This window comes from Rhinolophus ferrumequinum, chromosome 9 (genome assembly GCF_004115265.2).
Source record: "Rhinolophus ferrumequinum isolate MPI-CBG mRhiFer1 chromosome 9, mRhiFer1_v1.p, whole genome shotgun sequence".
NCBI lineage: Eukaryota > Metazoa > Chordata > Mammalia > Chiroptera > Rhinolophidae > Rhinolophus > Rhinolophus ferrumequinum.
Window position 1 is genome coordinate 45,618,879 of NC_046292.1, and position 241,455 is coordinate 45,860,333.

At 34.9% G+C, this 241,455-nt stretch overlaps 3 protein-coding genes and 1 pseudogene across 10 annotated transcripts; 3 read left to right on the forward strand and 1 right to left on the reverse strand.

Moving 5' to 3' along the window:
- Window positions 1-6,609: 6,609 nt before the first annotated feature.
- On the forward strand, window positions 6,610-19,298 carry USP1 (ubiquitin specific peptidase 1). 2 transcript variants are annotated; one of them, XM_033114644.1, is made up of 9 exons: window positions 6,610-7,352; window positions 9,658-9,899; window positions 11,634-11,754; window positions 12,337-12,441; window positions 13,040-13,200; window positions 14,300-14,988; window positions 15,699-15,869; window positions 16,503-16,704; window positions 17,765-19,298. In XM_033114644.1, the coding sequence occupies exons 2-9, from the start codon at window positions 9,730-9,732 to the stop codon at window positions 18,498-18,500; spliced, it is 2,355 nt and encodes a 784-aa protein (XP_032970535.1). In that variant the 5' UTR covers window positions 6,610-7,352; window positions 9,658-9,729; the 3' UTR covers window positions 18,501-19,298. The 2 variants fall into 2 exon arrangements, with proteins under 2 accessions (XP_032970535.1, XP_032970533.1); XM_033114642.1 differs by having other exon boundaries at window positions 9,661-9,899.
- Window positions 19,299-19,409: 111 nt separating this feature from the next.
- Window positions 19,410-210,269, reverse strand: DOCK7 (dedicator of cytokinesis 7). 7 transcript variants are annotated; one of them, XM_033114069.1, is made up of 51 exons: window positions 209,185-210,269; window positions 187,229-187,334; window positions 181,332-181,507; window positions 181,074-181,142; window positions 177,085-177,214; window positions 176,785-176,997; window positions 176,356-176,441; window positions 170,130-170,196; window positions 169,067-169,216; window positions 165,187-165,267; window positions 162,890-163,055; window positions 155,074-155,216; window positions 151,516-151,609; window positions 150,605-150,767; window positions 110,655-110,772; window positions 107,422-107,492; window positions 103,724-103,862; window positions 102,344-102,445; window positions 97,650-97,736; window positions 95,250-95,481; window positions 92,358-92,522; window positions 90,022-90,191; window positions 82,833-82,925; window positions 81,561-81,650; window positions 81,193-81,228; window positions 80,511-80,606; window positions 78,748-78,888; window positions 78,540-78,653; window positions 76,900-77,070; window positions 74,289-74,428; window positions 67,393-67,562; window positions 66,244-66,398; window positions 57,381-57,563; window positions 57,135-57,270; window positions 53,967-54,063; window positions 51,383-51,479; window positions 50,913-51,047; window positions 49,868-50,020; window positions 43,951-44,109; window positions 43,181-43,281; window positions 42,030-42,222; window positions 40,285-40,428; window positions 37,692-37,823; window positions 36,126-36,140; window positions 30,303-30,428; window positions 28,608-28,697; window positions 28,252-28,488; window positions 27,762-27,905; window positions 26,743-26,849; window positions 24,632-24,799; window positions 19,410-21,990 (listed from the first exon to the last, which is right to left on the reverse strand). In XM_033114069.1, the coding sequence occupies exons 1-51, from the start codon at window positions 209,220-209,222 to the stop codon at window positions 21,948-21,950; spliced, it is 6,432 nt and encodes a 2,143-aa protein (XP_032969960.1). In that variant the 5' UTR covers window positions 209,223-210,269; the 3' UTR covers window positions 19,410-21,947. The 7 variants fall into 7 exon arrangements, with proteins under 7 accessions (XP_032969960.1, XP_032969962.1, XP_032969964.1 ...); XM_033114071.1 differs by lacking the exon at window positions 81,193-81,228 and having other exon boundaries at window positions 209,185-209,308; XM_033114073.1 differs by lacking the exon at window positions 82,833-82,925 and having other exon boundaries at window positions 19,411-21,990; window positions 209,185-210,268.
- ANGPTL3 (angiopoietin like 3) lies at window positions 126,649-135,219 on the forward strand. Its single transcript, XM_033114076.1, is given in 9 exon segments — window positions 126,649-126,779; window positions 126,781-126,907; window positions 126,910-127,211; window positions 127,878-127,988; window positions 130,436-130,550; window positions 131,909-132,022; window positions 132,442-132,537; window positions 134,464-134,730; window positions 134,985-135,219. Coding segments are annotated over 9 exon segments (1,377 nt in total). The 5' UTR covers window positions 126,649-126,716; the 3' UTR covers window positions 135,167-135,219.
- A 17,119-nt stretch (window positions 210,270-227,388) lies between the features above and the next one.
- On the forward strand, window positions 227,389-229,708 carry LOC117027083 (60S ribosomal protein L36a-like; annotated as a pseudogene).
- The last annotated feature ends 11,747 nt before the right edge of the window (window positions 229,709-241,455 follow it).

A 241,455-nucleotide genomic window follows, 5' to 3' on the forward strand; every position in this document is an offset into this window, starting at 1 on the left:
GTACCAATTATTACCACATCATCTCCATGTGAGTGCCAAGCGTGTTCTTGTCTGATTGATAAATACCTGAGCTCTTTTCAAACCCCAAAATAAAATGGTAAAGTAATATAAATAGTATCTTGTGACTTAAATAAAATTTATTTTTTAATTAAGGCTTATAAACTTTTAATAATAGTGTGGTTTAAACATATAACATGGTAAAGAAAATATTATATGGTGTATTCAAGTTAGTAAGAAAACATTTTGAAAGATGGACCTGGAATGTGCTAGGAGGTAAGAATGCTTTCAAAATGTTAAGCGGACCTAGACGCCAACTACAAAGGAATCCCGGCAGGTTCAATTGTGACAGTGTTTGCTTCAAAAAGGAAGTAAAATTTAACTTCAAACAAGTTAAGAATGTAAAAAGCCGTGAGTCCATAATGATACTCAAAAGAATAGAAATTTATTTTCTATTCAAATACTTAGTACTTTATTAAAGTAAATTTTGTTCAGAGATGAAAAAAATATTGTTGTTGAAGTTTAATTGTAGATCTCTTTTCAGGACGGGTTAAACATACAAAGAATTAGAATCTTAATGGCATGTGAAAGACAAGATTTTCTTCCTGTGAAATATAAATAGTCTCTTGAGACTTCCTGCTACCCACTCAGAACCCACCCACTTACCGGACATTCATCTCCTAAACTGATACCAAACATTAAGGAAGCGGGCAAGGCATTCCTTTCACAGGCATGGGAGGTCCTCCCACCTGACCCTGAGGCTTGAGATTGTGCAATTTAAAATCCTGAAGCCAAGTGGATTTTACCTTTTAAACAGACTTTAATTTGTGGGAATAATCTTTTTATTTAAATTTAATTACTAGATAGTGGTTTTACCACATGGTTTAAGGTTGGTTGCCTTTGTAGTTACTAAAGATGCTAGATAAAGGCCAAGGGTTCACATACATAAAGGCCTGCCTTTAACTTGCACCCAGAAAGTGAGAATCAGAATTGTCATCCAATCCCCAATAATCCTACTCCTGTGGAACCTCTTTGCTCTGACATTTCCCAGGGGATGAAATCGGAAAACAATTCATTTACAGTGCTTTAAAAAAAATTTTTTTTTTTTGCTTTTTTCAAAGTGATACATGTACATGATTTAAAGAGTTAAATGGTTCCAACAAGACTTCCCATTCCCTCAAGCAACCATTTACAACTTTTAGCTGATTCTAAAAGTTATCTAAAGAACAACTTTTCTAAATAACATGTTCACATTTCTTCACATATCTAAATAACATGCTCATATTTCTACTTGATTTTTCACTGAGCTATTATATATTGACTTCCCAATAAAGAAGATAAGCTTTCTTGTGCACACTCCTCTGCACATTCACCTTGCATGTACACTGTTAGTTCTTTCATTCTCTTTATACAGTTATAATTTACTTATCCTGCTCAATCAGCTGGATGTCATTGACGTAATAGATTAACATGATGTTCTGCAGGATGTCCAGAAGGTCCAGATGTCTTCAAACTATTTTATGACAGAGGGCAGGAATGTTAACATCGCCCTGGGCCAAACTGTAAATGTGAACTTTTGTCTGTTTCATGGGAATGCCAACTGTTTCTGATCCTTTCTTAAAACTAGAACAGACAAGAATGCATTCGCTAAATTAACGATGTGTATCAAGTACCCGAAGCTGTATTAATCTGTTCTAGCAAATATACTGCATCTGGCACAACAGCTGCCATCAGGTCTACTAATTGGTAAGCTTGCCATAATCTACTGTCATCCTTCAGGGCCCATCTATGTTTTGCAGGGACACATGTGAGTTAAATGGAGATATGATGGGAATCAGCACTCTGTATCTTTTAAATGCATAAGAGTGGCACTAATTTCTGCCATCCTCTCCTGAGATACAATATCGTTTTGATTTCCTGTGCCATGTTTGCCTGGGGAGCGGAGGCAATTTCAGAGGCTTCCACTTGGCCTTCCCCACTATGATAGCTTCTACTCCACAGGCAAAGGTCCCAATGGGTTTCTACCAGTTGCCAAATAGATCAATCCCATTATATATTTGAGGACAGGGGAAATGACTGTTGGGTGGGCCACAGACCCACTCTGAGCATGACTTTGCCACGACCCCACTTAATAACTGGCCTCTCTCTGTCCCCACTCTAACAGAGGACCATGATGATATTTCTGATCTCTGGATACCAATGTCAATTTACCAATGTCTAAACAGTACTTTAAATGTCTGGATATCCCCATTTCCCCAAGGTACAATTACCCAAATAAATGGCCAAAGATACTTTGGGGATGGACTAGGGAAATAATTACCATTTATACTTGTTCAAGTATGTGGCAGGGTCCTTCCTTCTGGGGACCTCTACAATCAATGGGTTCCAGGTCTATACAATGGCTCAGGTGTGGAAACTGATTAAGGAATTGGGACTTTATGGGGTGACAGACCTTAGCCTCCTGGTCATCAGCTCTTGATTTTTTTTCTGCTGATACAAACTAATAAAACCTCTGTTGGCTGCCTATCTATATTTCCCCTAAGAACACCATTTTCTGTCAACCATTTCCGTAACTGTGTGTGTCAGGTCCCCTGTGTAACTGTGTATTACACAGTTATAACAATTGTAACCTGGCATCTGGTAGTACAGCACTGTCACCTGGTCTCTATTATTGTGGGGTCCTGTCATCCCCACCGTACTAGTGAGCCAAATTTTGGGAGGCCTCTGCTACATTCATCTGTGATTTGTGGAAAGCCACACATACTCCCCAAGTTCCTGGTGGTACACGCTGGTAGGTCCTGCATTTTCTTTGGGAGAATAGTCCTTTACCTCTATCAGGTACAGCACCTCCCAACTACATTATGCTATGACTTAACATTAATTATAGGCATAGTGACCAGAAGGTTATCCATTCATACTGCACATCGCATAACCTTAGAAGACATAGACATATCTCGTTGGCTGAGTGGAAGCATTTGGGCAGACTCAGATGTTGCAAGATGGAAAACTGGTGACACTTGTCCAATTGTAAGATATTTGTAGTATGAAAGGAAATAACTGGGAAACTTTATAAACTTGGTATTTACTGGCTTTTTCTTGCCACTTCCAGCAAAGTTCTATGGGAAATGAACTCAGGCCAGAATTGGCCCATCGGAAGGTAGAGATGGAAAGGAACAATTTTGCTAAGAGGGGAACTCTGTCTGTAATCTAAGTGGATTAAGAGTCCCATAATTTTGGGCTTTAAAAGACTGAAAAAAACCCCAAGTATTTCTATACCTCCAAATCAAAGCAAATAGAAACAGTGTCTGTGAACAAAAGCCTTGGAAGGAAATATGCCTGCCACTCAGCCATACTAAACTGACAAAGATGGGATTAAGAATGCTGCCCACCTATTAAATTCCAGTTTCAGATGCCCCCAAGTTAGCTGTCATTAAGGATGACGTAGCTGCTCAGCACAGAGAAGCCAGGAAATAAAAGATAGTCTTTGGGCTTATAAACTTTATCTAGGCAAGAACTGCTGCTGTAATTTCTCCCACATTGAACTGACTGAAAGCAAAACAACAGAAACCCTTTAAATTTTTGCATGAATTATATTGCCAGAGATACACCAAGCTTGATATATGCATCCCCAGGCTTCAGCTGTTGCTACTGATAAGCACAGTTGAGGAGGTGTTTGGTGTTTCTGAAGCAGCATTAGCAAAGTCTCAGTGTCCAGCCGCTAATTAGTTCTGTGGGCCTTGATGGGCAGGATTTAGAACATGTATTGTACTGGTATAGATCAAAGTGGGTACAGTGTGGTTCTGGAGTTGGCAACACAAGCGGCTTTGATTGTGGTGGTTTCCTAGGCAATTGCAGGAGAATGTAGTTCAGAAATCATCATTTCCTGATCATAGAAGAGTCACTGTTCCCTTGGTGGCCTGGTTCTGTAAAGACTTTGGGACTTGTTTCTGAAAAACTAATCTTAGAATCTATTTAATCTTGGTGATGGAAGGAGAACTGACTCCGGGTGGTGAACACACAATGGGATTTATAGATGATGTAATACAGAATTGTACACCTGAAATCTGTGTAATTCTACTAACAATTGTCACCCCAATAAATTAAAAAAAAGGACCATTATAAAAAAAATGAATCTATTTAATCAACACTCAATTTCTTATAAGTATGAAGGATGTACTTATACCACCAGGTGGAAGGGATTCTATTCTCTGCAAATGAACTTTGACTGGTTCTGTAAATTGTACAGGAAGAATAGTGGCTACAGACAATGGGCTCTCAACGGAGATATGAAAACTAGAATTAGGAAAATTAGAATAGGAAATTAGAATTGGTTATCTATCCTAGTAGAATTTGAATGTAGCGATGATTTTGCTAGTATGAGAGTGAGACACTGTCCAGTCCATGGCACAGAAAGGTAAACTAAGAGACTGATGTGTACTTGTATTTTCTAATTTTGTCCTTCTCTATCTTGAGCATCACCATTATGCTGGCCTCAAAATAAGTTTGGGTGCTTTTTCTGTGGCTCTCAAATAGGATTTATCAATCCTTTGAAAGCATGGTTAAAAAAACACTAGTTTTGAGCCTTACCAAGTGATAGTAGCATTAACTTCTCTATAGGCAGTTTAGAAATCACTGTGCATGTCACAGTATTCTTTTTATAAACTCAATGATTCCGAAATTCTAAGTGTCACTCTTAATATGGATTTTTGGGGGATAGCTACTGATTCTAAGGTGGGTAAATTAAGGGGCAGTTATCTTAATTCGGGATTCCTAGCTGGGCAAGGGAAGAGATCATCAATGCCCCGCAGATTTTTTAGAATGAATATTATCATTCTAGGTGATTTCTTCCAGTCTCATGGTTTAAAACACCATTTGGTGACTCCCAGATTTATATCCCCTGATCTAAATTTTCCACTAAGCTCCAAAATTGGTATCTGCTGGCTCAACAGGCATCTCAATCTTAACATCTAAGAACAATGGCTCCTCCCACGAAACCCACTAGACCCCATGTTCCCCATTTTAGCAAGAACCAACCATTATTCAGTTGCTTTGGTTTAAAAAAGAAAATCCTTGTCATTTTAGTCTCTTTTTTTCCTTATATGTCATCGGTAGATCCTGTTGGCTCTCCTTGAAAATATATTCTGAATTCTGCTAGTTCTTCCACTGCTACCACCTTATTCCAAGCCACCATACTTTATTCCCTGGGCTGCTGAAATAGCCTAGCGGACTTTCCTGCTTGCACTTTTGAAGGTCAACACTCTATCCATCCACAAGCAGCCACTTACACAAATCATTCCACTCTCCGGAGTAAAACCATCTAACGACTCCCACCTCCTTACCCTGCTTCATCAGTGCCCCGCAATGTCACTAATCTTATTTCCCACAATCGTCCTTCTCAGGTTCACTGGGCACTAAGCACCCTGGCCTCCTAGCTTCTTTCCCAAATGCCAACCGCCTTAAGCTTCAGGACTTTTCTAACTTGCTGTTTTCTCTGCCTGGATCACCCTTTGCTCAGATTCCTCCAAGGTTCCCTCCACTCTCATTCAGGTCTCTGCTCAAACATCAACTCAGAGGTCTTTCCAGTCTATCCTATCTAAAACTGCACCTTCTTATATCTGCTTTCTCTATCACTCATATTATTTCATGTCATTTTAGTTAATTTTTGTCCCTGTCTAGACTATACAGTTCCTTTAGAGAAGGGATTATATTTCACTCACGCCATATCCCTAGCACCTAGAAAAATGCCTGGCACCTAAAAATAAGGTTGATTAAATCAATTTCGCTTGACCTTATCCTGCTTAACTGCAGCACTTGCGTTGTGAAGTCACCTCACAAAGATAAGCATACAAACACAGAAAGGAAGCAAAACCCAGGTGAGGCCTGCCTCGCCGTTTTTTGAGCCTTTCCCTTGCAGCATCCCGAGCCAGCGCTGGGACTTAAAATGCTATTTCGTTTCCTTCTCCCGCCGGGAAGGGGAAGGGGTAAACTGGAGAAAAGGAGGCGTGTAAGCTGAGAAAAGGAGCCTCAGCTCTACAGTATTCCGCCGCGAATTTACGGTTATCCATGGCAGCGCTTATTTTCATTGGATTGCCTTGGGGCTGAGGCTGCGATTCCGGAGAGAAAAACCCTAGCGCCAACCCACGAGAAAACCGGTCAGCCATTTTCGAAACTAGTCTCCCTGGAAACTCCGCCGATTAGGTACGCAAGAACGTAGGCGGAGCTTATTGTGAGGGCCTCACTCCGGAAACCGCACCCTCGGTGGCATCCCACCGACGAGGATTCGCAAAACGCAGAGCGAGATTTAACAGTCGGCCGCGAAAGCGCGCACTCGAACGCCAATGGGAGCGGAAGGAAGGGAACAACTCCTGAGGAACATTTTGTATATCCAACAATGATTGGCTGGAGCCCCCCTCTCTTCTTCTTGGTATTGGCTGGAATTCATTTCCCCGCCCATTCAGTGGCTTTTGTCTATGTACTTCTGATTGGCTCCTTTGGGCTGGTCGGGGGAGCAAGGTCAGGAGGGAATTGTTCATCACGGATTGGTGGATTTGAGCACCCGGCGGCTCCTTCTCCAGGAAGGAGCCCGTCCCATCTTGTCTCTGTCCCGTCCCCCGACCCGTACGCTTTTCCTTCAACTCGCGCGCACGAATGGTTAAAAAAAAAAAAAAGAAAAGAAAAAAAAGGGGGGTGTGGGGGTGTGAGGTCCAGCCCGCCAGCCAGGCCTCTAGCACCTAGCGCGCGCCCTCAGGAAGGACCCGCGCGAGCTGCCCGTGACAGTGCCTGCGCTGTTTGAAGCTGCAGAACCCGTTAGGATCTTGGGAAAACTACCGTTCCAGCTGGTTCCGGAGTCCGTGCGTGCCAGGGGTGCGAGTGGCGGTCGCGAGGTGGCTCTTACCTTTCGCGTCTCTGCACCGTGGAGACTAGAACCGGCATCTTCGAAGGACGCCACCTCCAATCGCGGCGCTGGCGCGGGCGGAGGCTAAAACACGGGGGTCCTGAGACTGAGGAAAACGCGCCAAGTTCCCCTCGGTAGTGGAGTGGGAAAGACCCTAGCGGTTCAGGCGCTTCGGCAGTGGGACTACTTCTTGCGCTTCTCACCATCCCGGGGCAGGCGCGGGTGAGCGCCGCTCCGGGGATGTAGTTGGTGCCGGCGCACCGCAGGACCGAGCGGCGGCCCGGGTTCCCGCTTTTGAGAGCGAATGGTCACTCCCCCGCGGGGAGGGCGATCCGACCAGCTTTTCCACGGGTCGGGGACTCCGCGGGCTCGGGGCAAGATCTCATCTGTCGCACTTACTCTCATCCCTATTCGACTCACCGGCGTCACCGCCGCGGACCTCGCTTTGGGCCATGACCAGGTACGGAGGGCCCGGGGAGGAGGGGTCGGTGCCGGCCGCCGAGACAAGTTGGGCCGGCTCCCGAGTGGGGCTGCTCTGGGACACCGGCGTCGGCGCCTCGGGGAAGACCCCGGGGCTGGACCGGTGCTGCGTTCTTGCAGAGCTGCCGAGCCCTCCGGGCACCGGGCGGGGCTCCCTCTTTGCGGCGGCTGGGAGTCGAGGAGGCAGGTGCGGACTGGGCGTAAATAGGCCAACCCCACGGGTGTGGGGGCCCAGGAGCCGTAGTTCGGGCTAAGGACGCCACCGGCCAGCCTGCCGCTGTGCCCAGGGCAGCGTCTGACAGGCACCGACTTCAGCACCATCTAGTCAAATTTCACTTTCTTTTGCGTGCGTAGAGTGCTGCAGGGTAGGGAGAAGAAATGTTTTCACTCACGTTGTCCTGTGTAGGTAATTGCTGAATTTTACCGCACAGTTTAACTTTTAATTTTTCTGTATTTAGAACGAACGCCACGTGTCTTAAACGTTTGAAGAGGATGTTATCCTTAATTCTTTTGCCTTTTTCGTGAAAAATTGTAATTGAGTCGTGTCATTTTGTAAAGCACTTAAAACTAGTGGGACAGGATTCACGCCGTCATTTATTCACACTGTCATTTATTAATGTTCGATTCACTGTTTTTTGCGAAATTTGATTTAGACTGCAGAAGAAACATTTTTTATGTAACAACCCCCAGTTATAAGAAGCAAGACATAGTAATATAGCTTAATATACGGCACCTGGTAAAATGTTATATTCTCAGTTTAATCATTGCTTTGAGGGAGCCAGGAGGGTTGGTTATTGATTAGGATTGATGGAATCCGTTATTTTAGCTGCTTGGTAAGTTTTTCTTCTATTGACTTAAGTCCGGTTACTCTGTCTCTTAGATAATCCAGTTTCCATCATTTATTAGAATTGGCTCCCAAGAAAAACCGCTTACAAGAATCATTAATGCTTAGAGATGCCTTACAATTTAACGCAGGCTGGTTTATCATTCATGATAGCTTTTTATCAGTAGCATTTAAGTGGCCCGGAGAGTAAATTGAGTTGGAGAAGGAATGGGGAAATTGGTCAGCTTTCCAGTTATTCCTGAGTTGAGTATCAAAAATGTGGTTTCACTGCTGAGTTCAGTGCTGTGAATTCCCAGATTAGAGGCAGCCTAGTGAAATACTTAGGACAGAATTTGAGTGAATTTTGTTAGTTTATGGTATTACTCTGTATCTACATTTGAAAGTGATTGTTGAGCTTTTTGGGTTCTCATAATACTGCAGTCAGATAATTTTCCCCCAGATAGCCTAAAAAAAAAAAAAAATAGAACTGATGTATAAAATAACTACCATAAATACTATCATTTTTTTTTATCCAAAAGTTTTACTTTAAAATTGGGAAGAAGGGTTGCAAATGGTAAACCAAATCATCCTTTTTTCCTACACAAAACATTGTTTTAAGAAATCTAGTTTAAAAGATTTTTGGAAAATCAGTATATTGTGGTTTCTAGTGCATAAGAATTTTATATACACAAAGTGTAGCAATTTTTCTTATACAGAAGTGCATCACTCTCTCAACTTTCATTATTTTATTTTCACTCGTTTTGTTATACCACTACCAGATCTATGCCTTTTCTTGTATGCAAATTATACTTTAAAGAGCCTCTTTGAGACTATTTCATTTATTCATATAATTAGAAAAGGCCTTAGAAGGAAGACTCATTCATTTCCAGCATCCTTTGATTCCCATTCATCCTTCTGTTTCCCTTCTACTTTATAGAGATGGTAGTTGCTCAGTATTTTCTGAATGAATAAATTATAATAAAAATTAAGGTTTTACTCTTTAATACTTTAGAGTAGGTCTACTAAAATGGGGTATTTGGTGATGTAACCCTTAATCTAATAGGCTCAAGTTAGTTCAGTATCTTACTTTTTGTCGTGTAAGAAAGTTAAGGACAATGACAAACAATAAAACATTGACTGTTATTCCCAGGTATTAGGTTTTTGTTTTTTTTTAATTGGGGAATATTGGGAGAACAGTGTGTTTTTCCAAAATGTCAAGTCGTTTTTCAATCTAGTTGTGGAGGACACAGCTCATTGGCCCATGTGGGAATCGAACTGGCAATCTTGCTGTTAAGAGCTTGTGCTCTAACCAACTGAGCCATCCAGGCGCCCTAGGTTTTCAAATATTAAGTTCTAATTAGTATTATTCCTTGGTAAACTTATTTTCAAAATTGATTTTATTGTCTACAGCTGATAACAAAGGAAACCTCTGAAAACTAATGAAACCTTTTTTTGTGATTAGCAGATATGATTGGTGATTATATCGTCCCTCTATAAATTAATTCTTGTCAACTCTTTGGGATTTGAAGAGAAAATGCCTGGTGTCATACCTAGTGAAAGTAATGGGCTTTCGAAAGGTAGTCCATCGAAGAAAAACAGACTTTCCTTGAAGTTTTTTCAGAAAAAGGAAACTAAGAGAGCCTTGGATTTCACAGATTCTCAAGAAAATGAAGAAAAAGCTTCTGAATATAGAGGATCTGAAATGTATGTATCTTAAGTATATTTCTGTACTTTTAAAATTCCACATCAATGAAGAAGCAGTCAACTTGGTTTGATACTTCAAGACATTCTGACTTGATAGTCCACAGGGGCAAAAAAGCAAACCAAGAAAACACACATTTGTGTAACAAGTCTAGCAGTATATAGTAGAAACAGCAAAACTGGTGGTTCCTCTCAGGGATCATCACATCCATGTTAACTCATTCACATTGTATTCAGCCAATTAGACTAACTTGGAGAAATATTTATTGACTAAAATTGTTTATTAATTTAAACTTGATTGTAGTACAACACATTTTATGTAAGGGTGAAGAAATAGGTGTTTTTCTTTTTCTGTTTTTTCTTTTTTCTTTTTTTTTGGTTCAGAAGACTTGACAGTTACCTGAGATATTTAAACTTTGTAGACATATCTAGCGTATGAATTATCAAAGCTGTTGGGGCATACAGATTGTATTTCACATAAACTTAAAAATAAATGCTTTTGATGCAAATCCTTCAGTGAATGAAATCAGAACAAAACGTAGTACTTTATTCCACCAGTAGTTGGTCTAGTTGGAGTCTACGCTAGCTTCCTATTCAACAGATAGGTACTCTGCTCTATGACTAATGTGGATTTGGTTTCATGTGTAATTTCCTAATATTAACCAATAATCATTTTAGGAGATTGTGTGTGAACCTTTTCTTTACCAGCATTCATGCCTATACACACTTTGAGGTGCTATAGTAATAGCTAGCAGCTATAAAGTAAAGAATTCTTTGATGACCTACTGTTTGTTAAAGTCAGGTACCATGTTTCTAATTCTAGTACTGTGTTTCCCCAAAACTAAGACCTAGCTGGATAATCAGCTCTAATGTGTCTTAGAGCTGATTGTCTGGCTAGGTCTTTATTTTTGGGGAAACACAGTACTAGAATTAGAAACTTGGACAATTCCTTTTTAAGTGAGGGATAGCTATATAATTATGTTCATAGACTCTCTTTTCTCTTATTAATAGAATCTGACAGATAGTGCAGCTTTTCCTAAATATTGTCATAATCGGTTATTCCCAAATTTCTATTGTTAAACTACAGCTGACCCCTGAACAACAGGCTTTTATGTGCTGGTGTTTTTCAGTAAATACCATAAATGTATCTTCTCTTACGATTTTGGTATTTTCTTTCTCTGGGTTTACTGTAAGAATACAGTGTATAATGCATATAACGTTCAAAGTATTTGATAATCAACTGTTTTTGTTATTGGTAAGGCTTCTGGTCAACAGTAGGCTATGAGCAGTTAAGTTTTTGGGGAGTCAAAAGCTATACAGGGATTTTTCAACCATGCGTGGGGGGGCTGTCAGTACCTCAACCCTCCTTCTGCCCCCCGCATATTGTTCAAGGGTCAGCTATACTTGATTAAAGTATCATATTGGCTTAACAAATCACCATATCAGTTCCTCAATTTTCTGCTCTAAAATGGGGTTAATAGCATCTTGATGGAATTATTTTGAGACTTGTTGAATATAATAATGTTTTTAAAGTGCTTGTAAAATTTTTATTCTGGGCATACAGCAATTTTTGCACCTGTACAGATTTTTTCTCTTAAAATGTCATCTGAATAAAATCCATATACTTTTCAGATAATTCAACTTTTGGGAAAAGACTAAATCTAGGGAAGTAATATTTCAACTTTGTTTCTTTAAGATATTATACCATTATACCTTTTTCCTCCCCTTTATACTTAGTGATCAAGTTGTTCCTGCAGCACAGTCCTCGCCTATGAACTGTGAGAAGAGAGAAAACTTGTTACCATTTGTGGGACTGAACAATCTCGGCAATACTTGTTATCTTAATAGTATACTTCAGGTAAATTGACAATCTTGCTATATAATAAAATTTTAGTAGCAAGGAATGATAAAACATTTAACGTTTCTGAGAATTTCAGATTGGAGGATTTTAATTATACTATCTTTACCTTTGATTGTAAATAAATCAGAATGGGCTAAAATAGTAATAATGATTCTAAGTTATGTGTTACAAACTTCCTTTGGGGCAGGATAAAGTGATATATTAAATAAAATTGGGATAGCAAAATTGAGTTGACCTTGGTTAAATGGAAGATGCTGAACCTTTAGTTTTTCTGCCCAATTTCTGGTGCTATGGGGATAAGTATTTTAACCCTTAGAACTGTATCTGTTTTATGTTGTACCCTTATAAACACAAGTCTTAGCAATACCTGCTCAGGTTCAGTCCTTTGTTGCCAGTTAGGGAAGACAGTATGCTATGATGATGAAATAGAGAACAATTTTTGACACAAATATTAATCTCAGAAGTTTAAGTAATGCACATTTGAAAGTGCTCTGCAAAAAGCATGATAGTGTTTGAATGACCTTAGGTATATTATTGTTGTTTATTCAGTAAACACTTAGACATTCTCACTTTTTACAGGTATTGTATTTTTGTCCTGGTTTTAAATCGGGAGTGAAGCACTTATTTAATATTATTTCAAGGAAGAAAGAAGCTCTTAAAGATGAAGCCAATCAAAAAGATAAGGTACAAAATAAAAGAATAGAAAATAATATAAAAAGTAAATTTATGGAAATCCACTTGCTTAGAAATAAAAAAAGTAATAGATACACAGGATTTAGGTGGAGGATGACAAAGATTATTTCTCAGTTAACCCCAACTATAACTGAGAATTGAATTTCTCAGTATCTTACATTATCAGAAAGGTAATTATTTTTCATTCTTGCAAGGTAGCTAATTAGATTATCCCCTTTTACAGAGTGTTTTCTCCAGTTCTTTATTGTTTACCAGTAAATATTGTCATTTGTATATCACCATCACAATTTATCATACCCTTGTACCACCTGATAATTGATGTATTGTTTTCCATTTGACTCACTTTAAAAATTTAATATAAAGAAAACTTTAACTTATACATAATTAGAAAACCATTATCATTCATTTAATAGAAAGTAACCAAAAATACTCCTAAAATTTTTTTAAAGTTTATACTTCCATAAAATCAGTGCTACAGTGAAATTAAATTTAGAAAAGCTAGCTTTGTTTAGTGAGACAAAGACAAGGGGCAAGGTACTTAATTTGTTCATGAATAAAAATACTGATTTGTGTGTTTCTTTCTTGACAGGGAAATTGTAAAGAAGATTCTTTGGCAAGTTATGAACTAATATGCAGTTTACAATCCTTGATCATTTCAGTTGAACAGCTTCAGGCTAGTTTTCTCTTAAATCCAGAGAAATATACTGATGAACTGGCTACTCAGCCAAGGCGACTACTTAATACACTCAGGTATAGCCTATAATATAATTTTAGGATTCCAATTTCGTTCCTGATTGCTCTTTGGAGGAGAGTGATACATGAACAAATGGCAGTAGAGAGCAAGGAAAATAGAAACTGCAGATCTATAGTCTTTAATATCCCAGAGGCTGCAAAAACTAGAAATTTTTTCGTAAGGTACTAAATTCATTAAATCGAATTTATATGAGGTTATTTGTAGTCTTCATGTTTATCTGTAATGTGAATATTCATACATTTTTCTGTAGAAATAGTAATGTGTTTATTTAGGCAATGCTGCCCCCTATCAATTTTTCATATTAAAAAAGACAATATGGCAGTATGTGCCGTATTGTCTTTTTTAATATGAAAAATTCTGAATTCCCAAACACATTTGGTCCTAAGGATTTCAGATCATGAATTATAGGTCTGTACTCAAAATATATTATGCATTAGAACTATAAATTCCAAATACTCTGTTTTTGTTGTATGTGCTTAGAAGAGAACTGTTAACTGGATTAGATTACTCTGTAGTATTGTTTTTAAAAAATGAAACTTTATCCTATATATAAAATAGTCTTATCCAAAATGTTACAGGTTAAGTCTTTAAAAATTACCTAATCATTTGGTTAAGAATAAATCCAGGTGTAATACATTACAATACGTTTGTTAAGAGGCAGTGTAGCATGGTTGCCAAGAGTAGGTTTGAATCCTAGCTTTGTATCTTAGCTAGTTTTGTGACCTGGGGCAGGTTACCTTATCTGTAAATAGTGGTGAGAGTAGTACCTACTTCACAGGGTTACTGCGAGAATTGTTACAGATGTAATATAAAAAATACTTTGAATAAAACCTGGTACATGGTAAACACTATACATATTAGCTATTAACATATTTGAACAGTATCATAGTTTTTGTGATAATGAAAATGAGGTAAAATTGTTTTTACTTTTAATTACAAGTTTAGGTTAAGTTTCAAATTAGCTAAACGTTTTTAGAGTTTTAAAATAAAGATGATATTCCTATAAAAATGAATTCATTTCTACATAGAAAGGTTTTCTTTTTTGTATTACATCTTCAAAACTAGAATATATGAAATGGAAATTTATATTTATAGGGAACTCAACCCTATGTATGAAGGATATCTACAGCATGATGCACAGGAAGTATTACAGTGTATTTTGGGAAACATTCAAGAAACATGCCAACTCCTAAAAAAAGAAGAAGTAAAAAATGTGGCAGAATTATCTAACAAGGTAGAAGAAAAACCTCATCAGAAAGAGGAAATTAGTGGTATTAATAGCATGGAGATGGACAATATGAGGCATTCTGAAGACTATAAAGAAAAACTCCCAAAAGGAAACGGGAAAAGAAAAAGTGACACTGAATTTGGTAATATGAAGAAAAAAGTTAAGGTATCCAAGGAACACCAGTCATTTGAAGAGAACCAGAGACAAACCAGATCAAAAAGAAAAGCTACAGGTGACACATTAGAGATGCCTCCTAAAATAATCCCCAAGTACATTTCTGAAAACGAGAGTGCAAGACCCTCACTAAAGAAATCAAGAGTTAAAATAAATTGGTTCAAGTCTGCAACTAAGCAACCCGGCATTCTTTCTAAATTCTGTAGTTTGGGGAAAATAACAAACCAAGGACCCAAAGGACAATCTAAAGAAAATGAATATGATCTTGAAGAGGACTCCGGGAAGTGTGAAAATGATAGCACAACTAATGGTTGTGGACTTGAACCTCCAGGGGATAATGTTAAGCCCGTTAATGGTAATGAAGTTAAGCCCATAAACAAAGGTCAGTATAACTTATTCTTAGACATTGATAGGGAAGCGGATTAGCAGTTACAGAAGTGGAATTTTAGGTACATGTACAATATAAATCCGGCTCGTTTTGTTTAAATAGAAAGAAATACAACACTAACTGTGAACTGGTGTTTTAAGCACTGTGCCTAGGTATATTTGTATGTGTGTCTAAATCTAAGGTAATGTTAATTTATGGTTTATAAACTAGGGGAGTTCGATACATTTTAATGAAAAGAGAATATTATTTTACCCTTTTATATAAGCAGCATTTGATGTAAACTCATGAAAGGTATTGCATTTAGTGAAATGAAATTTTTAAGCAGAACTTAGTAGTTACACTACTTGTGCTGATGTCTATCTAGTTTCTTCCAGATCTACAAATCTCAAGCAAAATACGTAGTATTGATATATTTTTACCAAAAGTGTCATCCTTATTTTGGGGTTATTCTATAAGGGGGTATGTCTTTGGGAATGGAGTTATAAAGACAGTTGTGACTCCTCTTTTTTAGAGACAATAATTCATATTAAAAACTATCTTTACAGAGAATTTGTTTCATGTATAAGGCACCTCTGAATGCTCATAAGCAAGATACAATGAAAATCAGCCTTTTATTCATGATATGCTTTAAATGGAATGTGGTTATTTAGGCTATGCTGAAAAACTTATCTGTACAGACTTAAATTTTCCTGTTTTTGTTTTAGGCACAGAACAAATTGGTTTTGAGCTAGTAGAGAAATTATTTCAAGGTCAGCTGGTATTAAGGACTCGTTGCTTAGAATGTGAAAGTTTAACAGAAAGAAGAGAAGATTTTCAAGACATCAGTGTGCCAGTACAAGAAGATGAGCTTTCCAAAGTAGATGAGAGTTCTGAAAGTAAGCAAAATTGGAGTCTTGTAAGAACGATGGAATAGATTTCTTCAACAAACAATAATAGCTTGTATAATTATTGAGAAAAAGCTGGCTTTTAGTGTCTTTGGTACAATAAAATCTGTTTATATAGTTTCACTTGTTAATAGTTAGCATTTGGGAAATTGTGGTATCTATTTTTATGGGTAGAGTGTAATGAGAAAATGAAATGCTTTGATAACTTTGGAGTACCAGAATTTCTCAGAGCTAATGAGGATATTTTTTTAACACAATATTTGAGCCACTATTTTGTCTGGTATAAACCACAAAAAGTATGGAAATGTTATGGTAAGTAATCATGAGACTGGTTTACCTGTTCGGAATTGGAAAGTGGCTATTAAATAGAAACTAAAGTCTGTCTCAGAACAAGTCAGAGACTAGGTTTGTTTTTCCTGTCCCTATCACCTACTTTTTGGCTGACCAAATATAAATATTTGAAAACTATGTACACTGTTGAGGATGAACTTAGAGTTTCTGAAACAAAAAACTGTCTTTATTGGAAGTCAGTTGAAATTGCATGTTAATTTTGAACAAGGAACTTTGTGGAAATTAATATCTGAGACATTTTTCATTTGTGAGTGAAAGGATTCTCTTATATAGTTTCTCCAGAGCCAAAAACAGAAATGAAGACCCTGCGATGGGCAATTTCACAATTTGCTTCAGTGGAGAGAATTGTAGGAGAAGATAAATATTTCTGTGAAAATTGCCATCATTATACTGAAGCTGAACGAAGCCTTTTGTTTGACAAAATGCCTGAAGTTATAACCATTCATTTGAAGTGCTTTGCTGCTAGTGGCTTGGAGTGAGTATTATAAATAAATTCTATATGAAGAAAATGAGTAGCTATATAAGGGAAGTTGTGTTCAAAATAGTATATAAACTACTGAAATGAAGTAATTTATAAAGATTGCATTCGATTTATAAAGATTGCCTTGTTATTAAAAGTTCCCCTGTAAAAATACAAGTTTAAATTCTTTTGATATGAATACATATTCTGTGATTTTTTTCACACATCTCATTCCTTATTAGATACAGCTGAATTGATTAAAACAGGGAACAAATGTTGTACACATCAAGATTTTTTTTAAGGGGAGAAAAAGGCAAAATTATTTTTGTTTTAAGGTAAGCCAGGAAATCAAACTAATCTGAGTAATTTGAGAGATTCTTCTATAGTCGAAAAGTTAAATATCTAAAACCTATTAAAAGATAAGTGTAAAAATACCCGTTACATTTTGGATAGTCTTGACTTTTTCTTACACGTATATATGTCATTGTAATTTTAGTCCTTTCTATATTAATAAATTGTGTGAAATTACCATGAGGGCTTCTCAGTAGCTCTCCGCACACTTTATTGTGCCAGAAGAATGACATATAGTCCTTTCTTTCAGGGGACTTCTTGGTTACAATACTATTTTATTTATTTTTGTTCCTAAATCTTGGTAGAGATAGACTACACCTTAAAATGACTTATTAAAATGTAAAGGATTTTGGTTTGAAGTTCAGTGTTTTTTTAAATCCCGTTTATTTTCTTAACTGCACAAAATTAGGATAAAGAAAATGGGGGAGAGAATGCCATATAGCCTTCAAAAAACACTTGTATATTAGCACTTACTGCAGTACTTTTTCTTTGTGTAAACATAAGTATACAAAATATTGGTCTTGCTTTTATTTTGTGTTTATTCATATGAGCACTAAATATTAAAGATTCATTCAAACTTTTACTTGGTTTCACATTGGGTATAAAACTGAATATATTACACACACACACACACACATATATATGTGTATGTATATTCACACACACACATATATATATAAATAAAGTGGAATTGAAGAAAACCTTTTTTTTTTTCCTTCCAAAGGTTTGATTGTTATGGTGGTGGACTTTCCAAGATCAACACTCCTTTACTGACACCTCTTAAATTGTCACTAGAAGAATGGAGTACAAAGCCAACCAACGACAGCTATGGATTATTTGCAGTTGTGATGCATAGTGGCATTACAATTAGTAGTGGGCACTACACTGCCTCTGTTAAAGTCACCGACCTCAACAGTTTAGAACTAGATAAGGAAAATTTTGTGGTCGACCAAATGTGTGACATGGGTAAGCCAGAACCATTGAATGAGGAGGAAGCAAGGGGTGTGGTCGAAAATTATGATGATGAAGAAATGTCAATTAGAGTCAGTGGAAACACACAGCCAAGTAAAGTTTTGAACAAAAAAACTGTAGAAGCTATTGGACTTCTTGGAGGACAAAAGAGCAAAGCAGATTATGAGCTATACAACAAAGCGTCTAACCCTGATAAAGTTGCCAGTACAGCATTTGCTGAAAATAGAAATTCGGAGGCTAACAATACTAATGGGACCCATGAATTTGATAGAAACAAGGAATCCAGTGAGCAGACAGGCATTAACATTAGTGGATTTGAGAACAAAATTTCATATGTAGTGCAAAGCTTAAAGGAGTATGAGGGGAAGTGGTTGCTTTTTGATGATTCTGAAGTAAAAGTTACTGAAGAGAAAGACTTTTTGAATTCTCTTTCCCCGTCTACATCTCCTACATCTACTCCTTATTTGCTATTTTATAAGAAACTGTAAAGTGAGTGTATTTTCCTTGTGTATATAGTAAACAGACCCAGGCAAACATTGGTAAAGTTGATTACATCAGAGATTCTTTAGCTTAGCTTTTGAAGCTATTGGATATTATTGGTCTCTCTAGGTTTTTATATAGTGAAATTTGAATGATTGAAAACCATGTTAATTTTTAGAATTCATTTTCCTTAGTAGAGACTAGTTATGCATTAACTTCTGGAAACAAACTTGTATAGGTTCTTAATTGAATTATTCAAAATGGAAGCATTTAAACACTTTTGAATTTACACCTATCTTTTGTGTTTGCTTTTTAAAATAAAGTGATTGTATTTGTATCTCCATATTTTGGAGTAATTATCTACATGATGTTTATATATAGGTCCTGTGGTTTTTCAGCTAAGAAGCAGAATCTCATTTCAGTACATTTAATTTTATAAGTCATGACGCCAAATTTTTGATGGGCTGTATTAGAGGCACAAAGTCTGGACTTTGTATGTATTCACAGTGGTGTACATTTTGTGCCTTGAATCACTTTGAAAGTGTCTCAGAAAACATGGACAGTCCTTCACAACATTTTTGTATGTATTTATGAAGATGATTCTGTATTCTAGTAAATCTTTTTGGGCATGGACTAATTTGTATCTCTTCACAGTAATATTCTGCATGATCTGTATATAGTATATCAAAGTTAGAGGTGTGACCTTAAGTTTTACTTTTTTAAAAAACCAGAAGGTCAATAAAATTTAAATACTTAAAAACTATACAAATGCTCAATTTTTTTAAAACTTGCATATCTCTACCATAAATAAGCTGGGTTCTCTTAAAGAACAGAATGTGTGTGTGTATAATATATATATACACACACATATATATATATATACACACACACACACACCTTGTACACACATTCATAGAATAAACACATAATTACCTTTGATAATACTCAATACTTTCTCACAATTGGAGTAAAGAAATTTTCAAACAGGAGAGTTCAAATTGTGCTTTGTCCATCTAAGTTGTCATACTTAAAAGAAGTTTCCAGTAAGAACTGTTACATTCTAGTTGTTCTTTCAATTAGACATACAACCTTAATGGAATTCAGAACTGGAGAACTTAGGATGATGCTTTGGGAACACATAAAAACTTTGTTGAATTTTTACTTAAATATACTACATTAAATTGATAAATGATCAGTTACTTTATGACTGGCTAAAGGACATTCTTGGTACTAATACTAAAAAAACTAAAGAATATATAAATGTTACTGGAATAATAATGTTACACCCATTTCAACAAGAGTGCCTGTCAACTAATAAATTAGTTACATAGTTAAATAATGTCTTACATTCTTCCATAAGATGGTGTGATACAAAAAGTCACGGTTCTTACCTACATTCAGAATCACTAATGGAACTTTTAAAAAGAAACAGCCCTGAACATTACCCGTAAAATTCTGATGGGATAGTTCTAGGATAGAACCTGGGCCTCTAATACTCAAGGGACAATCAATCTAGTATAGATTCCTGATATGAGAAAGTTTAAAGAAAATTGGAGTACATGGGAAGTTAGCAAGTGTTCAGTACACCAATGTTTAGGAAGAAGCCTCTTCTGAGACAAGTCAGAAAATAATTAGTAAATACATGATAATTAAGTCATAATTATATCAATGTTTAAAGTCGATATTGTCACTGAGATTTGTGTGAAACAATTCAAACTTAACATAAATGTAACCTAATGAGAAATGATCTCAGGATTATTTAATATTCTCTCCCTTATGTCTACCCCCACCCCTACCCTAAAGAAGAGAGTATGTTACCTTTTGTTTTAATGAGTTTCCATTCTTAACTCCTCCTTTCCTTATTGTTCGTCTGGATCCTCTGTCCCCATATGTATTTTTGAGGTTATACTCCTGAGTTAACCCCTGTGGTCCAACATTATAGACACATTTGAAAAACCTTTTTGTGATTCAGTCTTTGAATTGATGTAGATAAGAGGAATTTGAGATGATATTGCCTGTTATAAAGGTTGGCCGGAGGGCGTAGATAACAGCCTGATATCACCTTTGCACTCAGGAGAATCAGATGTTTTTGAGATCTTGTTTTCAACATCAACTACAGAATGAAGGCACTGTTAAATTTGATCAGTTCTACATGATTCATGTAACTGATCAGTAAAAGGGACAGATGATAACTGGTGACTTTCTATAAGATACAATACCAAACAAAGAAAAAACATTGTTCAAAACAATCCAGAAATCATTAATGCACTTTCTTGGAAAAACTTGCCAAATAATTGTCAAAAATGTTTGCATTAGTTTCTTATAAAGTTATAATTTTAAATTCTTAATTTTAATTAAAACAGCTAATTTTACTTATTACATGTACTTTGTAAAATCTATACAAGTTTAAAAAATACAACTCATTCAACGGGTAGATTAAAATCAAAGAGCAGCTGTTAATGTTATTTTTCATGGTGATGTAAGATAGCTTTAAAGTAGATTTCTAGTAACAGTTTACAACACTAAAAGCATGACTGGCTTGTTTAATTTGAAATACAGGAATCATTCATTTTAGTTGCTAAGTCAGTAAGTTCTTACCAATATCATTAGAGTAATAAGGTTGAGAGTCAAAGATCAAGCTACTGTCACTGGTATTAGCTATCCCTGTATGTAATTTATAGACAAAAATTTTATTAGGTAAAGTTATTTTTGCAATTTAGCCTAAGTCCCTTTTGGGGGTCTAAATGGAAAATATTACGTTGGTGCAAAAGTAATTGTGGTTTAAAAGGTTAAATTGCAAAAACTGCAATTACTTTTGCACCTACTTAATAGCTTAGAAACCAGTTTAAAGGTTTCATGAACCAGCTATCAATATCTACACCCATTAATTTATTTGGTTATTTAATTTGAGACTTTGGAGTCATACAGTGACTGTCAATTTTTTTACTTCCCATTTTGCTAGTTTTGGAACTAGTTCTTGATCAGCTTTAACTTACTCTCTGCCTTTGTCAATAAAGAAATTTTTTTAAAGTCCCACTCAGTAAAATTTGTGTAAACGTTCACATATTTAATGGTACCTTTAAAATAAGCATTACTACATTTAAAATAGTTCCAAAATGAATCTATAAATGGTAATATAAATTAAAAAGTACAAACAAAGTAAATAAATTTAACATTAGCTATGGTATAAATAATGGTAAATGTATAGTGTACCTTTTGAGTCATTAAAATGTCTTCAAAAAAGATAACAGCATATTACTAGAACATTATTAGAAGCCATAGCCATGAGTCTCAAACCAAACAATCTACAGTTTTGGCCACTGCATTCTTCAATGAGTAAATTAATGCTATAATTTCCAGAATTAAGTCCCAAGTCATTTTTCAATAGATCTTAACTTTTCACACTCAATGTTGAATACATAGCTCTTTTCAAAAGAATAAAACAAGTATTTATGTTAGAGATCCATTTTGCGCAGGCTCATTCGACTGAAGGAATCTCTGGGAAGAAAAAGGATATAATTATAAGTAAACAATTTTTACAGAATTCCTTTAAAATATGTTTTACATTTTTTCTGCCAGAGTTATCTCAAAAGTTTGCTATCAAAAAATAACTTAAAAGCTTTTTGCCACCAGACTTATTAACTTTTAAGCTACTCTGCCTTGTATTTCTGGCTTCTCTATAGATTAAAAGTGTGTTACACTAACCACTTTGCCAAGTCCATTGATCATTTATTCATTGGTTTAATAGGTACATTAGATATTATAAAACAAGGAAAAAATTTTTTTGTGGTTATTACAATAAAAGGCAAAAGGTAGGTGTTTCTTTAAAATATTCTAAGTCTTAAATCAGTCGTTCTCAAACTTGGGTTTTAGGTCTTTTTTATACTTAAAAATTGAGGGCCCCAGGAAGCTTTAGTTTATGTGGGTTATATACTGATATTTACCATATTAAAAATTAAAACAAAATTTTAAATTATTTTACAAAATAACCCATTACATATTACTATAAATAGAATTTTTTTATTAAAAACTTGAAAGAAATTTTAGATGAGTGGCACTCTTACATATTTAATGTCTGGCTTAATAGAAGACCTAGATTCTCATATCTGCTTCTGCATTTAGTCTTAACAATATCACATTGCATGTAGTCTCTGGAAAACCATTGTACTCTTGTAAGAGAGTGACAGTGAAAAAGGCAAATAATATTTGGTATTAATATAAAATTAGCTTTGACTCAGGCACCCCTGAAGGTCTCAGGGACACCCCCACCCCATGGGTTCCAGATCACATTTTCAGAACCACTGTCTTAATACCTTATAAGCCTACTGCAAAATAATATTCCAGATTTTATAAATCAGCAAAATAAAAAATTCAAATTTTAAGGAATTTTTATTTTTCTAAGTTCAGAAGATGTTAAGAGTGAAGAGAATAATATTCTTTAATACCTCTTAATGTCTTTTCCTTTATCCTTAAGTTAATTTTTTTCACTTATCCTTCGTGCTATTAAGGTTAAATTCTGAGGTTTACAATCTCTAAGAAAGGAGAGGGCAGGTACAAAGAAGTCATGTTCAGCTTTGAATCTCAAAGTTTGTTTTTTTGGTTCCAGGGAAAGTAGCACTATTAAAAGCTAGACACTGTTAAGAGTTTTTCTAAATTCTGGAAAATGGCCTGCAAATATTAAGAACGTAAGCTTGGAGGACTGAACATAATCAGATCATAGAGGAAGGCAAAACTCAGGCTAATAGTGTAAGGGAAAGTTACCATCAAATAGGAAGAAGGCAGTCTTTCTACTGAAAGGAGTTGGAGAGATATGAAGGGAGTGAGACTGGCATAGGAAACTGCCTGATTACGTCAGGGACCCAGCACTCTCACTCCAGCACCTTTGACTGCAGAGAATAAGACTGGTGGAGGTGGGGTTCCAGGCAGCACGAAGGCAGAAATTCCAAAAAGATTGAAGGGGAAGCCAAAAGTGTTACTTCCATTGGGAATTTTAAGAGGAAACCATCTAGGGTGTCTCACATCAGTACAGGATGGAAGCAAAATATTTCGTCAGAGAAAGGATCAAAAACAGGCCCTCTGGTCTGTTTCTGTATATTGTGGAATAGATTCAGATAATCTACACGCTCCCTGTAGAGGACATGACACATAGCAGGCACTTAGTAGATATTTTTTAGATGAAAGTGTGGATCATTTTTTTCAGAGGTCGAAGTACAAAAATATTAGATCACTGAAGAACAAGGACTAATCCCCAGATAATCAAATACCAGTTTAAATTTCTTTTGTAGTATATTGTACCATGCCTCTACAGTGTTTTCATATAAGCAGCTTCAAAGGCCTTAAATATAAATCAGGTTAAGTACAATTAATGGCTTTACTGTTACTAATTCAATAGAAAAGGGTGGTAAAATATTGGTGCCACAATAATTCAATAGTTGTACATACATTTGGATTTCAAAACACAGAAAAAGCAGTTGACTTTTAGCGGTAATCATGCTCTGTCCAGAATTCAGGTACTAAAAAGTAAAATGTTCGGCACCATCCTTGAAATTTTACATGCTATTCAACTTTCACAACCTCTTCAAGGTAAGAAATTTTACCAAGGAAAAACCTGAAAATTAGATTAAATTACCTGCTCAAGTAGAACTAGGATCAGTTGTAGGAAATTCCAAGTTATTTCCATTTCTAATTTTATTTGTCACACTTAGAAAGTGGAGATGAATACTGAAGTTTTCTTTGTACTTAATGGAGTTACCTATTTTAGTACAAATCTAGAAGAATATACTATTCACTATCAAGGCTGAGGGAAATAAATGCCTGGCTCCTGATATATTCTAGTGCATTCTCCCACAAAAATACCAGAATCTGTGACAGGATTTTAAAAGGAATAGTTTTAGGAGGCCAGACTTATGTATCGTGTCCTGGTTCGTATGAATACTTAACACAACTTTATGATTCATGAATTATAGAAAGAACTGACTTTTATCTTGTAGGCTGATTTATGTATAGATGATAAAAGGCTTATACTGGTTGAACTTGTTAGGTTTCAGACAATATCTGAAACCATGTAATAAAAGTTACACTAATTCAAGCAGATTTCATTTTTCTGAAGATATCCAAAATAATAGAGAAATAAGCATACCTGTGGCAGGTGACAGGTAATACTGCCTTGTATAACTGAGGGATCTTTCTGTTTATCAGAGGCTGTAGGGCCTCTTTAAGGCGATGATAGTTTCTCTCCAGTTCCCTTTGATACTCTTTTTGATCTGGCCCAATTAAGCTCTTATTTTTTCTTAAGGCATCCTCACACCTAGAAGAAAACAGTGTGTTATCAAAAGATTTCTTCTGGAATAGTTTGAGGGCTTAGTGTGTGTGTGTGTGTGTGTGTGTGTGTGTGTGTGTGTGTGTGTGTGTGTGTGTGTGTGTGTGTGTGTGTGTGTGTGTGTGTATATACATATATATACATATGTATGTATATATATATATATACACATATATATATATATATATATATATATATACACACACATACCATGATGAAGCCATTCAGTTTCTCCGTTTGAATGTTAAATATCTTCTTTTGTATTAGGATTAGGGAAGAGAACAGATGATCAACTAAGTTCCTTTAAAATCTAACATTCACTTCCAGTTTTCACTTAATTGAAAATTATATATCTTTTAATGTTAAATCTTTAGCTATTTTTCCCAAATATCACCACTAAACTAAAATCACCGTAAAGATACAAGCATACTCATTTATGAGGCACTGATGGCAACTGGTACAGTGGTTTGCTTGTGTTCAAATAAATGTTTCTTAAATGAATAGATCTTGATAATCCTTTATCCAATTTATTCAGATATTTAAGAAAAAATATCTGGATTCTGATAAATAAAAGGATGTTAAAAAACAATGTACATATATCACTATTTGCAGAATGTAGCTCAAATGATGCTCAGAGGAGAATGTATATATAGCCTTAAATGCTTATGTTAGAAAAGAATGCTCAAACTGAAACGCTAAGCAACTTAAAAAGAACAGAATAAACTTGAAGTACTCATATGAAGGAGGGAAGAAATTTGAAAGAATGATAGCTCTGTATCAATAAATGAAAAAGCTTTTTTTTTTTTTTAAAAAACTGAAAAAATAGACTAAAGCGCTGGCAAGATTAAATGAGAGAAAACCAAATATCCCCCACTAGAAATTTAAAATGGGACCTAAAGTCAAATACAGCAGAAGTTTATAAAGGTACAGAGGATATTATGCACAATTCAATGCAAGTAAATCTGAAAGTATACTTTTCTGGATTAATATTATTTACCAAAACAGACTTAAGAAAAAACATGAATAATCCTAAAACCATTAAATACACAGAATTAGTGAAATCACAAATCTAGCCACCAAGAAAACACCAAAATGTAAATTCTACCAAACATTGTAAGGACTGATAATCCTAACATAACACAATTATTCCAAGGTATTAAAAAAAAATTATTCCAGAGTATAGGTGATAAAAACTATTGCTGAGAAGAGTTCCCAACTCTTTTTTTCAAGGTAGGGATACCAAAACCTAATGGGCCTATAGGAAAAAATTATAATTCAATCTCATCCATGAAAACAGTTGCAAAACCCCCCCAAAAATTTCCTGTATTTTTAACAGGGAACTATTTTTACCAAATATTATACATATACACACACCCCATTTGATACAATTTTAAAATTTATCTTGATGAAAAAACTCTTAGCATAACTACAAATAGGTAGAAACTTCTCTAACATAATTACAAATATCTACAAAAACCCTGAAGAAAACATTACACTCAATGGAGAAAACATTTCCTTTAGGATCAGGAACAAGAAGGTGATGCTTTTTATCACTATCCCCATTCAACACAGTACCAGGGGTCCTAAGCATCACTGTAAAAAAAGTTCTACATATTAATTATTAGAATTACAAAAGTGAGTTTGATAATATTGTTTTACAATATATAAAATTCAAGTGCATTTCTATACACCAGTAAACAAAATATAATTTTAAGATACCATTAACAAAAACAAAAATACAAGGGCTCTGAAGAAAATATTAAGAAAACATTTAAAAGATCTAAGTAAATGGAAATGGAAAAATACATGGACTGTTTTTCATTGTGAACCACTTTCCAATATTTTCTCCTTTCAATAGTCCCTTAAGACCCTTATACTATGATATTGGACATTCTCAATTTGAAGATCTTTATGTAGGAAGCCTTGAATACCTTTTAGTAAAATCTTTGAAGCAGAGTCGCAGTTTATTATGATGTCTGAAGAGTTTTGGGTCACTGGGTATTTCAGATAGGAAAACCTGGGCAACTTCCAAAGGCCCCTGGAAAATAAGAAAATAAGAGGTGTGTTTTGTCTTTGCTAAAATCAGAGAGGTAGAATTTACCCAAGTGATTTTTCTTAGCACTGAGATGGCTGTATTTAAGCTTAATGCATGTCTATGCCTATATAAAAACTCTTCAGAGAAGATTCTGGCAATATGTTTTTAGTTTTTCCTAATGTCAAATCTATATTCTTGCCTACTGCAATTAACTGTTCGTTCATTTTTCAAAAAAGAGTAGGAGCTCAAGGATTGATTACTGTATTCATGAATGCATTTTGCTTGTATTTTTTACATTCTTTAATTTACCCCAGATATAAAAGTTGTCAGGCTACAGGCAATCAATTGTCAATCCGCTGATTGTTAGACTTGATTTCCTGAAACATTTCCTCAGTATTCCAATGTATTCCTAACAATGTAAATTAAAGATGATGTCTTTTGAAAATTTATTCTTTGGAAGTAAGACCTCCAAGTCATGTATATTTTTAGGGGGTAAGGTCTTAAAGTGTTTACTTCAGTTTTGGTAGGGCATTTTTTTGGCTTTGTTCCTTTAACCTAAAAAATAGGATAAGACATTACATGAAATCTTACTTGAAGCCTATTTGGATTTTCCCTTACCTTGGAATATTCCCTAATCATCAGTAAGGAGATAATAGGGATGGCTTCTAATCTGCATGTGACAAATCAACAGTAATACCTTGTGTACATATATGAGGTGTGATCAAAAAATAAGATTATACTAAAAATTTTTTTCAGTTTACCTTCATTTATCCTTTCAGTGTCTTTTGCAACCAGTTCTAAGACATATCTTTTTCACTTGATTTAGCACTTACTTGTGATCTTTGTAAAATATAGTAAAAAAAAGCATTCCACATTCCATTTATACTACAAACAACACTAGCAAAAAGCACTAACCTGATTCACCGTTGTGCCTACAGATCCCTGGAGTACCATCTGAAGCATTTTGGGATCTGCGGGATCCTGATGTGTTGCAAATGCCAACTCCTGTGTCTTTTTCTGCATGTCTTCAATAGCAACCTCAATTGGGGTTAAGATGATCTGGGTGAAATAACATCTGTTATGTCAGTGTACAGATAAAAAACTATTTAATGAGCTTTATGTATAATCAGTTATGAAAACAGTGGACATCAATTGTAAACTGTTATCTAACAATAAAATCCCAAACTTTGGATGCCTAAATGAAAAATAAAAATCAACCTTTGAAACCAAAAGCTGAGCGTGAGCTAGCAACTTAGAAAATTAGTCTAAAGTTAATGACTCAAAATGGATGAAGTTCTAGTATATTACCATGTGAGGGATGGTACATAATGCTACACTCACACTATTCTCACACGGCTCCAATGTATTTGCTTCACTAAATCTGTTTCCCCATGTGTGAACTTACCTCCTCTTTGTGAGTGACATTGACCCTTGTCTTAATATAAGGAAAAGCATGAGAAGTAGTCAGAATGGTCTTCCGTTTGAATTGTTCATGAAGCTCTCCATGGGCACGCCCATCTAAAGTGAAGGGTGTACAGTACATGAAACGGCGAAGATTGTAATTTTTGTCAAAATATGTGATTCTGTCCTTCATCTCATATGTGTCAAAGTATGGCTCCACGTAGGTAATCTGAATATATGCCTGGGAAAGGAAAAAGTCCTTCATTTCCTCACTGTTAAATCATCATTCAGTCTTTCTCCAACAAAATTACAGAGCCTCAAAGATATGTCTATGTGTCATTACAGTCTAATCAACCATACCTTGTTAGGATCTAATTTACACTTGTCTACAGGATTAGAATCCTTGATTACTTCAACAACATCCTCTCCAAATCTTTCTCCATAAAATCCCTACAATAAAGAAAAATAAATCTTTTACATGAAGGTAACAGCATTAGAGAACAGAGAAGGCCCCTGAGGGAGACTCCTGAGCAAAATTAGGCCATTTAGTAAGTTCTTGTACAACCATGTTAATAATTACAAAGTAATAATCATTTAGGTTCACAAAAATTGTATTTAGCCTACAAATTGGCGTGGTTTCAGTCCATATTTATTTGATATTATCCCCATCTACTCACTTTAAATGACATAAAATAAAACTATTTTCTTCAATAAAAGTACAGGATTCCACAAGAGGTCCTCAAGAAAAACAAAAAGGGAATCAAAAGCAGAAACAAAATAAACTCAGGATGTTTGATGCATAGGATCTTTTACTGAGTTTGATGTGGCCTGATTTCTTGCAGACATGGGCCAATGGACAAGCGTTCATTTTTATGAATAATTGTAATGTTCCAGAATTTTCAAATAAAAGCATTGACCGGTTGAAGCATTGTACATGTTTAGATTTCGAAAAGGCAAGCCTGAGTCAAGAATGTAGTGAGTGTTTCATATGACGCTGAGTAGTAGCATGGGCAATGAATGGAGCTGTTTGAAAAGGAAAAATTAAATCTGAATCCTCAAAGAAGAAACCCTACTCTTCCCCCAAATATAATTTTTTAAATAAGTTTGGGAAATCCTGTCTCAATATTTTCCAAGACTTACCAAGCCTCTTGAAAAACAAAAAGTCACCGTTTAAGCCAATTTATGGAAGTTGAGCCCAAGAAAGTCACTAGTAAGAATATAACATCAGCTGAGAATTAAGAAAAAAAAAGCCTAGAGCAGTGCTTCTCAAACTCTTCTGTGAATACAAATCACCTGGGGATCTTGTTAAAATGCAGATTTTGATTCAGAAGTTCTAGGATAGGGCCTGAGATTCTGCCTTTAAAACAATCTCCCAGACAATGCCAATTTCTGGTCCCTGAACCACATTTTGAGTGACAAGAACAGAGAAAGGTTGAAAAGGATAACATTAGCAGGAAAGATTGGTTAGCCTCATAAATATGAAAATTAATCACTTATGGTGAAAATTAAGACTATCCAAAAGCACTAAAGCAAAAATTTAATCAGTATCCCTGTGTCAGTAAAAATATTTATATGTGGAAGAGTAACTAAAGGTTAAGGGATACTAAGAAGTGTTTTGAAGCTGTGATTTCAGGCTTTTAAATTCTAAAGATATCTCACTGGGACTCAATTAACCCAAAGAGATAAAGATCTGGGTCAGAAATTTTTTGGGTTCTAGTTCCATCATTAGTTGCTACTCAATTCGTTATGCCCTTTTCTACAAAATGTGGTAATACTATATATGTCTTCACAAATATGGAGTAATTCTGAAGGGTATAGTGGTTTCTAAAATATGTGTGAAAATAGAGCCTCAAAAAAAATAGTTAATATTATTAGACTGTTGCCATAAAAGATTTGAAAGAGTCGAACAAGTATTACTGTACTTATCAAAAATCCTTATACTCTAAATGAGTAGTTTATTTGGCAGGATCTGGCTTATTAAATGGTTAAACCTGGATTGAAAGTCTATTCATCATTACAAATTGAAGACATTTTATGAACCACCACAGCATTCACCTCCAATCTGTGCGATATCTCTGCAAGTTTGGTTATTGCAGGCTCCTTGTAAACAAATTCCTGTTCATCCAAATCTCCGAACTTGGTTCCATAAAAACCAACACGAAAATAGGTGCCAAACATCCGCTTACCATCCTAGGTTTAGGAAAGTAAAGAAACTTTAATACAAAGTCTTTTCGTTTTTCACATTATGTTTAGATGATTTTAGTATAACATTTCCAAAACACTGCAAAAAGTTTTAATTCAAAATTAAAATATTTCATTATTTCTCAAATGAAGGTAAAAACAAAGTAATAATCTTTCTTTTTTCATTATTTCTAACAAAATAACATTACGTAATTGGGCTTTTACCAAGTGACTAAATCACATGCGGTATATGTTTTTCAAGGTTTGTACCAAGTGATTACTTCACATTGGTCTATGTTTTAAGTCCAGGATATTTGTTTTCCTTTGAAATAAATTCACTCATTTTCCTTATTGCAAGAAAAGATGGTTGGTATAACATGAACTGTGCCTTAATTTTCCTGAAATTAGAGCATACTAAATAAAGTTAAATTTAAAAACAACATTAACATTTTTAGTTAGCATTAGGCTTTATATAATCTCTTTACATATATTAAATGAGATCATAAAAGTTAGGAAGCAAGTGTATATAGCACCTGGCATAGAGCAGACAATTAGTAAATGTCAAGACTATCCAGAAGCACTAAAGCAAAAATTTGCAATCAGTATCCCTGTGCCAATAAAAATATTTACATGTAGAAGAGTAACTAAAAATGGAATAGAAAGGGAAAAAATGTAAGAATGAAAGATTAAAAAAAAAAACCATTGAGACGAGTTGGTTTTCTAGTCCCCAAACCACCCACTGCATACACTAGCCACACATTCATTTCCAGTATGAAGTACACTAAGACACTCTTACACAGTACATGTGAAAACAAATTCCTTCAATAAGGATAAAATAGTTGAAAGCAATTCTTTCAATGCAATTCTTTCAATTTAGATATAAAGGTATTTCTTCTTAGTTTTGGGTTATTATTGAAAAGATTAAAGGGTATATAAAATAAGTCACAAATGTCACAGATAATTAAGCAAAATGGGAAACTCTGATCCTTAATTTAGCAATTTTATAATAATAATAAAAGAGTACAGTGACTAAAAATATCCCCACATTTTTTTCAGAAGTAAAGTTGTGTTGTTTTTCTTTAATGTCTTTGGAGTTAAATTTGAGGTCTCTAATTAAAAATTTTTTTCCACAAGCTATTTTATTTGAAAATTTAACAGATGTAAAAATTAAGTGATCACTATACCAAAGGAAATCTTTCAAGATAGATTAAATATATTCAACCAAAATTCTGATTAAAACCATCAATACGCAATGGAACAAGAGCAAATTTTGACATAATCAAGAAATGAAAACTGCATGGAAAATACAAGATATTTGAGAAAATTGACAATTTGTGATTATTATTTTTCAAAAATGTCATTCATGTACATATATGCATTCCTCTTTTTTTAACCCAGAAGTATTAAAATATTATTATTCTGGCTGTACTCCTCTCAGAGGTTTCCAAATTAAAACACTATTCCAAATCTTCAATATTGTAGACTTTTAAATATTTGAAGACAGCTATTCGGATCTGTTTCCTTTAGCTAAACTTTCCATTTCTCAGTCATCTTCATATGACAGTAATTAATACCCTGTTTGCATTTTTTTTAGTTTCTTAATGCCACTTTTAAAGTGTGGTATCTCAGAAATAGACATAATACTGCTGATATGATCTGATCAGTGAGGGGATCAGGGGGCTCACTGCCTTCCTAGATCTGGACTTGAATTTGATTAATGCAGATTAAAACTGAACTACTGAGCAGCCATTTAAAACTCTTTTACTTGCTTCCTCTAGTGAAAAAACTGAGTGGTTATAATGTTAGCCACTACTCATCAGGAAAATAGGATCTAGCTTCTTGAGAGTAAAAAATGTATTCAAATACAAAGGGTTAAGTGCTATAATTAAAAAGTGGTATCGAAAAATATTATTCCTGTTGGAGCCAGGTCACAAAAGAGGTGACACACAGACAGCGTTCTACAATTCAAAGAAGAATGAACAGTGGATGTGGAGGAAAGGAAAGAACATTGAAGCACAGAAAGATAAAGGGAAAAGAAAGGAAGAAAACAAAGTCATGAAACAGAATGTATGTAAGGGAAATTATATATTCATCCATTCACATATTTGAGTGCCTACTATGTGTCAGCAAACTGTTCTAGACATTTGTGATAAATCAGTGAACAAAAGAGATAGAGTGGTCAGGATAGGTCTTATCAAGCTGACATCTGAGCAAAGGTGGGGAAGGAGGTGTGAGAGTTATTCCTGTGGCTCTCTGGGGGAAGTGCATTCCAGACAGAGGAAAGAGCCAGTGCAAAGGTCTGAAGGCAGGAGCCTACCTAGTGTATTTGGAGAACAGGAAGGTGGCCAGTGTGGCGGCAGAAAGTAAGGGGGAAAATGGAGGCTATAAGATCAAAAAGGTAACTATGTGGAGTTACTGGAACTGAAAATGAATGTGTGTGTACTAAAGTTGGGGAGGGAGCAGCAGAGGAAGGAAAGTTAGGAGTCTAAGTAAATTTATTTTCAAACTTAGAATTCTCTAGTGTCAAACCACTGAGCCTATCAGGTTCATGAAAACATAATCACATAGCTTCATCTTCAGGAAAAACATTACTTGATCTTTATTTTCTCTTTAGAGTTTTGGACCACAGAATATATCAGTTTTTTCTTTGAATTTTTTTTTTTAATTTACTTCCTATAATCTAGCGTATGTTTTTCTAATATTGCCTTCCAATACTGTTATGGACTCTTTGAACTTCCCATCATTCCCACACTTCAACTTATTTTTCCTTAGCAGTTCTACTTATTGAGTCCACAATCTTATGGTGATGAAACTAAATCACAGACAAGGAAATCCACCTACTGATCTATTCATGTCTCTAATGATTGAAATCTCTTATGACAATATATTTTAAACCTGTTCTAGTTCTTTTTATCTTTATTTCATAAAAAAACATTCTGTTGGGCAAATTATATATTTCCAGAGTGACATCACTTCTATAACTTTTTTTATCCTCACCCAGCTGTCTTCCACTATGCGTCCTTCAAATTAACTGACTTCCATATGGGCATACCAGTATTTCACACAGTGGTAATTCCCTTCCCTTCTATTAGATCTATTCCTCTTGAAGAACACATACGCTTTTATCAGTTTGTTTAGTCATAGATCTCAATTTCGGAACATCACAGTTGTTAGATTTTATTAATCAAATTGTGTTAAGATTTCAAGTAATAGTAATGATGATAATAAATATAGTAACAATAAAAATAGTAATCTCCAATATTTTTTGAGTACTTAATATTGCTAGACAGTGGATATCCAGTTTACATGCATTATGACAATTCCTATCACAACTCTGAGCTAGGTACCATTAATTTCTCCCTTATTTTAGAGCTGAGGAAAAGTAGTTTGCCAAGGTCACATTGTGTTGACCTTACTGTGATAGTGTTGGGAATTAAACCCCAATGTATTTGACACCTTAGTCCAAGTTCTTAACGCACACTTTATTTCCTATTATTTAAAAATTGGACTTGGGAAAAGAGAAAACAAAGGTGAACACTAAATAGCCATTAAGGTACTGAAACTGGCACAGCAGATTAACAGCCACCATGATTCATGAAGGGTTCATGATTTGTTATTTTGCATGGTAAATACTTTACCAAATTGCTAAATATCGGGTTTTAGAGTTATCTTTTACATACACACACAAAGCCACACATACATCCCCCAAAAGTTTTGCCAACTCAAATAGTTTGTACCAAATCAAGGAGCATAATGAAAAATGAAACACATTGCTAATACATAAACCCAGAAGGCTTTTCCTATAAGTCAGAGAGTGAGTTATCAATTCAAAGACTCTTTCTATTAATGTATAAATTATGCTTACTGTGAGAGTTCTTTGAGAATACTAGGAAATTAGCTAGGAAACATAGTTTCTAGAAAAAATGAAATTACTGAAGTTTTCTGAGTCAAAAAGAAAAATATTCACAAGATAGGAACTTACCACAATAGACAATAGTAAAAGTAGGGAGTAGGGTCAGCAACCAGGGTCAAGAGAGAAGAGAAAACAGAAAGCATTTTAATTAGGGAAATTTCAAAACAAATAAGCAGCAAATGGTAGCAAACACATTTTAAAAAATGCAAGCATCCATTAAAGTTTTACAAGGAAAAAGCAAAAAACAAGCGTGCAACAATTTTAGAAGCTATACAGCTAAAGGTCCAGTGAAAGGTAGTGCCAAGAAAATAAACAAGAAAATAAAGCCTGTGCGACTTTTACCATGCAATAAACATGATGACAGAATGATATTAATGTCATAACCAGTGAAAATCATACCTTTCAGGGGTCGATTTAGCATCAAGCCACTAGTAATAAACTGCTCAGAGGTTTCAATGTTATCTTCTTTTATACCTACTTTTCATCTAATTCCATTTCATCTTAGGAAATCCATAAGGAACTTTAAACTCATAGATAACCACGGCAAGTCTCTTTATGTATGGCTTAACTGGGGTATTCTATATTATATATTAATAAGGTCATACACATTTAATCTGGAGAATTAAAGTACATGTAAAAGCACAAAAGCAAAAGGTGGAAACCAATTCAGAAATGGAAGAAAATGCAGTAGTAACATTTGTTTCTAAAGTTTTCTATTTGGGTCCCAAAATAAGGATTGCAATGCAAAACAAAACAAAGAAAGCCTAAGCTATTTAGTCAACATAAACTTGACTACCAAGTGAGAGGCAAAGCAGACAAACTTTACAAATACACCTAGCTTTAAATAAATCTGATTTATTAATACCTTGCTTTACCTCATCAAAATAAATTAAGGCACATTTTATAGAATTCTTCCCTTTATAGAAAAATTTGAAAACAATGGCAATCAATTTCTTCCTGGCATTTTTCAGGTAAGATTTTATTTATATGTAATTTTTACAAGTCTAACTAACTACTTACTACATAAAAGGAAGCACCCATAGTCTTCATTAAACACTAGTTATCAAACAGTCAGAATGAGGTCAAATTAAATTTCAAGTCCTCTCAATCTCTTTGTCCTTCCCCCCGCAAATTTAAATGACAGAAGTAAATTTAATTTCTCTCCTTAGTAGTGCTTATACTCTAGGTGAAGTGACTCAAGATCAAATCAACAGATTCTTTCATCAATTCTAAGATGCACATTTTTTTTGCCTACATTTTAATATCTCTGTAGTTGGCATTCATCTTTCAACTGATAGGCGGTTGTGGTTTAATACACAAGTTTCTTTTTTCTTTCTTAAAGGCATATAAAATAATGGGATGGCATCTTAGATCAGACAAAATATAGTATTTTCTATTTACACCTCTGAGCAATAACACATAAATCGACCTCTGTAAAATGAGGTGAAACAATATGGTTAAAAAAAGAAATCTTTGTGTAAATGTTGATGAAAGAAAATGCTTCAAAGGATAAAAACAAACTAAAGTGATGACAAAGTGGCTCATTTACCAAAGAATCTCATTAGTGGAACACGTGGATTTCCATGCACTGCCTACAACCTCTTAATAATAATTTTTGAAAAATAGCTTACAATAGTTTAACAAAATTTCTTTGGTTAATGAATTCAGTTGATAGCAGATAGCAACAGAATGCCCACAGCTAGCACATGTGGGCAAAGCATTGGCATAAGAAATCTGATCAAATCAATCTATTAGTGTCTTTAACTAACTAAAACATTACCTACCTCCCAGCCAGTACTCTGTATAATAAAAAGTGAAAAAGGGAAGTCATAAAAAAAACTGTTTAAAAAGAACAACAATAAAAAAAAAAAAACGCCAAAGGGAGTTCAGTAGTGTAAGGCACCGTATACCGTATACCATAAATTCTTCTCCATGAATAGAAGACACCAGGATATTTTTAAACACCATATTCTTTCACTTAAGACCTGTGATACTTTTATAAATTGCTTGTTCAAAACCTAGTAGCTATAATTTCACCTTTTAAAAATTTTGAAGTGAAAGTACAAATTTTTGGGGAAAGAGACCCAACTGCTTCCATTTGTGTGTCTTAATTAGATCCCTAAAGAAACTGAACTGTATGTACATCACTGAACTAACCAGGATAAATTGAAATAGAAATTGCAAATTTTGTTCAAATGCCTTTGATACAAATGGATGCAAGTTTCTTGGAATCCACTAATTCTAGATGTCCCAGACCTGACATGTATAATTTGCAATTTACAGTTCTAGAGGCTGGGATGAGATTCCTTTGACAGTATAACTGATTATTAGAAAGACCCACCTGTTATGATCACGAATCCAGTAAATCTTTTGCAACTTCAATATGTTAGTAGATAACAATAAAATTCTGGCTTAACAATATAGCAGCCCTATTTTAAGACTGTTAAAGTTTTTAGATTATATCAATTCATCTAGAACAGCTTAGTCCATGGCAAGAAAGAGGTCAAGCTGACAAGACAATAAAGTAGGGCTAGTACTGAATACAAAAGTGGATATTCAATACTCCACTTCTTTCTTAGATGATGGCAGTAGCAGATAATAGCATGGGCAGCACAGGAAAGGGAATAGAAAAGTGGAGAAGGAGGAGGCTCAACAGGATATTTCAGAGTATTTTAATAGAGCCAGGGATTTAGTTCCAGGGACATCAGTTGCTAGTAGTCTACTTCATTTTTAAACCAAGTGTATTTTGATTTTAATTTGGGTGATAATATGTGGTTTCCATGAACTATAAACAAGTATGAAAGTTACACTATTATAATTGAATAAACAGACAACCATTTTATACATTATTTTCATATTAGAAATATATCAAAGGGTGAGTGAATGGAAACATCTAGGAAAAACAGTTAAATCCAGTTGAAATCACGAAAAAATATTAGAGGTTTATAAAATTTTCATATCATTTAATAAAAAATTTAAATATGAAAACTTTTGGCAGCAAAGGATTAGAAATCCATTTAAAAATCAGATTCACAATTATAACACACTGTGTAACAGAAAGTAACTCACAATTTTAAAAAATTTGGTAACTAGTGATAATTCAAGTAAAAGTGGAAAAAAAAAGAAAAGCTATGTGGGAAGTTTATGGCAATCATAATCTCCTTTAGGTAAATTCATTTTTTGTTAATGAGTCTTGCTTTGGCCCTGAACCATCATTTTGACACTGTTCATTTGTAACCTGATTAAAATGGCCATTTCACGAGATGTAGTTTGACATCAGTACAAAGCAACACTAATGCTTTTAGGCAGTTTTCTCTGTTTATACTGAAGCTAGAAATTGCAATCATTACCTGGTGAACAATTTTGCTGAATGCTTCTTGAAGTTTACCATGAATCGTGGATAGTTTCTTTGCATCCCGATTAGCTTCATGAATAGGAATAAGGACTTTATAAACCTCATTAACTGCTTCATACATGCCAGCCTATAAGAATAATGATATGAGATGTTGTTTTCTTTTACATCAATAAGAAAGTAAATGTTTACAATTTATAAATTCACAGTGTTTCTGCTAAGACAACACCACAATACCACTGAAGCTTTTCAAGAGGACATAAAAACAAACAGTAATAATTTTTAATTTTACTAAAGTTTAATAAAAGAATTTTGCACAATGTATTATCTCCTCTAGATGGATGGATGGATATATATGTATGTATGCGTGTGTGCATTTAATATACATACACATATGCATATTTATATTTTGATAAAATTTGAATTGGATATTGTGCCTCTATCTACTCGGTAATTACATGACTAAGGTAAATGTGTGTACTTATATAATATGCATATAAACTTTTGCAGAAACTAATTCTGAGCAGAGGAATGAAAGAAATCCAATTACTACACTGGTTACAGATACACAGATATCAGATAACCTGTGGCCACCTAGGGAACTAAAATTATTTACTTTTCTGAAATATTAAATTGACACAGAAAATCTTATTGGAAATCTCCTGTGGAAAAATCACTGATTTTTACAAAACATGAAAGGGTTCTGAGCCACCAGATTTTATTCCATTAGCGGCTACTTGGCCAGTGGTGTTGGCCAAAGGTTGCTATGGTTATACTCAGAGTGAAAGACGAAATGTGTTTGTACTGCTATTCCATTCATTCTCTCGTCCTTATTAATCATGGATTGGTGGCTTTAGTGAGGGAAGAGAAAGATTTTTTTTCCCCCACAACTACTGAGTTCCCATTGCCTCAAAAATCAGCAAACATATTTTCCCAAGGAAATAAACACATGGTTCTTATATTTTCTAGTCAGTTCACAGGTGTATATGTAAGCAATCATGTAACTGTACTAGTGAAATATATTTAGTGTAACTAAAATGCCCCAATAATTATTTTAATTAAGATTAAATAAATTAATTGAAAAAGAATGAAATTCATAATTACATGCTATTGTAAAAGAAATTCTGTAATATAGGCCACAATCTAAACTGACTTACTGTGAATTATTAAAATTACACACACACACACACACACACACAGAGTGTATATTCATTAAAATATTCCATTAATAGAAAAAAAACTTTTCCTCCTGCTAATTCAGATCACATAAATTGAAATGCAAGGAGTAGAGACGTGGGGGAAGAAATCAAGACAATCAAGGTCTTCAAAGAGGAAATTTTAAAGTGGACCAACGCTTAATATCCTTGGAGTCTTAGAATCATTATATTTAAATGAGCTGGTTCTAAGTACCAATAATGATGAAGAAGATGACAATGCCAAACATACTAGTACGTAACGGGAGCCAGGCACTATGATAAGCACTTTACATATATTAACTCATTCAATCCTGATAACATTCCTATGAAGCAGGTACTATTATTAGATGCATTTAATGGATAAGAAAAGTGGGGCACTGATAGATTAATTGTGTCTGAAATGATTTGACTACTAAGGTAGCAGAGCCAGGATTTGAACTCTGGCTGTATGCCTTCTAAGTCTATGCTGTCAATCAATAGACTGCAGAGTAGGGTTAAGGCCAGGGGAAGACATAGCACCAATTCCCCATAGTTGTTCAGCGGGGAAGGAAGGCAGCATTGCATATTACCTCAAGCTTCCCTTTTATGTTAACATGAACCTCACCGTCTCCTAAACCTTGGTGCTGAGACACTACACACTCAGAAAAGTCACAGATAGTAAGGGACCCTATCACCATGGTTCAAGAAAGTAAGCAGGGGTTTGGCTAGCTATCTTTCCATTCTCCAATAAACACCTTATCTCAGATCCAAGTGACTGCTTCAATTCTTCCCATACAGATGGGGAGGGACAAGGATGGGGTTATAGCACAGCAGGGTAAGTCAGACAAGGGATCTAGGATGCAGTTCGTAAAGCTCCTCACAAATAAGCTCCTGGCCCCTTACACCTACTTAATAGGGCTCACTATGCAACCAATGGAATGAGTGGCTGTAACTTTCCTGAGCACCAGGGAAATGCCCAACACACTGAAAAGAAGATTCTCCCTTTCCCCCAATAGACAAGTTCTATATTTAGAGCCATGTCAGTCTACCCAAACAGGAACTTAAATCATCCAGAGGCTTTTTATTTTATTTCATTTTTTTAATAAAATTTTAAGGTTTTAGAAAATGTTTGGTGGTAAAAGTTGTGTAAACTAAAAAAAAAAAAATCCGTTGTAGATTAAATGCTGGTTAATAAACAAGCAAATGGAAAACGCTAGCAGAAGTGACAGATTATTAAGACAAAAAGAAGTAAACAATGATGAATGTAGAAAGAAAATTTGTTCCTAGATAGCTCTTAAGGTACTTAGAAAAAACTATCATGAAGAAAAAGCAGGACCTTAGGCTGAGAGAATAAATACACACGGCCCTAATAATTCAGAGGTATGTAGCTGAGGAGAAAGAACAAGAGTCATCTACCATAGAGAAAGAAGCAGCTGCTTGTTCCAGTAATCCCACAAGTCCTGACTCAGTAAAGTACTTTCCAGAGCAGATACCTTCTTCATCTGGAGATACCACGTCATCTGAGACTGCAGACTCTTCTAAAACATTAGATGAAATATTCTAGGGGGGAAAATTAAAAGGCTTGTAAAATGCAATTAATTTCTTAGCATGAAAGATATATGTGAAGAAGTATTTGAAGGTGAAATATAATTATCAGCTTAGGTTAAAAAAAGGGTAGTCAATACACAGAGAAAATACAAATCTCTAAAAACTTTTTGTATTTTCAAAATGACAATAAAATAGGGACGGCCGGATGGTTGAGTTGGTTAGAGGTTGAGCTCTGAACAACAGGGTTGCTGGTTCAATTCCCGCATGGGATGGTGGGCTGCGCCCCACGCAACTAAAGATTGAAAGCGGCGACTTGACTTGGAGCTGAGCTGCGCCATCCACAACTAGATTGAAGGACAACGACTTGGAGCTGATGGGCCCCGGAGAAACACATTGTTCCCCAATATTCCCCAATAAAATTAAAAAAAAAATTATAAAAAAAAGATGACAAAATAAAACACCATTGCTAGATAACTTTTCTATTAATAAAAAGTTGTGAGAAAAAAAAATTTTTAAATCACGGGCAATATGACATAGGACATCTAAGGAGACTTAAACAGTATTGAATTTAACTGATCTTGTCAAAACTCCCTATGAGGGAAATTAAGGTATAAAAATGGTCTCTTTGATTTGCTAATATACATTGAGTTGATGAAAAAACTCAGGTATAAAAAAGCCCTTTTACCCCATGACATTGGGATCAGCCACTATTTCTTAAAAAAGAAATGATATATACATACCTTAAATATTTTATTTTAACCGAAACATTTGCAGTAGTTATACACTGATTTGTCAACTTTTTGAAATAGTTCTAGGCCATTTCTTTATGTATGGTCTCCTGTCTGAATTCCATGTAATCTCTCTTCACTAAATATCCACAATGCAACTGTCATTTAACATTTCCAGTTTTGGTTTTTTAGAGTAGAGTAAAATTTGAATTCAAAAAGATGATCAAATTAGGCTACATTTCTAGGAGCTTTTCCCGCAATCTTTTGTATTTGGTCCAAAGTTAATGCAACAGAAATTGTTTTGGAGAGTCACTTTTATCAAGTCTTTGGCAAATCACTTGACTCAGTTTTCAGAGAAACAACAACTACTTTCTTTTTGTATTCAGATTTCATCAGAGGACATAATATTTAATTAAATTTTGAAAATTTTCAAACCTGACATTAACAGGCTTTGAGAAAAAGCAAAGCATGACTGACTCTTGGAAAGACAAGAATTCTGCGTCATGGTGTTAGCATATTTTATACAGCGACTGGAGAATGGTGGTTTATCTGGTGTATTAAGTAAAAGCTAATGAAGAGTTTCTACTGATTTCTGATTCTCAGTATTTTGTGTGCATTACATAGATGCTATAAAGTCCATAGCAGTAAAGAATAAATTTAGCACCAATAATTCAGAAATAAGAAAATGTGGAAAGAGAATTAACAAAAAGTAGTCCCTAAAAATGTATTAAGGACAGTGATAGTGAAATGTTAATTCATCTTATGAAGCACACCGTCAGTCTTTACGCTTTCCTTCCAAGATGAATGAATCTAAACACCAGTGAATAAAGTTAAAACCAAAAAAAGCACATACCTTAATTTAATGTAAACCTGGCAGATTCCTACCTGAAATGTTACACAGCCCACAGGAAGATACTTCCGGTCCTCCAGCATGCTCAAGTATTCAGCAACAAGTGCTGCTGAGTGGACCAGGCACTGTGCAGCTTCAGCATGATTGCTGCGTTCTGAGTGTTTGCCAGCCATGTTCTGCAACCAGGTCAGTCGCAGATCTGGAGAGGTCTGGTAGCCCTTGGCAATTCTAAGTGGAACAGAAATTCTTCTCAATTAGTATTTGCTTCCTAAGCTGAAAAGGAGTTTAGGTTGCTCGCTCAGTATTTACCTATAAAGGTTTCTATTATCTAACATAACCTATTAAGAGAAGTTTTTGAGTGATATGAAAATGTCTTTGAGTATGCTTAGAGAAATAGGAGGCCGTGGGCCCATAACGTGGGTAATACCAGTTTTGTTTTGTTTTTTTGGGGGGGATGGGGAACACAGTAATAAAAGACATGCCATATTAAAATCTGGCCATTAAGAAAATAATCGGTAAGGAAAAACTATGAGAATGTTTGTGTTCACCATGGGAACATAAAAGAGTTATGTATTCAAGGAAAAAGAGATTTATAAAAGTATTGCATCACCTTTATTTTAAAGAAAATATTTGTTTTATATGTGCCTTTAAAGAACTCCTAAACTGTGAAAAAAGAGGGTCATATGGCAAAGAAAAAGTCTCAAGTTTTCCTTACATGTTTCAATATACAATAGGAATTACAAAATTCTCAAAATGTGCCCCTAGAAATATTATTCTATAGGCATAACCATATTTCAAGTCATGAAAATTAATGTTACGGTAAAACAGTTCACTGTATTTTCTTCCTAAAGTACTAATTTTTACATTTAAAATATGGGTCTTGGGCGTTCCTAGGAAGTCTAGGGCCCAGGACACCAACGTGTTAAATGTGTTATGATTATTTTTTTAAATCTTCCTGTCTTTATAATCAATAAATATACTAAACAATTAATGCATAGTTCTTAAAAGAAGTGATACAGGGGATCTGAAAAAGCAGCCTGGAAAAAGTGCATTTTGACTTTTCAATCTACCATTAGAAAATGACTTAATATTTCTATGTTTATTTTTTCATCCAGTGTTTTCTGTGTGTGTTACTAACTTAAGCCCATTATACAAGGTATAAGTGAATCAAACAAATGCTACCTACCTGTACATCAGATCAATCAACATTTCAGGATCCTCCTGGTGTTCCTTCATTTTAACAGTATCAGAAAGGATCATATGGAGATTGAAAACCAAATCTTGGACCTGCAGCAAAGAATTATATGAAAAAATATTCTTCAATTGCCATTCATTCACAATTACTAAATTAGTTTGGAAAATATTTCAGATGAGCATCTGAAGATTTCAAAACAAATAATATGATATTGACACAGTTCTGAAGAGCACAGTTATGCTGGGGTATGGTGGATTAGGAATAGTAAACTTTATATAAATTCATCAGCAGACTTTTTTTTTTTCCAGTTCTCTCACCTGGAAACAAGTAGAACTATAAATAGAAATAAGATATAGGGACATAGTGGATACAAGAAAAGAACACAAAAGGACATGCTCTCCTATCTTTCTGATTTTTCCCAAAAGGTAATTTGTAGAAACTTTAGTTTTTAAGGCAAATTATTCTTTTAATAACAAGTGAAAATAATGTTTCATTGTAAAGGTTTTTGTTGTCTATACTGCCTAAGTTTACTGTTCTTTTTGTTACAAATTCATGGAATTAAACACTTTTTATTAAATATTCCAAGAAGGAAGGGTGACTTATTGAAACAAAAATGTCAGTCCTATCTATGGCATAGGATACATGGATTGCAAGAAAAATATAGATTTCTCCAATAAAAACCAAAGTTTCATTTAAGAATTGGAAAGTGCCTATTTATAATCCCTATTACAATTAACAATGGAGAAAGTAGCATTTCTGACCTGATCAGGAAAGGTTGTTTCCCTCAATTCCAGATCTTCTTCAGCATATGTTAATATAGTCTTTAAAGAGCGTCTTAAGAATTCTTCATTAAAATTCTGAGATGTGCCCACCAAGGAAGACAGTGACATGGTTACCTGCATTTTCACCCTGGCAAAGTTCTGTAACAGAGAATTGGTCAGGTCAGCATTTAATATAGGAAAGCTTAAAGGAAAAAAGTCTACACTTTTTTTTTTTAACTTCCTAAAAGGAAAAGGTTAGTTAATGAAAAAATACCACTCTAAGCAAAATATTTTTAAAAAAGTAATGAAACATGCATATTGAAATCTTAATTTCAAAAGGACATAAAACAGAATTTTGCTGTGAACAATATGCTGCAGAACAGGGTTAAAAAAAAAAAGCCATGTGTTAGAAGTGAATTAAATAGAAGTTGTGCCTAGGACTTTACTGACCTATTATGAGGTACATGTTATTAATAATAACATGAACATTTTTACATGTGAGGTAAAAAGCTTGACCAACGTCACAAAATTCTTAAGTGGTAGAAGTAGTCTTTAAATTCTAACCCATTTCATTAGGTCCATTACTATGATAAAAGTAATTTAACACACATCATGCATAAAGTAACTTAAAGGTAGAATCTTTGAAGTGATGCCTGTAAGAGTTTACATTCTTTTTTTAGTGTAAATTCATTTCTGTTCCACCATTCCCCACTACGAACCCACTCTTAAGGGGTTATCAGTAACAATGCAGTAATTGCCAAATTCAGGGTTTTTGGGGTCAGTATTCTACTTGACACCTCTGTATGTTTACATGTATTGATTACTGTTTCCCTGAACATTTCCTGCCTTATCTTCAGGGGTACCACTTTATCCTGATTTTCCTATTCTTTATCCACTCCTTTTCTGTCTCCTTTATTCCTCAGTTGCCCGTCTTAAATACTAGTGTTACCAAAAATTCTGTCAAGAAACCTTTTCACTTGTACTCTAAATAGCCTCATCCATTTCGTTGCCTTCGACTAGTGTAGACACATGTGTGTGTCTTCAGCTCATGTTTCTCTCTAGAGCTCCCAGGCTATTATATTTTACTAGATGGCTCTATCTGAATATCTCATGGGTATCTCAATTTTAATATTTCTTAATAAATAAATAGTGCTACTATTTTTATAGTCACTCAGGTCAAAAATCTAGGAGTCATTCTCCCCTCCCATTATTCATACCATAAATCCAATTCACACTATCTTCTAATCTGTTTCAGTCTGTTCTTTTCTCCATTCTCAATGCCATTGCTTTAGTTTACACCCTTACCATTTCTTCCTTGGATTACTGCAATAACTTCCTAACAGATCTTTCTGCCTTTTCTCTTATCCCTCAAGTCTATCTTCCACATAACATCAGGAAAATTTTTGTAAAATGCAAATCTAAACGCATCACTCCTCTTCTTAAAATACTCCAATGGCTGCCCATAGCTTTAAGGATAAAATTCAATTATCAACTCAATAATGTGTAAAACTATGTGGTGGGAACTAAGAGTACAAAACTAAACAAAACAATTATCTGCCCTATGATAGCTTAGTCCAGGCCTTTTTAATTACTTTATCTCTTACTACTCTCTCTTCCAGCCATAATCATCAAGAAGTGCTAAAAAAAGTATCTTTCTCTGTTTGCCTGTTTCATTCTCTCATCTCCATGCCTTTCTAATTATGCACAAAGCTCTATTCACCTACTTATCCGTCTGATTGGGCAATTAATTCTTCATCCTTAGTTCACGCATCTCCTCTTTCTGCAAATCCGTCCCTGAGTGCATAAGCTATTTTTCTCTGTGCTTAAACAGTTTCCTGTGCTAACCTCTCAGTATATTAACAACAGCAAATACTTATTCAGCATTTCCTCAGTGACATTTACTGTTACAAGTATTTTACTTAATATTAATTTATATAATCCTCACACAATCATCTGAAGTAGGTACTTATTACTATTATTAGATGAACATTACCTGTTCATCTCCGTCCCCACTGATGCTAAGCTACTTGAAAAAAGGACTGTCCTTTTATCTGTCTGCCCAGTGCCTACTATAGTACCTAATACACAGTTCTAATACCTATTACATAAACTATAGAAATGACTGCCAGTTTTAAATTACCTCTTCTTTTTTAGAGGTACCACCTGACACTAAGAGGATAAATTACCTGTTTTTATCCTGTTATATAAAGGTTTCCAAAAATAACAGAAAAATATATCAAGAAACTTCAAGTGTGGTCCAATTTTAGGAACCCGATTTTAAAACTAAACAAGATCAATAAAGTAACTGGATTCTTCTGTTCTGGATTAAGAAGTAAGATTTGGCTTCCAGTAAAAATAGAATAGTGTGAGAGTAATTTCTCACTTCTCCTGGATTTCATACAAGAAAAGATGAATAGGAAAAAATCCATAACTCTTTTCAGCAAAATGAAGAGACCAATATAATCCATATATTAGAAAAATGCGTAAGGATTGCCAAGACATGCTAAGATAGGAAGTTAATAGAAGGCAAAGAGGGGAAAGAAAATTGTGAGGAATCCTAGGGTAGAGATTTCAAAAATAATGGGAAAAAATACTTCTTTTAAATACAAGACTCACTTTGAAGTGATAAAACTATCTGTCTTGAAAAGAACATGAGCTAAAAATCCGGGAGGACTGAACAGAAATGGATTGACCAGAAACTTCAGGAAGTTAGGCAATATGTGTGTGCAATAGCAAAATTCCTTGAGAAACACATTCCTTAAGAAACTTCCTACAAATACGTGGGCCAAGATAATCCAGCTCATTCTGTGTTAAGATCAGTGAAACTCACCAGATAAAGAACACTTATAATAAAAATGCTGTCATGAAACATGAAAAAATGAAATGTTTTGCCTTGAATTATAAAAAATTTATGAAGCCATTAACTTTAAGAAGGAAAACAAAATAAGAATAAAGTAATTTAAAGAAAGATAACAAGAATAGAAAGTGATGAAATAGGAGCTTACATGTGAGCTGACATTACTTGAAAAAGAAATAGAAAAGAAAAAGATAAAAATGGTTAAAAAAAGATAGAGATGTGAAGAGCACATAGGAATATAGGGGAGAGAAATAAGAAAAGCAACAAAAATTAATGGAAATTTAAAAAGTATCAAAAAGGGAAAGAGAAAATGATAGGTAGAAAGTAAAGCAAAAAATAGATCCAACATATGTATAATTGGTACTCAGCTAAAACTCTTTAAACCCTGGAAAAAAATTTTATGTAATTGCATACTCAAAAATACTTTCTGAAATACATGAATTTAAAATAGACATCATGTGCCTGAGAAAATTAACAAAAATCAGTCCACATCATGACATATTTGAGAAAAGGTATTTCATTTTAAATATAAAGAAAAAAATCACTTGAGCAGCTGGTAGGGAAAAAGTATTTAAAATGAAAGAAAACATCAGGCTATCTTCAGATATCTCTACAATATTTAATGCCGGAAGGAAATAGTACTCATGTACCTTTTTTTTTTTTTAATTAAGTGTTCTTTATCTGGTAAGTTTTGCTGATCTTTTTCACCCTTTTTATTATTCAAAGTTTGAGGCAAAAATTTCATAACCATCTTTGCTATCTTAGAAGTACAGGCAACTTTAAGTAAGTAAGAACTTATAAAATATTATTCCCAAGAACTTTCTTGAGTAAACTACAGGATAATATTTAGCTGCTTGATATTCATTCAGATATTGTTGACAATTTTCTTTTCAGCACTTGACATAATTGATGATGGGCTGAATGACTTTTGTTGAATTAAATAATAAAGTTTTGTTTTTTTCATTTTCAAAGCCCAAGTCACACACAAAAGCACTGAGGATCAAACACAAACAACATCCACAAAAAAGCGAATGGAAACCAACAGGTACCTATAGACCACGTCTTGCCACATTGGGTTGAAGCAATTGATTGAAAGTCCCCCAAATCACAGCCATATATTTTCCATAGTTTTATAGCACCAATTTTGCATATATTTTGTTCTTTGTTTATCTTCCATGAACTTAATGTCAATGCTCCTCATGTAATACCTAACAAAACCCAATGAAATAAATATAGCTGACCCTTGAACAACATGGGTTTGAACTGCAAAGGTTCCCTTATACACAGATTGTTTTCAGTAAATATTGCAAATGTATTTTCTCTAATGATTTTCGAAATATCATTTTTTCTCCAGCTTATTTTATTGTAAGAATACAGTATATAATGCATATAATATACAAAATATGTGTTCACTATTTGTGTCATCGGTAAGGCTTTGGTTCAGTAGGCTATTAGTAGTTACGTTTTTGGGGACTCAAAAGTTATACATGGATTTTTGAATGCATGGGGATTGGTGCCTCTAACCCCCACGTTGTTCAAGGGTTAACTGTACTAAAGAATGATATGCTGATGGTAGTGCTGAACTTTGGAAGGCTACAAAACATTGTGATAGCTAAGATTTTTTTTCATCCCTTAAGAACCAATTTTCACTCACTTGGTGGCAATATTGCTTTCACTAAGAATGCAAGATCTAAAGAAATAGAGGACTGAAGATATTACTTAATTATAAAGGTAATCATTATAGCAATATAAACTTTCCTAAGTATCATAAAAACACTACACCCAAAATATAAGGTGAACTGGCCAGATGGTACAAGATGACAACAACCAATACAAATTTTTTAAAAAGGAGAGGGATGAGAGACATTAACAAAATAATACAACAGAACTCCAGAACATATCTGTTATAATAGCAAGTATGAAAAGATTTAATTCAACTTAGAGAATGTATTACGTAGCAAAACTCAACTTTATGTTGTATATGAGAGGCATACCTAAAATAAAGTGATTCAAAAAAGTAAAAATAAAAGGACAAAGGTAACTGAAGCAAGTTCAAATTAAAAAGAAAGCAGAGGTATCTTAATACCATACAAAATAGAATTTAGTACAAAAAAATAGAAGTTTTAAATGAAACCAATTGAGGCCCTTTTCAATTCTAAATGGAATAATAATTCATAAGAAGATGTAATAGTTATGAATATCAATATGCCAAATAAGAGCTAAAGGAGTAATAGACAATGTGTAGGATTTAAATCACCTCTGTCAGTCCTCCAAATAGATCAAAAATGAAAAAGGATATAGAAAAACAGAGTAATATAATTAATGAGATGTATTTGTTTGTTTAACTCAATACTCTAAAAATAAAGAATACCCCTTTTTTAAAAATGGTTATGTAACATTTATAAAAACATTGTATGTTTGGACACACAAAGGCATACATCCACAGTAAAAAAAAGAGACATACCGGTAGATTGTATGATCACACTGTAATAAAACTAAAAATTAACATCAAAACTTTAAAATAAAAAGAACTGTACACTCTTTGGGTTAAAAAGAAAATATAAACTGAAATGACAAAATAAGAATATTGAAAATACTACATATCAGAACCAATGAGATACCAAAAGCAGTGCTCAAAGGAAAATTCTAAAGTTTAATTCTAAATACTTGTATCAGTAAAAATATTAGGTAAACATTTGACTCAAAAAACTAAGAAAAACTAAGAAAAATACAACACGACTATAAAAACCTTAAATGAAAACATGGATTCTTCAAAGACTGGCATAAATCATAAAATATGAGGTCAAGATATTTAAAACTTACATATACTCACATTCAAAGTCTGTACTGCTATATATGTTATTTTTAGTACAGCAAGCAAAATTAGAGATTTGGATGTTTACCAGATATCCAAAGAATGAGAAATATCAAGACAGTCTAGGATTAGATTCAAAATATACAAAATAATTCCATGATTCCCAAAAACTCATTTAATAGATAGCTGCAGAAGTTATATTTCACTATGAATTCAGAGATAAAACCCAGAGACAAAATACTTACATTCCCAATTTCAAAGTTTTGTCTCATCAGGAGGTAAAGGGAGGCACTAGCATGTGACCGTATTGTACTGATGCTACTGCTACAGTGCCGGAGAAGCCTGAGGCACAAATCAGCACACTGCTCTGTCTCTTCTTCAAACAGGAGTTCAGGGAACTGGAAAAGACACCACCAACACTGAATTTATACACTGAAAGTTCCAGAGATATGTTAATAAAGCCGGAACTAGAGATTTGTTAGTATAGCCCAGGAATTAAAAGAATGGTTAAGCGACAATATTTGCCAATGGTCAATATTGTGGACCAGAGCCAGACAGAACTGGGTTTGAATACTGATTATGCTACTTACTAGATAGTAGTAGTATGACCTTGGACAAGTTTTCTCATCCATTAAATGAACCTAATAACATTATCTACATGGGATTGTATGATTATCTTAGGTTATATAATGTGCGTGAAATAGTATAGTAGCCAACATATAATAATTTTATGATGTGTCTTTATTATTACAAAATAGTATGTAAGTTATTTTCACTGGTTAAGTTTAATCAACACCTCTGTATTCCATCTTATCAGATGATTAAGATAAAATAGCTACATTCAAGATTTAAGAATATACATATTTGCGGGGGGACAAACATAGGAAATAAATATTTGAAGTAGTTGAACAAACAAATGTACCTTCTTTTCCATTCACCATAGAATAAGTTAATTTCAATGGACAACTATTTATACATTGAATTCTTGATAAATTAAATTTATAAGGAACAGACAGAACAAATGAAGAGAAAACCAGAAAAGCCCCAAATTTAAAATTAGCTACTAATTTCAGGCTCTTCTCCACATCAAAACTACTATTTTTTAAGACAGAAACTGGCTGAAAGTAATCAAAATAAGAATTCCAAAAGGCAAGCAGAAGAAAGGCAAAGAAGTGTCTTGGGTTATTATTAAAATTTTAACTATAAATACATTAACCAATGAATATGTCAAATGATCTTAGACAATGCTAATAAAGTCTGACAAGACTGCAGGTACAAAAATCGACCTACCTTTGAAACCAGAGCTCTCTGTGTAGCGAAACAGTGTTGTAGATAAACTGCACTTTGATTACAGGCCATGCTATGTAATAGCACTTTTAGCACCCCACCAAGGATGCTCTCTTTGGATTCTGTTACAGAAACTGTCTGCAATTTAAAGACAGATAAATAAAATGGAGATGTACCAGCAATTTGGCTAGAGAGACAGAATATGTAAAACAAATAAATATTTTTTAAACAGGAAAATGACAATATAAGATCTAGGAGGACTTCCAGGAAAAAAAGGTTACCAGGATTTGGATAAGAGAAGAAGAGGGGAAAAAAAGAATGGATAGGATTTAAATGAGAAAAAAAGAGGAGTTAGGATATAACTTTTAGGAACTACTGATATTTAAATTTAATTATATGGCTCAATAAATACTTTCGCCCCAACCCCAATTTACCAAATCTATACTTTAAATTCCTCTTCTTTGTATTCTTACCTGGACAACAATCTCTAATGTATCCAAAATGATTAGGTTTGCTTCAGTAGCCAGATTTCCGTCAATCAGTGCTTCGTGTTCAATCTCTGCTCTTGATCTAATACAAAACATTGTAAGAAATTATATTTATCTTAAAAAAAAATAGATCCATAATTCAGAAAAAACTTAAAGATACACAGAAATAAAAATCTTAGAACCATTTTTTAGTATTTGCCTGAATGAAAAATTACAAGAGAATAAGGGAAAAAATATTTTACATATTAAAAAATGTTTTGTTTTACCCTACATTTGCTTGACCATGCTGATACACATTTCTCACCCTATTACAGTACTACAATGCCACTGAAAGCAGAAATATTTAGCTTCCAGAGATACAGCAAACACAGGAAACACTGTTTGCTCTGAATGGCACGGACAGCAGGTGGTGCTTGTGTGTGGGCCTGCATTTAGGGCTTCAGGTACAGCAACATTCAAAACGCTCAAGGATTTTCAACATATCAAATTAGGATAAAAAGTACTTGGTTTTTTTTCCCCCTAAAGTTTCATATAAGTTCCCAAAATTTTGGAAAATATGTGGTGCAGAAAACAATTTAACTCTGGGTGGAATCATTCATTAGAAACAAAACAATTCGATGCCAATAAAGTGGTTTACTTGAATACCAAATATTTACAAAAATACTATTAATGACAATAAAAAATTATGGAAAACTAGATGATTTACGGATAAAGCTGACATTTGTTTTAGTAGCAATACATATACAGAAACTATATATTACATCTAAAAAGGCAAAACGATACATATACAAATCAAAGCAAAAGAACTAGGACATACTAAATGCTAACTTTCTGAAGTTCTTAGATATTCGAGTCTCTGAATCTTTATTACTACCACTAAAGCAAACAGTTCATGAAATTTACATTTTACAAATTAAATTTAAGGAGAAAATACGGCAAAGTTAGAATTCAACCGAAAAAGAAAATATACAATGCTGAAATATAAAATTCCAGTGAGATTTCTGTGAAGAAACATGACTATAACAACATGGCTTAAACAAAAAGAAATCAGGAAAACACCAAAAAAACAAACAAATAAAAAAACAACAAAAAAAGGCCTCCTTAGAACACAGCAAGATAAACAGAGTGAAGACATTATACAAATCCAGAAATGAAGCAATATACTCATCGTATACTATCTGGCTGCTATGTAATTTCCACAACACATGTGGAAAAATAATGAAAGAAATGGACAAAGAGAGAAAAGCAGATACTAAAAGCTTAAAAATTTTAATCTATTTATATATTATATTCAGTACTTGCTATGGTCTGAGTGTCCCCACTCCAAATCCTTACATTGAAACTCTAATGCCCAAGATAACAGTATTAGGAGGTAAGGCCTTTGGAAGGTGATTAGGTCATGAGGACAGAGTCCTTGTGAATGAGATTAGTGCCTTTATAACAGAGGCCCCAGGAAGTTTGCTTGCCCTTCTACCAGAAGTCTGTAACCTGGAAGAGGGCCTTCACCAGATACCAAAACGGTTGGCACCATGATCTTGGACTTCCCAGCATCCAGAACTGTGAGAAATAAAATTTCTGTTGTTTATATGTGACCCAGTGTGTGGTATTTTGTTTTAGCAGCCTGAAGAGACTAAGACAGCTTCTGATAATTCCAAACTCTCATCTATATGGTACTGCGTCTGTTGTTTCTCTCTGCTGGCTCACTCAGAGCCTTGCCCTTGTTTTATATTTTACTGTGTGAGCTAATATTTCTGGAAGTTCATTTGTGAGAATCCTCTAATGCTTGGACTAAAGATGGATCTCAGATAGGGTGACCAATCATCCTGGTTTGCTTTTGGACAGTACTGAGGGGTTCCCTGGGATGTGGAATATTCAGTGCTAAAATTAGAAGTACTGAGAAAACCTGAATGAGTCGATCACAATATTCTCCAAGTTTCTCGGTCCAGTCAAGCTATTTGAGGGCTAACTTGTAATTACAAATTCTCAAGAGAAAATATTTCGCCCCTTGACTCAGTGCCAAATTTCAAGCCATGCAGTTTTACCTGCAGTTACCTGGGTAGTGAAAAGGGTTTATTTGTGGTTCTTTTTATGCTGAAAATACAGTCCTTTAGGATCTCAGACTCATATTAGTACATTTTTAGTTGTTTTTGGCAATAGGGTTAGTCTGTGTACCTAGCTTGCTTCCGTGCTCAAAACAGAAGAACTGCAGTGTTTTGTCTTTCTTTAATAATATTATAACCTCCAAGAGGGTAAAGATTAGTTTTCTAATTTTTTCTAATCATTGAAATAAAACACGTTCGAAAACAGTTGCAGAATGCATTTTCCACGGGGGTTGTTGGGGAAAATGAGGTAACATTTAAAATATATAACATTTTGCTTTACTATCTCTCATGAAAAATTCTTCTGCAAAATCTTTTTAAATCTTAAATTCAAAAATCAAATGTAGCTACTTTGTCTTCTAAGATTTTAATGCCTAACATATATAAAATAACATGAAAATGAATCACTTTTCTCTTGCACTTGAAATCCAACAAGCTCATCAGTAACATAAAATAGAAGGTTATATTACTTGTCAAGCTTCTCAGTGTTTTGACGCCAGTGAGTCATGTCCTTTCTCCACCTCAGATTTTCTTGACTTCCAAATGCACTCCCAGATGGGCTTCTCTCTGTCAAATAAATTTCAAAACCACTTTTAAAATGTTATTTTAGTAGGACCACGTATATGTATATTTGTAAACATGTAAGAAACACTTCACAATGTTATTAATTTTATATACAGCCATTTTATCTTCAATACAAATGGAAAAAACTTGATTATGTGCTTTTTATTAAAAGTTTTCACAACTATTACAGATTTGCTATATGTGATATAAAAAAACCTTTTTAAATAAGCAAATTTTCTAACACTGATTGTCTCAAAATCTTAACCATATCTATATGTTATGACCTTATTTCCTACCACTCTTCCTCTTGCTTACACCACCAGTTGTGTGTGTTATGTGTAGTCTCACTATACATGTTCCTCAATGGGACCTGTGCAATGGTTGTTGTTCCTTTTACATGATTGGCCAATGAAAATGTGGGAAGAACAATCATTCACCACTTCTGAACAAAGGCCTTCTCCAATTCTCCAACACTTCCTTTCTTTTTAATTTGCTTTATTTCTCTCCATAGCACTTATGACCATAAGAATATAAGATACTAAGAACAGAGATTATGCCTCTTTTGTCTACCATTTTATGTCCAGGGCTGACAAAGTTTCTGGCACATTTTGAGAGCTCAGTAAGTTTTTGTTTCATAAGTAAAGAATATAAAAAGAATTCCTAAAGTTATTACTTCTTTTGGTCCACAGAAGGCAGGACAAGAAAAAGATAAGGGCTTTCTCCAGACAGTTGTCTTGCATGGAAGGCACATTGAACAGGATGGGCTCCTTTCAAGGGGCCACAGCAATAGAATTGATTCATACAAATCCAGCAGAAGTAGAGAAGGCATTGGAAATTGTGGATAAATACACATTTAAACAATAGAATCAGTTATAACTTCAGGCTTTCAATGAGAAAACTAACTTTGTTTTTTGAAAAACATGAGACTTTAATTGGGATGAAACGAAAAATGAAAATTAAAATTCAGAAGTCAAATAGAACTTCCTTTGCTCTTTTCTTCTTTTTTATTTTGAAATCTCTAAGAAATTCTGTGAAAGAAAGCAAAAATGATATGCCTATATTAGGACAGTTAACAAAATAAATTATCTGTGATCTATTTACATTTTTATCATTACTTTTTTTCATGAAATTGTCTCTCATCTCCTTAAGAATGTTTATCATTAGGTGACTTAGGTTAACTGCTCAAAAGTAAATAAGAATTACAAAGGCTTAATTTTAATGAGACAAGAAGTTCAACTCTTTTTTTAACTGACATATAGCATTAGTTTCAAGTGTACAACATAATTATTTGATACATGTATATATTATAAAATGATTACCACAATAAGTATAGTAACATCCATCACCCCACAGTTACATATTTTTTCTTATGATGAGAACTAAGATCTACTGTCTGAGTTTTCAAATATACAACATAGTATTATTAACTACAGTCACCATGCTGTACATTGTATCCTGAGTACTCATGTATTTTATAACTGAAAGTTTGGACCTTTTTACCCTCTTCTCACTCCCACCCCAGCAACCACTTGTTTTCTGTATCTACGAGTTCAATTTTTGTTTGTTTGTTTGTTTTGGATTCCACATATAGAAATTCAATTCTTACATTCAAACAATGATAACTGTCCTAAGGCCACAGGTTTAAAAATGTAACACACATATTGTTAATAGTTCCACTCTTTCCAACAGCAAACTTCAGAAAATGCTATGATATGATATAAAGAACACTACATCGGAAGTCAAAAGATCCTGGTTCTGTCACTTAGTTTATAATCTTAGGCAAGGTATTTACCTCCAGGAGTTTTATTTTCTTTATCTTATAGTTGGAGATAATTAGTTATTAAGTTTTGGTAATAATTAACTGACCTAGATAAAAGTTAATTTTAATACTTTTTTAGAGGATGTTGTACATAATAAATGAGTTAAAAGAAAACACACAGGTCTACTGTAAACTGTCAGTAACTAAAGTGAAAAAAACTGTTCTATTAATTCCAATTCCATTAAAGACAAAGACTTTGTATTATTCATTACTAAATTCCAAACACACACAGCATATAAAAGATATTTAAGTTCACTTCAATAAAAGATCACTGTGTTAATGGCCTTTCAGAAAACAATAATTAAAAAATGTTCATGTCAAGGTACAGTCATATTTTAAGTTAACAAATCTATATGGAACTGTCAGCATGTGTCATGTACACAGATGACTAAGCCATGTCCCTGACCTTACGGGGCTCTCAGCAACAATCTTATTTGTATGTCACTTTAGAATTTACAAAATATTTACATACACATGGTCCCCACAAAGATCAGATCATTTAGTTACAGTACCTTTTAAATGTGCAAAACAATCACAAGTGGATGAGGAAAAGAAAAGTGAAGAGATTAAGTGACTTGGCCGAGGTTATAGGGCTACTGAATAGTAGATCTGGGATTAGAAACAAGCCTTTAAGACTACTGAACCGTTTTTTTCTGCCTAATATTTGAGCTTGATAGGCAATACCTTCACCTTAAATGTATTCATTCACTGTGCAAATTAGGAGATTTTTAAGAGTAAAGACTGATGCCATATAGAATGTAGGACACCAAGCGTGAATCCTAATGTAAACTACAGACTCTGGGTAATTATGATGGGTCAGTGTAGGTTCATAAGTTGCAGTAAATGCACCACTCTGGTGGGGACGGTGATAATGGGGGGGGCTGTGCATGTGTGGGGGCAGGGGGCATGTGGGGAGTCTCTGTACCTGAGCCTCAATTTTGCTGTGAACCTAAAACTGCTCTAAAAAAAAGTCTATTTTTTTAAAATAAGGGATGCTATTAATAATCACACAAGGGCAAGAGCAATAAATGAGACTATCCAGAGCAAATCAGGAAGTACGTTTACCCTACTTAACGCAGAAGTCTAACTTGAATTCCTGCAGAGAAGTGTTTATTCAGGTTAATTCACAGTTATATTTAAAACACTTTTTTTTTTAAGTTTAGAATTGTCGTTAATGACTTGGAACAATGATCATTATACACTTCAAGGAACTTGAAAAAATTCTCACCAGAAGGAGAAGATATTGTGTACGTACCAAGCTGTCCTCGGCTTCGGCGCACCATTTCTTGCCTAGCACCTATGCTCCCAAGAATAGCTTCTTCAAGCTTTGCTCTCATGTCTTTTGATTTCTTAAAGGTCAAACTATTCATTCTTTCAAACACTTTCTTTCCCTAAAATTTAAACATTAGAAAAGGAAAGAAGAGGCACTGAGAAAATGTTCTTCTTTTTCCATGTTTCCTTTCTTGTTCCTCTTTACAATGATAGTATAATGATCACTTACTTTGTATTCAAAGCAAGACACACAGAGGTAAAGCAGATCTAATAACCGGTTTAGTTGCAGGACTGAGAGATCCGTAAACCACTTCTGTAGAACTGTCTCATCTGCATTCTTGAGAACCCAAAGTAGACAGATCAAAAGGCTCCGACTTGATTCTGCTGAAAAGGTAGTGTATTGCCTGCCACTCTGAAAATAAAGAGCAGTAGAAGGAGACAGAATGATCAATGACTATTTCTTTTTCTGCGACTGTCAGTTGTTTTCTCCTAAAAGCAATAAAATGAAAATTTCCTAAAAATCAAATATATTTAAAAAGAACCATTTGATTTAGACAATACTTGTGTAAGTCATATATAGATCCTTAAACTTAAGGTCCTGAAGTTTAATGAACTTCTCCTGGCATTTTATGCATATTAATTTATTTGTCCCTTGCAACCATCCAAAGAGATAAATACTATGGCTCATGCCATCTTAGAGACAGAAAACTAAGACACCAAGAAGTTAAATATTTTAAACAAGTATTTTGCAGTAAATGGTGGGACTGGAATTCAAATGCAGAAAGTTTGGCTCCAGAGATCAAGCTCTTATCAACTGTGTTTACTACCTCTCATGGATGCACGCGTATGTAAACTAATGCACCTACATAAACTCACCACTGTGCAACACTGACTCTGACCTGGGCACACATAGCTTTGACCCCCACCCCCAATTCCACAACCTCTCTGAAAAGGAAAATGCTTCTTTATTTGAAAGAAACCAGTACTTTATATAGCTGAACTTTCAGGTATGCATAAACACATTGACTAAATTATCCTGAATTTGACAAACAGGTATACACTAACATTTCTTACACCCCCATATAAATTGCCAATAACACAGTGACACATTTTGAAGAAAGGCAAACAAACATGAAAAAGACTCAGTGATGGAAAGATGTCAGATTTTCCCCAAATTGTTCCATAGGATCATTGCAATTCCAATCAAATTCCTGGCCAGGTTTTTCCTGGGAGTTGAGAAGTTAATTAAAATTTTAATGGGGAAGAGCAAAGGGTCAAGAATAGCCAAGATACTCTTGAGGAAGGACTAGGTAGGATTTACTAAAGAATTAGAATAATTAAGATAGTTTGATATCTATCAAACTATGGATATGGATAGAACTATAGTGCAATGAAATAGAATAGGAAGCACAAAAAAAATCCTATGAATATATAAAAATCTGATATATAATAGAGCTGGCACTATGGATCAGTGGTGGATGGATAGACTGTACAATAAATGGCATTGAGATAACTGATTCCCTAGAGAAAAAAATAAAAGTAGATTCCTACTTCACACCATTGTATAAAAAATAAATTCCAGACAAAGGAAGAACTTAAATGTAAAACATAAAACTTTAAAACTTTTAGAAGGAAATACAAGAGAGTATATTTATGATCCTGGGGGTAGGACAGAATTTCTTAAATAACACCTAAAAAGCATAAACCATAAACCACAAAGAGATGGTCCTATTTCCCTACATTAAAATTAGGAATGTGTGTTCATTTAGATAGATAGATAGATAGATAGATAGATAGATAGATAGATAGATAGATAGATAGAAAAGGCACATCGTGAATTAGTGGTAAGCTGGTGCATATAAAATCAACCTGAGATTAGTATCCACAACAGTCTTTTTCAACAAGGTTCCAAGAGAGAATTAAACCTTCCCAAAAAATGGCTGAGGGGCAGTTTGCCCTATTCTCCAAAGGCATTTAAAAAAAGAATAGTTCTGAATTCTGCTCTAGTATTACCAATCAATGAATCTTCTCTGAAGGAAGAGACTTTTATTATACACCATCCTAGGAATGATATTGCAAATATAAAGCCCAGTACATAGTCAAAGAACCAGGCACACAAGGAAGCAATACATCATGAGTGAGAACTGCCAAAACAGACAACAAAAATAGGTTCACAAAGACTTGAGACATTGAAATTATCAGACAATAAAATGATACTTTCTATGCACAGCTGCCCCCCAAAAAATACTTAAAAATTTGCAGAAAGCTTGAAAGTACAAAGAAAAACATTTTTGAAAAAAAAACAGAATTTAGAAAAATTGAAAAAAATTACACAATAACCAAAATCCATGAACTCAAGGGATTTTTTTAATATAATATTAGTTACAGTTAAGGAAAGAATTAGTAAACTGAAAGGTAGATCAAAAGAAACAACCAGCATGAAGGACAAGTTAACAAAAAGATGGAATATACGGAAGAGTACAGACATAGACAATGCAATAAAAAGAACTAATATACGTGTATGTTCAACTGGAATACAAAGACAGAATGGAGAAGAGGACATATTTGAGCAGATAATAGCCAAGAGATTCACAGATTAGAAAAAAGATGCTGAACCATGGATTTAAGAAGTCCAAAAAATATCAAGCAGAATAAATGTAATTCAAAACTATAATCAACAGAGTGAAACCACACAAAATCAATTTTAAGGAGAGTAACATAAAGAAGCAAGATGGAAAAAAAAAATTATCTTCCAAGAAGCAATAGTTTGACACAGCTGACTTATCAAAAGCATCAATGGAAATGAGAAGACAATGGGAACAATGCCATCAGCATGCTAAGAGAAAACTCAGATGCTATTTCTAAACAAAATTTTTTTAAATCCTAAATAATGAAGGTCAGATAAAGACATTTTTCAAAGCAACACAGGGAATTCATCACCATTGTTTAAAAATTCTAAAGGACCTATTTCAAAAGAAGAAAAATCTGTCTTACAGAAGATCAAAAATTTGGGAAAGAATGAAGAGCAAATAAAGTGGTGAACACATGGGTAAATCTAAATAACTGACTCTATATAGCCAGAAAAATAATAATGTAGTGTGAGGTTTAATGATATGCAAAATTAAAATGCATAGGAATAGTAGCATTTAAGCAGAGAGAATGGTAAATAGTCAACCTGTTTTAAGATCCTTGTGTTAAACAAAGTAAATATAAAGGTAATGATTTACATTTGACTGGAATTTAATTTAAGGAAGCATAATGTGATATGTAATATAATCACGAAAAGAGAAATAGAATATATAACTTCTAAACTAATAGAGAGGCAATCGTGGGATGAGGCAAAAACAATTCAAAAGAAGACAATAAATGAGACATAAAGAAAATCATAATGGGTGGGACAACAAGTAAAATTAAAATCTTAAGTGCATTAAACTTTATACTAAATGAAAATGGATTTAAAGTCTAGTGAAAGACTAGAAGACCAGATAAAGAAACCAGATTCTTGAAAGAGAAAGAGACCAGATTTTAAAAATATAAGACAAAAATCTAACTAGATTTTGTGTATAAAACACACATCTAAAATATGTTTCAAACATTTAAAACATAAGAAAAAACACTGAAAGTGAAAGGATGGAAAAACTCATGCGGTATATATTCTAGGGATAAGAAACTTAGCATAGCTATACTAATATACAAAATAGACTTTAACGCAAAAAAAATACCATGGTTCATGTTGATAAAAGGTAAAGTCCATCAAAAACGTGTAATAGCTTAAAATTATTAGATATTTTGTAATAAGGTCTCAAAGGAAGTAGAACAAGATCTGACAAAATGACAAGTAGAAATTACAAAACCACAGTAGTATGGGATATTAGAATAAACAGACAGAATTCAATGAAGAGAAAGATTTAAACAACAGAATCAATAAATCTGATGTAATGGGCATAATAGACAAATACAGAACATTGTAAATAACTGAAGAATATTCATTCTTTTAGAATACATGAGGTACTTGCAGAAACTGACTGTATACTAGACCATAAAACCACTTGTCACAAATATAACAAACAGAAATTATACAGAGTAAGTTATCTAATCATGCAATTAGGACAAAATCAGAAACAAAAAGATTACTAGAAATTTTCATGTGACTGGAAATTTTAAAACAAAAAAAAACTTTAATAGCCCAAAAGTCTAAAAGAAATCATAATGAACATTAAATAAATATATTTTGAACTGAATAATGAAAATGCTACGTATAAATTGTGGCATGTAACTAAAATGATAATTAAAAGAAATGTGTAAGCTGAAAATATGTATCAAAGAAAGGATGAAAACTAGGCAGTTAAGCATCTATCTCAAGAAGTTAGAAAAAGAACACCCAATATAAACCCAAAGAAAGTAGAAGACAGTAGTAATAAAAATAAATACTCAAAGATGAGGATTGACATTGCCCCTAAATCATTTTTTTATGACTAAAGATACATACAAATTTCTGTTAAGACTGATTTAAGACAAAACAAACAAAAAGCCAGTCACAGAAATGAAAACATTTACATCTACCACAGATATTATAGAAAGATTAAAAAGACCAGAGAAAATATTTGGAACAATTCCATATGTGTCAAAAAATTTGAATAAATTTCTATTACAATAAAATTTTCAGAAACCAGTTTAAAAAAAAATGGAAAACTTGAAAATTCTTATAGTCATTAAAGAAATTAAATCAGTAAGTCTAAAACAGGAAGGAAGGAAGGAAGGAAGGAAGGAAGGAAGGAAGGAAGGAAGGAAGGAAGGAAGGAAGGAAGGAAGGAAGGAAGGAAGGAAGGAAGGAAGGAAGGAAGGAGAAAACTGCAGGTACAGATGGCTTCACCCACAAGTTCTTCAAATATTCCAGGAAGAAGTAATTCCAATTTTAAACAAGTACTTGCAGAGAACATTATAAAAGGGAAAACTTCCCAGCTAATTTTAATTGGCTAACTTAACCCCGATTCCGAAACCTGAAAAGAAGATTATGAGAAAGAAAAATTACAGGCAATCTTACTACAAACATAGATACACAAATCTTAAACAAATACAGCAATAATCTTATAGTAAAATATAGCAAAAATCTTAAACAATAGAGCAAACCAAATCCATTGACGTACAATAATGAAAAAACTGGGTTTTATTCAGGAATTCATGGTAGGTTTAACATTAGAAAATCAATTGAAAGGGGTCACAGTTAAAAGATCAAAAAGCAAAATGACATCACTGTCTCAATGGATGCAAAAAAAGCATGATAAAATTCAACAACTATTCATAACTGAAAAACAAAACTCTTAGCAAACTAGGAACAGAAGAGAACTTCCATAATATAATAAGAGGGTATCTAAAAAGAGAAAGAAATTATAGCACATATGTTTAAGAACAAAATGTTGCAAATTTCCCCTTTAAGGATGCCAACTATTGTATTGGAGGCCCTAGCAGGTAAAATAAATTATGAAAAAAAATTGAAAGGAAGAAACAAAACTATCATTATTCACAGATGATGTAATTTTGTATATAGAAAAAAAGATCTTACATAGGTTATTAGATTAGCAATTCTGCAGGAAATAAACATCATTGTATAAAATCAATTTTATTTCCACATAAAAGCAATCAACAGTTAGAAAATAGAATTTTTTTAAAAGATGACATTCATAAGAACGTAACATTATATACAATTACATGTATTTTATTATATCAGATATAATAAAGATGTAAGAAAAAATATCAAGGACGAAAATTACATCTACAGAAAATGCACTAGGCCTCTTTGGTGCAAACTATAAGTTTACATTTTCATAGACATTAAAGAAGGCCTAAACAATGACGCAATCTATCATGTTCAAGGATTAGGAGTTTCAACAATCTAAACATATCAATGTTCCCCAAAACTAATCCATAGATTCAGTACAATCTCAACCCACATCCCAAAGAGTTCATTGGTTTTTGTTTACTTATTTTAGTGAAACTTCAGAAGCTGATTCTAAAATGTATGTAGAAATACAAAGGACCAAGAATTAGTCAAGAAATTTTTAAAAAATGCATGAGCAATTTCTCTACTTGATAGACCATATACAGTTTCCTCCAGAGCAGTACGGAAAATACTGTCTTTAAATAAATGATGTTGCGATAATATGATATAATACATAAAGTTAATGAACCTGGACCCCCAAATTCCACTGTTCATAAAAAATCAATTCCAGATAGGGTAGTGTTACATATAAAAGGAAGAACAAAATAAGATCTTAGAAAATAACATAGGAAAATACTATCAAAATCCTGGAATAGAAAAAAATTTTAAAAAAATATAAAACACCAGGAAAAGATTGACAAATTTAAGTATTCTGAAATAAGACTCTAATCACCACTCACCATTAAGTGTGTGAAAAAGCAAGCCACATAAAATAAATATTTGAACCACTTATAATTGACAACAGACTTAATCCAGAACATATAAACTCCTGCAAATCATAAGGCAGACAATCCAATGGAAAATGGCCCCAAAACTTTAGACACTTCAAAAGACAAAATCCAAATGGCCAACATACATATGAAACAGTACATACCCTGATAAAGACATCAGGAAAATGAAATAGAACTATAAATTACCAGACTGACAAAAATTGAAAAGTCTGAAAATTCTAAGTGCTGATGAACATGTGAAGGAATGGAAACTCTCATACTGTAGGTGCAAGTGTAAACTGAGATGAACACTTTAGGAAACACCCCGATGTATCTGGTAAAGATGAAGATACACATATTCTATGACCCACCAAGTTCCACTCCTAGGATATACTTTAAATAAAAATATATAAATGCATACAGGACACATATAAAATAATCTATAGGACTGCTATTTGTAATAACCAAAGATCAGAAACCATTTATGCATCTATAGAATGGATAAATAAATTGATCTATAGTCAGACAGTGGAGTATCATACAGAAATAAAAATCAGTTAATTATAGCTACAGTTTGTAACACAGATGACTACTAAAGACATAATGTAAAACTATAGTATTTAGGGATGTGAACTTAGATGGTAAAACTATAAACAAAATTAAGCAATTACTTCATTAGTCAGGATAATGGGAGCTTGGTGGATAGCTGTGGTAGAGAAGAGCAAGCTAAGAATTTCTGGAAGGCAGCCAATGTTCTATATTTTGTCTTCAGTGGTGGTTATAAAGGTGTTCATTTCATAATATTTTATAAACTTATACATTGATGCTTCATGTCCTAGTTCATGTGTAGTATATTTCACATAAGAAGAGTTTTAACAAATGAAAAGCAAGGTCAATAAAATTGAGAATAGTGGTCATTTTGAGGGGGGAGAGTGGGCTAACTGAAGGCAGACTGAGAACCTCCTAGGTATTTGCAATGTGCTATTTCTGAAGCTGGTGGTAGGTACACTGTTGTTTCTTCTATTATTCTACTTTAATTTGTACATGTACATATTCTTTTTATGTATAATGCCAAAAGTACATGTGATAAAATAAAAATATTGATAAACTAGAATTCATCAAAATTAAAAACTTTTGCACTTCAAATGACACCGTCAAGAGAGTGAAAAGATATTCCACCGAATGGGGGAAAATATTTGCAAATCACATATAAGGGAGTTAGTTGTACCCAGAACATATAAAGAACTCTTTCAAGTCAATAACAAGAAGATGAATAATACAATTTTAAAATAGCAAAGGATTTGAATGGATTTTTCTCTAAATAAGATATAGAAAAAGATGTGCCAATAAGCAAATGAAAAGATGCTGAACATCAGGAGACAGTAGCGAAATACAAACCAAAATCACGAGATACCACTTCACACCCACTAAGGTGGCTATAATAAAAAAGAGATAATAATGTGTTGGTGAGGATTTTGAGAAATAGGGACCTTTATTTGCTGCTGAGAATGGAAAATGGTGCAGCAACTTCAACAAAGATATTAGAATTTTCTCAAAATGTTAAACATAGAGATACCACACGACCCAGTAAATCTACTCCTAGGTATCTGCCTAAAAGAAATGAAAACATACATGCACACAAAGACATGTACATAAATGTTCACAGCAGCATTACTCCTAACCGCTAACAAGTGGAAATGATTCAAATCTTCACCTGACAAATGGATAAAATCTGGTATATTAATATATAGGAACATTATTTGGCAATTGAAAAAAAAAAGTACTGATACATGTTACAATATGGATGAACCTTAAAAACATTATGCTTAGTGAAAGAAGCCAGACACAAAAGATCACAATGTATAATTCTATTTATATGAAATATCCAGAATAGGCAAATCTATACAGACAGAAAATGGATTAATTGCTGGCTGGGGCTGGGGCTGGGGAGAAATAGGTACTGACTACTAACTGCACCTAAGGGTTCTTACTGGGGTGACAGAAAGGCTCTAAACTTAGATGGTGGTGATGGCTGCACAACTCTGTAAATATATTACAAACCATGAAATTGTACACTTAAAATGGGTCAATCTTTTGATATGTAAATTACCACAACTCTTTTTTAAGTTACATAGAACAACTTCCAAAAATATTGCACTTTTCTGAAAGAAAGTCATTTAAAACTTTTAGAACTTGAGCTTACTCTATTGGCAGTTTATTTCTTCCCTACCCCCATATCCTTCCCTCTTTAAGGGGGAAAAATTACAGGGGCAGAGGAAATGTCAATTTTTTAAACATGAAAAAGTATAAATCCTCACAGATGAAAAAAAATTCTCAATTACTAAACAACTGAGAATGTTTCTTAGGGCTGATAAAGAATAAAATGGATTTAAAAAAGAAAATAGGCTATATAATAGGGCAACTTCCAAAATTCTGAATGACAGAATACAGACCTTTACACCATAAACCCTGAGATAATTAGTAATTTTGAAAACAACTTGGTACAATATAGGCAATATTCTCAGAACCTTAGTGCTTCCACAAAATAAATTAAACTCAGAGTGCTTCTGCCTCAGCTAATACAGTAATCTCAGTTATTTAAGGGTACATCCTTCTAAATATCTGTTTTTCCAGAAAAAACTCTGTAGAAGGGTTGTTTTTACCGTTGATGCGAGGAGGAAACTGCCAGGTCTTGTTAGTTGAGGAACTGATGTTCCTGCAATTGCCATGGCAACCGTCTGATTTATCATGCTTCCGCTTTCACTTTCATAATCATCAGTGGCTATACAAATTGGTCTGCCTCGTTGATTGTGAGTTTCTGGAAAAAATAATCCAAAAATAAATAAATAAAACTTCTGTTTAGCTTGACTAGCAGTTACTGAGCATGCAACGCCCCTTCCTAGTCTCCACTACTCTTTAAAAAAAACACACCCTGTTAACATGTAATATTTATCTTTATATTTACTTCCTCTAAACAGTATTTTAAATATTCACTCATTCCTATAACAATAGTTCATAGTTTTGTAGCAAACTTTAATTTGCTAGTAAAAGAAGATACAATAATTTAAACATTTCTGCCTTCAGTGAAGGAAACCCACTTTAGTGATCAAAATACTGGGAAAACTACTCAACTATCAGTTCTTCAAAGGCAAGGAGTTGGTTATCTTTGCATCACCAGCACCTATTGACATTATTAATACATATTAGGTACTCAGTAAGTGTTTTTGTTTTTATTGAACTGCAAGTCCTTTATCAGGTTAATTGCTAGTTTATGCAACTTAACAGTGCTTTCTTTAGAGCAAATAAAGGAATGGAAGTAAATTCTAAATATGAAAAGCAAGAGCAATAAAGCTTTATAGGTTTCATTTTTTTAAAAGCAATAAAAATTCATCTTATTAACTCAGTGTTAGCAATAAACATAATTCTTGTTATACAGGTGAATATTAATTTTGATTATATATAGATGATAAAATTGACACTGAGGGTAGTACATACTTGTCAGGTTTTCTTTTTTGTTTCTTCAGATGAACAGTATACAAAAAAACCCTATTTCCTAATAGGTAGGGATAGAAATGCTACAAAATCATTATTTTAAAATTCGTCATAAGAAGTACTTACAGAAACATTGTAGTGAAGTCTCTCACATGATGCAGTTTTTCAGTAATATGGTTAGGTATTTATAGTTTACTTATGTCAGTGTACATTTCTTTATATTTCTTTTCCTCAAATAAGATCTTTATCCTTGAGATACTTTCTAACACTTTTATATGTTGAAATTTGCCTTTAAAAGTTGTCTTACATATACCAAGTACCTGTAAAATCATATAGCTGAGGAACAGTTTCCATGATAATGCCAATCAGAGGTAGATACAACATGGCCACCCGAGCCTTTATCTGGGGGTCAGAGTACCGTGGGTCTGAGTCATGACTGGATAGTAAATTGTGTACCACATTGATGACTTTCTTATGCAATCCAAACAGTCTATTTAAAAAGAAGATGGAGAGAAGAAGCAGTAAGGTCACCGAGATTAGTTAATCTCTTTTAAAGCAAACAGTAAATAATGGTACTGAAACAATTTTGTTCAACTTCTTAACTTTGCCACATATTTGTATGCTTTCCTATAAAACACTTCTCTTTATAAAATTAATAAATTATCTGTATAAAATAAGAATTGAGGGAAAAGAAATGCTACACAAATTGACTTAGAAGTAAATCTGTATATTTTCTACATTAACTCCTTATTAATGCATTTTAATATTAAATAACTTAAGACCAGTTATGGTCATATTTTAAAGCAAGAAAAGGGAAATCTTAAGCAGTTGTTAATTTTATTTCATCAAGTGAGACCTTTTCACATTTACCAAAAATAAACTTTTATTTCCTTTTTCTAAAAGAAAAATATTCTGCCTAATGGATCACGTAGTCCATAGGCTGGGATTGTATTTGACTTCTCTATTTAACTGAACTTCTTCGCTCACATACCACAACTGGGCCCTTACAACTTTTCTAGACTCCTAATTCCCTGAGTTTTAATGAGCTAACACACTAACAAGAGTCACTCTCACCTTCACTTTTTTTGCCTCTTTTCTTAGATTGAAGGTGTTTTGACTAACAAACCATTCTAATTAAAAATTCACCCAACTTCAACTGGCCCTTAATGCTGTACCTGACAGCCATTTCAGATCTCATTCCCTCTCCTAAGCCTCTCACCATCAATCTCAATAAAAGACCTTACCTCCAACTTCATTTAGGAAAGAATGGCCACTCTGAATTTGCTCTGGCCAAATCTTTCAACATATCTTCATCTTTATAGCTACCAGGTCATCTTTCCTTTTGTCTCAGAAAAAGTTGTACCTTCTCTCAGAAAGTAATTTGCCCCTATGTTCAATGAACCCCACCTTGTCTTCAAAAGCTTCAATGTCCCCCCTAAGCTCTTCCTTTCTTTTTTCAAATAAGCCTTCCCTATCTTGAAAATAAGTATTCATTTGAAACTAGTTTCCTCTATTTTGTGTAGTATTTCTCTTAGTAATAAACTGTTACAAAACTTCTCCAGTAATAACTTCCTGAATGTGCAGTGTATAAGGTGTGATCAAAACATACAGTGAATGTTTAAATTAAAAAAAAAAATTATTACAGTAAAAGACACATGGCCATCAATACCCCCTCAAAATACCTCCCCTCACTTTGAACACACTTATCCCACCGTTCTTGCCACTTTCTGAAGCAGTTCCGGAAGTCCTCTTTCGGGAGTTGTCTTTAGTTAAACTGTTGTTGCTGCCTAGATGTCCTGAATCATTTTCACTTTGGGGAAGAGCCAGAAATCGCACAGTGCCAGATCTGGTGAATAAGGTGGATGAAGACACACCGTAATGTTTTTGACAGAAATTGCCGTACCAGAAGCCATGTGTGACATGGAGCCTTTCCGTTGTGATCACAAAATATGGTGAATGCTGCTGCTGAATGTCATCCAACAGAAAGGAAGGGATCTTCAATACAGGAAGTGGCACCTTGACCCTTAGTAACAGTGTGTAACAGGTTTCAACTTGTTCAGTGCAGTCAGTCAGGTGTGAGCTATGGTTGAGAGAAAGTGTGTTTTAAAGTGTGCCGTAAATCATCCTCCATTACGACAAATCTTCCATGTCACACATCACTTCTGGTATATGGCAATTTCTGTCAAATAAAAACATTACGGTGTGTCCTCATCCACCTCATTCACCGGATCTGGCACCGTATGACTTCTGGCTCTTCCCCAAAATCAAAATGATTCAGGACATCGAGGCAGCCACGACAGTGCAACTAAAGACACTCACAAAAGAGGACTTCAAGAACTTCAAGAACTGCTTCAGAAAGTGGCAAGAATGATGGGATGAGTGTGTTCAAAATGAGGGGGAGTATTTTGAGGGGAATTAATGGCAATGTGTCTTTTACTGTAATAAATTTCTTTTATTTAAACATTCACTGTAATGTTTGATCACACTTGTATATCAAGTGTTTCCATTTATTTCCTAATATCTACTTCCTTTCTTTGAAACTAATAGTACTTGAATGCTCACAACATGGCACTGTATAAGCTTCACCATTTAATAGCTAAATGATTTTTCGAAGATACTTAGCTCATTTTCCTATCTATGTATGAGGGTAATATCCTACTGGTGGTTGACACAATTAAGTTACATAATTTATGTAACATGCTTATCACAGTGCCTTGTATATTGCCTTACTTAGTAAATATTGGCTTTTATCTCTTTTAAGATCATATAGATTTAAAGGCTGGAATCTGAAACCAGATAGTATTACTTTAGAGCCCTTGATCTTATCTGCCATTTTACACAGCTGTATATAAAATCTAGCTGGAGATTCTTTCTTCTCCCTTCCAGATTTTTATTCAGAAAGTATATTTTTAAATACTGTCAAGAACCACATCTAATGAACATATCTCAGATTTCATTCTCCACCTCTCTACTTAACATTTTGTCATCTTGTATGTTCTTTTCTCAGTATATTCTCCAAATAGCTCCCACCCTTTTACATTCTACTCTCTTATTATTGTTCCCAAGTCTCAGATTCTGGTCATTTGTTTTTTATGTTTTCCCTTTCAAGTTTTTCTATCACCAGTGATTCCCAATGATTCCCAAATCTGGGTATATATTCCTTATCTCTCAGCATTACTAGCCCCAGTCTCAAACTATCTACACTCTACCTACCTGTCTTCATGAAGTCCTTTCTACGTTACTCAATCACTTTTCAGCTATTAAGTATATACTTATGCAGGACCTGTAGCATCCTATACTAGATGTTGGAGATAAGACATTGTCGGTTTTTAAAAAGCTCATTTTAGTAAGAGAAACACACAGAAAAATAATAATGCAATGTTACAAATGCTACATACAACAAAGGTGTTAATCTACAGATCTATGTATTACAAAATTAGCATTTAATAACTGTGTATTGTTTCATAGCCTTAACTTTCTTACTATAATGTAAGTTTTTAGAAAGCAAATCTTTGATCAATATTAGAACATACGATTGCCATGAATTATCCTTGATTACTTAGCAATCTGATGGAGTAAAAAGAAAAGCATCCCTCTCAAGAATCTTACCTAAGACAATGCATGTTGTATGTGTATATATATATATATATACACCACTAAAGACTGTAAAAGAGATGAGATGTGAGTCTCTCACAGACATTCATTCATGCACTGAATTAACATACATTCGTCAAGTGTTCATTTGGTACCGGACACAATTGTAAGGCACTGGGAATACAGCAGTAAACAAAGAAGAAGTGCTTGCTCTCATGAGCACATTTTAATGGGAGGAGACAGGTAAAACACAAACAAGCAAATGTCAGGGTAAGTGCCCTGTAGAAAATACAATAGGGTTATATGGTTAAAAATGATTGTGGCAAGGGCAACACGGCTGTAATTTAGATTGGGTAGTCAATGAAAGCCTCACTGAGAAGATGCTGTTTGAATGGAGACCTGAAGACTCACTAGGAAGAAATGGGTATGCAAAGATCTGAGGGCAATGTGAGATTTGCTTTAGGCAGAGAAAAATCCTAGTTCAAAGGCCCTAAGGTGGGAATGAGGTTGGCACCTTACAGAAACAGAAAAAAGGCCAGGTTGGCTAGATTTTAGAATGTAAAGCTGGAAGAGAGTGGCAGGAGTAGACACGAGCCAGATATATACAAGGCTTTGAGCATCATTATTCAAAGTCTCGATTTTATTTTAACTGCCATTTTCAAAGCTTATACTCACGTTGAGGAGCATTAAGCAAGAAGTAGGGTAATCTGATTCTCATTTCTAAAAGATTACTCAGGCTGCTGAAAGGATTTTAGGGAAGCCAGAGTGGAAGCATGATTAGGGAAGTAGCAGTGAGGATGGAGAGAAGTGGCTGAATTTGGGATGTATTTTGGATGTAGTACCTGTGGAATTTGCTAATAGACTGCGTGCAGGAAGAAGGGAGAAAAGAAAGAAACAAGCAGCAGTAAAAACGAAGGATATAATCCTGTATACTACTATTTAAAGCTCTTCTCATATCTTGTTTAACCAGATAGACAAAGAAAAGGTGATAATTATCATTACTTTCTGAACTGTATAGAAAATTTTTCCAAGTGTCAAAGACCAACACATTCTAGCTTGAAGAGGTAAAAACGCAATAAAGAATTCTTTCATAAACCCTATATTGTTCCACAGGAACATAAAAAACCTATTTTAATAGAACTGATCCTTGAAAAAAACACCCTAATCGCAGAAACAGTTGACTGTTAGAATTCTCTCTTCTTTGTATCAGACACTGCTGTACACCTGTACAACATCTACTTTCTATCTTCTTTTTTAGGAAAACTCAATTTTTTTCAGATATACATTCCTCTCTCCTTATGACTCAGGGGGATTTGACTCTATCCATTTCGGGAGGAGATCCTAATTTGACTAGCCCTGCTACTTAAAGCAGCCAGTTAGCAAACTGTTTTATTATCAGTCTGAGGAGAGATAAATGTTAATCAATGCACTGCTTCCTTAATTAAGGTCTACCAAAAAAAAAAAGTCACATGAACAAAAAACTGTGTTTAGTGGCACAGTTGACTTACAATTATTTTGCTGTGCTCTGTAACATACCATGAACTGATACTAGTCTAAGCACCACATTTGGGTAGAACTGATCTAATCCATCCGGCAACCTCCCCTCGCTGCCCAAAACTTCCCCTTTTCATTGTAATTATGTACCCTTATGAGGAACAAATGGGTACAAAATACCCAACTAGATTAAACCGGCCACTCACACCTGCACAGTAAAGGCCACAACAACCTTCATTTTACCTGGGCCTCATTATTCCATCATTATAATATCAGGCATATGCCCGGAAGTTCACTAAAATCATTGTAACAGACTGAATTCTGGGAAGGAATATGCACAGTCTAAAAAGATGAAGTAATTGCCTCTTGTCAATCACAGGTGTCAATCAAGCGGCCCCATACCCGGAAAGGTACAGCCCATTCTAGAGAAGAAAAGATAAAAATTCCAAGTCCTCCCCAGTCTGGGCCCTTTGAGTCTTTTGAGCCTTGCTTTTTTGCTCAGGGGCCCACTCCAAACCCTTTGGAGTGTGTACTTTTTCTTTTAATAATGGGCCCCTGAGTCATTCTCTGCTGCTCGGATTGCTCCTATTTCTTTGGAGTGTACTATCTCTTCTAATAAACTACTCTTTCACCACTTTATTTCCGTGTCTTGTTCAATTCTTTGCCCGAGATGCCAAGAACCTGGACACCACTCTGAGAAGAGCCAACTTTCTGGTAACAATAGTACTGTGCAAAAAAAAAAAACACCTCTATCTTTCTTCTAGTTATGAAATAATAAATTTCCTTCCTTTAATAAAGCCAGTGTGAAGAAAGGTTTTCTATTTCTTGTAACCAAAAATATCTTGATATATCAAGACAAATATTGGAAATACACATTCAAATGATTGATATACCAGTTATTAAAGAAAGCTAGTATGTTTAGAGGTGGTTTTCAGAGTGCGTGTTTTTCAAAGAATGGATCCACCTTCCCCCCCAAATGATATCATATTCATATGTCAAATGACAACATATAAAGTGGTGGCATGCAGGGGTGGAAGGCCTGGAGTTTCACTCGCTTAGTCTGTCCTCTTCATAGTCCAATGTCTGCAACCCCCACCCCATCCCACATGGAAACTCATGAAGCACCTCTTCAGAACCCAATAGTTCTGCAGAACACAGTGGGAACACCTCCTAGCTAATATATTCCTAAAATGGGAAGTTGCCATTATTTAAAAAAAAAAAAAAAAAAGGAGTGCCTTTCATTTGCAGAAGATTTAGCCTTTCACAATTAATTGAGTATTGACTATGTCCTTCACGTTCCCTAACAACTTTTCAAACCTCCTCCTCTTTCATTCACTCAAATACATCAGAGGACCCTGGTAAAACTTGCTCAAAGGTATCTCTTTTTGTTCCCTGGAACGCTTATACATGAGGTTAAATTGCATCATAAACTCCTAGTAATGTTATTATGAGAAAAATTAGGGGGGAAAAGTAATTACCCAAATGAGTTATGGTCAAATAGATTTTTGAAAATATCTATTAAGATGGAAAATATCTATTAAGATGGAAATACCCTATAGGGATAGTATCAGACTACTATTATAAATTCAAATCATCAGACAATATACCCTTCTTTTGCTTACTATATCAATTTCCAAAAATTTTCTAAAAGTGTTGGACATTTTTAAAACATAAGGATTTTGTTTATAGGGCAATTTTGAAATAAAATGCTACATAGTATGAGGGCAAATGATAAATTTTCCTCACAAGAAATCAAATAGAAGACTAGTCTATCCTCTTCATCTGATATGTGCCTGCCTACTGTTTACAGCGAATCTAAGAGTCCACCTATTAGAAAGCACAAGTATTTTATGTACTATTAAAGAAAAAAAATGTTATCAAATAAGCCATGATACACCACTGATTTTTAGACAAACCAAAAATTCAGAGATGACAAAATAAGAAAAATGTCCTTCTTAAAAATCTATGAAATAGAGAAATAACATGGGTCTAGAACTTGGTAAATAGAGAAGTAGAAGAAGAGTGGGAAAGAGTATTATTTTGATTCTTAGACATGGAAGTGGGCTACTTCTGTCCCATTGTCCAAAATCAAACATATTCTGTAAGGCAAACACTGCTCTCTACTCACCCTTCAGCATCAGGGTCTAAAATAACAGCCAGCTCTGTTAACACAAGCCCTGCCAAATAATGCTGTTGGCGGAAAGGCACGGATAATTCAAACATATTTGCAATCTTCTGGTCTTGTACGTTGGTGGAAAATCCAGAACTCTATTTGGGAATGAGGTAGAACAAAACTATAATAGCTGTGCAACAAAACATCCCACAGACAGAGAATTACAACAAATAAAATGTGAGCATTACCTGAAAGTGACATGAACTTTGCCTAGGGTAACTTATTGCCATGGGTTTATTATAGATCACTGTTACTAACAGTGGAGAAAGTAAATGCTCTTACTTTTTATATAGGAAATTATGATGGAATACCACTTGTAACTATTTTCAATTTTCTTTTTACCATAGTGAAACTTTCCACCTGTTTTTTCTTTACCTTTTTAGCCACTTAATGTTTGAATATCATATTCTGAAGGGAAAAAAAGCAACTAAGTCCAAATACAGTGGTACCTTGGTTTTCGAATGTCTCCGTTGACGAACATTTCGGTTTACAAACGTCGTAAATTTTATGGATCTATGGTATCATTGGAGAGTAAAATTCATGCTAAATTTGCAGTTTTAGGGGTTGATTTTAAAGGTCTGGAACGGATTAATCCATTTTGCATTACTTTCTATGGGGAAACCGCACCTCGGTTTTCCAACGTTTTAGAAATCTAACGGTCTTCTGGAAAGGATTATGTTCGAAAACCGAGGTACCACTGTAATGTATGATGTACTCATTGCTGAGTACAAAAGAAATATTCATAGTCAAGGCTATTGGTTTCCAGAGAAATTGCAAATATCGGTAAAACTGCTTTTCAGAAAAAATACCATTTCTAGAAAAATCACTATCATTTTTGCGGTCCACTTACTGAGTTTTAGAAAGTTTTTTAATACTGCAAAATAGCATCCCCCAAGATATAGTTCAAGGCAAGAATGTCCTCAATTTTATCACCCTCTTTAATCCATAATTCAAGATCATCCATGTGAGGTTTCTTGGAAGAAGAATAGATTTCAGATTTCTCTATGGAGAAATCATCTTCCTAATAAGTATGTAAAATTCTTCTTGCCCCCCCCCCAAAAAAAAAGTGATGTCTCTGTCATCTATTAGAATCTGAGAATTATGTACTCTAGTTAGATGGCAAAGTGGGGAACAAGATAATGGAAGAAATTCTATGAATTTCTTGGCTGAATGAGATGTTCACCAGGGAGTTAGGTGTAAACAAATGTGTTTCATTAAAGGTTTTAGAACTATATTTATGCTTAATTTGTCCTTGACTGTGTAGCCACATCATTGACAGAGGATAGGGGAAGAAAGACTAGTCTCATCCATTACAGGAAGAAGTGTGTGCTGGCTAGGTAAAAGTATGTGAAAACAGCCTGATCCATAATATTTTCTACAAAGGTAAAGTGAAAATTTGTGGGTGCTCTCTGAAGTTTTCTAAGTGAAGTTTAAAATTTTCATTTATCAAGCATCTGAGATTGATTGATCCTAGGGAATTACATTTATGAATGAAATATCTCAAAAATAAAATTGTAAAGAGTTAAGATCAACTTTGACTTTAGACATTAAGAGCTTAAGGAAGCATCTTGTTTGCCTCAGGAATTATGTAGCAGAAAGACTAATGTTTCACTAGGAGGGAGAATCCAGGCTTCTTGGATACTAAAACCACAAAATCCCTTCATCTCAATCTGTATGATAGCATACATAATAATTGCTATGATAACCTTTTCTCATCTTTAGAAAAACTACTAACTGTTGAAGTCAGGTGCTGTGCAGTGAAAACCTATAAATATTCATCTAGCTTCCTTTGGGTTTTTTGGATACAAGAGAGGTAGACAGGGCACTGTTCGGCCTCCTTTGCAGTCTGATCTCTTTCTCTGCTAAATTATGCTTTATTCCCCTTCCTTTCACAAGTATTGATTGCTAATAAACATCTTGTACCCCAATCTCAGTCTGTGTTTGCTTCAAGAAACCCCAATTTGTGAAAAGATCTAATTAATCTAAATAATATGTAGGTGAATTCACTCACATGTACATAAATATGTACAAGGAGTACAACACAGTGGTTAAGAACTTGGACTCTAAAATAAAGCCAACATGTAAAGAACAGCATAGGGATATAGCCAATAATAATGTAGTAACTATGTATGGTGTCAGATGGGTGCTAGACTTATTAGGGTGATCACTTTGTAAGGTATATAATGTCTAATTACTATGTTGTGCACCTGAAACTAATATAAGATTGTATGTCAAGTGTAACTGAAAAAAAATAAATTAAAAATAAAATAAAGCCAACATGTGCTTTGGTTCAAAGCCTAGCTCTGCCATATTTTACTGTGTGACTTTGGGTAAGTTATTGATCTTTCTGTTTCAATGTTTTCACATGTAAAATGAGTATAGTAACAGAATTCACCGGCTAGAGTTGCTGATGAGGATTAAATAATTAATATTTATAAAGCACTTAGTACAGAGCCTACCATACAGCTGTTATTCAATAGTGTTACTTACAAATTTTTCCAGTGTTTAGAATGCCTTTTCACAAATGTGAACTTGAAAAATACATTTTTTCATACAGTTTGTATACCTGAGATGTTGCAGAAGAAACAGACGGTGATGGTGATGCAGGTGGAGTTAGCAGGCTGCAGGGTAAGTTTAATGTAACATAATGCTCATGGCTGCAGACGATTCGCAGAAAATCCAACCTCAAGGACACCAGGACACTTGGATTTGGTAATGTATAAAGCTTTGTAGACACCTGTGAGCATTGCATAAACAAGAGAATACCAATTGAATATATCATTTCTGTAATACCAACACCAGAATGCCAGATTAAACAACAGTATTCAGTGGGCAGTTTTGGGTTCTATGATATAAACAACAGTAGTAGCTTTCTCCAGAATTACTGCTAAAATAAAAAAATTTGAACTACAAGATTGACTGTATAAATCCACTGACTAGGCAAAAATCCACATTCTTACATTTCTAACATAGCATCGATATTTCCACTTCTCAAAGATGCACTTTATGAAAGAAAAGTACACCATCAAATTAACTTCATCAAAGAAATATTCCATTCTTTTTACAGTACTTTGTGTTAACCTATATTTATAATTATCTATTGTCTATGTTCCCAGCTACACTGTAAACTACTTGAGGACACACATAAACGGACTTAAAAGCTTTAGCATCCCTAGGGTCTAGCTCAATGTTTGGCAAATATAGGAGTTCAATGCTTGAAGAATAAAGACATAACAGATTTGGGGAACAACCGTACATGACATTTTGGGACAAAGTAAAAATAATACATACTGCTGCAAATATTTGCAAGTGGGTCAGTGCCCACATGTAGTTTTAACTTCTCTATTAAAAGAAACATAAAACAAAGGCATCCAATAGAACAAATCTTTAAAATTCTAAACATTAGACTGCCAAATAGCATTCCTATCCAGTAGTTCTCAAATCTAATCTGTGGACCTGCTCGGAAGCGCTTCACAAGCACTGTGTACTGTACTACCAACCCCCACCACCAGGATTCAAACTCCTCAATAATGCTAGGATGGGACACAGAGATCTGTGTATTTTAAAGTTCCTTTGAAAGTTAATTCTAATGTGATTATACAACTTAACTACCAAAATGGCCTATCAGGACCAATACCTAATGTTTTCCAAAAGGCAGATTTCATTAACCAGTTGATAAAAATTTTAAAACACAATCAGCTGTTTGTGGAAAAGTTCCAGGACGCTTTTAGTTTAGAAAAAAGCAAGATAATAAATGACATTCAGGAACTGGGTAAACAAACATCTGTTCATGATTCTACACTCTATAATGTCAAGGGCTGCATTAGGAATACATAGCAAAAATACAGCTGCTTTAAACATCACTCAAGCCACAAATAGTTCAGTTAGCTGTTCATTCAGTACAAATGTTACTCTCGAATAGTATCGTGGAGATGCTTTACAGTTCTACTGACTTGGTGGGTGCTCCAGAGTGAGAATTAAAGAGTCATGAGTGGGCCAGTATAACTCAGGGAAAAGCCAGCTATACTGGTATCAGCTTGCCAGAGTCCTGTGTCCTGATTAAACAAGTATAATTTATTTTTGCCTTGCTAATAAAAATATGCTATTTTTTAAACAGTATATTAATGTGTTCTTGAAGATCTTTTAGCTCTACTTGTAAAAAGAGCAAACACAGTATTTGTTCTTTGATCACTAATTATGCATTACCTGTTTATAGCAAGTCTTTATAAGGCCAAAAACAAAACCTCTGTCCATAACAGACAACAGATCATTGAGAAAGAATGCAAGACTTGTGTTGAGTCTCTCAACCATTTCTGTGTCCTGAGAAACAGAAAAGCAATAAAAGTATGAGTTTAATGTGAGCTTGAAAAAGAGATTTAATAAAAAATATATATATATAGTAAGTCATTATTACCTTCTGAAATCGTGAAACGATATCACTAGCAATTGTACTAACAAGAGCATTAATGTCATCCATGAAACGTTCTGGAAAACGACTTTTCCTGGGTGCATCAAGTTTATCATTAAAGTATAAATGGTGCACCATGCTCTTCACCTGAAAAAATAAGCCATTAGTTTAGTTTCTTACGGGTGCAATGAACAGTTATAGCAACTCTAAACAGTAGGGCTATTTTTTCAGTATACCATGTGATTTAATATGGCTGAAACACTGTTAACTCCTCAAATATTTTGAAGAGTTCACTACAACATTTTATGTGTTCCAAAGAAATATCAAATACGAGACAATTTAATCACAGTATCATCTTCATGAAATTATCCTGTCAATAGGAAAAAAATTCTGTGTATATCAAAAGAAAAAAGTTTACCCTTTAAAAGTTTTAAATTAAATCTTCCCAAGAATCAACAATTTTGCCACTTCATATCCCTAAACTGTGAGCTTTGAGAGGTTAGCAACCTTGACTTCACTAGTCTTCAGCATCTAGAATCTAGTAGCAAATGGTAGGTGTACATTAAATATTGATGACTAAATATTAATAAAATATTAGGTAAGAACTAACAAAGTGATGTAAGTTTACAAAATGCTTTTGTATATAGGTTCTTATCACACCAATGTGGTGTTGGTAATAAAGATTTTAAATTCAGGGAAATTAAAGCCAAGCCAAGTCTTAACCTGCAGACGTTTGACTATTTTATATTTAAGAAATATGAACATACCATCAAAAAAAAGGTGAAAATTACAACTTTGATCTTATATTAAAAGCACATGAATTACAAATTTGGTGTTCATTCTCTAAGAAAACAATCACCATTTAAATATGGTCCCTATTTATTTTATTAGTAAATCCCTAGAAGAAATGTCTTTTTATCCCCAACATAGGTAACATTCAATGCTGAGAATGACCCTACGACATACTCTAGAAGTGGCCTTTTCCTTTCCTTTCCCTTCCCTTCTCCTTCCTTCCTTCCCTCCTTCCTGTTCTGTTTTCTTTTTTTTCTTATTTTTTTACTTCTTTTTTGGAAGAAAAAGTTTCAATGATTTCAGCTTTCTAGAGGCTGAAGTAAAAGGTCCCTAGTGCCAGAATGCCCAAGTGAATCACATTTCTGCTATCTACAAACTGTATATATTTAGACAAGTTACTTAATCTCTCTGTGTCTTGGTAATACTAGCCCATTGAGGCAGTGCTACTACACTGTATGCACTTGATAAATGTTTATTGCTTTTGTGTATATATGTGTTAATGTGTGTGTAAATATTAAAATATTAATGCATTCGTTTTTAATATCATTTACTGAATTAAGCAAAAAGTTGTTTTGTTTTTGTTTTTTAATTTGCTATAACTGGCATATCCCTAAGAGCTTCCTAACCATAAAAGACTGGGTATCTATAAAGCATTCTTTACCTATGTTTGGTATGAAATCTATAGTACTGCCATTATACAGTAGCCTGTTCAGACTAAAAGAGAAGGTATCACAGGTTCTTTAAAAAGTTAGCTAGCTTTTGCCACCATTCCTAAAAAAAATTAAGTGAGCTTTGTAATTCCACCTAAATTGTGCTGAGTGTCCAGTGTCTATTTAGAGGTTTAACAAATGTAATTTTGTCTTGGAGGCACATGTAAACCATAAGATGGACAATAAAAAATGATATCTAGTATAAAATGTGATAACACAAGTGTTCACTAAGGAAAACAATATTAAGAATGTGTTTAGTTTGCTCACCATTAACTCAAAAAAGAACCAGGCTTGTTGCAAAGCTGATTCCCGAACGCTGCCACTGCAAACAACCCACTGCAAAGCCAGCTCCTCATGAAAAAGCTATCCAGAAGTAAATCCAAAGTTATTATCAAAGTCAAGTCAGTTAATAACACAAACCAAATAATAATGCAACTGCAAATGAAGATATAATGAGAATAAGCAAAATAAGGCATGTGAACCATTCAATGATGCAGTGAGGACACCCATTAACGAAACGGCTATTTATACATGTAAGACAGTGGCATGTTGAACAGCTGAAAAAAATTACATGTTATCTTGCAGTAAAATGTAATTTTAAAAGGACAGGTGGAAAACAGCCTTCTAAATTGTACCTGCAAACAGAAACTAGACCGAAAACTCAGTTACAAATAAAATCTTGTTTGTATCTTATAGATATGCTTCAACTTACATAAATACATTCATGAACTTTGCTGGTACAATTTAGGAAATATCTTTAAAAATTTAAATTTTGATATAAGGCATTAATTTTTAAGTTTTCAGGTTTTTAAAGTCTTTTTTATAAAAATGGCAGAAATGTCCTGCCTTGTAATGGATATGCATACAAAGCATTTGCAAAATAGTGTATATTAATATGAAAAAGGACTAACAAAACTGTGCATAAGGGAAGCAAATCAACATATCTTACTAAGAGTGATAATTTTTCTAACTCATCTTCCTTTCCCTGGAGATTTAAAACACAAAACAAAAGCAGTTACAGAAACAGAATTCAGAATTAATACATTTTTTGGCACTAAAATTTGATACTCAAATTTCAATTCACTAAACTCTAAAAACAGTCAATCCCAAGATTATAATAATAACAATAATGTAAAAGAGCCTGCAATGGAGAGGTATGCCCAAAAGGCATCAGACAAGCCGTGCCTGCTCAAATGTATTTTTAAATACAATGCAAATATTTTAACATCTCATACTGGTTATGCAAAGAAACTTTTTTATCTATTTAATTGTTGGAATTATTTTCCCCCTTTTTGGATTGTCTTCATATGAATCTACCTTTTTAGTTGGTAAGCGTCCCGTTAATGTTTGTAAGAAACTTGACGTCTCTGTGTGCGAAGACATACGATTACAACTTCGATCCATAGCCTATGGAGTGAAGATGAATGAATGACGAGAAAACATTAAAGTCTGCTGTGGATGACTTTGCAGCTCAAGGATTACATTCAATTTTTTAAATAGTGTTTTGTTGTGGTTTCAACAACCATCTATTTTATTGCTCATCTCATTTTCACCATTTTAAATTGTTTAAATGACAATGCATTAGAAATATCAAAATGGCCTCTATATATTTATAGTCTTTATAAAGATGAATATTTTAATAATTATATAAATTCAGAGTGCTGCAAAGAATGAAACTTTTATTTGTGTGATCTATATACATGCACATATCTAGTAAGAAAATGTAAAAACATACTTCTCAGCTGGTTTCAGACCAAAAAAAGAAACCAAGAATTTTATATTCAATAAAAAGAATAAAAAGTTTAGAATGATTTCTTTCATTTTTCACTATTATCAAAACTATTCAGGTTTGCCACATACTACATCAAATATAAATCATTACATTAAACAAGAAATTTTTTCTTCAAGAACAAGAACATTTTTCTCCAAAGCCAACACACAGATGAGAAGCATATTTTGAGGTACCATGCAGTATTAGCTACCAAGCAATTAGACCTAAGTAAGCAAAACCTAATTCAACTAAGTTAAAACAAATTTCATACTTTGCAACACAGCACAAATTAAAATGGATTTTTGCTTCTGGTATTTAATCTTATAGCATGGGGCTCATATACTGTTCACATTTATTTTCCACTTACTACCAGTATTTCTAGTCAGTGATTATGAAAAAAATGACACGATAGTAAATGCTAAATGAAAACGATACAATAGCTACACTTTAAACCAAAAGCAAATGGAAAACTGTCAGGTTTTTTCTACACAAAATTTTTTTTAGATTCCTACTGAAGATGTGCTATCCCTAAAGTAGAAACTGTTATCAAAGCCATCAATTGCATAAGCAGCAGGCACTGGAATACTGACAGGGTGTATAAGGAGGCAAAGAGGAGACAAGAAATAGGAAAGCAGAGCAATACTGGTGCAGTTGGTGGTATTCATGCATAGTAGTTGGAAAATGTGCTAAGTAAACAAAAATACACACTTTTTAATGATTAAAAAAGCAAGCCACTGAAATCATAGTATATACTAAAAAGTAATGTTCTAAAGGGAAACATCAGCAGCCAATAAAGAAACCTCTAATGTAAACACCACCTGTGTTGATTCTGCACTTGGACTGGGGTTGGATCCCCATGGGGCAGCTTTTGGACCACCAGTGTTAACCCAGGAATTGGAGCGATCTAAACCCTAAGCATATAATAGAAAGCAGTTGGAAAGGAAAGAAATATTACATGTGGCATGCTATAATTATTCTTAAAGAAATCCAGACTTTCCAATGCAAACATTTTTTAAAAAATTAGTACTGTTAAAGCAACCAAAATTTTAAGGCACCTATAGAGTACTAGTTCACCAAAATTCTTACATAAATTTTTAAAAATCAAGAACATTAAATATAACATTTAAAGGTAATTTCTCTTCATGTAAAGGGATCACCTTGAAAGTTCCCATAGCACCAGCCCCACAAATTTCTCTTTAAAGATGGTACAAGGTAGCAACACATAATTTCCTCTGAATATTAACTAGAGTTTAAAAACAAAATGGAAGAAGAAAACATTCCATTCTTTTCTAAAAGACTTTAATTTCATTCCATCTGTCACGAACTGAAAACTTCTGTCTAGTGATAGTCCATAATTCTATTTGACATTGCCTCTTCTTTCATTTTCTTTTAGAGACTGTTAGGAAAAATTAAGGAAAAAACCAGATGCCTAATATTTACTCCTTCCTAAAAATGATGGTGAATTTGGGGTTGTACTCAGTTTTATTGTGCTTATTGTAATTAAACCTAATACGCTACTATTTTATATAAATAGTATAAGGAAAAATATTATGCTGGAGGTATTTATAGGAATTATCCCTTCATCATCACTATTAGCAATTTAAAGTTAATTTAATATGCTGACCAGAAGTGAAGTATGTCTGTCTGTCTGTCTGTCTCTGAAAGAGGTTTTTATGATCCTAGGTGAAGGGAAGTGGAGTTTTACTTCACTTTCTTAAACCTGACTGGTCATTAAAATAATTTGGGAAGCTTTATAAAATTTAGGTTCTTGGCCTGACTCCCAGAAATCCTGATTCAGGAATCTGGACGGGGGCCTGGGAAGCTGCTATTAGAACTGGAGTAAGTTATAAGGAATTTTTAGAGGATGGTTGGTGTAAGATTTATGAAGACAACCCAAGAGAAGCTGACTGAACAGATGAGGATATAAGCATGAACGCAAATCACAAAGCAGGTAAAGAAGGACAGGTAAAAAAAAAGAGTAGTAACAGTGTTAATTAACTTTGTATAGACAGTACCACCAGGAAAGCTTAAAAACAACCACTAATTTAGAGGCAGGGCCCTACCTCTGAACAATTAAATCAGAATATCATGGGGGGGGAGGAAAGAAGGGAAAGGGGGGAAAAGGAGGGGAGGAGAGAGGGGACAAGTGAAGAGGGGGAAGACAACCTGCCAACTCTCAAGAGCTTAGGTTTTAGGAAGATAATTTCCTGTTGTTTTTTACCTATTTTTTTCAAAAATACAAACAGGTTGAAATGATGTTACGATAATCACCCACACATTTGACATTAAATGTATAAGACGAGAGTTCAAATCCAGGTTCTACTGCTTACTGGTTGTAAAATCTAAGGTAAATTACCTAATATCTCTTTCAGTTTCTCAGCTATATAATAGGAATAATGATAGTGTTTCCCTCATATTGTAAAGATCAAGTTAAATTATGGAAGTACATTACTAAGTATAATGCCTCAAATATTGGAAACTCTCAAGAAATAGTTTTAACAAAAACTTTCCATACATGTTTTTTAATGCTTCCTAGCAAAGTACATTCGACAATATTCAAATACTAGTAAAATTATGTAATCAGTAGATTTGTTTAAAATAAAGTACCCGCCTTCTCAGAATCACATTATATTATCTCAAATAAAAGCAAACCAGCACACAATATTTTTCAGACAAGTTAAAACAAAATTCTTCATCAGTCTCACAAATTATGTCTCCACTCTGTAAGTATAAAGTTCTTTCCTACATTTTCAATTTTTATAATCAGTACTCATGTCACAAAAATAACAAAACATAAGCATAAATTACAAATTGTGTTCTCTCTACCACCAATTTCCATAAAAAGAATAACAATAATGTTGCTGAATTCTTTAATTCACTTTTTAACACCTGGCTTAATAATTTCCTTTATTTATTTATTTCCCGCTCACTTCATTAGGTCCTGCCACCCCCACTCTGGTTGAAGCTGTTGTTTCTCAGGCTAGCTGTGTAGGACAAAGCTCCCTGGCCCATGCTGGTGTTATGAGCCTTGCTCAGGGCAGCCCAGCTCCAGGGAGAGCCGTTGTTCAGAGAGCCGTTGTGAACGCGCAGCCCAGCGACCTCGGCTTTAAGAGCACAGCGCTCCAACCACCGGATCCACCGGGCCAGCCCAATAATTTCCTTTAAAACTCAAGTACATGTTAATCCGTAATGTGAGAATAAACAATAAATCTCTTTGCTCCATTATATACCTATAATATTAAGGCTCTGTACAGTTATAATTACATCAAGCAATTATGTTTAATTAGAGAAAAACCTGTGGCCAATTATTTGTAAAGGAAATAATTTCCATAAACCAGGTGTTAAAAAGCTAAGAATTATATCAAACAGGCCTTAGTTAAGCAAATTCATTAATGATATTTACTCATGTAATAACTTTGCTTACTGATCTCCAACTAACATAGAACAGATTAACCAAAAATGCAGACATGTGTGTAACAGTGTTTTTGTTGCCAAATCCCTGTACTATTATTTTGTCCCTTAGCTATAGATAGGCTCTTTTCTTGAGCAAGGCCCATATTGTATTTGACTTGACACGAACACTCATGTAATAATACAAAGATTTGGCTTTATATTCACAAGTCCTCATCATACTGCCTACCACATAGTAAGCTCTCAGTGTTTGAAAATGAAAAAAATAGATGATACATTAGCAAAAAATTATATATATATCAATGTAAAATTGTATTATCATTTGATTAAAAACAATAAAATTCAAACCTGATGTAACCATTTACATAATTGAGTTAGAAGACTTTTGGTGGAACAATGAAAGAATAGATCAGTTCTGAAAAATAACTGTGAAGAAAGTCTCACAAATAATGGTTGTACAGTCACTAGAGTAGTAAAAGCCTGTTGATATCAGTATTCTTGAATTTTAGGAGTTCTGCATTTCATATTAAAGAATCAAGTAAAACTGAAACTTTCATAAAGCCAAATCTCTTAAGATCTCAGTGCTTACTAACATTCATTCATTAGATCACTGCCTGTTGAGTATCTTCAATATACTGGACATGACTGTCGTCTCCCATTGTTTTCGGTTTCACTTTCTGCGGTTTGTTACTTACTCATGGTCAACTGTGGTCCGAAAATATTAAATGGAAAATTTCAGAAATAAACAATCCATAAGTTTTAAGTTGTGCCATTCCGAGTAGCTTGATAAAATCTTGCGCTGTCCAGCTCCTTCCCCACCCGGGATGAGTCATACCTTTGTCCGGGGTATCCACACTGTATATGCTACCTGATATTAGTCACTCAGTAGCTGTCTCCGTTCTCAGATCAGCTATCGAGGTATCTCAGTGCTTATGTTCAGGTTACCCTTACAGTAGCCTAACACCAGCTCACTATGCCTATGTCTTCGACCTCACTTCATCTCGTCATGTAGACATTGTATCATTTCACATCATCACAAGAAAAGTGAGGACAGTGTAATATTTTCAGAAAGAGAGACCACGTTCACATAACTTTTATCACAGTATACTCTTATAATCGTTCTATTTTATTAATAGTTATTGTTAATCTCTTACTGTGCCTGATTTATAAATTAAACTACATCATAGGTATGCACTATAGGAGAAAACAGTATATATAGTAGTACAGGTGGTGAGAAGGGGCTCTACCTTTAACATGTGCAAATCAAACAATTTACAAAAGGCAGCTGAGTTTAGAATTCCAGAGAGATTTGTACTGAAAATATAATTTTGGGAGTCATTAGCACATAATGGTATTTAAAAGTATGGGACTTGATAAGATCATCAAGTAAGTATGTGTAGAAAGAAGAGAAGGGAAGGGAAGAGAAATAAGGATAGAGGCCTGAGGGCACTTCCAGATTAAGAGGACAGAAAAAGAAGAATCTACAAAGGAGACCGAAAAAGTGTAACTAGTAAAGTAAGTGGAAAACTAAAAGAGCGAGGTACCCTGGAAGCCAAGTAGGAAAACACCAAGAAGGAATGAGAATTTAACTGTCAAAAGTTGCTGGAAGGGAAAGTAAGCTGAGTGTTGAGAACTGACCATTGGATTTAGTAATGGAGAGCATTGGCAATATCAACAAGGGCATTTTGGGTGGAAGATGGGCAAAATATTTGATTAAAGTAAGGTAAAGAGGATGGTAGCAAAAGAACTGGACACAGCAAGTATAAAAGGCTCTTTTGAAGAATTCTGCTTACAAAAAGTTCCAGAAAAATGACAAAGAAGCTAACAGCAGAAATACTACAGAGGAGATTTTTTTAAAATAGAAGAAATATTAACATGCCCGTTTGTGGATGGGATGATTTAATAGACAGGGAGAAAGAGATGATGTAGGAGAGAGATGAAAAGAACTGCTGCAGTGAGGATCTTGAGCAAGTGAGAGGAGTGGGAGGTTTGTACAAACGGAGGGAATGGATTCAGGGAAACGGATCGCTCGACTATAGCAGAGCGTTAAGTACTATAGCAAGTATGTGGTAGTAGGTAGGTAGACGCTGCGATGGTAAAAGTCTACCAAAGTTTTCTTCTGATGGCTTCAATTTTCTCAGTTAAGTAGGAGATAAAGTGAAGAGGAGAGGAGGAGGACTGGTGGGAGGGTATTAGGAGTAAAAAAAAAGGCAGCATGAAACGTTTTTCTGGGAGAATGGGAAAGTAAAAGGAAAACAAATATATATATATAGATATAATTGCTTGCCAACATTAAGGGCTCTCTGAGATTTATGGTGTTTGGTTTCAAAAGAGACCAGGAGACCAGTCATCATGGTATTTCAATGATATTTTCAGTCATCAAGTCACGTTCAATGGCACAGGTGCTGACATGGCACAGGCAGTCAATTAGGTTCAAATATGATTTCAAGTTTGGTTAAGAAGTAAAATGAAATTAGAGAAAGGTAAGGGAATTGAGGTTTGATTATAATAGGGATAATTATAACAATAGAATGGAATTTATGATAAGCTGGCTAAATTAGAAGAAAGAACATCAAGGGGGTAAGGCCCAGTATAAAGGTCACAGAATCAAGTGACTGGAGGTTGCAGAGAAGTGGAGAAATTGTTGGGAGTTGAAGTACTAAAGAGAAAAACAGGAGCAAATGGTTAGAGAACAAAAAGCATGGCATTGAGATTATGAAGGTTGACGTTAATTGGCAATGACAAGAGCTAGGTTATGACTGAGGCATGGCTGAGGCAAAGGTGAAGGGCAAAATCATTAAAGAAGAGTTACTTAAATTTCTAGGCCAATAAAATAAAAAAATAAATAAAGAACAGCTCTAAATAAACTTCAAGGTTCCTTACAATTTTTCCATGAGATAAAATTATATACTACTATTATTAGGTATTATGACTAAATGATAGTCCAAAATAAAGGTAGCTAGCAAAAATTTTGCAACAAAAGGAGAAAACATAAAAACTATTTAAATAATACTTGATTCATAAGGCTCTGTTGTCATAAAACAAATTTTCATCTTACGATGGCTTTCTTAGACATTGATATATATCATTATGTATCATCAAAATTAAGTTTGTCGTATGTCCCATTTTATGAACTATCTGAACAAAGGCAAATAATTCCAGTATATGTAGACCTTTGTTCTAAATCTTGATGTTATCATTTATCAAATACGTCATGTGAAGGAAAACTCTAGGACCATACTAAATGAGGCACAGTGCAAATCTTACAGAAATTGCGACATTTAAAAAAATAGAACCTTCCAGAAAATGATTATATATAGCTCTTTAACAGGAAAATTTCTTATAATTCACAAATCAGATTCATTCTATTTAAGAACTGTATTTTACAGTATATAAATAATGCTAAGTACCATCTCTATTTCAATGAGAAATGATAAAAAATAAAGACAAAGATAAAAAACTTGAGTTCTTTTCCTAAACATGGAAATATATGTGGAGTAAGGCTACAATATATATTTTTGATTTGTGAGAAATTATTTTTAAAATGACTTAAAAGTTACTTTAAAACGAGCAATGTTTAAAGTTCTTTAGAAGCTTCTGAAAGTAAAATTTCTGTAACTATATGAATAGGTATGAGTAGTTCTGATGTGTTTGGTCAATGTTCAAGTATTTCACCTAATAAACAAACCAGACACGATCTTAAAAAAAAAAAAATTCTATTATATTTCAGGCTAAGGGTCAAACACAGATCCTAGAAAATATTTAGTGATTCTTCTTAATATCCTTATTACCAGACTAAACTGCCAAAGAAAAGTTGGCTATAATTCCACAGCAATAATATCTTCCTCCTTTCCAATAGCAAAAAATATATTTGAAATGGTTTGGTCAAAACACAATGCGACGTGATTTCTTGGCCTCAGTCTTACTGTTCTTTTGTCCAGCTTATTTAAACTCTGGGTTATTTTTGTACTTTATACAATAACTGTTTGTTCCTTAAGTATATTTCTTTGGGTAATAAAGATGAATGCTTTAAATAAAGTTTAACTAGATCTTATACTAGCTGGTGTGATCCTTGTTGTCTGGGATAATCATTACCATCATTAAATAAATCATATTTTTCTAATCCGGTTGCATCGTATATAGAGTTTTCCAGAGAAAATGTGGCTCTATTACCAATCAAGGCTCATCATTGTTCTTGATATTTTTTGGAGAAGGGGGACTCATATTTTGAATCAATGATATGTCCCTTCCACACCGCAGTCACACCGGTGTCTTAATTTTACAGGAAATCAATCTAACCATTTTTCACATGAAGTATGAGACAGACAAAAGTGAGTAATATGTGACGGGTAATCCTGGACAAATTTCAGAATTTGGCAAGATTTTTTTGAGCAAAGTGCATAAACCAGTTTGTAATAGCAAGCTTATTTAACAGAAACCTTTGGTATTTACACATAGGATAGAAATGTATGTACATTTTTTTGCTTATTACTAACTCAAATACCTTTTAAAATTAAGAGTAAATTTAAATAATTGGACATTTTTCATTTGTTCATACATGAAAACCAAATCAATAGATGTATATCTTTAGTTTACCTTATTGCCGATGATTGACCGTACTTCATCATCTGGTGATGTGGGAGTCCCAGATATATCTGGATTACTATTACTAAGGCTCCGAGAACGATTTAAATTAAGGCTTGCAGGTCTCACAGCAGATCTAGCCATCGTGGCATAATGCACTGATCCTCCCAAACCCCCAGGACCTAGAATTGTGTATAAAATCGCACATAATTAAACAAAGAAAATTAGTCAGGAAAGGACCTGGAAAAAAAATCTCTGCCACTTTACAAAATTCCATAACGATCACGAATTGCTTTTGTTACTAAATGAAAAATACAATAAATAAGAAAAACACTCAAGACCTAATGATACGTACACAAAGATGTTCTATATTACAGTAGTTGACATAACCATATGAATTATAGATACATGCAAAAAAAATGAAAATGGACTACTTTCTTACACCGTATCCAAAAATACACTCAAAATGAATTAAAGACTTAAACGTAAGATCTGAAACCATAAAAGTCCTAGCAGAAAAACATAGGCAGTAAACATTTTGACAATGGTCTTATCAATATCTTTTTTGAATATGTGTCCTCAGACAAGGGCAACAAAAGAAAAAATAAACAAATGGAATTACATTGAACTAAAAAGATTTTGCACAGCAAAGGAAACCATCAACAAAATGGAAAGACAATCTAGCAAATGGGAGCAGATATCTGCAAATGATACATCTAATAAGGGGTTAATATCCAAAATATATACTCAAATAACACCAAAAAAAAAAAGGATTGAAAAATGGGCAGAGAACCAAAATAGACATTTCTCCAAAGAGGACATACAGCTGGCCAACAGACATATGAAAAGATGCTCAACATCGCTAATCATCAGGGAAATGCAAATTAAAACCACAATGAAATATAACCTCACATGTGTCAGATGGCTATCATCAATAAGTCAACAAATAACAAGCGGTAGGATGTGGAGAAAAGGGAACCTTCATAAACTGTTGGTGAGACTGTAAATTAGTGCAGCCACTATGCAAAACACTATGAAGATTCCTCAAAAAATTAAAAATAGAGCTGCTATACGATCAGGCAATTCCCCTCTGGGTATTTATCTGAAGAAAACAAAAACAGTACTTCGAAAAGATATATGCACCCCTATGTTCATTGTAGCATTATTTGCAATATTCAAGACATGAAAGCAACCTCAGTGCCCACAGATAGAAGAATGAATAAAGATGGGACACACACACACACACACACACACAGAGGAATGTTACTTGACCATATAAAAAACAATGAAATTTTGCCGTCTGCAACAACATAGATAAACCTAGAGGGTATTAAGCTAAGTGAAATAAGCTGGACAGAGAAAGACAAATACCATATGATTTCATTTATACGTGGAATCTAAAACAATACAAATAAATAAACAAAACCAAAACAGACTTGTATTAATAGTTATAGAGAAAATCTAACGGTTGCCAAAGGGCAAAGGGAGTGGGGGGGATAACAATAAAAATAAAAAAACAAAATGAGCTAAAAACTCTGAGTCATATTACTATTACACCTCGCTTTCACAATGAATGCCATAATTATTTGTCACCATTATTGATGTTAACGTTGCCAATAGCTGGAAAAGGGAGGGCATTTACCATTATTACTAGTGATGATGACTCATACAGACAAATAAGTGAGTAGGCTGAAAGGTATGCACCACATATCTAAATAACTGAACAACTGAAGTAATTCAAATTAAGACATACTCTACCCCAACACCACCACTAACTCCACTACCACCAACGTCATATAAAAAGCAGATAACTACTTTCAGCATTAATATTCAGAAAAGCTATATTATTTTGTTAACCATGAAGAGATCAGAACTTTTCTAGAAAATAATCTTTTACATTATTGTAGGTTTCAAAGGGTTATCAATCAGGGAACAACTGAGCCATCATGTCTCTTCTTTAATGTCCAACAGCACTCCACATGACAAATACAACGTTCTATTTATCTTATCTTAACACGGAATGATAAATGTTTCCAGAGACAGAAGAAATTATTTTCAAGGTTCGTTTCCAAGAATTACTTCAACCAAAATCCCTTTAATTCAAATGAAAGGAAGCTGTATAAATAATGATGCTTTAAAATGTAACTTATAACATAAATGTAACCTGAAATGATGCTTTTAAATGTATCCTTTAACTCTAGCACCCAGCACAGTCCATAGCACTTAACAGGCATTCAACAAATGTTTGCTGTTGAATAAACACGTCACACTATGGACTATAAAATTGTTTCATTTTGCCATGAACACAAAGTATGCAAGACAATTTCATAGTAAAAAGAACAAAATACCTGGTGATGGTGAATTAGGGTAAGTATTTGGTAGGCGAAAAACATAATAGATATATGATGCAAGAAGGTTGTTCCTGCCGTGCTGGTCATGATTTCCTTCCAAGTTTTTGTGAAGCCGATTTATAATCGATGCCATGGCTTCAAAAGATGCTTGGCCTAGATTAACTTTTAAAAGGAGGAAAATATTTTTGCATTAACTATTTTAGACTGTAAGTTCCAAAAGTATCAAAGTATTGTCATCTCTATATGCATTAAGTATAGTGATTATATACAGTAAGTATAAAAAGATATTTGATGCTGATTTTAATGATTATCTTGTATTAGCTGAATCAAAAATACTTTTGTAAACAAAATTAGAAGAAAAACTCATTTTACTAATTTAACATGAAAATTGTACTTCATCAAACAGGTACCCGTTATTTTGTAAAACCATACAAAGTACACATTAAGAAAAAAGAAATCTATCTTATGTATCACCTTTGAGAACTCATTTTAAAGATTTTGCTGAAAAGCTACATAGCATACAATGAGCACATATTACTTTTGTTTTAAAAAATTAAAAATATTAACAGTAAAAGTAGATTGTTAAAAATATCAACTTAAGATAATAAAAGGGATTAGTGAATAAACAACTTGACTTTCATGAGTGAATATGTAAAAAGAATTAGAAGGAAAAAGGACGAGAAAAAGAGGTTGAGGTTAAGACTGTACAGCATTTTCAACGTCAGCTAAGCAAAGCCCACCCAGTCATTCAGTTCAGTATATAATAAGAATTTTGCACAAACTAGGAAATCTGACAGCACACTGAATAAATGGGTAAACCAAACAGCCATTGTGAGCAATGGAGTCTCAGATTGTATGATTTATTTAATCAAGACAGGAAATTATGAACAGATAATGAGGTCAATTAAGTTTTCCTACAAGTAGAATAATCAGATAAAGTGGTCAGTTAGGGAGATTAATCTATACATACTGAACTAGAAGAGGAAGAGACTAGAGCCAGCGAAACCCAAGGGGCTTAGCAATCCTACTTGTGTTTCTTGTTAATTTCTTTTCCTCAGAGTAGCTATTTCAAACCATCAGTATGCTCTTCAAAATTCAGGTCCACCTACTTCCTTCTCAGCAATCTTGCTTTTTATTTCTCAGAAGAAACGTATAAAGCTTGAAAGTCCTCAAGTTTTTACCACACATTTATCAGAATGTGAAGGCATTTTTATTTCCTTTCCAAAGCAAGCAGTGTTTGTCTCCTGCATAAGAATGATCTATCCACCTTCACTTTTATCCTACAGGATTGCTTCATTAATTAAACTTTTGCACACTCCTATATCTTGAATTTTTCTCACCACCCCCGACTCGCAACTAGTTTCTCAAAGCAGATAAACATGCTCAAACCTCTCCATTCTTATACCCTAATCAACCCTGATTCCTCGTCTAATTAAATATCTTTAAAGAGTAGAATATGCTTTTTGTATTCCTTTCATCATCTACTGTTCACTACTTCTTTCTCTGTAATCTTTTTCGACTTTCACTATTTGACTGAAACTATTCTAGTTAATTTCACTAGTGAACACTTCTCTTAAGTACAATAGATAAAAGTGGGACTCCGGAGTCATTGCTTGGGTTTGAATCCTTAGGCAAATTTTTTAAGCATTATGTTCATCACTTTACTCATTCATAAAATGGTGATGCTAACGACACCCACACACAGAGTTGTTGTGAGGATTTCATACATTAATATAAATAAAGTACACAACACTATGCCTGGTACATAGTAAGTGCTATGCTAATGTTTGTTACTATTGTTATTATTTTACTTATACAAACTGCAATGATGAACACTTCCTTTTTTGCCCCTTAAAATCTTCTCCTATGACTTCTGTAATGGTACTCTACAATGTCTCTTCAATAGCTCTTAACCCACCCTCTCTTCTCCACCTCACTGTTACCTGTCTCTTATCAGGACCTCATAGCTTTTGTATAAAATTCTACACAATTCCTAATTTGTCTCCCTTCCTCCAGATTTCAACCCATTTCCATGCAGTACAGTCATCTTTATAAAAGTCAAACTGGGTCAAGTTACTTCCCTAATTAAGACCAGACACTTCAATTCTCTGAAATGTCATGAACACTCTAACTCCCCCATCACCCATCATCTCCAATCACCAACCCTCTGATTTATAATTAATTATTTCTAATTCCCTCAACATTTCCAGGTGCAACTACAGTTGCCCCTAACAAAATCCCAAGGCATTGCATACTCCTCTATCACTTAACACAAAATTTCTATAACAGATTAGCTGAAATTTCTCACAAGATCAACTACTTTGCAGGATTATGTGGAAGCTGTTAGCATTAGTAGAGGAATAAATCTTGGGAAAAGGGTGGGAAACAGGAATACCTCTCCTTCTAGAACAACACAGAAGGAAAAAACATATAGCTTTTGAGTTAATGAAGGAAAAAAGAGCTCTATAAAATAGAGGACAGCTGGTGAGTGAAAATGTAGACTAGATAGATTATATGTCATGTAAAATGCAACATGATTTATGTTTGCCTGTTTTCCTAACTCATCTGTGAGATCCTTAAAATCAGGAACTGTACGTTGGACAGTGCCTATCAGTGTCTGGGTACATAATAAGTGCTTAATAAAAATTTGGTGAATGAATAAATTAATTTGTTTCCATAATTTGAGAAGTCCATATGGCACATTTTATGAAAAACAAACAAAATAAAGTTATCCTTTTTTTGCATCAGAAACAAGTAAATAACAATCCCCTCCAAAATCAAACACAGTCCTTACAGACAGGAAATAGGAATCATGCATGGTTCCAGTTCTGAAAAAGTCAGGAATGTCAAATTATAAATTTTATGATTCCCCAAACATAAATAAATTACCTATTTGGCCAGCAATGACAGGAGGTCTAACAACTAAAAGTATCAGTTTATCAAGCAGAAGATGAAGAAATCGGACCACTGGTTCCAACTGAGATGAATTCAATGCTGAAATACTGCTCTTCAATTCATTTTCTAAGTTATTTTCCATGATTCGCATGTCTCCAATTCGGACCGGGAACATGTGTTCATCCAGAGCATTGACCAGAGCAAAAAACTTGTCAAGATAAGGATCCTAAAACAAAGAACAAATAAAAGCACTAAACAATTATAACTCTGTATATTCCTCAAACTATGGACCCTTAATAAAGTATCTCATATTAACTGATAATACAAAAAAGTACATAAGTATATACATAAATATTGTTTCCAAGTAAACACTACATTTTCATTTATTATAAAGTAGCCACTTCAAATACTAGTGATTACTCCAGAAATCTACTGTTACCATGTTTCCCCCAAAATAAGACCTAGCTGGACCATCAGCTTTAATGTGTCTTTTGGAGCAAAAATTAATATAAGACCCGGTCTTATTTTAAAATAAGACCGGGTCTTATATCATATAATATAATATAATACAACATAACATAATATAATATAATATGATATAAGACTGGGTCTTATGTAGTATAATATAATGTAATATAAAACCAGGTCTTATATTAATTTTTGCTCCAAAAGACGCATTAGAGCTGATGGTCCGGCTAGGTCTTATTTTCTAGGGAACACAGTATGTGGTAAGTGTCCAATAAAAACAGGGCACAGAGTCTCTAGTGAGCCTCCCTGGTAGACAACATGAACTCACCCTGTGTGTCTCTACCAGGACAGGGCTATTGGCAGCTTGTGTCTTGTTTCCTCTGGACCTGACCTCTTTTTCCTTAGCTGATTTTGCTTTATACATTTCAGTATAATAAATCATACCTATGAATATGACTATATGCTGAATCCCGTGAGTTCCGCTAAAAAACCACTCAGTTTTAGGGTGGCTTGGGAACCCCTGCACATCACCCTTTCCCTTTTCAACCTGGAGAGCCCCTGAATTCCATTTGAAACACATGCCTCTTCTCATTCTACATTTTCTCTCTGGAAAAATCATATTTTCCAGTATAGTTTTAACTATCATACTTATTCTGTTACCTCCAATCCTAAACTCCAAACCAATTACCACTGCCTATAGGACGTCTTCATCTGAAGGGCATAGGCATGTCAAACTCAACAGGCTCAAAAATAAACTCATTGTAGCTCCATAATTGCTCCCCGTTAGCATGCTCCCAAATTTACTTTTCTCGTGTTTCCTATTTAGTTTAGAAATCACCCTCTGCCTGGACTCTGCATTCTAGGGCATTGAAAGTCCTCCATAAACTAGTACTAGCCTGTTCTTTTCTCCTCATCGATAACGATTTCCCACGCACTTTAAATTGCACTCACACCAGATTAACTGCCTATCGTTAAAAAGCCTACTGCCTCTGCTCTTGCTTTTTATCACCTGAGTTGCACTCCCCCACATGGTAAATGCCTACTTATCAATGCAACATCTCAGTCCCCCGCGGAATAGACAACTCTCCCCTCTGTTCCTGAAAGGATTTAGTTCGTGTCTAATGTAGTATTAATTTTACTGTATTGTAATTATTGTTACATTTTCCCCAATTACACTGTAAGGTCCTTGAAGGGAAGGCTCCTTCCTTGACAGGTAGCAGCATCCCTGACCCTCTTCAAGCTTACAGTCTGGTGGGGAAGAGAACCAACAAACAAATGCCAATGTACATATATGTACATACACACGTGCACACAAAGAGGGAGAGAAAGCGAAAGTGCGAGAGGGCGCAAGAGCAAGAAACAGTAATAAGCGCAGGGTAAGACAATACAGAGTAACGCGGCTGCTATGTTTGAAAGAGTCATCAGAGAAGGCCTCTCTGAGGTAAGCAGATGCCTTAAGGAAGAGAAGTCAAACAAATGTCAGGAAGAAAAGCATTCCAGCTAGAGAAAGAGTAAATAGAAAGGCTTTGAGGAGAGCTTGGCATATTCCAGAAATACAGAGAAAAACATGGAGTAAATGGTCCCTAATAACACTTCTCATTTGAAATACTGAGTCTATGAGCAATAAAAGGAGTTGGATGATGCTTTTCAACTCTAAGTATTCTGCTATGTACCAGAAACTTAGGGGGGAAAATTACCTAATTGTTCAAAATGAAGTCAGTGACATTTTGAAAAGCAAAATATTTGCTTTCGTTGACATTAAATGACATTTTATTGATTCCTTTAAAAAGTAACTTCTAAATCTATATTTTTAACTAACATATACTCACATAAGTCTTACAGCAGATAGCAAAATGGATTTAAGTACTAGACAATATGTTCAGTTTGTTCAAGTGAAATTTGATCATAAAAATTATTAAAACTTACTTGTGTATGGATAGATGAAACAGCAACAACTTCAACATTAAAAACACCTTTGTGATTATCTACCCATTTCATGCCAGGTAGAGGAACCTATAAAATATTAAATACAATGATCACAGATGCATAAGTTGATTATGAATTCTGAAAACAAACAAAAAAATTACGATATCTCAGTGAGAAAAAATACTGCGGAAATATATTTTTACACACTAAATAAATGTCAAACTTACATTGTCATTATAAAATCAATGTTTCCTACAAAAGCAGAAAATACACACTCGAAATTCTATCTTCCCAGTGACATATCCCTTTATATCATTCCAAATCTTCCTCTATGAAAATATAGTTTTATACACATAGGTGATATCAAACATACTATTTTCAAACCTGTTTTTCACATATTACATTGTGAATCTCTTCATGCCAATAAATTCACATTTACAACATTATTTTAATGGTTTATAATATCCTATTTTCTCTATTTTAAACACTCTCATTATGTTCTAATTGGGTTTTAAAATATTCACAAGCAACGGAAGTCTGTTTTAAAGATGAGAAAACATTTTGTTTTCTGATGTAAATGGCTAGGAATGCTAATTAAACTTAAAGAAACTTATTTTTAAGAGAGAGTACATCAGTTTTCTCTATTCCTCCTGCTAAGTACTGCTAATAAACAAACAAACAAACAAACCCTGAACATGATACGTAAAGACTGAAAGGTGGATAGAAAAATGCAGATGGGATAGGGAACCTCAAAATGGAAAAAAGTATAAGGCAGTGTTTCCTGGGTATTACTTTTGCCTCATATATCCTGGACGAGGTGCTAGAGAAGCTGGTAACCCATAAATGCCAAAAGGAGCAGACCAAAGCCAGTAATTGCCATACTCTAGCCAAACACAAAGAAAGGAACTGCAGCCGCTCCCCACCTCCAGAGGCTGAGTGGGGAGCCTGGGTTTCCACCCTCAGCTGGCTGTCATGAAGTGCCTGATCCCCACACACATTGGGTGGTATCAGAGGAATTGATCCCAGCCCAGTGGTAAGAAGTGCCAATGCGCTGTCAGTGGAGGCCAAGAGAAAAGCAGTAACAGGTGCCCTCTCCCCCCCCACCGCCAAGGAGGAGTCAGCAGAGGCCTATCAAGGAGCCTGAAATCCCACCTCCACCCAATAACGAGCCCCCATCCCAACCGAAAGCAGAGTGAGGAGTGTGGGCCTTTACCTCCACCTGGCAATAGCTGCACGCCCCACTGCTAAAACAGGAGACTTAAAGAAGATCTAAAGTCATGATATCCAAAGCGTTCAGGATATAATAAAGAATTACCATCATACCAAGAACCAGGAAAACCTCAACTTAAACGAGAAAAAGCTAACAGATACCATTACTAACATGACACAGATGTTGAGCAGATGTGACAGGACTTCAAAGCAGCCATCGTAAAAAATAACTTCAACAAGCAATTATGAATATCCGTGAAACAAATGAAAAAAACCACAAAGTCTTGGCAAAAAAATTAAAAGTTAAAAAATTAAAAGAGGTATTTCTTTTCCACTGTTTCATATTTTTATGGGTAGAAAAGAAAACCAAATAAAGTCAGTTTCCTGTTACAATATTCAACATAAATAGGTAAGAAATGCAATATCTCTACTGAGGCAAATAACAGGTTTGGAAACATTTTTTTTTTTTAAGCTAGTTAATTAAAACTACCGTGTTTCCCCGAAAATAAGCCCTAGCATGATTTTTCAGGATGATATCCCCTGAACATAAGCCCTAATGAGTCTTTTGGAGCAAAAACGTAAGACCCAGTCTTATTTTTGTGGAAACATGGTACTCAAAGAAAGAAACAGTAGTAGCTCTTTCAATCCAAAAACACTGTTTCCAGTTATAAAACTAATAGAGGATACACAAGTAAAAGGTGAACACATACTTCTTTAAAAATAATGGTTCTCAAGGTTTGATCTGAGCAACATAAACATCATCTGGGCACTTGCTAGAAATGTAGAAAATCAAGCCCAAGCCCAGATCTATTGCATTGGAAACTCTAGGGATAAGGTTCAATAATTGGTGTTACAACAAACCGTTCAGGTAATTTTGATGCTTATTAAAATAAGAACTGCTGTCTTAAAATATTATAACAAGCAATGTGGTAATAGAAATGACATAATAGTAGCATACGCTACTTGAACATTTTTTATATGCCTGGCACCATTCTAAAGGCTCTGCATACTATTATGTCATTCAATCATCAACATAACCCTTTATTATAAGCATCAATTATTCTCCTCAATTACAGATGAGAAAATTCAGGCACAGAGAGAATATCTTAGTCAGCTCCGGATGCTATTATAAAATACTACATGCTAGGCGGCTTAAACAACAGAAATTTATTTTCTCACAGTCTGGCAACTGGAAGTCCAAGATCAAGGTACCAACATGGTTAGCGGTGAGATCCTCTTCCTAGCTTGCAGGTGGCCGTTGTCTCACTGTGTCCTCACGACAGAGAACAAGCTCTCTGGTGTCTCTTCTTATAACTAATTCCATCGTGAGGCCCCACCCTCATAACCTCATCTAAACCTAATTACCTCCCAGAGGTCAAATCTCCAAATACTATCTATCACACCTGGGGGTTAGGGTTTCAACATATAAACTGGGGTGGGGGGGGGAGTATAATTCAATCCATAGCAGAGAGATTAAGAAACTTACCCAAGGTTACACAACTGTAAGTGGTGGAGCCAAGAGTGAAACCCTCAAAATTATTCTATGCTGCCTTCCAAAAGTATGAGGTTTAAAAAGCAACAACAAAAACTTTCACAATCCCACACTCTTCGAGCATTAACTTTGCTATTTTTGGTGTATATTTTCCAAACTATCTGCTTTTTTTTTTCATGTTTTTTTTTTTTTAAATTAAAGTCTATTGGGGTGACAATTGTTAGTAAAGTTACATAGATTTCAGGTGCACAATTCTGTATTACATCATCTATAAATCACATTGTATGTTCACCCAAACTATCTCCTACACAATTACTAATATATACCTACATACTGAATTTGGTTGCCACTATATTGTTTGTTTTTATCATAAATATCCTACTGGGATATTTAAATCTATATAACTCTTCTCAGCTACTGTACCATTGTATGGATGTACAAAAATTTAATTAAACATTAAATTCTTGGTCGATATCCAGGTAATTTCCATGTTTCATTTTTAGCTAATACCAATAATTCTGTGATTATTTTTTCTATTTAATCCATACAACAAATATTTACTGAAGTCTACATAGTTTTCTAGATACTGGGGTTTCATGGTAAACATAAGGTCTGCTCTCAGGGAGCTTACCAACCGTTTAGCGGGGATAGAGAAAAACAAGGAAAAAAAAGATAATTTCAAATAATGGTATGTATTAAGCAAATAAAATTGAATTAAAAAGGATAGAATATATCATCAGTATGGAGAAGGGAAGAGTTGGAAATTCATGAAGTAAGGCAAGGCCTCTCTGAGGAGCTACAATTTAGATAATGAAAAGAATCCAGCCATGTGAAGATCAGGAAAATTCACAGGCCCAGTGGCAGGAAAAAGTTTGAAAGAAGCTCTAAGAAACACTCAATTTTGGTAATATGAACCTGAATGCAAAAAGCAAGTCCCAAAGGATTATATATAGCATAATAACTAACTTTTTGTTAAATCTGTAAAATAAAGTAAAAAAATGTATTCTTTAGGCATATATATATATATATATATATATATATATCAACTAAAAAGTTATTTTTAGAAGCTAGTTGTCAAAACAATGCAAATATACTTAATGCCACAGAACTGCACACTTGTTAAGATAATAAATGTTATGTATAGTTCACATAACATAAGTACAAAGGACCTAAGGTGGAAATGTGCATTTCATGCGTGGGGACCAGCAAAGGTATGTGCTATATGGCTAGGGCAGAGTGGGTGACAGAGAATGGTGACAAAGTCAGAGCAGTAGCGTTATACTGCCTTTAAAAAAAAAACAAAAACCAATACAAATTTATGAATACTTTTCGAGTTCTGAAAATAAATGCCACCAGGACAGCATTCGCATTACATATTTCGGATTAATGTTTACAAACAGTTATGGTCAAAGCATTAAGAGACATTAATAATAATCATGTAATAGTTCTCTCAAAAAACACTCTGGTTTTTGAACAGTGGCTACTAATTCTTGATTGAGATTTTTCCAGCGCTTTTGTTTGTTTCTTTCAAGTTACATGTCATCACCAAAGCTGCTAATGTCTCTTGTTCATAACTACATTATTTTCACATATACGATCAATTCCCAAAGATTCTAAAAAATTAATTTATATCTGCTCTCCTCCCTCTACCCTGTTAGTGAAATGCTGTCTGCTAAAAGAAAGAGATACTCATTTACTTAAAGAAGCTTATCACGTTACAACATAAAAATTCTCCAAATTGATCTTTTCTTTGAGTTTATATTTCACATGTGTTATTTTGATTTAAAAATGAATATACTTATATTTTTAAAAATACCATAAAAGCTTTTAAGTATCTTGTAGGGTAACTTTAATTATAGGAGAAAATATTATTACTACTTCATTATCTACGTACTTATAGACAGAATACCAAGGTCTTGTTTGAGAAAAACACCTTTGTAATGAAAAACCCATTTCATTCAATCTGGAGAATATGGACGTGAGAGATACTGACCTCAGGAGAGAGTACAGAATAAGCCTGTGGTGGTTTTTCCAGGGAGACCGGTAGGCAAAACTGCCCAGTCTTTAATCGCCCATTCTGAAGCATTGGTATCCACTTTTAAATAAAAAGGAAACAATATTCATTTAAATATGTTTGTTACATAAGTAATTACTTAGAAAATCTGTTTTAAGAACTTGATATGAGCCACATTTGTCTCATCCCCAAACACCAAGCAGATTTAATTACCTAATTATATGCCTTATAATTCCTCTAAAGTTTCCCTGACAATATTTTATTAAGAATGATCCCAAAACATTATTATTAGTAACTATGCAATATATAAATCTCTAGGAGGTCCTTATTAGCCCAGGGAATGAGAGTAGAAAGTTGGGAGTCACAAAGTGTATCAATTTTAAACAAAGTACACCAATGTAAATATGGAAAGATTTGATTAGACATGAATGTTGAAAACAAAATTTAAAAGTATGAACATAAATTTATTTTCTTACATTTAGCAAAATTCATGTCACAAACTACAAGAGACAAAAAACCAAATCAAATGTTGATTTTTGGGTGGAGACATGATTTTTCTGCATTATGATGTCCTTCACCTTAGGTATACCTTTGCAATTCAATCATGACTTTCAAAAATTCAAGGGTTTTAGTTGCCATTAGTTAAAACAAAAATGTATGGGGGCGGCTGGATGGCTCAGTTGGTTAGAGCACGAGCTCTGAACAACAGGGTTGCCATTTCGATTCACATGGACCAGTGAGCTGCGCCCTCCACAACTAGATTGAAGGACATCGACTTGGAGCTGATAGGCCCTGGAGAAACACTCTGTTCCCCAATATTCCCCAACAAAAATTTTAAAAAAGGAAAGAAAACAGCAGCTTGAGCTTGGAGCTGAGTTGCGGGTGCGCAGCCGGTTGTCCCAGTGATTAGAGCGCGGCGCTCATAACACCAAGGTCACCGGTTTGATTCCCACATGGGCCAGTGAGCTGCGCCCTCCACAGCTAGATAGAGGGACAGAGACTTGACTGGGAGCTGATGGGCCCTGGAAAAACACACTGTTCCCCAATAGTCCCCAATTTAAAAAAAAAGTATGTATTTCATTGCCAAGGGTCTCTTTTAATCATTTTACATTTAAACAATTTTCTTCTGAAGAACATTAAAACTATCATATTTATGCTGTAGCAGTGGGTAAACACACAATAATCGGGAACAACACCTAAGTCTTTACACAAGTTAGTTACATCAATGAGCATTTTCTTGACTCTTGCTAATCAATCTGTGGAATCAGATTTAAAATATATATATATCAACTATATATTAAATATTGCAATTGTTTTTTTAAGATCAAAGAGCTAAATATTTAACAAAAATATACTTACTGTATATCCAACAGGAGTTTCAAGAGGAGTATTTTGCTTTTGTTGACAACTAACATGATAAAAAGTAAAAAGCAAGTGATGATGGTCAGTTAAAGTAGCAGGGAGTTTAACCTTGATTTCTTCATGAAAATCAGGAGACCTTCATACGAAACACAAAACAAAAACAAAACAGATCAATAGTCAATAAACTGTTAAAAATAAATAATTATTGCACTTGTATATTTGAGTAATTTTTAAATTAATTTCAGGATTCATGCTTAATTTTTCTTCCAGTCCAAATATTTTCTTTATTCCCAAACTCTAAGTAACTAACTCCTACTTCCAGACGAGGGAGCTACCACTGTTTCTGAAATTTCTCGTCCCATTTTTATTCATGGGCTGAGTAATCCTACTTTTTGGGTATTCATTAGTAATCACCACCTTGATGCTGAGGTCTTCATTAGTTTGGAAACTGTATAAAAGAGGAGACTAAAACAAGGCTTTCTATATTTATAAACCAATTCTAACACACATTACATAGAAAAAAATAATATGAATTTTTATAAGTGTATATTTTAAAACCATACCATGGAAAAATGTTTTACTATTATAGGAGTACAGCTTCAAATTAAAAGTAACTTGCATTATCCTTTTGTGAAAAAAAGAAACAAAAAAGGTATTTTTAAACAACTGAGTATCAAGTTGGGCTCTCTATGAAACGCCTTATATCAACTATACCATTGCTAAAGAAATAAATAATGTTACCAAAATATAAATTAGTGTATCGACTAACAGGTCAAAGAAAAGAAAGACATCAGGGAACATCCACAAATTACATTTATCCCACAGTTTAGAAGTACTTCCAGCTACTATAAGAATACAACAAATATCATATTAGATCAAACCAATGGCATTTGCATCTCAATATCCATTGAGAGTGGTCCCCAGGAATATTTTTATAGGAAAGCCTGGCTGCTATTTATGCCACAGACTTAAAAGGGATAGAACCTTAGTATCCCAACCTTCCATAGTCAATTAGTATCTCTCAGAGTTATATTCAACGAAAATGCATCCAAACCATACAACTCCAACAACTTTTCAAGTGAAGGCTGTCCCACCATTTAAGGTTTTTTCCCTGATGCTAATTGGTCAAATATTCTTCCATCTCAAATAAGGCTCAAAAACGCTAATGGTTATAGGTTTGGTCACAAAAATTGTAAATGGAAGGAGGCTTTTAATATGCACAAGAAAGATATTCACGCTAGCTACCTGAGAATTTGGTAACTTTAGTGAACAAAGATGCCATACATCTTATTACTAATCTCACTAGTCACCACTGAATTATGAGAAAGTTTAATTTACTACCAATGTTACACAATAGTGTCATTTAAATTCTACTAATGCTGAGAACAACAAAAATAAAGACTTAGGCACAAACTGAGAAACTTAGAACTTACTACCTTCTTTATCAGTATCTTTCCTGGTATTGTTTTAGTTCATTTTTTGCCTCAAATCATATTATGTGACGACTGTTATGGAAAATTAAACATCTACCAGTTACTCATCAACAAGTGAATTGCCCACCTTTACGCTAAGCATTATATTACTTTTGTGGTAGTTTTAAAGATGAACATAAAAAATACTTACTCTCAAAAATATTTAATTTAGTAGAAATATAAATAAATCACACATATAACAATAGCTATGCTATAAAGCAGGGATTGGCAAACTATGGTCCACAGGCCAAATCCAGTCTACTGCCTGGTTTTGTACAGACTACAAATTAAGAACGGTTTTTATATTTTCAAACGGTTGGAAAAAATCAAAAGAATAATATTTCACTTGAAATATCAAATAAAATTCTAATTTCAGTGTCAATAAATAAACTGTATTGGAAGACAGCCATGCTGATTCATTGGCAACTTTAATGGCCCTTTGTGGAAAAAGTCTGCCAACCTCTGGTATAGGGCATAGAAGGTTAAGTGCTTAAAGAACAGCGTTGAACAGATTACTTGAAAATTTAGATCAGGGAGTTGTATTTAGGAGGATATATGTATTATGGGCCTTAAAGAATGAGTAAAAGTTAAATAAGTAGAGGGATTATAATAGAAGAAAAGATCCAAGAAAGGCCCAGAAACAGGACAGCACAGAATATGCTTGGTAATGAGGCTGAAAGAAAATCATCAAGATGTAAAAAGATGATTGGCTATTAGAGGAAAAAAGAAGGAAGGCAAAAATGTCTTAAATTTTGAGTCAGAGTAACTGGGAAAATGTTACCATTAATTAAAATAAACAGTCAGACAGAATAGGGTCCGGAAGAAGGCCAGGAATAAACACATGGAAATTGAGAAGGCAGCAGGGAACCCAAATGAATATGCCAACACGTCACTGAAATACACGTCTGTACCTCAAAAATAAGGTAATGACTGAAAATAAGAGTTGTGAACAATCCACATGAAAGTAAAAGTAGTAGCATTTTCATTGAATGTAATTGTGAGAAATACATATAAGATTATTTAGGAAGAGAATATTATACAAAAAGTGGGTTAAGGGCAAAACCTTAGTGTTTTGTATGGAATGTCTATACTTAAAAGAAAAATAAAAATTAGAATAATTACTACAGAAGAAAAAAGGTATTCAAAGAGAGAGAAGGAAATTGAGAGAGAGCCATAAATAAAGGTAAGAAAGAAGAAAATTCTAAGGACGGAAAGGAAAAACCATGCTACACAACAGCACTGTAGAAATACTTTTGTTTTTAAGAATAGGAAACTTAAGTTTCTTTTTCACAATAACAGATGGAGCCAATGAAACAGAAAACCGATGATGCAAGAGAAGGGATAACTGACAGAGTTATATTCTGGAAGGAGCTGGATAAGACTGAGAGCAGAGATGAAGATTCACATTGAGCAGGGCTATTACTACCTTTGAAACAGAAGGAAAGGCAGATCAGTACAAAGATAATTTGAGGTGAAGAGTACAGAAGTTGATGGATCTCAAGTTGGATGGTCTCAATCAACTTAATAAACTGGGACAGCAAAACTAAAGCAACGAGAAAAGAAGTAGGTGCTAGAGGAAGCGGGGAGAAAGGCTTAAAATAGCTACTGCCAAATGAGAGAAAGGGTAAAAAAGTTATGACAAAAAGATTACCAAAGAGTGGTGGGGCCAAAAGAAGACAAAATAAAATAAAATCAATTAGTGTAGTCCCATCATATTGGTACAATTTTGTGATATTTTTTCTCCAACAGTATTCATTTAAAAAAGAAAGAACAAAAGCAGAAATTAAAGGTTATCCAAAGTTAATCATTTCTCAAAGAAGTAAAATGGAAAGGGACTAAGTCAAAAGATTATTAGATATTAAGAATACCACCAATTTAACTGACTAAGGGGTTCAAGCTTAGTAAAGAGTTAAGCAAAACTACAAAGTGTTAGGGGAATATAACAGGGAAAGCTAACCAAAGAAACAGAAGCCACAATGGTAACCAATTACAATATAATAAAAATGAAAGGATCAGAGAATTTGATAGAAAGGATGTTTTGTGTATAAAGTCTTATAATTTGAGATGTCTATGGAAAATGCGCATCTACAGGTTGAAAATTATAACTGATGTCTTGAATTTGCACATTCAGTGCAGCAAAGCATTCAGTAAACACACTAAAGTGAGTGCTAACAATGCCACTGAGAAGTGAGTAACTTTGAAAGAAATATTTGAATTCAGTACCTGTTATGATATACTACGGCTGTATAGGCTTCCTTTGAAAATTCTGAACAGCTAGATTTACCAAAGATTACCTGTAACAAATAACAGCATGTTGAAACTTTGTTGTAATAAATGCTGGATGTTTCATATCTATGTAAGAATTTGCTGATTTAATAACTATTTGAGAACAACGGGCAAAATCAGCCCAATGAAGAACAATGTGCCTACTAACAATCATTAATAAGTTCAATTGCTTAATTCTAAATTTTTTTCAACTATAGACCCAGCTGACATTCAAACATTCAAAAAGTTTCTATCCACTATATTTATATCTATTGGGCAGTAAGATACATTTCTTTCCTTTTTTAAAAAAAGAAATTGAAGAATTCATTTTAAAATCTGGATGTGGCACATACTTTGGAAATTTATATAAGAAATATGGTCCTAGAATGGTGGCATATATCTACTATACAAATTAGTGGGTTCTCCCCAGAAACAGTAGTCATTCTGAAAGTCAAATAGATGTTATTTATAAATAGTATTTTAAAATCGCATTTTAGGTCAAGCTTTGTATCCTGTGCTTCCAGTACTCCCTGCAAGCTATTCCACAATGGAGGAAGAGCTTCATTTTATATTCTTACATTATGTGTTTTTAAAAAAAAAAATCCACCACATTAAAAAGGGTTAGAGGTAAAATAATTCAGTCTTGTGTATTTGCCTCTTGAATTCTAACCGCAAGCTGTGGTTAATTAAGGTAGCTGATTAATGACTTAATGATGTCAAAGTCATAATTATGATTCCTGTGTTAGACAGTTAGGCTTGCAATGTTATCTAGCCATAGATTAAACTCTTACATTTGGCCAGTCATCTCTACGTATGCAAGAATAGGTATGTGGACATGTCATCACACTTCCATTAACACAACTGGTAAAACAACTCAAAGTTTATTTCTTATACAAAGGGATTAATTGGCACCATCCCAAAATAAAATAAAAAAATACATATTAACAGGTATTTTGTCTCTTTTTGCAACATCTCAAGAGGTCCTTTTATCTTAAGGGTATGTAAAAATGTAATAATTATGATTCTCCTAGATTACTCTAATTTCATCAGTTTGCTAAGAATACCTTATTATGTGTTTATAAAATGTTCCAGTGCCAGAATTATGACACTTATTATTTTATCATATCAACATTATATGATCAAACAACTATCTTAGGACCCCTTTTGAATAGTCTTTATTTAAAAAAAAAAACAAGCAAAATGTGTCTATGTTTATACACTTCAAACCAGCCACTCACATAAACATAAAAGCATTATATTTTTCACATGATCAATAATACACAAATAGAGGAATGTAGTATTTTTTTCCCTATGAAAAACTATCATTTTTCACAAAGTAACTCATTTATTTTCATAACATGAATGATATAAGTGGAAGGTGATCCTTTTTTGACCATTTGACATGTATTTTTAATTATTCATCAACATGGACTGAGCATCAATTATATGCCAAGTGCTACGATAGGCATCAAAATATAGGTAATGAGACATGGTCCCTGCCCTCAAGGAGCTCACAGTCTAGTGGACCAGCTGAAGGAATAACCATATAACCATAAAGTGATAAGGCCCATCAAAGAAGTGAGAAGATGCTATGGTAGCACCAGAGGGAGTAGTCTGATTGCCAATGTGGTTGGGTGCAGCTGGGGCCATATATATACTGAGACAAGGAAGAAGAGCTTGTTAGGCAACGAATAAAACACATTATTTTACATATACTACATCTGTCATAAACTCAAATTCATATTGCAATTCATGTATAACAAAGCATCTATTTTCACAATCCAGTATCTTTTCATCAACTATGATAGTACATTCATTCCTTCAGCAGAAATGGTGAACTACTAAAGTGCATGAGATGCTAATTCAAACCTCAAAAATAAATTCTACATTTATTCAACAAATATTTATTCAACATTTATTTTTTGCAAGGATCTGAAATAGCTGCCATAGAAGAATACAAAGATGAATAATTTGTGCTTGCTGCTGTCAAAATCTATAAATGCTGGTGAAACTGAGGCAACAGTAGAAAATATACAACTTTCCTAGTATGTAGAAAATCAGAACTTAACTCAAATGAATGACAAAGAAGGTTAAAATAAAACTTAACAATGCACCTATTCTTTGCTCATTTTCATGCCATGAGGGTTGTCAGAGGTTGAACATCTACAGTGACAGTTGTGCTCCTATTCCATGTGTTACTAACTTCAAATTGGGCCAAAAATCTACTCTCATGGAACTTGCGTTTATTAGTATCCCACAAATCCTAAATCACAATTTGGGACGTCACGAATCTCCCATCTGGCCTCAGTCTACTATTTCTGACTTATCTTCCATTGCTCTGGCTCACTGGCAACTCAGCACTGCACCGCTGTTGAAGGATATTCTCCAACTTGAATTGCTTTCCTTCCCCCACCATCTAGACCTATTGCTATTAACATCTTAATCGTCTTTAAGGCAGTCTCTCTCCTACCTCTGCCTATGCCTTTGTTTCCCCTATACCATCTTCTAATAATTAGCAAATACCTTGGTTCTCAATATTGGTCTACAAAATGTAATCCCTTGAGATTTAAAACTACTGATACCTTTCTGGTTCCCACTTCTAGAGATTACAATTGAATTGGAATGACATTCAGTCTGGGCACTGGTATATTTAAAAGCTGCCCAGGTTAAGTGTAAAATGCAGATAAGGTTGAGAACTATTGCCAGAGTTTCTCAACAAAGATGGAAGAACTATACATATTAGAAACATGTGGGGAGAATTTTCAAACTATACATAACCCACTACATTTCACCTCCCTTACTTGGCCTTTCATTCTAAAACAGGGGAATTAGAATCATAGGTGCCAACGTAGAGAAAAAGTACCTATGCTTTGTTAGAGCACCCTAGGTTAATTCTGATCTGACCCTATTTTGAAAGTCACTATTTTAGAATTTTATGTATTTGTATAATACCCTCCAGATTACAAGTCTTATTCATCTTTGTATCTCTGGGAGTGCCTAGCATATACCAAATCCTCAATAAATAAGACTTCAAGTAACTTATTACTATCAGTACAGGAAGTAATGTAGTTAGAAATTGTGGTTTACAAGATCACATTAATTTCCAGTGTAGAGCTGCCAACCAAGTGATAGCACAAAAAATGTCTATTTGGACATATCTGAAGATAGGAAAAGTAAAGAACATTTCTTACCGGCATGGCATTGCTCGAATCCTCCCCATACATAAACTGGACTTTCACTGTTATATTTCTGGCAGAACCTTGACGATTGGCAAAATTGAGACTCTGAGGATATACGTAGAGAAGATTTCTGTGAAGGCAATAGTATACATAATAGTGAATACATATCTTAGAAACACTATGTATCATCTATTAGGCCACAAAAGAGATAGATGAACAAATACTAATTATTAATATTTGCTGGCCACTACGTTAAGTATTTTGCAGTTTTATTTACTCCCTTAGAGTAATCATTCAAACAGATAACACCAATATACCCCAGTTTTGCAGATGAATTGAGGCCCAGAAAAAGTTAAGTGATTATCACATACAACCAAGTAAGTGGCAAAGCTGAAATCAGAATACAGATCAGTCAGACTTCCAAACACATGTTTATTTCTCTGCAAGAGGCTTTTGGGAAATAAATGAGTATGGACTGAAACATCAGTAAGAAATTAAAAGACAGTTCTAATATTATCTTAGTTCCTCCAAGCAGATGAAAATAGGATGACACTTATAAATGCAGCTTTTGTATAAATGTGGTCAAGGATTTAAGAAGTATAATATTCCACATTATTGTTCAGAAACATGTCTGATAATATGGCAGGTATAACAGTATTAGGTAGTTACTATGAGACAATCACAGATTACTCTCCATTTGACTTCATGTCCAGTTTATGATCTTGCACCTTACACATCTTTAATAGTCCCTGCTACCAACACAGAGAACTAATTCAAGAAATAATTCAACACAGAGGAGAAATAATTTACCAAAAGAAAGAGCTAAAGAAAAAAAAAAAGAATAAGAGTTACTTTACCTTAAGACTAGTGCTTAGAGCTGACAAACAAAACTTCAAGTATAATAAAACCTTGTTAATCAACTGCTAGGACAATGAAAATAGGTCTAAATTTTCTGGAAGGGCGGTAGGGCAATGCAGACATTTTAAATGAACACACCCTTTGGACCCAAGAAATCCACCTCTAGTCTAAGAGAAAACTGTACACATGTACAAATGGGTGTGTTCAAAGAAATTCACTACAACATTTTCATAATAGGAAATAATTACAAATAATTAAAAAGAAATATAATGCTCATCAGTACTAGATTAATAAGATATTAACAGAAGGAATGTTATGTAGTCCCCCAAATGACAATATACAGCAGTATTTATTCATGTAGAAAGAGATACCCAGCATGTTGGATGAAAAAAAGTAGGTTCCAGAGCAGGATGTATAGTGGCATTACCCTATTTATGGAATTGGGGGAGGGGGAAAAGAATGGCTCAAAGGATATTTTTGAAATATTCATAGTGATTAATAGTGATGGCTCTAGTTTCTTTTTATTCTTTTGTTTGGATTTTTTTACAGTGAGACTATATGATCTTATTATTAGAAAAAGCAATAAAGTAGTTTCCTCTTGAGAGGATGGGTGTGTATGACAAAAAGCATACATCTGAAAGTCACTAAAGAAATGGAGAAGTCAGTTGTACTCAAAATAGTCAAAAGTGCAAAAGTCAAGTATGGAAAGGTTATGATCCTAATCAAAGAACTAAAGATCAAGATGACAATGACCGACTGACCACTGAAGTCATCAAATAAAATCTGTACAGGAGATACTCATTGACTGTGAACCAAATGTCACTGTGTTGCAAACCAGGGAAATAAATGAAGATTAAGAAGCCATCCTCTGGTCTTGAGGAACAACATAAGATCTACTGGGACGGAAATGACTATAAACAGGTCATTTCAAAACAACGTAGTGTAATGAGAGGTATGCAAAAGCTATACGAGTGTATGGGAGGAAGAAATAGGTACTTAGCAGACTGTGGGAAGTCTTTTCATCTTCTACTTTTGCAATATACTTTTTGAAGAACTGGATTATTTTTGTGTAGATTTTTCCAGAGGCTAGATTGCATTGATTACATCCATGTAGTGACATTTAACATGTTCCTCTGTGTTTTCTATAAAGTGAGACTTGTATCTAGAGCCGTGGTCATACTTAGGTTCGAATTTTTTGGCCAGATCACTTCAAAAATTGTATTGTGTCCTATCAGGAGGAAAACGTTTGGCTGTTGTTTCTCTCTTTGCACAATTAGTAGACAATCGTGATCAATGCTTAAATCCATTAACTCAGTAAGGGTTGCCAAAAGGTAATATTCTATCATTCCTTCTTTATTTAGTAGCTGGAATATCTCTATGAAGAGCACTTTTCCTTGTCTACTATTTGCTTAGCCAGTGAGCCATGAATAAGAGGCAAGAATAAATGCTTTGATTCTTTTCCATACTTGCCAGTTTTCAAAATAATCGTGATGTATAACAATCCTCTAAAGGGATCAACTAAGTCTCTTTTTTAACATCACTTATAAATTCATGAACAAACTATGAGTGGATTTCAATACATTGCAGTTATTATCTTTATTCGCCTTTATTGGTGTTCGAATTGTTCCATCTTTGGCAAATGAAAAAGCCAATTCAACCGACTCCCAAGTCCTTTTGAGTCAGTCATAACAGTCTTTCATGGCTTCTTGCTATCTGTATGACAAGATATTCCAGGTTCTTCTTGTACAGTTTCTCCCCAGACCTGGAATTAGCCATTTCTCCAAGGACTGTGTTTTTCGAATGGGAAATGTTTTCCAAACCACAGTCCGGTCTCTCATTGTGGGTTAGTTATTGTTTCCAGGTTATTTAAGTAGAAAAATTAGGGGAAATGCTAACAAAATGAAATACATCCTGAGTTCATATTGTTATTTCAAATTCAAATTCAAGACTATAAGCTTTTCATTAAACTTTCAATCTTACATCTATATGTCATTTTTCCCATGCTGAGAATCATTCTCAAGGACATCAACTATGAGAGAATTAGAATGTCACTTAGTTACTCATGTGTATTATTCCAAGAATGAAGTCTGAAGGAACTGCAAGATTCTGTGGTCAGCCAGAGGAGGATGAGCCTGCAATGAAGACTGAGAAGGTATTCACAGAGAAGTAGAAGGAAAAACCATGAGTGGGTAGTGACATGGAAGCCAAGGAAAGAAATATAAGAATTAAATAGTTTAACAGTCAAATGCTATTCAGGGGCCAAATGAGGTAAGAACTGAAAACTTTTGGATTTAGCAACATGAATGTCACTGATAAATTTCAGGCTGAAAACAGATAAAGTAGGTTCAAGAGCACATAGGAGATAAGAAAATGAAATAAACAAGTGAAATTCTAACAAGTGTAGCTGTGAAGGGTAGAAAGATAATGCAATAGTTGGAGACAGTATATGGGGATTTGGGGAGTTTTTTAAGGTAGGAAAAGTTTGAGTTTCATTAAATCCTAATGAAAAGAATCCATTTGACACACAGTTTGTATATACAGAACAAGAATGTAAAAATCCTGAAAAGGACGTCATAAAAATGGCAGCATGAGGTGAGCCTCTTGAAATCTTCCATAGAATTTACAACAAATTGAACAACTATAACTCCACAAAGAACTCCCTGCACAGCAGAGAGGCAAGACGAAGAGAGAGGCACACTACTGAAATCATCTAAAGATGGGCAAATTGTGCGAATGGGGGAGGAGGGAAGGGTGAAGCGCGGAGACAGAGTCTCATGGGCACTGGACGCAGACCTAGCTCAGTGCTCCGAGCTCGCTGCATCCCGGAGCTATTGCAGCTGCGGGAGAGGGAAGAACTCGGGACTGCTAGGGCTCCGCTTATGGCCCACAGGGCTGAGGGGACAGCACATAACACGGCTGAACCCAACGCTCACGGCAGAGACCTTGGAGCAAAGACTGAGGGAAGAAGGCTGAAAACGGTGGTTTAAGCCCTCACTGCTGCAGAGAACGGAAGCCTTAGGCACTGAGACTAGCCGCCCCCTCTCAACCCTCCCAGAGCTCGCCCCGCCCCCACCTGGCCGGTGCTAGAAGCGGAACAGTAGCAGTGTCAGATCAAAAGAACAGAATATTTGCAGTTCTGAGAACTGTGGTCCGCAGACACAGATTCACAGCCCAACTAGTTCCAGCATAGAGGAGGGAGCCATGGAAGCAGGACTGGCTGTGGTGGTGGTCGCCGCCATTGCTCTGGGCCACCTCTCACAGCCAACCCTACCCCTGTTCCCACCTATCTGGGCAGATCTCTGCAGGAGTAAACAGAGCTTCTGAAACACATGGGCTCTGAATCTGGTGCAGGAAGAGCTTTGGAACTTCAGAAGCTCTCCGCATCCCCACATGGACACGGTGCCCTATGACCCGGGCAAACTGTTCACAAAGGAGAAACCCGCCTTCCAGGGAATCCCTCCATTGTGTAAGAAGCCAGAATAGTGCTGAGAAAATATAACACTACAGTGTGAGAGAGAATAAAAGGCTACAGTTGGAAAGAAAATAAAACATTCTACCAACACCTATTGGAAAACAAAAGAAAGACCTCTTTCTATTAACCTGTTGTAGAACCCACACCTGTTGAGGTCTAAGAAGACAAATAATAAATCACTAATTGCCATGAATAACCAAGGTAAGAGGACAGCTCAGGAAGAAAATGAAAAGTCTCCAGAAAATGAACTTAAAGACATGGAAATACGGGACTTAAATGACAAAGGATTCAAGATTGCAGTTCTCAAAAAACTCAACGAGATGCAAGAAAATACAGACGGGCAATTTAATGAACTCAGAAACACAATCAAAGAACAAAATGAACATTCTACCAAAGAGATTGAAATTTTAAAAAAGAACCAAATAGAATTTCTGGAGCTTAAGAACTCAATAAAAGAGATGAAGAATGAAATAGCCAGCTTAGGAAGTAGAGTTGACCAGACGGAGGAAAGAATCAGTGACAACTAAGACAGAAATCTGGAAATGACATGGATGGAAGAAGAAAGAGACTTGAGACTTAAAAGAAATGAAAGAATTCTACAAGAACTTTCTGACTCCATCAGAAAGAGCAATATAAGAATAATGGGCATATCAGAAGGAGAAGAGAGAAGGGAACACAGAGAATATATTCAAACAAATAGTTGATGAGAACTTCCCAAACTTGTGGAAAGAACTGGATCCTCGAATCCAAGAAACAAATAGAACGCCTAATTACCTCAGCCCCAACAGGCATTCTCCAAGGCACGTTGTATTGAAGCTATCAAAAGTAAACGACAAAGAAAGAATCCTTAAGGAAGTCAGGGAAAAGAAGACGGTAACCTACAAAGGAAAGCCCATTAGATTATCATAAGATTTTTCAGCAGTGACTCTACAAGCCAGGACAGAGTAGAATCAAATATTCAAACTATTGAAAGACAGAAATTATGAGCCAAGAATAATATATCCAGCAAAGATATCCTTTAGATAAGAAGAAGGAATAAACACCTTTCCAGACAGACAGAAGCTGAGGGAATTTTCTAACACATGACCTGCACTACAAGAAATACTGAACGAGGCTATTCGACCAGTATAAACAGGGATAATTTGTGACAACAAAAACATAAAAGGGGGGAGAGTAAACGCCTGAACTGGAAAATTGGAATGGAGAAAGTAAGCATGCTGAAGAAAATGGAATACTTTAAATATGAGACTTTCTTTTACATAAACTTAATGGTAACCACTCAAAAAAAATCCAGAACTGAAATATATAACATAGTAAAAGAAGAGAGAGAAGGAAAAATCATAGAATACCACCACACAGAAATAATAGACAACAAAAGACAAAGAAACAATGGAGATACAGTCTTACCAGAAAATCAAAGACAGAATGATAGTAAATCCTCACATATCAATAATCCCCCTAAATGTAAATGGACTGAATTCACCAATAAAAAGGCACAGAGTAGCAGATTGGATAAAAAAAACTAAACCCAACCATGTGCTGTCGCTAAGAGACACATCTCGGCTACAAGGACAAGCATAGACTCAAAGTGAAAGGGTGGAAATTGACAGTCCAAGCATGTGGTATCCAGAGAAAATCAGGTGTAGCCATACTGATATTAGATGAAACAGACTTCAGGGTGAAAAAGGTAACAAGAGACAAAGATGGACATTTCATAATGATAAGGGGGACTACACAACAAGAAGACGTGACAGTCATCAATATTTATGCCTCCAATGAGGAAGCACCAAAATATACCAAGCAACTACTAACAGAACTAAAGGGAGAAACTGACCAAAACACAATTACAGTAGGGGACCTAAATACATCATTGACAGTTATGGAAAGATCATCCAAATAGAAAATAAAGAAATAGCAGCTCTAAATGACACATTAGATTAAATGGACATAATTGACATTCATAGATCACTTCATCCTAGAACATCAGACTATACATTTTTTCCTAGTGTACACAGAACATTCTCAAGGATAGACCATACATATATTGGGACATAAAATTACCCTCAGCAAATTTAAGAAGATTGAAATCAGATCAAGCATATTCTATGATCACAAGGCTTTGAAATTGTATATCAACTGCTAAAAAAAGCAGGAAAAACCACAAATATGTGGAAATTAAACAACATACTTTTAAGGAATGACCGGGTCAAAGAAGAAATAAGAGGAGAGATCAAAAGGTACATAGAAACAAAAGAGAACTAAAATACATCCTACCAAAATTTGTGGGATGCAGTGAAAGGAATTTTAAGTGGGAAATTTGTACCATTACAGGCCTATCTCAAGAAACAAGAAAATCCCAGATAAATAATCTCCCAGTTACACCTTAAAGAACTAGAAAAAGAAGAACAAATGATACCCAAGGTCAGCAGAAGAAAGGAAATAATAAAAATCAGAGCAGAGCTAAATCAAATATAGAACAAAAAGACAATAGAAAAAATTGATGCGACAAAGAGCTGGTTCTTTGAAAAGATTAATAAAATTGACAAACCCTTGGCTAGACTCACTAAGATAAAAAGAGAAAAGACGCTAATAAAATCAGAAATAAAAAAGGGAAAGTTATCACGGATGCCACAGAGATACAAAGGATCATCCAAGAATAGTATGAAGGACTATATGCCACCAAATTCAATAACCTAGAAAAAATGGACAATTTCTTAGAAACATATAGCCTCCCTAGGCTGAATCATGAAGAATTGGAAAATCTAAATATACCGAACACCAGTAAGGAAATTGAATCAGTCATCTGAAACCTGACCAAAAGCAAAAGTCCGGGACCAGATGGCTTCACTAGTGAATTCTACCAAACCTTCAAAGAGTATCTAATACGTGTCCTACTCAAAAGCTTCCAAAAAATTGAAGAAGAGACAACACTCCCTAACTCATTTTATGACGCCAACATTACCCTGATACCAAAACCTGGTAAGGATATCACAAAAAAAGAAAACTACAGACCAATATCTCTGATGAATACAGATGCAAAACTCCTAAACAAAATTCTAGCAAATCGAATGCAACAATAAGTTGAAAAGATTATTCATCATGACCAATTGGGATTTATCCTAGGGGCATGAGGATGGTTCAACATACGCAAATCCAGCAATGTGATACATCACATAAACAAAATAAAGGACAAAAATCATATGATTATAACAATCGATACAGAAAAAGCGTTTGACAAGATACAACATCCATTTATGATTAAAACACTTACTAAAATAGGTATAGAAGGAAAACACATTAACATAATAAAGGCCATATATGACAAACCCTCAGCTAATCTCATAATTAACGGTGAAAAACTGAAGCCCTTTCTCTGTGTTCAGGAACATGACGGGCTGTCCCCTATCACCTCTGCTTTTCAACATAGTGTTGTAAGTCCTCGCCAGAGCAACCAGGCAAGAGAAAGAAATAAAAGGCATTCAAATTGGGAATGAAGAAGTTACATTGTCACTCTCTGCAGATGACATGATGCTATATATAGAAAACCATAAAGACTCCACCAAAAAGCTATTAAAAACAATAAACGAATACAGTAAAGTTGCTGGCTACAAAATCAATGTACAAAAGTCCATTGTATACCTATATACTAACAATGAAATCTCAGAAAAAGAAATAAAAAAAAATTCCTTTTGCAATTGCAATAAAAATAAAATACCTAGGAATAAACTTAACCAAGGATGTGAAAGACCTACACACTGAAAACTATAAGACATTTTTGAAGAAAGAATGACACAAAGAAATTGAAGAAACTGAAGAAGACACAAAGAAATGGAGAGATATTCCATGCTCATGGATTGGAAAAATCAACATAATTTAAATGGCCGTATTACCCAAAGCTATTAATACACAGACTTAATGCAATCCCTATAAAAATCCCAATGGCATTTTTTAAAAAAATAGAACAAAAAATCATCAGATTTGTTTGGAACCACAAAGGACCCCGAAAAGCCAAAGCAACCCTAAGAAAAAAGAACAATGCTGGAGTTATCACACTCCCTGACTTTAGCTTGTACTAAAGGGCAACAATAATCAAAATAGCATGGTGTTGGCAGATAAACAGATACACGGACCAATGGAATAGAACTGAGAACCCAGAAATAAACCCACATAAATATGGACAGATAATTTTTGAGAAAGAAACAAAAATACACAATACAGAAAAGACAGCCTCTTCAGTAAATGGTGCTGGGAGAACTGGAAAGCCATGTGCAAAAGAATGAAACTGGACTGCTATTTGTCACCATGTACCAAAATTAATTAAAAATGGATCAAAGATCTAAGCATAAGACCTGAAACAATAAACTGCATAGAAGAAAACATAAGTACTAAACTTATGGACCTTGGGTTCAAAGAGAATTTATGAATTTGACTCCAAAGACAAGGGAAGTAAAAGCTAAAATAAATGAATGGGACTATATCAAACTTAAAACGTTCTGTACAGCAAAAGAAACCATCGACAAAATAAAGAGGAAGCCAACTGAATGGGAGAAGATTTTTGCAAATAGCACCTCCTATAAGGGGCTAATATCCAAAACATACAAGGAACTCATACAACTCAACAACAAAATACAAACAAACCAATTGAAAAATAGGTAGAGGACCTGAAGAGACATTTCTCAAAGAGGACATACAAATGGCAAATAGATATATGAAAAAATGCTCAACATCACTAATCATCAGAGAAATGCAAATAAAAACCACAATGAAATATCACCTCACCCCAGTCAGAATGACTATCATCAACAAGACAAATAGTAACAAGTGTTGGAGAGGCTGTGGAGAAAAAGGAACCCTCATACACCCTGCATTGGTGGGAATGCAGACTGGTGCAGCCGTTATGGAAGGCAGTGCGTGGAGGTTCCTCAAAAAATTGAGAATAGAAATACCGTATGACCCAGCAATCCCTCTCCTGGGTATCTACCCAAAAATTCTGAAAACATTTATCCATAAAGGTATCTGTGCTCCAATGTTCATTGCAGCTTTACTTACAGTGGCCAAGACATGAAAACAACTGAAATATCCTTATATAGATGAATAGATAAAGAAGTTGTGGTAATATATACACAATGGAATACTATTTGGCGGTAAGAAAAGATAAAATAGTACCATTTGTGACAACATGGATGGATCTTGAGATTATACTGCTAAGTGAAGTAAGTCAGACAGAAAAAGCAGAGAACTATCATTTCACTGATATGTGGTACGTAAAACTCAAAACAACAAAAGACCAAGACAAATGAAGGAACAAAAACTCATAGACATAGACAATAGTTTAGGGGTTACCAGAGAGTAAGGGGGGAGAGAGGCTCTAGACGAGGGTAAACGGGGTCTAACGTATGGTGATGGAAAGAGAACTGACTCTGGTTGGTGAACACATGTGAGATATAGATAATGTATTACAGAATTGTACACCTGAAATCTATGTAACTTTACTAACAATTGTTATCCCAACAACCTTTAATGAAAAAAAAAATCCTGAGAAGGGGGGAGGGAAGAGGATCCAAAGCACATAACAGATTGACCCTTAATTATGTTTATAATTCCTCACTGTAATATTTACTAAGTGTGTAATGTGCTAGATACTAAGAATATAGCAATAAAGTCTTGAAGTCCTTGACTTCACAGAACTCATGGTCTAAAGGGAGAATCAGACAAGCAAATAATTACAATTTAGTATAAGCGCTATTAGTATAAGAACATAGAATGTCACTAGAGTCAACAAGTGGACTTGAGACTAAAGAATCTTCCTAGAAATTTCAATGAGCAATTTACAAGTAGGATAGACGCACAAAATACACAGAAAAGCAAAACACATCATGCTTTCCCCCATCCCGCAGAATCGCTGCATTGGGATTACTATTGTCTTAGCTTTGTGGACATGAACATGACTGCCCTCTTCCCGTCTTTCAGAAAGCCTTAACTTTACCTCCCCTCACCATCACATAACTCTGTTACTCCATTTACAACTCTTAAACAATCTTCTAAGGATAATCCTAAATTATCTCAATCATTTATGTATTGTTTATATCTCCTTTAATAGAGCCCATGACAGCAAGGACCTTATCTGTCTAGTTAACTGCTATATTCCCAATGCCTAAAACAGTGCCTCATGTTGAATGAATGAATGAATGAATGAATGAATGAATGAATAGTACAGAATGCACACAAAAATTCAGTTACTTAACACTTCCGGGAGTTTGGATTCCTGGTTAAATGGGAATTAACTGAACATTATCTATAAGCTATTCTTGCTTTCCAATATAAGCAATACAATTTTAAATTCAACTTGTCTCTGAAAGTGAAAGGCACATAAGTGAATCCAGATTCTTTTCCATTTGACTAAGTCTACTAATAAATTCCCACATAACTCTAACAAGTCTTTACTCGCATTTCTAATACTCCTTCAGAGGAATTTCAAATCAGCAGAGCAATGGTATATTAAAGAGGTACTGAGATAGCCAATTAGCCATTGAGGGGGAAAAGCTGAATTCGTATTTTAGCCCCTCCTCAAAATAAATTCCAGATTAATCAAAGGCTTAAATAATAAAAATAAAACCATAAAAGTATTAGAAAAGCTTTAAAAAGATCGTATTTTATAGGTGAGGAAGGCATTTTTTTAAAAGTTTAATGGGATGACGATTAGTAAAGTTATACAGGTTTCAGGTATACAATTCTGTAATACACAAGCATGAGCTACAAAAATCATACAAGACAAATGTGAAAGCCTCTACAGAGCAGGTAATAGGAGGAAGACAAACAACGAATCAGAAAAACACTGTTACATATAAGACAGAGAGATAATATCCAAAATATGTAAATAATTCCTAAAATTAGTCAGAAAAAGACAAACAAAAATGGGGGAGGAGTTTGTTAGGGGGGAACGGCATAATACTCAGGTATTTCACAAAGAGAGCAAAATAGATGGTCAGCAAAATAAACTAGATATATTTGCCTATTATATTTATTTATACTTTTTTTGTTTTTCTCATTCAAAGCACTGGTAAAAATTCATGGAAAAAGAGGAACTCTCATATATATATGTACATATATATGTACATATATATGATATATGTACATATATATGTACATATATATATATTTTTGTTGTTGTTGTTTTGTTTTGTTTTGTTTTTTTGGTAGGGATATAAAAGGCACAAAACTTTTGAAGGATAATCTGACAAGAGAAATAATTTGAAAGTCAACATCTACAGATTTTATCATATGAGAATATTTATACACACATATAATGACAGTTTCTATTAGAAAATTGAAAACAATTTAAATGATCATTGATGGTGAATCATTAAATTAAGGAGCATCCATATAATAAAAGGTTGGCAAATCTATATGCTCTCATAAAAAATAAAAAAATACGGTAAATCTGTATGTACTCATATGAAAATAAATTTTAAAATATTAATGTCTTGAATTGACTTTTTATACATTATGACATAAGCTATATGTAACACAATCCCATTGTGTTTTTAAAAATTATGTTTAACTACTCATCCAGGGGATCTGGTATGATAGACTCTAAAATGTTAATAATAGTGAAGAGTCAGTATTTTTACTTTTTACAGGCTTTTGAAATATCTGAGTTTTCACAATAAATACTTTCAACATAAAAAACTTTAACATTTATTAATAGTAAACATGAAAAAAGTATGATAAATAAAATGATTTTTTCAAAGGTCATTTGTCTTCTGGATCTGCACTGTCCAATAAAATAGTCTAGTAAGACTATCAAGCACTTGATGTGTACCTGTTCTAATTGAGATATGCTGAAAGTACAAAATATACACAAGACTTAGTGTATATTTGGAAGAATTAGCATGAAAACAAATTAGAAAATATCTAATTAGCATTTTTATACTGATTACAGGTTGAAATGATAACTGATATATTAAATAAAATATACTAAAATTAACTTCACTTGTTTCTTTTAGTTTTTCTACATATATAATTCACAACAATTCCACTGGACAGCACCATTCTGAATGAAGACAAGAAATGGGAGCTAATGTATTCCTCTGGCATTATTCTTTAATTAATATAACATTTCTATGTATAAATGTGTTTTTCTAAAACAGTTACTTTCAGAATCTTTCTACCAAACATAATTCAAAAACAAATGATCATAGTTCATTCAAAAGGAAGAAATTAAAATGATATTATATTTGAAAGATCTAAAATGCCTTGTGTTTTATTTGGAAGTCCTATTTGTAAAACATTGCACAACCTGGGGGAGGATAAGGGACTTTGCTTTGCTTGAAATTCAAACAAGGCCCCTAAATGTCCTAAACTTCTATATAGCTAAAAAGTTTTATTATTTCTTAGAAACGAGAATTCCTTAGATTAGGGCCTAATTTTGCTTAGTTTCTTATTTTCTTTGGCAAAAGAATTTTTAATGTTTATAACATTACCGGTTATATTTGATCAGAGCTCTATTTAAATAGGCACAACTTCAAACAAAGATTAGATTCTGTGTTTAACAATATGTACTCAGACAGGAGGCATTCAAAAGTAGATGTAAGACCATTTACTTTCATTACATCTCCCATGTTGACACTCTTCCACAGCTTGGAATTAGGCAAATTATTTAATTATATTCAATAATATATAAAGCTAGAAAAAAAATATTATCCACATATTTCTACCCAGAGACAATATACTATATAAACCAAGAATATGTGACGATTGCCTCCAATCGATCCGTTAGTGTTTCAAGTGAGGAATTGTATAAACTGTGCAAAAAATGTTAATATTCTAGTACAGTAACCAAAATAGAAGCACATTCCTTCACACAGCCTCTCTTTGGTATTAGTGTCCAGTTACTTTCATGCACTAGAAAGGGCTACTTTTCAAATTTCTTTCTCTAAAAAGAACCAAAAAGGGGTGAGCATCTACCATATGTAAACTATGTGCCTGGAAAACTCCCATGTTATGACTTTCCCATTCTCTTATTCATCCAATAAATATTTTTTGTTTCTCCAACCCAGATGGCCTTGTACTAAAGTGCTATAAGGAATATAAATCAAAAACACATATAGATCTTGCCAATAAACAGCTTATAGTGCAATAGAGATGAGAAGTTGGCCCATCTCAATGCAATCTCAACTAGAAAGTAAATAAAATATCAGAGTCAATAGTGTTAAGCCAGAAAGCACGGTTTAGTGAAGTTTCAAATGTGCCCTTCATGATCAGAGGGAGAAAATTCAAAATTTTTCATTAGTTCAACATATGTTTGCTATTATAAATCCATTAACCACTGGTAAAGGTAAGATGAAAATAAAAGTATAAGGAAAATTTTTTGTTTTTCTTTGTATTTTTTTTTCTTCCCCTTCTTCCGCCTCCCAGCTCCATCCCCATCCCCTCCCACTCCGGTTCAAGTGGTCATTTCTCAGTTTAGTTGGCCGCTCATAGCAACTCAGGGCAGCTCTCTCACCGCATTCCGGCTGCTTAAGGCTGCTTCATGGCAGCCCAGCTCCAGGGAGAGCCGTTGTTCACAATTTTAGCTGTAGAGGGCGCAGCTCACTGGCCCATGTGGGAATCCAACCAGGGACCTCAGCATTAGGAGCACTGCACTCCAACCACTTGAGCCAATGGGCCAACCCTAGTGGAAGTATTTGTATAGTTTTATTTACTTGCATTCTCTAGTTCTCTTAACAGAAATATTTATATGATTATGTATTAGACACCTAGAAAAACCATACACAGGCTAAACAAAAAACATAACTCTGAACTTACTAAGGTCCAAGAGAGCAAAGCTCAGGAAACCTAGTTCTAGCAAAATTTGGCAACATGTCATCTTAACATGAGATTAGATAATATTCACCTATAAAATACTACAGTATGTACATAAATGCATTGATTGTTTTCCAATTGCAAAAAAACAGCTAACATACAATACTGTGTAGTGTTTACCACACCAGGTAGTGTTCTAAGTGCTTCAAAAATATTAATTTTTAATCTTTATACAACTCAATAAAGTAGATATTATCTTCACTTCACAGACAAGAAAAGAGAGCTACAGAAAGGCTAAGGAATTTGACCAAGAGTTACACAGATGAAGAACAGCAGAGCCAGGATTCCAATTCAGCCAGTTTCTCTCCATAATCGTACTCTTAACCACTAAGGTATATACCTCTACTGTAAATATTTTATATCCAAAAGCCCTCAATCCTAAATCATCAAAAGAAAGGGTCTCTATACCAGGAAGAGGCATTTCTAAGAATAGAAATTTAGAAATGGTTCATTTTGTAAAGTTTTATTTGACAATTTACAATTTAAACTGAAATTCATTATATTAAAGCTTTTCCCTTTGCAGAAAGGCTATGAAAATTTATTTCAGTTATGGCTAATTTTACAGACACCCATAGGTTGAAAGGTTGTTTCATGTGATACAATGACAAACATTTTGAGTACTTCCTATCTGCCATACACTGTCCTAAACGCTTTGCATATATTCTTTTAATTCTCATATCCCTATTAAGTATGTACTACATTTGTAACTACTTCAACTTACAGAGGAGGAGTCTGAGGTATAGGAAAGTTAAGTAACTTGTCCAAGGCCAGGCAGCTAGAGCTGGCTTTTGGACCCAGATCACAGTCTGATTCCAGAGCCCACACTCTTTAACTATTTCACTTTACTTATTTGTGAAGATAAGGGATTTTTATAGGATTTATTAGCTTCTCAAAAAGTTTTCAATACGAACACTCAAGAAGGATAATCACTTACCATTTAACTGGAGTATTTAGTATTTTTCCTTCTACACTAAGTTAGAAGCAGCATAGTGGAACATTTATTTTTAAACATACTGCTAATTTTCAGTTTGTTAAATTTACATTATTAAAATTGTTACCAAGCTCACAAACTTCAGAAAAATTTATAATGGGCAAATGGTTTCTGACACTGGAAGTATTTAATTCTGCTCTGACCTTAAAAAAAAACACATACTGGTCTTTCAATGGGGACATGGAAAAGAGGCTAGAATCTAATGGAGAAAAGAGGTGAAATGTCTTTTAATGTATGGGATTTTGTGATAAATATACAAATATGGTTAAGACAGATCATCTGAAGCAAAAATACATGCTAACAAACAACAAGGAATCTATAATCATATGCTAGTTTATACAGAGAACCATGAAACTACAGCACAGAGAGCCATTAACACCACCCACAGAAGTCGAGGAAAGCCTCACAGAGAAGGCATTTTTTGGGGATGGGACACTGTTTCCACTGTTTCTCCAAATACAATTTGGGAAATGCATACTTAATTCATTAATTTTTCCTGAGCTTTAATGATGAATTTAGCAGTAAGAGAGTTTGGTGGTTACTTTTAAATCTCTTCTAAAATGATGACAAATTAAATGAGCTTTTAAAAACAGGTAGATCTCATAACACTGAAAGTGTAACTTACAGCAAATTAAATACAATAACAATTTAGAATGACCTATTAAGTTAGTTGCTCGTTTCTTTGATTTCGTTTAGCATTGATCCAACTCAATGTGGAAGGTTACATTCGTACAAGTTTACAAAGCTTAATGATTAACTACATTCACCTGCCAACCTAACTTTTCATGTGGCAAATAGTGGTATATATAGAGCTTAGAACTCTAGGTTTGCTTTTCTCTAGGAGAAAACTAGCCCCAAATTGCTTAAAATTGAATAATTAAGATAAAAAATGTATCTAATTAAGCTCTTTCTTTTTATTGTTCCTGTAGTTATTGCTTCCAGAATTGACCAAGGACTATTCATCATTTTATTCTATACCTCCAGAGCCAAAATCAAGATTTGCTATGTTAGATGATGTAAAAATTTTAGCCAATGGCCTTCTTCAGTTAGGACATGGTCTTAAAGACTTTGTCCATAAGACTAAGGCCAAATTAATGATATATTTCAAAAACTCAACATATTTGATCAGTCTTTTGGTGACCTATCACAGCAAACCAACGAAATTAAAGAAGAAGAAAAGGAACTTAGAAGAACTACATCTAAACTGCAAGTCAAAAATGAAGAAGTGAAGAATATGTCACTTGAAATCAACTCAAAACTTGAAAGCCTCCTAGGAGAAAAAATTCTACTTCAACAAAAAGTGAGATATTTGGAGGAGCAATTAACCAATTTAATTAAAACTCAACCTGAAATTCAAGAACACCCAGAAGTAACTTCACTTAAAGTAAGTAGAAGCCAAAAGGGTTAATTTTTATATTTGCAATGTGGATCCTTTTTTTTTCCAATGTGGATCTTTAAAAATGTATTTTAAGACATGCTACTTTAAATATTTCACTGCACTGTTGAAACACTATATTTTTTCAAGAAAAAATCAGTAGGAAATAAAACTTTCTATTATAATTTTATGTTGGTTTTTGTTTCCCTAACATTATAAATTAAACTTGACATTTCAGATGAAAATTACAAATCAGTTAAGTAATAATTTAGAACACTAAATTATTACAGTATTGCAAATTACTGGAGGCAAGTAAAAAGTTAAAAGAATATAACTTAAAGCTATTTTCCCATGTTTAAAATGAATAAAAGTAATACAGTAAATGGTAAAGACTTATTCTTATTATAATACTGTTTTTTTTTCTTATTTAATTGAAGTTGTTTAAAGTTCAGAAAAACAGATTTTAGAGATAGTACATTTTTTTAAAGAAACATAAAAACAAAAGCAAGTGCTATTTGAAAGAAATATACAAGAGAAAATGATTAACAATATTCTTTTTTCTAATCCACTATTAGTTTTTAAAAATTAGATTGTGATAGTCTTATAAGAAATAAAAAGTCTAATTTAACAAAAATCAAAGAAGAAACTTCTAACCAACCTACAACCTATGTCCAGACTTTTGTAGAACAGCAAGACAACAGCATCAAAGACCTTCTCCATACCGTGGAAGAACAATATAGACAATTAAACCAACAGCACAGTCAAATACAAGAAATAGAAAATCAGGTAAGTCAATGTTTTAATGGTAGATGCAAACTTTTACATAAAATTTAGGTTTATGAAAACACTAAACTCTACAATGTTAAATAATTATAGTTAAATTGAACAGTGAGTGGATTGCATTAGTGATTGTTACACGATTGCAGGCTTGAAAGCTAGTAATAAACTTACCTAGGTTTGAATCTTGACTCTAAAACTTCTGTGTGACCTTGAATAAATTACTTAAACCCTCTATCTCTCAGTTCCCTCACTTACTCTGTGAAGAAAATAATAAGAACCTACCTTTAGGATTTTTGTGAGGAAAAAATAATTCATGTAAAGCATATCCTCAATATAGCAGCCAAAGTGATTCTATTAAAAATTTAAATTAGATCACATCTCTCTGTTCAAAACCCCACAATGGCTTCCCATTTCACTCAGGCTAGCCTGTAAGACCCCATGACTCTTTTTTATCCCACTGACTTCCTCTCCTCTACTCCAGTTATACTGGCCTCTTCACTGTAACTCACAAACATCAAACACGCTGCCAGCTCAGGGCCTTTGCCCTTGTTGTTCCTTCTGTCTGGAATGCTCTTCTCCCTGGTTCCGCATTGCCCATTCTCATTTCCTTCAGGTCTTTCTCAAATATAAAAGTCTCAATGAAGCCTTCCAGGTCACTTAAAAATTACAATCCCTACTCCCATCCTTGAAACCTGCTACTTCCTTCATTACTTTCTTTTTTCTCCTTAGCATTTAACCGTATTTAACATAATACGTATTTCAGTTATTTATCTGGTCTGTCCCTGCACAAGTATGTAAGCACCATGAGTACTGGGATTTCTTCCATTTTTCAATTGTTGTTTGCCCAAGAATATAGCACACTGTATGACACATAGCAGACACTTAATAAATATATGTTGAATTAATGTAATGTCATATTCGGCACAAAGAAATCACAGAAACATGCTATGATCATTATTATTAGAAACTGAGTGCCTGATCATTAAAGTTTAATTCCCAACAATATAATTAATCTAAAATGTAAACAACTGCAAGGTGAGGGAGATACCTGTTTAAAAAAAAGCTGTCAGAATCTAAGCATTCCGATATATAGTACCACAGTTCAAAAACATTAATTAGCATAAATACTATTAGACAGTCATTCAAGAGAGTTCCAAAAATAACACAGACTTGGAGAAAATGGTAAAACAAATAGTTGTCAAGAATTATAAAACAAATTTTATTACCAATTCCCACTAAACAAACACATCATTATGTTTCAGTAATTTAGAGACTCATAATTTTAGTACGTTATTTTCGCTAATTTATGAATCTTAATTTAATAGGGTTTTTTCCTAATTGTCCACAAAGATTTTTTGCCAACTAGCTTTGATTTCTGTAATTTCATTCTTATTGTTATTTTTCTAAATTCTTTTCCCTGTATCTTTTATATGATAAAATGAACCTGCTTACAAACGTAAAATGTCATTATTATAAAATGATATACATCTAATAATAAAATGTATGAAGAATTCAAACAATGAATTTCTGAGTTGGAAGAAGACTTAGATCATCTGATCCAACTTCCTCAAGTTTAAATGAAGAAACCAAAACTCTAAAAAGTTAAGTGACTTTAAGATCACATAGTTATTTAGTAGAAAAGACTACTACCCAGTAAGTGAACTTTACAACAGATCTTTTATGAATTAGGTCCTGGGAAATGCCATTTACGCTGACATCAAAAAACTAATACTAATAACACAAGATATTACATACATACTCTGCTTTTCTCACACCATCAATAAGAAAAGCCATCAGCCAATAAATTGCAAACCTAGCACACTTTAAATAAAAATAAACTGTTATTGCTAAACTAACGACAATGAAATATTGAACATCCTGAAAGTAAGCAAATAAACCTGCCAATTTATTATCTCTCTATATATGTTTACATGTCAAAAACTATCAAGAAAGCAGCCTTGTTCAAATTATGTGCTATGTCTTTATGGCAGGTCCGAGAAACAGTAAGACCTACAACTGAGAATTATTAAATTTAAAATCTGCCCGTGCTACTGAATACAATATATATTCTATTCATACGAATAGAAATTATTAAAATATTTAAACTTAAAAGTCTCTGCCTTTGGTCTTCATGGTTTTTAACCAATTCCTGTTTCTTTACATTGCTCTCTCTTTCTCTATTTTTTTTAAAACTTATTAAATAAAGTGCCTGGTTAAATATTTTGAGTACAGGTCATCTGTACAATCTGTGTAGCTTTGTCTATCCTTCTTAACATCAAAAGCAATAACACATTATGAACTAAAAGATGCATAAAAGTTGTACTTTTAATAGCCTCACCCAGATTCCCCTAATCATATAGTCAGTACCATTTTTAAGAGTAGATTTTTAAAAGTAGATTTTATTCTTAAAAGTCAGTACCATTTTTAAAAGTAGATTTATATTCTTTCATCAGTTAAGAAGAACTGGTATTCAAGAATCCACAGAAAATTCTCTTTCTTCTAAATCAAGAGCACCAAGAACTACTCCCTCTCTTCACTTTAATGAAACAAAAAATGTAGAACATGATGGTAAGATAATTTGGTCTCCTTCTTTATCAAATTCTTTATCAAATTCTATTAATATATTATCAAAATTATTCTTCTATCTTTGACATTTCCATCAAAAACAAATCCCTATTCTCAGGGCCGTTTTTAGACTTAAAGAGCATAAGGAGACAAATCCACCAAAGAGTATGCCAACCTAAATTGGACCTGGTATTTTAACCCTATAAACACATTCTTAAGCTAATCAGGGATATGTGAATATAGACTTGATATCAGATAATATGGAATTATTATTGATTTTCTTAGATGTCATAATGGCATTGCAGTCATATGAGAATAATCTCATGTTTAAGATGTATGCGGGAATATCTAAGGGTAAGAGTCATGATGTTTGCAAATTACTTTCAAATAGCACAGCAAAATACATACTTGTGTATATGTGTTTTTATAAAGCAAATATGGCAAAATGTTAATAATTGTTGAATATGAATGGAAAGATTATGATATGTTCTTCAATATTTCTTTCTACTTTCCTGTTTGCTTGAAAATTTCCATAAGAAAAACAAAGATGAAGGAACAAAGTCTCCATTCCCAACCAAACTTCAACAAAATGATACACTTTCAAAACACATTTATTTTTTACATAATTCATACAGAAAAAAGATCTCTATTAGTTTCCTCCATGTATATTTACTTTTTCTACATATATCTGTGACTAACATCTATGAGCCAAACATTATATTAATGTCTCATATGTGGTATTTTATTTATATTCTTCCTGTATCTAGCAAATACAATGTGCTTAAAATTCTCATTTTGTCACTTTTCTTAAAAAGAAATCAGTTTGGTAATAACTACTTTGATATTCTTTACATACACATGCAATCTAATAAAAATGCTTTGGCATAATGTGCTTTTTTCAGTAATACCGTGTTTCCCCAAAAATAAGACCTAGCCAGACAATCAGCTCTAATGTGTCTTTTGGAGCAAAAATTAATATAAGACCCGGTCTTATTTTACTATAAGACCAGCTAGAATAGAATAGAATAGAATAGAATAGAATAGAATAGAATAGAATAATAATATTATATAAGACTGGGTATTACATATTATACCCGATCTTATATAAGACCAGGTGTAATGTAATGTAATGTAATATAACATAATATAATATACCGGGTCTTACATTAATTTTTGCTCCAAAAGACGAATTAGAGCTGATTGTGCGTCTAGATCTTATTTTCGGGAAAACACAGTATGTTACTGAAAAAGGCTAAAAGCTACATTCACCATAATTCTATAAAATGTCAAGTAAAATCTCAAACTCTACAGATATCATTCTTATTACCGTATCTTATGTAATAACATTTTGTTGATTCTAGACATTCCTGTTGATTGTACCACCATTTATAACAAAGGCGAACATACAAGTGGCATCTATTCCATTAAACCCAGCAACTCTCAAGTTTTTAATGTCTACTGTGATGTTAAATCAGGTAAAACTAGACTGCGGAGAAAATGGACAGTAGTTAACTCAGGTTACTCACTACCCAATAGTGAAACTAATCCTGTTATCTTTGTTCTGAATTTATAACTAAAATATATAACATGAGTAGTTATGTAGATCTAGTACTTATATTTGTCTTTTTTCATATATTTACTCATGCATTTATTCAATATTCTTCATCTTTTTCCATAAAACAATCTGAAATGACTATTATCAATAAGTTAAGACAAATTCATTAGTTGCCCTTCACTTAATTTCTTGAGACCATAACAAATAATAAAATGTCATTACAATAACAATAACTATGTTACACAGCTACCAATTAAAACCAAACCAAATTAACAGTATTTTGTTACATCTGTCAGCATCAATCTATTAAAAATATGCACTTTTGTTCATTATATTCAGGTAGTTCATGGACATTAATTCAACACCGAACAGACGGATCACAAAATTTCAATGAAACTTGGGAAAACTACAAATATGGTTTTGGGAATCTTGATGGTAAGGTGACTTCATTTATTCATTCACTTGTTAAAAATGTTTACTGAAAATCTATTATGGACTGGCACTACGAATGCAACAATGAATGAGGGACAGTCCCGGCCTTCATTATTAACAACTTATTAACAAATAATTACATATTTGTTAGTCCTTACTTATTACAGTGTCTTTATTTGATTATATTATTCATAACTACATGTCTGTTCTTAAGTATATTTATCTCAATTTAATTTGATGGCTTCTAATTATCACAATTATAATTATATCAAAGACAATTTTGATTAAGTGCTATGTGCTTTGATACACGGTAAAAACTATGAATGAGCTATGAAGTACACCATCCTTATCACTGGTCCCTCTATTTTCTTATTAACATTTTAAATATCAATTATTTGGAGGTTGGAAGAGATGAAGCTGTCAGATGTAAAACACAAAACATTTAGATTTCAATTATTTTAATATTATAAATGTATACTACAAAATATGTGGTTTAAAATAAATTAGCTCAAAGAAAATTATATTTGCCCACAAAATAAGATAAAAAATAAAATAAGCAAAATAAAAATAAATAGGTATAAAATTCAAACAGCATATTATAAAAATCCATGAATGATGTGCAAGTACTCACTTATAAAGTGGAAAACATCCATTATTATATCAAAATTTTAAACACAGTACTATTTGACCATTTAAAAATGTTTGTATTCAAAGTACCAGTTAGATCCCTAACTAAAAGGTATATTCAGTGATATTTTGTAGCTCCAAATCTTCTTCTAAGAGTGTAATGGAAAAATAGAAGGCTGACACTTAAGTCCACGACACACAGTTATTTCTGTAAGAAAGTCAGCCATTTATAATGCATTCAAAAGTCTATGCATGAATATAAGTGGCTCTGTTCACATCTTTATATTTAGCTTTTCTTATAATGACTCTCTGGAAGTACATAGGAAGTTGGTTAGGGTACCAAGTTTCTGTTTCCCAACTATGCAAATCCCCGCCCCTTTCCCCATTGGTGGTGGTTATTTATATGCTTGGTATTAAAAAAGCCAACTTCGTTGCTTCCTGGTTTCTATTCATAAGCAAAATGAAAATATATTGATAGAACACTGTTGGTGGCAATCTTAGTGTTTGGCCTGTTTTGTCAGCCTTCCCATTAAATTATATTCGAGATTAAAAAAAAAATGTAAGCCACTTATCCTTGCAATCCTTAAAATAAAGTCTCCTACTAATTCCAAATCAATAAGAAAATTTTGATTTTTTCCTTAAATACTTCAATAAAAAGAACTGTGATAATGAAAAACAGATCTATTTGGATTTATGTTGTTTTTAATTCCAAATAAAAATAATTTTCAAAATTATAGAGAAAAGCTGTGAAGAATTATGCATTTTAATTTTAAATGTTTTTTAAAAATTATTCTATCCTTTTTCTGCAAAGAAAGATACATACCAAGCAAATATCAAAGGCCAGGACTATATTTAAGGGAAATTATATTATTATCCAGGTTTCTGGAAATTCTTAACAAATCTCTTGATAGTATGGGTACTAATAAATAGCTGATAAGAAAGCTTGTACATATCAGGATCTAGAGGAGAGATAATATATTACCTATGACCAAACCTAAAAATATCTGTAATAGCCTGATAATGTTTTACCCGTGGAATATGCTTCATAATATCCATTTTAGAAAGGATTATCAAATTTAGGCAGGTCTATCTATATTTTTTAACATTTTTTTGTACATAACTATAATAAAATTGTTTTAAAAAGAAATATTTTAAGAGACTAAAACAACCAAGGCATTCGAACCAAAACAACTCATTTACTTAGACTGATAAAAAACTGTGTCGAAACAAAAAAAAAGAAAGAAACTGTTTGTACCTAATCTGCAGTGAACAATCCACAGATTTTTTCAACTTTTCTTTCAGGAGAATTTTGGTTGGGTCTAAAGAAGATATATTCCATAGTAAAGCAATCTGATTACATTTTACGAATTGAGCTAGAAGACTGGGAAAACACCAAGCATTATGTTGAATATTCTTTTCACCTGGGAAATTATGAAACCAACTATACGCTACACCTAACTGAAATTACCGGCAATGTCCCCAGTGCACTCCCAGAACACAAAGATTTGATGTTTTCTACTTGGGATCACAAAGCAAAAGGACACTTCAAGTGTCCAGAAAGTGTTTCAGGTATACTTTTCCTAATATCAATACTTTGAAGATATCAATCCTATCTTCAAACTATCTTGCCGAAGTATTAGCTAATAGCTCAGATATTTTATTTTTGGTGGGGTATATGAGACTTGTACAGATTATTTAAAATTAAGATATGTATATATAACACTGTCGTATTTATAAGAAATGAGGATACTCATGAGGAAATACAATTAACATTAACTACATATGAGTTTGTATCAATTAAATTGTGTATCTATCTTCCTTAGGAGGCTGGTGGTGGCACGATGTGTGTGGGGAAAACAACCTAAATGGTAAATATAACAAGCCAAGAGCAAAAACTAAGCTGGAAAGAAGAGGAATATCTTGGAAGTCTCAAAATGGAAAGTTATACTCTATCAAGTCAACTAAAATGTTGATCCATCCAGCAGATTCAGAAAGCGCTGAATGAACTAAGGCAAATTAAAAAGCCAATAAATTAAACATTAAAATCATCCCAAATTACTGTGGTTTAATAATCTGGTATTAAATCCCTAATAGAAGGCTTCAGAAATAGATTCTTGTCAAATTAAGATTAAACATATCATCACATCTCCTAAATGAACACCATTTACCTTTCTCAATCAAATTTTAGATGGTCACAATGTAAATCTTAATCAATGGGTAAATTTTTAAATAACTTTTTTGAATAAAAAACTTACAAAGAGACTTTCATTTTAAAAGTCATCATGGGGGCTAATTTCATAACTTCCACAGTTTAAAAAACCAGTTTTCTTGCTAAAACTCTAAACTTGAATAAATATAAAGGACGGATAACTGGACAATTCTTAAATGCTGTAATATTGTTAATTGCAAAACTCAAATTCAGTTCATAATGTGAAAAATCTATAACATGAATTTTAAACTGATGCTTCATTTTGCTATGAAATAATTTGGAATAAATGTTTCGTATGCTTTAGTTATGAAGCCAAATGAAGCAGGATGAAATGCTGTATTGAAATAGGTTTACTGTCTTAAATAAATGCAGCAGATCATGATTACTAAGTCATATTGACTTTCATATCAGGTATCACTATACCTTAACATGTATTTTTTGACTTACCTATACTGTATTCATTTTATATATTTTAACACTTAATGTGAAAACAAATCATTTTAAAGGGGACTTATCAGAATAGAATAAGAATAAATATGTTTGTGACATCAAGTTAAAGTTTAATAATTCACTCCCCTGGACATGGTGTGAGTCTAATGCTGATGCGTAGATTTTCAAATAAAATTAAAAATCATAACGAGTTACTGAATGTTTAAACAGCCTCAGAGACATGTATGTTTCCAAGTTGAATAAAGACTTTTTAATAAAAGGTCCCCCAGATTATAGAAATTTAAATTCTTGTAGTTTTTATTCACATCTATTAGAAGTGTGTTATTTCTAATTTAAATAATTTAAATCTAAATCCTCAAGGATTATTAGATGTAAATCTTTTGATCATAATATCACTTGCCAGTATTTTTAAAATACATTTTCAAAGGATATAGTACCCAAGTTATGTAGTGACTCACCGATCAATATTCAGCATTATGTGTTTCAAATTACCCAATATATATATGTAAAAAATATATGACATATATAAATATATATGATCTATGTAGATCCTACATAAATATTTTGTTCCAAAAAAGCATAAAAGAATATACACAAGAACAAGTTTTAGAGAACCACAGCCTGTCAAAATTGACTTTGTAGAGCCAGAACAACAAAATAGCATTTTTTGCGGAAAAAAAAACCACACAAAAAAAACTGGAAGCTTTCAAGTGCAAAATAATGCAATTAATATACCAACTCTATTTGTATTGCAATTTTTTACCATGTTTCATTTTGATCTTTTTAAGAGTACTAACGTTTTTTCTCCATATAAAACTCGAATTGAGAGATGACTATGGAAGTGAAAGAGAAAGGATTTTTTCTTTATGGTGCACAAAATTGTGTCCTATCCTCAGTACTTTGCCAAAAGTGCTTTAATTTCACCTCTAACTCACAATTGTCGAATCTAAAGGCCCTTTCTTAGTCCACATACCCTTTGATCTCTCTACCCTTACGAGTAACAATATTCTTTTTTCAAACTCAACCTTCATTTTGCTTCTACAATACTACTGCAATCTCCACAAATTATCTCTAACCTCAATCCAACTTTATAGCCTTATTCCTTCCTAGTATTTAGTATTGTGGGCCAATGCACAATCTTCAATCATCTCTTCTACTTTTACCTTCAGAAACTCAATCTACTCTCATAGACTCATTTATTTTCCATGAATAAAGTTCCTGAATCTACGTATTATTCCCAGATCTCTCTCCAGTTCCTCCGGAGAACTGGAGGCATACTTGCCTTTTCTCCTTTGGATATCCTACATCTCTTCAAATTCAATATATCAAATAAATTCATCAACGCCTTACTGTCTCTGCTGGTCCTCCCTCTCTTACCCTATCTTACCCTACTCCACTGGATCTCCTCCTTGCTTCATCATAGCCATTAATGGCATTACCTTGCTTCCCAATCATAGAAGCTTAAAACCCAGGAGGACAGCTCTGGCTTTACCTTTGCAAACCATCTCTCCTGTATCTTAAGCCACTAAATTCAATACAATATTCTTTTGAAAAGTCTCTTAATCTGATAAGCTTCCTTCCCATTTCCACTGCAAAAAAAAACTACCGAGGACTGCCTTTAACCTGAGTCTTAAAATATCTAGTCTCCTGCCTGGCCTCTTAGTTTTATGACTATCTCCCCTCAATCTTTCTAAAACAAATTTACAATGGCTGCATACTACTTTCATCTGTGTCATTCAAACTTGTCAATTAAAAGAGAATAACAACCGAGGACAATGAAAACACATCTTTATAGGTTCTGGATAAAATGGCTTGATATAAGCACCAATTTCTTTTAGAATCTTACTAGGATTTCATCTTAAATTTTAAAATCTTCAAATTACATGAGAATGGTATTTTCTACTCCATAAACAGGATCTCATATAAAAATAGCCATTCCTCTCCAAATCTTGTAAAAGTGATGTCCCTGGAAGATGTGTGATGTTTATGCTGTGGACTTGTACATCCCAAAGAGCTGTGGCCTCACAAGAACATGCACCCCAATTAAAAGACATAAACTTACAGAACAAAATCCAAATCTCTTCCAAGGATTCAAGGGTTTTTATAATCTGACCCCTAGTTACCTCTTTAAGCACTTTCTTGCCTAACACAAACCCTCAGCTCTAATTAAAATTATCCACTTTTTTATATGGGATATTTATCCCATATATACTTTCCTAATGCCACTCCATTTGTCTACAACGCCCCTTCACACCTTTCTGCTTGACTAGGTCCTATTTATACTTCAAGACATGGATAATCTCATTTTCTCCACAAATATCCTACTAAATAAAGGCTCCTTTCTCTGAAATATTGCAGCATTCCTGTTTGTACCCCTCAGCTGGCACTTAGCGAGTCAAGACAGAAAGTAAATCTGGCAAAACATAATAATAAAAATTGTGAAAAACAATAATAAAAAACTCCAAGAGATCAAAGATGGTCAATCTACTTGATTTTAGTGAATTACAGCAGTTCCCCCCCTTATCCGCAGTCTTGCTTTCCACGGTTTCAGTTACCCACAGTCAAGTGCGGTCCAAAAATAGTAAATGAAGAATTTCAGAAATAAACAAGTCACAAGTTTGAAACTGCACAGTGTCCCGAGTAACATGATGAAATCTCCCACCGTCCTGCTTCATCCTGCCCACAATGTGAACCAATCCCTTTGTCCAGCACGGCCACACAATACATGGTACCCTCCCATCAGTCGCTTAGAGGTCAACCAGGTGAACAGGTGACCATACCAGTATCATAGTGCTTTTGTTCAAGTAATCCTGATTTTACTTAATCATAGCCCAAAGCACAAGAGTAGTGACGCAAGCAATTCAGACATGCCAAAGGGAAGCCATACAGTGCTTCCTTTAAGTGAAAAGGTAAAGTTCTAGATGAATAAGGAAAGAAAAAAACATATTCTGGGGTTGCTAAATCTACAGTAAGAATGAATCCTCTGTGAAACTGTAAAGAAAAAAGAAATTTGTGCTAGTTTTGCTGTCACACCAGCTCCAACTGCCAAAACTACAGTCCCAGTATGATAAGTGCTTATGATAGTTAGAAAGGAAAAGGCATTAAATTTGTGCCACGAAGACATGACATCTTCATGGCTTGATGACTCTCCTTCTTGATATATTGTCAGAAGGTCAACAGTATCCTAATGCTATCACTGCCTATGGCATTCACCTCATTTCATCTCATCACGTAGCCATTTGGATGATCTAGTCATTTAGGCGTTTGTGTCATCTCACATCATCACAAGAAGGGTGAATACAGTTCAATAAGATATTTTGAGAGAGAGATACTACATTCACATTAACTTCTATTACGGTATATTGTTATAACTTCTATTTTATTATTAGTTATTTTTGTTAATCTCTTACTGTACCTAATTTATAAACCTTATAAGTATGTGTGATTAGGAAAAAACAGTACAATTCAGCAGGTCCTCAAATAACATTCTTTCACTCAAGATCATTTCATTCCACATCGTTTCATTGTCACCTTGATGAGCTGCCTTAGGAACTTAACTCTTGTTTATATCAAGTAGCCTATGGTAAAACTGGTTTTGTTATACGTCATTTCGCTTACAGTTGCAGAACCTATGGACAACATTAAGGGAGGACTTACTGTAAAGGGTTTGGCACTAGCCAGGGTTTCAGGCATCCTCTGGGGGTCTTGGAACATATCTCCCATTGATAAGGGGAGACCATTGTAGTGCAAATTTCTATACCAAGAATTTACTCTGAACCAGTGTGAATTTTACTGAGAGCAAATATACACACTTCTCATTTCAGGGTTACCTATCATAGTATAGTATAATCTATTTACCCACACTGCCATTTTAGAATCAGCGTGTTTTCATGTTTGTATTTTTTCTTCCTAATAGCATAACTCATGGAAATCATTCATTAATCAAAAATGTGTTTATTAACCAGCGTTTATTGAGTACCTACTATTTGCCTTCTTTATGAAACCTATTACAAATATGTATTGTTAAATATTCCACCTTCTATTATAGTATAATCAAATTTCCTTGTTTTTTCCCTATCACTAACAACCACAAGCATTGCGTTTATGCACATACTACTAAGTGATCATACAACACAGCAGGTTTCAAAATTGGAAAGTGGCCCAACAGTTGGTCTTTTTAGTCCAAAGTGTTCTCATCAACTAGGGCAAAATTACTCAATTGGTGTGAAATGCACAGTTCAAGGTCATGAAAGTAAAATTAACAATCTCCCAAAGTAAGCCTTTCTAAATGAGGTTTCCAGTGACATTTTTAAAAAATATGTAATCAAGGATTCCATCTCAAAGATAAAAATTGTTTTTCTAAATTCATGTTTAATCCCAGGAACATTTAACAAAATGATTAGGTATGTATGAAAAAGCCATAACCTACAGTTTAAATATGTACGGCTATAACTGCTTATCTTCAAATAAACAACTAAGCATCAGTTTCCACACACCATATATGAGAATAATAATAACCTTGCCAAATCTACTTCATGAGGTTGTTGTAACCATTAAGTAAGATACTGAATTTGAATGGTTTTATGAACTATAAAGTCCTAGACGAATTTATATACTTGTAAAAACTGAATCTTGGTTATCACACTTAAGATCTCTTTAAGTAAATAAATTGTACAGATGCTTCCTAACTGAAAATACTATAATTCTTAGGATAGGACAACAAAACTGTTCTCCTCACATTCTGCTACTGTTTCTGAATTTTATTCCTTCCCTCGGAGTCTGAGATAACACCCCACCCATCATGTTCAAATGCAAGTCCCAACAAAGAACTTGCACAGGGTGGCTATGGTAAATGTTAGGAAATGGCTCTCAATTCAAGAGTTTTTGTAGTTAAAATAAACTAAGACAAACTGGATAGAACTAGAACCCAAGTGGTACATCTAGGCCAAAATCAAAACAGCAGAGTATGTGGCAATAGCTTGAGAAATCTCTGAAAACTAAAAATAAATAGAAAGACCAATACTCTCTAAAGCAGGGAGCCATCAACTTGAATGGGAAAAAAAACTACTCCTTAATTTTCACTGAAACTTGCACTTCCTTAAATTGTGAATGTAGGAAACTAACCATACGGGTATTAGCAATATATGAGACTTTGTCATTAACAGGTATCATACATATTTTTACAACTATTGCAGATATCTCAAAATATTGCTCATGCTTATTACCACTTAGAAAATATGGTAGGTTTATGATCAACAGCTAGATCTTGTTATTTAATTCATTAATAAAGAAACACATATAACAATTTTAGTGTTTTGATCATTGTAATTCAATGTGATTGATTTCATTCGTTATGCTATATATTTTATTTTATGCATTCAAAAACATTATTCCAAAACAGAGAATCATAGTATTCACAGAATTGTCAAAGGGTACCATGGCACAAAAAATATAAAGAACCCCAACTCTTAAGCAAGACCTACCATCATATAATAATCTAGTTTAAAAAACATGAAATACATGGCTCTTGTATCATAATATAAATAATATATATTTATTTTGACTTGCCAAACTGTTCCTAGAAACAAAATTTTAGGGGGAAAATTGAATCAGAATATAATAAGCTTATTAAACTACTTAAGAGACTAATACAAGGTAAAATTACAAATAAATCACAAAATATTTCAAATGTTATTGTGGCTACTTCTTTGAAAGTCCTTACCTGTTAGAAATACATACTGAAGGACTGAAATGATATGGTGACTAGGTTTTGTTTTAAAGTATTAAACAACAGGACAGGTAACTGATGAAACAAGAATGACAATAGAGGTTAACTATACTGTTCTATTTACTCTTGTATTATGTTTATAATTTTCCATTATAAAAAATTTAAAACTATACTACTCAGATTAACTCACAGATAATCAGTTTACTAAGGATTATTAAGAGATGTATGGGTGAGTTATATTCCTAATTGCTAACAAAGGTTGATAAAAAACTAAATTGCATCCTTTCATTTTGTTTATCACACTGATTGTTACTAGTTCTGAACTGCATTCATTCTTATGGTGTTATTAACACCATATTTGCTAGATATGTACAGTCTGTATGAAAACTAGAAGAAAAACAAAGGTACTCAAGTTCAGTAGGTGATTACAACTAAGACTACTGCTGGGAAAGAGGCTAACTCTAACTAGCAATCTTGCCAAGAATAGAAGTGCTCTTAAGAACTGGATGTCTATAAAACACACAAGCATTTGCTCAATTAAATGTACCTTGATCTTAACAACTCAAGTGCAACAGTGATGGTCAAGTACAAATTTGGAACATAAGTAACACTATTCACAATCTACTACCTAACAGATGATTTCAGACATTCAATAAAAACACTATTTTCCATTAGTAAAAAAGGACTCTTTATTTGGTTATCTTAATGTAACAACTGCACTAGTATTGTTTTCTTTGATACTGTGATAACAAGTATTTGCTTAATAAAACAAGCATTTTAGGTAAATAATCTCCACTTGTTTGGCACAATAAGAAATATGTCATTCATGAGACAAGAATATTGAACATGCATGTGAGCCTTTCTTTATTTATATGAATGTCCACATGAATAAACTTCACCCAGCACCCATTATATATGGTGGTGAAACTTAAACAAACAGGAGGCAATCCTGACAGATTCAATGCTGACAGGTTGGAGGTGACTGTAAAATAGCTTTATTGTCAACAGGCTTTCAAAGTAAAATTATTCTGCTCAAGTAAAATCTTAACATTTAAAATTTTAGCTTTGTATGTGGCTATCTTTATACGTTTTGTAACTATTTCCTGTATATAAAAGTTAAAAGCAATAATCTGTCTTAAAATACCTTTGTTTGAACTTTCTTCCAAACAAAACTTACCTTTCCTACAAAAAAAAAAAAAAAAGAAAAGAAAGATGTCATTCATGTCCTAATTGCTAGAAACCATATATATCTGTATATCCTCATTTACCCCTACAGAGGATTTGAAAAGACCAGGTCCCTCTTGGTTTAACAATACTATACTACAGTAAGTGAACAACTACATGTGGGGCAGGGTGCGGGGTGGGAGGAGAGTATTTATTTAAACGTGAAAATCTCTAACTTTAGGTATAACTGAACAATAAATTTTTTTAAAAATGTCTTTGAGAAATCTCAATACTTTTAAAATGTAAAAATATAAAAATTAAAAATTAAACTAAAATAAATATATTCACATATATACCCTTTTAGACAGCTCTTTCTTAATTGTCTGATAATAACTATAAAAATTGGAAGCAAAAGGTATTAAGTCGTAAAAAATCTGTCACTTTCAGATTGCATTTCTTTTTCCTGTGATTTCTCACCTCAGTCAAAAGTTTGCTTCAATCATATCCATTCATTCTAGCTCTATTCAGACAATTCTTAAAATCTTTTTAACCCCATGAGACACTTCAAAATACATTCAAGTTTCATACTAAAAATAAAACTCATATTAAAGATGCTTAGATTTCTGGTCTTTTCAGATATAAATTAGAACCTTCTACAATGTCAGCTTTGTCATTTATAAAACAGGGTTAACCATTTGGGTTCTGTGCAGGCTGCTATGCAGAGTTAGTGAGATAACGGCTGTATGTAAACTTTTAAAATGCTTAATGTCAAACCTGACTTTCTTTTTTTAACATTATCTATTGGGAAACTGCACGCTTGTATTGATTGGTACAATGACCACTAGTACCAGAAACTATAGCTTACCTGCAACATTCCTCAGAAGGTAAAGAATCCAAACTGAGCTAGAAGAGTATTCTTGTGACCCAGTATAACAATTTGGTCAAGAAATATTTATAGAACTTTACAAAGTAGAATAAGCAACCTACGTGATTTGGTATTCAGGTTTCAGGGGCATTGAAGTAGTAATACAAAGCAGGCTATTACTGACTTTTATAACCTCTCTTTTAAAAATTGGCTTATCCAGGTGGGGGAGGAATCTTGTTTATTTTCATTTAATTTGTCTGCTCATGAGGGTGCATGCTTTTTTAATAAACACTTTATTTTAGAATTAAAAATACATATATTATTTTATCCAATTAATTATACCTGAAAAGCTCAGTACTATCAGCTTGCAAACCAATCTCTCTCAACTTGTGTAATGCTTTGGTAAATGTAATCTAATAAAGCCATGACGATAACAATGATTCTATCAAGCATTTAATGTGTCAGGCACTTCGCAAAAAGCTTTACATATATTATTTAATCCTCACAAATTTCTAAAATATAGGTATTTTTACTATCCCAATGTTAAAAGAAGGAAAGCCAATCAATCATCAGTTTAAAATAATTCTTAAAAATAAGATATGCTTACAAGATACTGGTGACAGGAACCCATCTCCCAAGATTCATAAGATATGTATATAGCCATACCATTTCAAATAACAGAAAAACTATTTTTTCATATAACTCGGAGATTAATTTTTTTTAAAGCATACAGTCAACTTCATAATCATTAGGTGTGATCAAAAAGTACGGTGAATGTTTAAATAAAAAATTTTATTACATTAAAAGACACGTTGCCGTTAATACCCCTCAAATACTACCCCTCCTTCGAACACACTTATCCCATCATTCTTGCTACTTTCTGAAGCAGTTCTGGAAGCCCTCTTTCGGGAGTATTTTTATAGTTGCACTGTCGTGGCTGCCTCAATGTCCTGAATCAATTTAAAACGTTTACCTTTCATGGTCATTTTGACTTTGGGGAAGAGCCAGAAGTCACACGGTACCAGATCCAGTGAATAAAGTGGATGAGGACACACCATGTTTTTATCTGGCAGAAATTGCCATACCAGAAGCGATGTGACATGAAGCCTTTCCATTGTGATCACTGAATATGGTGAATGCTGCTGCTGAAAGGCAGGAATCTTTAATAGGGGAAGCGGCATGTTGAACCTTAGTAAAGAGTGTGACAAGTGTGACAAGTTTCAACTGGTTTGGCGCAGTCAGTTGGGTGTGAGCTACAGTTGAGAGAAGGTGTGTTTCAAAGTGTGCAATAAATCATCTTCTATGATGACAACGCTCTGTGTCACACATCGCTTCTGGTACGGGAATTTCTGTCAAATAAAAACATTATGGTGTGTCTTCATCCCCTTTATTCACCAGATCTGACACCGTGTGATTTCTGGCTCTTCCAAAGTCAAAATGATTCTGGACATCGAGGCAGCCATGACAGCGCAACTAAAGACACTCAGAAAGAGGACTTCCAGAACTGCTTCAGAAAGTCGCAAGAATGATGGGATTAGTGTGTTCCAAACGAGGCAGAGTATTTCGAGGGGGATTAATGTAAATGGCAATGGGTGTAAATGGCAATAATTTTTTTTTTAATTTAAACATTCAACATATTGTTTGATCACCTCGTTTATCTTTTTTAAAAAGAAAACTTTTTTGGCAGAAAAGTAACAACAGGAAAAAATACGCAACAAAGTATAGTAACGATAATTCTACTTCTATATTCTCTTGTACTAACTTTATTTCTTTGAAGACACTTTTATACTAGAAAATTATTAATCTCTTTCTCAAAATAATATATCCTTCTTGCTTCAACAGCTTTCTCTGGTAACATATTACTAATACAGCACAACAATCATTTCATACCCTAAAAAACTGAGTAAGCTTAACATCCTGTATCACAATTTATTGATGTTTGTTAATGAGTTAAAGCATTTTACAAGTTCCTTACAGGCTGTTCATAAGGAATAAGTAGGTTATGCAAAATTTTAACCTGAAACCAATTTATTTGGATGAAAAATATTAAAACCAAAGCAGTATTTATTTTCAAAAAAGGTTTAAAAGGAACGAACATAATCGTAGGTTAGCTGGTTCTACTATTCTCTGGGAATAAACTGCTTACTCATGAGAGAACAAGCCTTCTTTACACAGTTAATGAATTGTTTTTTTAAAATGTCTGCTGCCTACAATATACTTTCACTAATAACACCAGGGACGAATATCACCTCTGTAATTAATGGTTTAGATATAATTCAAACTAAAGGTACTGAGATGCATTAAAAGATCTCTCAAGATCATTCTCAAGCTAATATGCTATGAATTCATTTTCATACCTGAAAAGTTTATTCCCAGAAAACAAAATAACTAGTTTTTGGACAATTATCCTTACCAATTCAAAACACTTCAAATGATAAAGCATTCAATCACAAAACCCAAAATTAAACCCAAATAAGTTATCATAAAGAAGTAATACATGTTTATGTAATTTCCATAAATTCTTATAGTAAAACCATACTAACTTACAATTTACAAAATCCACTTAAATCTTTTGGTGTATTAACTTTTCCATCTCCTCCAAGAAGAGTACCTGATATATTATATACAACTAGATACATATTTCAGAGGAAACAATACACTATCTTATTTAGCAAGATGTCTCCTCACATAGTATAAGCTCTCTACCCAATTCTCATGCAAGTCCTGTAACATCTAGATTTTCTATTTTGGCTCTAGTTTCTGTTACTTCATAGACATAATACTCTAGGATGCCATGTCTATCAAGTGTTACACTTAGGTCAATTTTAAGACATTAAAAAATTATTAAACAAGAATAAATAATAATGTACACTTTGAGGCAAATAATAAGGTAAGTAAACGTGTTCTGCCTGCTTCAATAAAAATGTAGCAACCAATTATCTAGCAATGAGAATTTTTTTCATATTGTATATAATTATGAATGCTGGTTGTGCTATCATCCCAAATGATGCAGAACATAGAAAATAAAATAAGATGACCTGGGTTCAAACCCAAATAAGTTTTTTAATCTCAGCCTTATTTTTCTTACCTATAAGTGGAGATAAACAAATACTATTGCCAGATTTATGTAATTTATATAATTCTTAACAATGAATAACTTAAATGAAAATAATTTAATACCATAAAGCACTAAATAAATGTTATTATATCAGCAGATCACATGAAAGTTCAGAACACCAGGGATACAGAAAACACCTCAAAAAAGCCTTCAAAGGAACAAATAAGACATAAACAAAGGATCAGAATTACACTGGACTACTCAAAAGTATCACTTAAAACCAGAAGACAGTTAGTTATGTTATGTTTTAAAAATTATGACAGAAAGTGATTTACAACTTCGAATTTCATATCCATTAAAACTAACAATTCTGGAGTAAGGGTAAATTAAAGATATTGTCAGATGTAAACGGTCTCAAATAATTTACCCCCATACGCCCTATTTCAGGAAGATACTGAAGGCTCTCAGTGAATTGTATAAACCAAGAAAGAAAAATATTTATGAAATAAGGACTCCATTGCAAAAGAAATGCAAAAAAAATTTCCAGGAAAATGGTAAATAGGCTACAAGATGACAAATGTACAGTAAACCTAGTAAGCCTAGAAAAATCTCCTCTGCCATGTTAACTTATAATTTCACAGGGAACTAAGAAAGTTGCAAGAGTGGAAATGACTGATTAGCTGATGTATTTTACTGTATTGCAAGAAGCATTACAGAGAATTTTCATAACAGAAAAACTGGGACTAAACAATGTCACCACTCCAGAGAAAATAAAAAGTTATATAAAACAAATGAGGGAATAGAAAATCATAGTAATTTACATGGCTCAGGTGCAAAAATGGTTATATAATAATCACAAATATGTAAAAAATAACATTTACTTAATGAAAAACTGGGATATAACTAAATTTGGAAGAGATGATAGTATATGTATTTTTTTCTGGATTTATGCAAATATATATATATTTTGTTGTTGTTGTTGTTTTGTTGTTTTGGAAGGAGGATTAAGAGTTCAATCTTCATCTTCTATAACAATCAGTAGATATTATTAAAAACTGAAAAACAGTTGGGAGTTAGGGGATAGGTGAAATGGGTGAAAGGAGTCAAAAGGTACGAACTCCAGTTATAAAATAAATAAGTCATGGGACTGCAACATACAGCATGGCGACGATAGTTAATGTACAGCATGGTGACTGTATTACACATTTGAAATTGCTAAGAGAGTAGATCTTAAAAGTTCCACACCAGAAGGAAAACTTCTCTATGTATGGTGACGAATGTTAACTAAACTTATTGCAATCATTTCACAATACATATAAATACTGAATCATTGTCTTATACACCTGAAACTAATATAATTTGTATGTCAATTATACATCAATTTTAAGAAAGAATGAAGAAAAAGAAGGATGAACATGTTATTTAGAAACAAGGAGCAATCTACCAAAAGAAGGAGGAAAAGAAGTTACTGACGGAAGGAGGAAAAGAAGTTACTTACAAGATTAGACATCAGGGTAGGGAAAGGTTGGTAGAAGTAAGATAAAGAACCTTTGTTGTAATTTTAAGCCTTATGGTACTATATGAATTTCAAGTATATTCGTGTAATTCTTTTAGAAATATCAATATGTAAATAAATAACAAAGGCAAGTAGGAGAATGAACCAAAAAAAAGACCACTCAAAGTCCCCAACTTACATTTTCTGTTTTTGAAATAATCCAAGCAGAGGCAAGCTAGATAAACACAAGTAAGTGATGCTCTACATGAGATTCCTACACTAGATAAGAGATAGAATAGGTAACCTCTAAATTATTCAATATAAATCTTGGTTTATACACTCATTTCTTTATTTCATATCCTTTTAAGTAGTTGTATATATGATATATAGGTAATTTATAGGAGAATTTGTATTATTTTGTTTCTTTTAAAAGCAACATATATTTTTGTTGGCCTATCAGACTAAGTGCCAATTACATACAATGCCTTGTGCTCTGTACCCTCACAAGAGAAAACAGGTATTATTATCATATATTTATTAATAAGAAAATTGAGTGGCCAATATATTAAGTAACTTGTCCTAAGTCACCCAAATAGTAAATAGTGGAGTCAGAGATCACACCGGTATATGTATGACTCTAAATCCCATCCTCCTACCAGTGCAGTTTCTAATTTCTTAACTTGTTAAATAAATATTTACTGTGTTTTCTGTGTACTAGCACACTATTCTAGATGCTGAAGTTAAAGTGGTAAACAAAGTAGACCAGTCCCTGCCCTTCACAGTAATTACATTCTAATGAGAAAGACAAAAAAAAAATCATCTTATAACTACATATTATAATGTCACGTAACAAATACAAAGACGGTTAAAGAGCTAGGAAAGGGAAGCAGCGGATCTTTTTAGGCAGGTTGATGACAGTGAATCTCTCTAGGAAGTGACCTTTAAGCAGATAGATGTCTGAATAAGGAACCAAGCCATGTGGAGAGCTGGGGGAAAACATGATAGGCAAAGGGAAGAACAAATGGAAAAGCCTTAGGCAGAACTGAATTTTGTTTGCTCAAGGATGAAGGCTAAAATGAAATAAGGAAAGTGAAGATTAGTAGAATATAAAGTTGGAGAAAGGCAGGAGTCAAATCATGTAAAGTCTTAAAGACTATCATAAAAAAATACCTGCTTTTTCTTTTTTGCTTGAAATGGAAGCCACTAGAGGTTTTCAGACAGAGGAATGATCTGATTTGTAATTCTAAAAAATATCTCTGGTTGCAATGTTGAGAATTGACTGAGGCAGGGGTAGAAATAAGATGATCAAATTAGAAAGGTACAGCAAAATTCAAGATCAGCAGCTATCCAATATGATACCTTCTAGCCCCACATGGCTCTTAAGCATTTGAAATGTGGTTCATCTGAATTGAGGTGTACTTTAAGAATAAAATACACACTAGACTTTGAAGACTTTTAGTAGAAAAGAAAAAAGTAAAATACCTCAATAATTGTTTACATTTATTACATGTTGAAATAATATATTGGGTTAAACAACATAATATTAATTTCACTTGTTTTTTTTTATTTTTTAATGTAAGAGCTACAAAATTTTTAATTACAAATATGGTCCCTTAGTATTTCTATTTAATAGTGCAGATCTAGATGGTGACTTAGACTAGAGTTTTAAAGGTGGACGACATAAAAAATATTGGATTTAGGATACATTCTGAAAGTAGAACCTACAAAACTTGGAGGAGTAAATGTGAGGAAGAAAAGAAATCATTTTGATTCTCAAAATTTTAGACTCAGGAACTGGGTAAATTGTAGTGAAATATGCTAAGATGGGGAAGTCTTGGTTTGAATCTTATGTCTGAGCTGCCCTGTTGGATATACCAACAGATATGTCAAGTCATGTTCTCAGCATTCACTAATAGAAGGAGCATCATTTACTAAAAGTATATGTAAATGGTACCCCTGGAGTTATGTAGTATTCAGCCTAAAAAGCCTATCCTACAACCTCATGTCAAGTATTCTCTAAGCAGCATATACTCACCGAATATTGTTGATTAATTGCTAGAACATAGTGCATGTTGATTCATGTATAATGCTAGATTCTGCTGATAAGAACATTTGAGGAAATACAGTAATTAGAAGTTCAAACATTTTAACCTAGGAGCCCACGATTCAAATGGTAGCTCCACGACACTCTAGTATACTTAACCTCTCTATCCCTCAGTTTATTCACTTCTAAAAAGGTAACACCTACATCAAGCTATGAGGATTACACAAGATCATGTATGTAAGGTAATTACATTATACCTGGCACACAGTAAAAGCTTAATAGATTAAGCTATTAATAAATTCATGTGGTAAGAATATGGAATATGTGACAAAGCCATAAAAGACTTTTGGAGAGTTTCATTCTTGTTCTATTTTAATATTGGAATATATAGTATCTTATTGTAGAATTCTCCAAAATTAAAATGTGTTACCTGTAAGTAGTGTTTGGAACGTAGACATCCCTGGCAGGAAATTCCAAAATTTCTCTGGTGGGTCTAACTCTACTGTCAGGGTAAAGCTTCACTTGTAGCAGCTCTGGAGTTAGACAATAATGGGGATTTTCCGGTGCTGGAGAAATGTCTATCTTCAGCTGAGCTGCATATAAAAACATATTATAAAACCAATGTAAACATAATAAAAACTTCATGTTAAAAATATTTTTGGAAGGATTTAGATCCTAGTTTTCCAAAAAGTCTGGGAAGAAACCAAAATTACTATCGTCTCAGACCCCTAAATTAATTCATTTTACCAAGTATCAAACTTAAACAGACAAATAAATTAAAGATAAATTACTGAAACATAAATTTATCTTTATCTTTATCTTTATTAATTTATCTTTACTGAAAAGATAAATTACTGTTTCGGATAAATTACTGAAACAGACAAATACACGTAAACTACTGGATGAATGAATGAGAAGGAAGGAAGAAGCAAAAAACGAAAAAGCAGAGAGAGGAATCTAGCACAAGAATAAGCCGACATTTCAAAGATTAAATATTTGATTTAAACTTGGTAGGCTTCAAAATAATTTTACTCGGGAATGGTCTGCTCTGATCATAATATGAATCTGTTTCTGAATATTTATCATTCAATGTACTTTTTTTTTCCTCCAGAAAATAATTTCAAGCCACGATATTATTCATTCTTCTCATTTCAGTACTCAAATCCTGCATCCAAACTGTTAGACCACATGAGAGTAATGAGATGAAGAAGAAGACTGACAAGCATTGAGCACAAAAAGACAGACGGGCCAGATAACTGAAAAAAAGAATACATAATTACCAACAATACAATATATTAGTGATAACAGTTATAATTATTTCTACTCAAAATTTTAAAATACCTGTAATCGGTCTTAGTCTCCGTAAAACAGAAGATGGTCTTCTCATATCAGCAAGGAATTTGTACAAATCTTCATCACTTAAGCGGTCTCCTTCCTGTTTTTAAAAACAAAGAAAAAAATATTTGATAAAACAAATATAATAGATTGAAAATGAATTTATATTGCCCTTCTTCCTTCAATTTAGTCAGAATGAAAAGTAAAATTAAGTTAATATAATCATGATTAAAAATAAATATAATGACTTATTTCCTTCCTTTAATGCTTTCAAATGTTATTAAGAGTACTGCTATCTATTTTTAAATTTTACATATTTACTTATAGCCTGTTATTTATGTTTATAAGGTATTATGGGACACTCTAAAATATAGAAAATCAATACAAGTTGATGAAAAGAAGAAAAAAAGAATATACACATAAAACAAACGTGTGTGTCACACAAATACATACACATATATATGGCAGTCTTATAAATTTGTTACATTTGAGTTTCTATTTGTCTTTTCAATTTTTTATCACCAAATTTCTCAAATGCACAATATACAGCCTTGGCTGAATTTGAAAAAGAAAAGATGTAACAACAAAAAACTACTCTTAAAGAAAAGGACAATTATCTTGATACTAAGTCCAGAAAGACAACTCTGAAAAGACCCCAATCAATGGGAAAAGAGACAGACAAAACTAAACAATGTCTAATACAAAAATTTCAATTAATAATTTCAATAATGTAATATTTTTTCTTATAATTAAAATAGGTAGGGATTGACTTTACTTTTATCCGTCACTTTTTAGATTTTATTAATCCAATCCTCCTGCATTTGATATCTTACTGTTTTTAATGCATAGTTTATATATTGTCTTTTTATCTTATTTGGTAATTAATATATTTAAGGCTACTTTATTATTGTGAGCTCGCCCTTAGCCATATCCCATTTATTCACTGTTGTACTCTAGAGTATGTACTTGGTCTTTTATCCCAGTATCTAGAAAAGTGATTTTTAATTTCTAAGGGGTTGGAGAGTTTTGTTAATACTTTTACAGTTTTTAGTTTTGCTGAATTATGGTTTGCTAAGTTTATGAGGATTTTTTCAGTGACCTAATATATGATTATTATAAAAGTTCCATCAGTTGCTAAACAGTATATTCTCTCCTTGAGTATAGAATATAGATCTTTAAATGATCCTTATTTATAATACATTCAGATTATCTCTAGACTTAATTATTTCTGTGTACTTAACCTGTTCAATTGATTTTATTATTGGCCTCTATTCTTTACTCCATTGGTTTCTATGCCTTTTGTTAGGTAGGGCATAATTCTCTCCCCAAGGCTTGACCATGTAACTTGTTTCCACCAGTAAGCAAACATGATGCAGAAACTTGGAAAACATTTGCACAAGTGAGCTTGTCCTCTCTTGAAGTTCTGCTCCTGCTATCAGAACACAACCAACCTACCCTGCTTCAGGATAAGAGTAGAAGTTGAGAGACATGGCAGAGGTCTGAGTCATTTCAGTCTTCCCAGATGTCAGTCAGTCTAAATCAGCTGACCCCACTTAACCTCCAAACATGTGAAAGAGCCTAGCTGACACTCCCTTCTCCACACTGCATGTTTACTGTTATGTACTCCTGAAGCAATAGATAATTTACATACCTTTTAACAAATAGAACAAATGTCCTTATAACTAATGTGTAGGCTTGATTTTGTTTTTAAATCTCTATGTATTTCTAATAATTTTAGCTTGGCACATTTCAAATCTGTACATAAACATTGATTACTATACTCCAATTGTGGATAGTGTTCTCTCATCAATTAAAAAAAAAACTGCCTTCTGTATCTCAGTTAGGAAAAACTTGTGTCCTGACTTTTACTTTATTAAAATCGTAATCACAGCTTTTTACTTAATTTATATTTGCCTTATGTATAATACTCTAGCTATTTAAAAATACTTCTAAAAATTACACATGCTAAGTTAAAAAAAATTACAGAACTGTACAAAGTGTAATTTCTTTCTATTGCTCCATGTCTCCAGCAATCATTCACTTTCAAGTTTTTACAATCACTTTGTGATAGTTTCTAGTTACCAGCCTCTAGTACATAGTAAATGCTCAAAAAGTATTTGTTGAATAATGCGTAGGTGGATGGATTGATACTCAGTACATTATGAATGCTCAAAATATATTTGTTGAATAAATAGGTGGGTGGGTGGGTGGATGACTGGTTCATTTAAGTTTACAATACCAGTTCAATGATAAAGCAGCTCAAGAAATGAAAAAAAGAGCTCTGGAAATATCGGCAGGAGTGATGTAGTAGCTAAAGAAATACAAAAAAAAGTGAAATATCATAGCTGCAAGACTGTCACTGTATTGGGTAAATCTACTGCCATTTCCATAGCTATACCTGGCCTATCACCTCAGCCAAGCAAAACTGTGGCCTTTTCTAGACTCTTGTATTACTGTCCACAATAAAAAAAGACCCTTAACACTTCAGATACTTCTCACCTGCTTTATTTTCCATCTGAGTCTCTCAGAGCATCTGCTTATGAATGCTACTGATATATAACCGTGAAAGGGACTTCAAGTAGACTGCTGCCAATTCATGGCACGTCCTGTCCTAAAATTTTACCCTATCAAGTTATAAGGTGTCAACAGGCCAGGATTTCCTCCTTGTAGAGTAACTTCTAATATACACGCATGGTATCCTTTTCCAGTTTGTCGAGTTAATACAAATTTTCTCCCATTCTTACATGGTTCTATTCAACTGACTACATAAGACAAAGGCTTTCCAAATTTTCTGAGCTTGATTTATAGTATAAAATTTATTTTACATAAAAATCCAGTATGCATATATACACAGTCATACACTCACAAAAAAATTGGGGGGAAAAATGCTCACTGAAGCAATATTAGACCTCATTATGTGCAATGCACTATTATATTTCTAGTCTACTGTGTTATTTTTTTAAGCTGGGTGTTATCTACTAAATTTCCATTCCCATTCATGGATCATGACCAGCAGCATTTGAAAAATACTGACTTGACTCATGATTTGAAGTGTAGGGAACATACTTGCAAAGAATATCTTTAAGAATTTCTTGGACCTATAAATTCACCTGTAAAAACAATGGCATTTTAGCACAGAAATGTACTACTAGGACCTGAAAGTTCTAGTCCATATTCTATGGGTATGATGGATTAGATAAAAAAAAAAACAAACTTGGGTACGAAGGACAGATGTAACCACACAACTCTAAGAAGATTCATAGCCATCAACGTTAAAGAAAAGTTAAAATATTACAATTAAGAAATAGGATATAGATGTGGAGGATTGATTTTGATGCATAAATGTCAACATTTAAATAAACACAATGATAAAACAACCAGTAAAATATAACTTACTTTTATGTTTTTTATTATTTTTGTTTTTATTGTTTTTTTTAATTTCTTGAAATCACAATTATTACATGTACATGTACTATATGTGCATGTACAATTACGATTTTTTTTAAACCAAAAGAAATTTATGTACAAATAGCCCCCTAGAATTTCTACATGACAGAACAATACCTGCTTAAAAAAATTGGTCACTGTGAGCGTAGCAGGTCGAAAGCTGGTCAAGTTACAAGCATCATCTCCACTTGTTGTCCTTTCAAGTGATCGTCTACCAACAATACTAGAATTCCTCCTCTCCGACCAAGACCCTTTTCGTTCTAGTAAGGAAAAAAAAAGGAGATATTCATTTTTATAATATTTAAAATTTGTTTTAAAGCAGCTTTACAAACAGAAAAAACTCAACTGAGGCTGAAAATTATCCATTCAGCATATTAATTACAGTAGAAAAATTTCACTCCCAGAGAGTTCAGTAAAGCACTACCTAACATCTTCTAGTTCTCTTTTAAAACCTTCTCCAGTGTGAAATAAGTCTATATCACACAAAGATTACGCATATGACCAAAGATGAGCTATGAAGAGCAGCTATAACGGACCATGTATTTACTAGGAAATATTAAACACAATGTTGAATATTTAGCACTTCTCTAGCGAATTCTTCTAAATATTCTCAGTCTTAGCACTTGAGTTTGAAACAGAATCTTAAGATAACTTGCATTCAAATTCTTTAAAGATAACCCTACTATTCAAAACCAATAGAACTACGCAGAAGATAAAAAAGGAAATAGAAGAGTTAAACAAAATTATAAACAAACTAGACCTAACAGACATCTGTAATACACTGCACTAAGCAAAAGCAGAAGACATATTTTTCTCAAGCACACGCAGGACATTCTCCAAGACGGATTAATATATGAGGTGTGATCAAACAATATGGTGAATATTTAAATTAAAAAAAATTATTACAGTAAAAGACACATTGCCATTAATCCCCCTCAAAATATTCCCACTCATTTCGAACACACTTATCCCATCCTTCTTGCCACTTTCTGAAGCAGTTCTGGAAGTCCTCTTTTGGGAGTGTTTTTAGTTGTGCAGTCGTGGCCACCTCGATGTCCTGAATCATTTTGACTTTGGGGAAAAGTCAGAAGTCACATGTTGTCAGATTTGGTGAATAAGGTGGATGAAGACACACCCTGATGTTTTTATTTGACAGAAATTGCCATATACCAGAAGCGATGTGTGACACAGAGCGTTGTCATGACGGCAGATGATTTACGGCACACTTTAAAACACACCTTCTCTCAACCGTAACTCACATCCAACTGACTGCACTGAATACGTTGACACTTGTCACACACTGTTACTAATGTTCCACACGCCACTTCCCATATTGAAGATCCCTGCTTTTCTGTTGGATGGCACTCCGCAGCAGCATTCACTGTATTTTCTGATCACAATGGAAAGGTTCCAAGTCACACATTGCTTCTGGTATGGAAATTTCTGTCACATAAAAACATTATGGTGTGTCCTCATCCACCTTATTCACCGATCTGGCACTGTGAGACTTCTGGCTCTTCCCCAAAGTCAAAATGACCATGAAAGGAAAATGTTTTGAATCGATTCAGGACATTAAGGCAGCCACGACAGCGCAAATAAAGACACTCCCGAAAGAGGACTTCCAGAACTGCTATAGAAAGTGGCAAGAACAATAGGATAAGTGCGTTCAAAGTGAGGGGGAGTATTTTGAGGGGAATTAATGGCAATGTGTCTTTTACTGTAATATTTTTTTATTTAAACATTCACTGTATTTTTTGATCACACCTCGTATAGGCATGCATACGTCACTTGATTGCACATTGCATATATTACATTTTTCACATATTGAAGGTTTGTGGCAACCCTGCATTGAGCAAGTCTACTGGTGCCATTTTTCCAACAGCATTTGCTCACTTCGTGTATTGTGTCATTTTGGTAATTCTCACAATATTTCAAACTTTTTCACTGTTATATTTGTTGTGATCTGTGATCAGTGATCATTAATGTTACTATTGTAATTGTTTTGGGGCACCACAAACCATGCCAATATAAGACAGCAAACGTAATTAATAATGTTGTGTGTTCTGACTGCTCCAACGACCAGTTGCTCCCTCATGGCTCTCTTCTCCTCATCCTCCCTATTCCCTGAGACACGACAATATCGAAATTGGGCCAATTAATAACCCTACAATGGCCTCTAAGTGTTCAAGTAAAAGGAAGAGTCATATATCTTTCACTTTAAATCAAAAGTTAGAAATGATTAAGCTTAGTGACGAAGGCAAGTAGAAAGCTGACAGAGGCTGAAAGCTAGGTCTCTTGCACCAAACAGCCAAGTTGTGAATGCAAATGAAAAATTCTTGAAGGAAATTAAAAGAGCTACTCCAGTGAACATACAAAAGATAAGAAAGCGAAACAGCCTTATTGTTGATATGGAGAAAGTTTTAGTAATCTAGATAAAAGATCAAACCAGCCATAACATTCCCTTAAGCCAAAACCTAATCCAGAGCAAGGCCCTAACTATTTTCAATTACATGAAGCCTGAGAGAGTTGAGGAAGTTGCAAAAGCATAGCTTGAAGCTAGCAGAAGTTGGTTCATAGGTTTAAGGAAAGAAGCCATAACATAACAGTGCAAGGTGAAGCAGCAAGTGCTGATGCAGAAGCTACAGCAAGTTATCCAGAAGATCTAACTAAGATAATTAATGAGGGTGATACACTAACAACAGATTTTCAGTGTAGACAAAACAGCCTTATGGAAGAAGATACCATCTAGGACTTTCATAGCTAGAGAAGATAAGTCAATGCCTAGCTAAAGATAGCATAATTTTTAATCTTTAGAGCCCTTAGGCCTATGCTCTATAAATGGAATAACAAAGCTTAGATAGCACATCTGCTTACAACATGGTTCACTGAACACTTTAAGCTCACTGTTAAGACCTATTGCTCAGGAAAAAAAGATTCCTTTCAAAATATTACTGGTCGTTGACAATGCACCTGGTCACCCAAGAGTTCTGACGGAGAACTACAGTGAAATTAACGTTGTTTTCATGCCTGCAAACAACACCTGTTCTTCTGCCCATGGCTCAAGGGGCAATTTTGACTTTCAAATCTTATTATTTAATAAGAAATACATTTCATAAGGCTATAGCTGCCATGGTTAGTGATTCCTCTGATGAATCTGGGTGAAGTAAATTGAAAACCTTCTGGAAATGATTCACTGTTTAGATGCCATTAAGAACATTAATGATTCATGGGAAAAGGTCAAAATATCAATATTCACAGGATTTTAGAAATGTTGATTTCAACTCTCAAGAATGACTTTGAGCAGGTGAAGACTTAAATGGAGGAAGTAACTGCAGATGTGGTGGAAATAGCAAGATAACTCCAACAAGAAGTGGAACCTGAAGATGTGACTGTATTGCCACAATCTCATGACAAAATTTTCACAGATGAAAGGTTGCTTCTTATGGATGAGCAAAGAAAGTAGTTTCTTGAGATAGAATCTACTGCTGATGAAGGTGCTATGAAGATTGCAGAAATGATAACAAAGGATTTAGAATATTACATAAACTTAAATGATAAAGCAGTGGCAGTGTTTGAAAGCATTGATTCCAGTTTTGAAAGAAGTTCTACTGTGGGTAAAACGCTATCAAACAGCTCGCATGCTACAGAGAAATCATCCGTGAAAGGAAAGGTTAATTGATGCGCCAAATTTCCTTGCTGTCTTATTTTTAAGAAATTGCCACAGCCACCCCAGTCTTCAGCAACCACCATCCTGATCAATCAGTAGCCATCAACACTTGAGGCAAGACCCTCCACCAGCAAAAGACTAGGACTCACTGAAGGCTCAGATGATGGTTAGCATTTTTTAGCGATAAAGTATTTTTTAATTAAGGTATGTACTTTATTAAAGACATAATACTATTGCACACTTAATACAATACAGTACACTGTAAACATAACTTTTGTATGCATGGGAAACCAAAAAAATTGTGTGACTTGCTTTATTTATTGTGATATTTGTAGTAATCTAAAACCGAACCTGAAAGATCTCTGAGGTGTGCCTGTACTAACCACAAAACAAAATAAAATGAATTCAAAAAAACTGAAATCATATAAACTGTGTTCTACAAGTACAGTGAAATTAAACGATAAATCAATTAACAGAAGAAAATTTGGGAACTTCATAAACGTGAAAATTAAACAACCAATGGGTCACAAAGGAAACAACAAGGGAAATTAGAAAATATTTAAGGTGTATAAAAATGAAAACACAACACCCCAAAATACATAGAATATCACTGAAGCAATGCTCAGAGGGAAACTTATAGCTATAAATGCTTACATTAAAAAAAGAAGACATCTCAAATCAGTAACTTAACCTTATATCTTAACTAGAAAAGGAAAACTAAACCCAAAGCAATCATCAGAAAGAACACACACCAAAAAAAAGACAACAGCTAAGTGGAAATAAATGAAATAGAAACCAGAAAAACAACAGGAAAAAAATTAACAAAAGCAAAAACTGGTTCTTAAAACGATAAAATTTTTAAAACTTTAGCAAAACTGATGAAGAAAAAAATAAAAAAGATTCAAGTTACTAAAATCAGGAAAGAAAAGGGGAACATCACTACAGACTGTGGAGAGAAAAAGAATTAAATTGCAATACTATGACTAACTGTAGGTCAACAGTTAGATAACAATTAGATAATTTACATAAAATGAACAAATTTCTAGAAAGATACACATTACTACAAATGACTCAAGATGAAAGAGAAAATGTGACTAGATCTAAAATAAGAGATCTAATCAGTAATGAAAAAACTTACCATAAGAAAAAAAAAAACAACCCAAGACAGCTCTACTAGTGAATTCTTCTAAACTTTCAAAGTAGAATAAATACCAGTCCTTCACAAGCTCTTTCAGAAAACAGAAGGAACAATTCACAACTCATTTTATGAGGCCAGTATTACCCTGATACCAAAACTATACAGAGACATCAAAGAAAGAAAACTACAGACCAATATCTCTTATGAATAAAGAAAAAATACTAAATAAATACTAGGAAACAGACTCTAACAACACATAGAAAAAGATTATATACCATGACTAAGTGGGACTTATCCCAGAAATGTAAGATTAGTTTAACATCCAAACAATCAATTAATGTAATACACCATACTAAAAGAATATGCAAAAATCATACAAATCATCTAAATAGAGGCAGAGAAAGCATTTGATAAAAGCCAATACCCTTTCATAATAAAAACACTAAAAAAGTTAGGAATAAAAGGGAAGTTCCTCACCCTACTAAATTACATCTATGAAAAACCTACAGCAAACATCACACTTGGTGAAACAAAGACTGAATATATGCCCCCTAAGGTCAAGAACAAGACAAGGATATCCACTCTTGCCACTTCTATTTAATATTTTACAGGAGGTTCCAGTCAAGAAAATTAGAAAACAAATAAAAGATATCTAGATCCCAAAGGTACAAAGTAAATCTATTGGGGTGGCCGGTTGGCTCAGTTGGTTAGAGTGCGAGCTCTTAATAACAGGGTTGCCGGTTCGATTCCTACATGGGCCAGTGAGCTGCGCCCTCCACAACTAGATTGAAGACAACAAGCTGCCGCTGAGCTTCCAGAGGGGTGGCCGGATTGCTCAGTTGGTTAGAGCGTGAGCTCTCAAGCCGGTTCAATTCCCGCATGGGATGCAACTAATCCCGCATGGGATGCAATCTGCAACTAAGATTGAAAACGGCTACTGGACTTGGAGCTGAGCTGCACCCTCCACAACTAGACTGAAGGACAACGACTTGACTTGGAGCTGATGGGTCCTGGAAAAACAGACTGTTCCCCAATATTCCCCAATAAAAATTAAAAAAAAAAAAAGTAAACCTATTTTATTTGCAGATGAATTTGCAGATTCTAAAGAATCCAGCAAATAAAACCAATTGGAATTAATAAACATGTTCAAAAGGTTTCAAAGTACAAGATCAATATTTAAGAGTCAATTGCATTTTTGTACACTAGAAATGAACTGAAAATGAAATTAAGAAAACAATTCCATTTAAAATAGCATCAAAAACCGATAAAATACTTGGGTATACATTTAACAAGAGAAAGGCAAGACTCGTGCACTGAAAATTATAAACCATTGTTGAAAAAAATTTAAGCTCTAAATAAATGAAAAAACATTCCTTGTTCACAGAATGGAAGACAATATCGTTAAGAGGGCTTCCCAAATTTATCTACAAATTCAATGCAATTCCTTTCAAAATTCCAGCGGCCTTTGTACAGAAATTGACAGCTGATCCTAAACTTCATGTGAAAATATAAGGGATTCCAAGTAGTCAAAACAATTTTGGACAAAAAAGGACAAAAAAAAAAAAAAAAGGACAAAAATGTTGGAGGACCCACTTTTCCCAATTTCAAAACTTACTGCAAAGCTCAAATAACAAAGACAGTAATAATAGCAGCATAAACTTAGACACATATATAAATCAGTGGAATAGAATTGAGAGTCCAAATAAACCCATATATCTATAATTAACTGATTTTCAAGAGGAATGCCAAGACCACTCAATGGGAAAGAATACTTTTTTCAACATATGGTATTGGAACAACTAGATATATTCATAAAAAGAATGAAGTTGGATCCTTACCTCTCGCCATGTACAAAAATTAACTGAAAATGGATTATACCTAAATATAAGATCTATAACTATAAAACTCTTAGACAAAACCATACAAGTAAATCTTCCTTCATCTTGGGTTAGGTAATGCTTTCTTGGATGTAACACTAAAAGCACAACTAACAAAAGAAAAAACAGATAAATTGAAGTTTATCAAAATTTAAAACTTATGTGCTGCAAACAATATCATCAAGATGGTAGAAGTACAACCCACAAATTGGGAGAAAATATTTGCAAATCCTTTCTTAGATAGTGAATTTGTACCCAGAACATATAAAGAACTCTTTCAACTCAATGATAAGAATATGAAAAAGCCACTTAAATGAGCATCAAATGAATAAGATTTTTTAAAAAGCCATTAAAAAATGGGCAAAGAATATGACTATATGTTTCTCCAACGAAGATGTACAAATAGCCAACTTACACAAAATGATACTCCATATCATTAGCTATCAGGAAAAGGCAAATCCAAACCATGGTAAAATACCACTTCACCTGCACTAGGATAGCTGTAATCTAAAGACAGATAACAAAAGAGTTGGCAAAGATAGGGAGAAATTGGAAACTTCATACAGGGTTAGTGGGATTTTTAAATGGTGCAGCACATTGGAAAACAGTCTGTTAATTCTTCTAAAGGTTAAACATAGAATTATATGACCCAGTAATTTCATTTGTAGCTATATACCCAAGAGAAATGAAACATATGCTCACACAAAATTTTGTACCTGAATGTTCACTGCAGCATTATTCAAAATACCCATCAACTGATGAATGGATAAATAAAATGAGGTATATTCATACAGTAGACTATTATTTGGCAAAAAAAAGAAAATATTGGTACATGCTACAACATGGATAAACCATGAAAACAATGTGCTAAGTGAAAGAAGCTAATCATAAGAGACTACACATTGTATAATTCTATCGATACGAAATTTCTGGCACGGGCAAATCTATACAGACTAAGAAGATTAGAGGTTGTTTAGGGTTGGGTTTAGGGATTGGGGGAGAATGGAAAGTAACTACTAATGACTATGAAAGTGTTCCACAATTAGATTGTGATGACAGTTGCAGAACCTTGTGACTACACCAAAACATGATGTAAATTACATCTCAATAAAGCTGCTGAAGAAAAAACAAGGCAAAAAAAGAAAACCCTTTTTATGTCTCATTACATTGCAAAGTCTACAAATAAAACAAGACTATAAGAAAAAAGAAAAAAATTATACATTTAGAAATATTTCATAAAATCACTCTTACCTCCAGTGCTTATTTCTACCTCTGTAGAATCTCTTTCCAAACTCCCAGCACTGCTAACAATATTCATTAAATGGATTGCAGTCCAAGCAAAGGGCATACGATATTTCCCAAGTCTTTGGCAAAACTGATCAGCTTGACTTTTCAGCTTCTCCAATTTTTCCTTATTCTGCAAAACAAAACTTTATACATTATATGATTATGCTCAAAAAAGATGAATTAAAGGCTATTTCATAATAAATAGGTTAAGAAGTCTCAGTTCTCAGCAAAGATGGAAAAACAATCTGTACCTTTCAGAGGTCAATTAACAGTGTGCTATCTTAACCACTGAACAACCTCAACCTGCTCTATAAATGTATGTATAGAGTAAATCTTTGAAATTTTTGTGATTATCTCATCTTTAGAAAAAAGAAAAGAAAGCAAATGTCAAACACGTTTATGTATTGCAAGTATTACTTTATGAAAGGAAACATAACCACGTTCTAGACAGCAATTGCAAACTACAAAATATTCTAAGTTATGACTTGTTAAATTTTATTATTCTAAAAAAGATGGAAGCAGTTGTACCAAATTGAAATAATCCATAACTTAGGGCAATCATGAGATGGGAGTGAGAGTCAAAAATAGGCCAATAATAAGCCCAGAGTTGTAATAAATGAAGAAAAAGAAAAAAGAAGTATTACAAAAGGACTAAACCCTGGAAAAAAATTAATGGTATAAACAGTATGTGCCTATAAGACATCCTAAGTCTGGCTCAACTTTTATTTTAGGCTATTCCTGAAACAAACACTAAAGTGGCCTGCAATAGCCAATCAATGGTTCAACAGTGAAAACCTATACCAAATATATTATTTACTCTTTCCATACAGTATGTTGATGAGGTATACTCTAATGAAAGTGTTCTACTTTAGGACTTAGGGCTGGGAAAAGACGGAAGGCTAGCTAAATGGTAGTACTGTTTACTGCTATATCTACTTCAAAATAGGTTCTTCTTGGGGCGCCCAATGGCTCAGTTGGTTAGAGCGCGAGCTCTGAACGACAGGGTTGCCGGTTCGATTCCCACATAGGCCCAGTGAGCTGTGCCCTCCAAAACTAGACTGAAGACATCGAGCTGCTTCTGAGCTTCCGGAGGGGCAGCCAGATGGCTCAGTTGGTTAGAGCGCGACCTCTCAACAACAGGGTTGCCGGTTTAATTCCCGAATGGAATGGAGGGCTGCGTCCTCTGCAACTAAAGACTGAAAAAGGCGACTGGACTTGGAGTTGAGCTGCCCTGGAGAAATACACTGTTGCCCAATGTTCCCCAATAAAAATAAAAAATAAAAAAAACAAGAACAAAAAAACAACAACAAAAAATAGGTTTTTCCTGTAAGAGCCTAGCTAGAGTGTATTAATTTTATCTGCTTATGCAAATATGTAAGAGAAGAGTGGAATAAGCTGTTATTATACCTGTGAGCTCCATATAACAGAAAATTTAATTTGAAATATGACAACCTGAGAAAGCCAGAATACTTTAACCCTGATTTCAACCAGATAGCCAGCGATCAGAGAAGAATATGTGCTCAGATCTATCTACCTGCAGTAGCAGAAAAGGCTTAGTTCTTGTTCTGATTCTCAGAAAATTAGAAAGCAAATTATTTTTTAGATTTTGGTGACTTGTCTAATACTGCTCGAGCATACCTTTCCTGGCTATTCCAAGTAATAAATCATGTGTTCAAAGATCCAGTATCACCTGCAATTCTTGTAGCTAACTTAGGGTACCTGGAATTTAGTACATATTGTTGATCATTTTGCTTTATAAGTTTATTCAAAGTCTAGAAATTAGTCACTTGATGGCAACACAGAGATTGTATTTTCTATTTTTACCATATTCTTTAATTATCTGCAGCTAGGGAGAAGCCTAGAATACTTGTTTTGCTAAGAAAAGTTCCATCAATATCACTATTTTGTAAATACAGGAAAAATGTAATTATTTAGAAATTAAACTGAATTAACTTACTTCTCTCCAAGAAAAAAAAATTTAAAGAATGAATTAGTTTGGGGTGAGGGAGAGTTTAAAGAATAACACAGCATATGACACAAGCTAGGTGACAAAGGAAATAAAGAAGAAAGTTAGAAAGTGATTAGGCCAATGAAAAAATGAATTAGTAGCAAAATCTTTAATATGCTTTGTATATAATTCTCCCAAATTACAATTTGGGAGATGAGAGGTTATTCAGGGTTGGGTTTAGGGATTTGGGAAGACTGGGGAGTGACTGCTAATGAATAGAAAAGTGGGGGAAATGAGAGGCATGACATTCTACCTTGGTGGCATCTGCTTCTTTGAAAATCATATATGGTTCTGCACACTCTCCAATGTCTCCTTGTTGTAGGACTTTTTCTAGCTGTCAAAGGCAAAACAGTAAAGATCAATTAAGCTTTAAAAAAGCAATCAGCCTGGAACGCAAGGACAATTCAACATAAAAATGAATCAATGAAATACATGTTAACTGAATGACTCAAAAAAAAGCAAACACTTGATCATCTCAATTAACACAAAAAAGCACTGGACAAAATTCAATAATAGAAGCACTCAATAAACTAGGAATAGAAGAAAGCTACCTCAACATAATACAGGCCATATATGAAAAGCCCACAGCTAACATCATATTCACTGAAAGAGTAAAAACTTCTTCTAAATGGTCAGGAAAAAGATAAAGATGCTCACTTTTCCCAATTCTATTCAACATAGTACTGGAAATCTGAACCATAGCAATTAAGCAAGAAAAAGAAATAAAACACATCCAAATTAAAAAGAAAGAAGTAAAGTTGTATCTGTTCAGAAACATGGTATTTATATACAAAACCTTAATATTCCACAAAAAAACCCTTTAGAACTAATAAATGAATTCAACAAAGTTGCAGGATACAAAGCATGTAAAAATCAGTATACACTAACAATGAGCAATTCGAAAAGGAAATTAAGAAAACAATTCCACGTGCAATAATATCAAAAGGAATAAAATACTGAGAAATTCACTTAACCAAGTAGGTGAAAAATTTATATTCTGAAAACTATAAAAAAGTTAAAAATATGAAAGAAAACACCAACAAAAAATGGAAAGACACCCTATATTCATAGATTGGAAGAGTTAACATAGTTAAGATGTCAGTACTATCCAACCTATAGATTTAATGTAATCCCTATCAAAATCCCTTTTTTTTTTTTGCAGAAATAGAAAATTCATCCTAAAATTCGTATGGAATCATAAAGAATCTTGAACAGTCAAACAAACTTTTTAAAAAAACTGAACACAGTTGAAAGACTCATACCTCCTGATTTCAAAGTGTAACACAAAGCTACAATAATCAAAACAGTGTGGTACTGGCAAAAAGATACATATAGATCAAATGAATAGAATAGAGCCCAGAAATAAACCCTCATATATATAGTTAAATAATTTTCAACAAGGGCGCCAAGCTCAGTCAATAGAGTCTTTTCAACAAATGGTGTTTGAAAAAAAGAAAAATGAATATCCAAATGCAAAAGAATAAAGTTAGACCTGTACCTTATATTATATACAACAATTAACTCAAAATGGATCAAAGACTTAAACATACATCGACAACTATAAACTCTTAGAATAAAAAATAAAGGAAAAGCTTTATGACATTGGATTTGGCAATGTTTTCTTGGATTTGACACCAAAAACGCACAGGCTACAAAAGTTAAAATAGATAAACTGGACTGCATCAAAGTTTAAAACTTTTGGGCATCACAGGACACAATCAACAGGGTGAAAAGGCAACCTATGGAATGAGAGAAATCATAGGAGGTCTGACAATTAAGTTTGTGAACGCGTTGCAACAATATTGCTAATCTTTTTTGGTATCAGAGGGATTACTCGTGAATTTGTACCAACTGGACAGTCAACCAAGTTTACTATTTGGAAGTGCTGAAAAGGCTGCATGAAAAACTTAGACGACCTAAACTTTCGCCAACAATTCATGGCTCTTGCATCACGACAATGCAACAGCTTACACGACACTGTCTGTGAGGGAGTTTTTAGCTAGTAAACAAATAACTGTATTGGAACACCCTCCTTACTCACCTGATCTGGCCCCCAATGACTTCTTTCTTTACCCAAAGATAAAGGAAATATTGAAAGGAAGACATTTAGAAGACATTCAGGACATCAAGGGTAATACGATGACAGCTCTGATGACCTTTCCAGAAAAAGAGTTCTAAAATTGCTTTGAAGCGTGGACTAGGCGCTGGCATTGGTGTATAACTTACCAAGGGGAGAACTTCAAACGTGATCATAGTGATATATAGCAATGAGTTATGTAGCACTTTTTCCAGGATGAGTTCGCGAACTTAATTGTCTAACCTCGTACATACACTTATGTGTGTGTAGATATATATTGTACATAATTGGGATCAGATGGTAGAGAGTTTTATTCCAGATTTTTCACATTACATCACAAATTTTGATTATCATTAAAAATTCTTCAAATTGTGCTTTTAATTGCCATAGTATCCCATCACATGAATGTGCATGATTTATCTCCCTATGTATTTATACTGAATGAACATTTACATTCAACATTCCTTATTCTTAATCCTAAACCTTTCATTCCTATGACAACCAAATCTTGTCACTAAATAATCTAATTTTAAGCAGCTATATTCCAACCATTATCTCTATCTTTCCAGCTCATTCCCTCAAATATATTCTATTGTATGAAAACTCATTATTTTCCCACGTAAAATAACTGTTTACTATAGCTGTCGATTGTATTAATATCTAGAACTTTATTCTTTTTTTTTTAAAATTTTATTTTTTAAATTTATTGGGGTGACAATTGTTAGTAAAATTACATAGATTTCAGATGTGCAATTCTGTATCACATCATCCATAAATTACACTGTGTGTTCACCACCCAGAGTCGGTTCCCCTTCCATCACCATATATTTGATCCCCCTTACCCTCATCTCCCACCCCCCAACCCCTTACCCTCTGGTAACCACTAAATTATGTTCCCCAGATTAATTTTCAAACCCGTGGCCATCCTGTGGTCACCGACTGCCCTCCAATCCCCTCCCCCTCCCCCCCACCCCCACCCCTCCCGCCCATCTAGCAACCCTCAGTTTTTCCTCTTTGTCTCCAAAACTGTTTCTGATTAGTTCATTCACTTATTCTTTTCTTTAGATTCCGCAAATAAGTGAGATCATATGGCACTTATCTTTCTCTGTCTGACTTATTAGAACTTTATTCTTTAAATGAGTTTCTGAAGACCACTGCTACTAACTCTTTGCTTGGTAGGACTGTTCACTGTTTTAACTAGAGTTTATTTTAACCTGAATTCATAGGAATACGTCCACAAATTAGGACATTATTCCTGTGGGTAAATAGGATTCATTTCATGACAATCCCCTTAATAACCTTATTATAAAATTCATTACCTTTTTATGGTAAGTTTATATAAATAAAGATAAAATGATTAAGGAATTCTAGGCTACTCTTAAGTCAAAGTCAGTTTAAGGTAAATTAATCTTTAAGTTACCGTAAACTATGTGGCTTAGTAATATTCAAATTTTAGCATTTATGATCCTTATTTTTAATTGGCTGACAGTCAAATCATAATGCTCAAAACCTCAATGATTTAGATTTTAGTACTGATATCATTTAGGAACTAAGTAAGAAAAATTATAGTATAGTTCCCGGGATGGTTAATTTTATGTCAATCTGGCTAGGCTACAATGCCCAGTTGTTTGATCAAATACCAGATTAGATATTGCTGTTTAACATAGAAAACTTGCCTGAGTTTCCAGTATGCTGTCCTGTGGAATTCAAACTCAAAACTACTACAAAACATCAACTCTTGAATTTCCAGCCTGCCAGCCTGCACTGTAGATTTCAGACTTGCCAGCCCCCACAATCACATGAGTCAATCTCTCTCTCTCTCTCTCTCTCTCTCTCTCTCTCTCTCTCTCTTTATTTCTGTGGAGAACCCTGACGAATGTAACCCCCACTCAAGACACACTTTAATAACACCGATAGTGTATATCCAACATTGTCTTAAGGAATATTAAGATGAAAAAAATAAGGTAAAATCTTCGCCCTTAAAAAGCTTGCAATATTGATAGAGAGACAAGTATACAGACACTACATAAATAAATACATTTAACATTATTCTCACCTTTATTACAAGAAAAACATCTTGAGAAGGATAAGTAATAGAAAAAATTGCTGATCTTGCCAGGGTGGTAATAGCAGCAGGTGGTACATGTGGACGTAACAATCCTTTCATCTGCTCAGAATTAAGGTCAAAATAAAAGTTTTCTGAAATCTAAAAAATACAATCACATATTAAAATTTTAAATCTGTACAATTTTTATAAAAACTCACAAAAAGCATACATACCCAATCTTAAAATATTACAAATATTAAAACATTATACTATATAACATATGGTTTATCACTGACCAATCTTTACATGTCTAAATCAAAGCAAAAGAAATATACAAACAATGTGAGAAATATAATATGATAAACATGCTAAAGAAGTATATCTCAAACTCTTTTGATTAGAAATATAAGCTTAAATGAAGTCTACAAAGAAATTATCATGAGATGAATTGCCCCAAATTAAGTCTTTAAAACATTATAGGAATAATATCTCAGCAGTTTTTCAAAACTTCTAGAGCAGAGTTCCATTGCAAAAAAACCGTAATATGTTGACAACAGAAGTCATTGACAGTACATCAAGTTTCTACTACATCTTAGGCTTAGAACGTTAAATTAAGAAATTTGTATGAGATAGCCTTATGTAAAGTATGATGATAAAACTAAGATCAGTATTTAAGACAGAATATTTAAATTATACATAAATGATCTTTTATCTAGTTAGAATTTGAAAATTATGTCAACAAAAATTCACTGTCATCATCATTCTTATCTTTTATACAGTGCCTAAAATGCTTTTCTTGTATTTATCTTTTCTACATTTTAAATTAAAAGAAAGTTGCCTCTGCTAGCGGCTTTTGGAACTCTTTCAATGACATAAAAACTAGGTATCAACTAAACTATTTCATAGTAAGAAAATATTTAACAAGTCTTAATAAATTTCTATTTTCCTTTTAAAACATCGATGTTTAATAATTCTCAAAAAATCATTATTTATCCTTTAAAACAACTTAAAATCAGGTTTCTGAAACCTCCGATTATGACCAAAACACTACATTTAAATTATACAATCTTACCTTTTTCTTTTCCTTGACATCATATAAAGCCAAACTTGCAAAAATTGGTTCAATTTCTATCTCAAACCTTTAGGATAAAAAAAGACGAAGTAGTTTAAAAATAAGTATCAAATACACAATTGGAGAGAAATTCTCATTCTAAAATAAATTATCTCAATATCTTATACTTTTCTACATCTCTGATACATCGTCTATGGTACTATTCCTTCTTCCCGAAACATACTTTTCTGAGTATATCCTCCACAGTCTATATCAACCATTACCTCCTCTAGGTAATCCATCTTAATTTCTCCAGCTACAAGTAATCTCAAACAGCCTCAAAGCTCACGGCATTTTAAGTCTATTTTGTGGCACTAATCACTTTCTAACATATAATTTGGTTATTTATGTATGAATATGTTAGATTTTAAATAAACTTTGAAAGTAAAGACCCAATGTTTTATTTTTCAGATTATAAATCAATGTAAAAACAAGTTAGAAAATACATAAAAAAATTCAGAATAGGAGCATCCAAAATTCCATCACATGGAGAGAACTATAATTTACAGTTCAATACCCTTCCATCCACACTTTTCTCTATGTATGAATGTACTTATTAAATTGATGACTTTTTTAAACAAGGAATGTCACTGGATACATATTTTGTTGTCTGCTTTTTTTGTTGCCTTTTTTTCTTTGTAATCTGTTTTTAACTTAATATGTTATGGATATAGTTCCATGTCATAAATATTAATCTCATCATCATTTTAAATGCTGGCATAGTAATTTTCATTATATGAATACACAAAATTTTTTTATAACATATGCATAAATTGAGGTGTCTAATTCACTTCCACAAACAATGAGTTACATTTAGTAAACATTCAGTAAACATTTCCTGAACGAAACAGCATGTAATGTGAGGTTAACTAAAACTCTAGAGCCGTGGTTCTCAACCAAGGACAATTTTGGCAATGTCTGGAGATGCTTTGGGTTATTATTAGTGCAGGAGTATTACTGGAGCATTAGAGGCCAGGGATGTGGCTAATCGTTTTACACTGTATAGAAGAATCCCCACATCAAAGAATTAACCAGACAAAAATATCCATCATGATCATTTTTGTATCACGAGAGTAGCAATCAAAGTCCTTGCAGGAGACAAACAATGTATTTTCATTGGGTTAAGAGTTTAATAAAAGGCCCTTGACAAAGATTTGGACAGAATTTAGGGAAAACTACAGAGTGCAGTTCCCTGGGGATAGCAACAGTAGGGAGTCATTACCAAGCCTTGACTAAAGAAGAATGTGGAAGTAGTAACCAAAACTAAGAAAGAATAGCTTATAGAGGACCCTTCACAGAAACTATGACCCTGGGGACAGGAAGGCAACCAATCAACGTGACCTAGCAGGAAATGAGTTAGGGAAAGTAAATACCCCAACCCATCTCCTTCTCTTCTACCCTCTGACTTCCTGCTGATGCCTCTCTTAGCAGAACCCAACCAGAAGACAAAAGAACAGGGATCCACGTGGGTCAGCCTCCACTCTGTATCCTCTGTTAACACTGAATGTTGGTCATTTTGATTTGTCAGTCTTTCTTGACCCACTCCAGTGGGTAAGTGATGTAACACTGGATTTTTAATATGCATCTTTTCCTATGTTTAATAAACATCTGGATATCCTTTTTTGGCCTACTTTTCTATATACTGTTTGACTTTTTTCTCATCATTTTATACTTCTTTGTGTATTCTGGATATGAGCACTTTGTCACGTGTATGTGTTCAAAATACCTTCTCCCTCTGTATAGCAGAGAGAGTGGCAGGGGGGAGAAAGGTAGACAGAAAGATTAAGTGAGGAAGGAGAAAGGGGGAGAAACAGAGACAGGGAGAGACAGACAGAGAGATAAACAGACACAGAGAGAAACATATCGAACTGTCCTGCCAACTTATTGAAAAGATTACTCTTTCCCCACTGTCTATAGTGCCGCTTCTATTGTAAATCAAAAATCCATAAACATGTATGTCTATTTCTAGCTCTATTCCATTGCTCTATTTGTCTAATTGTATACCAATACCAAAGTCTTAATTATGTAGATTCATACTAAGTCTTGATATCTGGTTGTTTTTGTAAAGCTCATCAAAACTGTCTTGCCTCCTTTTAGCCCTGTGCATTTTCATATAAATTTTACATTCAGCTGGAAATAAGCAAAAATGGATCAAAGGTAAGAGAAATGTTTATTGCTAATTCCGAAAATTAATATCCCAATTTGTAATTTAGCACCATAAAATTTCTGTGTAACTTTCTCTATATTCTTGGACAGTATTTAAAGATCTATACCATTGGCATGATGAACAAGTTTGGAAATCTGGAGAAAACAACCTGAAGAAACTAACACAATGCCAGTGTGCTCCACATTAAGAAAGGTTATTAATGCATGAAAAGAATTTTTAAATCAGATACATCATTTGAGTTTTTTTGTTGTTGTTTCAAGAGGCTCTTCAATTATACAGAGGGACTGCCAAGGTTGTGTATATGGTTTTGTTTCACTTTCTCTTTTAAAATGTATATTCCTCATGTATTTAGTCTACAATTTGAGATAGAAACTTCAGGGGAAAAGCATACCATATTACCCCATCCCACCAAACACATGTCTACCTGAGTTTGTCAAGAAATGCTATTTGAGCCACAGATACTCAGTGGTTACTAAACTGTAGGAAAGATATCTTTCTTCACTGTAAGTGCTCATTTATTAAAATGTTGAGAATATACAAAACATCAAAGAAAAGCAATTTTTAATCATCCAAAGGCCTACCAAAAAAAAACACTACTGATAAAATATTGGTCCATTTCTTTTAGGTTCTTTTTTTATCTAGTGGAGTGTGCTTTTACACATTTGCTAACACACACTGTAATAATAGTTTTGAGCATTTTATCAGTGTGTTGACCCTCTATTATGACTTAAAGTCAATTTTGTCTGATAATAATATCACTACAAATCTGGAACTACTTGAAACTAAATTTTTGCATTGGAGGTGTTTGAGCCACACAGTATGTGCAGGCTTATGGTTATGAATTCCTAGACGAGTTTTCTCTTTTTTTTTTTCCTTTTTCCTATGTGACTTTCTCCCCACTAGAGCCAAAGTTGTAACAGACAAATATTTATTACAACTGAAAAAAATTTCTCCTATGAAACTGGTGTTAGACACCTACAGAAGGGTCTGTTTCCACCCTGCTTGAGTACCAAGCTCTTTCCCTTGTGACTACATAAAAGCTAGGCATGGGTAACTGCCCTAATGTAAAAATTAGCTACAGAATACTTATCCCTATGGAATCATTTCTTAGTATTTCTAGGCTTCCAAGAAATTCTTAGTTTTCTATGAGCTAACTGTGGGGGTTCAGAAGACTCACCTCAAGATGTGTCTCTGTGGTATGTGGATTGTTTTGAGCTAAAGGCAACGTAAGCCTCTGGCACCAGAGAAACTTCTGCCCTTCCCTGAACTACCTAGAACTTGAATTAGGGGCCAGGCCCATAAGAGATTATCAGAGATAACCTCTTTTGACCTATCTACAGGGCAGGACAAACTTCTATTTACTAAACATCTGCTCTTCTTATATCATCGTTCAAAAACTCTTTGAAGCCCCAAGATGCATTACCTCATCCCTAACTCAGAATGTCTTCTATAACTCAAACCCCCGTTTCTATCTCTGAACTTCTAGTGTATGCGGGGTCTCTGACTCTCTCATGTATGTGGGGTTCCCATACGCATGTACATTAAATTTGTATGTATGTACATTACATTTGGTTATTTTCTATTGCTACTCTGTCTCGTGTATATTCGATTATTAGACCAGCCAAAAGAATCTTTAGGGTAGAGGAAAGTTTCTTCCCCACTACATGACCATGCCTAGGTGTGGTTTCCCTGAATGTCTAAACCAATAGTTTTCTTAACATTAGAAACAATTTCCTCATACCGGATAAAGGAAGGTTATTCTTGGCGAAGAAAATGTAAAAGAAAATATTTTCAAAAATTATCAGTCTCTATAATTGACTAAAATAAATCTATCATTTCTGACCCTTTCTGAAATTACAATGTGAACAAGTTCGTTCTTACCCTAAGCCTAGATGTTTCTTACCATAAATAAATCATACATATATATGTATATATAAAATTCTTAGTTCAGAATTTTTAATAAGAGCTGATCAAACTAACACTAAAGAACATAGAGTGATGTGAATAATCATTCTATATTTTATTTCTCTAAGGGAGAAACAACAAACTTGTAACTTTATTTGTCAAAATCGTAAGTAAAACCACAATGAGATATCACCTCACATCACATCCAATAGGGTGGCTATGATCAAAAAGAGAGACAATAAAAAGTGCTGGCGAGAATGTGTACTTGCTGGTGGGAATGTAAAATTACACAGCTGCTTTGGAAAACAGTCTGGAAGTTCCTCCAAAATTTACACATGGAGTTACCATATCAACCACTACTCCAATCCTAGGTATATACCCAAGTGAAATGAAACATATACCCATACCAAAAAAACAATCAACAACAACAACAAAACTTGTATGTAAATATCCTAGCAACATAATTCATAATAGCTTAAAAAGTGGAAACAACCCAAATGTTCACAACTGATGAATGGATAAACAAAATGTGGTATATACACACTGGAATACTATTCAACCATATAAAGGAATGAAATACTGATACATGCTGTAACATAGATAAATCTTGAAAACACGCTATCTGAAAGAAGCCAGACACAAAGGGCTACATATAATTCCATTTATGTCAATTATGCAGAACAAATTCGTAGAAACAGAAAGCAAATTAGTGGTTGCCAGGGACTGAGAGAATAGGGACTGATTGCTAATTGGTATTGGTATAAACTGACTTACTCCCCCCGCGCCCAAATTCGTATGTTGAAGCCTTAACTCCCAGTATGACTATATTTAGAGATAGGGCCTTTAAGGAAGTAAGTAAGGTTAAATGAGACCATAAGGGTAAGACCCTACTCTAATAGGACTGGTGTCTTTATAAAAAGAGGCAGAGGTAACAGAGACCTCTCTCTCTTCATGCAGGAACAAAGGAAAGGCCTTGAGAGGGCACAGCAAGAAGGTGGCCATCTGCAAGCCAGGAAGAGAGCCTCACCAGAAACCAATGCTACCAGCACCTTGACCTTCAACTTCCAGTCTCCAGAACTATAAGGAAATAAATTTCTGTTGTTTAAGCCACCGAGTATATGGTATTTTGTTATGGAATCCTGAGCAGACTATTAATAGGTGTTGAGTTTCTTTCCAGGATGATGAATATGTCCTGAAATTAGATAGTGATAGTTGCACGACTCTGTGAATATACTAAAACCCACTGACTTGTATACTTTAAAAGGGTTAATTTTATGACATATAAATTATATTATAATAAAGCTGTCAAAAAAAAAAGATTATAAGTCAGGTGTCCAGATATTCAAAAGACTCCATGCACTAAACCTAACAGGTTTCTAGATAAATCTAATCAAATATATAAAATCTTAGCTTTCAAAGGAAGAAAATTACCCAGGTTATCTATATATATGGAAGTGGTCTGTCCCTATGAGTCACTTCTTTTAGAAAGCTCTATGAATTGACACTTCTTTTTTTCTTATGTCAGGACTAATAATTAACTAATAATATTAACAAGACAGAATGAAAAGAGCATAGAGTTTGTTTTTCAGTTACTGGTTGCATAACAATGAGGATGTCAGTTAACCTCTGCTAATGCTTTTGAACCCTGGTTTCCTCATTTGTAAAATGAAGAATATATTATCTTATGGAATAACTCTGAAGACAGCAGGAAACAAAATAAGAGAAAGCACTTTGTGAAGCAGAATATAAATGTAAGATACATCACTTCAATGATGTTAGGTCAGAAGTCATTTAACTTTTTTAAAGAAGGAAAAATATACATGCTCTAAAATCTTCAAAAAAAACAAAGCCTACCATATAACAAATGCACAATCAACTCTTTAAAGAAAAAGATACTTTGTCTTTATGTTCCCCAAGCCAAGAACAGTGTCTGGTAATACTCCAAAAATGTATTATGTCAGTGAATGTTTTTTCAAGTTCTAAGACTAATTATATAGCTGTGGCTAAGAGTCATTTTCACCTGTGGGCCAAAAATGCTCCAAAGGTCAGCTTTAGAAGAACAATTCTTCTCAAGGAACACAGTAAACAAAAGGATACAGTAAACAAAATACTCACTTGAGTGATAAACATTTTACAAGAAGTCTTTGACCAAAATGTTCTTTGGGCACCTCAGGAACACTAAGTCGTTCTATTGGTTCCTCCTACAAATTGACAAGCAACACCAAAATGAATGTGCTTATCATATGTCAACCCTTTACAATTTTTTAAGAACTTATTTTATTAATCGAATACTTTCAGTCTTCACAATTTAACACAGAAAATGACCCAGTTATTCTAAAACAAGTCATTAGATCATACGTGTGCTCAATTCACAGAAGTTACTCATTACAAATAAAAAATTCACTAGGATAAAAAGTATATTTCATTTACAAAAATTATAGCTATGTTTCAGTTGTTTTATTCCCTACATTATAATACTGTATACAATTTACACTCCTAATAAAAGCAAAAAGGATTTGCTTCTTTATATCCAAACATATATACCTCATCTGGTGAGGGATGCAAACCAAAGAGTTCCTTGTGACGGTTTGATTTCCTTTGGTCATCATTCTGACGGTCTATTTCTTCATTTGGAGTTCGATCAAGTAAATTGGGAAGCAGAGCATCAGGAAGTGAATTTTTCAAGTCAAAAATACTGCAGGCCCAGCTACCCCTTGGAGTATCGTCTATTGACATTGAACGTCTTTTAAGATCATCCTATCACGCAAAACATTAAAAATTAACAAATAAAACATAAGCTATTTTAAATAACTTCTTATAGTCATTTAAAAATAAAAGTATTACTTGCTCATCCTGGTAGTTGCTGCCATCTGGAGCTTCATCAGATTCAAAGACCTGCTTCGGCAAACCTTTTTGCCTTTCTTTCTGCTTATCTAATGTATTGGGATTAAATCCTGTCCCCAGTTTATGATATCTATTAAAAACAAAACAGTTTTTAATAAACTATCAATTTTTGAAAATTTTTCTTTTTCATCATCATTATATAATAAGTTAACTGTTCTCTGCATTATTTCTTTACATAATAAAGATATACTCCAGCAGTTTTGAGTGTGTTAAACGTTTAACCAGGTTTAAGAAAACTTCCAAAGTTCCTTTAATCCAGCTAGAGAGCAGATTACGAGTTTCCAGAGTAAATCATATTCTTTCTTTTTATGACAACCATGTGTATATAATTTAAAATTGCACTTTCAATTCAGAAAATTGTCCAGTAAAAAGAAAGGATGGAAGCCAAGTTAAAGAACAAAACGAGTAGAAGATACACGCGTATACTACATTCATAATAATATAAATTTTTAAAAGGCAAAAGAATATATCAAGCATCAAACCTAAAAATTTCAAAAAGCCAAAATATTTTTGCTGCATCTCATTACATATCAAAAATCTTAAACAACCTAAAGCTCCAGGCTTTTAAACTGATAAATGGTAGGATCTACCTCACTGTATATACATATATTACTTAACATATATTGCTATATAATATATGTATTAAGCTAAGAAGAACTCTTAAATTAATGTAACCTTGCCTCCTAACAACCCAATATCCAGAACAATAGACACAAACATCCAAGAGCAATTACTGTTCCACACCTCATATAGTCAAACAGAGGAATATTTTCATTAGAACAAAAACAATTATGAGTCCCAAAGAATGACATGGTTCTTGTCAATTTATCAAACAGTAAAGAATCCAATTTGCTATGAATCATTCAGATATCATGTCTTGTTGCTAAAGTTAATAGAAGCTACACGATGCTCTCATCACAGCATAATCACAAAATAAAAGAAAGCATTTTTCTCTGGAAAAATTGAAATAAATATTATATAGTAACATGAAAGGTATTATTCCGAAGCAGATGTTTACATCTTTCATGAAATGTTTCAAGTGCCTCAATTTGTGAAGTTGCATACCTAAGCTGCTCTAATAAACCAGAATAGTGTTGCATTCTGCCTCCTTTATGTCCTACAAAACTGACAATATGAACTTGAAGAGAGCTAAGAAGAATGACATGATTCATGATCAATACTCCTTTCTATATTATCATTCTGTCCTTTAGTCAATTGCTGTGCTAAGGCTCTACATGATTACTCACCCAACCCCACCCACACTACCATTTCTATGACCTCCCATCTTGGCATTCTCACCCTCATTTATTCTGTTCCACACACATTGACCTCTTTGCTATTCTTTAAACATCCCTAGCATGCTTCCAACATGGAGCCTTTGCATATACTGTTCTTCTCTCTACTTAATACCCTCTTCCTCCATACATGGAAAGGGCTCACTCTCTTACTTCCTTCAGCTCTTTGCTCAAATTAATCTTATCAGTAAGGCCTCTTCTGATTACTTATATAAAGTAGAAAAACTTGCTCCTCTTCTTGGCTCTCCCTATTCCCCTCACCCTACCTTTTCTCTCCACAAGGCATATCTCCACCATATCTTGTATACCTTCATCTGTGTTGGTTTTCTGTCTATTGCCCTCATCCCCAACTAGAATGTAAGCTCCATGAGGGCAGAGAGTCAGTTTTGTTGATTGCTGTATCATCACTGCTTAGTACAGTGCCTAGCACATACTAGGCTCTCAGTAGGTATTTGTTGAATGAATAAACCAAATACTGTCCCTTTCTCCTTTTGCGCTGAATTACAGAAAAATTTGTGGCTTCATCTTAAAGCTTACTATTCCGCTCTTCAGGTGTGTCTCCATGGCGATTATGCTCATCAGCTGCATTTTTAATATTTTTCATTGAACAAAATTTTAATTTCCGAAGATAACTAGTACCAGGTCCTTTCACATCTCTTTGAGATTATTACTTGTAGTTATGGGTCCTGATCTGTGTTCTATTAACTGTTTCCTAATTGTTAGTTCTTTAATTTGTAGTTTGATAATCCATTTTCCAGTGTAATGGTTTTCATCAAATAGTTGGCAATTCTGGGTTCTAGACTCATTTTTGAATTTGTATCCCCCTATCTGTCTGGAAATACTGTATCTGCTCCGTCCAACCCATATCCAATGGTTGTGGAAAAGGGGCAAATCATGCTGCCAGGCAGTATGCCAGTACCTAGTGTTCTGTATAGAAAGGCTCCTTCTTCCAAGATATGCCCTCCCTGGTCACTAAATCAAGCCCCCATAATTACTGATCTTTAAAACGTCAGATACCTCTGTTGCCACTGTTATGGACACATGGTACAGGGGGTTTCAAAGCAAACAGATGCAGACCAGTTCCCCCAGGTCCCCTTCCATTGCCTGTATTCTGAGCTTAAAGCACTTCTGAAGCTTTAGCCTATATCTTCTCCTTAGATTATTATTCTGTACTGTGGTTTCCTCTTATGTACCAATCACACCTCTCTTCTATCTTTCAAGGATACTTTAACTAAAACTTCTAACCTACCAAAAGTACCCTTTTTGTCACCACAGATAATAAGTAACATCTAGTATAACACAAAAAATAGAAGCTTTAGAATCTGATGTCCGTAAGGTTCTAACCTAGCTATTCCTTTTGTTGGCTGTGGGACTTCAAAGAATTTACTTAACTACTCAGAGCCTGAGCTACCTTTTCTGTTGGAACCTTCAATGAGATGAATGTAAAGTGCCAATAAAGTGGCCAGCACACAGTAAATAAACATAAATGTTAACTGCCTTACCCTCCTGCCTAAATCAAGGTCAGCAACCCCATGCTCAGAACTGAGTAGCAGATTCCGTGACTCTGAGTTTCTTTTGCAACTACTCTTTTTATGAAGATTTCTGATTATTTTAGAAGTTCCCAGCATTCATGCACAGAAGAAAACACTTTTGCGTTATCTAACAAAGGAACAGTTTTCTTCAGTAATGTCTAAAATCTGGCTATTGAAATACTTATCACAAGTGTAAGTTCATAAAAACAGCTCTTCTTTATAAAGAGTAGCAGACTGTGCTTTTATTAGGTCACACCACAAGTAAAAAGCATGTCAGCAGTATCCCCAAGAGTGATGCTTAGCACATTATTAAACTCAGTAAAATAAGACAGCAGCCATAAGGGCAAAACAACAAGCAATGGATACATCACTGTTGCTAGTATAATTTAGCACAGATTACTTAATTTCTGAAAACTACAATATCATAATAGAATGCTCCACTACTTCAGTCATTGTATTTCCTTTAGAAAAATAAAATAAGGTCAAAAAAATTCATTATGAAGACCTTTCTCTTCATTATGCAATTAGCAAAGGAAAAGTAATTTTATTTTATTTTTGAATCTAACATAATATTTCAAAACCGTCCATTAGAAAAATAAATTTTGTGATAGAATAAAACACTATTTTTTAAAAATATTTATCTAATTGGATAGATAGGTCAAGAACTTGTATTTAGTTTGTTAATAAAGAGCAGAGATCTTTCAAACAGCATGATCTGGAAAACTGGCTATTAAATTCAACTTAACTATTTAAGTTTCAAAAATGGATTCTTTTTGAATAATACAAATTATTCATTAATATCTACCCATGAATTCCCAAAAGAATTAGACTACAAATCATTACCATTATATATCATTAGTTACTAATGATTATGATATAACATAGAAATACTATCCCCACAAACCTATTATTTTTATAAAAAAAGTAAGTAAAAGTAATTGTGGAACTCCTAAAGAGAAGACATTTATATACAAAAGTTCTTCTTTTGTTTCTTCAGTTATTTGTTTAAATTTTCAGGTCTCATAATTATTATTAATCTACCTTAATCCATTTACAGATACTACTCAGTATTTTTAAATGTTATAATAAACATAAAACTTACTTTCTGATCACAATTGCCCAGTCTTCTGTATAACTTCTTATACAATCTCTAACATGTGGATCCATTTCACTATTTTAAAAAAGAAAATGCATTTGTAATTTAGACAGGAAAGCATTTGTTTATGAATTAGCTTGCTACACATCTTGTTCATATAATAGGAAATACCACGACCAGAAGAAATAGGATCTAAATAAAATAATGGGAAGTAGCCTTTCTACGGTTACACTGAAACCAAAAATAGGTTAAGTGTCCCCTTACCTTTCTTCAGGTACAGCTGAAACAAGGGTTCTGCAGTCCCTAGGACTATAAACAACTTCAATATCATCTGGAGGGAATTCAATCAAATCCCTTAAAGGCCCAGAATCCACAGGTAAAGGATGAGCATGGAGGTAATCTTCCAAATCCACTGGATCCACAGCTTCTGTAAGGGGCACCTTCACAAAGTGGGGTGGGTGTGAGAAGTGAATGGCAAGGGAGAGATGAAGGTAAGCATTTTAAAAATTTAAGCAAAGAAAATGTATTATTTTTTAAAATATAGTATGTTTTAATCTAGTTACTTCTAAAATTTCAACAGATATTCATCAAGGTGCACTAAAGAAACCACAAGATGTGGACCTTCTAATACGCCTTCATGCTTTGGGTCATACTCTCCTTAATGTTCTTGCTTAGACTTTACCCATAACTTCTCATGTGAAGACAGTAATGATAACTAATGGCTTCATCATACTTTACAGTGACAAAATATTCATTGGAGGAATTCTTTTTACTTTATATCTTCGGAATTTTCATTGCTAAGTTTCTAAACAGTACTTTTATTTGTTGTTATTGCTGACTATCCTAGTAGAAATATATAAACAGACTGTGGTAGGGTGAAAAATGGCTTTCCAAAAGATCTCCACATCCCAAACCATGAACCCTTCATGGCAAAAAATTAAGATTTAAAAAAAAAAAAAAGGACGTTTGAAGATATGATTCAGGGTCTTAAAATGGGAAAATTATCCTGAATTATCTGAGTGGGTCCTAAATGCAATCATATACATGCTTATATGGAGACAGAGGGAGATTTGGACCACACAGAGGAGAAAGCCGTATAACGACATAGCAAAGAAAGATCAGAAGATTCTTGCCTTAAAGATGAAAGTGATATCACGATGACAAGCAACCCCCAGAATCTGGAAAAGGCAAGAAATTAATTCTCTTCTAGAGACCCCAACAGGAGTGTGGCCTTGCCAAAACATTGATTTTATCCCATTAATGCTGATTTCAGACTTTTGGATTTTAGCACTGTGAGAAAATAAGTTTCTTTTGTTTTAAGCCACACTGTTTATGGTAATTTATTACAGCAACAGAAGGAAACTAGTACATAATAGCCAAAGCATTCTTTAGCCAAGCTGAAAATATACTTTTTAGTAAGACATCCCACTTCTTGACTAATTCAAGAAAGAAAAAAATATTGAGGCAAAACATGAAGGATTATATAACAAATGTGCAGCTGTGGACCAATGAAAATAAAAATATGTTATTTCTCAAGATGTTCAACTAGGTAAAAACACGGAGACCTGTCTTTGTGCAGGTATATGGTACTAAAAAGAAGGTCCTTTAATCTACACTTCTTGGACTGAACAACTAGTAACAGGTAGAACAACAACATTTTAAAGATGTTAAGTAAAATAATGAATAACCAGTATATCATAAACACTCAAAAGATAATAGTTATTATTATTATCATTGTTTTCTCACTTAAACCTCCTCCAAACTCTGTTAGAGATAATTACTATTTTAATTCTACAAATAAAGGTATTTGTGCTCAAAGAGTTAAACAACTTCTGAAAATAAAATAGTCACAAAATGATAGAGCAAATTTTAAAAATGAATCTTCAAATTCTAAAATTCATGGGTTTTCCTCTTATAAGCATTCTATCTTGCCTATTCTATTAATTATATAATACACTATCATGATGTTCTTAACAGAGGAAAAGAAGCAATGCAATAGGGAATGGAAAATCTTTTTCAACCAATATTGCTGGAATAATTTGGTGTCTATATGGGGGAGCAGGGAAAATGAATTGCCAGTCAGCAGTGAAAAAGTACTCAACATCAAAAGTCACTAGGGGGAACTTCCACTTCTGGGATAATGGAGTAAACATACTTTTCTCTATGCTTCCCACTAATTACAACTACAAACCCAGGATACTATATATAAAATAAACATAAGAAGACTCTGAAAGGCGGAGGAAAAAAGGCAGACCAGCAGGGACCTTGGGACTCAAGGAATGGCACAAAAGTGAGTTGCCTAAAATTTATTTTTGCCTTATATAGTCCAGACTTGGAGCTACAGAAGCCGGCGACCCAGAAACACCAAGGAGCACAGAAAAAAAAAACCAAAAAAGAAAAAAAAAAAAACAATAACAAAAGCCTATTCTCCCGAGCCAAAAGGACCAAGAAAAGGGCAGTCTAGAACAACAGAAACTTTCAGACAATAACAGCTCTAACTCTAGCTAAACATCACATGGAAAACTGCGGTCCCAGTCATATCCATACCAGCAAAGTCCACGTGGGGAGCTAGACTTCACCCTCACCGAGCTGTAACAAACAAAGCATCCCAACACTCCCACCAACATGGTGTCAGAAAAGTCAGAGCGGGGCGCTGGGACTTTCATACCTCCTGGGAAGTAATGAGCCCCCCACTCCCACAGTGTCATTGGAGACCACACAGGGAATCTGGATATGCACGCCTATGCAGCAGAAACAAGGCACCCCTTCCCCTTACTGCTGGGGCAGTGTCGGAGGAGGTCTATATATTATATAATACCTAGAGGGTAAAAGGACAAAAGGGCACATAAGACTTCCACACTTCACTCTGATGGGCAAAATGTCACCATCAGTAGTGTAATATGTACATATAATGCCTTAAGAAACCACAAAACAGGTATACAAAGATATGCACTCATAACATTATAGATAAATCAAAATGGAATTCTAAAAAATGCTTCCGGTAACTCAAACAAAGAAAAAGAAAATAGAGAAACAAAAACCGAAACAAACAAAAATGAAATGGCAGGTTAAAGCCCTTGCAGAACAATAATATTATTAAATCTAAATGGTCTACATACACTAAAAGAAAAAAAAAAAGATAAAGACATTACAGAATGGATTTAAAAACATGACCTACATGTATGGTATACAAAAAATCCCACTTCAAATAAGACAAAATAAAGAGGTCGAAAATAAAAGGATTGAAATACATATACCATGCATACATTAATCAAAAGAAAGCAAAAGTGGCTATCTTAGTATGAGATAAAGTACACTTAAGAGCAAAAAAAAAAGTAATAGAGACATTACTAGATGATAACAAGTACGATCCGTCAAGAAGGCATAGCAATCTTAAATGTGTCTGTACCAAAAAAGAGCTATATGCTAGTCAAACAATTAAGTTCGTGTAAACACACAGTGGAAAGTTCATGAACTTAACTGTCTGACCTTTTTAACATATATTATGTGAAACAAAAACTGATAAAACTAAAAGGAGAAATAAGACATATCTACAGTTATAGTTGGAGATGTCAAGTCATTTCTCTCAACAACTGAAAGACAATCAGAAAGAAAATCAACAAGGATATGGTAAAACTCAAAAGCACCATTAATTAGCATGATCTAATGACATTTATTGAATAGTCCACTCAATGACAACAGAATAAACACTCTTTTCAAAATAAGGCCAAAACAGCATATAACAAACCAGACCATATCCTGACCCACAAAACAAACCACAACAAACTTAAAAGAACCGAAACCATACAGTGTATTCTCTAAGCATAATGTAATCAAACTGGAAATTAGCAACAAAAAGATAACAGAAAAATCTCCAAACACTTGGATGCGAAACAACACACTTCCAAATAAACCATGAATCACATTTGTCTGAAAAGTGAAATTTAAAAAATACATTGAACTAAATGAAAATATAACATAAAATTTGTGGGATGAGGGAAATGCAAATCAAAAACATGTGATACTACTTCACATCCATTATGAGGGCTATTAATTTAAAAATGGAAAACAGCAAGTGTAGGAGAGGATATGGAGAAGTTGGAAGCCTTGTGCATTGGTGGTGGAAATGTAAAATGGTGCAGTTGCTAGTGGAAAACAGTTTGGTGGTTTTGAAAAAAAAAATACCAAAAAGCACAGCATTACCATATGATCCACCAATTCCACTTCTAGGTATACACCCCCAAAAAATCTAAGTGGACATTCGATCAGATTTTGTACAGTTATGTTCATAGCAGTGTTATTACCAATAGCCAAAAGGTGGAAACAACCCAATGTCCATTAACAGATGAATGGATAAACAAAATGTGGTGTACACACACCATGACATATTATTCAGCCTTAAAAAGGAGTGAAATTCTAACATGTTACCACATGGATAAACCTTGAAGACATTATGCTGAGTGAAGTAATTCAAACACAGTAAGACAAATATTGTACAATTCCAGTTATATGAGATACACAGAACATACAAACTCATAGAGACAGAAAATAGAATAGAGTTTACCAGGAACTGAGAGGCGGGGGCCACGGGGAGGTATTGTTTAATGGGTATAGGGTTTCAGTTTGGGAAAATAAAAAAGTTCTGGAAATAGATAGTGGTGATGGTTTGCACAACATTGTGAATGTACTTAATGCCATGGAATTATACATTTAGACATGGATACAATGGTAAGTTTTACATAATATATATTATATCACAAGATGGATGGATAGATAGATAGATAGATAGATAAAATATTTTTAAATGAACATTTTTTTAAAACTTTTTAAGTCAATGCTTTTCCACCCAGATATTATCTTGGGGCAGTAAACCTTTCAGGATTCCAGGTATCTCAAATGAATACTCAATGAAAATAATGACAAAAGCTGGGAGTCCTTACACATGACTAATTCAAAATTAATCTTTCCTTAAAGAATAACCAGCAATATCAACAGTAAGTGTTAGGGTAGGAGAGGAAGCTATGAAACTCTCTTAAAAATAGTAAATCATATAGAGGATAAATGATCTTGTTTCCCAAACTCACACAGAAAGTCACTGGATTTCTAGGTATAGTGTTAGCTAGACCTGGAACAAGGAAACAGATTTGTTTTTGCTACAACTGTCTCCATACTCTTTGATACCCATGGGAGACAGCTGCCTGGGTTAGTCAGGGGATGTGGTGATGAGCCGCTTACAAGACTCTAAAGAAAGATCCTGTTTTTACTGACTCAAGGGAGGAGACTGCAACATGATTTTATAAGAGAAAGTAAGTGATTAGGCAGTAAACAGGGTTAAAGGGTGACCAAGAGAAGCAACAGAGAAGCACTACAGAATGTCTCATAGGCAATATGAGAACTTGTCTTCCTGCAGCAATCATTGCATTGAAATTTTGGCTGACATATTTAGCATTAAGATCTCTCAATCCTTTGCAATGTGCCATCAAAACTTCTGGTTTTTGATTAGGGGTTGTTTTAGGCTGGGAGGAAAGGGAATAACAGGCTGATAGCTAGAGTTTCTTTTTGAGGTGATCAAAATGTTCTAAATTGTACGATGGTTACACATATTTGTGACTATATTAAATCCACTGAATTGTAAATTAAATGGATGAATTGTATGGTATGAATTAATCTCAATAAAGCTGTTTTTAATAAAAGCTGAACCAGAATCTAATCACTTACAGGAAATGCAAAACATAGAAAAACAAGTCTACAAGGAAGAAATTTCAAAAAAGTTGAAGCAGAATCTAATCACTTACAGGAAGTACAAGAGATAGAGAAATAAGTCTACAAGGAAGCAAACATAAAATCCAAAAGGCAAGAAATTCTATATAACAACTTATCCAATTTCCTCAACAAGTCAACGATATAAAAACAAAATTAAAATTCCAGAGTTGATTAAGTCCTGACTATAAAGTTTCAGAATTAATTAGGAAATCAACACTTCCATAACAACTACTAACATGCTCCCCAACTCAAATTTCAGGAAAGAGTGAGGTAACAATAAATAAGGTTATGAGACTAGTGGTGCAACTCAATCTACTGGCTCTTATCCTTCCACCATTTTTCCATGGCCCACTCAGTAACATACCAGCAGCATACCATATTTTAAACATGCTACTTACTGTGGTATGATGGGATATATTGCCAACAATGTTGAGGTTTTTGAGCAGTTGGGGAGAGCCACTGTATTGTCCGGAGATCTGCTTCCTAACTTCAGCAGCCACAGTTCTATAACAAAGAAAGCAAATATATTATTTTTAAAAAGAAACCCACCTAGGTTTAAAATTGGAGGAAGGTTACGGATATTAAAGATTCATTTAAAGAACAAAACCTCAGCATATCAATAAGGCTATAAATTCATAAGGTATCAGTAAATACTGCGTGTAATTACTGTAGGACATCTTTAGAAAGCTGATGTAGGGTAGGGTACAAAAGTGACAGCCAACTGACATTAGGTTTTTTTTGTTTGTTTATGGTATTTTAGGGAATATATTTTGGCTTATGATAGAGCTGGAAGTTATAAAAGGATGTATATATTAAAGTAACTATATTTTAAGGATATAAAATTAATTCCAAAATACTTTATAAACAAATCAACACGTGGTAACAATTAAGAAGAAAAAACCTTTTTTTCCTTTCTAATATTACTAGCTCCTTATTCATACTCCAGAAAAGTATTCCCTATTTTTACTTCACTGATAAAAAAAAGTCCTTATAGTGGCATTAATGTTTTTCCATAATCTGACACTAATCACCTTTCTAGCCTTACATATCTTTTCCCAAATTCTTGTCATTGAGTTTTAAATTGCTTTCTAGAATGTTGTTTCTCTTCTGTATCCACAAATTCAGTTTTTAACCAGTTTTAAGGCTAAGACTCAAATGCCAAGACCTCTACGCACACAACTGGTTTGACTCACCACAATTAAAAATAATAACACCCTTCTTTAAAACCCTTAGAGCATTTATCATAACCTAACTTGCATTTTCTTCCTTCCTAGTTATTTTTTCCACATTTCATGTATGTTCTATATAAACAGAGGCAGTGGTTTCATTCATCCTGTGTTCCCTAAAACATTTAGCAAATAGCACCCAAAACAGGTGAATGTTTAGCCCTATGAAACATATAGTATTACTGAACTTATTGACAAATGAGGTAAACCATTAAGGCATTAACATAACTTGACAGATAAGTCTTTATTTGAAACAAGATTAGAGTTTAGAAGTTCCACAACTTCAAATAGTTGTAGACCCGTTGGGTATACTCGTATTACAAATTTATTTAAATAGCATTTCTAAAACAAAAATATTTTAAATAATCAAATGACTGTATGGCTCATAAATCTCAAAGATTCCACAAACTATAAACCAAAATGTTCAGTGAGTCCTAAATTCAGTAACTAAACAACTTCTTCACATTGGTAATATTTTTGTTAAGTAGAAAATATAACTCAAGAATACAAAATAAAGACCACTATCCAAAGACTTTGTACAATTATTTTCCTGATGTCAATATCTAACCTCTATCTTATGAACATCAATTAGCCACTTCCCTATTTTATAAAACTTCCCTTCTGTTCTTTCCCTCTTTTCCAAAAAATAAACCCTACTTTCTTCCTATCATTACTCCATTGCACATAAAGTGAAATAGGCCTTATGGCCTGGTTTCTGGGCCAGCTCGACGATACTTTAGTTCTTTTTTCTTTTTTCTTTTTTCTTTTTTTTTTAAGGAGGGCACAGCTCACAATGGCCCATGTGGGGATCGAACCTGCAATCTTGGTGTTATCAGCACCACGTTCTAACCAACTGAGCCCACTGGCCACCCCATGATAATACTTTAGTTCTGAAGTGTTGTCAAACTGATGCTTCAATTCAGGGCACTGAACATCTTGGTCCCCATTAGAATTTCCAGCTGAATTTCATTTTCTAAAAATTATCCAGATTTTTGATATAATCTTTTCTCCCCTTCTTCTCTTCCATACCTCCTGCCTTTTTGCATATTCAATCATTTCACACTGAGCATTGATATGAGCCAACTATTCAATCAGAAAGTTTTTATACAAAGGTAGAAGAGTTATCCTTCTTTAAGGCTCAAGATACTGAATTAGCTTAACTCTTTCTTATGGGTAATTTAAGGTACTTTAGTTCAATATTTGTATTTTATAAAAGGCTAATTTGTTATTCATAATTGCCAAAACTTGGAAGTAACCAGGATGTCCTCCAATAGGTAAATGGATAAACAAACTGTGGCCATAAAAAGACATGGCAAAACCCTAAAGGAATACTGCTAAGTGAAAGCCAATCTGAAAAGGCTACATACTCAATCAGAAATTTTTGACACAAAGGTAAAAAGTTATCATTCTTTAAGACTCAAGACATGAGTTCAACTATATCACATTCTAGAAAAGTAAAAATTATGGCAACAATAAAGAGACCAATGGTTGCCAGGAGTTGTGGGAGGGGGGGGACCGGCGGTGGGGAAGGAAGGGATGAATAAGCAGTGTGCAGGGGATTTTTAGAGCAGTGAAACCATTTTATATGACACTCTAATGGCGGATACATGTTGTTACACATTGTCAACACCTACAGAATATACAACACAAAGAGTAAGCCTAATGTGATCTATGCACTTAGTTAATAATAATACTGTATCAATATTGGCTCATCAATTACCACAAATGTACCACAGGAATGCAAGAGGTCAACAGAAGAAACTCGGTGGAGGAGCATATATGGGAACTCTGTACTTTCTACTCATTTTTCTTTAAACCTAAAACACTCCCCAAAAAACTCTATTAATTAAAAAGTAATTAAATAAATCAACAAGGCTAATACAGAACAGAAAAGGGAAGGAAAAAAGAGCATGAAGAAAATGACTAGAGGTTAGAGATGAAAACTAGAGAATAAAATCTTTGAGCGGCATAATACAGATTGAGAAGGCAAAGGGCAAATTCTGTAAAGCTTCTGGATGTGAAAAGACAGAAACATTCATTTCAATTCAGGACTCCCCTTAGGCCTTTTAATGAAATCTGTATGTCGTGAGCATTCACTATTATTAATATGTTTAGTTTAAAGACCTTATAGCCTCCTGATCCTTTCGTCAAGACATATGAGAATACAACAAAGCCTTTAAAAACAGAGACAAAGAACAAATTTCTATGTCTACCTTCCCCAGTGCTGCTACTCAACTCAATCTACCAACCTCAGCACTATCTCACTGCTTCTGGGGCAAAGCAAGAGCAATCAGAATTGTCAACTGCTGTACTGCATCAAATTAATGATGTCACTAATTGTTGAGGGGTGCCATTCAGTCACGTACAGCTAAAACAGAAAAACCTTGCCAATTAACCATCACACTATCAATTAATTGGAAGACATACTCTGATTTCAGATACTAAAAAGTAAAACTTAAAATAAATATGACTACTTCAGAAAGAGACAATTTTTTTGTTTAGTAACAGACATACTAAAGATAATCCCCATGTTACAAATATGTCTTACTTCTACATGATATAATTTCCCCAAAAAAGAAAATCAATAATTGAAAATAACCATTTCCAAACTGAGCTATAATAGCAATAAAAATATCTGCAACCCAGACAAGGAACGTACTTATACTGAGATCCTCTACATGAAAAGATTTCATTAAATGGTAGTGAGGAAATTTTCCCAAATAAAAACAGTACCTCTTAACCATATTATAGTCCAAAGCATGGAAGACAAGAAATGTGACGAATATAGTTCCTTATAACAGTTAAAATTCTTTATCATAGATTACTTTTTCTGATTACAACTTTTCCTATACTTAGTGATATAGTAGTGAAGCAATATAAGAAGTCTTTTTTAGTTCTAATAAGCTATTAATATCAACTGGAAAGTGGAAAGAAGAGTAGGTCAAAAATCCCATAATTACTTGTGCTCCTAAATGATAATAAGAGAATATCTTCTTCCCCTCCCAAAAGAACATGATCCAATATTTGACCTATTTCTCTCTTTATCAATTCTCCTTTTCCACCCACTCCCTCACTATATCAATATGTATTAGAGTTTTCACAAAAGAAAGCACTCCCTAAGGCCATTCACCATAGGATGTTGGAAATAACCAACAAAGTACCCACATCCTGAGAGAAAATTAGGTTACGTTTAGCCTTTCCTCTAACTTCCTTCCACTTTCAGATGCCCCATCCAATCATGATTTCTAATGAATGACTCATCTGTCCCTCTCTTATCTCTAGCCATTCTTCATGGGGCCAGAGGTAAAGCATGAGTAAAAGTGAGTAAGGAGAGTTTACACTAAAATAAAAGTGTTTAGTTGAGCTACTCCTATAAGATCACCAAAAAATATCTGCAATGTAATATGTCAATCAAGAAAACAAGATCTTTCGGAACTGGCACTGTTTATATCTAAGATAGAAGTCAGTGAAGAAGTGAAGAGTAAGATAACATACCACGGAATATACCAGGTAAGGGTAAGTATATTAAAGACAAGGCAAAAAAGGGCTAGCTTAAAAATCCCCAAAAGAAAAAGGACAAGAACAGCTGATACTCCACTGCTGTGACTATCCAAGTTGAAGACTGGTGATAGATGGGTTGAATCAGAGTTCTACCATTGGTATAAAGAGAAGCAAAATAAAGAAAATAATAAAGTAACACAACATTATATCATCTACTAAGTATTTGTGCCAAAAACATTTAACCTGAACTGAATCAAACCTGTACATCTAACATATCTACAGTTTACAGGAAATACAGACAACAATGTAACAAGTTAATACCCAGGAAGAAATCAAGCTAATACCAGAAGGCAGGTTATTCTATTCTGTATGTCAAGTCTCTTCAACAAGTCAATGTGAGAGAGAAAGTGAGGGAGGGAGGGAGGAAGGGAGGAGGGGCGGAGGGGGCGAAAGTGGGAGGGGGAAAGGGAGAAAAGGAGAGAGGGGGAGACGGGGAGAGGGAAGAAGGAAGGAGGGAAGGAAGGGAGGGAAGGAGGGAAAGACGAAGGCAGGCAGGCAGTGGGCTAAGCTTTAGCATTAAAAGGACTTAACAGTAAAAAATAAAGTCTATTTAAAGGGGAAAAAAAGTCTTAGATATGACCAAATACAACGAATGATTCTTAGATCCTGGTTTGAACAAACCAGCTATAAAAAAATTTCTGGACATAATGAGAAATTAGAACACAAAGTATTACATAATTAAGAATTATTGTGGTTTTTTTTTTTTAATGTGTGAAAACAGTATTACAGTAATGCAGGAAAATGTCCTTATATTTTATAGACGGAAATGATGTCTGTAATTTAGCTTAAAACTCTTCAGTTATTATTACTTTGCCTTAATGGGGAAAACTAGCAAATTAAATATGAAGTACAGATGAGGCAAATACTCTTCAAGAGATAGATCCCGGACTCCATAAAGCCCTGCCTGATGATTTCTGTTCTGTTTCACTCAGGTTAGATACTCCTCTGTGCTTTGTAAGCACTCCGTGTTTATCCATATACATTCAAAGAAATGGAGCTTCTAGGAGGCTAGTTCAGCCAGGCAGCAGACTAGCCAGACTGCTTTCGGAAAGCCCCTTCATAAACATTCTCTTTAAAAGCAGCACAGAAATTGTAAAGTCGGTTTTTCTGAAACAGTAATGATGCAACCTTCAAATATAAAATTTGCTGTGGGGGGGAAGGTACAGTGAAGTATCAAGGTTTTGTCTTCTCAGGCCTGGCACTCTCTCACTCTTCAGAGGCACCTTTGCTACCTCCTTGAGGAATTAGGAAGAACAAGGAAATTTCACTTCTGACTGGAGTTATGTTATGCTGTCTCTTATTTTGTACAAATGTCTCAAATCAGGTTAATTTCTGCTATTAAAGAAAATGTATATTCTTTAACTCTGGTGGCCCTTTCTATCAAGAACTATCTCATTATGATAACTGAACAATACCTTAATTATGGCATCTATCAAATTGTTTTGAAATCTGCCGGGGGTGCCAAAAACTGTATACAAGTGGACATTTCGGTCAATGTTGCTCAAGCAGTAGTTCGCCATAATCACAAGTGTCTGGATGCTGATTTTAACCACTTTGAGAACCTCTTGTAATTGCAGAAGTCAAACGTGATTTGTATTCATCTTTTGTTATGGGTATATTTTAAGTATTACAATTTGAACACAATTTTCCTTTCTTAAAATGTGTATACATTTTTGGCACCCTCTGTATTTACCTATTTCCTTGCAAAGAACTAAGCAATTAAAAAGTGGGCCTTCATCTTTTTTACCTTTGCACCCTCTAGCAGAATGCCTAGAACATACTGGGTGCTTAAAAAATGTTTACAAAGCTACAGTGGGAAAATGGGATAAAAAGAAACTCATAGTTCCTCCCCCCAAAAAAAGCAGTTCGGTAAGAATGCTAGAATGGAACTGATGTGAGCTTCCAGGAGGGAAGGACGGAAAGAGGGAAGGAAGGAGAGGCAGAAAGAAATATGGAGAGACAGGTGTAAGAGTGGAGAAAGAGAAAAGTGGGTAGGTAATAAGAATGAATTTACAGACTACCTACCTAGTATGTGAACTTCGTAAATGCTTTTTAGAGTAAACTATAAGTATTGGTTTCAAATGGATTGGAAAGGCACAAGAAAGTCTGCCTTTTTATCTATTACTGTCAAATAGTCAAGTAAATATTTCCTGGCGGGGGGGGGGGGGAGGGGAGGGATTTCAATCCACAGATGATTTCTAAATGTATAACCTTTTCTTTACAAGCCTAACTGATATCATTATTAGCCCATTGTGTTAACTGGTAAGGTAAAAAAAACTACTGAAAGTTTTTTAAACAATTTTTTAACAAGATATATAACATGTTTACGTATCTCAGAGTAGTTTCTAATATATTTTTAACATATCTGCAAAGGGCTCGTTCCAGAACTACTTTCAAGCTCCACAATTATGCAGATGAAGTTAATACAAGAAGCAGAGGAAAGATTTTTCAATATGGAGAAAAGACAAAGAAAGCAACTTGGGAAAGGAGACATCTTCAAAAAATAAATAAAAAGAATATGTTGTACATGGCATTAAAAAATTCAAACTTCACGAAAAGGTAAAAAACAAAAGGTATACCTCTCTGCCACTTCCAATCCCCAGTCCTAGTCCCCAAATGTAACCACTTCATTTTATCTTAGGTATTCTTCAAGAAAAAAGATGTGTATACCTTAGCATATATATAAGAAATCCTTTTTTTTTTTTTTGAAGATTTTATTGGGGAAGGGGAACAGGACTTTATTGGGGAACAGTGTGTACTTCCAGTCCAGTTGCCATTGCTAGTTGCAGGGGGCCCAGCCCACCATCCCTTGCAGGACTTGAGGAGTTGAACCGGCATCCTTGTGGTTGAGAGCCCACTGGCCCATGTGGGAATCGAACCGGCAGCCTTGGGGTTAGGAGCATGGAGCTCTAACTGCCTGAGCCACCAGGCCGGCCCTGAAATCCTTATTTTTTAATGTTCACATATAACATCATACAATAACATTTTCTTTTTTTCTTTTTTTTTAATTAAAGTTTATTGGGGTGACACTGGTTAGTAAAGTTACATAGATTTCAGGTGTACAATTCTATAACACATCATCTATATATCACATTGTGTGTTCACCATCCAGAGTCAGTTCTCTTTCCATCACCACATATTTGATCCCGTTTACCCTCTTCTATCACCCCCAACCCCCTTCTCTTTGGTAACCACTGCACTGTGGTGTGTCTGTGTCTAAGTTTTTGTTTCATTTGTTTGTCTTGTTCCTTTCTTGCTTTCAGTTTTATATCCCACATATGGAAGGCAGTGTGGAGGTTCCTCAAAAAATTACAAATAGAATTACCATAAGACCCAGCAATCCCTCTCCTGGGTATCTACCCCAAAAATCTGAAAACATTTATCTGTAAAGATATACGGGGGGGGGGGGGGGGGTGCCAAAAAAATGTATACACATGACTCGTATTCATCTTTTGTTATTGGTATATATTGAGTATTACAATTTCAATAGTTTTTTCCTTTCTTAAAATGTGTATACATTTTTTTGGCACCCTTTTGTATGTGCTCCGATGTTCACTGAAGTTTTATTTATAGTGGCCAAGACATGGAAACAACCAAAGTGTCTTTCAACAGATGATTGGACAAAGACATGGTATATATACATTAACATTTTCTTGATATCTTCCATTATACACTTAATATCTTGAAAATCTTTTCATATCAGCACATAAGAATAATAATGCTCTAGCAGTATTTATCAAGCACTTACAATGTTCCAGACAATGTGTAAAATGTTATATTTGTTCCACCTCATTTATTTAACTTTCAAAAAAAAAACCCCATGAAGTAGGCACTATATTAAGATACTGAAGTTTCAAGAGGTTAAGGTCATATAACCAACAAGGAATAACACAAAAATCTGAATTTAAGAGGCCCCACTTTTAACCACTGCTCTCCTTTTTATCTGCTATAGAGTCCATGACATAGATAAACTAGAAAATATCAAGCCAGTCTCTATTAGTAGACATTTAGACTGTGTCTAGTTTTGCAAAGATTACCACTGGAATATAAGCTGCGTAAAGCCAGATTTTTGTCTATATCAAAAATTATGAGTGATTTCTATTTTCCCTTTTGGGCCTTTTGTATTTCTAAATTTTCTGTAGCACCATATGTTATTTTATAATCAGAAAAATAGATATGTTTAGATAAAGTTCAAAAATAAATAACTTTCTCAAGCTTATGAAAGGTAGAGTCAGGGTTTGAATTCCGATCCATAAAGCTCCTCAGGCCTCTTTCAATGGAAGCAAGTTTATAAAGGTAAATGATTCTAGCTAGAGTTCATATTAATGATTTCTCCATTCTTCAAAACCTAGCCTCTGAGGTCAGTGAAATATGCCCACTGAAAATGTCTAGGGGGTGGCCAGTTGGCTAGAGCGCAGCGCTCATAACACCAGGGTTGCTGGTTTGATCCCCACATGAGCCACTGTAAGCTGCGCCCTCCACAACTAGATTGAAACAACTACTTAACTTGAGGCTGATGGGTCCTGGAAAAACACACTTAAAATAAATAAAAGTTTAAAAAAGAAAAAAGAAAAAAACATCTCTACTGTATATATATACTAATATATTAACAGAAACACTACAATGACTGCAGCCGCTGTTATGGTCTGTTTCCTACCTTTCAGGGAAACGGATCATAAAAGAAACTCCATCTGAGTCACGGCCTTTGTGTCACTTGTAAGTTAGCCTGTGTTAAATTCTTTATGAATTTAGCTCCAGAGTGGACCAATAACCACCAAAGGCTCAAGAAAATGAAAACACATACAGGTTCATTTGTGAAACTGAACAAAAATAGGACTTCTATATAATACACTGCAACATTTAAGACAGCGCATTTTGGGGAAGGATAAAAAAAAATGTCAGATGACTCATGTATCCCATCTGACACTATTTTGGGATAACATTTAAGTCAAAGATTTAGAAAGCACTGTATTAAAAAGACTTAGATGTTCTCCATCACTCTGATCTATAGCATTTCACTATATCTAAATTTCTTCAACTAAAACATGGTAATAATATAGCTCCCTAATTCATGGAACATATTAAATTACAACTATAGATAAAAAGGATTTTAAAAATCTAGCATTTAGAAAAATTAGCACATCTAAAATTGACACTAAAAAGAAAACTGGTGGTGGGGGAGTTTGGGAGGAAGAGGACTATAGGTAAAAAGTGAATCCTTCAAAAGGAGATAAATTTATCTTCAATTCCATCCTAGTTCATAAACATAAAGCCAGAATCTTCTTACCCACAAATGTACAAATTGTATCCTGGTATAAACTGTATACACTTAATTGCTAAGTCCAGTTCACCCAAACTCAAATACTTCTCAAATCTTTGTCCCCTCCTTCCCCTTCCTACAGCATCTGTCCACAAGCAACAGCATTCTTAATGCTGACAGTCTGAATGCTTTCTTTCCTCCTTAGAATGGGGAGAAAAGCAAGGATGTCTGCTCTCACCACTTCTATTCAACACTATACTGCAGGTTCTAACGGTTGCAATAGGAAACGGAGGGAAGGAAAAGAAGAACTTAAAGGCATCCAGGTTGTGAAGGAAGAAATGAAACTATCTTTATTCACAGACAACATGATCCTGTATGCAGAAAATCCTAAGGAACTCACAAAAAATATGAGAACTAATAAATGAATTCAGCAAGGTCAGAAAACATAAAAGTTCAACATTCAAAAACCAATTGTAGGGGCCAGCCCGGTGGCTCAGGCGGTTAGAGCTCCATGCTCCTAACTCCGAAGGCTGCCGGTTCGATTCCCACATAGGCCAGTGGGCTCTCAACCACATGGTTGCCAGTTCAATTCCTCGAGTCCCGCAAGGGATGGTGGGCAGCGCCCCCTGCAACTAAGATTGAACACGGCACCTTGAGCTGAGTTGCCACTGAGCTCCCGGATGGCTCAGTTGGTTGGAACCACAAGGTTGCCGGTTCGACTCCCGCAAGGGATGGTGGGTTGTGCCCCCGCAACTAGCAATGGCAACTGGAGCTGAGCTGTGCCCTCCACAACTAAGACTGAGAGGACAACTTGACTTGGGGGAAAAAAAAAGTTCTGGAAGTACACACTGTTCCCCAATTAAGTCCTGTTCCCCTTCCCCAATAAAATCTTAAAAAAAAAAAAAATCAATTATATTTCTATATACTAGCAACAAACAAGCCAAAAATAATTTTTAAATCCATTCATGATAATATCAGAAACTATAAAATACTTACAAATAGATTTAACAAAAGAGTATAAGACTTACACACTGAAAACTTTAACTTTGCTGAGAGAAATCAAATAAGATCTAAATAATTGAAGAGCTAGCTCTGTGTTCGTAAATTTGAAGACTCAATATTGTTCAGATGGGAAGTCTCCCCAAACTAATCTATATACTCAACACAATCCCTATCAAAATCCCAAGAGGATTTTTGCAGAAATTGGCAAAATTTATATTGATATGGATCTTATAATATTTATGAGGAAAAAAAATAATACAGAATAGGCAGAACGATTTTGAAAAAGACGTTAAAAGTTGAGAACTTACACTTCCAGATTTCAAAATTTACTATAGAGTTACAGTAATCAGGACAAAGTGGTACTGGTATAGGGACAGACATAGAGATCAATGAAACAGAATTGACTGTCAAGACATAATCTCTTACATTTATGGTCAACTGATTTTTGACAAACGTACCAAGACAATTCAATGAGACACGGACCATCTTTTCAATACAGCTGCGACAACTGAACATTCCCACGCAAAAAAATGAACTAGACGCTCATCTCACATCATGCACAAAAATTAATGCAACATGGATCATAAACTTAAATGTAAGGGCTAAAACTATAAAAACTTATGGAAGAAAACAGAGAAGGAAATCTTCTTGACCATGAATTAAGCAGTCTTAGATACAACACCAAAATCATTATCCATAAAAGAAAAAAAATTGATGAATTGAACTTCATTACAATTAAAAAATGTGCTTCAAAATTCACCATTAAGAAAATGAAAAAACAAACCAGACAGGGAAAAAAATATTTGTAAATCATATATCTAATAAAAGCCTTGCATCCAGAACATATAAAGGACTCTTAAAACTCAAAAACAAGATTAAATAATCCAATTTAAAAGTGAGCAAATAATTTCAATAGATATTTCACCGAAGGAGATATGTGAATAGCCAATGAGCACAAGAAAAACATCACTAATCATTAAGAAAATGCAAATCAAAACCACAATGAAATGCCCACTTCACACTCATTAGAATGTCTATAATCAAAAAGGAATCAGAACACTCACACATTGCTGGTGGGAATGTAAAATGGTATAGCCGTTGTGGAACAGTTTGGCAGTTCCTCAGAAAATTAAACATAAAATTACCATATGACCCAGCAATTCTACTCCTAAGAATATACCCACAAGAATTGAAAACAGGTGTTCCAAAAAAAGCAGTATATGACTGCTCATAGCAGCACTATTCACAGTAGCCAAAAGGTAGAAACAACCTACATGTCCATCAACTGGTGGATTGATAAACAATATGTGCTCTATACAAGCAATGGAATATTATTCAGCCATAAAAAGGAGGAAAGTATGGATACACGCTACAACATGGATGAATCATGCAAGGAGCCAGACACAAAGGACACATATTGAATGATTCGATCTACATGAAATGTTCAGAAAAGGCAACTCTAGAGAGAGACAATGTATTAGTGGTTGCCTGGGGCTTGGGGGTGGGAATAGGGAGTGACTGTAAATTGTCACGAGGGATTATGGCGGGTGATGGACATGCTCTAAAACTGGACTGTAGTTGATGGCTTCCCAACTCTATAAATTTACTAAAAACCATTGAATGGCACAATAAGTTAATTTTATGGTATATAAAGTTTACCTCAATAAAGTCTTTTTTTTTTTTTTTTTAAAGAGCCTAGGTATGGTTGGGACTATTCTGTGAAGAGGAAGAAATTGTCAGAGTAAGAACGAGGGTAACAGGAAAAAGAGTGAGAGCTGGAGTGGAGTCACTAAGAAAGTTTTGCACCCTAAGGCCCCATACCACAATCCCTGCATTTTTAGCAAAGTTTATGAGAATCATTAAATGGCTGATACGAGTAAAGGAGTTCATGATGATGCAGGAGCGCAGATGCAGAAAGCAGCATAAGAAAGCAATAAACAAACAAACAAACAAAAAAACGAAAAACCAAAAGGGGTTCAAATGATGCATAACTCCTTGTGAGGGCTATGAGTTCGCATTAAGGCCAGAGCTAACCTTGACAAGGTGAAGGGACGGAATCCACAGCTGGCATCATCTTACCAGTTACATTTAAATTTTAGCAGGTGGCACAGCTGACTGTATAGCTGTATACTGAAATAATTATAGTGATGCTGAACAATTTAAAAACATGAATTTTAAAGATCTGTTGTTTGGGTGTGACCAGCAAGGTCACCCTCCTTTCTTTTGGTTAGGAACCCCTTCTTTTTGGTAAGGACCTTATTCCTTGAGATTGGGTGGGTCTGACACAATCACATCTCTCCCTCAAGCCATAGAAAAGGACATGCGACTCTGGACTAGCCAGAGTCCCCTACATCCCTAAACATAGTAATTGGTTCAAAGAAGGAAAGTGACCCAAGGCAGACCAGTAATTGAGTTCCTGGATCTTTTTTTTTTTTTTTGAACATGATATGTAAAATTTGAGGTTTATTTTTTTTTCCAGTAGAATCATAAGTTTTTATTTACATGTTGCTTGTTTTCCTCTAAACTCCAGGGAAAAAGATAAGATTATTGAAAGGATTGAATATTACAACTTTGCACATCAAATATATGTACGTCAGAATTTTTTTTTTTTTAATTTATTGGGGTGACAATTGTTAGTAAAATTACATAGATTTCAGGCGTGCAATTCTGTATCACATCATCCATAAATCACACTGTGTGTTCACCACCCAAGTTCCTGGATCTTTTCTGCCAGAACTAAACTCTGGCAGGATTTGAGCCCGCGGCTGCCCGCGGCTGCCAACTCTCATTGTAACCCCTCAGTGGAAAATCTATTCAAGACACAAAGATAAGAGGCCTGCTGACATCATCGGTATCTCTCTAGACCAAACGTACTCAGTTATGTGAGTCAACACTTTTTTGTGTGCAAATTAATCTGATTTGAGTTTCTGTCACTTGCAACCAAAAAGTCTCCTCTGCAAAAAGCCACTGAGAAGTAATGAGACATCTAAAGTGGTTGCCAGAGGGGTCCAAATGTGGCAACGCAGGAGTTAAGAGGAGTTAACTCTCTGAGGAGATTGAACTGACTAATGGAAAATAGGGTGTAGGAAAAAAAGCAGGTAGATAAATTTCTTCTCCTTCCAGACCCCATCTGCTGGTCTGAGGAACTCTTCCTCCATAAAAAGATATCCTGTGTGGCACACCTGCCAACAATATCTCTCTAGCTCTTTGGGAAGCAATATCTCTATAGGTATCACTTTATTTTGTTTCCCTTCCTTCTCTGCCTCACTTCCCTTTTCTCTTTTGATGTCCTGGGATTGTGGCTCCCAGATAAAGCCCCAGTTCTTAATCCCGGTCTGTCTCTTGTTTTCTAGGGAACCCAGACTTAAAAACCAGCAGGCCTTATATGAAGTGAAACATAGAAAGCTTTCTCTTTGAGATCATAAACAAAATGAGGATGCTCAATATTAATAAAATGTTGAATAGAAATCATAATAATCTGCACAGTAATTCAAGGTAACAGCCTGCAGAGCAAGACAGAAAAAATAAATCAGTTATAAGGTTTGGAAAGAAAGAAACAAAAATTCATGATTTCTAGAAGATATGATTGTCTACACAGAAAATACAAATAAATCCACAGATACATTTTTAGAATTAACAAGAATTTTTAGCAAGGTATATAACTGGATACAAAATTCTTATATACCTGGCAATAAATCTAACTAAAGATATGTAAGAACCTGACTAAGAAAATTATAAAATTTCACTGTACGATACAAAGAAGACCCAAATAAATGGAGCGAGACACCATGATCATAGATTGGAAACTCAATACTATAAGGATGTCATCGCTCCTCCCCAACCCTGCAGTTGATAGAGTCAATGCAATCCAATCAAATTCTAATAGTATTTGGGAGTTTTTCTAAAATGTACATGGAAAATCAAAGGGCTAAGAGCAGCCAAGACACTTTTTTAAAAGGTGGTAAGAGTGTTTCTATCAAATTCCAAGACTTATTAGAATTAAGATTATTTATAATTGGCGAAAATATATATAACCAAACCAGTGGAACAAAATAAACAGCCTAGGAAAAAATCCCACAAGTAAGGACACACAATCTATCATAGAGGGGGCAGGGCAGATCGATGGAGAAAGGATAATCCATTCTGAAAAAAATTAAAAATTCACACCATATAGATATCAAGTCCAGGTAGAATATAAGCCTAAATGCAAAGGAGGCGACTACAAAGTTTATGACAATACAGATGAATTCTTAATGACCTCAGGGTAATACAATATTTCTTGAACAAGACTCCAAAAGTACTAACCATTAAAAAAGACTGATAAATTGCATTAAAACTGAGAATTTAGTTTTGAAAAGATTCCATAAAAAGGATTAAAAACAAAAGAGTAGGAAAAGACATTTGTAACACATATAATCAATAAATGACTACTACAGTGAATGTATTAGGTTGGTGCAAAAGTAATTGCGGTTTAAAAGGTTAAAAATAATTGCAAAAACCACATCTACTTTTGCACCAACCTAATATATAAAGTACTCACACAAATCAGTAAGAAAAAGACAGAATCCAAAGGGAAAAAACAAAGGAAGAGAATGGCAAAAGATGTAAATAGGCAATTTACATAAGAGTATTCAAATGGTCAATGAACATATAAAATAGAACCCAATCTCACCAGCAATCAAGTAAATACAAATTAAAATTTTTACAATAAGATAGCATCATGGACGCACCAGATTGGCAAAAATGAAAAAAATTGGCAAACCAAGTGATGAAACTATGTAAAGCAATATTGTTGTGGGAGTGTACATTTCTACAACTATCTCATAAAACAGTTTGGCATCGCCTAATAAACTTGATAAATAAAACTGCCATGACAAGCAATAAAATACCTAAGACCCAACAATTCCCCACCTGGGTATACTGTAGAGAAACTCATGCACACGTGTAGCAGAATATATGTATAGAAATTTTCATAGGAACATTGTTTCTAATAGTAAAAAACTGGGGAAAAACCCAAATGTCCATCTACTGTAGAATGGAAAATTGTGGTATATTTATACAATGAAATAATATAAAGCAATGAAAATGAATGAACTTCAACTACTCACAATATCATGAATGAATCTCACAGATATAAATATAATTTTGAGCAAAAGAAGCAAGACAGGAAAGCACATACAAACATACAGCATGATTATACTCAAATGAATTCAAAAACAGAAAAATATATATTGCTTAGAGATTCATTCATAGATGGTAAAAAAAAAAAAAAAGCAAGGAAATGGTTATGTCAAAAGTAAGAACAGTGGATTAGAATAGTCTGAAGAAGAAGGTGAAATGTGGGAAAGAAGAGGAATGATACACCTAAACAAAAAACAAAAAACAAAAAACCCAGGAGAGTTATAAAGATGGAAATGAGCAGAGCATTTATGGGGGTACAGTGAAAACATGTGACTGAAATGGCCCAAAATGCAAGCTAGAGAATGAAAAAACAGGAGGGACCAGATTATGGATGACTTTATTTATTTATTTTTTGTTAGTTTCAGGTGTACAAAACAATGTATAATAGACATTTATCATTTATATCCCTCACTCAGTGATAGTCCCCCTCCCCCATCCACTACCCCTCTGACATCACACACAGCCATTACATTTCCACTGTCTCTATTCCTAATGCTGTACTCTGCTTCTTGTAACCATATATATATAAAATTGTAGTTGACATTCATTATTGTTCAGTTTCAGCTTCAGGTGTACAGTGCAGTGATCAGGCATCTACATCATCCCTGAGGTGGTCTCCCTAATGGGACCAGTGTCCATCGGATACCCTACAAAATCTTTACAACATTATGGATGACTTTCAAATGCAAGCAAGAGTTTGGATTTAACACCATAGGAAGCCACTGTGTATACTGGAACAAAAGAATGCCATAATAAAAGCTGTATTTCAGGAAGACTTCCTCTGCAACACATTTGAAATAGAGGAGAGACAAAGATCAGCTGTGACCGTGCTGTGGCCATCTAGAAGGGAAGTAATGAAAGAGGCTTCAAGGTGGCAGGGTGGCATTCATTCAAACACTTCTTATATGTCCAGTTTACACAGACTCCGTGCTAAGCATTGAAGATAAAAAGACCTAGACCAGCTAAGAGAAAGCTCTGAAAAGCAGTATAAAATTGGGGGGAAAGTGTGGGGGTATAAGCATGAGAAATTTTTTAAAAACAAGCAAGCAATAGCTTATGAAATCAGTGATGAAGAAAAAAGTCAAAGGTTCCTAATCATCAAGAGTTCTATCATTCAAGTACATATAAGATACCATAGTAAAGTAAGCAAAGCCAGATGGTCCACAAAGACTGATGAGGAGGAGACCAGGCAGGAAGTAGTCGTGCTTTTACCACATACAAGTGAGAAATATGACTAGAAAAGAAAAAGGAATGATTGGTTGCCAGCTAGAAATGCCAGAAGACTCAATGGTTCTTTGGTTTATGATGAGAAAGGCACAATAAATCTTATGGTTTAAGGAAAACATCCATAAAAAGGAATAGATTGAAGATTCTAGATAGGAAAGGGAAAATTGTGAGATCCAGATTCTGAGGGAGGTGGCAAGGTATGGGATAAAAAGTATAATAAAATAGGTAAACTTTAGGAATAAGACATCTTTCGGGCTCAAGAGAAAGATGGTTAAATAACATATTGGGACAGAAGTACGCCAAGGTTAAATTGAAGAATTCACATAGATGGTCATGAACGTTTAAGTAAAAGATGGGGTAGAGAAACAAAGATGATAAATAAGAGATGATTTGAAATAAACCTCATTTCAAACAAGAAAACATTAATTAATAAAAGATAAACTCTGGACTGGTCTAGTCTCCTTTTAACACTACTCTGCAGCTAGGAGCAAGAAATAGGTTAGATATTCAGAGTTAATGAGATGAGTACAACAAAAGGTCAGGGAGGTATATGTGTCCAAAGTGACGAAACAGGCAGCATTGAAGTAGCTGATACTAACTGGAAAGGATTTACTTTGATCAGGAGTTGAGATAATGAATTGAACCAAGTAGATTGAAAGACTGGACCTATCCAGCCAGTTATGAACAGGTTCAAGACTAAAAACAATTGAGTTTATAAATAAGCCGATATCCAGGAAATCCTAGTCATGTAAGATTTTCCTCAGAAATACAGATCTGACCAAAGCCTTTCATTAAATTCTGCTTCTTAGGCAACAAAATGATACCAAATTAACAAAGGAAAGACTAGGAAGGCAAGGGTAACTTTCAAGATGCTAACAGTGGCACTGTTAGAAAATGTGGATCTACTCCAGAAAATATTTTGCAGAAAGAAAACACAGTCAAATGATAAGAATGTAAGATCCAAAATCAGAGGACTGGGATTTGAGCCCCAATTGAGGCAAATAATCTCATGCTCTGCAGGCCTCAATTCCTCATCGGGATTATGAGAATGGTAATAGTAAATAATATAGGAATAATAACAGCAGCAGCTACCATTTTTTTGAATGGTTATTATGTTTCAGGTATAGTTCTAAATATTTTACATGTATTAACTCATTTAATCCTCACATTAACCCTATGGAAGCTTTTATCCCTAGTTTACTGATGAGGAAACCAAGACTGAGGGGTTCGATCAACTGCCCAGAATCACACAGCTATTTTGCGGTATAGGCAGGATTTCAACCTGTGCCATGTGCCCTGGAGCCTCTATTCTTTTTTACTATGTTCTTCTGCCTCTCTGGGTGATGAAGATGAGAATGTAGTAAAAAGTATTTTAAGCATACACAAATGTTCATCATTACTGGTGAATATCTACTGACAGCACAAAATAATCCAAACAAAATCCCAGAACATTAATTTACAATTCACATTCCATAAATTGTACCTACTAAATGCTGGAGTGATTATAAAGGTTGAAAATGCATGTGCCTTGTCCTCAAAAAGTAGGGACATAAGAGGCAATACCCGTTACGGACAAAAATGCACACACATGCTGCTTTTCTATGACAAGCCGAGGTCATAGTATGATCTTTGATACGTAATGAAGAGCTTGGAAAAATCACCAAACTACAAGCTTCAAAAAATAACATCACTAAATGCAAAGGATTAGGAAATAACTAAGCCAGAAAAGAAATCAGTATAATTCTTTTTAAAGTAAAGCTTTCTGACCGTTAGAAAGAGAGAGAGAGAGAGAGAGAGAGAGAGAGAGAGAATAGCAACAGGCTTTCACAGAACAAATTTCATATATACACATCATAAAAAGGATTATCACTTCCAAGAAAAGGTTCTAAGCCACATTATAAATACTATACATAATAGGGGGAGGCTGGATGGCTCAGTTGGTTAGAGCCCCAGCTCTGAACAACAGGGTTGCCGGTTTGATTCCCACATGGGCCAGTGAGCTGCGCCCTCCACAACTAGATTGAAGGACAACAACTTGGAGCTGATGGGTCCTGGAAACACACTGTTCCCCAATAAAAATAAATAAATACTATAATAATAAAAAATAGTTGATAGCTACTGATCACTTCCTATGTAAAAAGCACTACTCTAAGCACTGTACGGGTATTGATTTATTTAATCCTTACAACAATCCTATAAGGTAGGTCCTACTATTATCCCCATTTTATAGATAGGGAAAATGAGGCAGGAGCGAGGTGAAGTAACTTGCCCAAGTTTATTCAATGAGGGACAGTGCTAGGATGTCAAACCCAGGCAGTTTGTCTCCAGCGTTTGTGCTATACTTCCTCTAGTAGGAAACTAAGAAGCAGAACAAGAATTTATTCATAAGTATTATTCAGCCGTATTTGGCAACAAGGAGGAAAGCACCTTTCATTCACAATAAGCAGATAATAATTCACCATTTGTAGCAGTTCTGTCGTTGGTCTTCCCTCCAAATTAAGTCTGCAGATTTCTCCTGAACTATTTCACCTACTCTTCTGGCTTCAATTACAATCAACTTGCTGATGACTCCCAAATCTAGGTCTCCAGCCCAATGTCTCTCTCTGCACCTTAAACTTACACCAACAACCTAGTAGACATTTCTCTTTGAATGTGCCATGAACATCTCAAAATCAACATGTCCAAAACGGAATCACTGAGGAAGGGGTTTGAGGGTTGGAAATGAGGTGGAATGGACATCTCCATTCCACCTCATTTCCAACCCTCAAACCCCTTCCTCAGTGATTGCCTCCATCTTCCACCTGGTCGCCCAAGTCAGAAACCTGGGGTCATCCCAAACTCCTCAGTCTTTCTCACCTTCCACAGCCAATCAATTACCAATCATTGCCTCGTCTACCTCCTAAGGATCTTTTCAATAAATACATGTCTCTTCATTTCATTGCTTTACTTAACTTTACAACTTTACAAGGCTATATTAATTTGAATTTTGAATTTTGTGGGCTTTTTTTTTTTTTGCAAGTGATCATCTGTGTGTGTGTGTGTGTGTGTGTGTGTGTGTGTGTGTGTTTTGTTCTGGCACATCTGAGGTCAACTCCGTAAGTAGAAAAGACATTCTATATATTTCAGATCTAATTTCCTAATGTGCATTTTCTTGATCAGTACATTGTTCTCAGAGAGGAACTTTTGGTTCTATTAAAGAAAAATGAATACTAAGCATGTGTGTCAAGTAATACATTTTTTAAAAATGGCATTGCCTTCAGAAACAAGACCCAGTTGTTTTACAAAACAAAACAATAATAGTCATTTCCTATTAACTATCACAACTCCCTAGGACATTCTATTGTAAGTGTTCAATGATAGCTATATAGGCTATGCCCTATGCTAGACACTTTACACAAATTACGACAATGTTTACAAGTCTATGAGGTAGGTACTGTTATTATACCCATTTTCCAGATGAGAAAAGTAAAACTTAAGCGAGCTGAAACAATTTGGCTAAGGTATCAAGCTAGAAAATAACTAAGGATCTGAACCAATGTCACAGTCTGATACTAGAGCCCATGCTTTTAAGCACTCACTATTTTGCCTCTTAAGGAGAAAATGAAATACATGTTTGAAAGCTCAACAGAAAAAAAAATAAACACAAAGTTTTAATCAAAGAGATGCTAGTTTTAAATTAAAAACAAGCCAAAATAGAGTAACACTATGGAAGTTTGGGCGGCTAAGAAAGGACCCGTTTGGTAGATCCAAAAACCTTTAAGAAAAGTTAGCAAACTAAAAAGATTCAGAGCCACAGAAACACCACTGTCAAATGATACATGTGAATGTTTCTTTTCTTGGGACATCATAATTCGCAGAAATGTGGCCTTACTGAAACCAAAAAGTTTATCCCCTTTATCTTATATTATATTACGAATATCTTACATTCGTATATTTCACAGAAAAAAAAAAATTCTACTATTCGACTCCCCGCCGTAATTCAGTTTCTAGTTGTGAAGGGTGAGAAAGGTGGAAACCAACCCATCACGAACAGGTAAAAGGCTGGGAAACCTCCACTTTGATCGCTGCCTTACTTCCTAAAGTACGAGTCAAGGGGACAGCGTGTAAAGAACACTATCATCATCCATCTTCCTCCGGCGCTATGAGCAACACAGGCGCACACTGAAATTCACACGGTATTCACATCAGGCTTCAACCTAAAATCCGTCCAACATTCGGGAGCTGCCCACGGAAGGTGAACACCACAAGCGATCAACTTTCAAGTGGGCTCGTGCACCTTTGAAATTCTGGGTGCACGAGCCCACTCTGAATGGGGCTCCTCCGCGCAGAGGGGGCTCCTGTCAGATTTCTCCGGAAGGCAAGGAGGAGGCGTGAAAGAGGGGTGGCCTCGCACTCGCCAGCAGCCCGCCGCGCGCCGCTCCTTTTGTTGGGGTGGAGAGGAGGGCGGACCCCCGCACCCTCCAGGGGGCAATCGGGGAGTGGGCGGGGAGAGGGGGTGGCGAAGAGCCGCGGGTCCTCTGGCGCCGGGGGTGGGGACACAAAGAATTTGGGAAGCGCCAATCGGCCGGCCGACGAACTCCCCCACCCGCCCTTCAATAAGCAGCCGCAAAACTCCAGGCCCGGGCCGCCGAGGAACCGTTGGAGGCGGGCGCCCAGGGCTCTCTAGGTACCCCAGCGAGAGGCTAGGCTGCGGGCGTGGGCTGAGGGCCGGGGGCCTAGGGCGGCGCGAGGCCTCGGTGACCCCGGTAGCTGCCACAAGCCCCTCCGCCCAGCGGCGGGCCAGGCCGCGGGATCCCGGCGTCCGTGTCGCCACACCCACCCGCCTCCTAGGCCCGGCCCGGGAGGACTCCCTGCCTCTTCCTCGGGCTACGGCGGCGCGTCCCACGCCCGAGATTACCTGCTGATCTTCTGGGCAAAGGCGCGGCGCTCGGCCATGGCTGCTGAGGAGGCGGCGGCGGCAGCGGTCTGGGCGCGGACCGGCGGGCGCGAGCCTCCTCGCTCGCGCTCCCTCCCTCGCGGCCTCTGCCAGTCCCAGCCCCGAACTCGGGAGGCTGGGGCTGGCGGCCGGAGCCGGGAACGAGCCCTGCCGTAATGCTCCTGAGAGGCGCGCAGCGAGAAACCGCTCCTCCCCCAGCGCGTCAATCCCCGCGGGAACCCAGGCTTCCCAACGCCGCTGCGGCGGGCGTGAGCCAAGCGGAAGAATGGGGCTTGGAGGGAACGAGACTCCAGCCTTTGCCGCCTTTCTGCCGCTGGGCCCGCACGACCTATAGGACGCAGAGAGAAGCCAAAGAGGGACCAGCAACCTAGCGAAGCAGGATAATAAGATACCTAACGCGGGCGGGCGGGCCTTTCCCGAAAAGGAAGGAAAGGAAATGGAAGACGGGCTTTGCGGAGGGTGGCAGTGCTCTGCCTCCCAGGATGGCTCGTTTCGTGTTCCCTGCAGCGCCTATCTCCGAGCCGTTGAAAGCTTTCTGTTGTTTCCATCTTGTGAATGGGACCTGGAGAATGAATGGTTTTTCTTATAGAAAAAGAGTCAGAAAAGATCTTTCTTCTACAGAAGTAACAATAATAATAGTTGACTTGTGGTGCTTAGCCAGGCACTGGATTAAAGTTTTACGTGCGCGGTCCTACTTAAAATTCACAACAGCTCTTTGAAGTAAGTTACCATCAATTACTATTTTAGAGAGAAGGAAATTGGTTCAGAGAAGCTAAGCGACTGGCTCCAGGTACACAGATGGTTTCAAACCCCGATCAGAGCCCAGGCCTTTTCTTTGAAGACAAATGTTTCCACGTTAGTAATACTCTTCCTGAGTCTATTACTTCCCCCTTTGGAATCTCATTTTCCACTTACATATGTTGAACGAGATGAACTCTAATGTACTTTACCATTTTGACATTCTATTAAATAATCTGTTTACCACTCAAACTGATCTTGCCCATTAAATCCGATTAAATAGGGACTAGCAGAAATCATGTTTAATTATTCTGTTGTAATCCCATAGTGTGTAGATTATTTGGTTTCTAATGCATATTTGCTGATTACTGAAGTTATAGTAAAAATAAAAATACCTTGTTTTCTTGTAGTACCTTTCATCCTTAATAGTGCAAGAATTTAATGTGTATTACTATTCTCGTTGTGTCTTTGTGAAGTACGTTGGATGCTTGTTTTCCTCTCTTTTATAGTTGGAAAATCTGTAGCATGCAGCCATTAGGTTATTTGCCTGAGTCACACACTGTGTCAGAGGACACAGACTCAATTAGTCAGATCCATGACTTCCTATCTAGTACTCTAACCAGTGGAAGACTTCATTTATGTATTTTGTATAACTGTGCTCATTCCAATAAAAATAGTCTATTCGAAGAGAATATATATGTAGCTTCTACCTAAGTGTAGAGCCCCAGAGGTCTTCTAGAGTACACAAAGGTTAACTAGATTCAGTCCTCCCTCAAGTTTGATTGCATTGGGAAAGATGAAACAGCTGCTCAAAGAGCTGTAAGTCAAGGCTGACACAGTATCCTGGCCTTTAGATCCTCTGTGACAGGAACCCAATCCTATTCTGCTACTTCCTTACTATGTGACCTTGGGCAAATTACTTACCCTCAACTCTAAAATGGGGGAAATAATTATACCTACTTGAAAGAGTCTAGTGAGGATTCATTGAGTTAATTCACGTGAAATTCTTAGAACAGGGCCTAGCATATGGTAAGTATTATATGAATCCACTGCTGTTATTATTACTGTTATTATCCTTATTCATCCTACACTTAAGCTTGTCCTGGGTGCTTGATAGTCCCTGAATTGGTTTTCTGCTCTCAAGCTCCCAGCCAGATGTTGTATGCCTTTATCTCTGCTCTCCAAACATCTTTTAACCACTCTCTTAGTGAACTGACTACATTCTGTTTTGAATAGTTCTTTGTATACATGACTCACTAGTTGCCAAAATGTCTGGAAGGACATTGCATGCACTGTGCAGCTTGCTGGGAACATTTAGAGCAGGAAGAGGACTTGCAGGATGAAGCTGTACGCGAGGTAGACAGAGTCTGGGGAATACTCCAAGTGCAAACGGTGGCCCCCACCTCTGCGGAAAAGCGGACAGTCACAGATAAGACCAGTGTGGGCAAATATCCATGTCCCACAGGGGTCCAACTTCAGGGAAATGTACACAGAGCTCAGCAAAGTCAGTAAGAGTGGAATTGCTTTGGCTGACCAGCATCCGTGCTTTCCACACTACCCACTGCACACACACACAGGTCTCAGTCCACCATACTTCATGGAGCTGATCCCCCTCTCCTCCCAGTTTCCAGGATGAGTGTGTGGCCTAGGCCTGGGCAAACAGAGCAGCACTTTCCCCTGACTTCTGAACTAGTTTAGAGATAGGCATGTAAATCAAGACAATTGGGCCAAATCAGAACTAAAAATTACATTTGCTACCTGGAGCCCATGATCAAAAGAAGGCTTGCCTGAGAGTGAAGTCAAATAGCAGAAGAGAGCAAAAAATGGAAACGAGGAGGGTCTTAATAAGGAGCACATACTTGAGCCTTGGACTTTGCAGTTACATGAACTAATAATATGCTGAGGTTTGTTTGGTTTTGGTTTGTGGTTTACGCTTCAACTAATTTGAGTTGGGCTTTTTCTGCCATTAATAACTAAAAGAATCTTACCTGATATATGCCTTCATTTTGTCAACTAATACTATCCCTAGAAATATAATGGTAAATAAGACACTATTTGTGTCCTCAAAGAGTTTAGAATCTGGTTGAAGAGATAAGCAAGTGAAAAGTATGTTAAGTACTAACAGGAAAAATTCAGGATTCTACATACAAGTTCTAAATAGCATCAGTTCTCAGCATCAATTGAAGACTAGATCATCACCAGGTTGTTCTTTTGTTATAATGTGGTGAAAAATTAGATGGACTTTAAACTCCATGTTTAACCCTGTTAAAACTTTATGGAGACTGGTTGGAACTCTGGAGCATCAATGGCTCAGCCATTGACAGATTCAGAACCCAAGTCTCCCATTGAAGATACTGGCAAAGAAACTACTTTCCCAGGGCCAGGACTGATTTGGCAGAGTAGCATCAAAATGGTGAGTTTTAGGCACGAAAGCCTCAGGACAGTTTTCTCATTAGATATACAGAGTGTTCTAAAGTCCTTCAAGCAGAAGATTTAGGGTACAGCAGGAAAAAAGGGGGGTCATATAGTTTTACATTACATCCTTTATTGAATTCAACTTTCCCCCTTTAATATAGCACTAGTGATTATGGTTGTGGCAAGATCAAGGTTCTAAGGCCATGGTACAAAGGGGCAAGGGTTTTTGTGTCATGAGGGATAAAGTTTTGGCTTTGCAGGAGAATGTGTTCTCTTTGGGTATTTTGGCGGGGATAGGGAGTGGTTCCTTTTTTCAAGCTTGGGCTTTTATAAAGCACCACTGGATTCATGCAATAAGATTGACGTGCGGCTCCCCCCACTGGAAGGCTCTGTGAAGGCCAAATAAGAGTAGTCCAGAGAAAGGGAGGACTGGGCCATGCCACTTGGGCTTACCTCAATCCCAAACTGAAATCTAGGAGTTGGGCACAAAGTCCAACCTATGGATCCTTTCGTCGGCCTTGACCTAGCAAATGTGGCTTTTGCAAGGGACAATGCAGGGATCCTAAAGCTGCCCACACATTACAACTAATAGCACCCATGTTTATTATATTGCTTACTACGCTGTTCAACTAATGCCTATTATTCTGTGTACCCCATTAGACTTGATCTCCTCTTCAAGCATCTTGTATTTCCAGCATTTAATCCACTCCCCGATTCATTATAACCACTCAGTAAATGTTTTTGAGTGAATAAATGCCATGAACTAAAATATTTTGATATCTTGCCTAAATTTATGTTTCTCAGAAAGCAGTGCTTGAGACAGGACTTAGAAGCAGGTAGTTTATTAGGGAGTGATCCTACGAAGCTGGAATGAGGGAATAGAGAACAGGAGAGAAAGTTAGTAAAGGGTGTGTGGTGGAGGTGTTACCACTGTGGGCAATGAGGCCCAATCCTACCTGCAACCCTCTGAAATATGCAACTCAGAATTGTCCCCCTGAGGTTGAGTATTTAGCTAATGACTTCTAAACCCTTTGGTTGAAGGCTGATCCTGAGGACATTACCTCCACAATCCATTCTACAAAAAGCTGAGAGATACAGTACTTAAGGTGGGAAGCCATCCGTGTATATAACTGGCCACCACCGCTGCAGCTAAAATCACAGATAAGCTGTGGGGAAGAAATATTACAGATCCCATGAAAGTGATGCAGAAACTACAATTGCAATCCTACCAGTATAGAGTCTATTTGCCCCTCATGGTTCTGCTGCTTTACAGAGCTGGGAAGGGCCAAAAGGCCAGGCAACCCCCATCAAAATAGCCTGTAATGCAAACTCAGTGCTCACTTAAAAAACAGGCCATACATAATATGTTTTTCCTGAATGAGCTGTATTTCCAGGTAGTCATATTTGATGAGGGAAAGTTCTTTTAGAAGAATTCTAGCTAACAAATGCAGAAGTGAGGCAGCGTCTGGTGAAATAATTAACCCAGACCTATACTGTCCAATTCAGTAACCACTTGCCACATGTGACCATTTAAATTTAAATAAATTAAATACAATTTTAAATTCATTTTTGAGTTCTATGAGGCATATTTCAAGTACTCAATAGCCACATGTGGTTAGAGGCTACTTGGACAGTGTACAGATAAAAAATTTCCATCATCTTAGAAAGCTCTATTGGACAGCACTGATCCACGGATTATAGTGGGTAAGTCATTACATAAGAGCCTGATGAGGAATTTTATATGGTTGGTTCAGACTTATGAGAATGGAACCCACTGATCAATCTTAACTTCACAAATAAAAAGAGTCAACTAGTTCCTATGTTCCTTCTCACGTGATGTAGAGATGTTTAGGATATATACAGCACCACCTATGAAATATTCCTGTTAGCAATTTGAACCCAAATTTGATCAAGGCTGTAAATCTAATTTATCAGTTTATAGAAAATATAAAGGATGAAGAAACATGTTAAGCAACACCCTAGGATTGCAATTAGCAAAAAGGAGAATATGAGAAATTCTACAGAACACAATGATCTGGTTCTTCCAACAAAATAAATGGCAAGGAATTGTTTTAAAGGTTAAAAATAGAATAAAAGCACAAGTAACAAAAGATAAGTTGGACATCATCAAAATTAAAAACTTTTGTGCTTCAGAAGACACCACCATCAAGAAAGTGAAAAAATAAACAATAGAAAAAAATTTTGCAAATCATTTATCTGATAAGAAACTTGTATCTAGAATATATAAACAACTTTTATAAGTCAATAATAAAAAGAAATAATCCAGTTTTTAAGTGGGCAATTTGAGTAGACATTTCTGTAAAGAAGATGTGTAAATGACCAATACACATATTAAAAGTTGTTCAACATTATTAGTTATCAAGGAAATGCAAATCAAAACCACATTGAGATATCACTTCATACCCACTAGGATGACTGGAATCAAAAGAACAGATATTAATAAGTAATGAGGAGGTAGAGAAACTGGAATCCTTGAACACTGATGGTGAGAATGTCGAGTGGTACAGCCAGCATGGAAAAGAGTCTGGCAGGTCATCAAAAGGTTGAACATAGTTATCCTATGAGCCAACAATTCCATTCCTACATGCATACTCAAGAGAAATGAAAACATGTGTCCACCCAAGGCTTATACGTGGAGGTTTATAGCAGCACTATTCATAATAGCCAAAAAGTGGAAAAACCTAAATGCTCATCAACTGATGAGTGGATAAAATGTGCTATATCCATACAATGGAATATTATTCAACAATTAAAAAAAATAAAGTACTGATACGTGTTACAACATGGATGGACCTTGAAAACATGCTAAGTGAAAGGAGCCAGACACAAAAGGTCAGAAGTCGTGTGATTCCATTTATATGAAATGTCCACAATAGATATCCATAGAGACAGAAAGTAAATTAATGGTTTCCGGGGGCTGGGAGAAAAGGAGAATGGGAGGTGACTGCTAATGTCATTTGCTGATTGTCAGTGATGAAAATTAACTGTGATGGTTGTACAACTCTGAAAATACTAAAAGCTATAAATTGTACACTGTAAATGGGTAAGTGAATCATGGGTATATGAATCATATCTTGAACAGTTTTTATACAACACTTCTGACACCAAATGTGTGGAGTTTTTTCCCCCACACCTACCAATGCTCCAACTCTGGACACCAACTGGGTGACCTACAATTCAATGTTACACTACCTGGCATTAGCATAGACCCCCCACAAGTTAAGGGTTCAATCCCACAAAACTGCCCCCACCTCAGATGCCAGTTGCAAGTCACAGTTGCCACCTCTACTTCTGACCAACCAGCTATAAATTCAGGGGGTTTCCACAATCCCCTTCTCTGATTCCATAATTTGTTAGAATGGCTCATAGAACTCAGGAACACACTTTACTTACTATCACTAGTTTATTATAAAGGATGAGAATGAACAGCCAGATGAAGAGGTACTTAGGGTGAGGTGAAGAAGAGTCCCAGCACAGGAGTTTCTGTCCCTGTGGATTTGGGGTGCACCAGTCTTCCAGCACATGAATGTGTCCACCAACTCAGAAGCTCTCCAAACCCTACCATCTAGGGGGTTTCGTGGACGTTCCATTATGTAAGCACAATTGACGAAATCATTGGTCATTGGTGACTGAACTCAATCTCCAGCCTCTCCTGTCTATAGAGGTCCGTGGGTGGGGCTGCAAATTCCAACACTCTAATCACATGGTTGGTTCCTCTGGCAACCAGCCAACATCCTGAAGCTATCTAAGGGCCTACCAAGAGTCACCTCATTTACATAAATTCAGACAGGGTTGGGACGTGGTCGTTATACAACATAACAACATAACGTACATAACATAAGATGTACCTATCACCTCTATCACTCAGGAAATTCTAATGCCTTTAGAAGATCTGTGTCAGGAATCAGAGACAAAGACCAAATACACTTATTGTAGCATATCTCAATAAAGCCATCATTAAGAAAGAGAATAAAAAAGACTTGAGACATACTATACTAGTCAGGGTTCTTCAGAGAAACAGAACCAATAGGATAGAGAGATTTATCATAAAGAATTGGCTCAAGCAAATATGGAGGCTAAGTCCCAAGATCTGTAGTTGGCGAGCTGGAGACTCAGGAGAGCGGATGGTGCAGTTCCTGTCCAAGTCAGAAGGCATGAGAACTAGGAGAGCTGAGAATGCGGTTCCAGTCCCAGTGCCAGCTGGCTCAAGATCCAGGAAGAGCTGATATTTCATTTCGAGTTATCTGAAGGTAGAAACAAACTGATGTCTCATCCCGAAGGTCATTGTACGGGAAGAATTCTCTCTTATTCAGGGGAAGGTCAGCCTTTTTGTTCTATTCAAACCTTCCACTGATTGGATGAGGCCTACCCACATTAGGGAGGGTAATCTGCTTTACTCAGTCTTTCAATTTCAATATTAAACTCATCCAAAGTCACCCTCACAGAAACACCCAAAATAATGTTTGATCAAATATTTGGTCTCCCTGTGGCCCAGTCAAATCGACACATAAAATTAACCATCACATGTACCAACCTAAATACAGTGTATGGAGTTTTGGGGGGGGTCCAAAGAAAATAAACCAACTATAAAATAAAAGGCATTTGTGAGACAGCAAATTCCGATCATTGACTAGTTAAGTGATACTAAGAATTATTATTTTCTGGATATCTTTCATTTGTTCCTCCAAATACACTCTCCACCCTGCTTTCTGCTCCAGAAGGCTTATCTATATGAACTGTATCAGCAGGTCTCCCATGCCCTGTAGCTATTAGATGGACTTGGCCAGTGAGAAATACTGGCAAGAGAACTGAGGGAGTGAGGAAAGTATTATTCCCCTGCCTCCCTCCCTACAAGCTCACTTCTTGCTTGCTGTGTCTCTTGACCAAAGGACATTGCTTCTCTCAAAGCAGCCAGCCAACTCTCTAGACTCTGTCTCCTTCCATGTTCTGGTAACCACTCCTTCCCCTAATCCATATGTGCCTGGAGGCAGTAGTACCAACTTAGCCACTAACCCTAGGTTACTGTACCACCTTGTGGTTTCCCTATACCAACAAACTTTGAAATAAACCCTCCTAAAGTTATCTTATCTTGACTGTGTCATCCTGTTGAAACCTTGATTAGGGTGTGATACGGGTTTTGTGATTATATCAAAAGAGAGAACTAGGCCTTTATTCCCTGAAGATACATACTGAACTATTCATGAATTAAATGATACGAGGCCTGACATTTGTTTTAAAAATAACCCAACATGACTAATGTTTGGTATAGTTTCAATATTAAACAATGAAAACGTTCCAGAGATCTGTTGCACAACAATGTGAATACATTTAACACTACTGAACTTTACACTTAAAAATGGTTAAGAAGGTAAATTGAATGTTATGTGTTTTTGTCACTGAACCCACAAAATAATAACCCAACATTGGGTTTATGCAGATAATTGTTGAAGCTGGGTGATAAGAATGCTGGGGTCCATTATATCATTCTTTCTACGTTGAAAAAATGGAAAGAAAGAAAACGGCGTAAATTAGTATGTCAGAAGGGAGATGACAACCTGCTGATCAGAGAAGAAAGAGAATTGAAATCTCAGAGAATGAGCCTATCGTGTAGCCAGACTAAATGATCTAAGCAGCCAAGGGTTAAGGAAATAAAGCAAGTAGAGGAAATGCTGGGCCAAGGGCCCACTTGGAATGAATGTCAGCGGTGCCCTAATGTGATGTTCTTGTTTGATTTCCGTGGGCTAGGATCTGAAACCTGCTGGGGATTATTGATTCTGGATCTGGGCCCAGCTGACCTTAGTGTTTTTTAGGAACAGTAGGGTAGATCTGGAACAAACAGGTCTGATACAGAGAAAGGAAGAAGCACCAAAGTTCAAAAAAGTTGAGTCATGAAAAGGTTCTGTCAGGTAGGCAAACCCACATGTTTGTAGGTTGTGTGGAAGGACTAATTGGAGATGGAAAAATTGAAAATGTGAGACAGACACTTTTGATAACCTGGAGGGAAAGAGGTACTTTTCATCTCCTACCTCGGGAGGAAAGAAAAAGATGAAAAACGATACAGCATTTTAGAGGTGAAAATAAGGGAAATTGAGGGAGCTACATTCAGACAGCATTTCATTTTCTCACTAAATATAACCAGGTAATGCTGATATATTTGTTTCCTATCAATATATAACCAAAGGCGACCACCATTATATATTTTTCACATAAGGAAACCTATCAAGGGAGCAACTATTTCATCTTATGCACATGTCCCACCCAGCTAAGAAGGACTTACACAAAACGTGTACACCAGGGGCAGGAATTTTGGAGGCCTTAAAATTCTGCCTACCTGGAGCTGAGCTGTGCCCTCCACAGCTAAGATTGAAAGGACAACTTGACTTGGAAAAAGACCTGGCAGTACACACTGTTCCCCAATAAATTCCTGTTCCTCTTCCCCAGTAAAATTAAAAAAAAAAAAAATTCTGCCTACTTCAACTAGGAAAGGATGGGAATCTTGGCTGTATGGGATCATTGCTAGAACAGGTTCAGCCTATGAACTGAAAGATGAGGTCTTGGCTAGGGAGCCAGGAACAATGTTGAAAACTTACCAAGAGACATTGAGAGTGAAATGGGAAAGGTCCTGAAAGTCACAATCCCTCTTGACACAGTTGGAGCAGGGGACTGGAAATCAGAAAGACTAAGGTTTAGTTCTGACTTTGCAACAATATTACTATGCAATTTTGAGCAAATCATAACGTTTTGGGGACCCTTTTTCCTCAGCTATAAAATAAAGGTGATGAAACTAGATGATTGTTAAGGTAAATAAAAATTCTCTGTTATCAGTATCATATGGTATTGGCGCAAGTGTGATAAAGAGTTGTAGAATATTGTTTTTCTAAATATTTTACAGAACTGCATAACTTGCTCTGTTTGGGGACTACTAGATGTAGCCTTGCTTAAAGGTAGGGAAAAAGTAGATTACCCCTTAAGAATGCTGCCACACTCCATAATTACGTGATTCTAAAATAGAACGTCATCCTACACCTTAGCTTTGATATTTGCTGTTTTAACACATCTGCAATTTGTTTTAAAGTTCGCTGCTTTCTTTATTGTTTTAGCTCTGTAATATCACACAATTGTTCTACAATAGGTGGGATATTCTATTGTTGGGGCCAAAGACAGGTCACCCAAAATATCCCATAATGGTATATTGATTACTTTGAAATAGTTACCTGACAAGCAGCCAGTGCCAAAGCATACCTTGGCCCTCCCTTGTCTCTTTGAATACAGGAAATAAATCTGTCCTGTAAAAGGTGCCTTCCCTGCTCCAGGATCGCTGATATTTCAACCTTATCACATGGCTGAAGAGCCTGTATAAACAAAGCTTATTGCCACTTTATTAATTTATTTCCCAAGGCCAAACTTTGTGTAGATTCTTCACTAATGAATACCCAAACCTTGCTTAGATTCCTTTCTAATGAGCACATTTTTTTTCTGTCCTATCAATTCACCAAATTTTAATATTTCTCTGTTTAAAAAGTAAAACACTCTCTGGGTCATCATTTCTCTGAACATCATTTATGATTCTCCTGTGAGCACATATTAAATTGTTTTTTCTCCTGTTAATCTGGTCTTGTGTCCATTTTATTGTTAGTTCAGTTGTAAGAACTAAAGAAGGGTAGTGGGGGGAATTCTCCCTCTTCCTGACACTATTAAGTCAATTTTGAATCAGATTCCGACTCGGCTTTTGTCTCTACTGCTGGAGGTAATAAATTACCTAATGCAATATTGTTATTTATAAGAAATAAATATATATATGAAATAAATATATATGAAATATAGATATATCTATATATCTATATAGATATGCATTTATTTATTTATTTATTTATTTATTTATTTATTTATTTATTTATGCAGATGACCAAAATGCATTTCTCAGTCTTTAACAACAGTTCCTGGCTCATAACTCCCCAAACCCTTGCAATTTCCTGTGTGATAAAAGCAATGGGAGCATCTTTTGATATAATATTTGGCCCATTGTCCTCAGCTCCTGAAAATGTTTCAGAGCCATAAAGGTGAAATAGGTGTCTTGTTATTCGTGAAAAGACCTTTCTATCACAATGGGGTTTATGTTAATGAAGGTGACTTTTGCAAAGCACCTAAGAATTGGGGCTTGTTTCTGGAGGAACCAACCATGAATAGAGGATTGCAACTTCCAGTCCCACCCACTGACTTATAGGGAGGAGAAAGAGAATAGAGGTTGAATCAATCACCAGTGGCCAATGAGTCAATCATGCCAATGTCAGGAATTCTCCATAAAAACCCAAAAGGATGGATTCAGAGAGCGTCCACATTGGAAAACCAGACCGCTTTCACTTGCCATCATGCCAGGCCCTAAGCTCCACAAAGACAGCGGCTCCTTTGTTTGGGACCTAGCCCTATATATCGTTTCATCTGGCTGTTGATTTGCATCCTTTGTAATAAATCGGGAATCTAGTGAGTAAATGGGTTTTCCTGAGTTCTATGAGCCATTATAGCAAATTAATCAAACCCAAGAAGGGGGTTGTTGGAATCTCTGATTTATAGCTAGTCAGTCAAAAGGATAGGTAACAACCTCAGCTTTTAAGTGGTGTCTGCAGTAGAAGGTGGTCTTGTGGGACGGAGCCCTTTACCTGTGGAATCTATTTTTATCTCCGGGTAGACAGTGTCAGAATTGAGTTGGATTCTTGGACACCCTGCTGGTACCTGAGAATTGCCTGTTGGTGTTGAGAAGCCTACACACACACACACACACACACACACACACACACACACACACACACACACAGGAATTGGGTCCAGGAAACCCTTTCACCTAATATCACTGAATTTCACATTCTCTACTTCTCAAACAGAGAAAATAATAGGTATTTCTTACATATTTTGTGAAATAATTGATTCTACAAAAAAAAATTGTTTAAAAGATCTAAGTAGGAAGAACTTAAATATTGCTGTAAAAGTTCATTTTTATTTGACATGTTTTTTTTCAAAGTACATTTTTTAGTACAAGAATTACTTAGCCAGCCCCTTAAGGTTGTCAGCTCTGTAAGTTTGCATACTGTCACTTATCCCTGTATAATGTATTTGTAAATCATAGACCTGGAAGGAAACTGAGAACTTATCCAGCTCAATTGAAGTGGAGCGAAATGATTTCAACTAAAACCATCCAGGACCTGGCAGAGCCAGGTCTCTGTAGCCCATTCAAATGCTTTTTTCATGATTCCGTTGTATCCATTCATTCACTGACTTCTTCACTCACTGAATAAACATCTTTTGAATGTTCATGCGTGGCAGGGTTTATGCTAAGGTATGGGATACACTTAATGAGAAAATAATCCTTGCTCTCCAGGAAGTTGATAGGGAAGAAGGTGGGAGGAAAGTAAACAAGCAATTCTTTGATAAAAGTATGCACAGAATACTTCAGAGGGAACTATAACCAATTCTTGGGTGGGCAAGAAAAACTTCCAAGAGGAGGTGATCTGCTTCCTAAAGGACAAGGAGAAACCAGCCAGGCAGAGGTACTAATAAGGGTGGGACTGGACATCCAGGCAGAGCAAATAGCATGTACAGATGCACTGAGGTACGAGAGCTTAGCTTATTCTGTGTTCTATGTGATTTGAGCTTGGCATACAAGGTAGGGAATGATAAGAAGTGAGACTGGAGAGGTAAAGGAGAGGCCAACTTAATGAAGGGTTGGTGTGCAGGCTGTGGCATATAAAGCACACACTGAAAGAAATGGCATGGGAAAGTAGAGGATGACAGGGAACAGTCTGATCAATGATTACTCTGACTTTAGTGAAGAAAACAGATTGAAGAGACGTTAAAGGTGGGGGCAAGAAGACCAATCAAATGGCTGTTGGAGTAATCCAAGGATATTAGTCTATAGACCTGGTTACTCTAACAGAAACTCACATAACAGGGATAAGATAAAATTTTATTCCACACTTAGTCTGGGCATAAGCAATTCAAGGCTGGTAGAGCAGTTCCAGGCCATGGACTCTCAGGTGTTGCCCTCCTCTGCATGTTTCAAGATAGTTCACCACTACCACATATGCGTTACAGCTGAGAGACAGAAGAATGGAGAAGGAATATATTTCTCTTTAAATTTATGATCTGGAAGGCTCCCATCACTTTGGAAGGTCCACATCACTTCTGTGCATGTATCATTAGCCAAACTGAGACACATGACTATTGCCTTGCTACAAGGATAGCTGAGAAATGTAGTTTTTATTCTTTGAGGCCATATGCCCAGTCAAAAAAACAGGAGTTTGTGACCATCAACAAAAGGATAATGAATTTTCTGGAGGACAACTAGCGGTCTCTATCATACTAAATAAGAAAAGAAAAGGACCTGAACTAAAGTAGTGGTGGTGAAAATGAAGAGAGGTGGTCCAGTCTGAGAGGTGAGTAGGAGGTAGAGTTGGCTCTGCTATTAATTGGCTATGGGAGGCGAGGGACAGGATGGTGCTAGAGATGATACCCAGCTTTCTGGCTTGGGAAACTGGGTGGATGATGGTGAATAACATTGACTGAGTAAGTGCACATAAGAAGAAGAGATTTACAGAGGAAGTAAAGAATTCAGTTTTGCCCAGAGTTCAAAGTTGTCTGTAGGGTATTCAGGCAGAAATGTCCATCCAGTGGGCCAACTTTAGAATCATCAGCATCTACATGGACATTCAAGGTATGAAAGTAGATGTTATTTGAAGTGTGAGAGTAGAGAAAATTTGTCAACTGAGAGAAAGAAGAAAAGGCTCAGGGCAGAAACCAAATTTTAAAAAAGAGTAGTGGAGAAGGAATAGCAAGGAAAATGGTAGGAAGAAAGGACAGTAGGATTAGGAGGAGAAAGAGGAGATGTGATGTCATAGAAGCCAAAGAAGGAGAGCTTCCAAAGAAGAAGGAACAATAAAAATTATTCAGGAGCACTATGGAAGAAATTTCCAAGGAAAATGATGAGCAAGCTGGAGATTTCTAATAAGATGGTTTATCCACTATTTCCTAAAGTCAGGGAATCTAAATGAGAGCAATATGGCACCTATTTTGTAGATTGTTGGGAGAATAAAATTAAATAATTCAGGGACTTGGCACATCGTAAGTGCTCAATAATATTAGCTATTTTTGCTATTGTTGTTATAATTATTAGTAGTATTAGTTGGAATCTATTAAATAACTACTTGTTATCCACCTCCTATTCCATATCCCCCAACTTCCTCCCCCCTCATTATTTCTCATTTTTCTTTACCACAATGAATAATGCCTAGTGTATTAACAGCACTGGGGAAACCTAAAGTCTATTTGCAACCCTCTTGTATTGGTATGAGCAAGTCAGTGGATCTGGCTATCATTCAAATTCATATATAATAAAATCAACTACTACATATTAAGTTTGGCTGAGTAGATTCCAGCCATTTTAAAAGCTTTTCTCTGATGAATCCTTGTTCTTTCTGTAGTTAGACATAGCTGTACTCTGAGTCTCCTTACATATTTTTTTTCCCCCAGATCTTCGACTTGGGGTCAGCACTGAGACATTCTTGTGTTACCACATTGGAAATTTTTAAAAAATTTCACTAAAGTTCAGTAGCTTTATCTATAAAATTGGAATTATAATGACATAAGAGGCAAAAACATCATAGAGTTATATGAGGTCTAAATAGATAATGTATATAAAGCACTTAGTACAGCACCTAACATAGATTTTAGCATCTATTACTGCTCTGATTCCAGCCTCCCCAACTCTTAATTCCAGTGTTTTTCCCTTTTGGAGTTCACTGTTCCATGTGTTATATTTCAAATCTTTAAAGAAAAAAATTTCCCAGATTCTCTTGAGATAGAACAAATATAAAAAATAACATTCTCCCTCTAAATGTAGACATAGTTCTACTGTTCCATAAATGATGCTTTTTTATTGTGCAGATGACACAACCAACCTTTTGTGTCCTTTCTACATCTGAGAGAAAGATCCTGGATAGGAGTCTGAGTGGGGAGTTGATGAAATTGTATCTTCTGTGTGGATTAGTACCTGAGTTTTTCCCTTAATAATAATGAATTTTGTACTGGTATATCCTTTCCCTTAGAATCTTTATGATAAAGAACACCCATTCAAACACTACTACATGCTGTTATGTCGCTAGTAAGTAAGGCTGAGTAGAAGAAAAGATCACCATAGACAGAATATGTAAAACTGAAAACTGAGAATAACTAGGAAGTTAGTCAGACTAAGCTGCATTCTAAGGCCAACGGAGAGGAAAGCAGAGTAGAGCAATAGCAAGACATACCTTCCTAATGCATTGTTTTAATCTGCACTGTCCAATATGGTAGTCACTAACCACACATGGCTAGTCAGCACTTAGAATGTGGCTAGTCTAAATTGAGATGTGCTATAAGTATAAATTCATGCTGATTTCAAAGATTTAGTGTGAATAAAAGAATGTAAAATTTCTGGGGCGGCCGGTTAGCTCAGTTGGTTAGAGCACGATGCTTGTTAACACCACGGTTGCCTGTTCGATCCCCACATGGGCCACTGTGAGCTGCGCCCTCCACAACTAGATTGAAACAACTGCTTGACTTGGAGCTGATGGGTCCTGGAAAAACACACTTAAAATAAATAAAAGTTTAAAAAAAAAAGAATGTAAAATTTCTCACTAATATTTTCTATTAATTATATGTTGGAATGGTATTTGGGATATATTGGGCTAAGTACAATACATTAGAAAAAATAATTTCACCTGTTTTTCCTTTTTTGTGTGGCTAATAGAGCATTTTAAATTACATATGTGGTTCATATTTGTGGTTTTTATTGCATTTATATTGAACAGCATTGGTTTGAGTACTTGCACCAATGCCTAAAGTTGTCTATCTCTGACTGACGTAAGCCAGTCAAGTTTCATTTTTGCTTAAGCCATTTTGAGTTAAGTTTTTGATGCTTGCCACAAGAAGAGTTCTAATTAATATATTCAGCTAAATAAGTTCAGTAAATATCTCATTCCTCATAGGGAGAAATTAGAGAAAATGCTAGAGACAAAGCAGTCTGAAAACCTGGGAGCCAATAAGAGAACATTTTGTTTAGGCAAATTGCTCAAGAGTAGGGAGAAAAAAAATCACTTGATTTTATTATGCTAGTGTCAAAAATCAAACTGAATTCAATTACTAAAGTATCCCTGGTCATCTGGATTGACCAGATATACGTTTTCAGTCATTTATTTGATGCATTTGATGTATTCTCATGACTTCCATTTTGGCTGAGTGCTCTCGTCCAAAAGAATGCCCTGTCTGCATAGCCTGGCTCCTTCTATGACCCCTCCATAATAGAATGCTAAACCATGGAGTTCTTATAATCTAGAAACTGCTCATTAGTGCTTTGCAAAAACACATGGTTTCCACTTGTGAGCACAAAAAATTTATTTCATTTTTTTAAATTCTAGTTTTTTTTGTGCTGTTGCTGATGGGTAGATTTTGTTTAAGTGTAATATAAATTATGAAAGCACTAACAGACAAAAGGAAAATTCTTACCTGCTTCATACCTAAACAATCAGTTTGCAGAGAAAACATTCTAAATATAAGCTTGCAGGACAGCTAAGAAAATATGAAAAAAGTATCCTCATAACAAATAGCATAATCTAAATTAAATCAATTTATGTTATTTTTCAGGAGAGTTATAGGTCACAAACTGATATAGGAGTTTTTTTATTTATTTGAGCTAAACATGAAAATCTCTAAACCTAATGAACCTTGGAAAGCATGCATCAGAAAAATAATAGAAACATATCTGGATTATTTTCATAAATCTGTTATCCAACCACAAAACACTCCACACCTTTGCCAGTGATGAATTGAAATCAGCAGAGATAGGCAAGGATGATAAAACTATGTTCAGAAAGATGCCTATGAGGGGGAAAAAAGCAAATATCTTATGTTGACTCACAGACAATTCCATACATGGAACATTAACTTTAAAAATGAGGGGACACAAATAGTCTACAAAAGTAACATGCCTGATTTGTTCTTTGCCAGCTCTCCTCTCATCGTGCCTGACTTAAAGGAAGATCTTATTACTAGCAAAGTTTTTCTCTACGATAATCAAAACTGATTAATAAACTGGAAATAACCACGTTCACTCCAATTGTCCTCATTATCTCTCCTGAATTCCAAAGAAATTATTGAGTGACCAAATTATTTTAAAGCATGCAATGTTGTATATGAGAAATGAATATTTTAGATAATTCATTAAAAAATTAAACATAAAAAGTTTAATGTTATCCTTAAAGAGATAAGTTTTCATGACAGCAGAAATACTTTTGCAACTATCCCAGTGTTGGGTACCCCAAATCACCACCACCACCACTACCAGTTACTGTTTGTTAAATGCCAGTCATTGTACTTAGTACTTTACATATGTTATCTTTCATCTTTGCAATAGTACTAGACATAGTATCCTCAGGGTACCAAAGAAGAAATGAGATTTCTCTGAGCGTAGGTGTCTTAACCAAGACCTCACAGCCAGGATTCAAAATTCAGGGCTGATGTCAGAGCTTGGGCTCTTTCCATTGTCTTACATTTTTCTTTACTTAATTGTTGGGACAATTGTTATTTAATTTGAAAGGCCAATAATTAGCCCTTTTTCCTCATCTTATTTCTGAATCTATGGGAAAACAAGACATACATACGAGTAAGACAGAGGGAGTCAAAATAAATCACTTTTTTTATGTATAAAAGTTAGGTTGCGGGCTGATGTCTGATCCAGTGGGCTTCCTAATACTGAGTCCAGGATTGTTCAGACGCACCGACCCAGGTGCATGCAGTGCCAGAACTGGGCAGAACCCTCCTTTGCCCCCAGCATGGGCTTGCCTGTTCCTAGAAAAGCAGGGAGATAAACACACACTCTCTCTTCTCTCTCTTCAGCTTTACCCCAAGAGGAAGAAGCTGAGCTGTTCATGCCCAGTTTCTTTTTTCAAACGTCACCCCCCGGGTGGAATGGGTGCAGAGTTGGCAAGAGATCAGAAGCCCTATGCTGATATCTATACAAATGGGCTCCTGTCAAACGGAAGAAACATCAGGAGCAGGTAAGAAGTATCTTCAATAACACTAATAGCATGCGCACAGGTTAAATACACCTATTTGTCTATCTAGAAGGTCCCAATTGATTGATTTATAGCTCTTCATAATATTCTTGATAAAAATTTATTTTTTCCATTGCTTTATAAAGTTCAAAAATTGCTCTGCCTATACTCAGAGTTTTAATAGTATCATTACTTTATCATTACAAAGCAATTATACTAAGCACCCACTTGTATGTAACCTTGAGATAGACACTTTAATCTGCCATTTTACCACTGCTATGATTTCAAGAGAGGACATTTATTTTAATAGATTATGAAACATGAGAGTATAGATGAGCTCAATACTAATGAAAGCTCCCAAGGGCCTTTATCTATCTTATTCAGCACTGCTCCCGAGCTTAATGCCTGGCACATAAAGGGTCTCAATAAATATTTGTTGGATAAATGAATGTACTTTCCAAAAAGGAAAATCCCACATTTATTTAGATGGTCTATATCAAGTTAGCGTTTATAGAAGAGCCTTAATATTTGCAAAGAAATATGTTCTGGAAGACTTTTCAAATGGGAAAATCCTTAGCACTGAATGAATATCTTAGAAGGAGAAAAAAGCTAAAAAGAGAAGAGGTAGTTAGAAGAAAAAGTATGATGCTCCTTTTCCAAATGGATATTTGCATATCTCACTCTCCCCAGCATTGTCTGTTCTCCACACACTGTTCTCCCCTTCTCCTTCTTTCCTTTCTTCGTACTGTGCTTCTGCTGCTGCTTTTCTTCCCTGCCATCCTTCTCTTCTTCTTCTTCGTGGAAAGAGGGACAGGAGCTACATAGGAAAGAGCTGTACCTATTTAGAGAGACTGATCCGCATTAGAAGAGTCAGGGGTTCTCTGGACCAGGAAGTTTGAGCAGATTGCAGAAGATTAAAGTTGCAGCTTTCTAAACCAATAATTATATCAGTATTCTCAGCATACACCTTGCTCACAAGAGACAGATAAAGAATTATTTTTAGGTCTATAATGGCTCCTACCAGGACCATAGGCAAAATTCACCAATTAGGCAAACTTCGGTGATTCTCATTTTCCTTCATATTTGCTTCTTCACCCCTGCTCCTCCAAGGATTCATGTTCTTTATACTGCTGTTCCCCTGTCTAAGGTCCTCCATCTTTCTTCTGGTTTGTCCTCACCAAAGCACCATGATAAATACTCCCTTCTTCCTTCCTACTTCTATTAGTCAATGATATTAGATAGGCCATGTAGGAATATATTCTAGCTAGTTTAAGCAGAAAAGAAATTTATTAAAGAATATTAAGTACACAGAATCTTCTGGAAGGTGAGAGAACCAGGCTTGGAGGACCAACGCCCAAATGACATGGCAGAACCATCACAGCTTCTACGACTGATTCTAACGTGGGGCATGGACTCTCCAAGTAGAACCTCTGCTACTGTCCCCCAGGAATCCAAACGCACCTGCTTCACTCTTGCTAAACTGGGTCTTGCCTGCTTCTTTAGTTCTCCAGCCTCCATTTCAAAATCTGGTGCAACTGTATTTGATTAGAGGAGTCTAACTGCAAGAGAGACTGAGAAAGTGAAGTTTGCCTTCTATTTAATAGGGTAGAGAAATCATCACATATAAGAAGAGTATTCAAAGGTGCTGGGCAGCCAATAAGAATAACAAAAGTATACTACTCTATTCCAGTTAACCTCTCAACTCCTGCATCTAAGCCAGGTATTCAGCAGCTTGAAGTAATTCACACTGAAGTGTGGATGACAGATGGTTTTTCTCTTTGAGAGTTGACAATGAAAAAAAGGAGCTTAATAACCCAAGTAACCCCCCAGTTATTAAAATATTTATGTGGAGAAAAATATTTTTAAAATAAGGGAACATCTATGTAGCTCATCCTCTCCATGCCGAGAGCACTCTCACAAATATGAAGTTCCTAAAACCTGTGGGACTTTCTGTAAGAAGTGTGGCAAGCACCATCCCCACAAAGTGATACAATATGAGAAAGGCAAGGATTCTCTGTATGCGCAGGGACAGTGGCATTATGACAGGAAGTAGAGTGGCTATAGTGGGCAGACTAAGCCAATTTTCTGCCAAAAGGCTAAAATAACAAAGATTGTGCTGAGGCTTGAATGTGTTGAGACCCACTGTTGATCTAAGAGAATCCTGGCTATTAGAGATGCCAGCATTTGAACTGGGAGGGGATAAGAAAAGAAAGGGCCTAGTGATCCGGTTCTAAGCTTCATATTTTGTTTTATTATGAAGACAATAAAATCTTGAGTTTACGTTTAAAAAATAAGGGAATTTCTAGTATTCCTTTTACTTCTTCATTTAATACACTTTTTTTTTTTTTTGAGATTACAATGTGCCATATAGCAGGTTGGGAACAGAGGAGACCTTGTTCATGACCTTAGAATATGATCATCTCATTGGGCACAGATAAAAGTTAATAAACATAAAATAACACAGTCAATGCAGAAATGATGATGTATACACAGGGTATTATGTACGTATGTATATACAAAGCATTCCTATAATACAGGGGTGCCAAAAAAATCTATATACATTTTAAGAAAGGAAAAAACTGTATTAAAATTGTAATATTCAATATATACCTATAACAAAAGACGAATAAAGTCACGTTTGACTCCTACAATTACAAGAGGTACTCAAAGTAGTTACCATCAGCATAATTTTAATACAGTTTTTTCCCTTCTTAAAATGTATATACATTTTTTGGCACCCTCTGTATGTACATTAAGGAATACACATTATCCTAAATGTATATGTTATATATAATATCTTCATATATTTGAAGAGAGGCAGTTAGGGAAGATTCCTCAAGGCCAGCTTAAGCACAGATATAAAAGAAAAATGATTTGGTAGTGAAGAAGGGCAGAGAATGTGTATTAGAGGGAGTCTCATGCAATTTGGTCTCACTAGAGGGAAAACTAACAGGAAAGAAGGGGTGAAAGATGAAATGGCAGAGACATACGCAGGAAGAAGCTCAATAACCACTTTCATATTCTATGTTAATGAGCTTAGACTCTATCTTGTGGTTGATGGAAAGAGTTTAAGAACTCAAGTTAGGGATAAGATGATCAAATTTGTGTTTTAAATGAATTACTCTGGCTAGTGGGTGGAAGATGGATTTGAAATGTTTCAACCCTAGAGACTTGAAGAATGTAGGTTGTTGGAAGTCATTCAGCCAAGAAATTTTGAGGGTCTGAGCTGTGACAGTGATTTTAGGAATGGAGAGGATGGGAGTTGGCTAATAATGCTTCGCTTTAAAGAATGTCTAGGAGTCAATCAGGCAAAGAAGTAAAATAAGGACATCCTCAGGCAGCTGTAGAGGCAGGGAGGTGTGGAAAAGCAAGATATGTTCTGAGAAGTGGAGAATAATTCAGTGTGACTACAACACAGATGGATCACTACAGGGGAATATCAAAGGAAAACCAGTGCTGGACAGTAGTTAAAGTGGTAAAAACAGATTTTATTTAGGAACTATTGTGATAGGGGGGAAAAGACCTCAGTATAGAGCTGGGCTCAATTTGGACTATAAGGAAACGCGGGGATGTATAGGCAAGGTGCAGGATGGAGTGGGGTTGGGGATAGGTGGTGTTGTCAGTCAGTGATTGGAAAATTACTAAAGGGGTAGGATCATTCTTGCTAGACTGATCTAATAAGTTTCTTGCTGAATGTAGGCCAGGGTGATCAGGTATCACCTGGGAGATGGTGACAGAAGAGGAATTTGATCTAGGGTGGGGAATTCTCTCGAAACTGACTTAACAGGATTCTTGCTAAAATTGGGCAATGCAGGCCAACAAAGACAGACACTGAAGCCCAAGGTCAAGGACTAGTTGAGAAGAAGACTTAGAGGAGCATAACTAAACTTCGGTCAAGAAGAGCATCTTTGTCAAGATGAGGCAAAAGAAAAGCTGTTGGTGAGTCAAAATTCAATTCACAAAGGCTGTTCCGTTTTGTGCTTAGGAGTTTGATCTACTTGGTAGCTTACACTTGCATACTATCCTCACCCACCTGTTTCTCCTTTGTAAGAAAGAGGCTCTGAAATCCATAGGGTGCAATAAAATCAAGGAGACGTTCAGAGGAGGGCCATAGCCCCTCCAGAAATATTCACAACTATAATCAAGAATCCTCACACTGGGAGGGCTTGTAGTTTTCTCTGTGGTCTTGTAACCCTCATAGCCTTGGTCAGTGTCATCTGAGTACAGGCTGCCCTTCAAGTCCCTAATTTCATTGCATTGTCTGAAGCTTTAGTGCGTCTATTGTTGGAAAAGGAAGCATTTGTTCCTCAAGTACAGGAAATCATCAGACAATTAACTTCCAGGGGCTCGTGCAGCCTGGGTCAAAGGCCTCAATGTGATTGTCTTTGTTTCTTGTCAGGCTTATTGAGGAAATGTTTTGTAGGCCAGAATTTTGGCTTTAATGTGTTGCTTGAGTCAGTGGAGTCAGCTGTGAGACTTCAAACAGTGATAACTATAGCAGAATCTGAATATAGCAGTCAGAGGCCTGCCACAAGGACAAGATGTTTTCAGAGAGGCAGAGTTTTCTCTAAAATACATTGTAACTTTGATATTCAGGCTGGGAAGAACCACTTATGCAGACCAGAGAGAAACTGATGTGGGAAGAAAGGAAAAGGAAAATAGTTATTACATTTTGTGGCCGGGGAAGACTAACCCCTTGAGAAGTTGATGAACATTGTAGATGAGGCCAGCCTTATAACAGAAACAGTTGAGGTGCACTAGAAAGACTTCCCTGACCCAGAATATGCCTCAGAAAGAAGTGTCAGAAACGGTCCCCAGAGGAAAGATAGAGAGGCACAAAATGCAGTGAAACGACAGCAAGGATGAACTTCTACAATTCCACAATATGTTCCAAGAAACCATTATGAATGGATTATTTTGCTAGCTGAGGAAAACCATATTTATACTCTGTCTATTAAGGAAATATTGTCTATTAAGAAGATGGCAACTGATTATTATTACTAATTTTTTTTAAATGAAGAAGGTAATAGGAGCTAAGGGCATAGGCTTAAGATTAGACAGACCTGGGTACAAATCCTGGCTCCATTACATATGAACTGTCACATTTGACAAGTTATTCAACTTCTCTCATACCACTTTCCTCATCTGAAAAGTGGGAATAATGACTCATCCATTCCAAAGTATTTGCTGAGCAATGCAGGGGAGGAAAAAATTTATTTTTCCCTCTACATATCTTTGGTTTATTATGCTACAAGAGAGTGGGTCCTTTTCAGTGTGATGTCCAGATTCTTGACACCTGGAGCAAAGAATTGAACGAGATACCAAGGTCAAGTAGTGAAAAAGCAGCTTATTAGAAGAAAACGTACACTTCAAAAAAAGTGGGCCCGAGCAGGAAGCAATGGATGAAGGCCATTATTAGAAGAGTAAGTATATCCAAAGGGTTTGGAGCAGCCGAGCAAAGGCAAGGCTCAAAAAGATGTGGCTCACAGGAGCCTGGGCGGTCTTACCTGGGTTGTGCTGTTCCTCTCCAGGTGTGGGACCACTTGATTGACACCTGTGATTGACAAGGGGCTATTACCTTATCTCTTCAGACTGCACATGTTCTCTGCAGTTTGAAATTGTTAACTACAAACTGATTGGCTCTTCCCCCCTACACCTGAGCGGATAGTTTTGACGGGCTCCGCAGCTTGGATCTATTAGCTAGCTATTAAAGTTATTTCCTCTGGCTTTGTTATGGTCTCCACCTTAATTCCCTCTACCACGGCCAGTTTTTTGACTGCCTACAATTTTTCTATCTCAATTGGCTGAGGCTCTATAAATTAGACTGACAAAAGACAGGTTAACAAGGGCAAACGAGCAGAAGTTTATTAACATATGCATCATGCATATACATGGCAACACTCAGAGATGAGTAACTCAAAGAGGTGGTTAGAATTTGGGCTTATATAGCATCTTAACAAAACACCAATAAATCTGTAGAGAAGCAACAAGACAAAGGGAAAGGACTTAGAATTTTTTTTTTTTTTTTTTTAAGATTTTATTTGGGAATGGGAACAGGACTTTATTGAGGAACAGTGTACTTCCAGGACTTTTTTCCAAGTCAAGTTGTCCTTTCAATTTTAGTTGTGGAGGGTGCTGTTCAGCTTCAAGTTGTTGTCCTTCCAGTCTCAGTTGTGGAGGCCGCAGCTCAGCTCCAGGTTCAGTTGCTGTTGCTAGTTGTAGGGGGCGAAGCCCACCATCCCTTGCGGGACTCGAGGAATCGAACTGGCAACCTTGTGGTTGAGAGGATGCACTCCAACCAACTGAGCCACCCGGGAGCTCAGTGGCAGCTCAGCTCAAGGTGCCGTGTTCAATCTTAGTTGCACGTGGCGCTGCCCACCATCCCTTGCAGGACTCGAGGAATTGAACTGGCAACCTTGTGGTTGAGAGCCCACTGGCCCATGTGGGAATCAAACCGGCAGCCTTCGGAGTTAGGAGCATGGAGCTCTAACAACCTGAGCCACCAGGCCGGCCCCAGGACTTAGAATTTTAAGGGTGACAAATTGTGGGAAGGCAAACATATGAGGGAAACTGACGCAAGATAAGGGCCAGTTAGTAACGTGTGTTATGTAGATTCTTCTGATGCCTCTCTGGGCTAATAAGAGTCTAGAGTTATCTCCAGTAATCAACTTTTGTCCTTCTTGGGCGAGAGGGGAGGGAAAATACCTTTACAAATTTACAGCCTGCTTTTAGGCAAACAGCTGGAGGGCAGAAATCTTTTCTTGTATCAGCTCCTTATGCATGACATAAAATTGTAACTGTGGTCTTGCTAGTCATAAGTCACCATGTGGGAAGGCCCACGTGGGAGGAACGGAGGAAAACCTCCAGTCAACAGTGGGAGGTGCTGAGGGCCTCTGTCCAACAACCTGCAAGAAACTGAAAGCTGCCAACAATGATGTGAACTTGGAAGATCCTTCTCCAGGCGAACCTCAGGTGAGAGCTCAGCCCTGGCTGACAACTGACCACAGCCTTGTGAAAAGTCCTGAACAGAGGATTGAGCTAAGCTATGCCCACATTCGTGACCCAGAAAAAATTGTTTTATAAGTAGTAACATTTTAAGCCTTTAATAAATGAATGTTTTCAGCCACTCAGTTTGTGATAATATTGTTACACAGCAAAAGATAACTAATCAAACTAAGGTATAGGAAATACCACATTTCATTATTTTCCTTGATTCAGTGAAATCCTTTGGGCTCTCACCTATCAGGGTTGGTAATTCAATGATAGCTATTGTTATAGGACCCTATCTCATTCTTCATGAGAACTCTAAGATTTATGTAATTCAGGAAAAAGGATGTAGGGAAGAGGTGTGGAGACAGTCCTCAATCCATTTATTTGCTGCGGAAACCCACATAGTCCAAATAGTCTATTCAAAGGTGGCTGCCTCTGCTGAAGATAGTATCTATCCTCTTTGTGTCAAATTTGGCAACTTTGTGTCAAATTTGGCAAATTTTTCCCCTTCACTACAGAGGAAAGGTTGCAACTTAGTTCGCAGTCCCCCTCTCTCCCCCCCACACAAAGCCACTGCCCATCAACATTTCTATGACTTCCAGGCCACTCTAAGGAAGCAGAGTGCGGAGCCCCACAGCTAGAGGGCCTAGTTCTGTCCATCTGCCTACTCTGGATAATATATCTCTGCTCCAGCTCTTCCTCTCTTAAAACCGGAAGCTCTCCCCCTTTAGGTCAATTCAACAAGTCTCCAAGAACCTAGATTTCAAAAACAACATTCTCTTAACTAGGTGAAGGAAGCCTAGACTTCACCAAACAGAACACATATAGTCCTGGCTACTTTGCCCTCTTTCATCCCCGCATTCCCCCCAGAAAGGGAGGAAAAATGGTATCCCATTCTTTTGTTATAATTCTACAGCAACTGGAGAATCATTGACTTTGCCATTTAGGTTGCTAGCCACACGGTCAGTCAGGGCAAGATGAAATACACACTCAATCATGTTCTCAGTAGGAAACAGTGAAAGATTGTTTCCTTAAGAAAAACAGTACTCCTCCCGGCTCTAAATTCTATAGGGGTTTTTTCTTTTTAAGAAATAAAAGGTTGAGCAGTACTAAGATTTGTAAGTTCTGGTCCACTTAAAGTCCAGATGTAAGTGAAATCCTCACGCCAGTGACCCTGAGCTGAGCTCAGGTTGCTATAGGGTATAGGACCCAAACACGTATGTTTAAGGGAAGGAGAGGACTGAATAAGTGGTAGAAACCATATTGTGGATGGACTTGTAGGCACCAAAGAAGATATATTAAAACTGAACCAGATGTAAACATTTATATTTTACAAGCTCTAAAAAAGATCTATACGACTTACCCCTGTGGTCTTGGCTGTTATGATTTCTGATGCTCTTTTTATTTTTTCCCTTTGAAATGTATTGGACAACATTCCAAATTATCTACTTAACCAAATCTGGATTCTGCCACAGAGATATGAATTTCGTTTTTCAGCAGTTCATGAAAAAATCCCCTCCCCCTTTTTTTTGCCATTATCTCTGACAATGCTGTATTATACCTCCCACTCAAAAGCCAAAAAAGACAATCTAACTACTTCCTCCTCCAACATACTTACAAGAAAGAATAGAAACAATTCTATCAACTCCAGCTGGGGCAGCACAAATGCCAGGAAGCTTTTCTTAGATTTTTGAATCCTGCGTGACTCTCTCTGTAGGTGCTTTCCAACAATTTGGTTTTATTTTTCTTGAATTCCGTTCTTGCTGCAGAAACCTTCAATTGTCTAACGCTAGTGGCATTTGGTAATCTTTGCCAAGTTTAATTCCAATTCACTTGCTTGGAAGGTTTCAGTAACCCTGGAAGAAGGTTTTGTAAACCTCTTTGTTTTGTGCAGTGGGAATTTGCTCGGGAAGTATTAGTTAGGCTCCCTCCCAAACTATTTAGATTGATTTACTTCCTTTTATTTCAGGGTGCAAATGGAAGGCAAACCTAAAAATATGACCATCACTATTGCTCCTACCCCAGTACAGGTTAAATCTGCAGCATTGTTAGAAGCTGTGTTTGCCTCAGGAAAGTTTACCTATCTCTGACAGTACCTAAGGTCATTTTAGTTGGTAAGCAGGCAAATTGTTTATTTTAATAATTATGTATTCATTTTACTATGTATTAGAAGAAGATAATATATCAACCCATCATTTCATGGATATTGTTGTTTCAGAATAGGTGAAACAGTAACAAAAAAGGTCCAAGATAAATATGAAGTAAACGATAATATAATTGGCAAGCAGATATGGCCAAATCCTGAAAATAGTACATGAACAATTTTGTATAAACAGTTGATGTTTAAGAAACACTGTCAAGGGGCCGGCCCGGTGGCTCAGGCGGTTGGAGCTCCGTGCTCCTAACTCCGAAGGCTGCCGGTACGATTCCCACATGGGCCAGTGGGCTCTCAACCACATGGTTGCCAGTTCAATTCCTCGAGTCCCGCAAGGGATGGTGGGCTCTGCTCCCTGCAATTAAGATTGAACACAGCACCTTGAGCTGAGCTGCCACTGAGCTCCTTAATGGCTCAGTTGGTTGGAGAGCGCCCTGTCAACCACAAGGTTGCCAGTTCGACTCCCGCAAGGGATGGTGGGCTGTGCCCCCTGCAACTAGCAATGGCAACTGGACCTGGAGCTGAGCTGCGCCCTCCACAACTAAGACTGAAAGGACAACAACTTGAAGCTGAACGGCACCCTCCACAACTAAGATTGAAAGGACGACAACGACTTGGAAAAAAGTCCTGGAAGTACACACAGTTCCCCAATAAAGGCCTGTTCCCCTTCTCCAATAAAACAAACAAACAAACAAACAAAAACTGTTTAAAACAAAAGAAACACTGTCAAATTAAAATACACAGGGATTCGTCTAAGTCTGAACTATCTGGAAATTGCTACCTACCAGCCTGAACTATCTGGAATCCCAGTATTGCTACCTACCAGCTGTGAACTGTAGGCAAGTTCATAAATCTCTCTAAATCTCAGTGTCTTCATCTGTAATGTAAGAATGGTTCCTACCTTCTAGCATTGTTGACAGAAACCAAGGTACTTGATTTAAAGCACTGTTTTGCACGAGTTTGTGTGGGCTTATTAAATGATAGACATCATTATGTGATTCCTTCTGACTCTGTTTATTGTCATTTATCTTAAGTAAAAATCTTGCAGCCACAAAGCAAGAAACCAGCTCTGCTGTCCAAAATTAGTGTCAGAAAATACGGGTCCCCCCCGAGAAATAGGGAATCTAATGAATCGGGCTCTGTTTTAGGAATCAGGAGATCTGGCTTTCACCCAGGACTTTCTGCAGCAAGTGACTTAACTTACAAAGCAACCATGAAAAACAAGCCTTGTGCCTGAAAAAATAATCCATTCTTTTTCTCGATGTGTTTGTTGATCATGGGATAGTTTTTCAGAATTAGGAGAATATGATTCAAGTTCAAGTCAGGTCAGCAAACAGCTGTTTCCAGGACTTAATCTGTGTCAGGCACTGTGCTGGTTCTCGGATATAAAAAGGAAGACGGAAGAGACCTTGTACTTTCAATCATTCATTCAGTAAATGTTTATGGAGTACCTACTAGGTAATAGAAACTGTGTGAGGCCTGGGGAATCAAACAAAAACAGTTACTGCCCTCATGGATTTTATAGCATAGGAAAAGTTATAGACAGTGGTAAATGTTTAAGAACTAGCTCTCCCAAAAATAAATAAAAAAGGTATGTGTGTGTATTAAATTTTACTAATATAAAGGATGTGTAGCACACAATTTATAAATAACAATATGTACTTTATTCTAAAATCATTATAGCCAATTGATTCTTACAGAATGATGTTGTTGATTTTTGCAGAATTCTTGTATCCATGGCCAACCTATGGTTGCAATTGACAAAATGCATGTGGGTCTGACCTGAATGTTGGTTGATCTTTTCATTTAAAGAATAAGATGAAAGTGAAACAAAAAAGAAGAATGTCAGAACTTCACTTTTTTCAGTGACTGAGTGATTTTCTTGGCTGACTGAGAGAATAGTTTTCAAATAGTGGAAGAATATATCCTCAACTTTTTGTACTATTTACATTCTAACTGCCACAGCAGACACAACACACTTTTAAGTTTAATTTGAACTATTAATATTTTTCTCCATCACTTTCCTAAGTCTAGACAATGAAAAGAATAATATCAATCTGTTACTTGTAGCTTTTCTTGATTTCTGTGGTATAAATACTCCCACTATGACCACTTTCAAGCACTAATATGATTTCATTGAACATGGAATTGGAAAGTGATATTATCACACATCATTACATAATGTTGCACTAAAATAATGAGGAAGTGATGAGTTTTGAGTATTTATTATTTTTGTTTTTAACATAATTTATTTCATTCCAAGGTTGTAAACTATATTAAAAATTGTAAGGTTATTTATAATGGTTGTTTAACAACTGGGTCACAAAATTCCTGAAAATAAAACCATCCATTTTTGTGAGCCAGTATGAGGTGGTTTCAGCACTGTTGGAAATATTATAAGATAATATCCTGAGATATTAATATTTGCACTTTTTCTTTTCTCCATTCTTTGTACTTGGTCTTTTCCCTGTAACTCAGAGGTATCCATGTTACCTTGAGACTGTTATATGTGGGAACTAATCAATGGTAGTGATTATACATAAAGGATTGAACACAAGCATTCACCACACATTCCTCCTGAAATCCCGGTAAAGTGACCCAAAAAAGGCATGAACCAAGAAGGACCAAAAGAATGGAAGAGAGGGCCGGCCCGGTGGCTCAGGTGGTTGGAGCTCCGTGCTCCTAACTCCGAAGGCTGCCGGTTGGATTCCCACATGGGCCAGTGGGCTCTCAACCACAAGGTTGCCAGTTCAACTCCTCGAGTCCCGCAAGGGATGGTGGGCTCTGCTCCCTGCAATTAAGATTTAACACAGCACCTTGAGCTGAGCTGCCTCTCGGATGGCTCAGTTGGTTGGAGCGCGGGCTCTCAACTACAAGGTTGCCAGTTCTATTCCTCGACTCCCTCAAGGGATGGTGGGCTGCGCCCCCTGCAACTAGCAACGGCAACTGGACATGGAGCTGAGCTGCGCCCTCCACAACTAAGACTGGAAGGACAACAACTTGAAGCTGAACGGCACCCTCCACAACTAAGATTGAAAGGACAACAACTTGACTTGGAAAAAAGTCCTGGAAGTACACACTGTTCCCCAATAAAGTCCTGTTCCCCTTCCCCAATAAAATCTTAAAAAAAAAAAAAAAAAGACAAGAATGGAAGAGAAAGCAACATCAAATTTGAAGCATGAAAGTAGATGAGTGAGACCTAATATGCTAGTGTAGATAAAGCTCAAATCTAAACTTGCAGAGCAGAAAGGTGAAGATACTTCTCAACTTATGATAGAGTTCTGTCCTAATAAACTCATCTTAAGTTGAAAATTTCATAAGTCGTGAATGCAATGAATACACCTAACCTACCAAATGGCAAAGCTCAGCCTGGCCTACCTCCCATGTGCTCAGAACACGTACGTTAGCCTACAATTGGACAAAACCTTCTCGTTGCCACTGCTCAGCATCCCAAAAAAAGAGTATCGTACTACATATTGCTAGCCCAGGAAAAATCCCAAATTCGAAGTTTCTACGGAATGTGCAGATTTTATTGCTTTCACACCATTGTAAAGTTGAAAATTCATGAGTCACACCATTGTAAATCAGGGATTGCCTGTAACAACAAGCTGATTCATGCTGTGAATTCCCTAAAATCTCAGGGACTGGTAGATAAAATTGGAGGAAGTCTCCAAAAAGTAGAATACAAAAATAAAAATGTAACAGTGATGGATGGAAAATAGAAAACATAAGAAAATTACACAGTTCAGAATCTAAATTATAAGAGTTTCGGGAAGAAAGAGTAGAGAAAACAGAGGGGAGGCGATTATGAAAACTGTAATTCAAGAAAATTTTCCCAAACTGAAAAACATGACTTTCCAGAGTAAAAGAGCCCAGTAAATGCTAGCACAATAGATTTAGAAAGATCCACACCAAGACACCACATGGGAAGTTTTATTTAGTAGGAAAGAAAGAAGTTCCTAAACATTTCCAAAGAGAAAACAGAGACCACGAACAAAGAGCTAGAATTAGGAAATAATTGACTCTTCCAGCAATGCTCCATGCAAGAAGACAATGGAGCAACGCCTTTAGAAATTCAAGGAAAATGATTTCACCCTAGAACTTATATTCAGGCAAACTTTCATTCGAGTGTGAGGATAGAATAAAGATATTTTCAGTTAATGTTCTTAAAGATTATATTTAACATGTACTCTTTCTCAGGAATTACTGGAGTTTGTACTCTACAAAGCAAGGATGCAAAACAAGGAAGAAAGATAGAAGATCCAGAAAATAGGGGATCCAACACAGGGTGGAGAAGGGAATCCCAGGATGAGCATGACGTAGATCCCAGAGAGGTACCTGCACAACATTTCTGGAGAACAATGTGTTTGTGTTGGGCCAAGGCAGAAGAAGGCTCCATCAGGGATATTGCCACAAAATGAATAAAAATAAAAAACAAACAGATGTATCTGAAAATTATGAGAGGAAATTTATAATTCTGTAGGAATGTTTGAGGATGAATTAGTTATATAGAAAAATAAGCAAACAAAGACAATTATTAATTCCAGAATAAACTTCAATGGTTTCATTACAGTTGAGCTTTCTGAGGGACAGATAGCATCTTGCTCTCATGGGGCCTGGCATTGAGGAGGTGATTCTTATTTATGTATTTATTTTTTAATTGGGGAAGGGGAACAGGACTTTATTGGGGAACATCCTTTCAGTATTTGTTGTGGAGGGCGCAGCTCAGCTCCAGGTCCAGTTGCCATTTTCTAGTAGCAGGGGGCACAGCCCACCATCCCTTGAGGGAGTCGAGGAATCGAACTGGCAACCTTGTGGTTGAGAAGACGCACTCCA

Bases quoted from the DNA above. Each gene is read 5' to 3' on its own strand.
- USP1 (XM_033114644.1), top strand. From the start codon at position 9,730: ATGCCTGGTGTCATACCTAGTGAAAGTAATGGGCTTTCGAAAGGTAGT. The intron at 15,870-16,502 runs GTAAGCAAAATT...TCTCTTATATAG, and splicing joins AGTAGATGAGAGTTCTGAAA to TTTCTCCAGAGCCAAAAACA. The intron at 16,705-17,764 runs GTGAGTATTATA...TTCCTTCCAAAG, and splicing joins TTTGCTGCTAGTGGCTTGGA to GTTTGATTGTTATGGTGGTG.
- DOCK7 (XM_033114069.1), bottom strand. From the start codon at position 209,222: ATGGCCGAGCGCCGCGCCTTTGCCCAGAAGATCAGCAG. The intron at 82,926-90,021 runs GTAAACTAAAGA...TTATATGCTTAG, and splicing joins GGTCAATCATCGGCAATAAG to GGTTTAGATCGCTCCAATTC. The intron at 21,991-24,631 runs GTATGCTTATTT...TTTTCTTCCCAG, and splicing joins TTACCTGTCACCTGCCACAG to AGATTCCTTCAGTCGAATGA.